The sequence below is a fragment of the Lepisosteus platostomus genome, chromosome 6, assembly GCF_059453375.1.
Source record: "Lepisosteus platostomus isolate fLepPlt1 chromosome 6, fLepPlt1.hap1, whole genome shotgun sequence".
Taxonomy (NCBI): domain Eukaryota; kingdom Metazoa; phylum Chordata; class Actinopteri; order Semionotiformes; family Lepisosteidae; genus Lepisosteus; species Lepisosteus platostomus.
Window position 1 is genome coordinate 4,919,752 of NC_142616.1, and position 206,704 is coordinate 5,126,455.

The window sequence follows — 206,704 nt, forward strand, 5'->3', positions numbered from 1 at the left end:
GTATCAGCTCGTGCCATGCTCCCACCACCCTTTGTGTAAACAAGTGCCTCCTGTCCTGATTGCAGGATCTCATCCATCGAAAGGAATCTTGTTCATCAACTAGAACTTGTTCATCTCAGGATCTCATCCAGCTGCGTCCGGGGCAGGGGTTCTTTACACAAAGGGTGATGAGAGGATGGCTCGGGCTGCCCAGACATGTTGTTAAAGCTGATTCAGGAAATGGCTGGATAAGATCCTGGAATATGATGGTAATATCGAAAGTTGAACACTGTCCTCCTATCTGTGACCTGTCTTATTAGAGTTGTGACCTAGTAATCTCAGGACCTCATCCACCTGTGCCTGGGGGGGGGGGGGAGGGATTACACAGAGGGTGGTGGGAGTGTAAAACAAGCTGCCAAGCCATTTTGTTGAAGCCCATACCTTTCTTTCAGGAACTTGATTCATGAGATCTTGGAGATGAGCATGACAGTAATTCTACATGGGTTACAATATACAAATTATATACAACATAATTCTATACGGGCTGATGTGAGACCACTCTGTTCAGACAGCTGCTGCAGATCAACACTGGATAACAAGGTGCTGTGAACTCAGCCTACTTTCCTTGTGGTCTTGCAGTTGTGTTCTGTTCTGAGTCACTTCTTATCATTCTGTACCATTCTCGCATTGATGACGTGTCTCTTTCGCGATCAGATCTGATATGCCGCGCTGATGAAGAGCAGACTGATGATCTGATTATCTGAGCAGCACTGCAGTGTGGTCTGAGCACACAGCTCTGTGGCACTCAAAGTGTTCCTGAAAGATCCAACATCTGCAGCTCATCTGTCTGCAATCACTCAGACGGTCCAGGTCAGGGCTGTCCAGTCCTGGTCCTGGAGGGTTCAGTGTGTCTGCAGCAGGGCTGTCCAGTCCTGGTCCTGGAGGGGTCAGTGTCTCTGCAGCAGGGCTGTCCAGTCCTGGTCCTGGAGGGGTCAGTCAGTGTGTCTGCAGCAGGGCTGTCCAGTCCTGGTCCTGGAGGGGTCAGTCAGTGTGTCTGCAGCAAGGCTGTCCAGTCCTGGTCCTGGAGGGGTCAGTGTCTCTGCAGCAGGGCTGTCCAGTCCTGGTCCTGGAAGGGTCAGTCAGTGTGTCTGCAGCAGGGCTGTCCAGTCCTGGTCCTGGAGGGGTCGGTCACTGTGTCTGCAGCAGGGCTGTCCGGTCCTGGTCCTGGAGGGGTCAGTGTGTCTGCAGCAGGGCTGTCCAGTCCTGGTCCTGGAGGGGTCAGTGTGTCTGCAGCAGGGCTGTCCAGTCCTGGTCCTGGAGGGGTCGGTCAGTGTGTCTGCAGCAGGGCTGTCCAGTCCTGGTCCTGGAGGGGTCAGAGTGTCTGCAGCAGGGCTGTTCAGTCTTGGTCCTCGAGAGGGTCAGTTAGTGTGTCTGCAGCAGGACTGTCCAGTCCTGGTCCTCAAGAGGGTCAGTCAGTGTGTCTGCAGCAGGGCTGTCCAGTCCTGGTCCTCAAGAGGGTCAGTCAGTGTGTCTGCAGCAGGGCTGTCCAGTCCTGGTCCTGGAGGGGTCAGTGTGTCTGCAGCAGGGCTGTCCAGTCCTGGTCCTGGAGTGGTCAGTAAGTGTGTCTGCAGCAGGGCTGTCCAGTCCTGGTCCTCGAGAGGGTCAGTAAGTGTGTCTGCAGCAGGGCTGTCCAGTCCTGGTCCTCGAGAGGGTCAGTTAGTGTGTCTACAGCAGTGCTGTCCAGATGCCGGTCATTGTGTCTGAAGTGGGGCTGGTCCTGGAGGGGTCGGTCTGTGTGTCTGCAGGTCAATTCAAAGCTGAAAGACACAAAAAGCTGTCAGAGGCAGGAAAATGTTTGAATTGGTCCTGATAAGCCTAAAAAATCAAAATGAACTTTCATGAGTCCAGATTCATAGTGACCTTTAACCCCTGAGTGAAGACACTAGAGCACTGAAGGACTGGAGACCAGGGCTGGAGAATAGTTTTTGCAGCTCCTGTGTCCTCTGGGTGTCTTCTCAGCTGAGCTCTCTGAGGTGCAGACTCAGACTCTGTGGTCTGTGGGCCCACTTGTTTTTGTGTACTTTTGTTTCCTGTGGGAGTGGTTGGTAGCAAGGTATGTATATATATAAAATGCCACAAGGGTGTTTGATACAACAGGAGGGAGAGTCGTCTTCTGTCTCCTGCAGTAGTTTGGGGTGGGTCAGTCTTCTGTGTCCAGCACTAGTTAGGGAGGGACTGTCCTCTGTGTCCAGCACTAGTTAGGAAGGACCGTCCTGTTTGCAGTGAGACGTTGGAAGAGTGAAGATGCTTTTCCTGCAGCTGCTGTTTGGGATCCTGATCCAGAACTCTGAAGGTAAGAGCAGAGTTATTCTACTACTGACTCTGTTACTGCTCGTGTTCCTGCTTCTGTTAAAACTCATCCCACTAATAATAAGCAAAACCACCTGGATGTTCCCAGTCTGGAATCATTCTGTCTGTAATCAGCACCACAGACCACTGTCTCCAGTGTCCAGCTCTCCTCTGTCCAAGGGCTCTATACTGGTCAGTCAGGGTGTGAAGGAGGGACAGTGGTCCTGGATGACTGATCTCAAGCCTGTTCTGTATTAACCCCTCTGTCTCTCTCCAGTGAGCTCTATAGTGGGAGGTCAGGAGGCACCGAAGGGAAAGTGGCCCTGGATTGCCTATATTGAAATTATGAGGTATAATAATAGAATTGAAAACTGCGATGGCACCCTCATCAGTGATCACTGGGTTCTCTCTGCGGCCACCTGCTTTAACAAGTGAGTGTCCGTGTCTCACTGTTAGTGTTACCTGTCTCTCTGTCCTGACTGTCGCTGTTACCTCTCTCTCTCCTAACGGTCGCTGTTACCTCTCTCTCTCCTAACTGGCCCTGTTACCTGTCTCTCTCCTGACTGCCAGCGTTACCTGTCTCTCTCTCTCCTGACTGTCACTGCTACCTGTCTCTCTCTCCTGACTGTCGCTGTTACCTCTCTCTCTCCTGACTGACACTGTTACCTGTCTCTCTCAGGACTGTTGCTTCATTGTTTGCTTTTGCAGACATGACAGACTGAGAGACTCCAAGGTGACTCTGGGCCGTTACCAGCTGTCGAAGCCCAGCAACAATGAGCAGGTCTTCTCAATAAGGAATGTCATCGTTCACGGGAACTTCGATGATAGCACGAAAGAGAACGACATCGCCGTGGTGGAGCTGGAGGGGAGAGCGTCCCTCAATGGCTACGTCTAGCCTCTCGCCCCACAAAACCTGCACACAGACTTCACCAGAAACTCCAACTGCTGGCTGGTGGGCTGGGGCAACATCGACTGCAACGGTAGGTGATCCCAGGGGCTGTTGGGTAGGTGCCTCTCTGGCCAGGGGAACATCGACAGCAATGGTAGGAGATCCCAGGGGGTGCTTGGTAGGTGCCTCTCTGGCCAGGGGAACATCAACAGCAATGGTAGGTGATCCCAGGGGCTGTTGGGTAGGTGTCTCTCTGGCCAGGGCAACATCGACAGCAACGGTAGGTGATCCCAGGGGCTGTTGGGTAGGTGCCTCTCTGGCCAGGGCAACATCGACAGCAATAGTAGGAGATCCAACGGGGTGCTGGGTAAGTGTCTCTCTGGCCGGGGCAGCATCGGAAGGAAGGGCAGGTGATCCCAGAGGCTGCTTGGTAGGTGTACTTCTGGCCAGGGCAACTTCGACAGCAATGGTAGGTAATCCCAGGGGCTGCTGGGTATCATTTTTTTTGACACACAGTGTTTATTTAGTTACAGTAGGGCAGACAGAGTATCCAGATTACTTTACATATCACCTAACAATCAAAAGAACATTTCAAATTTTCAATTCTAATTGTTCAAATCCATAAACTCAGAACGATAACATTTGAAGGTGCAGACTGGCTATAGTCTCAAAAATGTCTCCTGTGTCTGCAGTTCCCCTTCCAGAGCCCAGGACTCTGCGCAACGTGAACCTCCCTGTTCTGTCGAAGGAAGAGTGTGAGGATTACTGGCCAGTTAAAGATGGAATGGTCTGCGCTGGAATTGGAGCAGTGGGAGGCTGCTCTGTGAGTCATGGGGGGCTGATGAACAGGACAGAGGGCTCTAGAGCTGCACAACAGAGGGATGAAGGACTGGGAAAGAGAGCTGTAGGGCTGTAGGACTGTAGGACAGATGGCAGTAGAGCTGAAGAGCTGTAGGGCAGAGGGCAGTAGAACATTAAAGATGTAGGATGGAGAGCTGTAGAGATGTAAGACTGCAGAGCTGCTGAGCTGGGGCACAGAGGGCAGTAGACCTGTAGAGATGCAAGACTGTAGGACAGAGAGTTTTACACCTGTAGAGCTGTAAAATAGAGAGCTGTAGCATGAAGGATAGAGCTTTAGCACAGTAGGGCAAGGAGCTGTGAAGCTGGAGAGCTGTAGAAGGCTCTTCTACAGAAAGTAGGACAAATGGCTCCAGAGCTGTAAAGCTACAGGATGCAGAGCTCTGGAATAGAGGAGCTACAGATGCAGCCATTCAAAATGCGCGGACGATACCGCATTATTTTGCGGTACGCTGTACGCAGTCTACCGCAAGGTACCGTAAATTCTCCTATAATACGACAAGCAAAATAATAGTATCCGGAATTTCGGCAAGGTGGAGCTAATAAAGCTCAACCTCTCATGTTTGAGCTATGGCCATCAGTCTTTAATGAAGATATTACTAATAGTATTAATAATAAATGACCTTGGACAAGCTGTAAGTGTAAACTCAAAGTATTGCCCTGGTCAACATTCTTTTTTTCATTGACCATCTTTGTAAAAGTAACACCACAGCATTTCGCAATCACGCATTTGTTTCCAATCATGCAAAGTACAGTAATTTATGAGAATCGATTCACCATGCCTTTCACATGCTCATTAAAGAGATTGATTTAGGAACATAAACATATTACCGTATGAAAACTGTACTGTATACAGTATGTATATGTATATTTAATGTCTTAACTGTGCCCGTTTAAGTATTGAATATTCATATCTAATTTTACCACTGAAGGGAAATCTTAGTAGCTGAGCATAAAAAGAATAGGAGCATACTGCAACGCGTGTGAATAAACGATATTAATTTTGGAACATAAACATAAAGTATATGGCTGGTCTCGGTACTTTAAAGAAAAAAATACACACCAGTATTCCGTTTCTCCCTAAACATTTTAAGCATCGAAGTCTTTAACTAACGTGATACCGGAGTCAACAAGCATACTTTTAGAATTTGATTAAAAGGGAATATAATATGGAATCGCTTATCTCAAGAAATTAATAACGATATAATTATATTCATGTTGCAAAAAAACTGTAACGGACATAAAAACTCCCTTGCTTTTAACAGAGCGTTCCATAATTTCTAACTAAGAAAATGATTTAAACTGCGACACTTATCATTCACCAAGAGCTCGAAATATCACAAGGATCCTCTAGAGCACAGCAAAGACTGTATTAAAAGAATCGCGTATCTCAAGAAATTAATAAGATATAATTATATTCGTGTACTGCGACAGGGCTGTGTAGGGCTGTTTCACCTCTCTCTTCATGTGACTCGATTCAAAAGCCATTTAGCAAAGAGGGGATGAGAAGAGTGACAAACTAGTATACAGTACAGTACTTTAGATCTTTTTTTCTGAACCGGGGAAAATCTGATCATGTTTATTTAGAACTCACTAACACTGATTTTTAGTTTAGAAGGATTCAAGTAGGGTTTTAGATGAAAGGCAGCGACCTTAATCTCTGACCAAGGGAAACATTTCATTTTTTCAAAGAAATGTTTGTTAAAAAATAAAGTCATAGTTCCATGGGATTCAATCACAGACCATGTGACATGGGAGTCAGGAAACTAACACACAGCGCCACCGGATTTAATAACGCTATACAAACGCTAAAAAATAACGAAACATGGTTTCATTAGGACCAGAATCGGTCTTGAGATATTTTTAACTTGATTTACAGTATTTGAGAGGTATGTCTTAACACCGATACTACAGTGCGTAAATACTGCTCACGTATATGTTTCTAGGTTTATATTATGCATTTCATACAGTCAAATTACTTTTGAGCAACTAATAAGAAGCGCGAAACGGTATGCATTTTAATTTCGTTTTGTGCTGGGACTCTGCTTTTAACAATGTCGCCGTGGATTGATTAGAGATATCAAGTACATACAAGTCATTTTTTAAATGTTGTAGTTCGTCTTGTAAAAATGTTCCGAGTACATCATCTATCAACAATTACACAGGTTCTGTTTCCATATTGCGGATTTTGGTTACGTAATATTATTTTCTAGATTTCACGTTGTGAATATATGATTTGGGCAAACAGAGCCGCAAAGAAGTACATTATGGGTTGTTGTTGTTTTTTTTTTGCAGTTTTATCTAGAACGAGCGATGCTTAAACCTTTGTCTGATTCTTGTGAAACTATCCACACGACAGTTACAGTACCTAGGAGTTGACTTCAGTGATGTCACTGATGGGATGTTTCTAAAGATCTATCCTCTGTAAAACGTCTTCTCTAGTTGTCCCGCATATGTATTCGCTAATGAAGCTGTGTGTTCTGAGCCTGGATCTCTACATTTCTGTATGAACCAGCTTAGAGGGCTAAAGACAGCTTGTGTTTAAATTGAGTGTAAGGCAATTTATGCTTCTAAAGTCATGGTCAGCATTTATTATTGTACTGTGCTGTAAACTTGTTCTGTGCCTAGTCACATTATTTTATAGCGTTTTTATAGCGTTATTAAATCCGGTGGCGCTGTGTGTTAGTTTCCTGACTCCCATGTCACATGGTCTGTGATTGAATCCCATGGAACTATGACTTTATTTTTTAACAAACATTTCTTTGAAAAAATGAAATGTTTCCCTTGGTCAGAGATTAAGGTCGCTGCCTTTCATCTAAAACCCTACTTGAATCCTTCTAAACTAAAAATCAGTGTTAGTGAGTTCTAAATAAACATGATCAGATTTTCCCCGGTTCAGAAAAAAAGATCTAAAGTACTGTACTGTATACTAGTTTGTCACTCTTCTCATCCCCTCTTTGCTAAATGGCTTTTGAATCGAGTCACATGAAGAGAGAGGTGAAACAGCCCTACACAGCCCTGTCGCAGTACACGAATATAATTATATCTTATTAATTTCTTGAGATACGCGATTCTTTTAATACAGTCTTTGCTGTGCTCTAGAGGATCCTTGTGATATTTCGAGCTCTTGGTGAATGATAAGTGTCGCAGTTTAAATCATTTTCTTAGTTAGAAATTATGGAACGCTCTGTTAAAAGCAAGGGAGTTTTTATGTCCGTTACAGTTTTTTTGCAACATGAATATAATTATATCGTTATTAATTTCTTGAGATAAGCGATTCCATATTATATTCCCTTTTAATCAAATTCTAAAAGTATGCTTGTTGACTCCGGTATCACGTTAGTTAAAGACTTCGATGCTTAAAATGTTTAGGGAGAAACGGAATACTGGTGTGTATTTTTTTCTTTAAAGTACCGAGACCAGCCATATACTGTATGTTTATGTTCCAAAATTAATATTGTTTATGGACTTCACACGCGTTGCAGTATGCTCCTATTCTTTTTGTGCTCAGGCACTAAGATTTCCCTTCAGAGGTAAAATTCCATATAAGTATTAAATACTACAATGGACACAGTAAAGACGTTTACTGTAAATCTTTCTACGACAGACCAACGGACCACGAGTGCCCCTGTTGGTCAACCAATCACATACCGCGGTACCCCGCGTCATCTTGCGCCACGATGCGCGACGCTGTAGCCAATTACCTCCAGTACGTGTCTGTACCGCGCACTTTAAATGGCTGCATCTGTATGGGGCTGAACTGTAGGGCTTGGGCAGGGAAGAGCTGGATGGCTGTAGCACATGAGACCTGTAGCCCAGAGTGCGCTTTGCAGAAAGGAAGACACAGTCCTCTTTGCCCCTGACAGCCTCTGTCCTTCTCTCCTCCTGTCTCCCTCTCCATCACTCTCTCTGCAGGGAGACTCTGGGGGTCCCCTGGTCTGTATGAACGCTGGTCACTGGGTCCAGGTGGGAGTGGTCAGCTACGGCCAGGGAGACTGCTCTCCTCCCTTGAAGCCCACTGTCTTCACCCAGGTCTCCAGCTACAGGAACTGGATAAAGAATAAAACTGGTGTCTGAGGCTTCTGCTCTAACCTGCAGACAGCGCCCCCACCTGGCTGGGTGTGTCGCCTCATCCTCTGCTTTAACAATCTGATACTCTGCCTGCTGTGAGAGATCAGTTATCCTGCGATTCTGTCAACAGCTCAATAAAACTGCAAGCATTCAAAATCCTGGCCTGGATACTGAAGTTATTCACAGAGTAATCAGTGAGGATTGGGGTACACATAGAGAATGGGGTTCACTGTTAGACTGACAGGAATCAGTGAGGATAGGGGTACACCTGGAGAATGGGGTTCACTGTTGGACTGACAGGAATCAGTGAGGATTGGAGTGCACATGGAGAAGAAGGGTTCACTGTTGGACTGACAGGAATCAGTGAGGATTGGGGTGCACATGGAAAATCGGGGTTCACTGTTGGACTGACAGGAATCAGTGAGGATTGGGGTGCTGAATTATTAAGACTGTAGATAGATACTTTATTGATCCCGTGAGGGAAATTGCAATGCAACAGCAGCTTAACACAGACACAGTGTAACGAATGATACAATAATACAACAATACAATCCATACAATACAATCAGTCCAGTGAGTGAGAATTGCACTAAGAAGAGTTACTCACGGTCCAGAACATACAAAGAACAAACCAGAAACCTGAATTCTTTATTCTCTGGCACAGCTTTGGTGAGAGGAGTAATTATCCAGGCACACTTAGTTAAACAGATATTTATTACAATGACAGGACACCAACGACGCTACACATAGCATACAACACACACGTTACATTATGTACAGTATCTCAAAACAAGGCATTTCAGAGGCCAAAACCCAGGTCACCCAGAAAACCCCAGACTGCTACTAAGCACTAAACTCATAATATGCCTACAGAGGCCACACAAGAGATCAGCTGCCTCCTAACTAAATACAATCCAACCTGCAGTTAAATCTCTCTGCACCCTGGGTGCCACAAGGTTAATGGGAGCCTATATCCCTCTCCATATAAATACACCCTATGTAGCAATGCGTTGGTCAGGACCCTGTGCAGATGGTATAATGGGAAGTGGAAACGGACATGGGGAGGAGACAACGAGGAACTGGGCAGGTAGACAAACAGAGGGGGGCTAACTGTGCTCAGGTGCTTGGGTGCTTGGGTGCTCGGGTGCTCGGGTGCTCAGGGAGGGGTGTGGCCATGGCGAACTAGTCCAACTGGAAAATCCAGGGTGAAGACCAAGAGTCCAGAGCCGGGAGATTCATCCAAGACCAAAACAAGACAAGGCTTAAAAAATCAGAAGGGGATCTGGTGCAGGGACAGGGAGTCAAACCGGGGTAACGAGGCAAGGCACGCCGAGCCCCGGACTCAGATGGGCTATCCACTGGTAAGGATAGCGGGAGCACCAGTCTTAAATAAAGAGACAGAACAGGGTTCAGGTGGGTGTACTCAACTAAAATACGAAAGAGCTGGGAGACCCTTAAGAGGAGGGATTGCGATTGTGACACCCTCAGCAGGAAAGACGTTGTTTTATTCCCTGTCCCTGCACCTGATCCCCTTCCGGTCTCATAACTCTGCTCTCCTCACTGTCCCCCAAGCCTGTCTACACTCTGTGGGTGACAGGGCCTTCTCCTGTTATACCCCCAAGCTCTGGAACTCTCTGCCCAAGGATATCTTCTCTAAACTCCTTCAAATCCAGACTTCAGAAAAGCCTTTACTGAACTGGTTCCATTCTTCAACCCTCTGCTTTTCTTAGTACCACCATCCACGCTCTCCTCTTTATGTTGTATTTGTGTTTTATCTTGTGTATTATTTTTATTATTATTATTATTATTATTATTTTTATTATTATTATATTGTCTGTTTTTGTCCTGCTTCTTCGCAATCAATAACCCACAATGCCTCTAGTTATGCTCAGGTAAACTTTACAGTTGTTTCTGCTCAAGGGACCCCCCCCCGACCTCAACAAACATCCTCTCTGCTTTGAAGTTAGAAGTTTTTACCCTTCCAAGTGTCACAAACGTTATCTGAAATCTAAGAGACACTTCTCAGTCACCTAAAGCTGTAACAGTGTTATGCACAGTTTTGGTGAATGGAAAACTTATTCTGTTCTGGGAGCAGAGCAAAGAGTTTCGTTCTTGGACTAGAGGAACTGAATCTCTTTTGTCTTGAATAGACTACGTTAAAAGGGAACTTGAACTATTCAAATTCCCCGAAGCCTTTGAGAAAGGCAAACCAGTGGACTTCTTCAGAATGACCAGCGCTATGCAGGCCAGAGGACAAGAGTCATTAAAGCCACCATCGAGAGGAACTTCTGCACACAAAGGATTGTGGGAGAGCAGAACAAGCCTCCCAGGGGCAAGTTTCCTTCAAAACTTCTTGATGTGTAATTTTTCAGTTCATAGTAAGTATTAATTATTAATTTGTGTAAATACCTCAAGAAGCTGTTTCTTGAAAAAAGCCTGGGTACCTGAATGTCAGGTAAAGTCATCAGCTCATTCTTTCCTAGTGTCTCCAACAATCAGGCATCTTGTCCGATGCCTCGATCTTTTAATGACTTCTGATTCTCTTCCTATCCTTATTCTTACATATCCATGACATCTTACGTTCTTGTCTTGAGACAGTGTTTGGAGTTTCTGACGCTGTTCTGAAGTGGTTAAGCTTGTACCTTTCTGATCACCAACAGGTTGTCTCTTTGGGGGTTTGAGTTGTGAAGCTGGTTTTGTGAAGTCTGGGGGTTCCTCAGGGCTTGATACTGGGTCCCCTACTCTTCAGCAGTTAAACTCCAGTATGTCCAGAATTCGGCAGCCAGAATCCTGTGCAGCTCATGTGCAAGTGATCACATTACTCCTGTCCTGGAGTCCCTGCACTGGCTTCCTGTCATGTTTCATGTTGACTTCAAAATCCTCATGCTCACCGATAAGGCTCTGCATGGCTTGGCACCTCAGTACCTGTCTGAGCTACTATCGTCCTACTCCCCACTTCACAACCTTCACTCTTCTTATTCTGGTCTCCTGTCTGTCCCCCAAGATATTCTACACTCTGGGGGTGCCAGGGCCTACTCCTGTTGGGCTCCAAAGCACTTTCAAACTTAGACTTAAAACCTTCTTGTTCAGAGGAGATGTTCTGAATTATTATTATTATGACTTTCCCCCCATCTCCAGCTCACTGTCTTGTACAGAAGATGCGTGATTGATTAGAACTGGAACACAAGAGAAGTCACAAAAGAGGCCCGTTTGATAGTTCTTAGCTGATTGATCTCAGGATCTCGTCCAGCTGTGTCTTGAAAGAAGCTGAGGATGGGCTTCAACCGGCATAGCTAGGCTGCTTGTTCCCCACCCCCACCACCCTTGGTGTGAAGACGTGCCTCCTGTTCTCAGGATTTTAATGTCCTTCCCTGTAGTTTCTATTTCTCTTCCCTGGCTTGTGGTTCAGTACATTTAACGGTGTCAATTTGTGAGATCCGTATGTACATGCCATCTCCCTGACCTTCTGTTTCTAGGAATCAGCTCGGCTGCTTGATCCCAGGATCGTTTAATGAAAAAAAAAGGCTACAGTGCAGGGACTCCAGGACAGGAGTAATGTGATCACTTGCACATGAGCTGCACAGGATTCTGGCTGCCGAATTTAACAACATGGCCGGCCAGTGCTTTTCCCTCTCCTAGCAGTGCAGCTGCTGACCTCCCAGCCCCGAGCATGACACCGGTCTCTGATGACGCTGTGGTCTCGGCGTTGTGCTGACGTTGTGCAGGAGGGAGAGCTCTGTGGGTCGGGTCTCTGCAGCAGAGATGGTACGCAGATATCCGGGTCGCGTGGTTTCTGAGTGGGCTGGCCGAGACACACAGAGACATCCAGAGACAAACAGAGACACATGCAATCCTTCTGCAGCTGAAGCGAAACACTGGGCCTTCGGGTTTGCAGGAAAACAAGACGATTGCAAACGAGAGGAGGCCTTTAGGCCCTCTGAGCCCACACAGTAGTTAGCAGCTACGTGATCTGAGAGTCTCACCCGGCTGTGTCTCCACGGAATCCAGGGTATCAGCTCGTGCCATTCTCCCACCACCCTTTGTGTAAACAAGTGCCTCCTGTCCTGATTGCAGGATCTCATCCATCGAAAGGAATCTTGTTCATCAACTAGAACTTGTTCATCTCAGGATCTCATCCAGCTGCGTCCGGGGCAGGGGTTCTTTACACAAAGGGTGATGAGAGGATGGCTCGGGCTGCCCAGACATGTTGTTAAAGCTGATTCAGGAAATGGCTGGATAAGATCCTGGAATATGATGGTAATATCGAAAGTTGAACACTGTCCTCCTATCTGTGACCTGTCTTATTAGAGTTGTGACCTAGTAATCTCAGGACCTCATCCACCTGTGCCTGGGGGGGGGGGAGGGATTACACAGAGGGTGGTGAGAGTGTAAAACAAGCTGCCAAGCCATTTTGTTGAAGCCCATACCTTTCTTTCAGGAACTTGATTCATGAGATCTTGGAGATGAGCATGACAGTAATTCTACATGGGTTACAATATACAAATTATATACAACATAATTCTATACGGGCTGATGCGAGACCACTCTGCTCAGACAGCTGCTGCAGATCAACACTGGATAACAAGGTGCTGTGAACTCAGCCTACTTTCCTTGTGGTCTTGCAGTTGTGTTCTGTTCTGAGTCACTTCTTATCATTCTGTACCATTCTCGCATTGATGACGTGTCTCTTTCGCGATCAGATCTGATATGCCGCGCTGATGAAGAGCAGACTGATGATCTGATTATCTGAGCAGCACTGCAGTGTGGTCTGAGCACACAGCTCTGTGGCACTCAAAGTGTTCCTGAAAGATCCAACATCTGCAGCTCATCTGTCTGCAATCACTCAGACGGTCCAGGTCAGGGCTGTCCAGTCCTGGTCCTGGAGGGGTCAGTGTGTCTGCAGCAGGGCTGTCCAGTCCTGGTCCTGGAGGGGTCAGTCAGTGTGTCTGGAGCAGGGCTGTCCAGTTCTGGTCCTGGAGGGGTCAGTGTGTCTGCAGCAGGGCTGTCCAGTCCTGGTCCTGGAGGGGTCGGTCAGTGTGTCTGCAGCAGGGCTGTCCGGTCCTGGTCCTGGAGGGGTCAGTGTCTATGCAGCAGGGCTGTCCAGTCCTGGTCCTGGAGGGGTCAGTCAGTGTGTCTGCAGCAGGGCTGTCCAGTCCTGGTCCTGGAGGGGTCAGTGTGTCTGCAGCAGGGCTGTCCAGTCCTGGTCCTGGAGGGGTCAGTCAGTATGTCTGAGTGAGGAGGGAGGAGTGAGGAACAGGAGTGAGAGTCGTCTTCTGTCTCCTGCAGTAGTTGGGGTGGGTCAGTCCTCTGTGTCCAGCACTAGTTAGGGAGGGACTGTCCTCTGTGTCCAGCACTAGTTAGGAGGGACCGTCCTGTTTGCAGTGAGACGTTAGAAGAGTGAAGATGCTTTTCCTGCAGCTGCTGTTTGGGATCCTGATCCAGAACTCTGAAGGTAAGAGCAGAGCTATTCTACTACTGACTCTGTTACTGCTCTTGTTCCTGCTTCTGTTAAAACTCATCACACTAATAATAAGCAAAACCACCTGGATGTTCCCAGTCTGGAATCATTCTGTCTGTAATCAGCACCACAGACCACTGTCTCCAGTGTCCAGCTCTCCTCTGTCCAAGGGCTCTATACTGGTTAGTCAGGGTGTGAAGGAGGGACAGTGGTCCTGGATGACCGATCTCAAGACTGTTCTGTATTATCCCCTCTGTGTCTCTCCAGTGTCCAGCTCTCCTCTGTCCAGGAGCTCTATAGTGGGAGGTCAGGAGGCACCGAAGGGAAAGTGGCCCTAGATTGCCTATATTGAAATTATGAGGTTTTCATAATAGAATTGAAAACTGTGATGGCACCCTCATCAGTGATCACTGGGTTCTCTCTGCGGCCCACTGCTTTAACAAGTGAGTGTCTGTGTCTCACGGATTTCACACCTGAGTCTGTTTCTCATGGATTTTACACCTGAGTCTCTATCTCACTGATTTCAATCCTGAGTGTCTGTGCCTCACTGATTTCACACCTGAGTCTGTGTCTCACTGATTTCATGCCTGAGTGTCTGTGTCTCACTGTTTTTATGCATGAGTCTCTTTGTCTCACGGATTTTATGCCTGAGTGTCTGTGTCTTACTGATTTCACGCCTGAGTCTCTGTGTCGCACTGATTTCACGCCTGAGTCTCTGTTTCACTGATTTTAAGCATGAGTCTCTGTGTCTCATGGATTTTACACCTGAGTCTCTGTGTCTCACTGATTTCAATCCTGAGTGTCTGTGCCTCACTGATTTCACACCTGAGCCTGTGTCTCACTGATTTTAAGCATGAGACTCTGTGTCTCGTGGGTTTTACACCTGAGTCTCTGTGTCTCACTGATTTCAATCCTGAGTGTCTGTGTCTCACTTATTTCATGCCTGAGTGTCTGTTGTTTGCTTTTCACCTGCTCTTGTTTCTCTCTCTACTGGAGGTCTGTCAATCTCCCTGTCATATCCTTGGTCCTTTAGCCTGTGCTGTCCTATTTGTGTGTGCATGTCTTTGTGTTTGTCCCTCTGTCTGTCCCTTTCTGTCTGTGCACTTGTCTCTCTTGTGACTTTCACAGTAACCTGTCTCTCTCTCTCAGCACTGTCACTGTTACTTTTCCATATCTTATGTATGTCAATGATACTTGTTTCACTCTCTCATGACCCATACTGCTACTCCTCTCTCTCAGGGTTGTCACTGCTACTTGTCTCTCTCTCTCCTGACTGTCACTGTTACCTTTCTCTCTCTCCTGACTGACGCTGTTACCTGTCTCTCTCTCTCCTGACTGTCACTGCAACCTGTCTCTCTCTTTGACTGTCGCTGTTACCTGTCTAGCTGTCTCTCTCTCCTGACTGTCAGTGTTACCTGTCTCTCTCTCAGGACTGTTGCTTCATTGTTTGCTTTTGCAGACATGACAGACTGAGAGACTCCAAGGTGACTCTGGGCCGTTACCAGCTGTCGAAGCCCAGCAACAATGAGCAGGTCTTCTCAATGAGGAATGTCATCGTTCACGGGAACTTCGATGATATCATGACAGGGAACGACATCGCCGTGGTGGAGCTGGAGGGGAGAGCGTCCCTCAATGGCTACGTCAAGCCTCTCGCCCCACAAAACCTGCACACAGACTTCACCAGAAACTCCAACTGCTGGCTGGTGGGCTGGGGCAACATCGACTGCAACGGTAGGTGATCCCAGGGGCTGCTGGGTAGGTGCCTCTCTGGCCAGGGCAACATCAAGAGGAAGGGTAGGTGATCCCAGGGGCTGCTGGGTAGTTGTTTCCCTAGTTTCCCTTGTTTCCCTCTGCTTTTCCTAGTACCACCATCCACGGTCTCCTCTGTGTGTTGTAACTGTGTTTTGTCTTGTGTATTCTTTTTATTTATTGTTGTTGTCATTCTGTAAAGCGCTTCGAGAAGCCACCTTTAAAGGCGCTATATAAAATAAAGTTTATTATTATTATTATTATTATTATTATTATTATTATTATTATTATTTAAAGATGCAGGCCATCTATTGTCCCAAAATCGTGTCCTGTGTCTGCAGTTCCCCTTCCAGAGCCCAGGACTCTGCGCAACGTGAACCTCCCTGTTCTGTCGAAGGAAGAGTGTGAGGATTACTGGCCAGTTAAAGATGGAATGGTCTGCGCTGGAAGAGGAGCAGTGGGAGGCTGTTATGTGAGTCACAGGGGCAACTGAAGACACAGTAGGACTTTAGGACAGAGAACTACAGCATCAGAGCAGCAGAGCTGTAGGACAGAGAGCAGTGGAGCTGTAGAGCTGTAGGACAGAGGGCAGTAGAGCTGTAGAGATGTACATCAGAGGGCAGTGGAGCTGTACGCTTGTAGGACTGAAAGTTGTTGAGCTGTAGGACTCAGGAGTGTAGGACATCAGGTCACAAAGCTGTTGGACCATAGAACACAGAACTGTAAAGGTGTAAGATGGTGAAATGTAGAACTGAGGGAGAGAGAGGCTTTTAGACTACAGGGCTGAGGGACTGTTGAGCAAGAGAAGGGAAGAGTTGGTTGGCTCTCTTTGCCCCTGACAGCTTCTCTCCTTCTCTCCTCCTGTCTCCCTCTCCATCACTCTCTCTGCAGGGGGACTCTGGGGGTCCCCTGGTCTGTGAGAAGGCCAGTCACTGGGTCCAGGTGGGATTGGTCAGCTATGGCCAGGCAAACTGCTCTCCTCCCTTGAAGCCCACTGTCTTCACCCAGGTCTCCAGCTACAGGAACTGGATAAAGAAAAAAACTGGTGTCTGAGGCTTCTGCTCTGACCTGCAGACAGCGCCCCCACCTGGTTGGGTGTGTCGCCTCATCCTCTGCTTTAACAATCTGATACTCTGCCTGCTGTGAGAGATCAGTTATCCTGCGACTCTGTCAACAGCTCAATAAAACTGCAAGCATTCAGACTCCTTGATTCATTTTTTTAGTGAAAAAGGTGGGACACTGAGGGACCAGGACAGACATCACACTGAGGGACCAGGACAGACATCACACTGAGTGACCAGGACTTGCTCAACATTACTGTGATTTTCCTCTGCCTTCTGTGAGATTTGAAGTCCAGGAAACTCTGCTGCTCTGAGCTGAGCTGTGGTCTGCTCTTGAGAGAACGGCGTCTCTCGGGGCAGGACGAGCAGACCAGTGATAGATAGCACAGATACCGTAACTGTGTCAGGGGGCTGCGGTCTGGCAGTCGGTCCTCTCTGTCTGCATTCTGCACTGATGCAGGAGGAGCTGTGAGAGTACAAGACTGTCACAAACTAGGTCACAGACTAGAGCAGGCCTTTCTGTCCATCTAGGCCCGCTGGGGGTTAGGAGCTAATTAATCTAGATGTCTCACCCAGCTGGTTCTTGAACAAAGCCCGGTTATCGGCTTCAACAACATGGCTGGGGAGCTTGTCGTACACCTCCACCACTCTTTGAGCAAGGAAGTTCTTGCTGTCCTGATTGAAGGATCTCTTGTGACTTTCACAGTAACCTGTCTCTCTCTCTCAGCACTGTCACTGTTACTTTTCCATATCTTATGTATGTCAATGATACTTGTTTCACTCTCTCATGACCCATACTGCTACTCCTCTCTCTCAGGGTTGTCACTGCTACTTGTCTCTCTCTCTCCTGACTGTCACTGTTACCTTTCTCTCTCTCCTGACTGACGCTGTTACCTGTCTCTCTCTCTCCTGACTGTCACTGCAACCTGTCTCTCTCTTTGACTGTCGCTGTTACCTGTCTAGCTGTCTCTCTCTCCTGACTGTCAGTGTTACCTGTCTCTCTCTCAGGACTGTTGCTTCATTGTTTGCTTTTGCAGACATGACAGACTGAGAGACTCCAAGGTGACTCTGGGCCGTTACCAGCTGTCGAAGCCCAGCAACAATGAGCAGGTCTTCTCAATGAGGAATGTCATCGTTCACGGGAACTTCGATGATATCATGACAGGGAACGACATCGCCGTGGTGGAGCTGGAGGGGAGAGCGTCCCTCAATGGCTACGTCAAGCCTCTCGCCCCACAAAACCTGCACACAGACTTCACCAGAAACTCCAACTGCTGGCTGGTGGGCTGGGGCAACATCGACTGCAACGGTAGGTGATCCCAGGGGCTGCTGGGTAGGTGCCTCTCTGGCCAGGGCAACATCAAGAGGAAGGGTAGGTGATCCCAGGGGCTGCTGGGTAGTTGTTTCCCTAGTTTCCCTTGTTACGGACACAGTTATCACAGTTTCCCTTGTTACTGACACAGTTACGGTATCTGTGCTATCTATCACTGGTCTGCTCGTCCTGCCCCGAGAGACGCCGTTCTCTCGGGGCAGGACGAGCAGGACGATCTCTTCCAGCTGCAACTCGAGAAAAGCCAGGGTTTTAACTTCAATGACACAGCGGGATTGCTTGTTCCACACTCCCACTGCCCCCTGTGTAAAGAAACAAACAGTGCTTTGCTGTCCTGCATGAGTATCGAGCTCACAACTCTCAGATTATGATACTGATGACTATTTGCTGCGCTGGAGAGCCTGGACTCTGCTCTTAAATGAGGCTAGATGGTAGCGTCTAAGGTGTTGAGCAAGTTACAAGTTGAGCAAGGTTTGTCCTGGCTCGACACCACTGTCCGGAGGTCACGGGTTCCTGTCCAGCTGTGCCGTTGGCCAGCTGTGAGCGTAAAGTTGAGTTGTAAGCTGTAAAATGTACCTCCGCCAGCGTGGGAGTTAGGCGAGTGGGTATGGGATAATGAGACAGTTAGTAGCCAGGTGTCCCTGAATGTGGGTCGGGTCTCTGACCTCCTGACCCCTGACCTCTGACCCTGCAGATTCACACTAATCTGTGCTTTTCCTCTCCTCCTCCTCTCGAGCTGAGGTCCTCTAAGCGTCTTGGCTCTTCTAATGTTGGGGTGGGTGGGGTGCCAAGGAAGGGGTCATGAGTAGATCCGGCAATAATCTATAATGAGGTGCCCAGGAAGAAAGATCAAAGGTCGATCTGATTCTCATCAGGAGCCTCCCCCTTTGGTCTGTATCTGGGTCACAGGACACAGACATTGGGGATCCCCCTCCACCCCCAGCAAGCACACTGGAGCAGCTGTGGTTTTGGGGTTTCAGGGGTTTTGTGCTTCCTGTAAAGACTGCCTGCCTCTGAGTCTCTCTGAATCACCAACTGCCTCAGGAAGGAAAGCAGCTATTTACATGTGTGTGAGATAGTACCCTGTGTGTGAGAGATTGTGTAATTGTGCCCTGTGTGAGTTTATAATAGTACTCTATGTGTGAGATACAACCCTGTGTGTGAGATTCTGCCCTGTATGTGTGAGATTGTGTGATTGTGTCCTGTGTGCGTGTATATTAGTACTCTGTGTGTGTGAGACACAACCCTGTGAGTGTGTGATTCTACCCTGTGTGTGTGAGATTGTGCCCTGTGTGTGAGATTGTGTGATTGTGTCTTGTGAGTGTGCATGTGTAATAGTACCCTGTGTGTGTAAGAGATTGTGCCCTGTGAGTGTGTGTAAGATTGTGTTCTGTGAGTGAGGGATTTAGCCCTGTATGTGTGTGCATGTGTAATAGTATTCTGTGTGTGTGACAGTACCCTGTGCGTGCTTGTGTTACTGTGCCCTGTGTGTGTGCGATTGTATTCTAACCTGTGTGTGTGCATATATGTGCGAGTGTGTGTGCATGCCCGCATGTGTGCGAGTGTAAAGTGTGAAGAGGGGAGATGGAACAAAAAAAAACCTAATGAAAAAACACACACACTGGAACAGGAAACACAGTGTCACAGTATCCAGACTCATTTTACTGTAGTTTGATTAAAAACAAAATCAGAAGCAGAAGCTGCAGGGAAAGAGAGTGCCAGCAGAGGGCGCTGACCCCAGGACTCAGTAGAACTATCAGACTCCACTGTTCTCCTGCACCCAGGTCCTGTAGCTGGAGACCCGGGTGTAGACCCCAGGGAAGTTGGGCCGAGCACAGCCTCTTCCAAAGCTCACAATCCCAGCCAAGGCCCACTCGTCCTCCTTCTTACAGGCCAGAGGACCTCCAGAGTCTCCCTACAGAGGGAGAATCAGTTAATACATTACTCCTTCTCTTTAAACTCCGTGACTCTGGACTCATGAAGACAGTAACTGGCTCAGTTCAGTCCTGAGAGCCCCAGTCCTTCAGTGCTCTAGTGTCTTCAGTCAGGGGTTAAAGGTTAGTGTGAGTCTGGACTCATGAAGACAGTAACTGGCTCAGTTCAGCCCTGAGAGCCCCAGTCCTTCAGTGCTCTAGTGTCTTCAGTCAGGGGTTAAAGGTCAATGTGAGTCTGGACTCATGAAGACAGTAACTGGCTCAGTTCAGTCCCTGAGAGTGTGACTCACCTGGCAGCTGTCCTTCCCTCCTTTCCTGAAGCCGGCGCACATCATGCTGCTCCTGAGGTTGTTGTAATACCGCCGACAGCTCCTGTTGTCTATGATGGGGAGCCTGACCTCCTGTAGAGTCTGAGGGGGCTCCAGAGGCACTGGGGTAGAGTGAGAGTGAGATAAGAATTATTGATTCCCTGCGGAGAGGGATTTACATCTGAAAAATAACGCTACTGACAGGAGGTCCTCTTGATATGAGCTTGTATTATCAACAGGACTTGAAAAGGCCACTAGAGGGTGCCTGTGGTGTTATTTCAAGGCTCTGGACTCCAGCCAGGTCCTGCCAGAGTGGTTCTGACAGGCACTACTGTGAAACTCCAGGGGACATTTTCCATAATGTGTACAGAGGGGCACAGCAGATAGGGAAGAGGCAGCGGGTAGAACGCCAGCCCCTCCCAGGGTTGTAGAAAAGGGACACAAATTAAGCTATCTGGGCTGTAATATAACACAAATATCAGAGGGCATCAGAACTCGGGTCCTGATCTCTGTATCTGAGCTCTATTAACACAAACCACAGCAGGTGTCCCACCTGGAGTCCTGATCTCTGTATCTGAGCTCTATTAACACAAACCACAGCAGGTGTCCCACCTGGAGTCCTGATCTCTGTATCTGAGCTCTATTAACACAAACCACAGCAGGTGTCCCACCTGGAGTCCTGGTCTCTGTATCTGAGCTCTATTAACACAAACCACAGCAGGTGTCCCACCTGGAGTCCTGATCTCTGTATCTGAGCTCTATTAACACAAACCACAGCAGGTGTCCCACCTGGAGTCCTGATCTCTGTATCTGAGCTCTATTAACACAAACCACAGCAGGTGTCCCACCTGGAGTCCTGGTCTCTGTATCTGAGCTCTATTAACACAAACCACAGCAGGTGTCCCACCTGGAGTCCTGATCTCTGAGCTCCACTAACACACAACACCTACCATTCTCCTCCTTCATCCCCCAGCCTGTGGCCCAGCACTCCGAGCGTCGGGTGAAGATGTCAGTGCTCAGAGCCAGAGTGATGGGCTGGATGTATTTGGTGAGAGACACGGGCGTTTCCAGCTGCACAAGGGCGATGTCGAAGTCCTGCGCCTCGTCAGAGTACAGCTCATGCACGATGACTCTCCTCATGGGGCGGATTACCTGATTCTGGCTCGGGAAGGCTAGCTGGTACCCTCCCAGGACAACGATAGCCCTCCTCTGTGTGGACCGTCTGAAAGACAGGGCAGTGGTTGTGTCAACACACTATCAAAATAATTGTCTGAGTTATTCTGAGTGTCGATTTTTGTTATCGCTCCTACTGTAGTTATTAACATTACTACCACTGCTACAGTTTGGAAGCCTAATGACAGCTCAGTGGCAAACAAAAGGAAAAAGTGTTTAAGAAACATTTTCTGTATTTTTAAAACAAATGTCAATTTGTATAATAATAATAATAATAATAATAATAAAAGAGCTCAGATACAGAGATCAGGACTCCTGGTGGGACACCTGCTGTGGTTTGTGTTAATAGAGCTCAGATACAGAGATCAGGAGTTGGTGGGATGTGTGTTGTGGTTTGTGCTGATAGAGTTCAGATGTCTTGGTGAGATACTGTAGATGCTGTGCAAATGACATACATGATAAACTCACCTATTCAAACAGTGAGCTGCAGAGACAACCCATTCCTCACTGATCAGAGAGCCACCGCAGAAACAAAATTCTCTGGACAAATTTGGGAATGTAATGCAAGCCATCCAGGGCCACTGTCCCTCCTCTGCATCCTCACCGCCCACTATAGAGCTCCTGGACAGAGGAGAGCTGGACACTGGAGAGAGACAGAGGGGTTCATACAGACACACTGACTGGACACTCCAGTACATTAACACTGCACTGAGAGAGAGGAGTTAATACAGACACACTGACTGGACACTCCAGTACATTAACACTGCACTGAGAAAGAGGGGTTAATACAGACACACTGACTGGACACTCCAGTACATTAACACTGCACTGAGAGAGAGGGGGGTTAATACAGACACACTGACTGGACACTCCAGTACATTAACACTGCACTGAGAGAGAGGAGTTAATACAGACACACTGACTGGACACTCCAGTACATTAACACTGCACTGAGAGAGAGGGGTTAATACAGACACACTGACTGGACACTCCAGTACATTAACACTGCACTGAGAGAGAGGGGTTAATACAGACACACTGACTGGACACTCCAGTACATTAACACTGCACTGAGAGAGAGGGGGGTTAATACAGACACACTGACTGGACACTCCAGTACATTAACACTGCACTGAGAGAGAGGGGGGTTAATACAGACACACTGACTGGACACTCAGTCAGTGTACATTAACACAGAGAGTGCTCCATTTCATCACTTACCTTTAGTGTCCAGGATCAGAATACACAACAGCAGCTGTAGGAAATGCATCTTCATTCTCTGATTGTCTTAGAGGACACAGGACTGTCCCTCCTCCACACTGCTGGATACTGGAACAGATGACTGACCTTCCCCAGCTATTGCTGGACAGAGAGGACTGACCCTGTTAACCACTGCTGGATACAAAACACTGACCCTCCTCAACTACTGCTGAACACAGAGCATTGACCCTCGTAACTACTGCTGGACACAGAGGACTGACGCTCCTAACTACTGCTGGACACACAGCACTGACCCTCCTCAACTAAAGCTGGACACAGAGGACTGATCTTCTCCAGCTACTATTGGACCCAGAGGACTGGACCTCCTTCACTTTATATAGGCCTGGCTGCCACACAGTTTTGCAGATAGACACACCCCACACACAGATGTGCACATACTCACAGTGTTATTGCAGGGTGCTTGCTGGAGCTCCCACCCACAGTCACGGTAGGGCTGTCGTGAGTGACTCAGCTCCCCTCGAGCCCCAGCGGGTCTGTAGAGACAGCCGAGGACGGCCCCGTGCTCCGGTTGCACTCCGAACCCCTCCTGCCTGGAAGATCGAGGCAGGCTTTGCAGCTGAAGCCCTGAGTGCGAGGTCAGGCGAAGACTCTGCCCCCTTTTCCGTTTCAATGCACTCGACGTCTCAGATCATACCAAGGGCCGATGGGGACCAGATATTTTAAATGGCTCCTTCTCGGTTGCGAGCTTTCTTATTGTCTTAATGAATATTCTGATCTGAAGTCTGTACGTGCATACGCTTGATTGAGGGGTCAGATCTAAGGCCAGTCTGGGTGTCTCCTTCCCTGGTCAGTTACTAAATTGTGAAGTGTTTTCTGTGGAGTTGACCTTACACTGGCTGTAGCAGAGTGGGAGTACAGGAGCATGGGACTATATTGCATTGCAATATGGGAGAGTAGGAGTATGGGAGCACAGGAGTCTGGGATTTTGGGAGTCTAGGAGTGTCGGACAGTGATGCTATGGGGTGAAGTAGAGTATGGAATTATAGGAGTATAGAAGTAAGGGAGTATAATAATATGGGAGTATAGGCATATGGGAGTGTGGAAGTACAGAATTATAGGAGTTTGGGAATATAGGAGTACTGGAGAATGGGAGTATGAGAGTATGGGATTAAAGCTGTATGGGAGTCTGGAAGTATGGAATTCAGGAGTATGGGAAAATGAGAGTATAGGCACACGGGAGTACAGGATGATAGGAATATGGGACTATTGGAGTCTGGGGGTATAAGAGTATGGCATTTCCAGAGTATAGGAGTATACTTAGCAGCTTTCCTCTCTGCCTGCTCATGATCACAGTCTGGGTCACTTCACACTGTGAAGGTATCTAATTTTAATTTTTTAATTTCTCTTTAATTAGTAAAATCCCAACAGACTGGAAGCCAAAGCACAGTCATATATGTTTGGAGCAGCAATAAGACATGGTCGTCATGCGCTGGATAAGCACAGACCTTTAATTGTGCAGTTTCTCCTGCCTATCACTATCATTAACGTTAAAAGTTAAAAGTTATTGCACTCATGATTAAATCGTGACTAACTCAACGCCTTTTTTAAGGTGTAGTGGGGGGGGGGTTGTGAATTCGACTCAACTCAGGGGTGATCAATAAGAATTTCTCGAGAGGCTGTTCCCCTCTTCCCCTCTTCTGGCGTTGCCTCACTGCCCGTTGGGGGAATGAGTTCGTTAATGACTGGGCGCATTTCCGTCCTTAAACCACACATCTGGTCATCTTGCACAAGCTACTCTGCCCCTTGTCAGGCTGCAGCCATTACTTAATCATAATAAACCATAGATAGAAAAACGTGTTCGGCGTCAGTGGTGCAGTGGTGAGAATGTCCTCACAGAGCTGGGGCTGTGGGCTCAGGTTCTGGGGTGCTGTGTGTGTGGAGGTCTTCTTGTGTTTGCTTGAGTTAATTCCTGGAGTTCCACTTTCCTCCAGCAGCCCAGAGATATCCCGGGAGACTAAGTGACTTTGAGCTAACTGGCCCCCTGTGCTCATGTCTGTGTCTGTGTGCTGCCCCATGATGGACTGGACTCTCTGCCTGATGGGATAGGCTCTGCCCCCCCACAACCCAGAAGCAGATGTAGAGCTGAGAAAATAGATGGATAATTCCAAATTTTGGGGGGAATCCTCAGACTAAAGACATACTCCCCAAATTTGCCGATGCATTTTTAGAAGAGGGAGATGGATTTCCATTATCTTTTGGGCACCCAATTTATATAAGAAGGGAGATCATTAGCATTTTCAGTATTAAAAGCATTATCAGTGTTAGTATCAGTACTAGTATCAGTTGTAGTATTAGTTTCTATAGTTTATCAGCAGCTATATCACTCTGCAGCTCAGCACTGGCAGCCCACTGGAGCTCAGCATTGTGAGCCTGGTCAGTACCTGGAGGGCAGACTCCTGGGAAAGCTGAGGCTGCTGCTGGAAGAGGTGTTAGTGGGGCCAGCAGGGGGCGCTCACCCTGTGGTCTGTGTGGGTCCTAATGCCCCAGTATAGTGATGGGGACACTAGACTGTAAAAAGGTGCTGTCCTTCGCATGAGACGTAAAACAGAAGTTCTAACCCTCTGTGATTACTAAAAATCCCAGGGTGTTTCTCGAAAAGAGTAGGGGTGTAATCCAAGCGTCCTGCCCAAATTTCCCATTGGCCCTTACCAATCATGGCCTCCTAATAATCCCCATCTCTGAACTGGCTTCATCACTCTGCTCTCCTCCCCACTGAGAGCTGGTGTGTCGTTAGCATTCTGGCGCACTATGGCTGCCGTCGCATCATCCTGGTGGGGCTACACACTGGTGGTGGAGGGGAGTCCCCATTACCTGTAAAACGCGTTGAGTGGAGAGTCCAGAAAAGCACTATATAAGTGTAAGCAATTATAATTATTAATTCGTTTCTGTGTTAGTGTTAGTATCAATTTTGGTATCAGTATTAGTCCCTGCATTAGTACCACAATCAGTATTAATATCAGTATCATTATTAATATCGGTTTTTGCATGAAGATTAATATAAGTATTGTCATCCATCTATATTTCTATAGTTTTACCAGCTGTAGATTCTAGTATTCTAGGTTTAAATATGAAGAAAGATGTGAAGACGGGGGTTTGAATTTAATCCTTTCTGTAGGGGGTTTAGATTTCTAAGTCACAAGCTGGGGTTTATGGCAGGAAAGGGGGTTCACTGATAAGGATTGCAGATGCAAGCTAGGAACCCCCCTGGGTGTAATCTTAAACTGACCATTTGTCCAGAACATCGTAAACTGGCCAAATACCATGAACCCCCCTCTTTACCATCAGACCGAGTGACGTCAGAAACGGAGAAGAAGACACTATATAACCCAAAAGTTGGTACCAGTACGGTGAACAATACTTCGGTTTTGTTGTTTCTTGCGGGAAACAAGACTTCGGCTTTATTGTTCCTTGCATGCAATAAACTCATCTGTTTTACTTCATCTCGGGATCAAGAACCTTATTCGTTCTGTTACAACAAATATTTTCAGTGTGATTGTTAGTATCAACAGCAGCAGAAATATTTAAAAGAATCCTGGCTCACGATTTCACAAAGTTGTAATTTAAGCTTTTTTTTCTTTTGAAGCTGCAAGAGGTTTGCACAAGCTGTGCTGAAGAAACCAATCCGTTATTGACCACAAATCTGGCAACGTTTCACAAAGGAGAAATTGGCTCCCTCGGTCCCCTGCCAACGGCCCGCGGTTGAGAAACCAGACCGCAGCCCTGATTCAGCAGGATTCAGGATTCCCCTCTCTGCCTCTCGCTGCTCTTGCTGTTTCCTGGAGCCGTTGATTCACAGAAACCATGACTTCCTGGATGGGCAACCAGAGCTGAAGACTACAAACCAGAACTACAAATACCAGGAAGCTGTGTGGCACCAGAGGGCCAACTGACAGTTTCACGGGGGTGATGGCTCACAGAGGTTTTCCACTGGCCCTTCCACTAGCTTGTGTATACAAGGCCTTGGCAAAAACAGTCCTAGTGCCTTTGTTTACAGATTGGAATCTATTTGGGATACATTGAAGGAAGTAAGTTGAAAGGGAAGGGACTTTTGGGGGGCTTAAAAAGAATTCTGTAGGAGAGGTTTTGTAGTTCAAAGGTCAGAGGAAAAGATGTTCTTTAGGAAAGTAATCAGGTTCAGTTTAATTGTTAAAGCCTTGAATAGAATTGCAGTTACAAATAGTAGGTAAGAACTCACCCGCAGTGCTAAGAGGTCACTAAAACCATAACCTCTCTTGAACTTCTGAATTGCTTGGATGCTCTTGGATACAGCTGGGAGTTTTAGCACTGTCCACTACACTTACTACTCCAGCAGCCCTACTCTTACTGACAGTGTCCTGGGGTCTGTACTGCCCAGCAGTCAGGACACCCCTACTCTTACTGACAGTGTCCTGGGATCTGTACTGACCAGCAGTCAGGACACCCCTACTCTTACTGACAGTGTCCTGGGGTCTGTACTGCCCAGCAGTCAGGACACCCCTACTCTTACTGACAGTGTCCTGGGATCTGTACTGACCAGCAGTCAGGACACCCCTACTCTTACTGACAGTGTCCTGGGATCTACTGACCAGCAGTCAGGACACCCCTACTCTTACTGACAGTGTCCTGGGATCTGTACTGACCAGCAGTCAGGACACCCCTACTCTTACTGACAGTGTCCTGGGATCTGTACTGACCAGCAGTCAGGACACCCCTACTCTTACTGACAGTGTCCTGGGATCTACTGACCAGCAGTCAGGACAGCCCTGCTCTTACTGACAGTGTCCTTGAATCTGTACCGACCAGCAGATTAGACAGCTCTACTCTTACTGACGGTGTCAGGTGTCAGGATACCAGTTTTACACCTGGAGTCTCATTTACAATATTGGGTCCTGCACCTTTTTTAGGAGAAAATGATTTTTTAAGGGGGAAACTGCTTTAGGGGTATTGTGACATTTGTACTGTGACTCCCGAGATGAACATCTGTATTGAAAGACATTGTAATATTCTCAATTTTAAAGGATACTTTAAATCTACGGAATGCAATTCCCAACAAATTACTCAGTCCCCAGACGAAGAGCTTGAATGCTTGCAATTTTATTGAGATCTCAATACTGAGACAACTACATATGATGTTTCATAGCAGGCTGAACAAAGCTAAGAGAAGAATCTTATGAAAGAGAGAGGAGATCACGGAGAATGCATCAGTAATAAACACACACAACAGGACAGGAGACACAGTGAGAGAGAGAGGAGATCACAGGACAGGAGACACACTGTGAGAGGAGGTAATCCCCCAGTGAAAATTCACTCACAGCAGGAGAGTGAAAGAGAGGAGGTAACAGTGGGAGCAGAGGCAACTGAGCTGATTAAATAAAATATTGGATTCAGTTAAGCCTGCAGTTTGCCAGCGAGCCAGCCAGGGGGCGCTGTCCTCAGACCCCGGTGTGATCCTTTATCCAGGCCCTGTAGCTGGAGACCCGGGTGTAGATTCCGGGGGACAGCGGGACGGCACAGCGGAGCCCGAAGCTGACGATCCCGGCCTGGATCCAGGGGCTATTCTTGCCCTTCTGACAGACCAGGGGGCCCCCAGAGTCGCCCTGCGGGGAGAGCGGGGAGAGTCGGGGGTGAGAGGTCAGGGAGGTCAGAGTGCAAGGACTTGCTCTGGCACAGGTATAAAGTGATCATTCTCACGAGATGTCGGCAGGATTCCAGCTGCCGAATTCTGAAGTAAGATAAAATCACCTTTTTAGCGATATATAATTTCTAGCATTAGGAATTTGTCTTTTCACAGACCCCAGCTTGCTCTCCCTGAGAGACGCAGACAGAGAGAGAAGCTGGGGGTCAGAGTGCAGGGTCAGCCATTTATACAGCACCCCTGGAACAGCTAGGGCTAAGGGCCTTGCTCAGCTCAGGGGCCCAATGGAGTAGGATTCCTCTGCTGGCCACAGGAACAGATCCTTAGCCACAGTGCCACTGCTCCGCTCTCTACTTCTCCGAAGTTTGATCGGAGTAGATTGAGAAACCCCAGGGAATTGGGGATTGCAGAGATCCTAGAAACTCCCAGGAATTCTAGAAAAAATGAAAGTGTTGACCAGCTTTTCAGCTACAGTCAGGGACAACATAGGACGTGGTCTAGCAATATTTCCAAGATGGAAGAAAGATGTTTTTACAGTTTACACTATTTGCACATGTGGGTCAAACGTTAAGTCTGCACCAAATATCATCCCCAGGTCATTCAGTTTAGATTGAAATTCAAGTGCAATGCCATCCACAGTTAGGGTTACTGCACTGGCTTTACATCGTTGATGTGACTTAGTCTCGTCGCAGTTTAGATGAAGGAGATTTTGAGTGCTCCCAGGTTTTTATGCCAGATGCAGATACAATTAGAGAGAGCAGAGACAGCCACATCAGTCAGGTTTAAAATGGATGTAGATTTACATATCATCAGCATAGAAGTGATACTTCAGACCACGTGATCTTAATAGCTGACCAAGTGGGATCATGTAAATGGTGAAGAGTAGGGACCCAGTATCGAGCCCTGAGGAACTCCAGACTTCACAAAACCGGCTTCAGAACTCAAACCCCCAAGAGAGACAAAGTGTTGGTGATCATTAAGGTAGAAGGTGAACCATTTAAGAGCAGCATCAGAAATGTCAAACAGTCTTAAGACAAAAAAAAGTTCTGACCGGAGCAGAGTCTAAAACAGGTCTAGGAGATTAAGAATAGAAAGAGAACCAGAAACAGAATCCATAAGAAGATTAAAAGTAACTTTAACCAGGAAAGTTTCCATGATTTATAACTGCCGTCATATGGGGACAGACTCGTCTACACCTACTCTCTTAGTTCAGTTTATTTGTCATATGCATCAGTGCAATCAAATGCTTATGAATCAGTGATACTCGATCGAATGTCCACAAGCACCTGTCGGTCTTAAATAATTGCTGAAAAGGTACAAAAAGATCACGACAAAGACATACAGATGAGGAACAAAGAGCAACCCATCACCCCTCTGCGGTGCCATGTTAGATTACATCAGCACACAGGACACACTCTCTACACTCGCAATGTGAACCTGCAGTATCAGGACGATCCAAGGACAGTCCTGCCTACAAGAACACTATCATAGTGACCCAGCACTGGTGCAGGACACAAGCAAGCAGGCCTGCCCAGCCATTACGCTGAACCTACCTGACAGGTGTCCTTGCCTCCTGCCTTGTATCCGGCACACAGCATCTCTGGCAGGATGACGTAGTGATTCCTGAACATCCTCTGACAGTCCAGGCTGTCTATGATGGGGAGCCGGACTTCCTGGAGGGTCATGGGATCAGACAGAGAAGCTGCAAAGCAAGAACGATACATTGCAAGGGAGAAAGAGGAGTGTCTGACATCCCAGGACGCACCTCCACGTCTGATCTGATCACACGGAACGATCACACAGCACGTCCAGCATGGAATCGAAAACTGAAACTGAACACGGCACACAGGTCCTACCCTCGTTCCCCACGTTGCCCCAGCCTGTGGCCCAGCAGTCCCAGCTCTGGGTGATGTTGTCGGTGGTCTCGGCCAGGTTGACAGGCTTGACGTACTGGTTGATGGTGGCGGGCTCGTTCAGCTCAATCAGGGCGATGTCAGCACCTTCTTCGGCATCGTGGTAGCTCTCGTGTACGATGATCCGCTTCACTGAGTGAATTTGCTGGAACTCATTGGAATTCAGCACCTGAAAGTCTCCCAAAATTACGTTCGATTCCCACCATTTCAAGGGGCTGCAAATTAGAGTACAGAAAAAAATTGTTGCTGTGAGACCTGGACCACTAGTTGCTTCAGTTAACAACTCAGGAAACGGTCAGTAAGAGTAGGGGTGTCCTGACTGCTGGTCAGTACAGATCCCAGGACACTGTCAGTAAGAGTAGGGGTGTCCTGACTGCTGGTCAGTACAGATCCCAGGACACTGTCAGTAAGAGTAGGGGTGTCCTGACTGCTGGTCAGTACAGATCCCAGGACACTGTCAGTAAGAGTAGGGGTGTCCTGACTGCTGGTCAGTACAGATCCCAGGACACTGTCAGTAAGAGTAGGGGTGTCCTGACTGCTGGTCAGTATGGATCCCAGGACACTGTCAGTAAGAGTAGAGGTGTCCTGACTGCTGGTCAGTACAGGTCCCAGGACACCATTAGTAAGTTAAGGGCTCTCCTGGCTGCTGGTTACTACAGATCCCAAGGACACTCTCAGTAAGAGAGGAGTATTGACTCCAGTACCCTGACTACTGGTCAGGAGAGATCCCAGGATAGTATGAGTAAGAGTAGGGGTGAAAGTAAGTACATAGCTGCAGGTAACTATTGTTGGGTTTCACCTCCCAAGGACCCTGCTGAAAAGTCAGTCAGTTTTGTATAAGAAAATGCCTGAACCAGGGGAAGACTGACACTACCTGCTTCCTATCATCAGACCAGTATAGTCTAATTGAGCTCAGACACAGAGATCAGCACTGTATGTGGGACACCTGCTGTGCTTTGTGTTATCAGAGCTCAGATACACAGATCAGGACTCCAGTTGGGACACCTGCTGTGCTTTGTGTTATCAGAGCTCAGATACACAGATCAGGACTCAAGTTGGGACACCTGCTGTGGTTTAGAGTTATAGATACTCACTGTTCCAGGCAGTGCGCTGCAGTGAGAACCCAGCGATCGTTGATCAGTGAGCCACCACATAGACTATGATGTCCGTCGAGTGTTGCTGCCAAAAGCAAAGCCATCCAGGGCCACTGTCCTTCCTTCGCATCCTCACCACCCACTATAGAGCTCCTGGACAGAGGAGAGCTGGACACTGGAGAGAGACAGAGGGGTTCATACAGACACACTGACCGGACACTCCAATATATTAACACTGCACTGAGAGAGAGAGGGGTTAATACAGACACACTGACTGGACACTCCAGTACATTAACACTGCACTGAGAGAGGGGGGTTCATACAGACACTGACTGGACACTCCAGTACATTAACACTGCACTGAAAGAGAGGGGTTCATACAGACACTGACTGGACACTCCAGTACATTAACACTGCACTGAGAGAGAGGGGTTCATACAGACACTGACTGGACACTACAGTACGTTGAAAGTCAAATATTTTCTGTGGCTCAAGAAACAAAAAAGTATTGGTTTCTTTCCGCCCAGACTCACAACTTGTCAAAGGCCAAGGAAGTCCGAAGATGGAAGGAGACACCACAGATGTGGAAAGCATCTTTTTACTCTGAAAACTTGTTTGGCGCACACGGAGCACTGACCTTCCTAACTACTGCTGGACACAGAACACTGACCCTCCTATCTATTGCTGGACACAGAACACTGATCTTCCTCAACTACTGCTGAACACAGAGAATTTACCCTCTCCAACTACTGCTGGACATTCATCTCTTACCTTCAATCATGTTCAGGATCAGAATCCCAAGCAACAGCTGCAGGAAAAGCATCTTCGTCTTCTCAGTGGACTCAGGGAACTGAACTCTCTGACAGCTGCTTAACGCAGGACTCAGAGCACTCTGCTCCTTGTGTGCTGTGAGTGTCTGGAGACCCTGGATTTTATATAGCACATATATGCTGACAAATGAGTCCTTCCTGAGACCAAGACTCTCGCGTTAGGTGGCAGGAACTGAGAGCCATATCTCAGCTGGACCTGACTTATCTGTGCTCAATGTCTGTACTCCAAAAGAGCTGACAGGGCTTAATGATATCTAACGGTATCTGATGACATGGTAAAAATGGTAAAAATGCTGACAGACCAAGATGGTATCCACCCTTGAAAGAGCTGCAGAATCAGGGTGGGGAACCTTTCCTCCACTCACACTCACAGAAGATATAGACCCTCTGTGCAATAACACTGCTTCTCTGTTGCTTTGATGAACAGAGACTGAGCTCAGCTTCAGAGCCAGAAGAACATAGACTGACCAGGAGTGAAAACGTTTCATGGCTCCAGTTCAGAAACGTTTGTGTGTCCAAAGCATTGTGGACTGCTCATTCTGAACCTGGTGAGTCACCATAAATAAAGGCATGGAAGACAGGGAGGTGATGATGATAGTAGTTATTGAGATGATGTTGATGTTAGTGATGGTGATGGTGATGCTGGTTATGGTGATGATGATAGTGATGGTGCTGATAGTGATCACTGTCGTGGTGGTGATGGCTCAGTTTCTCGTCAAGGCTCACAGTAACTGTTTGGTTCCAGACTGAAGAGCTACGCTCCATTATAGAGAAGAATATGATGACGATGGTAGATGGTAGATTGAAGACATGGAGATGATAAAAATGATAGAGAGACTCAGTCATCCCTGAATCAGGTCTCTCTCAGTAATGAAGAATGCTGCTGTTCTTTTTTAATTCAGATGCACATTCTTTTGTTTTGTACCCTTGAGTTATGTTCTGAGATGGGAAGAGGGGTGGAAAGACAACTCTTCTATTATCACTTTAGTTAATTGTATTAATGAAGTAAAGACTTGGATGTGTGAAACCTTTTGGTTACTTAACTCTGATAAAACTGAGGTTCTGTTGTTTGGAGGCAACAATACTGATAGAACTACTATAACTTCAGCACTTAACTCAGAGGATTTACAAATCAGCCTAAAAGACTCAGCACGTAACCTGGCATTGTATTTTACACAAGGCTCTCATTTAACTCTGATGTTAATACAGTGTCGAAAACATGCTGTCACGGACGTCCAAAGGGACTAACCGTGGGGAGCAGGAGAGCGGAAAAAGACCCATATGCGTAGCGGCGAGACGGGAAAAAGGCCCGGGCTCATTAGTGCAAAGAGTTCAGGATTGCCGTATAGAAACCTATGCCCTCAGGGAGCGGACGTGGGGCGCCCTGGTGCTAGGCGGGTCTCAGGACATCCGAACGTCAATGCTGAGCAAGGACAGAGTGCAAGACCCGGAAATATATAGCCCAAGGGAAAGAGAGGGACCGGAAGGACAGCAGACCGGAAACTAGGGACAGGACAGAGAAGGAGAGCCCTCTGACTGCAGAGGGTGTGACACATGCTTCCTACAGTTAAGAAATATTGCAAAACTAAGGCAGTTTCTCTCCACTCAAGACACAGAGAAGTTAATACATGCTCTTGTATACAGCAGGTTAGACTACTGCAATGCCGTTCTAGCAGTGAGCACCCACCACTCTTTCAACACCTTACAGTGAATTCAGAATGCAGCAGCTAGAATTGTTACTAGGAGCAGAAAGTACGACCATATAACCCCCATACTTAGCTCTCTTCGTTGGCTTCCTGTTAGGTACAGGGCGGACTTCAAAATCCTTCTACTTAGTCTCTCAGAGGTCAGCCACCTGTTTATCTCATGGAACTTATTAATTTTTACCATCCAAGTCGCCTGCTTAGATCACAGAATGCAGATCTTCTTCATATTCCATGCATTAATAAAAAAAACAGTTGGTGGTAAAGCCTTTAGTTACAGGGCCCCTAGCTTATGGAACAGTCTCCCACTGCATGTTTGGGATACCGAGTCAATCTCAGTATTCAGACCTATTACTTCAGCCTAGCCTACTCACACCTTCCATTATAGCCTGCTGCCACCATGGCTGCTGGTGCTGCTTTACATGCCATTGTGTGTCTCTGTGTTGGCCCACCAGGTAGATACATCTGTTCTGACCAGACTATCCTATTCTCCTCCCCACCTGTCCGGATGGCGCCCAGGCTGGGCACCATCTGAGTTGGATGCTGCATCACTGCCATGGATCCAAGAAGTACATTGTGGACATCGCTATCGTTTAGGAGGATTTTGCTGGTCGACAGAGATCTGCATGGAGTACTGACACACAGAAGACATGATGGCTGGATTGATACCCTCATTCATTTATTTCCTTCTTTTTAAATTCTATAATCTTAGCATGCCCAAAGGGGTTGGGCAGCCAGTTGACCTTGGACCCCTAGAGGATTTTTTCTCCTTATGAAGGAGTTTTTGGTTCCTCTCCTCTGTTGTCTTCTGGTCTTTTTTGTTCTGTATTCACAACATGTAGGGTCACTTGCATTGTTAAGCGCCTTGGAGCAACCTTGTTGTGAAAGGTGCTATATACAAATAAATTGAATTGAATTGAATTGAATTAAATTGACAGGAGACACAGGGAGAGAGAGAGGAGATTGCAGAGACTCCCTCAGTAATAAACACACACAACAGGACAGGAAAACACAGTGAGAGGGATGATAAAGGTGGAGAAGAAGAGGTGGAGGGAGGAAGCAGGAGGAATATGGAGACAGAGGGAATGACCAAGGGGTAACCAGCAGGGCTCCCCAGTCCCTATCCTCATGTAAACTGGTGATTTAAACCCATCCAGTAGAAGCTGAGGCTGCTCTGAGTCAGACAGCCAGCAGGGGGTGCTGGATCCTAACATACTAGACTCCAGATTTGTCTTTATCCAGGCTCTGTAACTGGAGACTCCAGGGTGCTAACTGCGAGCACAGACCTGTCCGTACCTGAAGCTCACAATCCCAGCCTGCACCCAGCTGCTGTCCTGTTTACAGACCAGCAGTCCTCCGGACTCACCCTGGGGAGACAGACACTGACAGACTCATGACACTGACAGTAACTGGCCCAGTTCAGCCCTGAGAGCCCCAGTCCTTCAGTGCTCTAGTGTCTTCAGTCAGGGGTTAAAGGTCAATGTGAATCTGGACTCATGAAGACAGTAACTGGCCCAGTTCAACCCTGAGAGCCCCAGTCCTTCGGTGCTCTGGTGTCTTCAGTCAGGGGTTAAAGGTCAATGTGAATCTGGACTCATGAAGACAGTAACTGGCCCAGTTCAGCCCTGAGAGCCCCAGTCCTTCGGTGCTCTGGTGTCTTCAGTCAGGGGTTAAAGGTCACTGTGAATCTGGACACATGACAGTAACTGGCTCAGTTCAGCCCCCGAGAACCCCAGTCCTTCAGTGGAGAATCAAGAAAAGCACTATATAAGTGTGAGGAATTATTATTTATTAATAACTCAGATACAGTTTGAAACACAGAAGACAGTCACTCACTCGTCACAGCAGTGTGCTGCTGTGAGAACCCAGCGATTGCTGATCAGGGAGCCTCCACAATCAGTCACGTCTAAAAGCTTCCCCTTCAGAGGACTGATCTTGAGATAAGCCCTCCAGGGCCCTTCTCCTTCCTTCGCATCCTGTCTTCCTGCAATCCAGGACAGGCTAGAGCTGGACACTGTAGAGAGATATTAATAAAGTCACAGTAATCTGCCATTAAGGTAATGGGATAGTTTGTAATTATTATAGGTGCTTTGTGATCCAGGCTTTAATTACAGTCATTTTCCAGCTCTCCTCTCTTGAGGAAAACAGGAGGTTCCCCTGTCTGTGCTGCCAAGGTGGACCATGCTGTGATGTAAAATAATGTATGAATCATTTTAAGACTGTAGTGTGCTCTCACGAAGCACCAGTTCTGTAGGGTTTGGGCATTTACTGGGACAATTATTAATTGTAGCAGTAAATCACAAAATTGATTCTTTTAATGGCCTTAAAATCCAACCATGCGGTATAACTCAAACAACGCACACACACAGGTACTAATAAACGAGGATACATTTATTAATACATAGAATATGCCTGTAAACCTAACAGATCTTATCAAGAGGGTTATCAGAATACAAAAGGTATATATTCAATCAGTTACGAAGAGTTACACATATCAAGAGAACATACGTTCAGTATATCATTCATTTAGACCGTTTCGTAAATGAACTTGGTTATAACTTCTACATTGGATGCTCAAAACAAGTACATAACTCTTAGGAATTAAATTGATATCAACTGGTTGGGATAACAATTTAATTCTCGAGCTGTAATGCATTGAAGTTGAATACTCATCCAGTCTCTGGGGATTCAGATCTCCTGCGGGCTCAAAGAAACAGTTGCAGGCTGTTGCTGTCCAATCCGCGCTCTCTGGCTCGGTGCCAGGCTGTGCTGTGCTGTGCTGCTTGAGACGGTGCGCTGCTGATGCTCACTGACCGGCTAGTTAGTGTTGGCTTTAACTAGCAAAGTTTGTGCACAGGAGAAAAGATGACTGTGGGTCCCAGCAAGTCAGGAAGAGAACAGGTTCGTTCCTGATGAAGAGCTAGTTCTGAATAGTGATTCAGCTGTCCACAGTTCCGACCTGTTCACGAGGCCTGCTGCTGGTGCTAACCTCGGGTGGATCCTCTGGTTACTCTCTGGCAACCTCCGCTCTAGACTCTTAGAACAGAGGAAAGTTCTGGCACTCGGACACACTGGCCGTTCCGTGGTTGTCTGGGCTGAGTCTCAGGATGGTCAGGAGGCACACTGCGAGAATGTCCTGCCCTTGGGAGCCTGGGCCATCCTGCCCTGGAATTGTCTCGCACCCATGGAATTCTCATAGAATTTCTTAGAATAGTCTTGGAGCTCTGTGTTGCCTGTTTTTACCTGAAGGAACTTCAGCTCGTTCATTGGCTGAAAGTGTCATGGGCATCAGAGACCCATGTGGGTTACTCGGCCCTACCAGTCCCTGATTGGTTGATCAAGGTGAGATATGAGTCACTTACTCCTGACACCTAGGAATGCAGTCCAGATGTCCATCTGGCACTCCCTAGACAGATAGGCACCAATGGATGACCATTGATCATGATAGCCAGGCTTAGCTAAGTGCATCCCCATTTCGGAGAAAACATCTTTAAATCAGCCTGCATGAATAGCTTCTCTGTGGCTGCACCACAGAGATGAAGAGAGAGATGGGGCCTCATTTGGGAAAGCACAGCAACACTTAATTCTGTCTTATTAACAAGCATTGCCGCTACAAGACAATAAAATCTTATTTTTTTCATTAAGTCTTGGACGCAGTGGAAAGTGACAGCTGTCCTTAATAAAATTAGATGAAGGCAGAACGACCACTTAGTGGTCAATGTACCACATTGTACAGCATAACAACATGGGAGTAACTGTAATTTGTCAGAAACAGAGGGTAAGCAAAGCACAAAAGGTAGCTTTAGTGCTGAGTGTGGCCTGTCTTGAGGTTTAAAACATAGTTAAGATGCCAATTACTCTATTTTCTGAAATTACCCTTCTCGTTACCTCATACCTTCAAAATTATTCTAGATCAACAGCTAAAACAACAACAACAACACCTTCACCCTTCTGATCTCAAGAGTGCCTGTTTCCATTTTCAAGGAGCAGATCTCTGGGATGGTCAGTCTAGAGCTCTTCAGACGTTGGTGTTGCTCAGTCCAGAGTCTCAGTGTGTGATGGAGCAGGTCTCTGTGATGGCCAGTCCAGAGCTCTTCAGAAGTTGGTGTTGGTCAGTCCAGAGTCTCAGTGTGTGATGGAGCAGGTCTCTGTGATGGCCAGTCCAGAGCTCTTCAGAAGTTGGTGTGGGTCAGTCCAGAGTCTCAGTGTGTGATGGAGCAGGTCTCTGGAATGGTCAGTCCAGAGCTCTTCAAATGTTGGTGTTGGTCAGTCCAGAGTCTCAGTGTGTGATGGAGCAGGTCTCTGTGATGGCCAGTCCAGAGCTCTTCAGAAGTTGGTGTTGGTCAACCCAGAGTCTCAGTGTGTGATGGAGCAGGTCTCTGTGATGGTCAGTCCGGGGCTCTTCAGAAGTTGGTGTGGGTCAGTCCAGAGTCTCAGTGTGTGATGGAGCAGGTCTCTGTGATGGTCAGTCCGGAGCTCTTCAGAAGTTGGTGTTGGTCAGTCCAGAGTCTCAGTGTGTGATGGAGCAGGTCTCTGTGATGGTCAGTCCGGAGCTCTTCAGAAGTTGGTGTGGGTCAGTCCAGAGTCTCAGTGTGTGATGGAGCAGGTCTCTGTGATGGTCAGTCCGGAGCTCTTCAGAAGTTGGTGTGGGTCAGTCCAGAGTCTCAGTGTGTGATGGAGCAGGTCTCTGGGATGGTCAGAAGTTGGTGCTGGTCTGTACAGAGCTAGAATCAGAGTGATTGTGCAGATCTCTGGCTGCCTGCACAATCACAGACATTCTGATGTCCCATGGTGTGATGAGGATGATGATGATGTAGCAGAGCTAGTTCAGACACGGTGACGTCATCGCCCTCCCTGCGCGTAGCAGGGACCTCAATCGCCTGGGCTGCGGGAGGTCTCCTTTAGCTCACTCAGCTGGTTCCCTGTTGCGTCATGCCAAAGACCTGGGTTCGCGCCCCAGGTGTTGTGGGACGAAACGGGTGGGGTGGAGCGGCGGAGGGCATGACGGTCACAATGAGAAAAATCTAGGGGTCTCAGTGAAGTCTTGCGATAAACCGTTTCACAAGATTCCCTGTGCACATGTGGAAACAGGCTGTCTTTGAAGTAAGAATATACAATGTTTTAAAAAGCGAGTGGCTGTTGGCTTGCTTTAAAGACTTTCGAAAGTCGCAGAAGCGAGGTCTGGGTGAGAAAGCCACAGGAGACGTCTGCAGAGGGTAGGATGCCAGCTGCCTCAGCTTTGGCAAGCTCAGAAGACTCACAGGGAAGGCAGACTGGAGGAACAAGGACAGTACTGAGCAGATCAGGCCAGGACCTGATTCCCACATCTGAAAAATGTCAGATCTTGCTAAACTACCCAAAAGTGTGATACAGCTCATCCCAAGAAATGCAACACTTTGCACTTGAATCCCTGCAGACCTAACGCCTCCAGCAGAAGTGTGAGTTTCACATACAGTACACGCTTGGCAGTGTGAGGTGGGGGGGAAGGGGTCCTTCTTGAACTGTCACCACCACACACAAGGGGGGGGCGACTTCCTGTTGTCAGGGGGAGGTGAAGAGAGGCTGTTTGTGCTCATCTGCTCTGGGCTGGACTGGGCTGGACTGGACTTGACAGACAGCTGGATTGACCGCCTCCTCCCTGCAGCAGAGAGTGACCGGCAGGCACAGGAGGAGGAGGGGGTAGCCCCCGAGGTCAGCCGGTCAGCAGGAGAGTCAGGAGGTGAAGAGAGAATGCCCGTGTTCCTCTGGACTGACCAGCTCATCCTTGTCAGCTGGAGATATGTATGTGTGTTAATTAGATTCGATTCTGCTTAAATTGTAGATTAAATTCGCAGACCTCTGTGATGCTCTGTGGGATGCAATTATTAGATTCATTAGGAAATTCTACTACCTGTGCTGCTGGCAGATACAACTAATTATTGCTGCTGCTAGTACTCATGCTCCTGTTCTCCACCTGTACTACCTCAGTATTCATATACTACTGTACTCCTGTATGACTGCCTTAATCTCACTATATATCCCTGAATGCTGTACTACTGTACTCCTGTACTCATATACTCCTGTTCTACTAATGAATTCTTGCTACTGTACTCTTGTTCTCCTATACCACTGCTGTACTCCTGTAATACTGTACTACTGTAGTGTTGTACTGTTGTACTCCTATATTCCTGTATTACTGTTGTACTGGTATACCACTGTAGTCCTGTACTACTGTACTCCTGTACTACTAATGTTTACCTGTTACTGTACTTCTGTTCTCCTATACTACTGCTGTACTCCTTTAATACTGTACTACTGTAGTGCTGTACTGTGTTACGTCCCGGTGTGTGTTATTTGTGTGTTTTTTTCTGTTATGTCCACACTGCTGACCCTTGATTGTTCTCCCTTCCCCATTGGCCCACCATTACACCACAATTTCAGTTGATGTAATCATCAATTAGCTCTCAGCCAATCAGAACACATCTTATTCAGCATATAACATGGTTTTCAGCAAGGAGAGCCTTTTGTTTGACTTTGGTCCTGTTTGGTTTTGGTTATTGCTTTGCTTCTGGTTATTTGCTTCAGCTTTGTTGGTTTGTTATTTTGCTTTGTGTGTGTATTTTTGTATTGCTTTGGCTTTGTTGTTTTGTTGGTTTTCTGTTAGTTTCTTTGTACTTTCGTTTGTTTGTGTGTTTATCCTTGTTTTGCCATTACCTTGCCCAAGTGTTACATATTCAACGTTTGTGTTCTTTTGTACCCTGCTCCTGTTGATAACTCTTGTTTTCCCTTATTTGTATTCCTGGTTCACTTGTGTTTTCGTGTGAACTTTTGTATATAAGGTTAGTTTAGGTTGTTGGGTACACTTTACACACTTAGTTGATTTTGTATTAGTCACACTAGTTAGTACGGGTGAGTGCTGTTTGTCTTGTATGGTTTTGGGTAGTCAGTGGAGGTTAGTTAGGGTGTTGAAGACGCCGAAGAGCGTGCGTTTCGGGTTTTCTTCTGTAGTCAGGTTAGCTTTCCCTCACTGTCCTAGCCAGCTCCATTTTGTTTATTTTCTTTTCTTTGGCACCACTCTAGTTCCTTACCCCTGTGTATTATCGTGTCTTTCCAGTCACTTATTCAACTTAAAATCATCACTTTTGCACTCACCTTTATCACGCTTCCTAGTCCCTCACCAGAACCCACCTGTTTCCAAAAGAATTATCCTAAATGTTACACCCCTTTACTCCTAGACACTTGGGGTCATAACATACTGCTATATTCCTGTATTGCTGTTGTACTCCTATACCACTGTAGTCTTGTACTCCAAGCCTTTGGGCAGTCACTGGTGGAGAGGGAGGAAAGATTTCATCTTCACAGGTGTAGGTGTAGATACAAGGAGTCACAGCACAGTTTCATTCATTTGAAGAAGACACACACAGGACTTATGGTCAAGTGGCTGTTCCCACACCTTTTTACTACAACGGCACCTAAGAGAGATAAGATCCCTTTATCAGCCATATACAATCTCTTGCATTAGGAGTTTCTTTTCACAGACCCCAGCTCGCTCTCCACAAGACACACAGACAGGGAGGGAAGCTGGGGGTCAGAGCGTGGGGTCAGCCATTTATATGGCACCCCTGGAGCAGTTGGGGTTAAGGGCCTTGCTCAGGGGCCCAACGGAGTAGGATTCCTCTGCTGGCCGCGGGATGTGAACCGACAACCTTCCAGTCACAGGGCCACAGCACCACCCCATACACCTACAACAGCAGATATCTGCTTAAAATTTCTTCAAGCCCGGTTAGGAGTCATGAGCCCAGGCCAGAGTTAGATTTCTGCACAGGGTTACTGCTCTGTGGATGGATAGGTCAGTGAATGAATTCAGATCAAAGACAAAAGGTTTGATTGCTTGCACTTTACTTGTTCTGCTGACAGAGTTACAGTACCTCATCACTCACAGCAGGCAGAGCAAACTGAAAGAGGAGATGATAAAGTAACAGAGTAATAAACACACACAACAGGACAGGAGACACAGTGAGAGAGAGGAGATCACAGAGAACTCCTCAGTAATAAACACACACAACAGGATAGGAGACAGTGAGAGAGAGGAGATCACAGAGAATCCCTTAGTAATAAACACACACAACAGGACAGGAGACACAGTGATATAATGGGGATTAACTGTGGAAATGTTGCTGCAGGTGATATTGACTGATTGATGAATCAGCCCAGGGAGAAGCAGAACCAGGAGGGGGCGCTGTCCGCAGGCCTGAGTAGAAGTCTCAGACATCAATGTGTGTCTTTATCCAGGTCCTGAAGCTGGACACGCGGGTGTAGACCCCAGGGGAGTTGGGAAGAGCACAATTATCCCCAAAGCTCACGAGCCCAGCCTGGACCCAAAGGCCCCCTTTCCTGCAGACCAGAGGCCCCCCAGAGTCTCCCTGGAGAGAGATAGAGAGTGAGTCTGCCAATGCCGCTTCCTCCAGCTCAGGGTCCTGCTGGGGAGAGGAGCCTATTCCAGCAAGCAAGTGGCACAAGACTGGATACAGGCCAGTGTCGTGGGCCTTTTTCCCAGACATCCATGACTCTGCATATCAAGTCGGCCTTATGCAACCACGCAGGACTTCCTAGGTGTATCCTTCCTACACTGACTAGTGCTCTAGTGTCTTCAGTCAGGGGTTAAAGGTCAGCGTGAGTCTGGACTCATGAAGACAGTAACTGGCTCAGTTCAGCCCCTGAGAGCCCCAGTCCTTCAGTGCTTTAGTGTCTTCAGTCAGGGGTTAAAGGTCAGTGTGAATCTGGATTAATGAAGACAGTAACTGGCTCAGTTTAGTCCCTGAGAGCCCCAGTATGACTCACCTGGCAGGTGTCCTTCCCCCCATTCTGATATCCAGCGCATATCATTTCTGGCTGGATAGTGTATCTGCCCTCGTACATCTCCTGGCAGACCTGGTTGTCTATAATGGGCAGTCTGACTTCCTGTAGAGTTTGAGGCCATTGGAGAGATTCTGGGAAAGGACAGAGAAAAGGCTCACACAATCTCAATGCCATGAGGGACTTGGAAAGTCACATGTAGAATGACTGAAGCCAGACTGGCAAAATGATTAGCTTGAGTCAGCTTCTGGGTTTGAGATAATGACTGATGAGGGGAGAAGCAATCAAAATGAGATGCAGACACCTGTCTCCTACCTCCGTTCCCAATGTTCCCCCAGCCTGAAGCCCAGCAATCTGAGCTCTCGTTGAAGTTGTCAGTGCTGTCGGCCAGGGCGACAGGCTTGATGAACTTGTTGGTTGACACTGGACTGTCCAGTTCCACCAGGGCAATGTCCCATCTGTCTTCTGTATTCGTGTACCCCTCGTGTAGAATCACCCTCCTGATGGAGCGGGTTTGTTGGTAGTCATTACAAATATCCAGCTTGTGTCCTCCCAGGACCACCAGGGATTTGCACATCTGAACAAAGGGTCTGAAAGACAATGTGCTTAATGTTAATGACTGCAATCCAGAGAACAGGAAAGTGTTTGGATGTTGATCCTGGGTGGACAGAGATTGACATAAAAGACCTTTGTTAAAGCAGGGCGCCTGCTGTGGTCTGTGTTAATAGAGCTCAGGTACAGAGATCAGGACTCCAGGTGGGACACCTGCTGTGGTTTGTGTCAGTAGAGCTTAGATACAGAGATCAGGACTCCAGGTGGGACACCTGCTGTGGTTTGTGTTAATAGAGTTCAGATACAGAGATCAGGACTCCAGGAGGGACACCTGCTGTGGTTTGTGTTAAAAGAGCTCAGATGCAGACATCAGGACTCCAGGTGGGACACCTGCTGCATACCTATACATACAGAGAATACTCACATTTTCAAGCAATGTGCTGCAGTGAGAACCCAGCGATCGTTAAGCAAGGAACCACCACAATCAAATTCGTCTTCAAATGTCTTCACCTGAATATAAGCCATCCAAGGCCATTTTCCAATATCTGCATTCTGTCCACCCACTATAGAGTTCCTGGACTCAGGAGTGAAATCACTGATCACTGGAGAGAAACAAACTGTGGTTAATACAGACACACTGACTGAACACTCCAATACATTAACACTGCACTGAGAGAGAGAGGGGTTAAAACAGCATTTAAGTAAAGAGAACTGAGCTACACTTTTATAATTATTCTACAAACGACTGTGACAGGTCAGGTCAACATAAGAATTTTTAATACAGTTTTGCAAGTGTGCACAGCTCACAACCTGAGGTGTATTTAAATAAAATACAGGAACTATACATATTGCAAAGAGATCATGTACACATAGACTACACTACACACAGCGTACACACACAAAAACATTCTGAGACCACAAATTGCACACATCTAAACATGCACAGACCACACAATACACAGAATGACACTCACACAAACCCACACCAAGACTACACTACTCACAGAGGACACACTTGAAAGCACACACAGATTGCACTACACACAAATAACAGACACTAAAGCACTCACAGACTACACACAGATTATACTTGCACAAGAACACATATTACACACAACCATAGACATACACAGCCCACACAGTACGCTGTCGTACGTTCCATTGAAATGTAAGTGTTCCTGCTGACGGATCTCCACACTGGATTTTCGGTCTGCTCTTTATACAGTATTTCTAAATTTCTAAACCTCGACCCTGCTGACTACCTGTCTGGGAGTCTTGCCTAGATGCATCAGAATAACAGCAACTGGGGTTCCTTGTTGAAATTGCAGATACAGTACATGTATTGGTGTCTTTAATGTCTTTAAACTGGTTGATATTGTTACTACGGCATTGATGAATGCATTTTCAGAAAGCAGTGCTCCTAGATGCCTCCAGCACATGTTGATGGCAACAACAGTTTCTGCTCCAGGGGTATGTTAGTTGCAGAGAGGATTTTGGGATCTGATGTCTGTGCAGTGTCTCATGTGTCCACAGAAGGCCCGGAGTCTCTGGAGTTATAGACATCGTCTCACCTGGCACTCATCAAATCATGTGGAATTCATTGATTAATTGATAAATTTATCTCTTACCTGCAGTAATGTTCAGGAATAGGATCAAAAACAGCAGCTGCAGGAAAAGCATCTTCATCATCCCAACGTCTCACTGGACATAGAGGTCAGACGCTTCTCAAGTACTGCTGGACACAGAGCACAGACCCTCCTCAACTACTGCTGGACATGGAGGACTGACACTCCTCTGGGACTGTAGATTTCCTGAGACTTTACATTTTATAGAGTCTTCGTCGTATCTGACTTATTGTGACCCTGTTCCACAGAAAGATTAAAAGATATTCACAGACCATTTTGCAATCAGTTGAAAAAAAAGTATTTTTGATGGTATCTGTCCACCCAAATACCCGAAAAACACACCCTTTCTGATCTTATCACTTCCCAATAAAAACTGAAAAACACCAACCACATCTGATGACCAAAGGGCACACAGAGTCACAGAGATGAGGATGATAGTGATGATGATGTTCATAGTAATGATGGTGATGCTGCTGCAAATCATGATGGTGAAGTTAATGGTGATGATGATGATGATGATGGTATAGATGTTAATAGTGATGATGGTAGTGTTAATTATAATTGTGGTGATGGTAGTGATGGTGAAGTTAATGGTGAAGACAGTGATGATGGTAATGATGGTGATGTTGATTGTGATGATGTTAATAGTGATGGTGATGCTGCTGAGAAGTGGCATAGGTGGTCCACCGCATCTGTGACCTGGTGGTCCGCGGACCATAGAACTTTGAGAGCCACTGCCCTGCAGTGGGGAGATACAGTCCTACAGGATCTTTATTTACAAAGATATTCTTCAGATCCCTACAAGGAACTGCTGGATCTGAAGCTACCCTAACTCAGTCTTTAGTGCGACAGCATAGGAAGCCTTCTTTATGACAGTGGTTTCCAATCTACTCAAACACAGGGTCACGAATCCATGCTTGATTGCAGTTTTATTGAGTAACAGTACAACGGATCTCTCAGGCAGAGTCAAAGAAAGTCAGAGAAAGCCGATAAAACAAAAACAGACAACAGAGGGCAGGAGACACAGTGGGGGAAAGGACTCTTAATGGCGTAGCAGTTGGTAAAAATGTATTCATTTAAGGAGCTGTAAAAATCTAAGACTAAGAAAGCCTGTGCTTTGTCAGAAAGTCAGGAGGAGGGTGCTATCTGCAGGCCATGGCAGAAGCCTCAGAGTCAAATGTGATACTGTATCCAGTCCCTGTAGCTGGACATCTGGGTGTAGATACCAGGGGAGCCTGGGTCAGCACAGATCCCGCCGAAGCTCACAATCTCAACCTGGACCCAGCGGTTTCCCTTCTTCCCCATCCTGCAGACCAGAGGGCCTCCAGAGTCCCCCTTAAGAAAAAACCAACAGCAACATTGTGACACAAAGGACCATTTCTCTCTGGAATAAAAGACAGTAACTGGCTCAGTTCAGCCCAGAGAGCCCCAGTCCTTCAGTGCTCTAGTGTCTTCAGTCAGGAGTTAAAGGTCACTGTAAATCTGGACTCATGAAGACAGTAACTGGCTCAGTTCAGCCCTGAGAGCCCCAGTCCTTCAGTGCTCTAGTGTCTTCAGTCAGGGGTTAAAGGTCACTGTGAATCTGGTCTCATGAAGACAGTAACTGGCTCAGGTCGTGCCGCAGTCTGACTCATCTGGCAGGTGTCCTTCCCTCCCTGACTGAACCCGGCACACATCATGTCTGGTTTGATGGTCTATCTGCCCTTATCCATCTTCTGGCAGTTCTTGTTGTCTGTGATAGGGAGCCTGACCTCCTGCAGAGTGTGAGGCCATTGCCGGTGCTCTGGAAATGAATGCACAGAGAACATTCAAGCACTCAGAGACAAGAGTCCTTTTGGTCAGTTGTCATTTGAGATTTGAGTGTTTTCCTGAGCTACTTCTTCAACACAGGTTTCACAATGACTGGGAAGTGTGTTCCGTACTCCCACAACCCTTTGTCGAAACAAGTGTCTCCTGTTCTAAGTTTTAATTTGATCAGATGTTTTCACTGTCAGGCAAGACTTTGATTATCCATGACCCTTAAATCTCACTGCTCCCTATATGTACTCTGAACACTCTATATATACTCATGAAGTCTCTATATATGTAGATCTAGATATATCCCTATAAAATTCTAAACAGTATATATTCAATTTGATTAAAGGTGCTTTATTAGCATGACCGATGGGTACAATCAGTGTTGCCAAAGCAAATAAAAATTCACCTGGAACAAAACAAAAAATAAAAGTAAAATAAAATCTACTGACATATTACAGACATTTACAACAAAGACATATAATAGAATATTGACATATACTGTAGGCAGATGGAGCATTATTGGGAGACAGACTCACTGTTCCTCAGGCTGTGACAGGAGATCAACTGAGTTCCCTCCTCCCTCTCCCAGTAGGATTGGGACCCGTTGTGATTCTGGCAGGTGTGGGAACTCTGGGATTAGATTTCTGATTTTAGGGAAGAATGTTTCTCTAATCCCAGAGTATCTGTCACAGTGCAGTAGGAAGTGCACCTATATTTGTCACTCTATATATGTCTATTGTCCACTCTATATATACTTTTTCTCCAACCTCACAACAACTCATAATCACTACATAACAATAAGGCGTCCATCGCAGGAAACCAAACAGCAAAGCAGCAGGTTCCTGTGCAGCTGAAAGCATAGTCCAACTACACAGGAAGTGGACATTTTTAGAGTCACCTACTGAAGTGAACGACGTTCCCCCAGCCCGTCGCCCAGCACTCGGAGTTCGGGGTGAAGTGGTCGGAACCCCTGGCCAGATGGACGGGCTGGACGAACTTGGTGTAGGTCACTGGATTGTCCAGCTCCACCAGGGCGATGTCAGACCCGTTCTCGTATTCCGTGTATCCTTCGGTGAGGACCCTCTTCATGCCACGAGTCTGTTGGGGGTCATTACAAATGCCCAGCTTGTGCTCTCCCAGGACCACCAGGGACTTGCACAACACGACGGGCCTGAGAAACGAGGTGTTTAAATACATCCATCAATGGGATGGACCCTGGAGGGACACACACACACACCCTGGACAGAACACCTGTCCATTGCAGGACACACACACCCTGGACAGGACACCAATCCACCACAAGAAACACACCCACCCTGGGCAAGACACCAGTCCATCACAGGACACACACACCCTGGATAACACACCTGTCCATCGTAGGTCACACACACCTGGACAGGACACCGGTCCATCACAGGACACACACACCCTGGACAGGTAACCAGTCCATCACAGGACAGACACACCTGTCCATCGCAGGACACACACACCTGGACAGGACACTGGTCCATCACAGGACACTGGTCCATCACAGGACACACACACCCTGGACAGGACACCAGTCCATCACAGGACACACACTTAAAAAAGGATGTGAAGCACACCCAGAAGATGACCCAGGAGAGAATACCAGTCAGTACCCAAGAGCTGAGGTGAAGCACCAAGTGACTGTGCCATCCTATCGGTGCGATCATGAATAATAAACAGGGAAACTTACTAGCCTTTAAAAGTGCACAACAGGTTAATTAATTATAATTAGGCTGCAGTATTGTAGATAGAAATTTTTGTCTCACTACTAAATATTTATTGTTCCTGTTGTCTCCATTGAGTGGTGTTGTCTGCTGTACTGTGTGCGTCCCAATCAGTGCCATTAAGAATTACAAATGTACGTCTACATATGGCAATAACCTCCTCCGCTCTTTAAGACTTTGAGACTGAATCAGGCCACCCTCTGCATTGGTGTGTCGTTAACCAGGCTTTATCCTCACGCCCCCGATGAATTCGTTTATAGTCAGGGGTAACCTTACAGCTATTTTTACACCATGAAACGTTCAGTGGAGCTTCACTCTCAGTGTCATTTTATTTTCCAAACAAACACCATTTGAATATGGTTCCACATGTAATTTGAAGTCTTTGAAAATGATACATGTGTTAGAATGAATAATTGTGGTATGCTACATACAGCATATAAAGATGTGCACTCTGATGCTGACTTGAGCACATTTTTGTTTAGCACTGATCTCTATACTACAATTCAGCACAAACACGTAATGCAAATTCCTTTGAAGACAGTTTGAAATGACACATAATGACACTTTTGGGCTTAAACAATTTTCTCTAACTGGGGTCATCCTTGAGCTTTGTGCTTGTTTCCTGATGGCATGGAGGACACGACTCTGCCATTTCTACCCTGGATACAAGAGTGGTGGACAATATGTAACTGCAGCGATCAATTGAAGAGACATGATTCCCGACTTTAACATTTAACATGTTATCTGGGATGGTCAGTCCAGAGCTCTTCAGAAGTTGGTGTTGGTCAGTCCAGAGTCTCAGTCTGTGATGGAACAGGTCTCTGGGATGGTCAGTCCAGAGCTCTTCAGAAGTTGGTGTGGGTCAGTCCAGAGTCTCAGTGTGTGATGGAGCAGGTCTCTGGGATGGTCAGTCCAGAGCTCTTCAAAAGTCGATGTTGGTCCATACAGAGTCTCAGTGTGTGATGGAGCAGGTCTCTGGGATGGTCAGTCCAGAGCTCTTCAGAAGTTGGTGTTGCTCAGTACAGAGTCTCAGTGTGTGATGGAGCAGGTCTCTGGGATGGTCAGTCCAGAGCTCTTCAGAAGTCGATGTTGGTCCATACAGAGTCTCAGTGTGTGATGGAGCAGGTGTCTGTGATGGTTAGTCCAGAGCTCTTCAGAAGTTGGTGTTGGTCAGTCCAGAGTCTCAGTGTGTGATGGAGCCAGTCTCTGGGATGGTCAGTCCAGAGCTCTTCAGAAGTTGGTGTTGGTCAGTCCAGAGTCTCAGTGTGTGATGGAGCCGGTCTCTGGGATGGTCAGTCCAGAGCTCTTCAGAAGTTGGTGTTGGTCAGTCCAGAGTCTCAGTGTGTGATGGAGCAGGTCTCTGGGATGGTCAGTCCAGAGCTCTTCAGAAATTGGTGTTGTTGTCCCAAAGGCTGAAGAAACAGGTCTCTGGGAGGGTCCGTCATACATTATTGGTCATAAGTACCGTCTCTCTCACAGGCGGACCCGTGATCACTGAGGTATCATAGTTTTGAGAGGGGGCCTTAGTGAAGTCTTGCACAGCCTCAGTGCCTGAGCTCTGGGGCTCAGTCTGTATTAGGCAGCTGACACTGCGTTTTCTTTTCTCTATATCAGCAGTTTCTCAAGAGATAAAAATTGTCTCTTAGGATGTGGCTGAGAGCTGGGGGAGCAGCAACCAAGTGGGTAAGAGATACAGAACTGTAATAAACAGGAAACTGTGATCTGTATGTAGAATCAGCTGCATCCTTGGGGCAGCACAGTGGTTTTGCAGAGCTGGGACTCTGGGCTCAAGGCTGCCAGCAGCAGTTAGTTCATACGTTTTCCCTGTATTTGCATGGGTTTCCTCCCAGACAGGGTCTGTGATCCCCCCCAACACTGAAGTAAGAACACCCCCTCTGAAAGAGTACTGGAAGAGTGGAAAATCTGGAAAACACTTTATTTTTATCCTTTATTGAAAAATATGTGCAAGCATAGAAGAGAGCAAGTGATCCTGCAATTCATGATCTTATATTGATATTGATGAAGTCACTCTGAATTGCACACACACACAACAGGGCAGGAGACACAGTGAGAGAGTGATCACAGAGAATCCTTTAGTAATAAGGAAACACAACAAAATAGGAGACACAGTGAGAAAGAGGAGATCACAGAGAATCCCTCAGTAATAAACACACACAACAGGACAGGAGACACAGGGAGAGAGAGGAGATCACAGAGACTCCCTCAATAATAAACACACACAACAGGACAGGAGACACAGGGAGAAAGAGGAGATCACACAGAATCCCTCAGTAATAAACACACACAACAGGACAGGAGACACAGTAAGAGAGAGAGGAGATGACAAAGTCACAGAGTAGCAAAGACACACAACAGGACAGGAGACACAGCAAAAGACAGAGCGAGGAGCTGAGATGGGCGATAGGTTCTTGTCAGGGTGCAGCAGAGCCGGCAGTCAGCGTAGGAGGTTCTAGTCCCAGAAGCCCCCGTCTTTGACGTGAGTCTTGATCCAGGTCCTGAAGCTGGAGACCCGGGTGTAGATCCCAGGGGAGTTCGGCTTTCCACAGCCATCCCCAATACTCACAATCCCAGCCTGCACCCACACCGTCTTCTTCTTACAGACCAGCGGCCCCCCAGAGTCTCCCTGGAGACAGACAGAGAGAGACAGGGGTCCCCAGTCTGGATTTCTCCCAAACATCACTGAAGCTCTGAGCACGAGAGCACAATCTTCCCCATCACTCTAATGGCATTCCTTTAAACCAACAGGAGAACACTTCTACCTGTCTGTGCACGAACACGGCCTCATTCTACAGAGAAAGGTTTTTGTAAGTCACCAAGAGGGTGTTTATCTTAGAGGGGGGCCCTTTGGGGACTGACTGGGGCACATCTCACAGAAGGGTAATTTTACAGGGATAACTTCAAGTGGTGTTAGTGGACCCGTAGGGGACACTATCCCCTCTGGACCAGAAATTCTAGTCCAATGCCCCAGTAAGAAGACCAAGCTGTAGGAGCTGTCATTCGTCAGACCAGTCCATCAACTTTGATCCTGGCTATTTGCTCACTGCAGATCATCTCTTCAGATGGAAAGAGTGTCCTGACTTGACCCCCTGTAATCCCACTGGTCCAGTTTCAAGCTCCTGCCCCTGACTTGTGCGTAGCAGGGCTGCTGCTGTGTGTCACCTAGGTGGGGCTGAGTTTCAGGGGAGGAGCACTGGAGGAAGCTATGAGTTAAGGGGGTTCCCCTCTGTATTGGAAGCATAGTAATAATTCCTCACACTTACATAGCACTTTTCTGGACACTCCACTCAGAGCTCTTTACAGGTCGTGGTTATCCCCTCCACCCCCACCAGTGTGTCCCCCCACCTGGGTGAAGCTCCAGTCTGCTCACACACAGCAGCTCTCAGTGGGGAGGAGAGCAGAGTGATGAAGCCAGTTCAGAGAGGGGGGTTATTAGGAGGTCATGATGGGTAAAGACCAGGGGGAAATTTGGCCAGGACACCAGGGTAACACCCCTACTCTTCTCAAGAAGTGCCCTAGGACTTTTAATGATTACAGAGAGACAGAGCCTTGGTTTTACGTCTCATCCGAAGGACGGCACCTATTTACAGTATAGTGTCCCCATCGCTATACTGCAGGATTAGGACCCACACGGACCGCAGGGTGAGCGCCCCCTACTGGTCCCACAAACACTGCATTGTTACTACATTGCACTGACTGCTTTCTATCTTTACTTGCTGGACATGTGGTTGTTGGAAAATTTCTCCTCCTTTACCTCTTAAGTCATCACTCCATCTTGTTCTTTTATACTTATTGGGGTTATTGTCTATCAGCCAATCAGCAAGCCAGGTAAAGGGATCTGCTGGCTTTCTCTTATAGAGTTCTGCCAGTCCTGAAAGCAGTGTGGGTTTTACAAACCTCTTCCAGCAGCAGCCTCAGCTTTCCCAGGAGTCTCCCGTCCCGGTACTGGCCAGGCTCACACTGCTGAGCTCCAGTGGGGCTGCTAGTGCCGAGCTGCAGGGGGACACAGCCGCTGGCCATATGAATGAAGGTCTGACTGACCTTCATGGTTGAGGATATGATTGTTGTAGCTCTTGCGTCAGGCAGAATAGAGCTACTTCAACGACAGCTGCCGGTCCACACTGCATCGCTACTTCCCAGGCGCCTCATCGACATCACTTCCCACTTCCTGCCTGGCTGCAGGACAAGTGGGAGGTGCTTGCTAAGCCGAGACGCTTCCAAATAAGAAATACGACTGGTGGGACACGCTGGGAGGTCATGAGGCTGTGCTTGAAGGAAGCCCATGGCACCGAACCTGCAACCCCCTCCTCCTCCCCGTACCGTGCATGTGTCCTTCCCGCCGTGCTGGAACCCGGCGCACAGCATGTCGGCCATGATGACCCAGCGGCCCTTGAAGAGCTTCTTGCAGAGCTGCCTCTTCATGATGGACAGCCGAACCTGCTGCAGAGTGTAGGGCTTGGGCAGTGGCTCTAGAGAGGGAAGAGAAGGACAGGCCTGGTCACGGGCTGCAGTAACACCAGCACGACCACTAGAGGGCACCAAGAGAAGCCAACAATGACAGCCGTTCTTTATTATCCCCTAGGGGGCAATATGGGGTGGTACGCATCCATGTTTACATCCAAATCAAGTGTTAAGTAAGGATATGGCTACAGGTATGAATGAGACCTTGAATCTATTGCTGTAGGAGCTGGGGAGTCAGTATCTGCGTTCTGATGGGAGGAATTGGAATTCATTAAACAAGGAGCGCAAAGGATCGTCACAGATGGATTTTGTTTTAAGCAAAACACGTGAATGCTAGATCCTGACCAACAGACGGCAGGAAGATCGGCACCAATGACCTCCTGCCATATTTTCACAGGGCTGCCCAGTTTGCTCCTGCTTCTCAGATTCCGGTCGCCAAACCAGCAGATCAGGATCAAAGTTGGAACAGATTCAAGGAAGGAGCGATAGAACAAGATCAGCAAAAGATCTTCAATGTTAGAACTGCTCACATTTCTTGACTGAAAACAGACCCTGTTGTCCTTTCTTGAGGATCATGTCAACATCGGCTTCGAAAGTTAACTTGGAGCCCAGAACATGCAAGTGAAGGCAGGAATCCCGGAGGTAGCTGAGGTTTCCACTGGGTTCAGCTAGACAGTGGGAGTTCAAGATACCTATGGGGTGATCAAAACGGAGACAAGCCCAGAACAGTCCCCAAGTACTTGTACTGTTCAACTTGCGTGTAGTTCGCCTGTGTCTGCTGACTGGTCTGACTACTAGCTCTGGAGAGCACATGGGTTTGTGAGACACACAGAGGCTTAGGTTCGAGCGGAGAAATATTATGGGAGACCAGCAGCAGATGGAGCCTCTCTGATCCTGAATTAGTGTTCTGTCCACCCATAATTAGAATACAGGACACCTCAGGGTGAGCGCCCCCTGCTGGCCCCACTAGCACTTCTTCTTTCCCAGGAGCCTCCCATCCAAGTACTGGCCAGGCTCACACCTGCTGAGCTCTGGGGGGGCTGCCAGTGCTGAAAACTCCCCCCCCGCCCAAAAGGGAAAAGCAGCAGTGTTCTGCAGCTCCACCTAGTGGATGTCAGAGGCAGAGCAGGTTGGAGACACAAAACGAAGAAGGGACGACCCCAATGGAAGCGAAGCAGACCCCCCACCCTTCACCCACTGTCTTCCCCGGTCTGGCCCCAGCCCGTCGCCCAGCACTCGGAGTTCGGGGTGAAGTGGTCAGAGCCCCTGGCCAGATGGACGGGCTGGACGAACTTGGTGTAGGTCACCGGACTGTCCAGCTCCACCAGGGCGATGTCGGACCCGCTGCGCTGGCGCGTGGACGCCCGGTACCGCTCGTGGAGGACGGTCCTCTTCAGCTTGCGCACCTGCCGGTGTCGGGGGGCTGCGGCCAGCTGGTACCCCCCCAGGAGCGCCCTCGACTGGCTCAGCTCTGGAGGCCTGCGGGCGGGACAGAGGCGTTGCCGGCCGTTAACGAGAGCCTCGTTAGAGGCGGCTCAGAATCGGCCTGAGGCACAGCGCCCGGACTGGCTACCAGACCGAGCTTTCGTCCTCTTCATCAGTGTCATGGGCCATTTCCGCATTGAAAGCAATCGCATACCGTCTGATTAACTCTGTGAGAAAGACAGCACCCAATCCATACTCGTCTGGGTTTTATATTAAACATTTGTTTAGTTGTAATGGACACCAATCCCACTGCAGATGTCGCCATGCTGCACACATCATTGCAAAGTAAAAGGTAAAGGTAAATGTTAAATAAATTTTAAACTATTAATTATTAATAATTATTAATAATATGTATACTAATAACAATTAATAATAACAGCAATACATTATTAATTATTAATATTATCAATAGCTGTTAATTGTTGATGATTATTAAATTAATCGTTATTGATTATTAATTTAATCATTCATTGTTGTTAAATTATTGTTATTTTAAATTAAAGGTAAATTTTCCGTGCCAAAAAGAAGAGTTCATTTCGGCTGTGGAGCCTTCTTCGGGTGTGACTCACAGTGTTGGTGGGTTTTAATATCGGACCATTTCATCATGTCGTACAAATATCATCCATCCATTTTCTCTCCTTAGCTTTATCCCATACGGGATTGTGGGGGAGCTGGAGACCATCCTGGAAAGCAATAGGCACAGGGCAGGATACACCCTGGATGGTAGCAGGGAAGACACACAAGCACACACTCAGATCGGGGACAATTCTCCCAGAAGCCAATTCATCTACCAGCAATTCTTTGGACTTTGGGAGGAAACCTATTTGAACACATGGGGAACATGCAACCTCTACACAGAAGGCACCCTGGGTCTAGATTCGAACCCAGGGCATCAGCACTGTGGGACAGCAATGGTAAGCACTGTTCTGTCCCTCAGATATGATATTATTATGTAATATGTTGCATTATGATATTCTATATTACTTTGAGCAGCCACGTCAGCTCTCAACTGGCTACCCACTGAAGCTAGGCAGGGTTGAGCCTGGTCAGTGCCTGGATGGGAGACCTCCTGGGAAAAACTAAGTTTGCTGCTGGCAGAAGTGTTAGTGGGACCTGAGGGGTGCACCCACCCTGCGGTCTTGTGGGTCCTAATGCCCCGGTATAGGGGGCACCGTCTTTTGGATGAGACGTTAAACCCAGTCCTGACTCTCACCGGTCATTAAAGATCCCCGGGCATTTCTCGAGAAGAGTAGGGAGTTATCCCCGTGCCTGGGCCAAATTTCCCCCCTTAGCCTCCACATTATCCCCGTGTGTGATTGGCTTGCTCTTGCCCTGCGATGGACTGGTGTCCCATCCATGGTGTACCCTGCCTTGCGCTCGTTGCTTGCCGGGTAGGCTCTGGCTTCCCGCGACACCGTATGGTATAAAGCAGTTTGGCAAATGAGATGACACGACATATCATTTTGTAATTTATTTGATAACATTGTAGCCACGGTCAGGAAAAATTCCAGCGACGAATTCTAGGTTGTATATTAACAACCTGAAATAGCCACAAAGCAGATACGGTTTTAGTGAAAGTTCTTACCTAGCAATTTCAACTACACTCATACCCCGGAATAAGAATGTTCGATAGACGAATTTTTTGCTAACCTGAATTTGTACCTTGTCATTCCTTCTAAGAACGAAATTTCGCTGAGCCAAACGAAGTTCAAAAGATTTGGCTGAGAACCTTCTGCGAACATCTGGATTCAGTGCCACCTAACAGCTGCTTGTTTGGCATTGTGATGAAGGACGCCGTGAGGCAGCAGTGCTTTGTTTATGATCACAGCTAAAGCTTGGGCTCTCGTTTTCAAAGTGTTCTTCTTGTGTTTGTTTTGTAGTGTCTGTTCATTATGGCGTCTTAAGGGAGAGAAAAAGATTCTTTAGCGTGATAGTCGACAACAGTATGCACACCATTCCATTAGGAAAGAACGAAAAATGTAAATATGATATAATTGATTGATTTTACAGCTATAGTTGGCTTATTTGAATAGATCTGCGCTGTTCACTAAGCTTGCTATAATGGTCTCTATGGTATTATACTGTATGTTCAGAGTGGTTTTTGAACTTGTCTCCGGCTCAGAACAGGGTAGAATTTTCCCAATAAGAAATAATGGAAATGTTATTTTCGATTTACAATCTCCCGCCTTTCTAACAGATTTTTAGGAACGAGTTTGGATTTGGATACCGGGGTATGAGTGGAATTGCATACATTCAGAGAGGCTGGAGTACAAACCTGTTAATTTGCCACATTTTAAAACCAATTGTGTTATTCTTAGAAAATGTTATTGTGGCTGTACTGGAACAAAGGTTCAGAGAGAACACCCCTGACTGATCGAGCAGAATCGGCCCCAATCTCGAACAGCCTCAGAGTTAGAAGCTTCCGATGAAGTCAAAGCTACAGGTAGGACGCCTGCCGTGGTTTGTGTTAATAGAGCCCAGACATAGAGATCAGGACTGCAGGCTGGATGCCTGCTGTGGTTTGTGTTAATAGTATTGGGCTACAGTTTTATACACAGCACTCACTCGTCAAAGCAGTGTGCTGCCGTGAGAACCCAGTGCTCACTGATTAAGGAGCCTCCACACTCATTGTGTCCTTCTTGCTTTGTATGTTTTGGAACAATCTTGAGATACACCATCCAGGGCCACTGTCCCTCCTTTGCATCCTGACCGCCCACTATAGAACTCCTGGATAGAGGAGAGCTGGACACTGGAGAGAGACAGAGGGGTTCATACAGAACAGTCTTGAGATCGGTCATCTAGGACCACTGTCCCTCCTTCACACCCTGACTGACCACTACAGAGCTCCTGGACAGAGGAGAGCTGGACACTGGAGAGAGACAGAGGGGTTAATACAGAACAGGCTTGAGATCAGTCATCCAGGACCACTGTCCCTCCTTCACACCCTGACTGACCACTACAGAGCTCCTGGACAGAGGAGAGCTGGACACTGGAGAGAGACAGAGGGGTTAATACAGAACAGGCTTGAGATCAGTCATCTAGGACCACTGTCCCTCCTTCACACCCTGACTGACCACTATGGAAAGAGCTGGACACCGGGAAGAACAATGTTGACACAGCATCAACTAAAATAACAAGACTGGTGACACAGTGAGAGAGGTAACAACAAATTATCCCTCAGTAATAAAGACAAAAATGCACAGAGAATCTCGCAATAATAAGCACAAAGCAACAGGACAGGAGACACACTGTGAGAGGGAGAGAGGAGATCATAGAAAATCCCTTAGTACTAAACACACACAACAGGACAGGAGACACAATGAGAGAGAGGAGAGATAACAGAGAATCCCTCAGTGATAAAGGAAAGGAAACACAGTTAAAAAGATAGAGACAAAAACAGAGAATCCCTAAGTAGTCAAAACACAGAGCAGGACAGGAGACACAGCAGGTGTTCACAGAGAATACTTCTGTAATGAAAATACTCAACAGGACTGGAAACACCATGAGAGAAAGGAGATCACAGAACATACCACAGTAATAAACACACACAACAGGACAGGATACAGTTCGAGAGATCAGATAATGAGTAATAGACAGCTAATACGACAGGAGATCACTTTGTGTGATATTTCACAAATACATATTATATTTATGTGATACATTTTTTTCTAGGTCTCCTCTTACCTTCAAAAACATTCAAAATCAAGACCCAAAGCAAAAACATTTTTTCCTTCTTGGTCTGGGATGATGAGTCTTCAGAGCTCTACAGAAGTTGGTGTTGGTCAGTCCAGAGTCTCAGTGTGTGATGGAGCAGGTCTCTGGGATGGTCAGGCCAGAGCTCTTCAGAAGTTGGTGTTGGACAGTCCAGAGTCTCAGTGTGTGATGGAGCAGGTCTCTGGGATGGTCAGTCTAGAGCTCTTCAGAAGTTGGTGTTGGTCAGTCCAGAGTCTCAGTGTGTGATGGAGCAGGTCTCTGGGATGGTCAGTCCAGAGCTCTTCAGAAGTTGATATTGGTGAGTACAGAGTCTGTCTCACTATATAATGAAGGTGGTCTACAGGAGACAAAGGACTTAGAAGGGGCTGAGTTAAGCCCTTTATGTCACCTGTTTGATATCTGAAGACGTGAAGTGAATTCACATTTAGTTCTCACCACACATCCCAGACAGACTGTTTCTCAGCACAGCCCTTTGATCTTGACAGCTCAAGAACAACGGTTTGCACGAGAAGCTGCAGAGGTGTTTTGTAAACAGGAAATGTCTTTTCATTTCAGGTTTTAGGTTTGAATTTTCCTTTCAAGTCAGCTACCCCTAGTCTCTTCGCTAGCAAACCCCCTGATGTCAATCTGATCTTGCTCGTCACCCTGGTATTTCCAGTAGTGGGATCCGGAACATGAAAGTGACGGAAAATTCCTTCTGGACCCATGTAGATCAGTTATCATGTGGTCCTTTACACCTCGAACAAAGTTTGGTCTGTCTTCAACTGTCTTTACCAGAGTCTGCAGGTGCTCTGTTGAGAGTGTGGCATCACCTGTGGGATCACAGTGTGGTCTGGCCGCAGCTCGTTGTCTGACCGGAAGGCATTACAGGGGGTGATCAGGTCAGCCCAGTCCATCACTGGAGTATAGCTCCCCTCTATTTCTGACATTTTTATAACTTACTGTCTCAGGAAGGCTGGGAGTATCACTAAGGATACCAGTCATCCTGGTTTCTCGTTTTCTCCCCCCTGCCCTCTGGTAAGTGTTACAGGAGAGCAAAGGCACGACTGTCCAGAGACAGCTTCTTCCCACAAGCTCTACAAGCTCTCAGATTACTCAACGCTATCCCTACCGACAGCTCGCGCTGAGGTTGTTTCTCTAAAATCTCTGTTATTTAACTTGTTGTTGTTGGTGCCCCTGTTCTGTGTTAATGTTTCTGATGTTTCCTTAATGTCTTTGAAAAATAAGATAATGGCAGATAATGGGAACAAGAAGCAAGAACAGAGGCTGGTGGAGAGAGAACAGATGGCTGATGCAACAAGGTCGATTTTTATTAAGTGCTGTTCAGTTACTTTCCTCCTACAGAGCACAGAGGACAGTGAAAGTGAGAGACGTCCAGAGCAGGACAGGAGGAGCCTTCATCATCGTGGCATGATACAGGAACCCCATGAGAGAGAAACAGACCAGACCAGGGACAAAAAAGGCCGGGGGGAGACAGGACATGTGGTATAGGTGTAGCTCGGTTTACAGAGGGCTAAAACGGTTATGAATTAGTACATCACGAGTCATTTAGTTATTTAGTTCCAGGCAAGAAAGCATTAGATCTATGCTGCATGTAGAGCTGCAAGAAAAAACACGCATTAAATGATAGGAGCAAGAGGCCAGCAGGTTAACAACATTAGACCATGTTCATATTTCATTGTTTAGCCATTCGGAGTGAAATCAATGTAACAGGGTATTGCTCTTTGCTCACTAATCCGTTTGCATGGAAAAAAAAAAGATTCCAGCTTCCGGCACTGACGCGCGGACTCACACTCACTGAAACAGCGACGGAGACGGAGAAGCCGGCGTGGCGCCGCCCAGCGAACGAGGAGCGACGCTTCGCTGTTCTTTTTTTAAAAAAAATGATTAAATGTATAAAGAATTTAGAAATATAAATAGAAACGACGCTTCACTGTTTCCCCGGACGTCGACATGAATTTGATGTGTATTACAAGCGATAAAGCTTAGGTGCCAAAACCCAGGGCGAAGGTGAAAACGCGCTCGTGTCGCCCTGATGTGAACTGACGGGTAGGGAAGAGAATTCCGGAGAGAGAGAGAGAGAGAGAGAGAGAGAGAGAGAGAGAGAGAGAGAGAGAGAGAGAGAGAGAGAGAGAGAGAGAGAGTTTTCCCTGCAAACGGATTAGTGAGCAAAGAGGCAATACCCTGTTACATTGATTTCACTCCGAATGGCTCCGATACTAACCAGCCTCAGGACAGCACTGCTAGAGCACCACAACCCAGACTCAACCACATCACAGCACAGATCAAACAGCAATATCTCACACACTGGGACACACACACACAAACACAACATAAACTGGAATGCTACAGAACCTTAAACAGACAATACACACTAGCTGAATATTTGACCAAAATAAAAAATAACAAAGAGAAACAGACCTTGACGAAGTACAGGCTCAGTGACCACAGCCTGGCCATAGAAACTGGGCGACACAGGCAGACCTGGCTGCCCAGAGAGGACAGGCTGTGCTCCCACTGCCAGCGGGGAGAAATAGAGACAGAGGTGCACTTCCTACTGCACTGTGACAGATACTCTGGGATTAGAGAAACATTCTTCCCGAAATTCAGAAATCTAATCCCAGAGTTCCCACACCTGCCAAAACCACAACAGGTCCCAATCCTACTGGGAGAGGGAGGAGGGAACTCAGTTGATCTGGCAGCCCAGTATGTGATCTCCTGTCACAGCCTGAGGAACAGTGAGTCCGTCTCCCAATAATGCTCCAGCCGCCTACAGAATATGTCGATATTATATAATATGTCTTTGTTGTAAATGTCTGTAACATGTCTGTAGATTTTATTTTACTTCTATTTTTTGTTTTGTTCTATGTTAATTTTATTATTTTTATTTGCTTTGGCAACACTGATTGTACCCATCGGTCATGCTAATAAAGCACCTTGAATTGAATTGAATTGAATTGAGAGAGAGAGAGAGAGAGAGAGAGAGACTTCTGTGGGAGCTCATTGTGGGAGCGGTGTGCGGGCGAAGGGATTGTGGGAAAAAAAAATAACAGAAGTTAACAGTAGTGGTCGATGAAAGTGGGAGGTGGAAAAAAAACAGTTTTCTGTTCTGTGTAATTTGTTATGCTGAGATATATAGAGATTTTATTAAACCTTTCTGGCAAGAAAATGAGTAATCACATTCAGAGACGCTTGTCACAATTTGCCTAAATTGTGCTGCAGAGACCCAGCAGGGTTCAAAGCTGAAAAAGGAGCAGAAAACGTTCAGCATCATTTGTGGTCAGCAGCAGGGAGAGAGAAGTTCTTGTTTCAGGCGCTAGAGGTGTCCAGTGAGTGGACAGGGCTCAGGCTGTGGAGGTCCAGGCGGTCAGCAGGAGGGACAGGACAGCCAGCAGCAGGACAGTGTGTCCCAGGGAGGGGGCGCTACTGGGGGCGCGGGTGGTGGTGACCACGATGTTGCTGTTGATGAGGGGCAGGGTGGGGCCCACGTTGCTCTGCAGGAAACTCTGGTATCTGGACACCTTGGGGAACACCCCCTGATGGGAACGAGCCACAGGTCCTCCAGTGTTGTTCACTGCAACAATGCTGGCCTGAATCCAGACAGATCCCTGTTTACACACCAGGGGATCCCCTGACTCTCCCTGGACAGAGAGAAACAGAGAGAGAGAGGTTAATACAGACACACTGACTGGACACTCCAGTACATTAAGACTGCACTGAGAGAGAGGGGTTAATACAGACACACTGACTGGACACTCCAGTACATTAACACTGCACTGAGAGAGAGGGGGGTTCATACAGACACACTGACTGGACACTCCAGTACATTAACACTGCACTGAGAGAGAGGGGTTCATACACACACTGACTGGACACTCCAGTACATTAACACTGCACTGAGAGAGAGAGGGGTTAATACAGACACACTGACTGGACACACCAGTACATTAACACTGCACTGAGAGAGAGAGGGGTTAATACAGACACACTGACTGGACACTACAGTACATTAAAACTGCGCTGAGAGAGAGAGGGGTTAATACACACTGACTGGACACTCCAGTACATTAACACTGCACTGAGAGAGAGAGGGGTTAATACAGACACACTGACTGGACACTCCAGTACGTTAACACTGCACTGAGAGAGAGAGGGGTTCATACAGACACACTGACTGGACACTCCAGTACATTAACACTGCACTGAGAGAGAGGGGTTAATACAGACACACTGACTGGACACTCCAGTACATTAACACTGCACTGAGAGAGAGAGAGAGGTTAATACAGACACACTGACTGGAAACTCCAGTACATTAACACTGCACTGAGAGAGAGAGAGAGGTTAATACAGACACACTGACTGGGCACTGCAGTACAAGTAGAGCACGAGAAGGACTGAGGCTCTCAGTGACTAAACTGAAACAGTTACTGTCTTCATGAGTCCAGATAAAGTATTATCTGTATTCCAGATGAAGATACCAAAAATTAATTTCATAGAAGAATCAGAAGAATTCAGTGCCGGAATAAGTGGATACCTGCTGAAGGTCCAGCGGTCCAGTACAGAGGTTGTCACCTGAAGAGACGTTCATACACTTAGTGATTGCTGTGGACACTTCCTGGAAGGTGTTCTCACCTGACAGTAAAGGGACACACAAGGAACTTTAGAGATTGTGGGGGAAGATAAGACAACCTTGAGTGAAGTGTCGTGATCAGGGATGATAGCACTCTACACATAGACCTCAAGGAATCTGTGTGAAGCACCTTGACAACAGCACTGTCCACACTGGAGAGTCTGTGTCCCACACTGTGATCCTGGACCTTGAACTAACATCCCAGTCTCACCTATTCTAGTTGTGTTTCTCCAGCCAGTGATCCAACACTGAGTTCCTATGGGAAATGAGACTCTCTCCCCAGCCAGGCAGATGGGCAGGATATATTTTGTGAAGGAGACCTTGGTGACCAGTTTCAGGAGGGCGATGTTGGTGCCACCAAGCTGGCTGGTTTGAACACTCTGGATCCCCAGGGATCTCTCGTAGGGGCTTAAGACATTCTTCTTCAGTTTTCCCAGAACCACTTTCCATTCCCCGACAATCACCGGACTGGAGGGATATAGAGGAGGAAATACAGCTACACTTGACAGCACCACACGTCACCACTGAAGAGGAACTCACAGGGAAAGATAGATGACAGTAATCTCATTGACAATGTAAACCCTGTTGCATTGTCTGGATTTGTTATTGTGTTTAAATTAACATCATTGCTGTCACTTTCAGTTAAATTCATGAGCCTGAATTATACCCATTACTGTGTTGATGTGTAATTCAGTATTAGTATTAGCTCAGAGGATTGTCTAAATGTCTGACATTATTCCTGTGTCTCTGACTCGGGTCAAGGTTCTGATATGGACTCAAGGTGTAAGAACCTCCAGTCGCCTTTGTCCCAATATCTGAGCACAAGACTGATCCTGAGACTCTCTACCTGGGTTTTATTGTTACTGTGACTAATAGTGATTTCATTTATTACCAGTCCATGGAGTAGTACTGTTTCAACACCAGGGGTGAGTTGGAATCTACCTGAATAAAAAGGGCAGGTAAGGTTTCATCTGTACCTGGGTAGGATGGACAGGTGAGGTTTGGTCTCTACCTGGGTAAGAGGGACAGGTGGGGTTGGTCTGTATTTGGGTGAGAGGGACAGGTGGGGTTGGTCTGTACCTGGGTGAGAGGGACAGGTGAGGTTGGTCTGTACCTGGGGAAGAGGGACAGGTGAGGTTGGTCTGTACCTGGGTGAGAGGGACAGGTGAGGTTGGTCTGTACCTGGGTGAAAGGGACAGGTGAGGTTGGTCTGTACCTGGGTGAAAGGGACAGGTGAGGTTGCTCTGTACTTGGATGAGAGGGACAGGTGGGGTTGGTCTGTACCTGGGTGAGAGGGACAGGTGAGGTTGGTCTGTACCTGGGTGAAAGGGAAGGGTTTGGTTGGTCTGTACCTGGGTGAAAAGGACAGGTGAGGTTGCTCTGTACTTGGATGAGAGGGACAGGTTGGGTTGGTCTGTACCTGGGTAAGCACTGTGCAGCTGTCATCACCCAGTCCCCGGTAATGAGCGTCCCTCCACACACATGCCTCCCTTTCCAGTACAGATTGGCCATCCAGGGCCAGGACCCTTCTGCAACTGACTGACCCTTGAGTAGGCGTGGTTTGATTTTGGGCCTCCCACAGACTTGTACTGAAAAACACAGTGAGACAGCAGAGTCACCTCCAGTGGACTGGAGAGATTGCCCACATCCTGCATAGTGATGTCACATTATGGCTACATACTCAGACATTAGATCCTCATGGAGAATCAAATCTCTAATTCAGCACTTATAGGAAGATCATAATCCAAATAGCAATAAAAACATTTAGTGCTGGCTTACAAAATGCAATTACCAAGACACCTGGACCCATCTACCATTTACCAGCAGAGAGGAGGAGAGGATTACAGGAAAGCAGAGTACGTGAGACAGCAGGTAACTCCTTAATTGGCTATAATAATTAAAAGATAAGTGCTTTATGAGGATAACAATTCTGAATATTACACAGATGGTGTCTAATTCATAGAAACATGCACAGATTAACTCACTAGGGAGTTCACCAGAAATGGATACTGAAGTTGAAGCAGTAGAGGCAGCAGTGGTCACTGGTGGTGTAGTAGTAGAGGGGGCAGTGGTCTCTGGTAATGCAGTTGGCACATTACATGTGGAATTACTGCTGAAGACCTCAAACTCTGTCATGTCCGACCCAATTTGTTCTTTAATCCAGGACTTGTAATTGGACACTCCTGTATGAACCACTAAGTATCTGGGGCAATAGTTTCTAAAATTTACAACTCCAGCTTGAATCCATGTAGACTCATGTTTACACACCAGAGGACTCCCTAAGACGGGGATAGGGTAATATAGATCCTACAATGAGAAAGAGAAAAGGTTTAATATAGACATAATGATTGCCTGAAAACTTAAGTACATTAACAAGTGTTCTGAGAGACAGGGGTTAATACAGACACACAGACTGGACACTCCAGTACATTAACACTGCACTGAGAGAGAGGGGTTAATACAGACACACTGACTGGACACTCCAGTACATTAACACTGCACTGAGAGAGAGGGATTAAAACAGACAAACTGACTGGATACTCCAGTACATTAACACTGCACTGAGAGATAGAGAGGAGTTAATATAGACACACTGACTGGACACTACAGTACATTTACACTGCACTGAGAGAGAGGGGGGTTAATACAGACACACTGACAAGATGCTCTATTCCTGTTTCCCACATTATATAACAAAATACAGGCTTTGTTTTCTTCTATAATCCTTCTGTGTAGTTTGTGCCATGTGTGTATAATAAACCTAGCTATGTGTATAGTAAACTTCATTTACCGAACAGGATGATATGTTGGCCTGAATCACACCAGCACAGATCATCGATTCTGTTACATATGGAAAACTGTAGCGGTTATAGATCTGATCAACACACTCTTTGTTCTCAATGAGGGGCAGCTGGACCTGTTGTAGGGTCTGGTTCCCTGACAAGAATGTTGCTGAAAGACAAAACAAAAAGGTGGTTAGTGTCCTTCACTCAGTCAGTGACAGACTCTACCATTAGCTCTACAATGTGAGGATCCTGAGGTTTTACTCATCCTGGTTCAGAGCAACATCTCCACCTCCAATCAAGGATTCAGACACTCAGCAGTAAGGAATCGGCTGTGAAGGAGCAGTGTATTCATTCCTGTGTTACAGCTGTGGAGTCTGTGGAGTGAATGTGTGCAGCAGCAGTGTGCTGGTGTAGGGGCTGATGGAAAGTGACTGGGTGACTGATGACACGTATGACTTATGTCACCTCTGACCCCCTGTCCACTGGCAGAGATCAGTGCCCACAGGAAGCAGAGTCAGAGACAGGGGCTGCTGTAGGGAAAGTTTGTGAGAGGAGTAAATGAAGAAGAGTGTTATACAAAGGCTTTAACATGTGGAAAGACACAGGAGTGTTAGATTAACCTACTTCTGTCTGTCATGTTGCCCCAGCCGGTGAGCCAACAGCTGGTCCCATTGTGGAAGGAGCTGCAAGTGTCGGCCAGACAGATGGGCTGGATGTAGTCAGTGAAGTTCACAGGGCTGCTCAGCTTCATCAGGGCGATGTTATCATAAAAAAAATAGGAAGTGTAGGGGTGAAGAATGATCGTCTGGACCCCTCTGGACACTTGATGAGGATTCGAGCCCAGCTGTGTCTGTCTGCCCAGGTACACTGTCCACTGACTAGCAATTTTGCTGGTGCTGGAGAGAGAAGTCATCATTGTCAAAGGTCAGGTGTACTACAATGTGTAAACTCATTGCTGTTCCCTCTCTTTTTTCACCTGATAATACTTAATATCACACTTCCTTTAATTGGTGCTTTAACAAAAGTCAGCAGTTTCGCCCTAACCTAATCAAGTTTCAGAGCTGTCACTGTTGTCCTCACTAGTTATCGGTGTTATAGAGTATAAAGACTGACGATAGCTAAGGCCTAAAAATGCAATTCGTTAAATGTATCTCTGAAAATATATAGCGAAGATCCCTTTTACTTCCTTACCTATAAAAGCAAAATGCAGCTGTCAGCACCCACTCTCTGTTGATCAGTGAGCCTCCACACCAGTATTGACCATTTCTGTGCAGGCTGGCCTGCCAGGGCCAGGACCCCTCCTGGGCATAGTCTCCCTGCAGGACACTGGGATTCAGGGGCGCCTGGCCGCAGGCTGGAGAGACAAGAGACAGAGAAGAGAGACTGAGGGTGATCTGTCCATCTCCCATCCCAACTTCCCAAACACAGTGACTCTAAAACAGATAAATCTGTACAAAAAAAGATTCAGCTGCACATTCAACACTAGAGCTAAAAATAGAAAATTTAACTGTTGAGAATTATATCTGTTGTTTATTTTACACCTTCACTTAATGGAAAACACTGGAACATGACATCTGACATCTGCTAAGCTGATAAAAATAGAAAAATAAAAACAGCTATGAAGTAATGCAACAACGAATATGGAATTTTGATAGAGGTGACTCTTTAGATTTTCTGTACTTTATTGAATTTGCTTATTCAAATGTACAGACACTTTGAATGTACATTTTACCAGCCAAAGAAGATAGATGTCACGATCGTACACTCTTAAGGGCGCTCCGACTCTTTCACTTTGTTGTTGATTTTGTGCACCTGCCTCCTATCCAGCCCCCCTTATATAAGCCAGACTCTTACTATTCCTGGCTCAGCATTGGAAGTTCTGGAGTGGCCCAACAGCACAGGCTTCATCACGGCGTCCTGACCATCTTGGTCCGGGGCTCGAGCGCCTAGCCTCAGTAGCCCACTTTTATTCCCAGTCCCTGCACCGGATCCCATTCTGGTTTTGAAACCTTGTCCTGTCTTTGTCCTGTTTGAATTAACCGGCTCTGGAATTTTGGACTTCACCCTGGATTTCCCTTTGGACCCCCTTGGACTAGTTCGCCAGGACCACAGCCAATACATTTAACAAATAGTCCCTTGGGCATAATAAAGATTCTTTCTGTAGTAATAAAATACAATAAATAATATGTATACAGCATTGAGATTTGTAATAATATTACATATCACAGTATTTTAAATATTAAAATAATATTAATAACACAAATGAACCTCCAGACCACCAATCTTTAAAGGAATTTAAAGATGTCCTAAAACAGAAATCACAATTGAGGTTTTTACGTCTATATTTGCTTTTAAATACTAATTTTTAAAGCCACTATGTATATGTTTTTGCTACCCTTTTTTTCTTCTTAGTAGTTGATAAAATTATAGTTTTTATAATCATTTGGTTTCACCGAAGTTGTTGAAGAGCCTTGTCGCATAGTCCCAATTTTATTTTTTCATTTCATTTTCTGATGTAACACTGAATGGAATGTCTAATGTCTTGGTGATTGCATAATCTCCTCACAGTGGGCGGTATTCTTTTATAATCCTTGATGCGTGAAGAAGCACAAACCAAAAAACTTTGTGAAGCTGGAAATTTAGACTTCTGTTAACATATTTACTAAAGTCATCCGACTAAGTAAGCTCATTTTGTGAAACAGAAGTGAAAATGATTTAAAGCCAAAAGTGTATGTTAATACATTAATACAATTTCAATGTTAATACAATAATACAATTTCAAGAATTAAAGTCTAAAATAAAATGATCTGTTTGCTAGTTACTAGTTATACACAATTACTAAAAATTCTTTATCCTGTATGGAATTAAAAACAATACATTTTCTTTGCGTTACTGTACAGTATGATTAGTGCAGAAAAGCACAATTAACTAACATTTACTTTAATATTATTAAAATGTGATTTTTATGACACATGTCCACATGCAGCTGGATTAACTGCGCCACCTGGCAGTTTTACAGAGTTTTGCTGTCCAGCATCAGATTACTAAAGAAAAAAAGAAAACAGCGGTACCTTTTGGTTGTTGCTGTATACCACATGCCACCTTGTGCATTCTAAATGCCTACTTCTGTAGCAATATTCCCTCATTTTCATTCAGTCTTGCTATTAGATGTCATCCACTATCCACTTCTTAGAAGGAATTTTAATTTCAAAGCACACAAGTTTAATAACCTGATGTTATTTTCATTTTGTTTGAGAATACAGTAGTGGAAAGTTATTTAATACTTTCAAAAACTTAATGTCAAATCTCTCACTTCAAATTAATAGTATTTTTTACTGTATTATGTCACTTCTAGGGAGATAGCAAAGCAGTTAAACGTTTTCATAAAATAGACCCAAACTCAGGTATATAAACACCAGAAAACCAGCAAGCATCTGCATGAGCAAACAGCAAGCTGTTTGCAGCAAGCAAGTGTGGTACAATCAAACTTGGCCCACAGCATAATAGAGACCAGGCGAGGTTCAAAGCCAGGTAAACACAAAAGGACAGAGCCAAGAGAAATCCGAAATCCGAACTCAGAGCTGAGAGAAACAAGAAGACATCATACTAACACCAAGCACAAGGGGGAAATCCGATGTATGTAGGGTCCAGAATCCTGGAAGCAAACACGGAGAGAATGCAGAAACTTCATTGTGAAACTTGAAACTTAGTGAACTCTATGACAGATTTTCAGAGCACTGCCAGATCACAGCTTATGTAGGCTTGAACCACCTGAGGCGGCCATGGTGGAGAATTGCCTCCAGGTGGTACAAGACTCCTGTCAGATTAATTACCATGGCGACTGGCACTAAAAGACGGGTGGCTTGCTACTGTCTAAATACTAGTTCCGGACCATTTTTACCATGTGCCCTTCCATACATCTGTAGCGATGAACATGACTGTGAAATCATTAATGACAGACACTTGTCCAGAAGCTGTGTGAAGAACTGTTCTTCACAGTAAAAAGTGAAAGAAAAGATCTTAGGCTTAATGTTATGAGAGAAAAGTCCGATTTTTAATTTTGAAATAAAATCGCAAAAGAATTGAAGTTTAAAGCAGTTTCATCTGGGCTCTCTGATGTGAATCTCAAGAAGATCATTTAATGTTTTTAAAAAAACAGACCATTTTTACCAGACACACTTTAGATTCATCTCCTGTGTTATTCTTTTTTTAAAGGACTTCAGTTATTATCCACTTCTGTGGATAAACTGTGCTGATAAATTAGGATAGTAGTGCTCATCAGAGCACTGAGAGACACAGGACAGCCACTGGCCAGACAGACACAACCTACCTCTCACTGTCAGGATCAGAGCCGCCAACACGCAGAGACTGATGCCCACCGCCATGACTGCTAGTGTGTCAGTGTCCTGTCTCCAGCTTCTCCTTTCTCTCCTCTCTACCTCCGTCTGTCTCCTGCTCTGATATACACACCTGGAAAGACACACCTCGTGTCCCTCCCTCTCTCCCTCCCTCTGTTCTCATCCTCTGTTCTCTCTCTCTGTCTCTCTCTACATCTCTCCCTTCCTCTCTGTCCTCCTCTCCCTCAGGGTTTCACTGGGGATGTCCTGTTGACTTCAGTAATACTGCAGCTCAACTAATTTATAACAAAGAAAAAATCAGTAATAAACCCACACAACAGGACAGGAGACACAGTGAGAGAGAGAGTAGATCACAGAGAATCCCTCTGTAATAAACACACACAACAGGACAGGAGACACAGTGAGATAGAGGAGTGCACTTTAACTCTGACCCCACTGTGATTTACAACACTTGTACCTTGATATCACTTTTCTGGATTCCCAAACGATTGAATGTTGAAATACCCACAAGAACTGTCAGAGCTCTTCTTGCTCGTGGTCGATTTCTGTGACCCCTGTTAGCCATGGAAGAACCTGACTGCTTGATTCTGCAGAGGGGAGATTGACCAACAGTGTGAAAATGACTTTGGCAAAAGCCTCTCAGTGTCTCAGTTAATATCAGGTTCTGCTTACGTAAAAGCTTCATTTATACATTATGACAAGTGCAGGACTAAGCTGTTAATCCAGGGTTTCTCTGTCTTTTCCATCCCACAGCACTTACACTACACTAACCTAAAGCTTTTCTTGCTTTTTATGTCCATGGATCATGAAACTCTACATGTGATTCCCGATTTAACAGTCTTGCAGTGTGGTCTTTGTCTATCTGGAATATACAACATGACACTTTGGTTACTTCACAATTTAATATATTGTAACGCTTACGGCCGACAGGCACTGTGTAAGAGCCGGCGTACCAGAGCAGGTGATGTCACCGCCCTTCCCTGTGATAGCAGGACTACAGCTACTGGGCTGTAGAGAGATCTCTCTTTAGCTCACGGGGCTGGGTCGCTGCAGAGAGACGCGGGAGTCCCGGGTTCGAGCCTCAGTCGGGATGGGGCCGACCTAATGCGGCAAGGGCGCCCGCCTGAGCTCGCGTTGCGTTACAATATAGTTCCCAATATCTGAATTATTAATTTCTCTCTCACATGTAAGTTCTGCAGGAGGTGTAGTGGGAAATTTTACAACAGAACTTCCATGAATGCTGTAGTCCAAAACAGGACAGAAGACACAGAGAGAGAGAGGAGATCACAAAGAAGCCCTCAATAATACACACAAACACAACAGGACAGGAGACACAGTGAGAGAGAGGAGATCACAGAGAATCCCTCAGTAATAAACACACAAACAGGACAGGGGACACAGTGAGAGAGAGAGGAGATCACAGAGAATCCCTCAGTAATAAACACACACAACAGGACAGGAGACACAGTGAGAGAGAGGAGATCACAGAGAATCCCTCAGTAATAAACACACAAACAGGACAGGGGACACAGTGAGAGAGAGAGGAGATCACAGAGAATCCCTCAGTAATAAACACACACAACAGGACAGGAGACACAGTGAGAGAGGGAAGTGTGCTTTAACTATGATCTCATGGTGATTTACTACACATTAACCTTGATATCACAGTTCTGGATTTAATATCAACACAATAATTACAGTGTGTGAGCTATCTGTGATTGATCAAAAGGTTTTATGTGCAGAAATGTGGTTTCATGGTACAGAAATTCAGGGAAGTCTTATTTGCAGTGGTGCATCACAGGAACTTGTTTTTGCTGTTTTGTGGCTCTGCAGGTAGTTTCCATCAGAAGCTCTTAACCTCACAGGTTGTTTTCTATTACTTGAAATAAGAAGTCTTCCCCTTTACGAACTGACAGGATTAGTTCTGCAATAGATGAGAAAATATTGAAATACCCACAAGAATGGACAGAACTCTTCTTGCTCACAGTCAATTTCTCATAGCCCTGTTAGCCATGGAAGAATCTTATGTAGAAGTCTGACCCTGACACAAGATCATTTCTGACCTGGGTTGAGTGCATTTTAAACACTCCCCTGTTGTGTGTGACATTTCAGAAGTAACTGCAAGGAAGGGATGACATCTCCTGGAATAGCCACTGTCCTACGAACTGAATTATTTTCTACAGTCATAACGGTGTACATAGGCAATGGTCACTTCTAAACACTCATTCATGGTAATAACACAGGGTCACCAGAGCTGTACTCAGACTATAAAACCTTCCCGCAAAACTGCTTGTGCTCGGAGCTCTATGGGGGAGACACCTGGTGTGTCTCCTTTGGGATTCTCCAGAAATGGCCTATTCCAGCACAAATTAAAACTCATTTTAAACCCTCACTGAAGAGCGCTGTGGCTTCTTACATGTCTACAATCCGCTGGAAGATCTTCATGTTTCTGTGGTGTAAGTGTGCTGTGGGATGGAAAAGGCTGAGAAACACTGGATGAACAGAGACTCTGTAGCAGCTTAGTCCTGCACTTGTCGCAATGTATAAATGAAACATTTGCATGAGTAGAAAATGGTATTAACAGTGAAAAACTGTCTTTGTCAAACTCATTTTCATACTGTGGCTCAATATATCCTCTGCAGAATCAGGAAGGCTCTCAGAAATTGACTGTGAGCAAGAAGAGTTCTGACTGTTCTTGTGGGTATTTCAATATTTTCTCATCTATTGCAGAACTAATCCACAGAAATTGACTGTGAGCAGGAAGAAAGGAAGAAAAAACATTCTCAGGAATAGTCACCAATGTCTCCTAATCCTTCACTTGTGCATATCAAGTTCTCCTGTTGTTAATGTTTCATTTCTAGATTGTAAAAATCGCAGGACTGTTCATCCATTTTTTCTCAGCCTTTTCCATCTCACGACACACTTACTCCGCTCTTCAGTGAGGGTTTAAAATGAGTTTCAAATCAGCTCCACCTGATTCTGAGCCACAGCTACAACACAGCCACACTGCAGCCCCGGGCAACACCTCCACAACACCTGACAACACCGGATCACACAGCGGTTTGTAAAACCCACTTCAAATGCACAAAATGAGATCATTATCAATCAGAAATGGAAACTGGACACGGGCAGACCTGGCTGCCCAGAGAGGACAACAGGCTCAGTGACCACAGCCTGGCCAAAGAAACTGGACACAGGCAGACCTGGCTGTCAATAGAGGACAGGCTCAGTGACCACAGCCTGGACATAGAAACTGGACACAGGCAGACCTGGCTTCCCAGATAGGACAGGCTCAGTGACCACAGCCTGGCCATAGAAACTGGACACAGGCAGACCTGGCTGCACAGAGAGGACAGGCTCAGAGACACAGCCTGGCCATAGAAACTGGACACAGGGAGACCTGGCTGCCCAGAGAGGACAGGCTGTGCTCCCACTGCCAGCGGGGAGAAAGAGAGACAGAGGTGCACTTCCTACTGCACTGTGACAAATATTCTGGGATTAGACAAACATTTTTCCCCAAATTTACAAATCTTATATCAGAACCCCCACACCTGCCAGAACAGCTCCCAATCCTACTGGGAGAGTTCAGGTGAACTGGCAGCCCAGTATGTGATCTCCTGTCACAGACTGAGAAACAGTGAGCCTGTCTCTCAATAATTCTCCATATGTCTGTATGTAAATGTATTATGATGTCTCTGTTTAGTAAATGTCTGCAGATCTTATGTTAACTGTATATGCTTTGGCAACACTGATTTATTCTTTGGCCATGTCAGTAAAACTTCTTGAATTGAATTGAGAGAGAAGATCACAGAGAATCAGTAATAAACACATACAACAGGACAGGAGACACAGTCAGAGAGGGAAGTGTGCTTTAACTATGATCTCATGGTGATTTACTACAAATTAACCTTGATATCACAGTTCTGGATTTTATATCAACACAATAATTATAGTGTGTGAGCTATCTGTGATTGATCAAAAGGTTTTATGTGCAGAAATGTGGTTTCATGGTACAGAAATTCAAGGAAGTCTTATTTGGAGTGGTGCATCACAGGAACTTGTTTTTGCTGTTTTGTGGCTCTGCAGGTAGTTTCCATCAGAAGCTCTTAACCTCACAGGTTGTTTTCTATTATTTGAAATAAGAAGTCTTCCCCTTTACGAACTGACAGGATTAGTTCTGCAATAGATGAGAGAATATTCAGAACTCTTCTTGTTCACAGTCAATTTCTGAGAGCCTTCTCGATTCTACAGAGGATATATTGATCCACAGTTTGAAACTGAGTTTGACAAAGCCAGTTTTTCACAGTTAATACCAATTTCTACTCATGTAAATGTTTCATTTATACATTGCGACAAGTGCAGGACTAAGCTGCTACAGAGTCTCTGTTCATCCTTTTCCATCCCACAGCACACTTACACCACAGAAACATGAAGATCTTCCAGCAGATTGTAGACATGTAAGAAGCCACAGCGCTCTTCAGTGAGGGTTTAAAATGAGTTTTAATTTGTGCTGGATTAGGCCATTTCTGGAGAATCCCAAAGGAGACACACCAGGTGTCTCCCCCATAGAGCTCCGAGCACAAGCAGTTTTGCGGGAAGGTTTTATAGTCTGAGCACAGCTCTGGTGACCCTGTGTTATTACCATGAATGAGTGTTTAGAAGTGACCATTGCCTATGTACACTGTTATGACTGTAGAAAATGATTCAGTTCTTAGGACAGTGGCTATTCCAGGAGATGTCATCCCTTCCTTGCAGTTACTTCTGAAATGTCACACACAACAGGGGGATGTTTAAAATGCACTCAAACCCATTCAGAAATGACTCAGGCCAGGGTCGGACTTCTACAACGTTATGTCTTGGGATCCTGAAACAGTGAAGTGTCTCTACATGTGACTCCCGAGTGAACAGTCTCGCAGTGTGGCCTGTGTTACTCCACAGCGCAAACCTACAGCGACTGTATCTGATGTCTTGATTGCTTTCTCACAGGCCTCCCTGCCGGGTCTGTCTCTGGGCTCAAGACTGGTGGGTTAAGGGTTAAAGACACTGCTGTTGGTCCTTGAGTGAGGTACTTCAGTCCAGTGGCTCCAGTTCACCCAGCTGTGATGACAGGAACCATTGGACTTTTTTAGAAAAGTGGATTTACTGTACAAATGCACGTTCATACCTCTCTTTAATCCACAGTTGTGACCAAGATACACTGCTCAGGGGGACTGACCTACAGTAAATGCCTAGGACTTTTGGCAAGTGTTAAGATGTGCAAGTTAACATTCATGCTTTGGTGCAGTAGGTATCACCTTCCAGCCCTTAAGAACATAGAGAACATTTAATGACGGAGCTTAACCCTCCTTTTCCTGTAAAACGTCTTCCTTGTGAGCTTTCATCATTCATAGGTAGATCTTATTATTTTCATGATTGTTTTGAGGCGGAGGGGGAGCTCTGTGATGAGCTGGTGTCTTGATCCCTGTTCACCTCACACTGAAGAAGACCAGGATCAACCCTGCTCTGCTTGGGTGCAATCTTCCTCCCAGTTGATATAATTAATTACTGTACTTTTCTTTACATCAAGCTTATTCTCTTTCAGGAAATGATTTTCCTGTATATTCATCACTATGGCTGCAGTTCTTTTACACATCAGATGCACTGTGTTTGGCAGCAAGCCTCAAAATAATAATAATAATAATAATAAACTTTATTTTATATAGCGCCTTTAAAGGTGGCTTCTCAAAGCGCTGTACAGAAAGACAACAGCAACAACCGCAATTAAAAATAAATAATTAAAAGATATACAAGATAAACATGGTGACAATACACAGAGGTGACAGTAGATAGTGGTACTAAGTACAACAGGAGACGAGAGGTAAAGAACAGAATCAGTTCAATAAAGGCTCTTCTAAAGAAGGGGGTTTTGAGTCTGGATTTGAAGGAGTTTAGAGAAGGTGACTCTCTGATATCCTTGGGGAGAGAGTTCCAGAGCTTGGGGGCATAACAGGAGAAGGCCCTGTCACATATACAATGTAGACGGGCCTGGGGGACAGATAGGAGAGCAGAATTTGAAGTGCGGAGGTTGCGAGGTGGGGAGTAGGGCGATAATAGTTCAGACAGGTGCTGAGGTGCCAAGCCATGCAGAGCCTTATAGGTGAGCATGAGGATTTTAAAGTCTACACGGAATTTGACCGGAAGCCAGTGCAAGGACTTCAGGACAGGAGTAATGTGATCATTTGCACTAGACCTGGTCAGGATTCTGGCTGCTGAGTTTTGGACATACTGCAGTTTGTTCAGAGTAGATTTAAATACCCCAGCGAGTAGAGCATTACAGTAGTCAATTCGAGAGAACACAAATGTGTTGATCAGCTTTTCAGCCACAGTTAGTGATAGCATAGGGTGTAGTCTAGCAATATTTCTAAGGTGACACAAATGATGTTTGTGAGAAGGGCCTGTCACCCATACAATGTAGACGGGCTTGGAGGACAGATAGGAGACCAGACTTAGAAGAGCAAAGGGGAGTAGAGCAATAATAGCTCAGACAGGTACTGAGGTGCCATGCAGAACCTTATAGGTGAGCTTGAGGAAAAACCTCATTGATCGCCCTGCAGCTCAGCACTGGCAGCCCCTTTGGAGCTCAGGAGTGTGAGTCTGGCCACTACCTGGAAGGGAGACTCCTGGGAAAGCTAAGGCTGCTGCTGGAAGAGGTGTTAGTGGGGCCAGTAGGGGGCAGTCACCGTGCGGTCTCTCTGGTCCGAATGCCCCAGTATAGTGACGGGGACACTCTACTGTAAAAAGGCGCCGTCCTTCAGATGAGACATAAAACCGAGGTCCTGACTCTCTGTGGTCATTAAAAATCCCCACTGAGAGCTGGTTGAGCAGACTAGAGCATCATCCAGGTGGGGGGACACATTGGTGGTGGAGGGGAGTCCCCTTTACCTGTAAAGTGCTTTGAGTGGAGTGTCCAGAAAGGTGCTATATAAGTGTAAGCAATTCTTCTTCTTCTTGAACGTTGAAAAACAGTGATCTTTTACATATATGGATTCATTGCTCGGTGTACTTAGACTGTCAGATGTTTAGATTGGTTTTTGTGCACATCAGCAGTCTGCAGCCAACACTCTCCATCAGCTTGCCTTGGGCATTGCCTCACCCCCGATCACATGGCTGCTGAGCAATGCATGTCCTGGGATGGTTGACTTTTCCCAGGGGCTAATAATCCCACATCAGTGGCTCTGTCACATCATCAATGCAGGGAGTCTGCCCATGTTGTGACGTTACAGAGGACTCTCTGAGGACATCTCCTCAGGGTCAGTCTCCGCCTTCTGTTCTGTGTGTTTCTGTGCTTTTAAATGTTGGGCTGTTGAGTGTGGTCCCAGGGTAAATTTAGGCAAAATGGGTTCCTTTTGTCAGTGTCCTGTACACCAGGTAGATTTAATGTAGTTATACTCATTCACCCTTTGGAATTTCTTGTATTAACTCTTTCTTGTAGTTTGGACACCTGATTTCTACTTTTCTTTATCTCTTTCATCTGTACCAATAAACTCATCATGTTATTACAAATAAGTTGTTAGAGAATAGGGTGGGGAACTGAAATAGTTAAAAAAGCGCCAAATGTCATCAGTTATACCTTTGAAGCAAGAGATTTCTTTATTCTCTGTCACAGTTCTGGCAAAGGAGTAATCCGAGGCACACCAGGCCAAATAAATTTTTATTAACAAGCCAGTGACACCAAATTAAATGATTCACATGATACCCAATCTCACATGTATATAACATTAAACAAAACAGTCTGTGTCAGAGGCCTACATTCTCAAGACCCAGAAAACTCAGACTGCTAATCCAGTAATCTGAAATCGTATACAATGTCTAATCAGTCCAACAGGAGAAACAATCTAACATCCTAAACGATCAGACTACAACTTAATGATCAATCTCTCTTCCTGTAAACTAAGATGCCCCAGAGTGAAGGGGGTTCTGCCTTTTCTAAAAATATATCACCAAATAAGAGAGAATGTCTTTAGCCTGGGGATTCCACAGATTAGGAAATCCAATTTATTTTTTAAATAAAAGGAGACCAAAGGAAGGAAGGCGAGCCTTCTTAATCGAGTCTCCAGTGATTTAGGTAGACTCTGGTCTCCGTGACTGATCTGCACAAGGTCCTCTTGTCTGTCATGTTTCTTCTGCCTTTTTCCTCTCTCTTCCTCTTTCTCTGTTCCCTCTCTTGCCTCCTCTCTCCTGTGTCTTCTTATGATGTCCTATTGTGCGTGGAATATTTCTTCTATCCAGATTAACTCACCAGAACATGTGTGATTACCGGTTCTGCTCGCTTGCCTGTAGCCGGGACAGCAATTCCATTGTTTTTATATTTCATGACACTGCCCTCCACCTCCTCCCTTTCCTCAGCCGTGACGATATTCCGTTTTAAATGCAATTTCCCACACGGGATCAATAGAGTATCTATCTCTACCATCTAAATGCTAGAATTGTCTACCTTTTTAAAGAGGAGTAAGTGACAATAATGGTAAATTTCTAGACAATTAAAGAGAAAAGGCTGATGTATTTACTCTCAGATATTTGCTAATGAACATGCTTTTTATTTGCTAATGAACATTTTCTTTTATTAAAACTTCATCAGCATGGAATAAGAAGAAGTGTTTGAGGTACTAGAAGCTCTTGGGGTTAGTCAATTAATAAATCCCCAGGACCTGATAGTATCTTTCCAACTGTACTCAAGGAAATGGGAGATGTTATTCAGAACCCACTGGCTTCTCTCTCCCAACAATTGCTCAAGATCGGAAATTTGCTAGTGCATCGCATATAGTTAGTGGGGCCAGCAGGGGGTGCTCACCCTGTGGTCCATGTGGGTCCTAATGCCCCAGTATAGTGACGGGGACACTCTACTGTAAACAGGCGCCGTCCTTCGGATGAGATGTAAAACCGAGGTCCTGACTCTCTGTGGTCATTAAAAATCCCAGGGCGTCTCTTGAAAAGAGTAGGGGTATCACCCCGGTGTTCTGGCCAAATTTCCCCCTGGTCTTTACCCATCATGGCCTCCTAATAACCCCCCTCTCTGAACTGGCTTCATTACTCTGCTCTCCTCCCCACTGATAGCTGGTGTGTGGTGAGCGTTCTGGTGTACTATGGCTGCCTTCGCATCATCCAGGTGGGGTTGCACACTGGAGTGTCCAGAAAAGCGCTATATAAGTGTAAGCAATTATTATTATTATAATATACATGACGACAAATCTGACCCAAATAGCTAAAGACCACTAGGATCTAATACTACTACATGCAAGGTTATGGAAATGATTAAAAGAACTAAACCAGAGGATCACCTGTTTAGAAATACCATCCATAGGTAGGTCTTGCCTAACCAACTAATTAGAGTACTTTGAACTGACAACAACAGACATGGACAGACCGTGAGGCGTCGTGTTGAGATTTTCTGAAAGTTCCCTGTAAAAGATCAATTCTCAAATTGTGTTTCATCGGTACAGAGAAAAGCAGCGAGATGCTTTCGAAGACTGAAGAGGAAGGTCCTATGCTGACAGGCTGAAAGAACTGAACGTTTTTTTTAGTCCTCAACAAATGGGACCATGAAGGCACCTGATCCAAAGTATTTGAAATCATCAAAGACACCAGCAAGGTCACCCCAGCAGACTGAGACATCAACACCAACCAGAGGACACAAGTGGAACCCCCATGGAAGTGTATTTAAAGCTCTGTATTTAGAACTGGGGGCACTTCTTTACCCAAAGGGTTGTGGGAGGGTGGAACACGCTACCCAGCCATGTTGGCGCCACTTATATGTTGGCTTCATTCAACAAACAGCAGCTGGGCGAGATTCCTGGATCAATCATCTCCTCGGTACGACAGGAGACAGGCTGAAGAACTGCCTCTCAATTCTAATCTTTGTTCTGTTGTTTTCTTTAAGTGTGTCAATAAACCCATTTAAGTTAGTTTCTAATTATATAACAAATCACAGTTCTTATGCTGATTATACAATGATTGCTGGGAGGAATATACTGAATAATATATTTAATATGTGTTTTGATAGTAAATATATACAGTATATCCTATGGCTAGCAGTGTGTGTGATGCTGAACAGTGGTAGAGTTTTTTCCTATAGTTTAATTTTTCCTATAGTTTTCCTAGTCTTATAGTTTTTTGGCACCCCCTGGTGGTCATGCTGTTGTTACTACAGTCTGTAACTAGAATTGACCTGCAATGCATTGTAACAACTGTAACATGCCGTCGTGGAGAGGTCCTGTCCTCACATAACAACACAGAAAGAGGGATTTAAACCCTCCTAGAAAGTTCAAATGCCAGAAATTTCCTCCTGGAGCTATGTGGGTCAGATCTTGTATAGCTGGTTCCCAACCCCCATCTATGGGGAATCCTGTGTCTGCTGATTTTCGGTCTAATTGGAACCTTCATTAATCACGCTAATTAGTGCTCTCTAAATGAGCTGCCTACTTCTTCAGAGTTTTTGTGCATTCAGTACATAGAGTCTATTACAGCCGCATTGTCCCAAAAATTTCGCACACATACATTTATTTATGAGTCTCTTCTCAACAGAACAAGAATTTGTCCCCTTATTTCTGTCAAAACAGCACAGCTCACAGTAGGTGAGGGGCTCCTGATGTACAAACTCAGGTGGGAATGACACTGTGTCACCCACTCCCACACTGAGACACACTCTGTACAGTCCTAGTACAGGAGAACAGTCCTGTTAAAATAGGAGCTACAGTCCCAGTTCAGTAGAACAGCCCTGTTACAATAGGGGCTACAGTACCAGTACAGTACAACAGTCCTGTTACAAGAGGAGCTACAGTCCCAGTACAGTACAACAGTCTGTTACAATAGGAGCTACAGTCCCAGTACAGTAGACCAGTCCTTTTACAAAGGAACAAGTAATAGTTTTATTCCATGCTGAAAAGAGAAGAGAGAAAACACAATGTTTTGCTCAGTGACAATTCCAGTTGCCTTGTGGGAGGTTTGAATGAGCAGTATTTTGCCGTTACTTAAACCGACTGTGTAACGGAGGCTGGATGAATGACCTTGAGACGCCGGCGGTGTAGAGAGCAGAGTGTAGCTTTGGGAACAGACCACAAGAGGGCAGTGTAGAGAGACTCCAGAGACAAATACCATTTCCCAAACTAGCATCAAAATAAAAAAAACTGCAAAAAACAAAAGCAAAAGAAATGTGGTTTGATACGGAGTGCAAAAACATCAGAAAAGCACTATGAAAACTCTCAAATCGTAAACAGACAACCACACAACACAGATCTGCGCCTCAGCTACCGCGAAATGGTAAAACTTTACAAACACACACTGAAAAAGAAAAGAAACACATACATAAACAAACAACTCGCAGAAACTGAGGAGTCACTAAATCAGGACAGCTTCTGGGAGAAGTCCAAAACGGAACAATCTAGCAAACATACTTAGAAAATCTGCACCAAATGCTCCCAAATACAAATAAATCAGACCAAAACATCATTTATGAAAAACTCAAAAATGTTAGAATTTGCTATTAAAGACAACCAAAACCCCTTAGGTTCCCCAATCACTGAGCAGGAGGTACTGGACAAACTGGGCCCTCAGACCACACAAAGTCTGTGGCCAAGACGGAGTCAACTGCTGAGACACAGCAGCTCGAAGTTGCAACAAGCCCTGCTCAAACTCCTCAATCTCATCATGACAGCCGGATGTTTCCCCGAGGCCTGGAACCAAGGACTGATTACACCCATCTACAAGAGTGGAGACAGACTCGATCCCAACAACTACCGGGGCATCTGTGTGAACAGTAACCTGGGGAAGGTATTCTGCAGTACCCTAAATACACGAATACTGGCCTTCCTTACCAAACACAATGTCCTGAGCAAGAGTCAGATTGGCTTCTTACCAGATCACAGCACATCTGATCATATTTACACCCTACACACACTGATAGACAAATACGTCCACCAAAAAGAAAAAGGAAAAAATGTTGTCTGCTTTATCGATAACAAGAAAGCATTTGAATCGATTTGCCATGAAGGACTGTTTTATAAACTACTCCAAGGGGGTATAGGGGGTAAAGTGTACAACATAATTAAATCAATGTACTCAGAGAACAAATGTGCAGTGAAAATTGGAAACAAAAGGACAGAATTCTTCACCCAAGGCCGTGGGGAGAGACAGGGCTGCAGCCTGAGCCCAACACTGTTCAATATCTATATCAACGAATTAGCAGGAATGTTGGAGCAGTCTGAAGCTCCTGGTCTCACACTACATGACACAGAAATCAAGTTCCTGCTCTACGCAGACGACCTGGTCCTGCTGTCGCCCACAGAACAGGGACTGCAGCAGAGCCTGGCACTGCTGGAGCAGTACTGTCAGACCTGGGTGCTGACAGTCAATCTGAACAAGAAGAAAGCCAGACCTCAGGAAAACAGGTACAAATTCACACTCAACAGCAACACATTGGAGTAAACATCCAGCTACACATATCTTGGTCTCACCATCAGCTCTTCTGGGAGTTTTGACCTGGCAGTGAAGGCACTGAAGGAGAAGGCACTCAGGGCTTTCTAAGCAATAAGAAGGAGGCTCTTCAACATCAACCCACCAACAAGAATCTGGCTCCAAATATTTCAAAGTGTAATCCAACCCATTGTTCCAAATGGCAGTGAAGTGTGGGGTCCCCTCACAGACCAGGATTACACCCAATGGGACAAACACCCCACAGAAACTCTGCACATGGAGATCTGTAGAAACATCCTCCGTGTGCAGAGAAAAACACCTAACAACGGCAACACTGATTGTACTCATCGGTCACGCCAATAAAGCACCTTGAATTGAATTGTAGAGCACAGCTTTGGGAATAGACCAGGGAATAGAGGGCAGTGTAGGGACCAAAAAAAGAGGAAGACACTCCTTGTATGATTAGTGTAACATAACAAAGGGACATGGAGTATAGCTACAAGAAAAGACCACTAGAGGGCAGCATAGGATGACTCCAGAGACCAGGAGAGAGGAATAAATCAGGGCTCACCTTCCTGTCGGGAGTATTAGAGGGATCAGGCTCCAGCTGTTAGCGAGCTGATTTCTCACTGCACAAGAGGGGAGCTGAGAAAGAAGGGGCTCTGATCTGAATGCTGGGCTGAAGTGATTAGGTCTCATGGTCAGAAAGTGAGTGGTGTAAACTAACTGCAGGTACTGAGACAAACCCCATGGGGTTTTTGGTGAAGCTTAAAGTACAGTACGAATTTACTCTGCTCTCCTCCCCACTGATAGCTGATGTGTGGTCGCATCATTCAGGTAAGGCTGAACATTGGTGTCGGTGGAGGGGATTCCCCATGACCTGTAAAGCGCTTTGAGGGGACTGTCCAGTGTAAGGAATTATTATTGATATCAGCATACTGGCTGCTGCTGTGTCAGGGGCAGAAGACTTGCAGGTTTGATATGTGTGCCTGGACAAACAGGATCAGCCAGTTAGACCAGGGTTGTATTATAATGGAAAGTGGAAAGGGTGAAGGATTGAGGACCGAAACAGGGAAGGAAGTCTCGAAACAGCTGGTCAGGCCTCGGACAGCTAACCCCTTTCCCTGATAGGTTTTACGTACGTAGGCTCCTCCAGACCAAGCTGCCTTGTTAGGAGGATCTGCTACAGGTACAGAAGTAAAAGATGGACAGTCAGGAGCGAGTTTTCTCCTTCCCCATTTCCCAGGATCCTCTGATTCCTGTTCCTCTAGGCAGGGAGGGACATTGTCTTCCTCCAGAAAAGGGCGGATGAGGGACATGTCTTTGTCTCACACCGCTCTCCTTTTCAACCATCTGCTCCAGAGCCAGTCCACACCGCAGGGAAGGTACTTTATAAGACAGTGTGAGGACTACAAGGAAATGTTTGGGAACTATTCCAGTACAGTACTGAACTGTCTCATCTTCGCTGTGTCTTCTGAAGTTCATTCAGCTGTTCCAGATGTACCCCAGTGTTCATTGAGGGTTCTGGAGATCATTCAGGTCTGTTTACAGAGACTCTTAAAACACATGCAGCATCTGCAGGTCTCCCAATAACTGAAGTACACATTCCTGCCTTTTGAGTTTGTCTTACTTGTTTCTAGCCAGAATGAAACAATGTGGCTCCAAGTCCAGTAAGACAGATCAGTTGGAAAAATGCAGTCCAGCAACTTTGATATATTTACAAAACTTTCAGCTCCCCACTTTAACTCACTGCTGCCCACGTCTCCCCACATGTCCTCACTGCTCCCCCACTCCTCCTCAGTGCTCCCCACATCTCCCCACGTCTCCCCACGTGTCCTCACTGCTCCCCATTATTCCTCACTCCTCCTCACTGCTCCCCACTGTTCCTCACTCCTCCTCACTGCTCCCCACTACTCCCCCACTCCTCCTCACTGCTCTCCCACTCCTCCTCACTGCTCCCCACTGCTCCTCACCGCTCCCCCACTCCTCCTCACTGCTCCCCACTGTTCCTCACTGCTCCCCACGTGTCCTCACGTCTCCCCACTCCTCCTCACTGCTCCTCACTGCTCCCCCACTCCTCCTCAGTGCTCCTCACTGCTCCCCGCTGATCCTCACTGCTCCCCACTGTTCCTCACTCCTCCTCACTGCTCCCCAATCCTCCACACTGCTCCCCACGTGTCCTCACTGCTCCCCACTGCTCCCCCACTCCTCCTCACTGCTCCCCACTGTTCCTCACTGTTCCTCACTGCTCCCCACGTGTCCTCACGTCTCCCCCACTCCTCCTCAGTGCTCCCCCACTCCTCCTCACTCCTCCTCACTGCTCCCCCACTCCTCCTTACTGCTCCCCACGTGTCCTCACTGCTCCCCACTGCTCCTCACTCCTCCCAATGTTTCCTCACTGCTCCTCAATGCTATCCACTGCTCCCCACTTTACCTCACATCTCCCCACTCCTCCTCAGTGCTCCCCACGCGTCCTCACGCTCCCCACTGTTCCTCACTGCTTCTCACTGCTCCCCTCTGCTCCCCACGTTTCCCAACTCCTCCTCACTGCTCCCCACTGTGAGGGGACAGTATAAGTGTGTGTGGGGGGACAGTGTATGTGGGGCAGAGTGTGGGTGTGTGTGGGGGGACAGTGTGTGAGTATGTGTAGGGCAGTGCGTGAGTGTGTGTTGGGGGACAGTGTGTGAGTTTGTGTGAGTATGTGTAGGGCAGTGCGTGAGTGTGTGTGGGGGGACAGTGTGTGAGTTTGTGTGAGTATGTGGAGGGCAGTGTGTGAGTGTGTGTGAGGGGACAGTGTGTGAGTTTGTGTGAGTATGTGTAGGGCAGTGTGTGAGTGTGTGTCGGGGGACAGTGTGTGAGTTTGTGTGAGTATGTGTAGGGCAGTGCGTGAGTGTGTGTTGGGGGACAGTGTGTGAGTTTGTGTGAGTATGTGTAGGGCAGTGCATGAGTGTGTGTGAGGGGACAGTGTGTGAGTTTGTGTGAGAATGTGTAGGGCAGTGTGTGAGTGTGTGTGAGGGGACAGTGTGTGAGTTTGTGTGAGTATGTGGAGGGCAGTGCGTGAGTGTGTGTGGGGGGACAGTGTGTGAGTTTGTGTGAGTATGTGGAGGGCAGTGCGTGAGTGTGTGTGGGGGGACAGTGTGTGAGTTTGTGTGAGTTTGTGTAGGGCAGAGTGTGAGTGTGTGTGAGTATGTGTAGGGCAGTGCGTGAGTTTGTGTGGGGGACAATGTGTGAGTTTGTGTGAGTATGTGTAGGGCAGTGCGTGAGTGTGTGTGGGGGGACAGTGTGTGAGTTTGTGTGAGTATGTGTAGGGGAGTGCGTGAGTGTGTGTGGGGGGACAGTGTGTGAGTTTGTGTGAGTATGTGTAGGGCAGTGTGTGAGTGTGTGTCGGGGGACAGTGTGTGAGTTTGTGTGAGTATGTGTAGGGCAGTGTGTGAGTGTGTGTCGGGGGACAGTGTGTGAGTTTGTGTGAGTATGTGTAGGGCAGTGTGTGAGTGTGTGTCGGGGGACAGTGTGTGAGTTTGTGTGAGTATGTGTAGGGCAGTGCGTGAGTGTGTGTTGGGGGACAGTGTGTGAGTTTGTGTGAGTATGTGTAGGGCAGTGTGTGAGTGTGTGTTGGGGGACAGTGTGTGAGTTTGTGTGAGTATGTGTAGGGCAGTGCGTGAGTGTGTGTGGGGGGACAGTGTGTGAGTTTGTGTGAGTATGTGGAGGGCAGTGCGTGAGTGTGTGTGGGGGGACAGTGTGTGAGTTTGTGTGAGTATGTGTAGGGCAGTGCGTGAGTGTGTGTGAGGGGACAGTGTGTGAGTTTGTGTGAGTATGTGGAGGGCAGTCCGTGAGTGTGTGTGGGGGGACAGTGTGTGAGTTTGTGTGAGTATGTGTAGGGCAGTGCGTGAGTGTGTGTTGGGGGACAGTGTGTGAGTTTGTGTGAGTATGTGTAGGGCAGTGTGTGAGTGTGTGTTGGGGGACAGTGTGTGAGTTTGTGTGAGTATGTGTAGGGCAGTGCGTGAGTGTGTGTGGGGGGACAGTGTGTGAGTTTGTGTGAGTATGTGTAGGGCAGTGCGTGAGTGTGTGTGAGGGGACAGTGTGTGAGTTTGTGTGAGAATGTGTAGGGCAGTGTGTGAGTGTGTGTGGGGGGACAGTGTGTGAGTTTGTGTGAGTATGTGGAGGGCAGTGCGTGAGTGTGTGTGGGGGGACAGTGTGTGAGTTTGTGTGAGTTTGTGTAGGGCAGAGTGTGAGTTTGTGTGAGTATGTGTAGGGCAGTGTGTGAGTGTGTGTGGGGGGACAGTGTGTGAGTTTGTGTGAGAATGTGTAGGGCAGTGTGTGAGTGTGTGTCGGGGGACAGTGTGTGAGTTTGTGTGAGAATGTGTAGGGCAGTGTGTGAGTGTGTGTGGGGGGACAGTGTGTGAGTTTGTGTGAGTATGTGTAGGGCAGTGCGTGAGTGTGTGTGGGGGGACAGTGTGTGAGTTTGTGTGAGTATGTGTAGGGCAGTGCGTGAGTGTGTGTGGGGGGACAGTGTGTGAGTTTGTGTGAGTATGTGTAGGGCAGTGCGTGAGTGTGTGTGGGGCAGAGTGTGAGTGTGTGTGGAGGGACAGTGTGTGAGTATGTGTAGGGCAGTGCATGAGTGTGTGTGGGGCAGAGTGTGATTTTGTGTGCGTATGTGTAGGGCAGTGCGTGAGTGTGTGTGAGGCAGTGTGTGCCCCTCTTGGGTGCAGTTGTGCTGTGTCTGCATTAAGAACAGGCGTGGCCTCAGGACTGTGAACAAAACACCAACAAGAGAGACTGACAGAACAGGTCTGTGTACCTGCTGACCCTTCCCTCCTCTGAAACACAGCACTGTCAGGACCACAAGCTGACACCCACAGACTCACACAGCAGAGAGACGGGACTAGTTCAGGAGGACTAGTACAGACACACTGACTGGACACTCCAGTACATGAACACTGCACTGAGAGAGAGAGGGGTTCATACAGACACACTGACTGGACACTCCAGTACATTAACACTGCACTGAGAAAGAGGGGTTAATACAGATACACTGACTGGACTGAGACTCAACATAGTAAAACAGCAAGGACGTTTAAGAGGTCAATACAGGACTCTGGGAAATACCGACACAGGTAGAGAGTAAAGCGAAATAAAATCAGGCTGGTGTGACAGAATTCTGGAGAGATACCACAGCTCCTGGGTGGAGACAGAATCTGAGATCTCCACAGACGCTCACAGCAGGACACACCCGACATGAGGACAGTGCTCTGTCTCTTCGGCGCAGCTCTGCTCTTCATGGTTGGTAAGTGATGAAAACTGTGTTAATGAACTCATTGACTCTGTTGAAGCTCTGGAGCGTCTTTCCTCTGGGGGACGCGCTCCTGCTGTCCTCCAGTCTCTCGACACCCTGCAGAACCACAGGCAGAGGAAGTGAAGGCTGAGAAGTTTATGTGCAAGAGAGGAAGCAGTTTTTCGGGGAGACCCCAACTCTCCCAACGTAGTCTTGAACAGAAAAGACCGTGAAGGGACATGATTCAAGTGTTCAAAGGCCTCGAGGGCAGTGACAAAATCAAGTCAGAGGATCAACAGTGACACATGAACCAGAAGGCACAGGGGGAAACCAAGTGCAGTTAAAACTGATAACAGGAGACGCATCTTTGCGCAAAGGGTGGTGGGGGTGTGGAACAAGCTGCCCAGCCCTGTTGTTGAAGATGATACCCTGACTTCTCGCAGGACACAGCTGGGTGAGAAACTCCACTCAGGACAGGACGCTATTCTTTACACAGATGGTGGTGGGGGTGTGGAACAAGCTACCCAGCCATGTTGTTGAAAACGATACCCTGGTTCTCTCAAGATACAGCTGGATGGGATCCTGGGATCAATTAACTCCTAACTACCAAACAAGGCACTGGGTTGTTCTCAATTAAAATATACATAGATTTACATTAGATATACATCATTATTTTTTCTATATAGCAGAATTGATGGGCTTCTTTCATTTGCTGATTGCAGCCAAAACGATTATTCAAATAATTAGATCAACTAAGTAATGACAGGATACGGGGACCAGAACTGGAGCTGTCCATCCTGGAGAGGGACAGGCAGGCTCAGAGTTGGAAATCAGAGATAAACACCAGCTCTGGGACAGGTGACCGGAGTCCTCGTCACAGGTCGTCAGTCGAGAGCTTCAGCTCCTTCCCCGGCTGCCTCACCCACTGCTCTCCTACACAGACAGCGAGTCGGAGATTTAAGAAACACAGATCGACATCAGGGTGACATGTGACACCGCAGAGCTTTGTATCCATCGGCACCATTGACGTCATTCATTATGTCTAATAGCAATACTGCTGCTCCTCCCACAGCTATTGACTACTACCACTGCTCCTCGTACAGATATTACTACTACTACTTCTACAGCTATTACTACTACTGCTAGTACTCCTAAAGCTATTACTACCACCACTACTCCTCCTACAGCTGTTACTGTGACTACTGCTCCTACTCCTCCTACAGCTATTACTACTGCTGCTACTACAGCTGTTACTGTGACTACTGCTCCTACTCCTCCTACAGCTGTTACTACTGCTGCTACTACAGCTGTTACTGTGACTACTGCTCCTACTCCTCCTACAGCTATTACTACTGCTGCTACTACAGCTGTTACTGTGACTACTGCTCCTACTCCTCCTACAGCTATTACTACTGCTGCTACTACAGCTGTTACTGTGACTACAGCTACTACTCCTCCTACAGCTATTACTACTGCTGCTACTACAGCTGTTACTGTGACTACTGCTCCTACTCCTCCTACAGCTGTTACTGTGACTACTGCTACTACAGCTGTTACTGTGACTACTGCTCCTACTCCTCCTACAGATATTACTACTGCTGCTACTACAGCTGTTACTGTGACTACTGCTCCTACTCCTCCTACAGCTATTACTACTGCTGCTACTACAGCTGTTACTGTGACTACTGCTCCTACTCCTCCTACAGCTATTACTACTGCTGCTACTACAGCTGTTACTGTGACTACTGCTCCTACTCCTCCTACAGCTATTACTACTGCTGCTACTACAGCTGTTACTGTGACTACTGCTCCTACTCCTCCTACCGCTGTTACTACTGCTGCTACTACAGCTGTTACTGTGACTACTGCTCCTACTCCTCCTACAGCTATTACTACTGCTGCTACTACAGCTGTTACTGTGACTACTGCTCCTACTCCTCCTACAGCTATTACTTCTGCTGCTACTACAGCTGTTACTGTGACTACTGCTCCTACTCCTTCTACAGCTATTACTACTGCTGCTACTACAGCTGTTACTGTGACTACTGCTCCTACTCCTTCTACAGCTATTACTACTGCTGCTACTACAGCTGTTACTGTGACTACTGCTCCTACTCCTTCTACAGCTATTACTACTGCTGCTACTACAGCTGTTACTGTCACTATTACTACTCCCCCTAAAGCTATTACTTCTACTGCTATTACTCTTCCTACAACTATTACTACTACCACTACAGCTATTAATGAACCTTCTGCTACTCCTCCTATAGTTATAGCTACTGCTTTTACCGCTGTTAATAGTTATTACTACTACAACAGGTATTAATTCTGCTACAAATATTCCTTTTACTATTCCTATTACTACTATTGACATTACTATAACTACTGCTACAATTATTACTGCTGCTTAAATTACTATAGTTGCAATTATTACCACTGGTAATACTACATGTGCTACTGATAGTATTATTACTTCTGCTGATATTATTACTACTGCTGTAATTATTACTGCTGCTTACTTTATATTTATATTGTTGCAATTATCACTAATGCTTATATTACAACTGCTACTGATATTAATTCTGCTGATATTATTATTACTACTGCTACAGCAATTATTACTGCTGCTTACATTACTATTGTAATTATTACTACTGTGAATACTATAACTGCTACTGATAGTACTATTACATCCGCTGATATTGTTACTACTGACAATTATCACAACTGCTCATACTACAACTGCTGCTGATATTATTATTACTCCTGCTGATATTTCTATTACTACTGCTATTAATTATTACTGCTGATTACATTACTAGATATTACTTTAAGTAGCGTTATCAAGCCATTATGAACATAGCCATTAGGGTTGAGGGATCAAGTAAGAAGGATCCGAGCATGAGCTCACAAGTTCGGCCAATGTTCCTCCATAGCCTGGTTCAGACTCCTTCCACACAGAGGGAGGGAAACAATGTGAGGCTGGCTCATTCCCAGCATGCTCCACTGCTCCCAGCATGCAAGATGTGATGATGTCATTAACAGCCGGCCCTGCAGGCAGCTATTATCCACAGTTCAAACGGACTACTGTGCCTCTGGATCGTGTTCTTTTGGCAAACGTGGAGGTAATACTGCTGTCTGTGGCTCCAGTGTTTCACCAGCGGTTTGTCTTTCATTGTGTTTTTCAGGGACTGACGCTCAGAGCAGTGGTGAGTCCTGACTCCGATGTGCTCAAAGAGAGAGGCCGATGACCGACGGGCAGCGCACTTCAGTCTCTGTACTTAGAGACACTAAATGGAGTGAATATCGTTTATTGCCCTTAATTTCACAACAGAGCCTTCTCGTACGTGGTACACTATGTGAGAGTTGGGGTACAGCAGCTGGAGAACAGGAGATTAGGGGTACAGCACACAACGCAACGGGAGGTGCAGGAGATTTGGGGGACTGCACACATTACAGCTGGGGTATGGGATAGTTGGGGTACAGCACACACTGCAGCTGGGGTACAGGAGAGTCAAGGTACAGCACAATCACAGCAGAGGTACAAGATGTGGATGACAGCAAACTCTAAAAAAGGGGTACAGGAGTGTTGAGGTACAGTGCACACCACAGCAGGGGTACACAATAGCTGGGGTACAGGAATCGCTGCATGGGGACAGGAGAGTCAGGCTACAGTGATCCCCTTCTGTAGATGTCATGCTCACATCATGAATTGTGAAATCATTTTGAAAAAACCAAGAGAAATGTCCAACTTCCTTCCAGTGTGTGGACGGGCACCCCTCAACACCCGCATCGTAGGGGGCCAGTCTGCCCTGGAGGGCTACTGGCCCTGGCAGGCCAGCCTGCAGCTGAGGGGGAGTCACAGTTGTGGAGGGTCTCTGATCAACAATCAGTGGGTGCTGTCTGCTGCGCACTGCTTCTCAGGGTAAGGAGACACAAGAACATCTGACCTACCCATGAAATAAATGTAAGAGCTATTCTAACTACAGGATGACACCTGTCACTGACACCAACACTTTCCCTGTAGTATCATTGTCAACCCTGAGGAACCGGACCGCTGGTGACAGGAGACAGACTAACACTGTACTGGGACACTAGACTGTAAAAAGGCTCCGTCCTTCAGATGAGACGTAAAACCGAGGTCCTGACACTCTGTGGTCATTAAAAATCCCAGGGCGTCTCTTGAAAGGAGTAGGGGTGTTACCCCGGTGTCCTGGTGAAAATTCACCCTGGTCTTTACCCATCGTGGCCTCCTAATAACCCCCCTCTCTGAACTGGCTCCATCACTCTGCTCTCCTCCTCACTGAGAGCTGCTGTGTGTGAGCAGACTGGAGCTTCATCCAGGTGGGGGGACACACTGGTGGCGGTAGTGGGATTCCCCATTACCTGTAAAGAGCTCTGAGTGGAGTGTCCAGAAAAGCGCTATGTAAGTGTGAAGAATTATTATGAATCATTATTATTAACACTCACAACTGCTCTCTCTGTGCAGAAGCAGCGTTCCCAGTAGCTGGATGGTGTATCTGGGCTGGCTGAAGTTGTCTCTGGCCAGCACTAACGGAGTAGCCAAAAGTGTCCAGCAGATCATTGTTCACCCAAGCTACAACCCCACTACCTTCAACAACGACGTCGCCCTGCTGAAGCTGAGCAGCTCCGTCTCCTTCACCAGCTACATCCAGCCCATCTGTCTGGCCGACAGCGGCAGCTCCTTCTACACTGGGACCAGCTGCTGGGTCACTGGCTATGGCACGACTGCAGAGGGAGGTGAGTCCCCACTGCTGCCAGGGCTGAGCAGACCGACCGGACCCGAAGAACGGAAGAGCAGAAACAGACCTGCGCGCTGAAGACAGAACCAGAGCAGCACAGCAGCCGCATCTTGCAGAGTCTGTGTCGCTTTAGGCCACCACAGGGGGGCCTTAGGACACTCCATCCATCCATCTATCCCTCCATTTTCTAAGGGCTTCATCCAACTCAGGGTCGCTGGGGAGCCAGAGCCCCTCCCAGCAAGCAACAGGAAAAAGGCTGGGTACACCCTGGACAGGACACCAGTCCTTCACAGGGCACACACACTCACAACAGGGCCAATTTTAGCCAGCAGCCATGTCGCCCTGCAGCTCAGCACAGGCAGCGCCACTGGAGCTCAGCAGGAGTGAGTCTGGTCAGTACCTGGCTGGGAGACTCCTGGGAAAGCTGAGGCTGCTGCTGGGAGAGGTGTTAGAGGGGCCAGTAGGGGATCTAGGGTTGTTCCAGATATCTGCGCTAGAGACTGACTGAACCACCTGGCTGTGGGGTATTGAGACCCACATAGACTAAGGTTGCTGCTGGAAGAGGTGGTATTGGAACCAATAGGCTGCACTCACCCTGCAGTCTATGTGGGTCCTGATGCCACAGTATAGTGACGGGGACACTAGACTGTAAAAAGGCGCCGTCCTTCAGATGAGACATAAAACTGAGGTCCTGACTGTCTGTGGTCATTAAAAATCCCAGGGCGTCTCTCGAAAAGAGTAGGGGTGTCATCCCGACATCCTGGCCAAATTTCCCCCTGGTCTTTACCCATCATGGCCTCCTAATAACCCCCCTCTCTGAACTGGCTTCATCGCTCTGCTCTCCTCCCCACTGAGAGCTGCTGTGTGTGAGCAGACTGGAGCTTCATCCAGGTGGGGGGGACACACTGGTGGAGGAAGTGGGATTCCCCATTTCCTGTAAAGAGCTTTGAGTGGAGTGTCCAGAAAAGTGCTATTAAGTGTGAGGATTTATTTATTTAATTTTCCCAGAAGCCAATTAACCCACCGGCCTGTCTTTGGACTGTGGGAGAAAACTCAAGCGAATATGTAGAGATCATACAAATCCCACACAGACAGCACCCCGAGGTCTGGGACTGAGCCCGGGGCCCTGGCGCAGTGAGGCTGCATTGCTAACCACTGTCCTCCTTGGGGACACTCCAGACAGAATATAACAGAACACATTCGACTCATAGACTCACAGAGCAATGAGATGCAGATGGTTTTCTACAAGCTGGCCGAGCACACAACAGGGAGGGACTCCCCTGCAGATACCCTCAGCACTCGCTGGGGAAAGAGGTGACCGGGAGCCTCTCGTCTCTTGCAGGCTCTTTGCCACAACAAGGTGCCCTGCAGGAGGTGCAGCTGCCAGTGATTGGAAACCAGGAGTGCAGATGCCTGAACTCTGAATACAACATCACCAGTAACATGATCTGCGTTGGACTGAGACAGGGGGGCAAAGACTCCTGCCAGGTAGCACAGGCACAGCCTGCCTGCCTCTGAGATTCTGTCCTCTCTTCTGCTTCTTACTCTTTCAGAATTTGTGTGATATTTAAATTGTAAAATGTGTATACGAGTCTGTATTAGTTTTAATACAATCTATACAGTATTACTGTCTGTATTAATCTCTCTGTCTGAGGAGTGTCTCTGCAGTCTGTATTAATATATACTGGGGCATGAGGACCCACACAGAACTGCAGGGTGAGCTGTGGGGTGTGGGGTGACATAAATGCTGGCTATATGACTCCTACTGAATATGTACTAGGGTCTGTATTCATCTCTCTGTGTGAGGAGTGTCTCTAGGGTCTGTATTAGGGTCTGTATTAATATCTCTGTGTGAGGAGTGTCTCTGGGGTCTGTATTAATCTTTCTGTCTGAGGAGTGTCTCTGGGGTCTGTATGAGGGTCTGTATTAATCTCTCTGTGTGAGGAGTGTCTCTGGGGTCTGTATTAGGGTCTGTATTAATCTCTCTGTGTGTGGAGTGTCTCTGGGTCTGTATTAATTTCCCTGTGTGAGGAGTGTCTCTGGGGTTTGTATTAGGGTCTGTACTAATCTCTCTGTGTGAGGAGTGTCTCTGGGGTCTGTATTAATCTCTCCGTGTGAGGAGTGTCTCTGGGGTCTGTATTAGGGTCTGTATTAATCTCTCTGTGTGTGGAGTGTCTCTGGGTCTGTATTAATTTCCCTCTGTGAGGAGTGTCTCTGGGGTCTGTATGAGGATCTGTATGTAAGGTGTGTGTCTGAATTAGGTTTATATGTGACTCTCTGAATTCTGTTTGTCCCTGGAGTCTTTTTAGTCTCTGTTTTTAGATTCAGGGAGTTTAGTTAATCAAAGATTAGTCAATCAATCATGACTGGAAGTTCATAATACATCATAATACCGTACCAGCAAAACTAGTGCTCACTTTAACATGCTGCACTTAACCCTGAAACTAGCGGTGAGAAGGTGACACATACATAATGAATGTTTAACATAAAGATCGTGTAAATAACCCAGAAGCAGACTACTGTACATGCACCGTTGAGCTCAGCAGCTGAATCCTACCCAGGCAAGATAACCTGAAATGAAAGACAAAGATCTGGAAAACCACCCAACAACCTCTCCTCCCACTCCCTCTCTCTGCAGGGAGACTCCGGAGGCCCCCTGGTGTCCAAGCAGAGCTCCGTCTGGGTCCAGGCTGGTATTGTGAGCTTTGGACAGGGCTGTGCCCGGCCCAATCTCCCTGGGGTGTACACCCGCGTGTCCCAGTACAAGGCCTGGATCCAGGCCCAGATCGGCTCTTCCCCGGCGCCGGGGTTCGTGACCTACACGTCCTCCGGCATCAACACCGACAGCTCCTACAAGTGCACCGCGTGCTCACCCGCCATCGCGCCCCTGGCGCTGCTGCTGGCGGCCGGACTGCCCGCGCTGCTGTAACTCACGCCGAACACCGACGACGGAAGTGTACCGCAGTGTGCTGCAGTGAGCGCTAGTGCTGCTGGAACTGTGTTATGATGGGTTCTTTCATCAGTAAACTTCAAATCATGATCAACTGACTAGTTTTGTTTTTTTATCTGCTGAGCTCCCGGACTCTAAAAAGGATCCAGGGACAAACAGAACACAGTGAGCCACATATAACTGTAATTCAGATTCACACCTCACACGGAGAGATTAATATAGATCCTAATACAGACCCCAGAGACACTCCTCACACAGAGAGATTAATAAAGACCCTCATACAGACCCGAGACACTCCTCACACAGAGAGATTAATAAAGACCCTCATACAGATCCCAGAGACACTCCTCACATAGATTAATACAGACCCTAATACAGACCCCCGTGACACTCCTCACACAGAGTGATTAATACAGACCCCAGAGACACTCCTCACACAGAGAGATTAATACAGACCCCAGAGACACTCCTCACACAGAGAGATTAATACAGACCCCAGAGACACTCCTCACAGAGATTAATACAGACCCTCATACAGACCCCAGAGACACTCCTCACACAGAGAGATTAATACAGACCCCAGAGACACTCCTCACACTGAGATTAATACAGACCCCAGAGACACTCCTCACACAGAGTGATTAATACAGACCCCAGAGACACTCCTCACACAGAGATTAATACAGACCCTCATACAGACCCCAGAGACACTCCTCACACAGAGAGATTAATACAGACCCCAGAGACACTCCTCACACAGAGATTAATACAGACCCTCATACAGACCCCCGTGACACTCCTCACACAGAGTGATTAATACGGACCCCAGAGACACTCCTCACACAGAGAGATTAATACAGACCCCAGAGACACTCTTCACACAGAGAGATTAATACAGACCCCAGAGACACTCCTCACACAGAGAGATTAATACAGACCCTAATACATATAGGAGTCATATAGCCAGCAGCTATGTCACCCCACACCTCACAACTGACAGCCCCACTGGAGCTCAGCAGGTGTGAGCCTGGCCAGTACCTGGATGGGAGAATCCTGGGAAAGCTAAGGTTGCAGCAGGAAGAGATGTTATTAGGGCCAGTAGGGGTGCTCACCGTGCAGTTCTGTGTGGGTCCTCATGCCCCAGTATAGCGACAGGGATACTAAACTATGAGAAGGCTCAATCCTTCGGATGAGATGTAAAACCGAGGTCCTGACTCTGTGTGGTCATTAAAAATCCCAGGGCGTCTCTCAAAAAGAGTAGGGGTGTCACCCCGGTGTCCTGGCCAAATTTCCCCCTGGTCTTTACCCATCATGGCCTCCTAATAACCCCCCTCTCTGAACTGGCTCCATCACTCTGCTCTCCTCCCCACTGAGAGCTGCTGTGTGTGAGCAGACTGAAGCATCATTCAGGTGGGGGGGGACACTGGAGGGGATCCCCATGACCTGTGAAAAACTTTGAGTGTACAGAAAAGTGCCATAGTGCAAGTAAGGAATTATTACAGACCCCAGAGACACTCCTTACATACATAAATTCAGTCTCCAATATATTGTTCAGTCTCCAATGTTATGCAAGAAATGTGGTACTAAGGGCTTTTAATTAATGCTTCCCCTTCTACACAGATTCCAGAATTTAAATATCACACCAGTTATGAAAGAATAAGAAACAGGAGGAAAGCCACAGTAACACAGGGCAGGCGGACAGACGCTCTCTCGTGCGCCACACTGGCCCCTGCGTCCACCTCCACTCTGCTCTGAATCGATTCTTTAGAGTAGGGAGACGAACAGGCAGATCAGGTAAGATCAGATCACTTTATTGGCAATGTACCATTTCTTGCATTAGGAATTTGTCTTTTCGCAGACCCCAGCTCGCTCTCCATGAGACACGCAGACAGGGAGAGAAGCTGGGGGTCAGAGCGCAGGGTCAGCCATTTATACAGCACCCCTGGAGCAGCTGGGGGTGAAGGGCCTTGGTCAGGGGCCCACGGGAGTTGGGATTCCTCGGCTGGCTGCAGGATTTGAACTGGCAACCTCCCAGCCACAGGCGCAGAGCCTTAACCACAGTGCCACCGCTCCTTGACGGGCGAGGGGGTCGGGAGGACGTGAAAGAGCACTCCGGGAAAGGAGGCGTGTGCGCGTTGAATTCCCACAGGTCGCTTTCCGGACGTGAAATCCGATACCGCTCTCTGGAGTCACTTGACAGCGTTGCTACAGCGATGGACCGTCACCACAGGAACGGGGGCGGGAACAAGCTCCGTTCCCACGAGAATTAAGAACGGACACGAGCCAGCGGAAGTCGTGCGGCCGTGTGGCCCCTTCGTAGGACAAACCCCGTTCTTGGCTCATTCCAGAGCCCTGCCCACCACAGTACCCACTGAATGTGCTCTCGAAAGCCTTCCCCCACTTCTCAGGAGTGGGTCTGGCCCATCCTTATAAGATAAGAGAGAATGTGGACCCTCACAGTAAAGATGCAGAATTACAGTGTCTGAAACAAGGGACCCGAGGGGTTATCGGGTTCATTCTCTCTGTTTCTTGTGCTTGATTTTAAAGGGCGTGATGTCAGTCACGCTGCTGTGGCCCTGAGAGCTGCTAACACAGTTCTCACTAGGGTGGTTCACATCTGAATGACTGTCCAGCAGTGGGGTGGGGGGGAGGTTCCACAGCACCCCGTCGTGAGCCTGTAACGGGTGTCACCCTGTGAGGTTTCCTTCGGTGGTGAGGTAAGGCTTGCGAACCGCTTCCGTCGTGTGGAACAGAGCGGTTAACTTCATCGCCCAGCGCGAGTCGGGTGGAGGCTTAGAGCTTGCTTTTCTGGAGCTGTGCGCTGGGTCAGCCCTGTCCATTTCTGTGTTTGGTCATTTCCATTGGTGAGTGAGTCTCTTCTCACTTGTCTGCCTGTTGGCACCTGCAGGCATTTCATCTCAGGGTAGATCCAGATCTCTCGCGCCTGTGACACAGACCAGACTCTGGCAGGTTGCCGAGTAATTTTCTCTTACTTGTGGGGGGCTGCAGTGCTGTAGCAGTTCAGCTACAGAACAGCGGCCCTCTTACAATAGGGGCTGCTGGGATAGGCAGCTATAAACCAAGTGATCAGGACAGGACATGACAGACTCATAGACAAGTCAGTGGGACAGAAGAACAAACAGCTGGGTGTTCAGCCTAACTGGCAAACTGCTCCTGCCTCCTCTCCCCTGCTGGCTTTTGTTTGCCCCTGCTTTTTGAGCTGTCAACTTCCCTCTCACACCCGGAGACGATTCCACAGCAAAAACGTTTCTTTTCAGCATGGAAAAAAAACCCTTTACTTGTCCCTCTGCAGACTACACACACCGATGCAGCTACCTATGTGAACTCTTAGTTACTGCTGTCGCACTCTTCACAGCCTTTGTGCAATTCTGATCTCCCGTCACTCCCAGGCTCCGGAATTCGATCCCCAAGGATGTCCGGGAAACATCTGCCCCAAGCTCTTCCAAATCAAGACCCTCCCTTCAGAAGGGCTTTTATTTAAACTGGTCCCCTGTGGCCCCCAGCTTTCCTATTGTATTTCAAGCCCCCATCTCCCACCTCCTGTTTTTTTTTTTATTTCTGTAAAGCGCTTTGAGAACCACCTATATAAAATAAAATTTATGATCCTATTGAACCACAAAGGGAAGAAAAGTGGGTGGGTTGCTCCACAGCCGAAACGTTTTTCTCCTTTTCAGTGTGGAATAAACCTTTATTTGTTCCTTTGCATGCCGACACAGCTCCCTACTTGGAACTCCTCCATTAAGAGGCAGGCCAGCTGACTACATACTACGGAGATACAAAGGCCGTCTCACAGAGCCTGGTCTCCACCCCAGGGGTGTGTAGCCAGGTGGGATTAACAGACCTGCTCGACGGGCTGCCCAGCCCTGACCTCCTCACTGCGGCGCGTCACAAACCAGAAACGGATCCTCTTAGGCCAAGGGAATGGACCGCGGTGAAACCCACCGCTCTCGGGACTGAACCCCCCCAAGCCAGGACAAGGTCAACAGACCAGCGTGATCAACCCCAGCCAGCCGGAGCACAAACGCCAGCACACGAGTCCTAAACGTCAGTTTTTTTTTTTTTAACTGAAAACGCCAGCACACGAGTTTTAAACGTCAGTTTATTTTTTTCAACTGATTCGCGCAGCTGTTCCAAAACAGCGGGAAAATTAAAAACCAGCAAGTTTACAAAACACTGAACATCGGCAAAGCGGACGTCTGGACGAAAAGTTCTGGAGCCACAACTTAAAAACACGCGGTATAAAAAAAAAAGAGGGGGGTAACTACAGAGGAGGGCGGTGGGGGGGGGAGGGGATACTGGTCCCGGGATCTCGGAGAGGCGGTCAGTACGGCCGGTCCCGGCGGTCCTGTCTGTGCTCGCCCCTGCGGAGATGGAGAAAGGCCAAGGAGGAGTGAGCCTCACGCTCCACACGCAACGGGAAAGCTCACGGCGGCGCCACTTCTTCCCACTTACCTGCCGTCCATCTTGCCCGGCCCGAATCCGCCTCTCTCGCCACCGCGGCCCCCCCGGAAGCCCCCCCGGTCTCCTCCTCGCCCACGGAACCCTCCTCGGTCGAAGCCCCCGCGGCCCCCTCGGTCACCCCCAAATCCACCTGCCGGGAGAGAGAGAGGGGGGTAGAAACAGGGTTTAGTGTCCTGCGCTAGAAGGGGGGGGGGACGACGGCTCTCCGCTGGACTGAGTTACAGGGAGCAGGAGAGTCCGTTTCGGCACCTCGAAGGCACTTTGCATGAAGGAGACAACAGAAACGGCAGAGACCAGAGAGCAAAACCAGATACCGCTGAGAAACACAACCAATCTAGAACTAAACACCGTCATCCCACAGTCTGAAGGCGAGACCGGTCGTTTAATGAGTGTGTTCCCTGTCAGGAAGAGGTGGGAAAGGCCTCCAACACGCTGCTCAAGCCCCAGGAGGGGGAGGGGACAGAAAGAACGGCAGGAAGCGATTACCCCCACAGCCAGGCGCCCGGCGGTGCCACTCACCTCCCATCGGGGGCAGCCCCCCCACGCCCTCCGGCTTGGGCGCCTTGCACTGGTTACACTCGTTCCTCCAGGAGAAGTTCAGGTTCCCGCAGACCCTGGAAGACACGAGCAGGCCGGAGCGCTGAGCCAGCGGGCGGGGCGACGGCCGGAGCCACAGGAGGGCGCCCGCCTCCTCTCAGCCCCAGCTCCCGCTTGCAAACCACTCAGGCGAGCCTCCTTCCCTCTTAATACGCACGACGAAACTCTCATCACGCGCATCTTGAAAAGTCATTACAATTCTAAAGCGCTTTGGACGAGACTGGGAGTGAGTCCCGAGACTCCAGCAGAGCAACTGTGCTGCTTCGAAGCTTGTGAGCAGCTTTCTCTTCGGAGAAGAGCGGGAGAGCTTTCACTCTCCACTGACTTTTCTCCACTTTGATCTGAAAGCCCCCAAAAGGACTTCACGGCACGTTAACTCGGACGGCCCAGGCCCAGCCCGCCCGCCCGCCAGGATTGCGAGAGACTCACGGGTTCGAGCACTTCCAGTCTCCCGCCCTCTGCTGGCCGCCGCCTCCTCCTCCGCCTCCGTTGTTGCTGGGGTACCCGCCGCCCCGGCCCCCTCCGAAGCCGCCACCGCCGCGGCCCATGGGCCCTGCAGGAGAGAAGGGAGGGGAAGGTGTGAGCGAGCTCGGCGGCGGCGCTCCCAGGACGAGCGGCGCAGGGCGCGGGCAGGCCGGGCGCTCACCTCCTCGGCCGCGGCCTCCCCTCATGTTGCCGCCTCCCCTCCCGAAGTCAGCCCTGCGCGTGGCGAACGACACCTTGATCGGGTTCCCGTTGAACTCCTTTCCTGGGGGCACAGAGAGACAGAGAGAGAGAGCGCTAAACGGGACAGTTCTCCGACTCAGGAAGGGAATGTCGTCTTCATCGGGAAGAGACGTCAGAAGATCCCCCCCCCCACTGCAAAAGTACAGGGGACGATGAGCCGCCCAGCCCCCGGACAAACCCACTCACCATCAAACCAGTCGATAGCCGCCTTGGCCGAGGGGGGGTCATCAAAAGAGACAGTGGCCTCGCCCTTCAGTTTCCCCGTCTCCCTGTCGGTGTACAGGTTTATCATGGGCAGACCAGTCTTCTTATTGATCTGAGAGGGAGAGAGAGAGGGGTTAATACAGACACACTGACTGGACACTCCAGTACATTAACACTGCACTGAGAGAGAGGGGTTAATACAGCCACACTGACTGGACACTCCAGTACATTAACACTGCACTGAGAGAGAGAGGGGTTCATACAGACACACTGACTGGACACTCCAGTACATTGACACTGCACTGAGAGAGAGAGGGGTTAATACAGACACACTGACTGGACACTCCAGTACATTAACACTGCACTGAGAGAGAGAGGGGTTAATACAGACACACTGGACACTCCAGTACATGAACACTGCACTGAGAGAGAGGGGGGTTAATACAGACACACTGACTGGACACTCCAGTACATTAACACTGCACTGAGAGGGTGAACTGACAAGTGGGGACAAGGCTACCTTGATGATGCCAATCTGTTTGAAGAAATCAGCCACCGAGTCCACAGTGCAGCTGTCTCCCAGCCCCTGGACGAAGATGGTGTTGTTGTCCGAGTTATCCTGCTCCTGCACTGTAGGGGGAGACGGAGGCTCAGTCATTCAAATTCCAAGTGCTGGAGGGTCACACGACCGATGAGCTACGGTAACGATTCCAGACAAGTCACAGTACTTCCTGCATGCAGGTTTGTTTTGGGAGGGGGCAGGAGGGTCAGGGAGTGGTTTTGAAGAGCAAGAAGAGCTTCGACATAGCGAGATGATCAAGCTGCGCCGGGAGAGGATGTCAACGTCTACCCGCCGAAACCCCCCCGTCCCGAGGCGCCCCGACTTACTTGGGTTGGGGCCCCCAGGTCCCTGGTCTCTGGGTCCTTCAGGAAGAGACAGAAAAACAGAAGGTGAGCAGAGAAGCAGGGGGGCGGCAGGGCAGCAGAGTCCTCCACAGCTCCCCCCCACCCACCCACCCACTGTCACACACTCACCCAGCCCACACCCTCGCCCCCACTCTCCACCCGCCTCCCCCCCTTCCACTCGCTCCATCCACACCGCCAGCCTGCACGGCACGCAGCACACCCGTTTCCAAAACAACCGCCCAGTAGGGGGGAAAGAAAAAAAAAGATATATTTCCACGCCTTTTAAGAAGGCATCTGTGTTTTTCCACTCTCCTAAGGTATGGACACGAAACGCATTCCTGACTGCTGGCCAGCTCTTGCTCTGCGTACTTGGTCAACACCATGCCTCGGATCCACTCATGAAGAATAGGTGCTCTCTGGCTAAACTATTGGGGAACCCACACCCCCAGTCAAAACGAAGAGAGATGCAGGAACCAGCACTGCGAGGCTGGGCTTGTGGAGAGGGAGACAGGCCGTCGCCCCCCCCGGCCGGACCAGGACTGGACCAGACCAGAACGGGTAAAGGTTTATCCCACACTGAAAGGAAAACCTTCCGGCGTGGTAAAAACCTTCACACCCGGTCCTTTGCAGCCTACGCATGCGGACGCAGCTCCCTGCTTGAACTCCTTGGGGGACAGGTCAGGTCCGATACGATGTCATCGGGAAGGTCCGGAATACTTTTATATTCCACATGAGCCCCGTGTTTCAACGTCCCCAGATTGACACCAGCAGCGCGGAGCCCAGGGCAACCGTCCGCACCCCGAAGCCCTGCGGAGGATCATGCACTGAACTCATCCAACAGGAACACCGCGTCGTTCGGGGCCGCCGCATGTCGAAAAGCAGCCAGTCACCAAGCAGGTTGTAACCGAGCCCACACACCGAACAAAGCAGGTTTTTCCCCCCCAAACCCAGAGAGAAACGCCCCTCGCACGGGAACATAGCCTTTAACGCTATTTCTACAGACACCGTACAGAGAGTTGAATTGGATCCAGTCATGAAACCAAACCAGGTGTGTTTTCTTTTCCATTTACGTTTGTATTTGGTAAATCTTGCACCAATGCTTTCTCACACATTAAACTCCACACAGACCCTCAAGAGTTACAGAATTATAAGAGACAAACGGGCTATTTCTAGGTGTGGGTTTGATAAAGAACACCTCCAGTTTCTCTGTTTTTACCTAACCCCATGTTTGACTTTGCCCCTGTTTTACAAGAAACATTCACCGACCCTTTATGAACAACCACCATAAACCTTTTTTTAGCTCCAGTTTGTCACAACCATTCACCCGTTTGAAAGCAAAACCTGCCTGAGTCAGATCTAAACCATCACATTGCCACACCTCGTTTCTTTTATTCCAAGGTTTCCTGTCCGACTTGAACTCCAAACCCTTCGTGAATTGGCCCCACTCTGGGGACAGGACCCACCAACACACCAAACCAATCATTTCTTACCCCCAAACCAGGAAGATTGAAGAGTTTAAAGAGCCGTTAACACACTTTAAAGGACTCCAAACTAGAAGACATTTGGGCTGTACACACAGAACTCATGCAGACCTTGAAGATCCATGAGGCGAATCATGCAGGCTGTGCACCGGGACCTGATCAATGAGACCCACAACATTCCCTCACATATGGCCCTGCCTATCCAGTGAGATGTGCTCATTTCCACTGCACCCCATGGGGAAGAAACCATCCTGCAGAGCTTCAGGGTAGTGAGCAGAGAGGTACCCCCCTAGATTTCACCAAACTCACTCCAAACCTTTGTGGGGAACTTCCAGTGTTGCACAGGAGCTACACCCAAACCAGTACCGAAGGAGAAATCGGACCTCAACCCCCGCCGGCGCTTCTCCCAGCCCCCCACGCGTCGAGGGGACGCCCGCGCTGGACCTCCCCGAGGACGGTCCCGTCTCGGGGCCAGAGAAGCGCCGCGGCGGGACCGGACGCATCAGCGCCCGCGTGGAGACGGCGATCCAGCGGTTCGGCCTCTCCGCCCTCACAACCGTTGCCATCTGTCTGACGGAAGAGCAGCCCCCTCCCTGATCCCCCCCCCCCCCCCGACAGAGAGGAGTCTTCGCCGGTGAGAGCCTCGAGTGGACAGTCCTCCCTGGGACACCGGCCGGCTCAGGCAGCGCCCTCACAGACCCAAATGGTGGGCGTTCACAGACCAGGCAAAGCGCCACATCCTCTTTTAAAGGTCCTTCATGCGACCGGCTCGTGCCATTACGCCACCTGCCTACCACCGCCAGCCCGCTGGGGCTTAAGACCTCCACACACCATTCAGAGATGCCACGTTGACCGTACCACCTGAAGGAGTACCGACCCCCTCCCCCACACACACGCAAAGAAAGTGGCATGCACCGGGATCCGGATCCTCAAACGGTAGAGGCTTTCGCACTTGTGCGCTGAAGGCGTCCAGTCTTGGGGCACCTCGAATGGAGAAGTCCTGAACACACAGATCGCACTGAACTGACCCAGAGTGCATGCAAGGATGTGTGGAAGCCCCACCCCACCCTGTGACTTTCAGCGGGCGGCGTGACCCTGACCGCGGAGGGGCAGTCCGGGGGCCCAGTGCCACCCCCCACCTTGACTTCATTAGTAGTAGCCCCCACCACCCCTCACCCCTCACTCCCCCCCCCCCCAACACTCATACACCCCTCCCCTCCAAACACAGTGAAATGTCGAGGTGTTGTTTCTTTGACTTACCACCATACTTATTGAATCCTCCGCGATCACCCATGCTGATGGAGACACAAAAAGTGAGACGTTTTGAAGGCTGGGGCCGGTATTGGTACCATCTCATCTTTTCTTTTTCCTCACAACACCTCCTTGCGCTCGCCTCTCACACTCTCTCTCTCCCTGGCCCTCAACTCTCTCCTTCCTCCCTCCTCCTCCTCCTCCTCCTCTCCCCTAAACCGGCCTTCTCCTCAACCAGCGTGTCCCGGAGAAAGGGCGCAGGTGCTGTGCCGCACCGGGGACCAGGCACACGGGCCTGCGCCCCCACCCACCTCTGGCTCAGGTAAACGCTAACGGGAGGGGGTGGGCGGGGGGACCTCAACCCTCGACCCAAACCAGGATGCTGCTCGCAAACCTTCACAAGGGACGACCCCCTTTTAGAAATCGGTTCGTACTTTTGAGCCTTATTCAAGTAACCCGGCTTAATGCCTCCACTTCGACTGAGATGTGCGCTTAAGTGAGCATTTAAGGTATGGTGAGTATGTTTGTAACCAAAAAAAAAATACCATAACCCGTTTGTACTCATTTCAGGCTCCTACAGGGGTGTTCTGGATATTCACTGATACCATTAATAACCGTTTTTACACATTTGGTACAGCACTTCTTTTCTTTAAACCTCAGTGGAACATTGCACCCTGAAACACTTTGAGACTGCCTTGACCCTCTGATTGAACCCCTTTCCCTTCTCAATCTCACTCCTCAAACCCCAGGAATCTTAGCCCAAGAGACAAGGAAAGGCTTTTGTACAACCTGTAGGGGAAAAAAAATGGAAAAAATCCCTGCGACAAGAGATGTAGAGATTCATTAACAGAGCAAAATAAACAATACTGCATTGGTACTGAAACAAAGGGAGCTCTATATAGATCAGAAGATTACAGACGCTTCTAGGTTTTATTCCAATCCACTTGCGGTCTTAATCTGAACTCATGAACACAGATCTGTACCCCTGACTGGAGACACTACAGCGCTGAAGGACTGGGGCTCTCAGGGCTGAACTGAGCCAGTTACTGTCTTCACGAGAATTAAGAACGGACACGAGCCAGCGGAAGTCGTCCGGCCGTGTGGCCCCTTCGTAGGACAAACCCCGTTCTTGGCTCATTCCAGAGCCCTGCCCACCACAGTACCCACTGAATGTGCTCTCGAAAGCCTTCCCCCACTTCTCAGGAGCGGGTCTGGCCCATCCTTATAAGATAAGAGAGAATGTGGACCCTCACAGTAAAGATGCAGAATTACAGTGTCTGAAACAAGGGACCCGAGGGGTTATCGGGTTCATTCTCTCTGTTTCTTGTGCTTGATTTTAAAGGGCGTGATGTCAGTCACGCTGCTGTGGCCCTGAGAGCTGCTAACACAGTTCTCACTAGGGTGGTTCACATCTGAATGACTGTCCAGCAGTGGGGTGGGGGGGAGGTCCCACAGCACCCCGTCGTGAGCCTGTAACGGGTGTCACCCTGTGAGGTTTTCTTCGGTGGTGCGGTAAGGCTTGCGAACCGCTTCCGTCGTGTGGAACAGAGCGGTTAACTTCATCGCCCAGCGCGAGTCGGGTGGAGGCTTAGAGCTTGCTTTTCTGGAGCTGTGCGCTGGGTCAGCCTTGTCTATTTCTGTGTTTGGTCATTTCTATTGGCGAGTGAGTCTCTTCTCACTCCTGTCTGCCTGTTGGCACCTGCGGGCATTTCATCTCAGGGTAGATCCAGATCTCTCGCGCCTGTGACACAGACCAGACTCTGGCAGGTTGCCGAGTAATTTTCTCTTACTTGTGGGGGGCTGTAGTGCTGTAGCAGTTCAGCAGCAGAACAGCGGCCCTCTTACAATAGGGGCTGCTGGGATAGGCAGCTCTAAACCAAGTGATCAGGACAGGACATGACAGACTCGTAGACCAGTCAGTGGGACAGAAGAACAAACAGCTGGGTGTTCAGCCTAACTGGCAAACTGCTCCTGCCTCCTCTCCCCTGCTGGCTTTTGTTTGCCCCTGCTTTTTTAGCTGTCGACTTCCCTCTCACACCCGGAGACGATTCCACAGCCAAAACGTTTCTTTTCAGCATGGAAAAAAAACCCTTTACTTTTCCCTCTGCAGACTACACACACTGATGCAGCTACCTATGTGAACTCTTAGTTACTGCTGTCGCGCTCCTCACAGCCTTTGTGCAATTCTGGTCTCCCGTCACTCCCAGGCTCTGGAATTCGATCCCCAAGGATGTCTGGGAAACATCTGCCCCAAGCTCTTCCAAATCAAGACCCTCCCTTCAGAAGGGCTTTTATTTAACTGGTCCCCTGTGGCCCCCAGCTTTCCTATTGTATTTCAAGCCCCCATCTCCCACCTCCTCTCAGTGTTTATTTTTTTAGTTCTGTAAAGCGCTTTGAGAACCACCTATATAAAATAAAATTTATGATCCTATTGAACCACAGAGGAGCACAAATATGAACACTTTGGGCAGAAGGAGGTACCCCACCTAGTGACGGGAACAAGTCAAGGTTTATTCCGTGATGCAAAGGGAAGAAAAGTGGGTGGGTTGCTCCACAGCCGAAACGTTTTTCTCCTTTTCAGTGTGGAATAAACCTTTATTTGTTCCTTTGCATGCCGACACAGCTCCCTACTTGGAACTCCTCCATTAAGAGGCAGGCCAGCTGACTACATACTACGGAGATACAAAGGCCGTCTCACAGAGCCTGGTCTCCACCCCAGGGGTGTGTAGCCAGGTGGGATTAACAGACCTGCTCGACGGGCTGCCCAGCCCTGACCTCCTCACTGCGGCGCGTCAAAAACCAGAAACGGATCCTCTTAGGCCAAGGGAGTGGACCGCGGTGAAACCCACCGCTCTCGGGACTGAACCCCCCCAAGCCAAGACAAGGTCAACAGACCAGCGTGATCAACCCCAGCCAGCCGGAGCACAAACGCCAGCACACGAGTCTTAAACGTCAGTATTTTTTTTAACTGAAAACGCCAGCACACGAGTTTTAAACGTCAGTTTATTTTTTTCAACTGATTCGCGCAGCTGTTCCAAAACAGCGGGAAAATTAAAAACCAGCAAGTTTACAAAACACTGAACATCGGCAAAGCGGACGTCTGGACGAAAAGTTCTGGAGCCACAACTTAAAAACACGCGGTATAAAAAAAAAAGAGGGGGGTAACTACAGAGGAGGGCGGTGGGGGGGGATACTGGTCCCGGGATCTCGGAGAAGCGGTCAGTACGGCCGGTCCCGGCGGTCCTGTCTGTGCTCGCCCCTGCGGAGATGGAGACAGGCCAAGGAGGAGTGAGCCTCACGTTCCACACGCAACGGGAAAGCTCACGGCGGCGCCACTTCTTCCCACTTACCTGCCGTCCATCTTGCCCGGCCCGAATCCGCCTCTCTCGCCACCGCGGCCCCCCCGGAAGCCCCCCCGGTCTCCTCCTCGCCCACGGAACCCTCCTCGGTCGAAGCCCCCGCGGCCCCCTCGGTCACCCCCAAATCCACCTGCCGGGAGAGAGAGGGGGGTAGAAACAGGGTTTAGTGTCCTGCGCCGAGACGGATACTACAGTATACCGCAGTACAGACACGGGGAGGAGGAGGAGGAGGGGGGGGGACGGCTCTCTGCTGGACTGGGTTATAGGGAGCAGAAGAGTCCGTTTCAGCACCTCTAAGCCACTTTTCACGAAGGAGACAACAGAAACGGCGCGGTGAGCAGAGAGCAAAACCAGATACCGCTGAGAATCAACACCAATCCAGAACTAAACACCCGTCATCCCACAGTCTGAAGGCGAGACCGGTCGTTTAATGAGTGTGTTCCCTGTCAGGAAGAGGTGGGAAAGGCCTCCAACACGCTGCTCAAGCCCCAGGAGGGGGAGGGGACAGAAAGAACGGCAGGAAGCGATTACCCCCACAGCCAGGCGCCCGGCGGTGCCACTCACCTCCCATCGGGGGCAGCCCCCCCACGCCCTCCGGCTTGGGCGCCTTGCACTGGTTACACTCGTTCCTCCAGGAGAAGTTCAGGTTCCCGCAGACCCTGGAAGACACGAGCAGGCCGGAGCGCTGAGCCAGCGGGCGGGGCGACGGCCGGAGCCACAGGAGGGCGCCCGCCTCCTCTCAGCCCCAGCTCCCGCACGTTAACTCGGACGGGTTAACCTGACCCGCAGCAGCCCAGGCCCAGGCCCAGCCCGCCCGCCCGCCAGGATCGCGAGAGACTCACGGGTTCGAGCACTTCCAGTCTCCCGCCCTCTGCTGGCCGCCGCCTCCTCCTCCGCCTCCGTTGTTGCTGGGGTACCCGCCGCCCCGGCCCCCTCCGAAGCCGCCGCCGCCGCGGCCCATGGGCCCTGCGGGAGAGAATGGAGGGGAAGGCGTGAGCGAGCTCGGCGGCGGCGCTCCCAGGACGAGCGGCGCAGGGCGCGGGCAGGCCGGGCGCTCACCTCCTCGGCCACGGCCTCCCCTCATGTTGCCGCCTCCCCTCCCGAAGTCAGCCCTGCGCGTGGCGAACGACACCTTGATCGGGTTCCCGTTGAACTCCTTTCCTGGGGGCACAGAGAGACGGAGAGAGAGCGCTAAACGGGACAGTTCTCCGACTCAGGAAGGGAATGTCGTCTTCATCGGGAAGAGACGCCAGAAGACCCCCCCCCCACTGCAAAAGTACAGGGGACGATGAGCCGCCCAGCCCCCGGACAAACCCACTCACCATCAAACCAGTCGATAGCCGCCTTGGCCGAGGGGGGGTCATCAAAAGAGACAGTGGCCTCGCCCTTCAGTTTCCCTGTCTCCCTGTCGGTGTACAAGTTTATCATGGGCAGACCAGTCTTCTTATTGATCTGAGAGGGAGAGAGAGGGGTTAATACAGACACACTGACTGGACACTCCAGTACATGAACACTGCACTGAGAGAGAGAGGTGTTCATACAGACACTGACTGGACACTCCAGTACATTAACACTGCACTGAGAGAGAAGGGTTCATACAGACACACTGACTGGACACTCCAGTACATTAACACTGCACTGAGAGAGAGGGGTTAATACACACACACACTGACTGGACACTCCAGTACATTAACGCTGCACTGAGAGAGAGAGGGGTTAATACACACACACTGACTGGACACTCCAGTACATTAACACTGCACTGAGAGAGAGAGGGGGGTTAATACAGACACACTGACTGGACACTCCAGTACATTAACACTGCACTGAGAGAGAGGGGTTAATACAGACACACTGGACACTCCAGTACATTAACACTGCACTGAGAGAGAGAGGTTAATACAGACACAGTGACTGGACACTCCAGTATATTAACACTGCACTGAGAGGGTGAACTGACAAGTGGGGACAAGGCTACCTTGATGATGCCAATCTGTTTGAAGAAATCAGCCACCGAGTCCACAGTGCAGCTGTCTCCCAGCCCCTGGACGAAGATGGTGTTGTTGTCCGAGTTATCCTGCTCCTGCACTGTAGGGGGAGACGGAGGCTCAGTCATTCAAATTCCAAGTGCTGGAGGGTCACACGGCCGATGAGCTACGGTAACGATTCCAGACACGAGTCACAGCAAGGGGTTTCCTCAGCACGGGGGGGGGGGAGCGGTTTAAAGGGAGTACTTCCTGCATGCAGGTTTGTTTTGGGAGGGGGCAGGAGGGTCAGGGAGTGGTTTTGAAGAGCAAGAAGAGCTTCGACATAGCGAGATGATCAAGCTGCGCCGGGAGAGGACGTCAACGTCTACCCGCCGAAACCCCCCCCCGTCCCGAGGCGCCCCGACTTACTTGGGTTGGGGCCCCCAGGTCCCTGGTCTCTGGGTCCTTCAGGAAGAGACAGAAAAACGGAAGGTGAGCAGAGAAGCAGGGGGGCGGCGGGGCAGCAGAGTCCTCCACAGCTCCCCCCCACCCACCCACTGTCACACACTCACCCAGCCCACACCCTCGCCCCCACTCGCCACCCGCCTCCCGCCTCCCCCCTTCCACTCGCTCCATCCACACCGCCAGCCTGCACGGCACGCAGCACACCCGTTTCCAAAACAACCGCCCAGCAGGGGGGAAAGAAAAAAATATATATATTTCCACGCCTTTTAAGAAGGCATCCGTGTTTTTCCACTCTCCTAAGGTATGGACACGAAACGCATTCCTGACTGCTGGCCAGCTCTTGCTCTGCGTACTTGGTCAACACCATGCCTCGGATCCACTCGTGAAGAATAGGTGCTCTCTGGCTAAACTATTGGGGAACCCACACCCCCAGTCAAAACGAAGAGAGATGCAGGAACCAGCACTGCGAGGCTGGGCTTGTGGAGAGGGAGACAGGCCGTCGCCCCCCCCGGCCGGACCAGAACGGGTAAAGGTTTATCCCACACTGAAAGGAAAACCTTCCGGCGTGGTAAAAACCTTCACACCCGGTCCTTTGCAGCCTACGCATGCGGACGCAGCTCCCTGCTTGAACTCCTTGGGGGACAGGTCAGGTCCGATACGATGTCATCGGGAAGGTCCGGAATACTTTTATATTCCACATGAGCCCCGCGTTTCAACGTCCCCAGATTGACACCAGCAGCGCGGAGCCCAGGGCAACCGTCCGCACCCCGAAGCCCTGCGGAGGATCATGCACTGAGCTCTTCCAACAGGAACACCGCGTCGTTCGGGGTCGCCGCATGTCGAAAAAGCGGCCAGTCACCAAGCAGGTTGTAACCGAGCCCACACACCGAACAAAGCAGGTTTTTCCCCCCCAAACCCAGAGAGAAACGCCCCTCGCACGGGAACATAGCCTTTAACGCTATTTCTACAGACACTGTACAGAGAGTTGAATTGGATCCAGTCATGAAACCAAACCAGGTGTGTTTTCTTTTCCATTTACGTTTGTATTTTGTAAATCTTGCACCAATGCTTTCTCACACATTAAACTCCACACAGACCCTCAAGAGTTACAGAATTATAAGAGACAAACGGGCTATTTCTAGGTGTGGGTTTGTTAAAGAACACCTCCAGTTTCTCTGTTTTTACCTAACCCCATGTTTGACTTTGCCCCTGTTTTACAAGAAACATTCACCGACCCTTTATGAACAACCACCATAAACCTTTTTTTAGCTCCAGTTTGTCACAACCATTCACCCGTTTGAAAGCAAAACCTGCCTGAGTCAGATCTAAACCATCACATTGCCACACCTCGTTTCTTTTATTCCAAGGTTTCCTGTCCGACTTGAACTCCAAACCCTTCGTGAATTGGCCCCACTCTGGGGACAGGACCCACCAACACACCAAACCAATCATTTCTTACCCCCAAACCAGGAAGATTGAAGAGTTTAAAGAGCCGTTAACACACTTTAAAGGACTCCAAACTAGAAGACATTTGGGCTGTACACACAGAACTCATGCAGACCTTGAAGATCCATGAGGCGAATCATGCAGGCTGTGCACCGGGACCTGATCAATGAGACCCACAACATTCCCTCACATATGGCCCTGCCTATCCAGTGAGATGTGCTCATTTCCACTGCACCCCATGGGGAAGAAACCATCCTGCAGAGCTTCAGGGTAGTGAGCAGAGAGGTACCCCCCTAGATTTCACCAAACTCACTCCAAACCTTTGTGGGGAACTTCCAGTGTTGCACAGGAGCTACACCCAAACCAGTACCGAAGGAGAAATCGGACCTCAACCCCCGCCGGCGCTTCTCCCAGCCCCCCACGCGTCGAGGGGACGCCCGCGCTGGACCTCCCCGAGGACGGTCCCGTCTCGGGGCCAGAGAAGCGCCGCGGCGGGACCGGACGCATCAGCGCCCGCGTGGAGACGGCGATCCAGCGGTTCGGCCTCTCCGCCCTCACAACCGTTGCCATCTGTCTGACGGAAGAGCAGCCCCCTCCCTGATCTCCCCCCCCCCCCCCGACAGAGAGGAGTCTTCGCCGGTGAGAGCCTCGAGTGGACAGTCCTCCCTGGGACACCGGCCGGCTCAGGCAGCGCCCTCACAGACCCAAATGGTGGGCGTTCACAGACCAGGCAAAGCGCCACATCCTCTTTTAAAGGTCCTTCATGCGACCGGCTCGTGCCATTACGCCACCTGCCTACCACCGCCAGCCCGCTGGGGCTTAAGACCTCCACACACCATTCAGAGATGCCACGTTGACCGTACCACCTGAAGGAGTACCGACCCCCTCCCCCACACACACGCAAAGAAAGTGGCATGCACCGGGATCCGGATCCTCAAACGGTAGAGGCTTTCGCACTTGTGCGCTGAAGGCGTCCAGTCTTGGGGCACCTCGAATGGAGAAGTCCTGAACACACAGATCGCACTGAACTGACCCAGAGTGCATGCAAGGATGTGTGGAAGCCCCACCCCACCCTGTGACTTTCAGCGGGCGGCGTGACCCTGACCGCGGAGGGGCAGTCCGGGGGCCCAGTGCCACCCCCCACCTTGACTTCATTAGTAGTAGCCCCCACCACCCCTCACCCCTCACTCCCCCCCCCCCCCCAACACTCATACACCCCTCCCCTCCAAACACAGTGAAATGTCGAGGTGTTGTTTCTTTGACTTACCACCATACTTATTGAATCCTCCGCGATCACCCATGCTGATGGAGACACAAAAAGTGAGACGTTTTGAAGGCTGGGGCCGGTATTGGTACCATCTCATCTTTTCTTTTTCCTCACAACACCTCCTTGCGCTCGCCTCTCACACTCTCTCTCTCCCTGGCCCTCAACTCTCTCCTTCCTCCCTCCTCCTCCTCCTCCTCCTCCTCTCCCCTAAACCGGCCTTCTCCTCAACCAGCGTGTCCCGGAGAAAGGGCGCAGGTGCTGTGCCGCACCGGGGACCAGGCACACGGGCCTGCGCCCCCACCCACCTCTGGCTCAGGTAAACGCTAACGGGAGGGGGTGGGCGGGGGGACCTCAACCCTCGACCCAAACCAGGATGCTGCTCGCAAACCTTCACAAGGGACGACCCCCTTTTAGAAATCGGTTCGTACTTTTGAGCCTTATTCAAGTAACCCGGCTTAATGCCTCCACTTCGACTGAGATGTGCGCTTAAGTGAGCATTTAAGGTATGGTGAGTATGTTTGTAACCAAAAAAAAAATACCATAACCCGTTTGTACTCATTTCAGGCTCCTACAGGGGTGTTCTGGATATTCACTGATACCATTAATAACCGTTTTTACACATTTGGTACAGCACTTCTTTTCTTTAAACCTCAGTGGAACATTGCACCCTGAAACACTTTGAGACTGCCTTGACCCTCTGATTGAACCCCTTTCCCTTCTCAATCTCACTCCTCAAACCCCAGGAATCTTAGCCCAAGAGACAAGGAAAGGCTTTTGTACAACCTGTAGGGGAAAAAAAATGGAAAAAATCCCTGCGACAAGAGATGTAGAGATTCATTAACAGAGCAAAATAAACAATACTGCATTGGTACTGAAACAAAGGGAGCTCTATATAGATCAGAAGATTACAGACGCTTCTAGGTTTTATTCCAATCCACCTGAGCCACTTGCGGTCTTAATCTGAACTCATGAACACAGATCTGTACCCCTGACTGGAGACACTACAGCGCTGAAGGACTGGGGCTCTCAGGGCTGAACTGAGCCAGTTACTGTCTTCATGAGTCCAGATTATTCAAAAAGGAATGAACTATATAGGGGCCACATTGAAAGAAAAACCCCAAAGACATCAGGCCCTGTGCTGCCACTGCCTGGGCCCTGATCCCCTTCAAACTCTTAGTCTTCACTTACAGCAGGGGCAGTCAGCTCAGGCGCTCAGTGGCCATATTTGTGCAGCTTTTCCACGGGCAGGCGATTCAGCAAACTGAGCCCCAGAGGTGGAATAAAACCCAGAAGGCTCTGTGAAGCTCCAGCACTGGAGTCACTCACTCACCCCTCATCCAGGTAGGAGGGAGACACTCAGCCTCAAGAAGTGGGCAGGCAGTGTCAGTCGGTGTGTGTGCGTGCGTGCGTGCGTGCGTGCGTGCGTGTGCGAGCAGGGTTCTTAACATCTCAGTTCTTACTGATCGACCACATCGGAGATTTCTCTCCCCCTTTCGTTAACACGCTATACAGAAACTGGACCAAGATGATTTTTAACAAGCCATCCCATGACCGTTTCATCGGGCACCGCCCTGTTCAGAACCGCAAGCTGATTCTTTCACAGCACCTTCGAACCCAGAGCAGACTTTACTGTACCATCGCTGGGAGCTGGTCGTCAGAATTTCAGTATGATGGGTGGTTATTTGGTGTGGTCCCCCGAAAAAAAAACCAAAAGGGTTTCAGTACAGCTGTGCACGAGCAGTGCTGAACCAGTGTCTCTGCTGTGTAATTTAGGCCTCGTTCGCGATGAGGCACTTGCCCTTTCTTGTCAGCTACTGAGTTAACACCCAACTCCTCGACCCAGCGCACTCTCAACACACTGGACTTTTCAACATCGGGTTTTTGGCAAATGGGGAAAAAACCTTAATGACCTGCTGGTCAAAACTTTTAAAAGTGGGCAGACCAGTGAGAATTTAAGCAGCCTGAAAAGCACAAGTACCCAACAGTGCATCACAGTGGGAGGGGGAAAAAAAACCACTGACAGCCTATGAAGAAAAAGGTAAAAGATCAAAGAACAACAAATCAATCCACAGATGGTGTTTTAGGTTTCAGAAGACGTGGGTTGAATTCCCCCCCACAACAACGTTCCCTTTCAGAAAGTCTGAACCGCCGAGTTTCGATTCCCTTATTCTCCTATCGACTCAAACTCGTCCTGCAGACGGGCGCAGGGATCAACCAGCTCTACTGAATCGGTTTCTCGTGAAGGAGGCCAGTGTCTGAGACCACCGAAGCAGACGTGAGTGTTAGGACTCTTCTCCGGCGGGACCTCGGGTACCCCTCGCCCTCAAGAGCGCAGCACTCCCAGAAGCCGGCGCAGTTTTTTGTGTTGTGGTTGGGAGGAGCAACTGGGGAGGGGGGGGACCGGCAGTTTCCGGGCTCTTCAGCCGTCACACTTCCCGTCACCGACACGGGGAACCCCCCCACCAACACGCTCCGAACTGAGGCGTGTAACTTGTCATTCTCGTCACCCCTCTCACAGCCCGCGGTGCAAGGAGGAGAACTCCCAGGAAAAGACCAGGCAGCTGCAGCTGGACCCACCCGCTCACCAAGAGTATCTGAACCCCAGATCTGTGCGAGGTTACTGGCTGTGAACCCCAGTTTCTGCACGGCACAGTGGAGTCTAAACCCTTGTCTTCATCTCCATGCCCTGTGAGGCCTTTCCCATCCCCCCCCGGTGTGGAGCGGACGCCAAGAGGACCTACCTCATCCCCCCGCGGCCCCTGGGCCCGCCCCGGCCGCCTCGGTCGAACCCCCCTCCGCGGCCGCCGAAGCCGCCAGCACCACCGGCGCCCCCGCGCCCACGGCCGCGGCCGTCCTGCCCGCCGTAGCCGCCTTCCTGCCCGCCGTAGCCGCCGCCGCCGCCGCCCATCGGGGGGGCGTCCTGGCCGTACCCTGCGCAGGGAGGAGGAGAGTCAGTACAGGCACTGGCAGAGCAGCAAGGAAACGCAGGACAGAGCTCACTGGAGCTGGCAAGGTCAACGGGCCCCGACCGGACACAGCTGGACTTCCAGGGGACGCCACTTTTCTCTATCGCCACATACAGCGTCCTTGGATTCCCAAAGGAGCTTCGCCCATTAAATCAGAATACTAGTGAACTCAAGAGTCCTCCCAGGAGGGGTGACTCACTGGACACTACCGGACCCCCTGAAGAGGGACGGGAGAGTGACTCACTGGACACTACCGGACCCCCCTGAAGAGGGAGTGGACACTACCGGACCCCCTGAAGAGGGGAGTGGACACTACCGGACCCCCTGAAGAGGGACGGGGGGGGGGGGGGGGTGACTCACGGGACACTACCGGACCCCCTGAAGAGGGGAGTGGACACTACCAGACCCCCTGAAGAGGGGAGTGGACACTACCAGACCCCCTGAAGAGGGGAGAAGGACCGTGAGAGCTCACCTCCGCCCTGGCCGTACTGGCCCTGCTGGCTGTAGCTCTGCGGCGGGGGGGAGTTGTAGCTGGGCTGCTGGCTGTAGGGGGCGCCGCCGCCCCCGCCGTGCTGGCTCTGCTGCTGCTGGCCGCCCCCGCCGTAGCCGCCCTGCTGGCTGCCGTAGCTGCCCCCGCTCTGGGGCTGGCCGTAGGTGGCGCTCTGGGAGCTGCTGCCGTAGCTGCGGAGGGAAGGGAGGAGTCAGGACTCACACAGCCACAGGACAGGACAGGACAGGACCACACTGGACACTACTGCCCACAGAGAACACCGCACACCCCAACACCACTGCCCACAGAGAGCACCGCACACCCCAACACCACTGCCCACAGAGAGCACCGCACACCCCAACACCACTGCCCACAGAGAGCACCGCACACCCCAACACCACTGCCCACAGAGAGCACCGCACACCCCAACACCACTGCCCACAGAGAGCACCGCACACCCCAACACCACTGCCCACAGAGAGCACCGCACACCCCAACACCACTGCCCACAGAGAGCACCGCACACCCCAACACCACTGCCCACAGAGAGCACCGCACACCCCAACACCACTGCCCACAGAGAGCACCGCACACCCCAACACCACTGCCCACAGAGAGCACCGCACACCCCAACACCACTGCCCACAGAGAGCACCGCACACCCCAACACTGCCCACAGCGAGCACTGCACACCCCAACACTGCCCACAGAGAGCACCGCACACCCCAACACTGCCCACAGCCCACAGAGAGCACCTCACACCCCAACACTGCAAACACCTCACACCCCAACACTGCAAACACCTCACACCCCAACACCGCCCACAGAGAGCACCTCACACCCCAACACTGCAAAAAAACACCTCACACCCCAACACTGCCCACTGGACACGACCGCCCACATGCAGGACAGTACATTACCTAGTTGTAGAGGTGGCAGTGGACGGCTGCTGGCCATAACCAGGGTAGGAAGACTGCTGGCTGTAGCTGCTCTGGGGGGGCTGGCTGCTGCTGTAGCCCCCTGAGCTGTAGGACTGGCTGGACTGGTTATACCCCTGAGAGGGGGGCTGGGCTCCGTAGCCACCTGGACAGGGGGAAAGGGTCAGCGTCGGCGGCAGGCACAAGCTGGACACTCCTCGCCGCGTCACAAGCGGAAGCGAGAGAAGCAGCACCAGACTTACCGGTCTGCGACTGGCCGTAAGTGGAGCCGTAGCCGCCCTGGCTGTAGGGGGCAGTGTTGCTCTCGGTGCCCTGGCTGTAGCCCCCGTAGCCCTGCTGGCTGTAGGCCTGGGTGGCCGGCTGGCTGTAGCCCTGGCTGGCCTGCCCGCCGTACGCGCCGTACCTGGTCGGGAAAAACACACGGACAGGTCACCCCTGGCCTCGGACACGGCACAGAAGCTGCACCCCAGGGCAGAAGGCTCTACGGGGTCCGATTTCTTATCTCCCAACCTTCATCCGGCTGCCCCTGATCTCCTGCCCATCCCCACCCCCCCACACACGGGCAACAGGGCTTCTTCAGAGCTTCTTCTGGCTCTGTGGCTGGAAGGCTGCTGGTTCAAATCCCACAGCCGGCAGAGGAATCCTACTCCGTTGGGCCCCTGAGCAAGGCCCTTCACCCCAGCTGCTCCAGGGGTGCTGTATAAACGGCTGACCCTGCGCTCTGACCCCCAGCTTCTCTCCCTGTCTGTGAGCCCGTGTCTCACGGAGAACAAGCTGGGGTCTGCAAAAAAAACAAATTGCCGACCCCTGATCCACTACATTCTTAACCCTGGCTGTTCTTCCTTTTAGCTCCATTCCTCTTATTGTAAAACTTGGATAAATCATTTTTTAAGTCACTGTCTAAAACACGTTAATCAGCTGCAGGCTGGCACAGTTACAGTAGAAACACAGAGTCACTCACCCCTGGGGCGCAGTCTGGGAGTAATCTGGAAAAACAAAGAGAAACGGGGGGTCAGTCACTTGGCGACACTTGCACTGTGCCAGGTGCGAAACGCGTTTTACAGGCAGATGAAGGACAAAATTCACAACATGAAGCAGTCACCCAGACGTGCGAGTATGATGAGAAAAAAAAAGACAGACCTGGACCTCTTTTCGCGAACGTAATTCGTTCCCAGAAACCTTTTTGCAAAGTGACAACTCATACAAAGAAAAACCCATTCCAACATCTCTTACAAAGAAAAACAAGCTGTTCCAGACCCCCAAGAAAGTCCCCCTTCAACCATTTTCACCAAAAATGACAAGAAACACCAAGGACTAACTTTTTTTGCGGTTTACTCGTTATCTGATGAAATCCACTGCTTATCTCGTTAGACCTCAGAATGACCACTTCGCTTGCTTTGTGAGTAGCGACACACGATGGCCCTTTCCTCGCCCCTCCAGGGCCCGGGGAAGGCAGGAGCACACAGAAGCGAGCAGGCGAAGCCGCAGTGTCCTCACTCCCACCCACGCCAGACCCGGCAGTGGAGCCCGACGGTGCCAGCACCCGATACCAAACCAGTCGCCTGCCTCCTCCCTCCCCCCACCTGCCCGAGGTTTCGAAATGTTTCTTTGCATCACGTCTTCGTGGCTTTGAAAGTGGCCTTTGCTACTCAAAACGCGCGTGACAATTCGCATGATTCATAGCGGCAAACTGTACGTTTGTGAAGGGGGGGGACAGTCATGAAAAATAAAATACAATCCATCGAGCACACGAAGCAGGTCAATGGCTGCAGGAATATAAGAGAACTTAGTTGTACTGCGCTTGAACCCAGGTGGTCTGAATGGAGTTCAGTGACTATACCCCCGGTTGCTCGGCAGTGTAGGGGTGCTGCACGATCAATTTTGAAAAGGCATGATGGGAGAGGGGAACAAGCTGCCCAGCCCTGTTGTTGAGACCGATACTCTGACTCCCCTCTTGACACAACTGGGTGATCAACTCCAGCCTGGATAGGAGGCTCATCTGTACAGAGAGGGTGGTGGGAGAGGGGAACAAGCTGCCCAGCCCTGTTGTTGAGACCAATACGCTGACTCCCCTCTTGACACAGCTGGGTGATGCACAATTCACTCAGATGAGCACACACGACCAAACAGACTAGATGTGCTGATTAAACTATTCTCACTTGCAGCTGCTTTTCAGCATACGTATTAAAGCAGAACTGCAACTTTTTTTTTATTTTGGGGTTAGAAAGAATTCGCAATGAGTACATTTCAAACCACGTTAAAAGTAAAAGGCACAACGTGTAAAACCTGCAATTATATCACAAAATAGACCATTTCCAAGTCTGCGATTTAGAACGAGTGAGGGGGGGGCACCCAACGACGTGAAGCAGCCTTATTACATTGTAAACACGCGTGCTGGTAAACGCCCATTTTAAGCCAACAGAAACATCGTTGACTGGATATTACTGCAATAGCGCTCTCGACTTTGAGATGGTTTTGGCGACAAATACTACGTGTTAACGCTGCACAAGGATCACTTTGGAACATCCCTGTAGTGAATCGTCTGCTGCGCAAGCCTGTACTGATTTGCTCTTCCATCACCCTCGTCATCGAGGTGACTAGTGAGCAGGAAGGGCCGCCGCCTCTCCAGCGCAATTCACACGAACTCTCGATTTAATTGATTTAATTAAATCTAATTCATTTAAATTCGTGATTTAATTCGGAACTCCTCCATTTTTCTTCCTTACACAACGCCAATGAATTCGTGTCGTCACCGGGGGGGTAACGAGCGGTCTGAGAAGCCGGGGCAGCAGCGCGGCGATCAGCTCCCGCCCCTCTCACCATCTCCACACCGGCCGGAAGCGGAAGTCGGCGGCTCCATCTTGAGCGGGATGACCCGGATGGAGGCGCCGCTCCGCGCGGCATGGCCGGTTCCGCCCCGCCCCCACTCCCCTACACACACACACACCTTCTCCCCCGCGGCAAATCCGGGGGGCTCCCTCAACCCCGGCCCCCCCAAAATCACACCTCGGCGGCTCGGACACTTCGTTCCCGGGGCGCGAGGCGCACCAGAGGGCGCGACACCCCGCGCCAGCTCGCGCACAAAAGGGGGAGGCAAGATGGCGGCGGCCGCGGAGAGGCGACAGCCCCGCTTTTGTCTCGCCTCTCCCCCTTCTCTCGGGAGGGAAAACAGCCGCCGCCAGCCCAGCCAGCCGGCCGGAAACGGACCCGATTTCAGCAACAACAAAAAAAAAAGCGCACAACCAGAACAACCACAACAGCACAAAGAGCCGGGAGGCCGGGGCGAGCGGAGCCCCTGACGCGAGGAGAAACGCACACGTTCAAACCCCGAACTGTGTGATTTTTATGCGTTTCTTCCCCGGAGCCACGACCCCGGCAGCGTCTTCAAATTCAGACGTCGAGACTTTTCACTTACACACAGCAGAGAACCGGAGAAGCCGCTTGTTTCACTCCGGCGCGGACAGCGGAGGTTTGAAATGAATTAGACCCACCGGCTAACCGCCTCTTTCCCGCAGGAGGGTTGACGGCCACGAGTTCGCACAGCAGGCGGCGAAGGCCACTTTTTAAAAAACAAATAAAACGATGGTATTTTCTAAAGAAAAAAAAGTAAGACATTTGTGTTTTTTTTTTTCTTACCGTTGGACGCCATGGTGGTCGGGTTGTCTTTGTGCTCCGCGACTCTTTCGCCCGCGCTTTTCTTCCCTCAAACGCACAAACTGCTTCCGAAGAAAATAAATACGGGAAATAAAGAAAGCCGATGGGGTGGGGGGGTGCGGGGGAGGGAAGAAGAGAAAGAAATAAAAAGAAACTTCGAAGGCGCCGAAGACGACACAGCTCCGCAGCTCGACACTGAGGACAAACTGCGTCACCGGGCCGCCGCGCGGAGACTTTTAAAACCTGCGGCTGGACGAGACCACTTGCCTTGGATGCCTGGGGGGAGGAGGCGGTGCAGTTGAGAAACTACCCGAATCGAACAGTTCCCCCCCCCCTCTCGTCACCAGAAAAAAAGATGTCCCTGCTGTTCGTATTCCCGTCTGAGAACAACAATTCACTTTTTTTAAAGTTTGTCTCTTTTTATACATTTACTGAAACGAAGCAGAGGGTGCCAGAAACCCCCTCACGTTTTTGTACAATAGCCCCGGTCTCCCTTAATCCGCCTCTCATTAAGAGATTAACAGGGGGTTTTGCGATGCTTCGTATCGGCTCTGGGTTGGAGGTGTGTTGTAACAGGGCACCGCGGCTGTAAACTCTTCGTCTCTCTGCACTGCAACAGAACAGGATTACACTGCATCCTCATTCTATTAAATATCTCACCCCAGTTATCCTCATCTGACCCGGTTTCTGATACATACATCACCTAAGAAAAGAAAGCGGTGAAAATGTAATGTGTGAATATTGTAATATGCGATGTGTAAATATTTAAGGGCTGGAACCGCGTCTTTGTCTGAATGAGGGTCGTTTTTCATCTCCAACTGGTACAGCATTGACACCCAATCCCAAATCCTTTCAGGAGCTGATGGGAAACCTAATAATATTCCCCAAATAGGGAACTGAATTCAATTAGTGGTCCTCTAGGATCGGGACTGGAAACCATTGAATGAAAGTCAGGCGGCACAGGGGCGCAGTGCTGGGGGTGCCGGGTTCAATCCCTGGGGCGCTGTCAGGGTGGAGTCTGCATGTTCTCACTGCCTCCGTGTGGGTCACCTCTCTGTGCTCTTTCCTGGTGGTGGTTCACCTACTCACACGCGCGAGTAACAGACACACACACTCACAGCTGGGCCAATCGGGGTTGAAATTGTGTGTCCGCCCTGGAGCTGCGTCAGGCCCTCACAGTCGTGGGTAAACAAGGAGAGCAGCAGGGGACCAAGCACACAGCCCTGAGGGACACCTATATCAGCGGTCAGCGGGGAAGATAGCTTTCCATCGCCCCTCACAGTCTGTGGTCTGCCAGTCAGGAATCCAGACTCCAGCTGCAGAGAGACACCCGGATCAGACAACAGAGCTGATACTCAGATCATTAAGCTTGGTGACCAGTCTGGATGGAACGATAGTGTTAAAGGCGGAGCTGTAATCAATGAGTAGCAGTCTGACGTGTGCCTTTGTTTTCCAAATGAGCCAGGGCAGTGTGAGGAGCCAGGGAAATAGCATCATCAGTGGACCTGTTACACAGGCATGCAAACTGCAGGGGGTCTAAGCACTCCGGTATCATGGTGTCAATGTGGCTCATCACCAGCCTTTCAAAGCATTTCATTTTGGTAGATGTGAGCGCTACCGGTCTGTAATCATTCAAAGTTGCAATATATTTATTCAACACACGTACAATGGTGGTTTTTTTTTTCTTAAAACACACTGGAACAGGGGACTTTAAAAGTAAAAGATTAAAAATATCCATAAAAACTGTGGCCAACTCGTCTGCACATAACTTAAGGAATGCTGGAGTGAAGACCAGGAGACACAGTGTTCCTCCTGGATCAGGACTGAGATCCTCTGAGATAAAGTCATTAAGAGCCCAGGCTGGAGTGAATAATAATAATAATAATAATTGCTTACACTTATATAGCGCTTTTCTGGACACTCCACTCAAAGCGCTTTACAGGTAACGGGGACTCCCCTCCACCACCACCAATGTGCAGCATCCACCTGGATGATGCGACGGCAGCCATAGTGCGCCAGAACGCTCACCACACATCAGCTATCAGTGGGGAGGAGAGCAGAGTAATGTAGCCAATTCATAGAGGGGGATTATTAGGAGGCCATGATGGGGTAAAGGCCAGGGGGGAAATTTGGCCAGGACACCGGGGTTACACCCCTACTCTTTTCGAGAAGCGCCCTGGGATTTTTAATGACCACAGAGAGTCAGGACCTCGGTTTTACGTCTCATCCGAAGGACGGCGCCTGTTTTACAGCATAGTGTTCCCGTCACTATACTGGGGCATTAGGACCCACATGGACCGCAGGGTGAGCGCCCCCTGCTGGCCCCACTAACACCTCTTCCAGCAGCAACCTTAGTTTTTCCCAGGAGGTCTCCCATCCAGGTACTGACCAGGCTCACACCTGCTTAGCTTCAGTGGGTTGCCAGTTGTGAGTTGCAGGGTGATATGGCTGCTGATCAGGACTGAGATCCTCTGAGATAAAGTCAGTAAGAGCCCAGGCTGGAGCGAAGACCAGGAGACACAGTGTTCCTCCTGGATCAGGACTGAGATCCTCTGAGATAAAGTCATTAAGAGCCCAGGCTGGAGCGAAGACCAGGAGACACAGTGTTCCTCCTGGATCAGGACTGAGATCCTCTGAGATAAAGTCAGTAAGAGCCCAGGCTGGAGTGAAGACCAGGAGACACAGTGTTCCTCCTGGATCAGGACTGAGATCCTCTGAGATAAAGTCATTAAGAGCCCAGGCTGGAGCGAAGACCAGGAGACACAGTGTTCCTCCTGGATCAGGACTGAGATCCTCTGAGATAAAGTCATTAAGAGCCCAGGCTGGAGCGAAGACCAGGAGACACAGTGTTCCTCCTGGATCAGGACTGAGATCCTCTGAGATAAAGTCATTAAGAGCCCAGGCTGGAGTGAAGACCAGGAGACAGTGTTTCTCCCGGATCAGGACTGAGAACTACAGAGTTAGAGAACTGAGACGCTCTGCGCCCGAGCTCTTCCAATTTCCTTGATCACCCCCTCTTTTGTCAGGAGAAGCTGTAAAACCCCACCAGTGTTTTCGCCCTGCAGTCCATCGCTCAGAACGCAGTCCGTGTGCCTCTGAGCAGACAGCACGCAGACCAGAGAATAGTGGAGACCCCCACTTTCACAGAACCCCCAACGGGAGACGGGAGTGTGTGTGTGTGTGATTTAGATTTCCCTCCTCTGTCTCACTGCGCAGAGTAAAATCATTCTTTCAGAACGAAAATCAGCAGAGAGGCACATCAAAGGTACTTGAAGAAGATTTATTTGGGGTTTTGCCAGAATAAAAAAAAAAAGTAACACTGATGGTATCCTGTAACACTCCACAGTCACAGTTATCGATCAGCCACCTGTTGAACAGGTCTCCGATCTGTGGGAGCTCGTGGCTGAATGTAACAGGTTTTGAGAATAAGCAGTGGCACATAAAACAGAGCACACGAAAGGAAACTATAGGAAGCAGCATTTAGAATTGAGAGCAGGAGGCACTTCTTTACACAGAGAGGGGTGGGGGTGTGGAACAGGCTGCCCAGCTGGGTTGTTGCAGCTGATACCCCGGGTTCTCTCAAGGTACAGCTGGAAGAGATGCTCCAGTCAGGACAGGAGGCACTTCGGTACACAGAGGGTGGTGGGGGAGTGGAACAAGCTGCCCAGCTGGGTTGTTGCAGCTGATACCCAGACACAACTCGGAAAGATTCTGGGATTAATTAGCTCTTAACTAACAAACAGGCTGGATGACTCCTGCGTTTGTGACTCCTCCTGTGTTCCCATGTTCTTTCGTGAGTGTCAGTCTGTGAGTGTGTCAGTGTGTGTGTGTGTCCATCAGTGTGTGTGTGAGTGTGTCAGTATGGGTGTCAGTCAGTGTGTGTGTCTCAGTGTTTGAGTGTGTCAGTATGGTGTGTGTCAGTGTGAGTGAATGTGTCAGTCAGTGTGTGTGAGTGTGTATGTGTGTAAATCAGTGTGTGTGTGAGTGTGTCAGTATGGGTGTCAGTCAGTGTGTGTGTCTCAGTGTGTGAATGTGTCAGTGTGAGTGTGTCAGTATGGGTGTCTCAGTCAGTGTGTGAGTGTGTAAATGTGTCAGTATGGTGTGTGTGTCAGTGTTAGTGTTCATGTACAGCTCCTCTCTCTCAGCTCCGTTTGGCCTTGTCAGCTCTCAGTGCTCTCTGTCTGCGCAGGTTGACGTACATCAGGGTGAAGTTGAGCAGGTAGGTGCTGACACACACCATGCAGAAATCCCACAGCACGAACACCAGGATACAGGCCAGGTAGAGGGAGCCAGCCACAGACAGCCAGGAGGTCAGCACCAGCAACAGCGCCGCCCTGCTGGACAGCGACTGACCTGCAGACACAGAGGAAGACTACTATTGCAGCACACTGATACACTCAATTACAGAGAGAGAGAGAGAGAGTTGTAAATGTCTGTAACATGTCCGTAGGTTTTATTTTACTTCTATTTTTTGTTTTGTTCCATGTTAATTTTATTATTTTTATTTGCTTTGGCAACACTGATTGTACCCATCAGTCATGCTAATAAAGCACCTGGAATTGAATTGAATTGAGAGAGAGAGAGAGTGAGATGGAGGACGTGGGGTTCACACACCGTCACAGAGCAGAGAGAGAGAGAGCTCACACGAGCAGACTGAGACACACACAGACAGGGACGGGGGGAGTCTCGTACCCAGGACCAGCTGCAGTACGTAGAAGATGACCCCGAAGACACTGTTGGGCTGATTCGCCAGGCTGTCGACCCCCACCACCAGCTCAACCAGGCCGAAGCCACGCCCCCACCTGGAAGACATCGGGAAGTGCACCTCACTGCCCCCCGCCCGTCGTCAGACCGGCACGGGCACGCGTCTGCCGCGGCACGCGTCTGGGGAGCGGTCTGTCCGAGAGTCCAGATCTATATCTGGAACTAGAGTTAGGCGCAGTTTTTCAGGTGGGCACGGTTACATAGTGGTTAATATTTCTGCCTCACAGCCAGGGCCGGCTCGGGGTGGGGGGGGGGGTATGTGGCCGCCCAGGGCCCTGTGCTTTGAGGGGGACCCCCCCGCCCAATCCCCAGTCCCGCTTGACACACGCATACAAATCGAAATGCATACATGATTCTGTTGTAACAGAAAGAATAAGGTTCTGGATCCCGAGATGAAGTAAAACAGATGAGTTTATTGCATGCAAGGAACAATAAAGCCGAAGTCTTGTTTCCCGCAAGAAACAACAACACCGAAGTATTGTTCGATGTGCCGGTACAAACTTTTAGGTTATATAGTCCTTCCTTGCTGCTTCGGACGTCATTCGGTGTTATGGTAAAGAGGGGGGTCATGGTATTTGGCCAGTTAAGAGACCCTGGCCTGGTCAGTTTAAGATTATGCCCCCAGGGGGTTCCTTGCTCGCATCTGGAATCCTTATCAGTTAACCCCCTTTCCTGCCATAAACCCCTGTTGCTTAGAAGTCTAATTTTCAGGCAGAAGTTAACCCTTTTCACATCTTGTCTCTTACTTCAATTCAAAATGTTAATAAAGCGACACAGGAAACTCTGATTTGAACTCCAGGGGCTCCAGTCAGAACCATTGGGCCCTGAGCTACAGGCGACCGCTGGGACAACACCGAGCACGAGCAGGGAGAGGGCCACATGTGAAAACACTACAGCGGGAGCGAGGAAGGAACAAGGAGGCAGAAGCCGGGAGGATGCACATGTGGCCCTTAAGGGGGTCTGTGGAAAAGGTTCGTCGTAAAACCCAGGAGCGAAGAGGAAAGGGAGGGGGTGGCGATCTGGATGACGACAGGGACGCTGGGCGCGAGACACCCCGGGCCCCGGCCACCCCTGGAGACGGCCCTGGTCACAGCACTGGGGCCCAGGATTCAACTCCTGGGGGGCTGTCCGCGTGGAGTCTGGATGTTCTCCCTGGGCTCGTGTGGGTTTCCTCAGGGCGCTCCAGCTCTCTCCCAGTGCCTTCTGCCTTTTGTGGTTGGAGCGTCCTGCAATGGACTGAGGTCCAGTCTAGGTGGACTGACTTTACTGGGAGCTGGATTAGTTATTAACTGAGATTATAATCAGACTCCACTGACACTGACAGAGCAGTCTGAGACTCTCCAGGCTGGACTGTGAGCTGGATTAGTTATGAACCAGGATTATAATCAGACTCCCACTGACAGAGCAGACTGGACGGACTTCAGGATTAGCTATTACCTGGGAGTACAATCAGACTGACACCCACCGGGCCCGACCGGACTTGTCTCTTTGCAGCCTCTATACACGTGGCAGACTCAGGAGCAGACAGAGGCTCTGATCCGTCTCTCAGCCAATCACGGGCCGGACAGCCTGCGGTCCTGGAATTCCGACGGACCAATCGCGGCGGAGGGGCGGAAGGGAGGGGGCGGGGTTTCGAGGGGAAGCGACGCTGGACGCGCCTCCATTCACAAATATTTTTACTATTATTTCTAATAACGGCGGTCTGAAAACGGTGTCCTCCCGAAAAGCATCCTTTGCCATTGTAAACACCGATAAGTCACATGCATACGCTCCCTTTGCGCACTTTTATTAGCGCAGACCACACTTTTACCGACACTAATAAAAGATTTACAGCGCTACCGCTGCCTTTATGGCGACACTAGGTACAGACGAGCGCTGTCGGCGTCCCTCCTCCTGCCGCGACCGGCCCCCTGCTGCTCGGGGAGAGAGAGCGACGTGTCTCACCTGGACGTGAAGACCTTGGAGCAGCTCACGGAGGAGCTGAAGTCACACATGGCGCGGTAGCCGGGGTCCCTCTCCCGGGAGGTCTCGACGTGGTAGGCGTACACGGACAGCGCCAGGCCGAGCGCGCACAGCCCGATGCGGGCGCTCCATTCCCAGGCCGGCACCGCCGCCGAGACCCGCCGAGCCGACATCGCTGGAGGGGTCAGAGTGCGCCCCTCTTTCTCTTTCTGCAAGCGGGGCTCCCTCTCTCTCTCTCCTGGGGCTCCGTGCGGGACAGAGCGGGTGTCCCTTTCTCTCTGTGCGGGACAGAGCGGGTGTCTCTCTCTCCTGGGGCTCTGTGTGGGACAGAGCGGGTGTCTCTCTCTCTCTGTGCGGGACAGAGCGGGCGTCTCTCTCTCCTGGGGCTCTGTGTGGGACAGAGCGGGTGTCCCTTTCTCTCTGTGCGGGACAGAGCGGGTGTCTCTCTCTCCTGGGGCTCTGTGTGGGACAGAGCGGGTGTCTCTTTCTCTCTGTGCGGGACAGAGCGGGTCTGTCTCTCTCTCTCCTGGGGCTCTGTGCGGGACAGAGCGGGTGTCTCTCTCTCCTGGGGCTCTGTACTTCCCTACTCCACTATTACGGAATTTTATCTCACCTTAAAATCACCTGTAATGCTAGTCTCAGATCCCCGTTTCTTTTTCGGTCCGTGCTTCTCCTGTTATCTTCAGCCCCCCAGCGTGTCGCTTTTTTTAAAACTTTATTTTTGCCCAGAGCTCAGTCCTCGCTCTGCTCCCGCCGTGTCGCAAAGTTGTTCAAGTGGACACAAGAAAACAAGCGCTGGCGACGTGTTCAAGACCCCTCTCCCCCGCCCTTCCGCTTTCTGATTGGCCGGGCTCTCCTGCCCGTTACGCGGGGAGAGGGGAGGGACTTCTGTGCGCGGAGGATGGTGGGACTTGTAGTTCGCCGGTCAAGACAATTCCATAACGACAAAGGGATGAAGGATTGAGTACTGTGCGGTACTGGTTCCGGACTGTGTTATACCGGACTGGGCTGGGCGTTCTCACCCTGAGAAGCTGTACTGTGTGGTACCGGTTCTGGTGAGGGCCGGTCATTCTCACTCTCCTCCCTCTGATAGGGCACCCCCTTCTGTTTAAAAGTGCCGAACTGAATTGCACTGTGTTAAATCCACTCATGTTCCGAGTAACTCACTTTTATTTATTTTTTAAAGTAAAGGTGAAAAAAATAACCTTTTGAAAGTCGACAGCGGATGATATCTGATCCCCGAGTTTCTTTCTTCAACTGATATGAAAACCACGGAAACATCACCGTATGAAATAGGTATAACCGTAGTTTTATCAACGCTAACGCAGTGGATAGGTGGATTTCGACCAGACAGGAGATAATCGTTGCTGGCTGGTCGTTTTTGTCGTGAAAAACTCTTCTGAAGTTATTTGTATGTGTCGAGTCAAGCGTAGGGGATTAGGCGTGGGCACTATAGTCCCCTAAAACACTTCCTGGGAGCAGAAAGCTCACCCTCTCCCGGCCTCCCACACTGCGGTATCAAACGCACACTTGCGCCCCTACATAAACACGGCTCACACCTGACCCCGCCCCGGCCCCGGTGACCCTGGCAACCGCTCCCCCGCCCCGCCTCTCCCCCGCCTCCTCTGCACGCCCATTGGCCGGAGGACGCGGAGACCCCGCTGCCATTGGCTGGAGCGGGTGCCCGTCAACGGCAACGAGGAAATACACCAGGAAGTGAATGGCGGGCAAGGTGCGTGTGCGAGTTTTTTTTCCTTTTGGTAGGCGGCGGCATGTCGTTTCGCGCAGCCCGTGAGTACGGTTCTTCTTGTTCTCTTCGAGCAGACAATCGGGGCGCTAAGTAACACGTTAGGAGCGCGCCTTCATCCTATAGGTCTATTGGTGAATGATTTGGATTGCTTTGTAAATTAACGGGTGCCCGGCGGTACCTCTCCAAAGCGGTCGATTTCGGGCGTGTGACAAAGAGTGGGGGGGCGGTTCTAGTGAGGCATGCGTCTAACTTCACGCAACTGGGCTAAAACTCAATTCGGTTAGTTGTCCGCCGAGCGAATACGGGCGGCTTTTCAACGCGGATGAGCTGCTTAACGTCAAGCGCTGACGCCGGGTCAGGAGTAAGCTCTTTCCGAAACTCGCTCGGGTGCCGCTGCTGGGCTCGATCTCGTCGCGGAAAGTGCGAGGAAACACCCGCGCTGGAACTCGCAGTTACCGTCTAAAAGTTAGCTCTAAAAGTATTGGGTTTTAATTGCGGCTTCATCCAAGTTACTATATTAACTCTCTCTCAGTGCAGTGTTAATGTACTGGAGTGTCCAGTCAGTGTGTCTGTATTAACCCCTCTCTCTCAGTGCAGTGTCAATGTACTGTGGTGTCCAGTCAGTGTGTCTGTATTAACCCCTCTCTCTCAGTGCAGTGTTAATGTACTGGAGTGTCCAGTCAGTGTGTCTGTATTAACCCCTCTCTCTCTCAGTGCAGTGTCAATGTACTGTAGTGTCCAGTCAGTGTGTCTGTATTAACCCCTCTCTCTCAGTGCAGTGTTAATGTACTGGAGTGTCCAGTCAGTGTGTCTGTATTAACCCCCCTCTCTCTCAGTGCAGTGTTAATGTACTGGAGTGTCCAGTCAGTGTGTCTGTATTAACCCCTCTCTCTCAGTGCAGTGTTAATGTACTGGAGTGTCCAGTCAGTGTGTCTGTATTAACCCCTCTCTCTCAGTGCAGTGTTAATGTACTGGAGTGTCCAGTCAGTGTTTCTGTATTAACCCCTCTCTCTCTCAGTAAAGTGTTAATGTACTGTAGTGTCCAGTGTGTCTGTATTAACCCCTCTCTCTCAGTGCAGTGTTAATGTACTGGAGTGTCCAGTGTGTCTGTATTAACCCCTCTCTCTCAGTGCAGTGTTAATGTACTGGAGTGTCCAGTCAGTGTGTCTGTATTAACCCCCCTCTCTCTCAGTGCAGTGTTAATGTACTGGAGTGTCCAGTGTGTCTGTATTAACCTCTTGCTCACTCACTGTCTCAGGCTATGATGTCTGAAGGAAAGGAGAAGCCAGAGGTTTCCCAGGGAGGTGGGGCGGAGCCTGAGCAGGGTGTTGCTGCGGCGACGACGGTTGCCAGGAACCTGGCGCTGCTGAAGGCCCATATGCTGGATGTAAAATTCGAGGTGGGAGACGAGTATGACATCATAGAGACCATCGGCACGGGAGCCTATGGCGTCGTCTCCTCGGCCAGGAGGCGGGACACAGGTGGGTCTGTTCCACCCTCTCATTGGCTGTGTTGGAATTGTCATTGGTGCCACTAATTGTTCTTCTGCTGGGTTATAGTTAAAAAGCAGTTCACTTTTTTGACCAGCTGATCTCCAGCATTAACGGCCCTCTCCGTCAGTCAGTCTGTCCGTTTGTGAGCAGTTTCGCATGTCGGCAGGTGAGAGGGTTAGCAGCAGAGAGAAGAGTTACCTGCCGAATTGTGTTCCTCCTCCAGGCCAGCGGGTGGCGATAAAGAAAATCCCCAATGCTTTCGACGTCCTGACCAACGCCAAGCGGACGCTGCGGGAGCTGAAGATCCTGAAGCACTTCAAGCACGACAACATCATCGCGATCAAGGACATCCTGCAGCCCTCCCAGCCCAACTGTGCCTTCAAGTCTGTGTAAGTGTGTGCGTGCGCGTGGCTCGTGTGTGTGCGTGCGCGTGCCTCGTGTGTGTTTCTGTATGCGCGTTCCTCGCGCCTCGCGCGCGTGTGTGTGCGCGCGCTAGCGCCTCGCGTGCGCGTGTGTGTGTGTGCGCGCGCCCCTGGTGTGTTTCTGTGCGTGCCTCGTGTGTTTCTGTGCCACACGTACCTTGTGTGCATGCACGTGCGTACCTCGTGTGTTTCTTGTGTTCGTTTGCGTGTGTGTTAGTTAGTTGGTTAGTTCGTGGGTGGGTGAGTGAGAGTGTGTGTGTGTTAGTTGGGTAGTTCGTGGGTGGGTGGGTGAGTGAGAGTGTGTGTGTGTTAGTTGGTTAGTTCGTGGGTGGGTGAGTGAGAGTGTGTGTGTTAGTTAGTTCGTGGGTGAGTGGGTGTGTGGCCTCATATTGACACTGACACCCGGTTTCTTTCAAGACTCAGTTGGACGAGATCCTCAGACCGTCGGACTGAGTGAACCCCTTCTTCTGTTTCCTTGCACTAACACCTGTGCCTGTGTTTCTGCCTCCTCTCTCCCTCTCCCTTCCCCTCCCTCTCCGTGCCCATTCTCTCCTCCCCTCCTTTCTCATTCTCCCCTCTCCTCTCTCCTCCCTCTGTCCTCCTCTCTCTCTCCCCCGTCTCTCCCCTGTCTATTCTCCGTCTCTCCTCTCTCCCCCTATCTCTCTCCTCCCCTCCCTTCCCCTCTCCTCTCTCTGTCCTCCTCTCTCTCTCTCCCCTGTCTGTCCTCTGTCTATTCTCTCTCTCCCCTCTCTCTCTCCCCTGTCTATCCTCTCCCCTCCCCTCTCTCAGCTACGTGGTGCTGGACCTGATGGAGAGCGACCTGCACCAGATCATCCACTCCCAGCAGCCCCTGACGGCCGAGCACACGCGCTACTTCCTGTACCAGCTGCTGCGCGGGCTCAAGTACGTGCACTCGGCCAACGTCATCCACCGCGACCTCAAGCCCTCCAACCTGCTGGTAAACGAGACCTGCGAGCTGAAGATCGGCGACTTCGGCATGGCGCGGGGCCTGAGCGCGCGGGCCGACGAGTCCCGCTCCTTCATGACGGAGTACGTGGCCACGCGCTGGTACCGCGCGCCCGAGCTCATGCTGTCCCTGCACCACTACAGCCTGGCCATCGACATGTGGTCGGTGGGCTGCATCTTCGCCGAGATGCTGGGCCGCCGCCAGCTCTTCCCGGGCAAGAACTACGTGCACCAGCTGCAGCTGATCCTGTCGGTGCTGGGCACCCCGCCCGAGGGCGTGATCGGGGCCATCGGCGCGGAGCGGGTGCGCTCCTACGTGCAGAGCCTGCCCTCGCGCGCGCCGCTGCCCCTGGCCTCGCTGTACCCGGACGCCGAGCCCGCCGCCGTGGGCCTGCTGGGCGCCATGCTGCGCTTCGACCCCCGGGAGCGCGTCTCGGTGACCGACGCCCTGCGGCACCCCTACCTGGCCAAGTACCACGACCCCGAGGACGAGCCCGTGTGCGTGCCGGCCTTCGACTTCGAGTTCGACAAGCTGCCCATGTCCCGCGAGCAGATCAAGGACGCCATCCTGGAGGAGATCCGCGACTTCCACTCCCGGCGCGAGGGCATCCGCCGCAAGATCTCCTTCCGGCCGCTCCTGCGCCCCGTCCCGCCCGGCGCGGCGGCGGCCCCGGCCCCGGCCCTCCCCGCGCCGGCCCCGCCCCCGCCCCCGGCCCCGGCGACGGCCCCCCCCGCCCCCGGCGACGGCTGCCACGACGTTGACATGCCCAGCGCCAGCTCCGACCCCGGCCAGCCGGAGACCATCGACCTGACCACGCCCCTCGGGGACCAGGCCCCGCCCCCTGTCCCGCCCCCCGTCGCCGGGCAGTCGGCCGGGAAGGGGGAGGGGCCTCCCTGCCCGGCGGGCCCGCCCCCCGCCGCCCCGCCCCCGCCCCCGGCCCCTCTCCCCCAGCCTCCCTCCCTCTCCCTGTCCCCGTCCCAGGCCCAGTCCCTCTCCCAGGCGCTCTCCCGCTCCCTCTCCCAGGCCAGCGCCGCCGCCGCCGCCGCGCGGGGGAAGGCCGTCCGGGGGTGCGAGCCGGACGCCGGGGCGCCCAGGAAGGAGGGGGCGATCTCCGACGACACCAAGGCAGCCCTGAAGGCCGCGCTGCTGAAATCGGCCCTGAGGCACCGGGGCATAGGTCAGCGCCCGAGTCCGGAGGGGGGTCCGTCTCCCCAGATCAGACCGGCCGGTCAGCGTGTCTCTGTATGAACCCCCCTCTCTCACACTCTCTCTCTCTCTCACTCTCTCTCTCTCTCTCAAAGATGGCAGCTCTGCCGTTCTGGGGGCCGGGGGCGCCGAGGGGGGCCTGGGCTCCCTGCCCCTCTCCTCGGGGGGCCCGGAGGCCCGGCGGCCCGTGACCGCGCAGGACCGGCAGAGGGAGAGGGAGGAGAAGCGGCGGCGGCGGCAGGAGCGCGCGAGGGAGCGGGAGCGCAGGCTGCGGGAGAAGGAGAGGCGGGAGGGGAAGAAGGGGGAGTCCCTGCGGGGGGTGCTGCTGAGCGACAACGACAAGAGCCTGCTGGAGCGCTGGCGGCGGATGATGGACGGCCGGCGCCAGCCAGTCAGGGAGGGCGCCGCCCCCGCCGGGGGCGGGCCTAAGGAGCGGGAGCAGGCCCCGCCCCCCCCGGCCCCGGCCAATCAGGAGCTCCCGGACCTCGTCAACGGCCTCCCGTCCGGCAGGACCGAGCCGCCCCCCGGGAAGCCCAACGCGGCCCGGAACCTGGCCCGGTTCTACCAGCCCGGAGCCCCGGCCGCGGGGCCCTTCGCGAACCCGCCGCTGCCCGCGCCGGCGCCCCCCTGTGGTCTGGGGGACAACAGCGCCCCGAAAGTGAAGCTCAAGTCCGGGACGCCCATCTTCCCCGCACAGACGCCGTGGCGCGGCCCAGAGGCGGGGAGCTCTGTCGCCGTCGTCGGAGGAGGAGGAGGAGGAGCTGCGGGAGTCTGCACGCAGCACCCTTCCCAAGACCTCCTCCCCCCTTGCGCCCACCCCCACCCCGTCCCCCCCAGCATGCCCCCGGCCCAGCTCCTGCCCGCGGGCGATTTCCTCGGCAAGGGCCCAGGCTTCGGGCCCGGACAAGGCCTCTCCTCTCGGGCTGTCCTGCTGAGCGACAGCACCGACACCCGGACCGCCCCCGGCACCGGTACCACCGCCGCCGGCGCCGCTCCAGCCCCGCAGCCTCCCTGCCGGCCCCCAGCGCCTGAGCCCGGGCCCCTGGTGCCCCCTCTGACCATCCAGGACCTCGGCTCTTCAGAGCAGCCCAGCACCAGTGTCCCCGACATCCACACTGTCACCCTGCAGCTCTCCAAATCACAGGTGTGTCTGTATGAACCCCCCTCTCTCTCTCAGGGCAGTGTTAATGTACTGGAGTGTCCAGTCAGTGTGTCTACATTAACCCCTCTCTCTCTCAGTGCTGTGTTAATGTACTGGAGTGTCCAGTCAGTGTGTCTGTATTAACCCCTCTCTCTCAGTGCAGTGTTAATGTACTGGAGTGTCCAGTCAGTGTGTCTGTATTAACCCCTCTCTCTCTCTCAGGTGGATGATGTGCTGCCCCCAGTGTTCTCCGTTACTCCGAAGGGCAGTGGCGCAGGGTACGGTGTTGGGTTCGACCTGGAAGAGTTCCTCAACCAGTCCTTTGAGTTGCCTGCCGAGTGCAGGGACAGGTACTGGGGCCGATTTTGACTCTTCTCATCTGCCTCGCTCTCGCGCTGTCTGGTCTGGTCTCCCACAGTCCGCTCACCGGCAAACACCTCTGTCTCCCTCTCTCCTGCCAGCCACAGCGACTCCGCCCCCCTGTCGGCGTCTCTGCTCTCCGATTGGCTGGAGGTGCACAAGATGAGCCCGGCGGACCTGGAATCCCTTCAGCAGGAGCTGCAGCTGGGCTCTCCCATGATCCTCTCTGACACGCCCACCCTGCCCGACCCCTGACCCCCGACCCCTGTCCCCGGAAGGGGCCGCTGTGAAACCCTGCCCTGTGCTCGGCCGCCCGGATAGGCTAGGTCCAAGCTTTAGCTTGCCTCTGATGGCCTGGGGGCTTGGGTTCGAGGGGGCAGGAGTCCTGCGAACAGGACAACGCCGACCGGTGCCCGGCGAGAAAGAGGCACCAAGCGACGATTGTGATCTTTCTTTCTCTGGCGCCCGTTTGTCACAGATTCCCTTTCACCCTGAAACGGATGTGGCCCATTTGGCCCTGTCTTCTGGGACACTAACACTCCGATATCAGCCAGGATGTCCTATATTTCAACATGGAAATTGTTTGTCCCCTTTCGGGGGCGCCCCATCGTCACGAATCAGCCAACTTACTTTCTTTTTCGATTTGCATGCCGGAAATCTTGCATGCGACTATTTGCGCAGTAACCACTAGGTGGCGCTCAGGTGTGTAACCCAGCATTACCGGCCGACAACAGTTGGCGGTTTGGAAAATTAAAATGCGCTGCACGCAGCTCGCCTGACCTCTTTCAGAGCCGCTCGACTTGAATGTTAGCAAATTCCCACTTTCAAGCTAACTCAGGAGCCTGAAATCCAGGTCTTGCAGTGGCTCCTTGTGCCCGGTTTAAGACTGTGGGACTTAAACATAACAATTGCTCTCCCCTACCCCCATCACCACGTCGTATATGACATCGATCGCAAGCAGGAGTCTTTCCAGGCTTCAGCGTCCGTAAGGCAGCATGTGCCCAATCGTTGTATCGCAACGCAGAGACGTAGTCCAAGCTGTAACCAGAGGGCTGTCGAAAGAGGTTGAAATACTACCCCCCCCCATCCCCCAAATGTGGTACAGTATTTCATAATAATAATAATGGAGGGCAACAGAGGGTCGAGGGGAGGGGTTCGGTGTTGGAGAGACGCGGAGGGTCAGACAGAGGGGACCGGCGTCGGGGAGAGACGCGGAGGGTCGAGGGGAGGGGCCGGTGTTGGTCAGACGGAGGGGGCCGGTGTTGGAGAGACGCGGAGGGTCAGACGGAGGGGACCGGTGTTGGAGAGACGCGGAGGGTCAGACGGAGGGGACCGGTGTTGGAGAGACGCGGAGGGTCGAGGGGAGGGGCCGGTGTTGGAGAGACGCGGAGGGTCAGACGGAGGGGACCGGTGTTGGAGAGACGGGGAGGGTCAGACGGAGGGGACCGGTGTTGGAGAGACGCGGAGGGTCAGACGGAGGGGACCGGTGTTGGAGAGACGCGGAGGGTCAGACGGAGGGGACCGGCGTCGGGGAGAGACGCGGAGGGTCGAGGGGAGGGACCGGTGTTGGAGAGACGGGGAGGGTCGAGGGGAGGGACCGGTGTTGGAGAGACGCGGAGGGTCGAGGGGAGGGACCGGTGTTGGAGAGACGGGGAGGGTCAGACGGAGGGGACCGGTGTTGGAGAGACGCGGAGGGTCAGACGGAGGGGACCGGTGTTGGAGAGACGCGGAGGGTCAGACGGAGGGGACCGGTGTTGGAGAGACGGGAAGGGTCAGACGGAGGGGACCGGTGTTGGAGAGACGGGGAGGGTCAGACGGAGGGGACCGGTGTTGGAGAGACGCGGAGGGTCAGACGGAGGGGACCGGTGTTGGAGAGACGGGGAGGGTCGAGGGGAGGGGCCGGTGTTGGAGAGACGGGGAGGGTCAGACGGAGGGGACCGGTGTTGGAGAGACGGGGAGGGTCAGACGGAGGGGACCGGTGTTGGAGAGACGCGGAGGGTCAGACGGAGGGGACCGGTGTTGGAGAGACGGGGAGGGTCAGACGGAGGGGACCGGTGTTGGAGAGACGGGGAGGGTCAGACGGAGGGGACCGGTGTTGGAGAGACGCGGAGGGGAGCAATGTTGGTATGACACAGAGAGGTCCGAGCTGAGGGGACCGATGTCGGTCAGATGCTGAAGGTCGATCGGAGGGGACAGATAAGTGACCGTCTTTGACAGCGGGTTCAGTTGGCTTTTAAAATCTGCAAGAGGAGTGCAGACACTGTCCCCACCTGTCTGCCTTCCACTCTCGGTCCACATCTGCTCACTGGTACTTCCTGTTATTCCACTGGATCATGACTGCAATAATAACAGTCAAGTGTTTTTTTATGCTCCTGTTTTGCCCCTTCAGTTTTTTTTTAAAGATGTTTTAATAAAAACACCTTGAGAAAGCAGAGTGAGTGGTGTGTCTGCCTGCTAAAGCAGCTGGTTGAGACCGAGGACATGAGCGAAGGATGGAGGGTGTGGAGGAGAGGATGCTGGGAGTAGGGCAGAGTGGGAGTATTCTGGGCAACAGTAGTGGCTGATGGGAGAGACAGGAAGAGATCAGCTGTAGAGAAGAGGATGCTGGGAGCGGGAGAGGAAAGGAGACAGTGCTGTCTGATGGGTGAGACAGGAAGAGATCAGCTGTAGAGAAGAGGATGCTGGGAGTGGGAGAGGGAGACAGTGCTGTATGGTGGGTGAGACAGGAAGAGATCAGCTGTAGAGGAGAGGATGCTGGGAGAGGAAGGGAGACAGGAAGAGATCAGCTGTAGAGGAGAGGATGCTGGGAGACAGTGCTGTCTGATGGGAGAGATGGGAAAACCCCATTCCAGCACGGATGAGACTTTGTAAACCCCGTCTTCCTTCCAGGACCCCCGAGACACCCCAAATGACCACTCCAAGACTTCCACAGTGCGAGGCCACAGTGCGAACCCCCCACTCTAGCGAGAGGCACGGCGAACTCTGTGAAGACAAAACGATGCCCACGTCTCCCACGACCCAAAAAAACAGAAGAGACTTTTCACTCATGTTCGACATTTATTCACACTCCTTCATAAAATCACCTCTGCTGTCCATACAATGGATTCTTTAAAAAGAGAAATAGTTCCAGCACTCATCGTTTATTCTAAAATGATTCCAGTTCATGAGCTGGTTTTAAAAATACCAACGAGAGAACCCCCTCTTCCCCACCCCACCCCCAAAACCTGCCCATCGGCCGATTCATCAACCGGGCTCCTCCTTTGCTGAAGGGCACCCGGACTGCGACCCCAGATGACCTCGGGTCAGGTGATCTCGCTGGGAAGAGGAGATCAAACGGCGACCTTTGGAACCTCTTGGACTGGGGGGCACCCCAAGACGTCCGACGGAGACCCCAACCCCTTACCCTGCTGTCCCGAGGCGGGGTGGGGGTGATATTAGGTCGTTCCCGATTGCAGGCGATCCTGGCACCGGAGGTCGGCGGCTCGCGGGAAGATCGAAACTGGCCCTAACGCACCTGCGGTCAAGCAGGACCCCTGCCAATTGGTCTTCCCACCAGCCCCCACTCTCTCCACCCCCTCCCCCTCTATCTCAGCATGGTGGCGAACAGCACGGACATCAGCCCATGCGCCAGCACCGCCAGGGCGGGGCCCGGCCTGTGGGGGGCGCCGCTGTACAGAATGATGCCCGGCACAGTGGACTGCACCCAGCTGGAGTACGAGGTCACCTTGGTGTAGACGCCGGGGCGGTTGGGACTGGCACAGCCATCCCCGAAACTCACGATGCCCGCTTGGACCCAGGTGTGATTAACCATGGCACAAACAAGGGGTCCCCCAGAGTCTCCCTGGGAGAGAGAGAGAGAGAGAGAGAGAGAGAGAGAGAGAGAGAGAGAGAGAGAGAGAGAGAGAGAGATTAATACAGACACACTGACTGGACACTCCAGTACATTAACACTGCACTGAGAGAGAGGGGTTAATACAGACACACTGACTGGACACTCCAGTACATTAACACTGCACTGAGAGAGAGGGGTTAATACAGACACACTGACTGGACACTCCAGTACATTAACACTGCACTGAGAGAGAGGGGGTTTAATACAGACACACTGACTGGACACTCCAGTACATTAACACTGCACTGAGAGAGAGGGGGTTTAATACAGACACCCTGACTGGACACTCCAGTACATTAACACTGCACTGAGAGAGAGGGTTAATACAGACACACTGACTGGACACTCCAGCACATTAACACTGCACTGAGAGAGAGAGAGGGGTTAATACCGACACACTGACTGGACACTCCAGTACATGAACACTGAGTTCCTAAACTTTGTTGAGCTCTTATCTCCAGATGAGACAGTAAGGCTGCTGATGGGGAATGTACACAGTAAAAATCATCATCACAAATACCTGACAGGAGTCCTTTCCTCCCTGCTGGAAACCAGCACAGATCATGTCCGAAAGGATCTGGGTGGTGGTTGGAAAGGCAGCCGTGGGAGTCTGGTACATGTCATTACAGGTGGAACTGCTGATGAGGGGCACCACGACCTCCTGCAGTGTCCCAGGATTGGGAAGACTGACTGAGAGAGAGAGAGGGGTTAATACAGACACACTGACTGGACACTCCAGTACATTAACACTGCACTGAGAGAGAGGGGTTAATACAGACACACTGACTGGACACTCCAGTACATTAACACTGCACTGAGAGAGAGGGGTTAATACAGACACACTGACTGGACACTCCAGTACATTAACACTGCACTGAGAAAAGGAAGTGGACAAGCAGACATTGACTGCAGGACTCTGCAGACAGAAGATTAGACTCACGATCTTGTCCAATGTTGCCCCAGCCAGTGACGTAGCAGTTCATGCCCTCTGGGAAGACCACCGCAGGGTCAGGTAGACAGATGGGCAGGATGTAGTCAGTGTAGGTCACAGCACTGGCCATCTGCACCAGGGCGATGTCATAGCCCAATATGGCCTCCGTGTACCTCGGGTCCACTATGACCTGTGTGATGAGCCTGCTCTGCTCATACTGGTTAAGACCACCCAGCTTGTACCGACCCAGATAAAGGGTATAACTGCCGACTGAGGAGGGCCTGAGAGAGAGAGAGAGAGAGAGAGAGAGAGGGGTTAATACAGACACACTGACTGGACACTCCAGTACATTAACACTGCACTGAGAGAGAGGGGTTAATACAGACACACTGACTGGACACTCCAGTACATTAACACTGCACTGAGAGAGAGGGGTTAATACAGACACACTGACTGGACACTCCAGTACATTAACACTGCACTGAGAGAGAGGGGTTAATACAGACACACTGACTGGACACTCCAGTACATTAACACTGCACTGAGAGAGAGGGGTTAATACAGACACACTGACTGGACACTCCAGTACATGAACACTGCACTGAGAGAGAGGGGTTAATACAGACACACTGACTGGACACTCCAGTACATGAACACTGCACTGAGAGAGACGTACTTGGGGAAGCAGTGAGCCGCAGACAGGACCCACGTGTCGCTGATGAGTGACCCCCCACAGATGTGTTTCGCGTTGTCCTGGATGTCCACCTGCCACGGCCACGCCCCCTCCTGGGCGTTCTGTCCTCCCACGATCCGATTGCCCAGGGGCGGGTTTCCGCACACTGAGGGTGCGGCGCAGAGGGGGAGAGAGACCGAAAACACGCGATTAGCCCCTCTCGCCTCCAGACGGCACCAGAGAGCCGCGTAAAACTCAGGTTTTGGCAGGTGTGTTAATCCTTTGATCACGGGTTAGAGACTAGAGTTCACATTCCTTCGTGTGAAGGATCAGTGACGCGTTCAAGTGACAAAGGGATTCGCACGATACGACAGTTGTGCGCCAGGCAGTCTGGGCACGAGTCCTAGGAATTTTATAAGTGAAATTAATTCTTCAACACCACATCCACCATCTTTATAACCCTTTGTGTTATGACCTTGTGTTACTCAGAGTTAAAGTACAGCCAGGAGAGGCCCTGGGAGCGGAAAGAGATGTTTAACGCCACTTAGAGGCAGAGCTGTGTCACACTGTTTACAAGTGAGGAATGATGCATAAAATACGTCACTACCTTGAGCGTCACATGTCCAAAGACCTGCAGGAAAAGCAAAAAGAAAAAAACATCATATAAGCTCCTGATCTAAACAATGCGTTGAACACACACCACAGAGGTCACTGTACAGCCCCTGAACACAGTATACAAAGTGCACTGAACACACACTGCGGGGAACTCAGTATACTCACTGAACACAGTGCACACTGTACAGAGAGCCACACACTGACCCCTGACACACACACCCTGCACAGAAAGACACACACACTGACCCCTGACACACACACCCTGCACAGAGAGACACACACCCTGACCCCTGACACACACACCCTGCACAGAGAGACACACACACCCTGCACAGAGAGACACACACACCCTGCACAGAGAGCCAGACAGACTCGCAGACAGCAGGAAGGTCGAAGGTCCTGCGCTCACTCACCCACAGTGAGCAGCAGTGCTGTTGCTGCTGGCCAGCACACGGTCCTCATTGGGCCTGCCGGTCTCTGTCCAGAACCCGAGGCTTGAACCCTCCTGCCCAACCCGGCCTGACCCGCAGGCTGTCGGATCTCAGTGAACCTGCAGAGACACACGCGGGCTGTGAGGACAGACCTCCCCCAACCACAGACACACAGGCACAGATCTGCTGTCAGCACCAGGCGACGAGGCGGAGAGATCAGCAGTCTGGCCAGGGGAGTAGAGAGTGGTCGTGTAGACCCGCAGAAAAACCAGCCACAACGGAGGTCGGGGGAAAAGTCACGTATTTAACCCCCCAATATATCCACCCCGACCTCTGTTCACCAACATGATTCGTTCCCACAGACCCTTAGGTGTAGCACATATCCGTACACAGAAACGCCCATTTCTCTCACAGAGAAAAAGCACAACCTGTTCCGGACCCCCCCCCAAAAAACGACCCCCCTACTTTGACCATTTTCACCAAAAACGACAAAAGCAGCGCCAAGCACCAACATTTGTTCTGTGGTTTATTTTCTTGATCTAAAAAAATCCACTGCTTATATAGGAACAAGTAACAGGTTTATTCCAGCTGAAAAAAAAAAAAAGAAGAAAGAAAACGCAACGTTTCGGCCGTGGAGCCTTCTCCACAGGTCCCGTCACACCCGAAGGAGGCTCCACGGCCGAAACGTTGTTTTCTTTCTCTTTTCAGCTGGAATAAACCTGTTACTCGTTCCTCTGCAGCCTACGCCTGCTGGCGCAGCTCCCCACGGCTTATCTAGACCTCAGAATGACCACTTCACTTGCTTTGTGAGTAGCGACACACGATGGCCCTTTCCTCGACCCTCCAGGGCCCGGGGAAGGCAGGAGCACACAGAAGCGAGCAGGCGAAGCCGCAGTGAGCCGCGGCGCTCCGTGGGCTCTGTCCTCGCTCCCACCCACGGAAGACCCGGCAGTGGAGCCCGACGGTGCCAGCACCCGATACCAAACCAGTCGCCTGCCTCCTCCCCCCCTCTCTTTCCTTTTAGAGTAGGGGTCCCCCAGTCCAGTACAGTCCAGGGGATCCCCTCCCCTCCCCGCTGGGCTAAAGGGTGCTAAAGGGGTCCCTCACCGGACCACGAGCGCGGCCAGGCTGGAGGGGCGCGTTCAGGAGCTGCCGGGGGATAGTAAACCCGAGAGCTTCCCGTGGAACCTCCCACGGGGTCGGTGGAGAGGCCAGCTCCTTCACCGGGCGCCCAGGCAGGCAGCGCAAAGGCCAGAGTGGCGAAGGGGGGGCGGGAGGGCGAGTCCCCCAGTCCCCCAGTCCCTCTAGCCAGGACGGCGAGCCCCCTCCTCGACTCGCCCCCGTCCCCCCGCCAGGACGACCTGTGTGTCCCCCTCTGCCCGAGGTTGGTCGCCCGAGGAGCCGATGTCCCGACAGCGAGACGAAGCTCCTCGAACGCGAGGGAGAGGATTAAAAAGAAAAAAAGTTTCTCTCGATTCGGCGTGAAAGGACAAAGTAACAGCGGCGCGCGGCTTTCGTCCACCCAGGGTGGGTGGGTGGGGGAGTGAGTGGGGGAAGACGGAGGCGCTCCTCTCCGCTCACCTGCGCTGAATCCCGTCGGGATTCGGGTTCGGCTTCGGCTTCGGCCGCTGGGACCACGCGGGATTCAAGGCGTCTCTCCTCGTCCGGGTCGGAACACGAACCGCCGCCGCCGAAACGAAACGAAACAGAACAGAACAGACTCCGAGCGCCGTGCAGGTGACCGGGGAGTGTGGTGAAACCGCGCTTCGGGTTTCTGTCTTGTTGTCCTCGCCCTCTCTCGGTTTCAGCCGCTCACAGCCACTGGCGCGCAGGGAAGAGAGAGCGGAAGGCAGAGGAATCGGGGGGGGGCGCCTCACCTTTACCGCAGGTAAACTCGCGAGCTGCAGCCAATCGCCGGCGCCTCCGAGCTCCAGACACGGCGCGGGGGTTGGGGGGAAGCCCCTCCTCCTCCTCCCTCCTCTCTCTCCCCGTCCCCCGGGGAAACCCACTCCCGTGGGGCTCCGCTCCGGCTTCGTGACTCCGGGTCCTAACGCCGCCTGCCGCCCCTGAAACGGGGGTCTCCAGGAACGACAGCCGAAGAAGACCCCCGCCCCCCCCCCCCAGTTTCATCTCCTCACCCGTCAGCAGGGCGGTGAACCTTCACCCGGTCCCAAGTCCTGCTCTGATCGCTGTATTGTCGTTCCGCGCCGATCCCGATGTACAAGAGAGAACTTCGAAACGCAGTGTCTCCCGGCCCGACGTGCGCGGCAGACCCGCAACAGGCAGCATGGTGCCGCAGCACAACACACAAAAAACACACACACACCCGGCCGAGAATCGCGAGCAGCTGCTGAGGCAGGTCTTGGAATACGAGTAAAAATGTAAAGATTCAGGTGGGCAGCTGCGTCAGCATGCGTAGGCTGCAAAGGAACAAGTAATAGGTTTATTCCATGCTGAAAACAAGAAGAAAGAAAACACAACGTTTTAGCCGTGGAGCCTTCTTCAGGTGTGAGTCCAGAGTCCACTATACATTCACAAATTACATGAAATAATATCCACAGCTACCCATATTGTACTACTGAGCCTCTCACTCCTCCTCCCTCCCAGCCTTTGTTCTCCTGCTACTTTACCTTTGCCTACTGCCCTGTCTCTCTCACACCTGAAGAAGGCTCCACGGCCGAAACGTTGTGTTCTCTTTCTTCTTTTTTGCAGCATGGACTAAACCTGTTACTTGTTCCAAAATGTAAAGATGTAATGTAAACAATGTAAAGAGGAGATGAATGGATGGGGATTTTACAGGAGCGTAAGCAGGAACGTGCAAGTCCTGAAGACCTTCGCGGCTGTAGATCAGGCTGGTCAGCACTCGTCCCCGTGGAGTGAGAGAGAAGCAAATAACAGACACAATGTTTCTGCTGAGGTGTGACACCCGAGGAAGGCTCCACAGCCGAAACGTTGTGTTTTCTTCTCTTTCCAGCATGGAATTAAACGATGTATTGTCCCAATATATAATAATAATTAATAATTGCTTACACTTATATAGCGCTTTTCTGGACACTCCACTCAAAGCGCTTTACAGGTAATGGGGATCCCCTCCACCACCACCAATGTGCAGCCCCACCTGGATGTACAAAAATATGTTTGTTCCGAGAATATATCTCCCACTCCCGCGGTGCACTGCCGTCAGATGAGACTCCAAACCCCCCCGTGTTATCTCGTCGTCACACCCCAGCCAGTCTGAACAGCCCGTGTGCAATGGCGGCACCTGCAAGCCGTCGGTGTGTTTGCGGGCGCTGCGGGCGCAGCCGTCGCTAAGAGGGGGGCGGGGCCCCCCGAAAAAAACAATGTTCTAATAAAGTGGGGGGGAAAAGGTTTTCGTTTATTTTTTTATAACGATTGAAAAATATTGTCACTCATCTAACATTGCAATCAAATTAAATACATTTTTATTTAAAAAAAGGCGTCGCTAGGCTCCGCGCCCCATCGGGGGTCCCGGGACGGGATGTATGATGCGACACGCCAGGCGGTCCGGTAGCCAGACACGGTTTAATCTCATCCCGTGCATCAGAAAGCCGGGCTAGCGACAGTCTCTCAGACAACGGCTCACAGGGCCGTCACACGCTGTGTGTGTGTGTGTGTGTGGCAGAGCGGTGGCACTGTGGCTGGGAGGTTGCCGGTTCAAATCCTGCAACCGGTAGAGGAATCCTACTCCATTGGGTCCCTGATCAAGGCCCTTCACCCCAACTGCTCCAGGAGCGCCGTACAATGGCTGACCCTGCGCTCTGATCCCCAGCTTCTCTCCCTGTCTGTGTGTCTCAGGGAGACCGAGCTGGGGAATGCGAAAGGACACATTCCTGTTGCGAGAGATTGTATAGGGCCAATAAAGAGATCTTATCTTAAAAACGACATAGACCTTGCCTCCGATATTGTAGCGTCGATGAGGTAACCAGCCTCTGGAGAGTCTCGTGTCTCAGACGGGCGCTCAAACCCGCCCCCGGGGCAAAATAAAACACAAGACTTCACCTCCCGTGAACACCGTGAAGACGCTCAGTCGTGCCCTGGAGCCGAGCCCGCCGCCTCAAGCCGAGGGCCGGGTCAACGGCCGCGCGGGGTCCGTGGGATAGCCGTGCTATCGCGTGCTGGTCACACACATGCGCCGTCCCGTCATGCCGAGGTCACTGGATACCTGCTTCTGACGGGACACCAAGGAATGTCTTTTTTTTCTCTCTCTCTCTCCCTTTATCGGCCTCAGCGCGCTTCCGTCCCGCCCCGGTGCGTGACTCTCAGATTCACCAGCCCTGCATGCTGCGCCGCTCGGAGCGTGAAGCGAGCGGGACACGCAGGTGGGGCGGGACACGCAGGACCAGACCAGGTCCATCACTCTGCTCTCCTCCCCACCGAGGGCTGCTGTGTGTGAGCAGACTGGAGCTTCATCCAGGTGGGGGAACACACTGGTGGGGGTGGAGGGGATCCCCATTACCTGTAAAGCCTTTGAGTGGAGTGTCCAGAAAAAAGCGCTATATAAGTGTAAGCAATTATTATAATTATTATTATAAAGCCCAGTGAGATCAGGGTAAAAACACAGTCCAGTGCAGTAAAGCCCAGTGAGATTGGGGTAAAAACACAGTCCAGTGCAGTAAAGCCCAGTGAGATCAGGGTAAAAACACAGTCCAGTGCAGTTAAGCCCAGTGAGATCAGGGTAAAAACACAGTGCAGCCCATTTCGATGTCTCAGCCCATATATCTGTGTCACTCCACAGGTCATCAACCACAGGACAATTCTAGGGTGTCACCCCAGTGTCCTGGCCAAATTTCCCCCTGGTCTTTACCCATCATGGCCTCCTAATAACCCCCCTCTCTGAACTGGCTTCATCACTCTGCTCTCCTCCCCACTGAGAGCTGCTGTGTGTGAGCAGACTGGAGCTTCATCCAGGTGGGGGGACACACTGGTGGGGGTGGAGGGGATCCCCCTGACCTGTGAAGAGCACTATACGCTATATCAGTGTGAGGATATTATAGTATAAGATATCAGAATATCTATAGGAATATTTAGTCTTGAACAGATAAGATTGGTAGGTCAACCTTTTATTTGTAACGTCTTATATTCTATAAAAGGGGGGTCCCAGACCTGGTTTTTGGGGTACCCTATGTCAGGCGGAGCTTTTCTTGCCTCCCAGACTCACATTCTTCCTGTTTGTGGAAAACTGAGCTTCACAGTGAAAGCAGACAGTGAGACCTGAAACACTGCCATTGAATCGCATCCAGAAAGTTAAGGGTTAAGATCCAAGGAGGTGTCTGGGGGTTCCCGGGACCAGAGCTGGGAACCCCGCCTCCCTCTGGAAGGAGCAGTTCTCTTCCCCCAGCTGACATCACCAGAGGCGGAATGGCTCCTGTTTTCTACACAAGTTGCTCTTCCACATTTCCCAGATGACAGTCATTGCAGCTGGGCAGCCTTCCAGCCCAGAATCCGACACTCAGCATGAAGCGAAACCCAGCTGCTTTTACCCAAACCTGCTGGACGGGTCCAGTGAGGGGCACCCCTCCCCGATACTGACGCTGCAGGCCTCTCTCACTCCCTCCCCCTTCGTCCCTCTCTCCCTCCCCCACCCCCTCCCTGTGGATCACTCCCTCTCTCTCTCTCCCCCTCCCTTTGGATCACTCTGTCCCTCTCTCTCCTCCTCCCTGTGGATCACTCCCTCTCCCTCTCTCTCTCTCCTCCTCCCTGTGGATCACTCTGTCTCTCTCTCTCCCCCTCCCTGTGGATCACTCCCTCTCTCTCTCTCCCTCCCTGTGGATCACTCCCTCTCTCTCTCTCCCCCTCCCTGTGGATCACTCTGTCTCTCTCTCTCCTCCTCCCTGTGGATCACTTTCTCTCTCTCTCCTCCTCCCTGTGGATCACTCCCTCTCCCTCTCTCTCTCTCCTCCTCCCTGTGGATCACTCTGTCTCTCTCTCCTCCTCCCTGTGGATCACTCTGTCTCTCTCTCTCCCCCTCCCTGTGGATCACTCCCTCTCTCTCTCCCCCTCCCTGTGGATCACTCCCTCTCTCTCTCTCCTCCTCCCTGTGGATCACTCTGTCTCTCTCTCTCCCCCTCCCTGTGGATCACTCCCTCTCTCTCTCTCCTCCTCCCTGTGGATCACTTTCTCTCTCTCTCCTCCTCCCTGTGGATCACTCCCTCTCTCTCTCCCCCTTCCTGTGGATCACTACCTCTCTCTCTCTCCTACTCCCTGTGGATCACTCCCTGTCTCTCCTACTCCCTGTGGATCACTCCCTGTCTCTCCTACTCCCTGTGGATCACTCCCTCTCTCTCCTCCTCCCTGTGGATCACTCTGTCTCTCTCTCTCCCCCTCCCTGTGGATCACCCCCTCTCTCTCTCCCCCACCCTGTGGATCACTCTTTTATTGTGTCCCGTACTGTGCTGTCTGCAGCGTGTGGCCCTAACTGCTGTGCTGCGTGTCCCGAGAGAGCGCAGCACGAGGAAGAGTCCCAGTGTACGTACACACACACAAAGCAGATGAGCTCCTCTCTCCCACTCTCACTGGGCCCCTCAGGCGCTTGGATGAGCGCCCTGCCGCAGCTGGGCGTGGAGCTAAGAGCCACAAGCAAGCAGGGACTGTGGGACTGCAGGAACACTGCCCCCTTGTGGTCATTACAGCAGCCAGCAGCTGTGTCCCCCCGCAGCCCTACTGGAGCTCCGCAGTGTGAGCCTGGCCAGTACCTGGAGGGGAGACTCCTGGGAAAGCTGAGGCTGCTGCTGGGAGAGGTGTGAGTGGGACCAGCAGGGGGGGCTCACCCTGCAGTCTGTGTCTGTGTAACATACTTCTGAAGAAAGATACGATAAGATGTGAAGAAGGGGTTAACTGATTCCTTTCTGTACAAGGACTGGACGTCCTGTGACAGGCTAGAGTTATGGCAGGAAAGGGGGATAACTGATAAGGATTCCTGATGCCAGCTAGGAAGCCCCCAGGGAAGGAAACCCAACACTGACCATTAAGAGTGACCAAAGTCTGTGAACTGGCCAGACACCGTGACCTCCCCTCATTACCATGGTAACGAGCTACGTCAGAAGCGGCAGAAAAGGGCTATACTGTATAAACTGGAAGTTTTGTACCGGTACTTTGAACAAAACTTCGGTTTTGTTGTTCCTTGCATGCAATAAAACTCATCTGTTTAACTTCATCTCGGGATCCAGAACTTATTTGTCTGTTACAGAACTTCAGATGAGGGGATCCCCATGACCTGAGAAGTGCTTTGAGTGGGGTGTCCAGAAAAACCCTATACAAGTGCAGAGGAGTAATAACCAATAATAACCCATTCAATTAGCTGCCCTTTCGCCAGTTAACACTGCCCCCTAGTGGCCCATACCAGCCATTACCCCACTGACATTGACCACCACTATCTCAGACTTCAGCACAGGAAGGAGCACAGATAACTAACAATTACACACAGAAAGAATCAGGAAATGAGATCTCAACTTTTTTTTTTAATAAAAATACACAATGCAAAAAATAGTGAACGTATGTACAGAACAATATTTTACAGGAAATGCAGCCAGCTGCCTGGGAGAGGGATGGGGGCGAGTGTGATCGGGACAGGGCGGCTAGGCTGGACTCTTGGGTACAATAATCTTGGCCTCGGGCACTGCGACCTCTCTGTCGCCCCCTCCCTCCCCACGCTACTTCTTGGAGAACTTGGCCTGCTTGTGTTTCGGGGGAGCCCACTTCAGACACAGGCTGTCCACTGGAAAGGAAGAGAAAAAAAATCGCACCCAGTTAAATCAAAGCCTTGCCGCTCCGCCCTCACAGGGAGGGAGTCTGGGATCTGGAAGAGGCAGAGGAGAAGAGGGGGCACACAGGGGAAGAAAGGGAGAGGCGGGGAGAGGGATCGGGAGAAAGAGAACAAGGGGCAGTGAGTCTGGGGCACCTGTGATGGGGGGCTTCTTGTACTGGGCAGATTTGAGGTGCTCCTCCACCAGCTTGGGGGTGACGCAGATCACATGCTGCCCCTTCCAGTACTTGACCATGTTGAGGGACTGCAGCGTGCTGATGATGTCATTCTGAGTGATGCTGGTCATCTGGCTGAAGGAGAAGGGGGGCGGGAGTGAAATACCGACACTGATCACCTTCATCCATCTGTGGCATCTGTCTCTCTGCTCTCTACATGAGGGTCTGTATTAATCTGTGTGAGGAGTGTCTCTGGGGTCTGTACTAATCTCTCTGTGTGAGGAGTGTCTCTGGGGTCTGTATGAGGGTCTGTACTAATCTCTCTGTGTGAGGAGTGTCTCTGGGGTCTGTATGAGGGTCTGTACTAATCTCTCTGTGTGAGGAGTCTCTGGAGTCTAGATCAGTATAGAAATATGCACATACCTGAGATCTTTAATAGACAGTGTGCCTCTGAAGTCTCTCAGGATCTCCAGTAGCACCCAGGACCAGTAGCTCCTGTAGCTCAGCTTGCCCAGGTCAGACAGGGGTTTCTCTGGGGAGCCCACTGTGCTCTCCAGCTTCGACAGCTCATAGCCTAACAAACAGAAAAACAGAACAGTCAGTAGAGACACCCTGACTGGACACTCCAGTACATTAACACTGCACTGAGAGAGAGAGGGGTTAATACAGACACACTGACTGGACACTCCAGTACATTAACACTGCACTGAGAGAGAGGGGTTAATACAGACACCCTGACTGGACACTCCAGTACATTAACACTGCACTGAGAGAGAGGGGTTAATACAGACACACTGACTGGACACTCCAGTACATTAACACTGCACTGAGAGAGAGGGGTTAATACAGACACCCTGACTGGACACTCCAGCACATTAAATGCAACTGAAAAAAATGCAGGGTTAAAACACAAATCAGAATGTGCAAGTGAAAGCATGCACAGGGGTGTTCACACCACTCACTGAAAGCTATGAGGAATTTCCCATATCCTCTCCTCTGGTAGGGGGGCAAAGTCAGGATGCAGGCCACGTTGTTCCCGTCCGGAGACTCCTTCTCCTGAAGGGAAAGGACGGGTGACGATAAACGCACTCACGAATCGGAGCCGAACCGGCCGGACACGCCCCTCCCTTCGCCAGGACGATATTTTCTCCCCCCTGCCCGTTGCCCCAGTGGCCCAATCAGCCACAGTGCGCAGCTCAGAGGCCCAGCGGAGACGCACAGCTCCACCGGCTCCTCCCCGCGAAACTGCCCCGAAACCCCTCTCCCGCAGCAGCTACTGGGCGGCGCCCTGCTGCTGTCCCACAATGCCGAGGGAGGGTGTGGCAGGGGAGTCCTGTTCTCTTTAAATCGGCGAACTTTGTACTGTACTGCTGTCATCCCAGCCCGTTTATCACGAGGATGGGGGGGGGTGGATTAGAGGAGTTGAATCTATCACTGAAAGTCCCCTGAAGAACAGTCTGGGAACGAAACACGCCCCCCTGTGGCTGGTCCTGCGACCAGCTCGCTGTGCCGAGAGCCTCACCTACTGCAGAACTACAGGTGGGTAGCTGCGTCAGCATGCGTAGGCTGCAGAGGAACAAGTAATAGGTTTATTCCCTGCTGAAAAAAAGAAGAAAGAGAACACAATGTTTCGGCCGTGGAGCCTTCTTCAGGTGTGAGAGAGACAGAGACAGACACTTCTTTCTTCTTTTTTACAGCATGGAATAAACCTATTACTTGTTCCTTTACTACAGAATTACTATTGTTATTAATAATAATAACACTGACATTTATATAGCGCTTTTACAGACTCTCCACTCAGAGCTCTTTACAGGTACAGGTGGATGATGGGTTATTAGGAGGCCATGATGGGTAAAGACCAGGGGGAAATTTGGCCAGGACACAAGGGTAACACCCCTACTCTTCTCAAGAGATGCCCTGGGATTATTAATGACCACAGAGAGTCAGGACCTCGGTTTTACGTCTCATCTGAAGAATGGAGCCTTTTTTATAGTCTAGTGTCCCCGTTACTATACTGGGGCATCAGGACCCCCACAGTCCACAGGGTGTGCGCCCCCTGTTAGCTTCTTCCAGCAGCAGCCTTAGCTTTCCCAGGAAGTGTCCCATCCCCATTACCTGTAAAGCGCTTTGAGTGGACTGTCCAGAAAAGCGCTATATAAGTGCAAGGAATTATTTTTTGAACAACAACAATAATAATATCCAGGTCCTGGCCAGGCTCACACTGCTGAGCTCCAGTGGGTTGCCAGTGCTGAGCTGCAGGGGGGGATGCAGCTGGTGGCTCTTACTATCACATCACCACAACACTTTCAATAACGGCTCTATCCAGTACAGGGTGGTGGGGGAGCCAGAGCCTATCCCAGCATCCAACGGGCTCAAGGAAGGGTTCCCCCTCGCACAGGGCAGACACACAATAACACACACTCACACCAGGGCCAGTTTTCCCAGAAGCCAATGAACTCACCTGCATATCTTTGGACAGTGGGAGGAGACCCATGGGTTTCGCTAGGGAGTGATGCTAACCACCCAGCCGCAAAACTGGGGTCTTCTGATTATAACATCAGAAATATGTTTAAAACCCAAGAGCGGGAAACACTTCTTTACACAAAGGGTGGTGGGAGTGTGGTATAAGCTGCCCAGACATGTAATTACGACAGGACTGGTTAGTGTTAGTACTGGTGTTACTGGTGCGGTTCCCCACAATGAGCCGCCCCCTGCCTGCCAGTGCTGTTAGTACTGGTGTTACTGGTGCACTACCCCATGAGGAGCGCCCCCTGCCTGCCAGTGATGTTAGTACTGGTGTTACTGGTGCACTACCCCATGAGGAGCGCCCCCTGCCTGCCAGTGCTGTTAGTACTGGTGTTACTGGTGCACTACCCCATGAGGAGCGCCGCCTGCCGGCCAGTGCTGTTAGTACTGGTGTTACTGGTGCACTACCCCATGAGGAGCGCCCCCTGCCTGCCAGTGCTGTTAGTACTGGTGTTACTGGTGCACTACCCCATGAGGAGCGCCCCCTGCCGGCCAGCCCTGTTAACACTGGTGTTACTGGTGCACTACCCCACGAGGAGCGCCCCCTGCCTGCCAGTGCTGTTAGTACTGGTGTTACTGGTGCACTACCCCATGAGGAGCGCCCCCTGCCTGCCAGTGCTGTTAGTACTGGTGTTCCTGGTGCACTACCCCATGAGGAGCGCCCCCTGCCTGCCAGTGCTGTTAGTACTGGTGTTACTGGTGCACTACCCCATGAGGAGCGGCCCCTGCTGGCCAGCGCTGTTAGTACTGGTGTTACTGGTGCAGTACCTTGGAGAAGTACCCCACTATGTGCGCCCCCTGCCTGTCCACCTCTGTCAGGATGTAGAAGACGAAGGGCTCCACGTCGAAGTACAGCGTCTTGTGGTCCAGGAACAGCTTGGCCAGCAGACACAGGTTCTGACAGTAAATCTGCCACAAACACACGCTAATCAATCACAGACCAGCGGCACACAACGACCACGCACAGAACACCCGTTAATCAATCACAGACCGGCACAACGCAATGATCACGCACAGAACACGCTAATCGATCACAGACCGGCACAACGCAATGATCACGCTAATCAATCACAGACGGGCACAATATATAAGCAATGATCACACACATAACACACTAATCAATCACAGAGTGGCGCAACGCAATGATAACACACAGAACACGCTAATCAATCACAGAGCGGCACAATGCAATGATCACACACAGAACACGCTAAACAATCACAGAGTGGCACAATGCAATGATCACGCACAAAACACGCTGATCAATCACAGAGTGGCGCAACACAATGATCACACACAGAACACATGCTAATCAATCATAGACCGGCGCCACGCAATGATCATGCAGAGAAGACGCTAATCAATCACAGAGTGGCACAACACAAAGACCACACACAAATCACAGACTGGCAGAGAAAGAAATTCAGGCTGCACTGCTTTTCCAACACAATGACTGAACACAACACATGACTCCTGTGCCCCCACTGCGGAGGAGTGCCGGGGCGACAGGGCCCCCCAGCGGAGGAGTGATGGGTTATCCTCTCCTCTAACTGCTACGACACCAGTTATCACAGTGCACCTTGTCTCATTAGGACGCTGTGGATGCGCTGCCCAGCTGTTTGCAGAGTTTGGTCAAGCCGGTATCACTGTTTTACACTGTCAGTACTCCAGCACAGCGCAATGTCACTGCAGGTACCTTGTGGTCTCGGCCGTCCACCTCGTACACAGAGATGTTGCTCTTTCTGTAGATCTCCTTCCCTGGGGGCTGTCTCCACTGGCACTGCGTCTGAAAGAGAGAGAGGCGAGCTGGTCAGCCCCATGACCGGGTGACGTGAACTACTGCCTGGCCCCTGTCCATCTGTACTCAGACCCTCAGTTCTCCTTTTGCCTGCTCTCCCATCCTCCACCCTTTAGTCCCTCACCAGGTGGTGTATGTCTCCCTCTCCCCCCCTCTCTCTGTCACCAGGTAGTCTCTGCCTCCTGCCCCCCCCCCCCTTTCCTCATCAGGTGGTCTCTGCCTCCTGCTCCCCCCTATCCCCTCCCTCATCAGGTGGTCTCTGCCTCCTGCTCCCCCCTATCCCCTCCCTCATCAGGTGGTCTCTGCCTCCTGCTCCCCCCTATCCCCTCCCTCATCAGGTGGTCTCTGCCTCCTGCTCCCCCCTATCCCCTCCCTCATCAGGTGGTCTCTGCCTCCTGCTCCCCCCCCCCCCTTTCCTCATCAGGTGGTCTCTGCCTCCTGCTCCCCCCTCCCTCATCAGGTGGTCTCTGCCTCCTTCTCCCCCCTCCCCCCTCCCTCATCAGGTGGTCTCTGCCTCCTTCTCCCCCCTCCCCCCTCCCTCATCAGGTGGTCTCCCCCCCCTCACCAGGTGGTATCGGAAGGTCTTCTCGTACTTCATGTACTTCAGACAGTACTCGCAGATCCACAGCTTGGGCTGCTTGCCGTAGTCCTCCGGGAACGGGGAGAAGTACCAGGCGTCGATCTCGAAATTCCCAATCTGGATTTTATCCACATACTTCACCTTCGTGATCTGGGAGAGGGGGGCAGAGGGAGAGGGGGATCACTCACACGGACTGGTGAGACCAGAGGGGCACATCCACGGGTCCCCTCCACACCGACGCACACAGCCGCTCTCTCTTACCGCCTCGTGCTCCTTCTCCAGGGCTGCTGTGGTCGGGTCCATTTCCGCATAGGTCTGAAACACAGGAGAGGTCCAGTCAGTCACAGCACCGTGCAGCCCGGACAGCCCCGGTCACAGTGCAGTACAGCCCAGACAGGCCCGGTTACTGTGCAGTACAGCCCAGACAGGCCCGGTTACTGTGCGGTACAGTGTGGTACAGCACAGACAGAACCAGTCACAGTGTGGTACAGTGTGGTACAGCCCAGACAGGCCCGGTCACAGTGAGGTACAGTGTGGTACAGCCCAGACAGGCCCGGTCACAGTGTGGTACAGTGTGGTACAGCCCAGTCAGGCCCGGTCACAGTGAGGTACAGCCCAGACAGAACCAGTCACAGTGTTTCACAGTGTGGTACAGCCCAGACAGAACCAGTTACAGTGTGGGACAGTGTGGTACAGCCCAGACAGAACCAGTCACAGTGTAGTACAGCCCAGACAGGCCCGGTCACAGTGTGGTACAGTGTGGTACAGCCCAGTCAGGCCCGGTCACAGTGTGGTACAGCCCAGACGGGCCCGGTCACAGTGAGGTACAGTGTGGTACAGCCCAGACAGGCCCGGTCACAGTGTGGTACAGTGTGGTACAGCACAGACAGAACCGGTCACAGTGTGGTACAGCCCAGACAGGCCCGGTCACAGTGTGGTACAGTGTGGTACAGTGTGGTACAGCCCAGACAGAACCAGTCACAGTGTTTCACAGTGTGGTACAGCCCAGACAGAACCAGTTACAGTGTGGGACAGTGTGGTACAGCCCAGACAGGCCCGGTCACAGTGTGGGACAGCCCAGAAAGGCCCGGTCACAGTGTGGGACAGTGTGGTACAGCCCAGTCAGGCCCGGTCACAGTGAGGTGCAGTGTGGTACAGCACAGACAGGCCCGGTCACAGTGTGGTACAGTGTGGGACAGCCCAGACAGGCCCAGTCACAGTGAGGTACAGCCCAGACAGGCCCGGTCACAGTGAGGTACAGCCCAGACAGAACCAGTCACAGTGTTTCACAGTGTGGTACAGCCCAGACAGAACCAGTCACAGTGTTTCACAGTGTGGTACAGCCCAGACAGAACCAGTCACAGTGTTTCACTGTGTGGTACAGCCCAGACAGAACCAGTTACAGTGTGGGACAGTGTGGTACAGTACAGACAGAACCAGTCACAGTGTAGTACAGCCCAGACAGGCCCGGTCACAGTGTGGTACAGTGTGGTACAGCCCAGACGGGCCCGGTCACAGTGAGGTACAGTGTGGTACAGCACAGACAGGCCCGGTCACAGTGTGGTACAGTGTGGTACAGCCCAGACAGGCCCGGTCACAGTGAGGTACAGTGTGGTACAGCCCAGACAGGCCCGGTCACAGTGTGGTACAGTGTGGTACAGCCCAGACAGGCCCGGTCACAGTGAGGTACAGTGTGGTACAGCCCAGACAGGCCCGGTCACAGTGTGGTACAGTGTGGTACAGCCCAGACAGGCCCGGTCACAGTGTGGTACAGTGTGGGACAGCCCAGACAGGCCCAGTCACAGTGAGGTACAGCCCAGACAGGCCCGGTCACAGTGAGGTGCAGTGTGGTACAGCCCAGACAGAACCGGTCACAGTGAGGTACAGTGTGGTACAGCCCAGTCAGGCCCGGTCACAGTGAGGTACAGCCCAGACAGAACCAGTCACTGTGTTTCACAGTGTGGTACAGCCCAGACAGGACCAGTCACAGTGTTTCTCAGCGTGGTACAGCCCAGACAGAACCAGTCACAGTGAGGTACAGTGTGGTACAGCCCAGACAGAACCAGTCACAGTGTGGTACAGTGTGGTACAGCACAGACAGGCCCGGTCACAGTGAGGTACAGTGTGGTACAGCCCAGACAGGCCCGGTCACAGTGTGGTACAGTGTGGTACAGCCCAGTCAGGCCCGGTCACATTGAGGTACAGTGTGGTACAGCCCAGACAGGCCCGGTCACAGTGTGGTACAGTGTGGTACAGCCCAGACAGAACCAGTCACAGTGTGGTACAGTGTGGTACAGCCCAGACAGGCCCGGTCACAGTGTGGTACAGTGTGGTACAGCCCAGACAGGCCCGGTCACAGTGAGGTACAGTGTGGTACAGTGTGGTACAGCCCAGACAGGCCCGGTCACAGTGAGGTACAGCGTGGTACAGCCCAGACAGAACCGGTCACAGTGTGGTACAGCCCAGACGGGCCCGGTCACAGTGTGGTACAGTGTGGTACAGCCCAGACAGGCCCGGTCACAGTGTGGTACAGTGTGGTACAGCCCAGACAGGCCCGGTCACAGTGAGGTACAGTGTGGTACAGTGTGGTACAGCCCAGACGGGCCCGGTCACAGTGTGGTACAGTGTGGTACAGCCCAGACAGGCCCGGTCACAGTGTGGTACAGTGTGGTACAGCCCAGTCAGGCCCGGTCACAGTGAGGTACAGTGTGGTACAGCCCAGTCAGGCCCGGTCACAGTGTGGTACAGTGTGGTACAGCCCAGTCAGGCCCGGTCACATTGAGGTACAGTGTGGTACAGCCCAGACAGGCCCGGTCACAGTGTGGTACAGTGTGGTACAGCCCAGACAGAACCAGTCACAGTGTGGTACAGTGTGGTACAGCCCAGACAGGCCCGGTCACAGTGAGGTGCAGTGTGGTACAGCACAGACAGAACCAGTCACAGTGTGGTACAGTGTGGTACAGCCCAGACAGGCCTGATCACAGTGAGGTACAGTGTGGTACAGCCCAGACAGGCCTGATCACAGTGAGGTACAGTGTGGTACAGCCCAGACAGAACCAGTCACAGTGAGGTACAGTGTGGTACAGCCCAGACAGGCCCGGTCACAGTGTGGTACAGTGTGGTGCAGCCCAGACAGAACCAGTCACAGTGTGGTACAGTGTGGTACAGCCCAGACAGGCCTGGTCACAGTGAGGTACAGTGTGGTACAGTGTGGTACAGCCCAGACAGGCCTGGTCACAGTGAGGTACAGTGTGGTACAGTGTGGGACAGCCCAGACAGGCCTGGTCACAGTGAGGTACAGTGTGGTACAGTGTGGTACAGCCCAGACAGGCCCGGTCACAGTGAGGTGCAGTGTGGTGCAGCCCAGACAGAACCAGTCACAGTGTGGTACAGTGTGGTACAGCCCAGACAGGCCCGGTCACAGTGAGGTGCAGTGTGGTACAGTGTGGTACAGCCCAGACAGAACCAGTCACAGTGTGGTACAGTGTGGTACAGCCCAGACAGGCCCGGTCACAGTGAGGTGCAGTGTGGTACAGTGTGGTACAGCCCAGACAGGCCTGGTCACAGTGAGGTACAGTGTGGTACAGTGTGGTACAGCCCAGACAGGCCCGGTCACAGTGAGGTGCAGTGTGGTACAGCCCAGACAGGCCCGGTCACAGTGTGGTACAGTGTGGTACAGCCCAGACAGGCCCGGTCACAGTGAGGTACAGTGTGGTACAGCCCAGACAGAACCGGTCACAGTGTGGTACAGTGTGGTACAGCCCAGACAGGCCCGGTCACAGTGAGGTACAGCCCAGACAGGCCCAGTCACAGTGAGGTGCAGTGTGGTACAGCCCAGACAGGCCCGGTCACAGTGAGGTGCAGTGTGGTACAGCCCAGACAGGCCCGGTCACAGTGTGGTACAGTGTGGTACAGCCCAGACAGGCCCGGTCACAGTGTGGTACAGTGTGGTACAGTGTGGTACAGCCCAGACAGGCCCGGTCACAGTGAGGTACAGTGTGGTACAGCCCAGACAGAACCGGTCACAGTGTGGTACAGCCCAGACAGGCCCGGTCACAGTGTGGTACAGTGTGGTACAGTACAGACAGAACCAGTCACAGTGTGGTACAGTGTGGTACAGCCCAGACAGGCCCGGTCACAGTGAGGTACAGTGTGGTACAGCCCAGACAGGCCCGGTCACAGTGAGGTACAGTGTGGTACAGCCCAGTCAGGCCCGGTCACAGTGAGGTACAGTGTGGTACAGCCCAGACAGGCCCGGTCACAGTGTGGTACAGTGTGGTACAGCCCAGACAGGCCCGGTCACAGTGTGGTACAGTGTGGTACAGCCCAGACAGGCCCGGTCACAGTGTGGTACAGTGTGGTACAGCCCAGACAGGCCCGGTCACAGTGAGGTACAGTGTGGTACAGCCCAGACAGGCCCGGTCACAGTGTGGTACAGTGTGGTACAGCCCAGACAGGCCTGATCACAGTGAGGTACAGTGTGGTACAGCCCAGTCAGGCCCGGTCACAGTGAGGTACAGCACAGACAGAACCGGTCACAGTGTGGTACAGCCCAGACAGGCCCGGTCACAGTGTGGTACAGTGTGGTACAGCCCAGACAGGCCCGGTCACAGTGAGGTACAGTGTGGTACAGCCCAGACAGGCCCGGTCACAGTGTGGTACAGTGTGGTACAGTGTGGTACAGCCCAGACAGGCCCGGTCACAGTGAGGTACAGTGTGGTACAGCCCAGACAGAACCGGTCACAGTGAGGTACAGTGTGGTACAGCCCAGACAGAACCAGTCACAGTGTGGTACAGTGTGGTACAGCACAGACAGAACCAGTCACAGTGAGGTACAGCCCAGACAGGCCCGGTCACAGTGTGGTACAGTGTGGTACAGCCCAGTCAGGCCCGGTCACAGTGTGGTACAGTGTGGTACAGCCCAGACAGGCCCGGTCACAGTGAGGTACAGTGTGGTACAGCACAGTCAGGCCCGGTCACAGTGTGGTACAGTGTGGTACAGCCCAGACAGGCCCGGTCACAGTGTGGTACAGTGTGGTACAGTGTGGTACAGCCCAGACAGGCCCGGTCACAGTGTGGTACAGTGAGGTACAGTGTGGTGCAGCCCAGACAGGCCCGGTCACAGTGTGGTACAGTGTGGTACAGCCCAGACAGGCCCGGTCACAGTGTGGTACAGTGTGGTACAGCCCAGACAGGCCCGGTCACAGTGAGGTACAGTGTGGTACAGCCCAGACAGGCCCGGTCACAGTGTGGTACAGTGTGGTACAGCCCAGACAGAACCAGTCACAGTGTGGTACAGTGTGGTACAGCCCAGACAGGCCCGGTCACAGTGAGGTACAGTGTGGTACAGTGTGGTACAGCCCAGACAGAACCGGTCACAGTGAGGTACAGTGTGGTACAGTGTGGTACAGCCCAGACAGGCCCGGTCACAGTGTGGTACAGTGTGGTACAGCCCAGACAGGCCCGGTCACAGTGAGGTACAGTGTGGTACAGCCCAGACAGAACCAGTCACAGTGAGGTACAGTGTGGTACAGCCCAGACAGGCCCGGTCACAGTGTGGTACAGTGTGGTACAGCCCAGACAGAACCAGTCACAGTGTGGTACAGTGTGGTACAGCCCAGACAGGCCCGGTCACAGTGTGGTACAGTGTGGTACAGCCCAGACAGGCCCGGTCACAGTGAGGTACAGTGTGGTACAGTGTGGTACAGCCCAGACAGGCCCGGTCACAGTGAGGTACAGCGTGGTACAGCCCAGACAGAACCGGTCACAGTGTGGTACAGCCCAGACGGGCCCGGTCACAGTGTGGTACAGTGTGGTACAGCCCAGACAGGCCCGGTCACAGTGTGGTACAGTGTGGTACAGCCCAGACAGGCCCGGTCACAGTGTGGTACAGTGTGGTACAGCCCAGACAGGCCCGGTCACAGTGTGGTACAGTGTGGTACAGTGTGGTACAGCCCAGACAGGCCCGGTCACAGTGAGGTACAGTGTGGTACAGCCCAGACAGAACCGGTCACAGTGTGGTACAGCCCAGACAGGCCCGGTCACAGTGTGGTACAGTGTGGTACAGTACAGACAGAACCAGTCACAGTGTGGTACAGTGTGGTACAGCCCAGACAGGCCCGGTCACAGTGAGGTACAGTGTGGTACAGCCCAGACAGGCCCGGTCACAGTGAGGTACAGTGTGGTACAGCCCAGTCAGGCCCGGTCACAGTGTGGTACAGTGTGGTACAGCCCAGACAGGCCCGGTCACAGTGTGGTACAGTGTGGTACAGCCCAGACAGGCCCGGTCACAGTGTGGTACAGTGTGGTACAGCCCAGACAGGCCCGGTCACAGTGTGGTACAGTGTGGTACAGCCCAGACAGGCCCGGTCACAGTGAGGTACAGTGTGGTACAGCCCAGACAGGCCCGGTCACAGTGTGGTACAGTGTGGTACAGCCCAGACAGGCCTGATCACAGTGAGGTACAGTGTGGTACAGCCCAGTCAGGCCCGGTCACAGTGAGGTACAGCACAGACAGAACCGGTCACAGTGTGGTACAGCCCAGACAGGCCCGGTCACAGTGTGGTACAGTGTGGTACAGCCCAGACAGGCCCGGTCACAGTGAGGTACAGTGTGGTACAGCCCAGACAGGCCCGGTCACAGTGTGGTACAGTGTGGTACAGCCCAGACAGGCCTGGTCACAGTGAGGTACAGTGTGGTACAGTGTGGTACAGCCCAGACAGGCCTGGTCACAGTGAGGTACAGTGTGGTACAGTGTGGGACAGCCCAGACAGGCCTGGTCACAGTGAGGTACAGTGTGGTACAGTGTGGTACAGCCCAGACAGGCCCGGTCACAGTGAGGTGCAGTGTGGTGCAGCCCAGACAGAACCAGTCACAGTGTGGTACAGTGTGGTACAGCCCAGACAGGCCCGGTCACAGTGAGGTGCAGTGTGGTACAGTGTGGTACAGCCCAGACAGAACCAGTCACAGTGTGGTACAGTGTGGTACAGCCCAGACAGGCCCGGTCACAGTGAGGTGCAGTGTGGTACAGTGTGGTACAGCCCAGACAGAACCAGTCACAGTGTGGTACAGTGTGGTACAGCCCAGACAGGCCCGGTCACAGTGAGGTACAGTGTGGTACAGCCCAGACAGGCCCGGTCACAGTGTGGTACAGTGTGGTACAGCCCAGACAGGCCCGGTCACAGTGAGGTACAGTGTGGTACAGCCCAGACAGAACCAGTCACAGTGTGGTACAGTGTGGTACAGCACAGACAGGCCCGGTCACAGTGAGGTACAGTGTGGTACAGCCCAGACAGGCCCGGTCACAGTGTGGTACAGTGTGGTACAGCCCAGTCAGGCCCGGTCACATTGAGGTACAGTGTGGTACAGCCCAGACAGGCCCGGTCACAGTGTGGTACAGTGTGGTACAGCCCAGACAGAACCAGTCACAGTGTGGTACAGTGTGGTACAGCCCAGACAGGCCCGGTCACAGTGTGGTACAGTGTGGTACAGCCCAGACAGGCCCGGTCACAGTGAGGTACAGTGTGGTACAGTGTGGTACAGCCCAGACAGGCCCGGTCACAGTGAGGTACAGCGTGGTACAGCCCAGACAGAACCGGTCACAGTGTGGTACAGCCCAGACGGGCCCGGTCACAGTGTGGTACAGTGTGGTACAGCCCAGACAGGCCCGGTCACAGTGTGGTACAGTGTGGTACAGCCCAGACAGGCCCGGTCACAGTGTGGTACAGCACAGACAGAACCAGTCACAGTGTGGTACAGTGTGGTACAGCCCAGACAGGCCTGATCACAGTGAGGTACAGTGTGGTACAGCCCAGACAGGCCTGATCACAGTGAGGTACAGTGTGGTACAGCCCAGACAGAACCAGTCACAGTGTGGTACAGTGTGGTACAGCCCAGACAGGCCTGGTCACAGTGAGGTACAGTGTGGTACAGTGTGGTACAGCCCAGACAGGCCTGGTCACAGTGAGGTACAGTGTGGTACAGTGTGGGACAGCCCAGACAGGCCTGGTCACAGTGAGGTACAGTGTGGTACAGTGTGGTACAGCCCAGACAGGCCTGGTCACAGTGAGGTACAGTGTGGTACAGTGTGGTACAGCCCAGACAGGCCCGGTCACAGTGAGGTGCAGTGTGGTGCAGCCCAGACAGAACCAGTCACAGTGTGGTACAGTGTGGTACAGCCCAGACAGGCCCGGTCACAGTGAGGTGCAGTGTGGTACAGTGTGGTACAGCCCAGACAGAACCAGTCACAGTGTGGTACAGTGTGGTACAGCCCAGACAGGCCCGGTCACAGTGAGGTGCAGTGTGGTACAGTGTGGTACAGCCCAGACAGGCCTGGTCACAGTGAGGTACAGTGTGGTACAGTGTGGTACAGCCCAGACAGGCCCGGTCACAGTGAGGTGCAGTGTGGTACAGCCCAGACAGGCCCGGTCACAGTGTGGTACAGTGTGGTACAGCCCAGACAGGCCCGGTCACAGTGAGGTACAGTGTGGTACAGCCCAGACAGAACCGGTCACAGTGTGGTACAGTGTGGTACAGCCCAGACAGGCCCGGTCACAGTGAGGTACAGCCCAGACAGGCCCAGTCACAGTGAGGTGCAGTGTGGTACAGCCCAGACAGGCCCGGTCACAGTGTGGTACAGTGTGGTACAGCCCAGACAGGCCCGGTCACAGTGTGGTACAGTGTGGTACAGTGTGGTACAGCCCAGACAGGCCCGGTCACAGTGAGGTACAGTGTGGTACAGCCCAGACAGAACCGGTCACAGTGTGGTACAGCCCAGACAGGCCCGGTCACAGTGTGGTACAGTGTGGTACAGTACAGACAGAACCAGTCACAGTGTGGTACAGTGTGGTACAGCCCAGACAGGCCCGGTCACAGTGAGGTACAGTGTGGTACAGCCCAGACAGGCCCGGTCACAGTGAGGTACAGTGTGGTACAGCCCAGTCAGGCCCGGTCACAGTGAGGTACAGTGTGGTACAGCCCAGACAGGCCCGGTCACAGTGTGGTACAGTGTGGTACAGCCCAGACAGGCCCGGTCACAGTGTGGTACAGTGTGGTACAGCCCAGACAGGCCCGGTCACAGTGTGGTACAGTGTGGTACAGTACAGACAGAACCAGTCACAGTGTGGTACAGTGTGGTACAGCCCAGACAGGCCCGGTCACAGTGTGGTACAGTGTGGTACAGCCCAGACAGGCCTGATCACAGTGAGGTACAGTGTGGTACAGCCCAGTCAGGCCCGGTCACAGTGAGGTACAGCACAGACAGAACCGGTCACAGTGTGGTACAGCCCAGACAGGCCCGGTCACAGTGTGGTACAGTGTGGTACAGCCCAGACAGGCCCGGTCACAGTGAGGTACAGTGTGGTACAGCCCAGACAGGCCCGGTCACAGTGTGGTACAGTGTGGTACAGTGTGGTACAGCCCAGACAGGCCCGGTCACAGTGAGGTACAGTGTGGTACAGCCCAGACAGAACCGGTCACAGTGAGGTACAGTGTGGTACAGCCCAGACAGAACCGGTCACAGTGTGGTACAGTGTGGTACAGCACAGACAGAACCAGTCACAGTGAGGTACAGCCCAGACAGGCCCGGTCACAGTGTGGTACAGTGTGGTACAGCCCAGACAGGCCCGGTCACAGTGTGGTACAGTGTGGTACAGCCCAGACAGGCCCGGTCACAGTGAGGTACAGTGTGGTACAGCCCAGTCAGGCCCGGTCACAGTGTGGTACAGTGTGGTACAGCCCAGACAGGCCCGGTCACAGTGAGGTACAGTGTGGTACAGCACAGTCAGGCCCGGTCACAGTGTGGTACAGTGTGGTACAGCCCAGACAGGCCCGGTCACAGTGTGGTACAGTGTGGTACAGTGTGGTACAGCCCAGACAGGCCCGGTCACAGTGAGGTACAGTGTGGTACAGCCCAGACAGGCCCGGTCACAGTGTGGTACAGTGTGGTACAGCCCAGACAGGCCCGGTCACAGTGAGGTACAGTGTGGTACAGCCCAGACAGAACCGGTCACAGTGAGGTACAGTGTGGTACAGTGTGGTACAGCCCAGACAGAACCGGTCACAGTGTGGTACAGTGTGGTACAGCCCAGTCAGGCCCGGTCACAGTGTGGTACAGTGTGGTACAGCCCAGACAGGCCCGGTCACAGTGAGGTACAGTGTGGTACAGCACAGTCAGGCCCGGTCACAGTGTGGTACAGTGTGGTACAGCCCAGACAGGCCCGGTCACAGTGTGGTACAGTGTGGTACAGTGTGGTACAGCCCAGACAGGCCCGGTCACAGTGAGGTACAGTGTGGTACAGCCCAGACAGGCCCGGTCACAGTGTGGTACAGTGTGGTACAGCCCAGACAGGCCCGGTCACAGTGAGGTACAGTGTGGTACAGCCCAGACAGAACCGGTCACAGTGAGGTACAGTGTGGTACAGTGTGGTACAGCCCAGACAGGCCCGGTCACAGTGAGGTACAGTGTGGTACAGCCCAGACAGAACCGGTCACAGTGAGGTACAGTGTGGTACAGTGTGGTACAGCACAGACAGAACCAGTCACAGTGTGGTACAGTGTGGTACAGCCCAGACAGGCCCGGTCACAGTGTGGTACAGTGTGGTACAGCCCAGACAGGCCCGGTCACAGTGAGGTACAGTGTGGTACAGCCCAGTCAGGCCCGGTCACAGTGTGGTACAGTGTGGTACAGCCCAGACAGGCCCGGTCACAGTGTGGTACAGTGTGGTACAGCCCAGACAGGCCCGGTCACAGTGTGGTACAGTGTGGTACAGCCCAGACAGGCCCGGTCACAGTGTGGTACAGCCCAGACAGAACCAGTCACAGTGTAGTACAGTGTGGTACAGCCCAGACAGAACCAGTCACAGTGTGGTACAGTGTGGTACAGCCCAGACAGGCCCGGTCACAGTGTGGTACAGTGTGGTACAGCCCAGACAGGCCCGGTCACAGTGAGGTACAGCCCAGACAGAACCGGTCACAGTGTGGTACAGCACAGACAGAACCAGTCACAGTGTGGTACAGTGTGGTACAGCCCAGACAGGCCCGGTCACAGTGTGGTACAGTGTGGTACAGCCCAGACAGGCCCGGTCACAGTGTGGTACAGTGTGGTACAGCCCAGACAGGCCTGATCACAGTGAGGTACAGTGTGGTACAGCCCAGTCAGGCCCGGTCACAGTGAGGTACAGCACAGACAGAACCGGTCACAGTGTGGTACAGCCCAGACAGGCCCGGTCACAGTGTGGTACAGTGTGGTACAGCCCAGACAGGCCCGGTCACAGTGAGGTACAGTGTGGTACAGCCCAGACAGGCCCGGTCACAGTGTGGTACAGTGTGGTACAGCCCAGACAGGCCTGATCACAGTGAGGTACAGTGTGGTACAGCCCAGTCAGGCCCGGTCACAGTGAGGTACAGCACAGACAGAACCGGTCACAGTGTGGTACAGCCCAGACAGGCCCGGTCACAGTGTGGTACAGTGTGGTACAGCCCAGACAGGCCCGGTCACAGTGAGGTACAGTGTGGTACAGCCCAGACAGGCCCGGTCACAGTGTGGTACAGTGTGGTACAGTGTGGTACAGCCCAGACAGGCCCGGTCACAGTGAGGTACAGTGTGGTACAGCCCAGACAGAACCGGTCACAGTGAGGTACAGTGTGGTACAGCCCAGACAGAACCGGTCACAGTGTGGTACAGTGTGGTACAGCACAGACAGAACCAGTCACAGTGAGGTACAGCCCAGACAGGCCCGGTCACAGTGTGGTACAGTGTGGTACAGCCCAGACAGGCCCGGTCACAGTGTGGTACAGTGTGGTACAGCCCAGACAGGCCCGGTCACAGTGAGGTACAGTGTGGTACAGCCCAGTCAGGCCCGGTCACAGTGTGGTACAGTGTGGTACAGCCCAGACAGGCCCGGTCACAGTGAGGTACAGTGTGGTACAGCACAGTCAGGCCCGGTCACAGTGTGGTACAGTGTGGTACAGCCCAGACAGGCCCGGTCACAGTGTGGTACAGTGTGGTACAGTGTGGTACAGCCCAGACAGGCCCGGTCACAGTGAGGTACAGTGTGGTACAGCACAGTCAGGCCCGGTCACAGTGTGGTACAGTGTGGTACAGCCCAGACAGGCCCGGTCACAGTGTGGTACAGTGTGGTACAGTGTGGTACAGCCCAGACAGGCCCGGTCACAGTGTGGTACAGTGTGGTACAGCCCAGACAGGCCCGGTCACAGTGAGGTACAGTGTGGTACAGCCCAGACAGAACCGGTCACAGTGAGGTACAGTGTGGTACAGTGTGGTACAGCCCAGACAGAACCGGTCACAGTGTGGTACAGTGTGGTACAGCCCAGACAGGCCCGGTCACAGTGTGGTACAGTGTGGTACAGCCCAGACAGGCCCGGTCACAGTGAGGTACAGTGTGGTACAGCCCAGTCAGGCCCGGTCACAGTGTGGTACAGTGTGGTACAGCCCAGACAGGCCCGGTCACAGTGTGGTACAGTGTGGTACAGCCCAGACAGGCCCGGTCACAGTGTGGTACAGTGTGGTACAGCCCAGACAGGCCCGGTCACAGTGTGGTACAGCCCAGACAGAACCAGTCACAGTGTAGTACAGTGTGGTACAGCCCAGACAGAACCAGTCACAGTGTGGTACAGTGTGGTACAGCCCAGACAGGCCCGGTCACAGTGTGGTACAGTGTGGTACAGCCCAGACAGGCCCGGTCACAGTGAGGTACAGCCCAGACAGAACCGGTCACAGTGTGGTACAGCACAGACAGAACCAGTCACAGTGTGGTACAGTGTGGTACAGCCCAGACAGGCCCGGTCACAGTGTGGTACAGTGTGGTACAGCCCAGACAGGCCCGGTCACAGTGTGGTACAGTGTGGTACAGCCCAGACAGGCCCGGTCACAGTGTGGTACAGTGTGGTACAGCCCAGACAGGCCTGATCACAGTGAGGTACAGTGTGGTACAGCCCAGACAGGCCCGGTCACAGTGTGGTACAGTGTGGTACAGCCCAGACAGAACCAGTCACAGTGAGGTACAGTGTGGTACAGCCCAGACAGAACCAGTCACAGTGTGGTACAGTGTGGTACAGCCCAGACAGAACCAGTCACAGTGTGGTACAGTGTGGTACAGCCCAGACAGGCCCGGTCACAGTGTGGTACAGTGTGGTACAGCCCAGACAGGCCTGATCACAGTGAGGTACAGTGTGGTGCAGCCCAGACAGAACCAGTCACAGTGAGGTACAGTGTGGTACAGCCCAGTCAGGCCCGGTCACAGTGTGGTACAGTGTGGTACAGCCCAGTCAGGCCCGGTCACAGTGAGGTACAGCCCAGACAGAACCAGTCACAGTGTTTCACAGTGTGGTGCAGCCCAGACAGAACCAGTCACAGTGAGGTACAGTGTGGTACAGCCCAGACAGGCCTGATCACAGTGAGGTACAGTGTGGTACAGCCCAGACAGAACCGGTCACAGTGTGGTACAGTGTGGTACAGCCCAGACAGGCCCGGTCACAGTGAGGTACAGTGTGGTACAGCCCAGACAGAACCGGTCACAGTGTGGTACAGTGTGGTACAGCACAGACAGAACCAGTCACAGTGAGGTACAGTGTGGTACAGCCCAGACAGGCCTGATCACAGTGAGGTACAGCACAGACAGAACCAGTCACTGTGTTTCACAGTGTGGTACAGCCCAGACAGGACCAGTCACAGTGTTTCTCAGCGTGGTACAGCCCAGACAGAACCAGTCACAGTGTGGTACAGTGTGGTACAGCCCAGACAGAACCAGTCACAGTGTGGTACAGTGTGGTACGGCCCAGACAGAACCAGTCACAGTGTGGTACAGTGTGGTACAGCACAGACAGGCCCGGTCACAGTGTGGTACAGTGTGGTACAGCCCAGACAGAACCAGTCACAGTGTGGTACAGTGTGGTACAGCCCAGACAGAACCAGTCACAGTGTGGTACAGTGTGGTACAGCACAGACAGGCCCGGTCACAGTGAGGTACAGTGTGGTACAGTGTGGTACAGCCCAGACAGAACCAGTCACAGTGAGGTACAGTGTGGTACAGCCCAGACAGAACCAGTCACAGTGTGGTACAGCCCAGACAGGCCCGGTCACAGTGAGGTGCAGTGTGGTACAGCCCAGACAGAACCAGTCACAGTGTGGTACAGTGTGGTACAGCCCAGACAGGCCCGGTCACAGTGTGGTACAGTGTGGTACAGCCCAGACAGGCCCGGTCACAGTGTGGTGCAGTGTGGTACAGCCCAGACAGGCCTGATCACAGTGAGGTACAGTGTGGTACAGCCCAGACAGGCCTGATCACAGTGAGGTACAGTGTGGTACAGCCCAGACAGGACCAGTCACAGTGCAGTACAGCCCAGACAGGCCCGGTCACAGTGAGGTACAGTGTGGTACAGCCCAGACAGGCCTGGTCACAGTGAGGTACAGTGTGGTACAGTGTGGTACAGCCCAGACAGGCCCGGTCACAGTGAGGTACAGCGTGGTACAGCCCAGACAGAACCGGTCACAGTGTGGTACAGCCCAGACGGGCCCGGTCACAGTGTGGTACAGTGTGGTACAGCCCAGACAGGCCCAGTCACAGTGAGGCACAGCCCAGACAGGCCCGGTCACAGTGTGGTACAGTGTGGTACAGCCCAGACAGGCCCAGTCACAGTGAGGCACAGCCCAGACAGGCCCGGTCACAGTGAGGTACAGTGTGGTACAGCCCAGACAGAACCAGTCACAGTGTGGTACAGTGTGGTACAGCACAGACAGAACCAGTCACAGTGAGGTACAGCCCAGACAGGCCCGGTCACAGTGTGGTACAGTGTGGTACAGCCCAGACAGGCCCGGTCACAGTGAGGTACAGCCCAGACAGAACCAGTCACAGTGTGGTACAGTGTGGTACAGCACAGACAGAACCAGTCACAGTGAGGTACAGCCCAGACAGGCCTGATCACAGTGTGGTACAGTGTGGTACAGCCCAGACAGGCCCGGTCACAGTGTGGTACAGCCCAGACAGAACCAGTCACAGTGTGGTACAGTGTGGTACAGCCCAGACAGGCCCGGTCACAGTGAGGTGCAGTGTGGTACAGTGTGGTACAGCCCAGACAGAACCAGTCACAGTGTGGTACAGTGTGGTACAGCCCAGACAGGCCTGGTCACAGTGAGGTACAGTGTGGTACAGTGTGGTACAGCCCAGTCAGGCCCGGTCACAGTGAGGTGCAGTGTGGTACAGCCCAGACAGGCCCGGTCACAGTGTGGTACAGTGTGGTACAGCCCAGACAGGCCCGGTCACAGTGAGGTACAGTGTGGTACAGCCCAGACAGAACCGGTCACAGTGTGGTACAGTGTGGTACAGCCCAGACAGGCCCGGTCACAGTGAGGTACAGCCCAGACAGGCCCAGTCACAGTGAGGTGCAGTGTGGTACAGCCCAGACAGGCCCGGTCACAGTGAGGTACAGTGTGGTACAGCCCAGACAGGCCCGGTCACAGTGTGGTACAGTGTGGTACAGCCCAGACAGGCCCGGTCACAGTGTGGTACAGTGTGGTACAGTGTGGTACAGCCCAGACAGGCCCGGTCACAGTGAGGTACAGTGTGGTACAGCCCAGACAGAACCGGTCACAGTGTGGTACAGTGTGGTACAGCCCAGACAGGCCCGGTCACAGTGTGGTACAGTGTGGTACAGCCCAGACAGAACCGGTCACAGTGTGGTACAGTGTGGTACAGCCCAGACAGAACCGGTCACAGTGTGGTACAGTGTGGTACAGCCCAGACAGGCCCGGTCACAGTGAGGTACAGTGTGGTACAGCACAGACAGGCCCGGTCACAGTGTGGTACAGTGTGGTACAGCCCAGACAGGCCCGGTCACAGTGTGGTACAGTGTGGTACAGCCCAGACAGGCCCGGTCACAGTGTGGTACAGTGTGGTACAGTACAGACAGAACCAGTCACAGTGTGGTACAGTGTGGTACAGCCCAGACAGGCCCGGTCACAGTGAGGTACAGTGTGGTACAGCCCAGACAGGCCCGGTCACAGTGAGGTACAGTGTGGTACAGCCCAGTCAGGCCCGGTCACAGTGAGGTACAGTGTGGTACAGTACAGACAGAACCAGTCACAGTGTGGTACAGTGTGGTACAGCCCAGACAGGCCCGGTCACAGTGTGGTACAGTGTGGTACAGCCCAGACAGGCCCGGTCACAGTGTGGTACAGCCCAGACAGGCCCGGTCACAGTGAGGTACAGTGTGGTACAGCCCAGACAGGCCCGGTCACAGTGTGGTACAGTGTGGTACAGCCCAGACAGGCCCGGTCACAGTGTGGTACAGTGTGGTACAGCCCAGACAGAACCGGTCACAGTGTGGTACAGTGTGGTACAGCCCAGACAGGCCTGATCACAGTGAGGTACAGTGTGGTACAGTGTGGTACAGCCCAGTCAGGCCCGGTCACAGTGAGGTACAGCACAGACAGGCCCGGTCACAGTGTGGTACAGCCCAGACAGAACCAGTTACAGTGTAGTACAGCCCAGACAGGCCCGGTCACAGTGTGGTACAGTGTGGTACAGCCCAGACAGGCCCGGTCACAGTGAGGTACAGTGTGGTACAGCCCAGACAGGCCCGGTCACAGTGTGGTACAGTGTGGTACAGTGTGGTACAGCCCAGACAGGCCCGGTCACAGTGAGGTACAGTGTGGTACAGCCCAGACAGAACCGGTCACAGTGAGGTACAGTGTGGTACAGCCCAGACAGAACCGGTCACAGTGTGGTACAGTGTGGTACGGCCCAGACAGGCCCGGTCACAGTGTGGTACAGTGTGGTACAGCCCAGACAGGCCCGGTCACAGTGTGGTACAGTGTGGTACAGCCCAGACAGGCCCGGTCACAGTGTGGTACAGTGTGGTACAGCCCAGACAGGCCCGGTCACAGTGAGGTACAGTGTGGTACAGCCCAGACAGGCCCGGTCACAGTGTGGTACAGTGTGGTACAGTGTGGTACAGCCCAGACAGGCCCGGTCACAGTGAGGTACAGTGTGGTACAGCCCAGACAGAACCGGTCACAGTGAGGTACAGTGTGGTACAGTGTGGTACAGCCCAGACAGAACCGGTCACAGTGTGGTACAGTGTGGTACAGCACAGACAGAACCAGTCACAGTGAGGTACAGTGTGGTACAGCCCAGACAGGCCCGGTCACAGTGTGGTACAGTGTGGTACAGCCCAGACAGGCCCGGTCACAGTGAGGTACAGTGTGGTACAGCCCAGTCAGGCCCGGTCACAGTGTGGTACAGTGTGGTACAGCCCAGACAGGCCCGGTCACAGTGTGGTACAGTGTGGTACAGCACAGTCAGGCCCGGTCACAGTGTGGTGCAGTGTGGTACAGTGTGGTACAGCCCAGACAGGCCCGGTCACAGTGTGGTACAGTGTGGTACAGCCCAGACAGGCCCGGTCACAGTGAGGTACAGTGTGGTACAGCCCAGACAGAACCAGTCACAGTGTAGTACAGTGTGGTACAGCCCAGACAGAACCAGTCACAGTGTGGTACAGTGTGGTACAGCCCAGACAGGCCCGGTCACAGTGTGGTACAGTGTGGTACAGCCCAGACAGGCCCGGTCACAGTGAGGTACAGCCCAGACAGAACCGGTCACAGTGTGGTACAGCACAGACAGAACCAGTCACAGTGTGGTACAGTGTGGTACAGCCCAGTCAGGCCCGGTCACAGTGTGGTACAGTGTGGTACAGCCCAGACAGGCCCGGTCACAGTGTGGTACAGTGTGGTACAGCCCAGACAGGCCCGGTCACAGTGTGGTACAGTGTGGTACAGCCCAGACAGGCCCGGTCACAGTGTGGTACAGTGTGGTACAGCCCAGACAGGCCTGATCACAGTGAGGTACAGTGTGGTACAGCCCAGACAGGCCCGGTCACAGTGAGGTGCAGTGTGGTACAGCCCAGACAGAACCAGTCACAGTGTGGTACAGTGTGGTACAGCCCAGACAGGCCTGATCACAGTGAGGTACAGTGTGGTACAGCCCAGACAGGCCTGATCACAGTGAGGTACAGTGTGGTACAGCCCAGACAGAACCAGTCACAGTGTGGTACAGTGTGGTACAGCCCAGACAGAACCAGTCACAGTGTGGTACAGTGTGGTACAGCCCAGACAGAACCAGTCACAGTGAGGTGCAGTGTGGTACAGTGTGGTACAGTGTGGTACAGCCCAGACAGGCCCGGTCACAGTGTGGTACAGTGTGGTACAGCCCAGACAGGCCTGATCACAGTGAGGTACAGTGTGGTACAGCCCAGACAGGCCCGGTCACAGTGTGGTACAGTGTGGTACAGCCCAGACAGAACCAGTCACAGTGTGGTACAGTGTGGTACAGCCCAGACAGGCCCGGTCACAGTGAGGTACAGTGTGGTACAGTGTGGTACAGCCCAGACAGGCCCGGTCACAGTGAGGTACAGTGTGGTACAGCCCAGACAGAACCAGTCACAGTGTGGTACAGTGTGGTACAGCCCAGACAGGCCCGGTCACAGTGAGGTACAGTGTGGTACAGTGTGGGACAGCCCAGACAGGCCCGGTCACAGTGTGGTACAGTGTGGTACAGTGTGGTACAGCCCAGACAGGCCCGGTCACAGTGAGGTGCAGTGTGGTGCAGCCCAGACAGAACCGGTCACAGTGAGGTACAGTGTGGTACAGTGTGGTACAGCACAGACAGAACCAGTCACAGTGAGGTACAGTGTGGTACAGCCCAGACAGGCCCGGTCACAGTGTGGTACAGTGTGGTACAGCCCAGTCAGGCCCGGTCACAGTGTGGTACAGTGTGGTACAGCCCAGACAGGCCCGGTCACAGTGAGGTACAGCCCAGACAGAACCAGTCACAGTGTTTCACAGTGTGGTGCAGCCCAGACAGAACCAGTCACAGTGAGGTACAGTGTGGTACAGCCCAGACAGGCCTGATCACAGTGAGGTACAGTGTGGTGCAGCCCAGACAGAACCGGTCACAGTGAGGTACAGTGTGGTACAGCACAGACAGAACCAGTCACAGTGAGGTACAGTGTGGTGCAGCCCAGACAGAACCAGTCACAGTGTGGTACAGTGTGGTACAGCCCAGACAGGCCTGATCACAGTGAGGTACAGTGTGGTACAGCCCAGACAGGCCCGGTCACAGTGTGGTACAGTGTGGTACAGCCCAGACAGGCCCGGTCACAGTGAGGTGCAGTGTGGTACAGTGTGGTACAGTGTGGTACAGCCCAGACAGAACCAGTCACAGTGTGGTACAGTGTGGTACAGCCCAGACAGGCCCGGTCACAGTGAGGTACAGTGTGGTACAGTGTGGTACAGTGTGGTACAGCCCAGACAGAACCAGTCACAGTGTGGTACAGTGTGGTACAGCCCAGACAGGCCCGGTCACAGTGTGGTACAGTGTGGGACAGCCCAGACAGGCCCGGTCACAGTGTTTCACAGTGTGGTACAGCCCAGACAGGCCTGATCACAGTGAGGTACAGTGTGGTACAGCCCAGACAGGCCTGATCACAGTGAGGTACAGTGTGGTACAGCCCAGACAGAACCAGTCACAGTGTGGTACAGTGTGGTACAGCCCAGACAGGCCCGGTCACAGTGTGGTACAGTGTGGTACAGCACAGACAGAACCAGTCACAGTGAGGTACAGTGTGGTGCAGCCCAGACAGAACCAGTCACAGTGTGGTACAGTGTGGTACAGCCCAGACAGGCCCGGTCACAGTGTGGTACAGCCCAGACAGGCCTGGTCACAGTGTGGTACAGTGTGGTACAGCCCAGACAGAACCAGTCACAGTGTTTCACTGTGTGGTACAGCCCAGACAGGCCCGGTTACCTTCTGCACATGGTTGATCTCGTCGTGCTTGCGCTTCTGGTTGCGCGTGATCTTCCTCTCGGGCTGCTCGCCCAGCTCGCCCCCGCACTCCACACTCTTCCTCACCGCGTCCTTCACCGTCTTCGTCAGGGCCAGCCGGTTCTTCCCCACCCACTCGTCCAGGCGCCGGTTAACTGGGGGGCAGAGGGAGCACCGCGCTACAGCGACACACGAGACCACAGCGGAGGCACTACTGTACACAGAGGGTGGTGGGGGTGGGGAACAAGCAGCCCAGCCATATTGCTGAAGCCAAAACCCTGAGCTCTTTCTTGACACAGCTGGAAGAGACACTCCAGACAGGACAGGAGGCTCTACTGTACACAGAGGGGGGTGGGAGAGTGGAACAAGCTGCCCAGCCCTGTTATTGAAGCCGATACCCGCTGTGTCTTGAGAGAAGCCAGGGATGAGACACTCCAGTCAGGGCAGGTACTGGGGTACAAAGCTTTAGGGAACAAGGCCTCTAAATTTGTTGAATGTTCTCACCTTGCTGGGATGTTTTCTTGAGCTCTAAGTGCTTCTCTGTGCTGACTGTGCTGCAGGTATACAGTGGGGTGTAGGTGTATTGGGGTGTTACTGCAGGTGTAGGTGTACTGGGGTGTATAGGGGTAGTGCAGGTGTAGGTGTATTGGGGTGTACAGTGGGGTGTTACTGTAGGTGTAGGTGTACTGGGGTGTATAGGGGTAGTGCAGGTGTAGGTGTATTGGGGTGTACAGTGGGGTGTTACTGTAGGTGCAGGTGTACTGGGTTGTTACTGCAGGTGTAGGTGTTCTGGGATATACAGTGGGGTGTACTGGGGTGTTACTGCAGGTGTAAGTGTACTGTAGGTTTACAGTGGGGTGTACTGCGGTGTACATTGGGGTGACTGGGGTGTTACTGCAGGTGTAGGTGTAATGGGATGTACATTGGGGTGTTACTGTAGGTGTAGGTGTACTGGGATATACAGTGGGGTGTACTGGGGTTTTACTGTAGGTGTAGGTGTACTGGGATACAGTGGGGGTACTGTAGGTGTACCTTGGGGTGACTGGGGTGTTACTGCAGGTGTACAGTGATAATAAAGTCACACTCACAGCCCACATAGTGAACGTAGAACTCCTCTCTGCCCTCCTGTTCGTTCAGGCGTGACTGGATGACCTCCGCAGAGTCTGAGAGGGACATGAGAGAGAGGAGAGAGGGACAAGAGGATAGAGAAAAATGATGTTAAAGCTCTAGAAGCACACTTCTATCAATTCACAACGCTGCAGACGCAGTCTGATTCACTCTGGGGTGAACAGTATTGTTACTCAGATTCGCACTGCACAACAGAATGATCCACTCCAGGATTTTACAGGAATGCCAGATAAAATCCCACTACATTGCAGAGTAATCCACTCCAGGAGTTACCGTGACATCAGTAAGAATCCCACTGCACAGCAGTCTGATCCACTCCAGGGTTTACAGCGACGTCAGTAAGAATCCCACTGCACAGCAGTCTGATCTGCTCCAGGGTTTACAGCGATGTCAGTAAGAATCCCACTGCACAGCAGTCTGATCCGCTCCAGGGTTAACAGCGATGTCAGTAAGAATCCCACTGTACAGCAGTCTGATCCGCTCCAGGGTTTACAGCGACGTCAGTAAGAATCCCACTGCACAGCAGTCTGATCTGCTCCAGGGTTTACAGCGATGTCAGTAAGAATCCCACTGCACAGCAGTCTGATCCGCTCCAGGGTTTACAGCGATGTCAGTAAGAATCCCACTGCACAACAGAATGATCCACTCCAGGATTTTATAGGAATGCCAGATAAAATCCCACTGCATAGCAGAGTAATCCATTCCAGGGTTTACAGCGACATCAGTAAGAATCCCACTGCACAGCAGTCTGATCCGCTCCAGGAGTTACAGTGATGTCAGTAAGAATCCCACTGCACAGCAGTCTGATCCGCTCCAGGGTTTACAGTGATGTCAGTAAGAATCCCACTGCACAGCAGTCTGATCCGCTCCAGGAGTTACAGTGATGTATGTAAGAATCCCAATGCACAGCAGTCTGATCCGCTCCAGGGTTTACAGTGATGTCAGTAAGAATCCCACTGCACAGCAGTCTGATCCGCTCCAGGAGTTACAGTGATGTATGTAAGAATCCCACTGCACAGCAGTCTGATCCGCTCCAGGGTTTACAATGATGTCAGTAAGAATCCCAATGCACAGCAGTCTGATCCGCTCCAGGGTTTACAGTGATGTCAGTAAGAATCCCAATGCACAGCAGTCTGATCCACTCCAGGTTTGTTATGTTCTCAGTAACATTCCCATTGCGCAGCAGTCTGATCCAGAATAATCCTCTCCAGGTTTCACAGTGATTTCAAGCAGATTTCCAGGGCACTGAGTAACCCAAAGATCGCAATCATTGCATTGACAGATTGCTTGGCTTCACAGTGCTGTTACTAAGACTCCCAATGCACAGCAGCCTCACCCTATCCAGGTTTTAATAATAATAATAACAACAACAATAATAATTTACTAATGTATATAAAGCGCTCTTCTGGACTCTCCACTCAGAGCTCTTCACAGGTCAGGGGGATCCCCTCCAGTGTCCCCCCCACCTGGATGAAGCTCCAGTCTGCTCACACACAGCAGCTCTCAGTGGGGAGGAGAGCAGAGTGATGAAGCCAGTTCAGAGAGGGGGGTTATTAGGAGGCCATGATGGGTAAAGACCAGGGGGAAATGTGGCCAGGACACCGGGGTGACACCCCTACTCTTTTCTCGAGACGCCCTGGGATTTTTAATGACCACAGAGAGTCAGGACCTCGGTTTTACGTCTCATCCGAAGGACGGCACCTGTTTACAGTCTATTGTCCCCGTCACTATACTGGGGCATCAGGACCCAGGGTGAGCGCCTCCTACTGGCCTCTTCCAGGAATAATAATAATAATAATAATAATAATAATAAAATAATAATAATAATAATTGCTTACACTTATATAGCGCTTTTCTGGACACTCCACTCAAAGCACTTTACAGGTAATGGGGATCCCCTCCACCACCACCAGTGTGCAGCCCCACCTGGCAAACTTAGCAGCCTTAGCTTTCCCAGGAAGTGTCCCATTCCCATTACCTGAAAAGCGCTTTGAGTGGACTGTCCAGAAAAGCGCTATTTATGTAAGGAATTCTTTTAACAACAACAACAATAATAATAATATCCAGGTACTGGCCAGGCTCACACTGCTAAGCTCCAGTGGGGGGCTTTCTTACAGTAGAGTGTCCCCATCGCTGTACTGGGGCATCGGGACCCCCACATCAGCGCCCCCCTAGTGGCCCCACTAACACCTCTCCCAGGAGTCTCTCACTGCTGAGCTCCAGTGGGACACAGCTGCTGACTGGTTTTACAAGCGCTTTCCGACCCCAGCCGCGCAGCAGCCTGATCCCCTCCGGTACCGGCGCTGCAGACCTGCGGGCTCCAAGAGCACACCTGCACGCCTGTTAAAAACAACACCGGCGGCGGGAAAGGAAAGGCCGGGGCTGGCTCAGGCTGCCGACAAGGTGGAGAGGGGGTCTCTATTATATTTCTATAATAGCTCCAGTGGCAGAAATAAACCCACCCACGCGTGGAGGCGCCCCAGTGACCCGCCTCCACAACAACAACAACAACAACAACAACAACAACAGCAGCGACCGAACACGATCGGACTCGGACCCGCGATCCCGGTACCAGCACCGGCGCCACAAAACCGATCAACGGCCAACTCACGCCAGGTCTTGTCGGCCCGCTGGCACAGGTAGGTCTCCCCGATCTCCACCGACACCTCCTGCTCCCTGCCGCCGGCCGCCCCGCCTCCCTCTCCGGGCCGCGACGGCCCCTCCGCCCGCTCCCGGGGCTCCGCTTCGTCCTCCTCCCCGCCGCTGCCGTTGGACGAGGAGGCCGCCCGGAGCCCGGCCTCGCCCTCCGACCTGTCACCGGGGCCTCGCTGGTCCGGGTCGGTGTCCATCCGCTCCTCCGAGGCGCCGGCGCTGTCGTAGCCTTGCCTGCCGGGCGACACCGCCACCGCCGCCGCCATCTTGTCTGCTCGCTGACTGCGGGCGCCCACCGCGAGACTGTTCGAGAACGAGCGCGAGGGGGAGCGCTGCCCCGTAAGGTCTGGTGTACGGGCGCCCTCCATTCCGCGCAGCCGCTACCGTAAGAACGCGTATATAAGCACCGCTCTGCATTGAAACGGTCTTGCGGTTTGTCTTGTCGGCTTGCACTTAAAATGTTATTATCCCCTGGGGGGGATTCTTTGCGGTTTTTGGGCAGTACGTCAGTTGAACAAAAACAAGCGCCAGCGCCAAAGAGTGAAGTACGGAAGGCGTTGCTGTTACCGAGAAAAGACAAATCATGAATCATGGTAAATGACTATAATGTGACTGCATAATCCTATAATTATAATAATAATTATATTAATAGTCATATTTTTATGAATGGTATAAATTTAATAGTATTGTAACGAATTCGGGTTCGGCGAGGACGGGCACAGCGACTCAGACTTCGTGGCGTGAAAAAAACACGGCGCTTTATTTATTTCGGCACAACCAGCCAGCACAGCACCCACGCGCGCGCCAGCAGGGAGAGAGAGAGAGAGGAGCATCACACTGGGGTCTATTCGGGTCGCTACACAGGGATGGGGTGTCAACTGGGTACTAGTAAACGGGGGCGCGAAACCAGGGAACTATTGACACGAATCCGGGCGATCTCGCCACACTGTACGCCCGCTTTGCAATGGGTCAGGTGCGCTGGTCAGCGGCTGTCCTCGTCCCCGCCCTGACCACTACTCCCAGCCGCCTGACCGCAACCCAGCCGGGCGAACGCGCTGCAGCATAATAATGTAACGCTTACGGCCGACAGGCACTGTGTAAGAGCCGGCGTACCAGAGCAGGTGACGTCACCGCCCTTCCCTGTGATAGCAGGACCACAGCTACTGGGCTGTGGAGAGGTCTCTCTTTGGCTCACCGGGCTGGGTCCCTGCAGAGAGACGCGGGAGTCCCGGGTTCGAGCTCCCGACGGTGGGGGGCCGACCTAATGCGGCAAGGGCGCCCGCCTGAGCCCCTGTTGCGTTACAATAATATGAGACAGTACTGAGGGACAGTGGTAATAGTGAGGTGCCATAGGGCTTCATCACTCTGCTCTGCTCCCTGTAAAGAGCTCTGAGTGGAGAGTCCAGAGAAGCACTGTGCAAGTGTGAGGAATTATTAGTATTATTTTTATTGTTATTATTATTATTATTATTAGCATCCACACTGCCACGCATGCGTTTTTCCTTAGTTCACAGAAACAGATATGAGGAAATGTTTCTATTTTATTTTTGGTCACCTGACGTCTGACACACTGGCTGATGAAGCTGGTCTCGGAGAGGCTCCTGGGCAGGAGAGCAGGGGGCCAGCAGCAGAGAGCACCTCTGGGCGATAGCGTCTGCCTTCACACTTCTCAACTGCTGCTGAAAAGCTGAAACTGTGGCTGAAAAGCTGATCAACACTTCTGTCTTCTCCCGAATCGACATCTGTAACGCCCTGCTCGCTGGGGTTTCTAAACCCGCACTGAACAAACTCCAGTGCGTCCAGAATTCGTCAGCCAGAATCCTGACCAGGTCTAGTGCAAGTGGTCACATTACTCCTGTCCTTGTTAATGACCACAGAGAGTCAGGACCTCAGTTTTACGTCTCATCCGAAGGACGGCGCCTGTTTACAGTATAGTGTAAACAGGGTGAGTGCCCCCTGCTGGCCCCACTAACACCTCTTCCAAAAACCGAGGTCCTGTATCTCTATGGTCATTAAAAATCCCAGGGTGTCTCTCGAAAAGAGTCAGGGTGTCCTGGACAAATTTCCCCTGGTCTTTACCCATCATGGCCTCCTAATAACCCCCCTCTCTGAACTGGCTTCATCACTCTGCTCTCCTCCCCACTGAGAGCTGCTGTGTGTGAGCAGACTGGAGCTTCATCCAGGTGGGGGGACACACTGGTGGGGGTGGAGGGGATCCCCATGACCTGTAAAGAGCTCCGAGTGGAGAGTCCAGAAAAGCACTGTGTAAGTGTGAGGAATTATTCTTATTAAGAAGAGAAAGTTCAAGAACAGAGAGGAGAGACACGAGTCCGGGGGAGTTGGGACTTGACACTTGCGCCAGGCGAGAGCCCCGACTTCGTGATCATCCAAACCAAACCTGACTGCAACTAAGAGTGTGAGCCTTGCGAGAGAGAGCGTGCTGTTCTGTGTTTTAGGGAGCTTGGGTCTCCTGGGTGAAAGGCACCTCAGTCAGAGCAGTCTTTCCTGTTAGAGTGCATTTCTAGAACAGGGAGTTAGGCTGTTCCGGGTTTGCAGAGAGAGGGATTGAGCTGCATTGATTTAGAAAGACAGTGTTTCTCCTATTTGGCCTCTGAGTTTGAGTAAGTCTGGGGTTTTTCTGGGTGAGTAAGAGATGTCAGGCCTCTGAAAACCCTTGTTTGTACGCACTGTACGTAGAGTAACCGGTAGTGTTTGCCTTGTGCTTGCTCATACACATTTGTTCTGAACCAGGCGGGCCTGGAGCATGACTCCTCACGCCAACGCTGTGCCAGAGAACGCAGACTACACGTGGCTCTGGTCCTGCTGGCCGCTGGGCACATCTGGAGACCTCGCTTGCACGTGGGGGGTTCTGAGTAACGATTTGACTTTTTTGACTGAATCGCTTGGTCAGTTTCTGAAATGCACCATTTTCGTGATTCCCTCCCCGTGACATCATCAACGTCGTCATCATCATTACTTTTGTTGTTGTTATTATTATTTCGTGAATTCAGGACAGGAGGTGTGGAAATGAGGGACAATCGGAGAACAACAGAGGAGAGGAGAGGAGAGGAGAGGAGAGGAGGCGACACACACCCGATCCTCGCGGTTCTCGCACAGCAGCAGCCCTGTGGCCCCGCTGGGAGTGTCTGCCAGGCAGAAGATTAAACCCGACGTATCGGAATGTCATCCAGCGTGAGTTTTTGCCTGAATGCACCCCCCCCACTGCCCAAAACTGCAAAGCAATTCGTTCTTCGCCGTCAGCACGGGCGGGTTATTTTCCGAGAGCGTTTCTTCTTCGTCAGCTGAACCGAAAGAAAAACAACAGGTCGCCGACGAACATTGCTACACCTAAAAAACAGTGACCAGAACTCCTACCACCACAAAGCCCAAAACAGAGCCCCCTGAGCCAGCTGGTCCTGAGGCTCACTGACCTGAGCCATACCGACACCAGCCAGCCTCAGGACAGCACTGCAACAACACAAGACACACAACACTGCCTCACACACAGACACACAAGAGCTGAGCCCAAAACAGAGCCCCCTGAGCCAGCTGGTCCTGAGGCTCACCGACCTGAGCCACACCGACACTAACCAGCCTCAGGACAGCACTGCTAGAGCACCACAACTCAGACTCAACCACATCACAGCACAACACACACAACACACAACCAGCCTCAGGACAGCACTGCTAGAGCACCACAACTCAGACTCAACCACATCACAGCACAACACACACAACACACAACCAGCCTCAGGACAGCACTGCTAGAGCACCACAACCCAGACTCAACCACATCACAGCACAACACACACAACACACAACCAGCCTCAGGACAGCACTGCTAGAGCACCACAACCCAGACTCAACCACATCACAGCACAGATCAAACAGCAATATCTCACACACTGGGACACACACACACAAACACAACATAAACTGGAATGCTACAGAACCCTAAACAGACAATACACAGTAGCCAAAATATCTAATCAAGATAACAGCAAACAGAAACAGACCCTGATGAAGTACAGGCTCAGTGACCACAGCCTGGCCATAGAAACTGGACACAGACAGACCTAGCTGTCCAGAGAGGACAGGCTCAGTGAACACAGCCTGTCCATAGAAACTGGACACGGACAGACCTGGCTGTCCAGAGAGGACAGGCTCAGTGACCACAGCCTGGCCATAGAAACTGGACATGGGCAGACCTGGCTGTCCAGAGAGGACAGGCTCAGTGACCACAGAGAGGACAGGCTGTGCTCCCACTGCCAGCGGGGAGAAATAGAGACAGAGGCGCACTTCCTACTGCACTGCGACAGATACTCTGGGATTAGAGAAACATTCTTCCCGAAATTTACAAATCTAATCCCAGAGTTCCCACACCTGCCAGAGTCACAACGGGTCCCAATCCTACTGGGAGACTGGGGAGGGAACTCAGCTGAACTGGCAGCCCAGTATGTGATCTCCTGTCCCAGCCTGAGGAACAGTGAGCCTGTCTCCCAGTAATGCTCCAGCCGCCTACAGGACATGTCAATATTTTATGATATTGTTCCGGAATAGTAGTGAGGACCCTGTGCAGAAAACCAGGGCGATCTCCGGAGGCGTAGCCGAGAGAGCGATCCGAGGTCCGAAAGCCGGAGGTACAAAACCTTCTCAAGGACCCCAGTCATCTCAAGGACCATTCTCAAGGACCCCAGTCATCCCAGTCACAAACTGTTTTCTCTCCTACCGTCTGGTAAATGGTACCGAAGCATTCGGTCCAAGTCCAACAGACTACGGAACAGCTTCTACCTCCAGACAATAAGACTGCTAAATAGCCAACCTGCAGCTCCTTTAGCAAATCACCTGTAATGGCTACATGGACACACAGTTTTCACTGTGTTCAGCATAACTGCACTACTTGTATATATCGCACACACCATGGGCACTCAGCGGCTCTGCTCATATTGAGTTTTATTCCATTTCTATTACATCTATTATTATGTAACCTTATTTTTTGTAACCTTAATTTTGTGATTGTAACCTTAATTTTGTGATTCTTGTGATTTTTGTGTTTTTGTGATTCTTGTGAGCACGCAGCACAGACATTTCATTGCCAGCAACTACTGCTGCACGCTGTATTGTTGTGCATTTGATCAATAAACGTTGATGTGGTTTGATTTCATTTGGTAAAGAGCCAAAACCGAAAGCAGGAGACGTAGTCCAGGGTCAGGGAGCCAAGAACCAGGTGGTAAATAACAAAGAGACTGGGAGCAGCTCCAGCCAGGAAAACCCTGATACTGAGCACAGAGGAGTATGTGAAGCAGCTTTAAACAGGCTGGGGGAAATGGGCTAACTGGGAGCCGTGCTGGAATGCGAGGTGGAATGCCGAGTCCTCCAGTGGCTTGGCGGAACAGATGTGTCTTTGTTGTAAATGTCTGTAGATGGTTTTGCTTTTGTTTCATGTTCATTTTATTTGGGTTTGCTTTGGCAACGCTGTTGGTACCCGTCGGTCATGCCAATACAGCACCTTGCATGGAACTGAACTGAGAGAGGGAGGGAGGGGGGAGGAGAGAGAGGAGGGAGGAGAGAGGGGAGAGGAGGTATGCCAACAGGTGGGAGTGCCGATCTTCGATCTTCGTGAGGGGGTGGGGATGGCAGGAGGAGAAGAGGATAAAAGCAGGGGACGGTGGAGGCAGGTCCCATTGTAAGCCATGGCACTGCTCTCCCTGCTGACTCTGCTGCTGTCAGTGACAGGTAGGCTGCGGTTTCTCTCTCACCTGTGTGTCAGTGAGTGTGTGTGTGTGTGTGCGCACCTGTCTGCCTGCGCACCTGTGTGTTTCTCTGTGGGTCTGTTGCCCAGTCAGTGTCGGCGTGTCTCTGAGTCCGCCAGCCTTCTCTTCAGTCCTGACCTGGGCCGATCACTTCAGATCTGCAGCAGATCCACCTGTGAGCCAGTCACAGGCTCTGCCAGCTGTGTCTGTGTCTCACTGAAGTGATTGGGACTCAAGAGCTCATCACAGTGTCACAGAAAACACAGCCTGGTTGAATGTCTGAAGTGCAGCTGTCTCTTGTTCCCTGGGGTGCTCTGTTCCTGTCTGTAACTTCATGTACTAAGTACTGGTATAGAGTTTTATTAACAGGTTAGTCACCGATTGCTATTGGAGCTTCCTACTAATACTACTGGGATAAAGCACTGTGACAACAGGTTGAAGTGTAATAAGGTCTTGTGAAATCAAGGTAAAAGCACAGTACAGTGCAGTAAAGCCCAGTGAGATCAGGATAAAACACAGTCCAGTGCAGTAAAGCCCAGTGAGATCAGGGTTAAAAACACAGTACAGTGCAGTAAAGCCTGGTGAGATCAGGGTAAAAGCACAGTCCAGCACAGTAAAGCCCAGTGAGATCAGGGTAAAAACAGAGTATAGTGCAGTAAAAATACAGAAATTTGTGGTAGGCTATAAGGAATAAGAAAGAGGAAACATTAACTATAGAAGAGGTACTAGGAACACAAAACACAGTAAATGGAATAAAGTTTAGGAAAGACAGAATCAAGTATCTGGAAATGGACATGAGGAATAAGAGTGAACAAAAGGAAAAAAATAAACAGAAGAGGGGATCAGAAGAAAGACCGGAATAAAGCAGGGAACTGAAATTAAAACAGGATGAGGAATAGGCACTAGGATAGAGGGATGTAGGAATCGAGACAGGGGTTCGAACGAGCCAAGCCCTGTCCACAGAGCTGAACAAGGAAAACAGACTTGGTCGTTTGTCAGTCTCTGTGTTGTCGTCGTACAAGAAATTCCTGCTCACACCTCGCCAAGAAGGCATCTATCTGCTGCCCCTGAGAGCAGGGCTCTGTTAGGAATTCACGTCAGCCCGGCAGAAGCCTTCAGGTTAGTTACCTGCCCGCTGGGAAATTCCTAGATTCCAGCAACCAGTTCTTCAGTTTCGGCTGCCAAAAAAAGCGGAGAGGCCATTGAACGCCTGCCGCCATCGTATTGCGGCGCAACGCGGCTTCTCGCGCGGGTTTCTGCCTTAATTCGCCCCTCTGCCGGGGGGGGCTCGAACCCGGGTCAGGCAAGCGGGACCCTGCCGGCCGAGCTAAGGGAGGCCTCCCGCAGCCCGGGCGGCGACGTCCCCGGCTCGCTCCACCTGTGCGGCGGCCGTATCCGGTACAGTGTGCTCACCGACGCCGGCGGCTGGGAAGAATGACAGTGCGCCGTCTGGGTGGAGTCTGCGTGTTCTCTGGGTGTTCACGCGTTTCTCCTGGGGTTACAGGCAGAAACCAGCAGCGCGTGTCAGGACCTTCGGGGCTCAGCTTCACAACTTTCCAGACAAGAGCCCTTACTCACACTTACTGACCTTCTGTAGTACTACAATAAACTTAAATGGGGATTTTGTTTTATTCTGGATCATAAAAATGAGTGGCTGTATTATTTTCTGCTTCAGAACTTGGATTTGATGCAGTATAACCTTTAACCCGAAAGATTCACATAGATATACATGGAGATATACACACGGAACAAGTAATAGGTTTAGTCCATGCTGAAAAAAAGAAGAGAGAAAACACAACGTTTCAGCCGTGGAGCCTTCTTCAGGTGTGAGAGAGACAGGGCAGTAGGCAAAGGTAATGTAGCAGGAGAACAAAGGCTGGGAGGGAGGAGGAGTGAGAGGCGGGAGCAGGGGACGGTAGAGAGACCAATCGAGAGGTGTGAAGTCAGAACAGGTGTCGAGAGGTGTAAAATGAAACGTCCAATGAATGGATAAAATTTAGTAGAATAGTAGTCTGTCGTTAAGAGAAGGGGAAGGTGTGATCCTAGCTGCAGGATAAGTTTGGATTCAGTAGTCTTTCTGATGTATGAGTTCGGAAAACCGTCTTTGAGAACACAGACGGAGAGATTAGAGTGGTCGTGGCCGTCAGAGGTGAAATGAGAAACAATGGGCTTGGAGAGATCTTTAATCTTCACAGCCCTGACGTGTTTTCTGAAGCGGTCTCTGAGTCTCCTTCCTGTTTCTCCAATGTAGAGAGAAACTGGGCATTTACTGCAACAGATACAGTAAATAAGGTTGCTGGAGGTACAAGATGCTGTCTGGGTGATCTGGAATTGTCCTGAGGGGCCTTGAATGAGTGTGGTGTTATGTGGCAAGACAAAAAAAAAATACGGTAGTGGCAATTTCCCTAAGGAAAGAAATACTCCACATTAGTGTGATGCCACATTCTTCATTGGTCCCATTACATCACAGAAATATAAAAACAAAACTACTCACTCTTTAATCTCGTCTAATCCAAGATGCACAGAATATCACAGTCTTCTTTTAACACGCTCTGAACAAGTTAAACAGAATAAGGTCCTTCTCAAAGAACAAAACACATCATTTCCTCCACAATGGTTAAAGAAATGCAAACATCTAACAAAAATGTATGACCATTTACCGTTACGGACATGATTCCCGCGAACCCACTCACACAGCACTGGAACCTCATGGGAGTCGGGATCACTTCATCCCTAAACATCCACCAATTTTGTCTAACTAATAAGTCACCCTCCCCTCATATATCAGCAATATACATCTCTTTCAAGGATTTCCAAACTTCATTTTTGATAGCTACACAATCAACTAAATTCTGAACATTTACCTCTGCATTCACATCACACGTAGCCACACACCACGCTCAACTTTATGATGTCCACTCTCACAAATTACTGGCGCACTGACGTCACTCATACGTGTGTATCTTAAAGCGACAGCTACCGATTTCAGTGTCAGATTTCAAATATCCACTCCGTAACCACCCGGTTACACTCTCCCCTGCTTATGCGTCAACGTCCTCGGTGACGCCATACATCATTTTAAGCTCCTTCAAACCTGTTTCTGTTTCTGTGTTGATGATTCTGCCATCAGTTCTCTCAAGAACTCTTCTTTTATTTCAGATTCGGAATCACAAGCCCAGCCTGGTAAGAATACTGTTCTTCATAGAGGAGCAACATGACTTAAACATCATACAGCTCAACGCTAAGAATCTCCTGGTAATAAATAGTCACAGCAGGACAGGAGACACAGTGAGAGAGGAGATCACAGAGAACCCCTCAGTGATAAACACACACAACAGGACAGGAGACACAGTGAGAGAGAGGAGATCACAGAGAATCCCTCAGTAATATACTCACACAACAGGACAGGAGACACAGTGAGAGAGAGGAGATCACAGAGAACCCCTCAGTGATAAACACACACAACAGGACAGGAGACACAGTGAGAGAGAGGAGATCACAGAGAATCCCTCAGTAATATACTCACACAACAGGACAGGAGACACAGTGAGAGAGAGGAGATCACAGAGAACCCCTCAGTGATAAACACACACAACAGATAATTGAGCAAATTTCCACAAATTAAATATCAAAGCAACCAGTGATTAGGCTTGCCAGCTATGACAAAAGATTGTAAAAATACCTACAGTAACAGAATTTACTCTTTCTTTTTCTGTTTCATCCTGTAAGCCTGTGGGAAGGCACCCCTCAGTCCCAGGATCGCGGGGGGAGAGTCTGCCCAGCTGGGGTACTGGCCATGGCAGGCCAGCCTGTTTCAGAGGTCCTACTCATGTGGTGGAGCTCTGATCAACAGCCAGTGGGTGCTGACTGCAGCGTTCTGCGTTAAAGGGTAGGGGAGACAGAGGTCCCCCTTTCTCAGTATCTACTGTACTGACAGCAACTGCAGATGGAGATGACTCTGGACTCTGTGACACAGATGACTGGGGAAAAACAATGATCAGCTAGCTCATCTACTGTAACAGTAACGATTTCGACTGTATCAGTGTTCTCAGTGATCACTGCAGATTGAAGCTGCTCACAGTGTAACAGTGATGATTTAGACTGTATCAGTGTTCACAGTGGTCACTGCAGATTGAAGCTGCTCACAGTGTAACAATGATGATTTAGACTGTACCAGTGTCCACAGTGATCACTGCAGATTGAAACTGCTCACAGGGTAACAGAGGTGATTTATACTATATCAGTGTTCACAGTGGTCACTGCACTTTGAAACTGCTGACAGAGTAACAGGGGTGATTTCTGGCTGATTCACAGGTGACGTACTATTAACAGTAATGATCCATGAAGCTTTAGGATTAGGGCAGGTGACCCATCCCCATGTCTCCTTTATATACTTCCTGTTTCTTCTCCTACCTCCCTCCTTCCAGCCTTGATGCGAGTCAGTTCACAGTGTACCTGGGCCGGCTGACACAGTCAAGCTCTAACCCTGACGAAGTGTCCAGGGGGGTCCAGCAGATCATCGCACACCCAGAGTATAACTCTTTATACCGTAACAACAACATCGCCCTGTTGAAGCTGGACAGCCCCGTCTCCTTCACCAAGTACATCCAGCCCGTCTGTCTGGCCGACAGCAACAGCTCCTTCATCAATGGGACCAGCTGCTGGGTCGCTGGCTGGGGAGAAACACTTAATGGGGGTGAGTGTGTCTCATTGTCAGCTAGCAAAAGCTGCATCTTCCTGCTTTGAGGCTGGGCTATACCAGCCTGCTAAGATCAAGACTAACCTCAAATGGCCCTACAGAAGGGGCTGAGTGTCTCAAAGTTGGGGGCAACCTGGGATGACTGGTTCTACTGGGATTGCGGCTGCACAGCTTGTCACATGCCTGTGTGCACACAACAGGCTCCCAGTGAAAGCCACACCACCACTCTCAATGCCGAGAAGGGATATTTGTACATCAGGCCCTGCACTCTGCCTCCACAGTGAGAATCATACGTTCTGGGACTGCGAAGTGACTTTTGTCATTCTTGCCGTGCGCTATTGAAATCTGTATATCAGATCAATAAGGTAAACTCGAGGCAATAGTACAGGACAGTCAGCTTTTATTTCTGGATATTTCTGGGCATACTTTAAACCATTGCCAGCCCCATAAATGTTTTTGTGTGCTCAGTCTTCCCAAATTCAATACTGGGACTAACCTAAAGTTAAACCAGTGTAAAGCTGGAATGTGGTCGTAAACCACTTAAATGCTATGACTGCTTCAGGCCTGTAAACCATTCACATTAACAGACTGCGGAGATATTCCCTCTGAGCGGCTTGGTTAAGCCCGACTTGCAGCCTCTTTCACCTGTTGCCTGTTTGTTGTTTTTTTCCTGACATTAGCTTCCTCTTCAAATGGAAAGGTTTCTCCTTATATAGTATAGTAATAGGTTTATTCCATGCTGAAAAAAAGAAGAAAGAGAACACAACGTTTCGGCCGTGGAGCCTTCTTCAGGTGATTTTATCTCTGTACGGAAAGCGTGTTGCATTTGCAAAATTGAAGTGTTTCAAATGTTTAATAAAGAAGTAAAAAGAACTTACAGCTTACACAAAGACTCAGTACAAACTACAGTGTGGACAAACGAGTGTTAAGAAAAAACAGGACATCTGATTGCTGGTTGCCTTATATTTATTTAAACAAAATGAAATGAAAAATAAGATACAATGAGGTGTTCCTGCCTAAATCAAACACTGTGTGACTTTAAAAGCTGTAAAAAATGGTTTCGATAGCAGAACGTCACCTTGCTCTTTCAATTGGCCTAAGCTATTACACCACACACGTAATCACATGGCAATGAGTTAAACTGATGCAGGCATTTACAAAGAACGTGTACTACTGTGATAATCTGAACTATATGGATATAATTATATCATTATTAATTTCTACACGATTCCATATTATATTCCCTATTAATTAAATTCTAAAAAGTATGCGTTTTTTCCCTGTGGAAACAAGCGCAAGTATTCACAGAAAAGGTTAAAACATTGTAACTTTTTACGAAGACTATAAACTTAATATAGTCAGAAGCAGCACCTAAAAACTTTTCCAACATAACCACAGTATGTAACTGAATGCAAGACTTTGATGCTTAAAATGTTTAGGAAGAAAGTGGAATACAGGTGTGTATTTTTATTTCAAAATAAATACTAATACCAGCCATATACAGTTTACATAATATGTTTATGTTCCTAAATTAATATTGTTTATGACCTTCAGACGCGTTATGCTCCTCTTCTTTTTATGCTCAGCCACTAAAATTTCCTTTTAGTTGTAAAATTCCATATAAATATTCAATATTAAGCGGATTAAAACATGCACAGTAAAGAGACTTCACCAACAACCAATGCACCATGAGCTCCCGTCGGTCATTTTGGCCAGCCAAGCACGTACTGCGGTACAACAGGGTGAACTGTGGGTAATTTTGCACGGTATGGGGTTGTACGGTGCATTTTGAATGGCTGCATCTGTTCCATAATTTCAATATATTCAATTTGGAGCTCATGCTCATGAAAATATAAAGTGTGCGTCCTATACTCTGAAAGTAACCATGACAACTTGCACGACCACTCATGACCCAAATGCAACCTGTCAAACCAACGTCACCAACTGTTCTGCGAGATATGATAGCTAGCATTACGTATTTTAGTTAATAAACCAGCGAAATGAAGACATTTCTTCATCCAGTCGCCTGCACCTTGACACCGATATCTGCCAGTGAAACCAAAGTCGAACCCGAGATGCCGAAGTGTAAACGAGCAAGGAAATATGACAAATCGTTTATTCAGTATGGATTTACAAATATCCGGGAAAACAACGAGGAAAAGCCTAAATGCCTGCTGTGCAGAAATGTACTCTCCACAGAGAGTATGAAACCAAACTCAAAAGAAACTTTGAGACCACTCGCAAGGAATGCTTGGCCAAGACAAAATCATTTTTTGAAAGAAAATGCGATGAGCTGAATAGGCAGCATGTGCAGTTTAGAAAAGCCATGATAGTTAACGAGAGGGCTTTGAGAGTGTCTTTTGTAGTTAGCTACCACATTGCTACAGCTATTGATATGGTATCTGCATATTGACAGCGCATGTTTGATAGATCTTGCTATCCTCCTAAATTGCTAAATTACCTGATTAACATATACCTTCATGATGCTATAGTAAAAATGTTTTATTTTCTCTCTATTTATGGATGTGGTTTGAAAGCACTGTGTTTGGTTGGTTTGGGAAATATATGTCATGCTTTCTGAGCTCTGCCTTACCTGTGTTTTGTGTGTGGGATGGCTACTTATGTGGAATTGTTATTCATGACACAATTAAAATAAAAAGAAAGGGATAAACATCCTTTTATACATGTAATAACAAGTCTGTAATAATATAATATTGAACTATTATCTATAGTAGCCTTTTGTTGACAAAGTTGCGAAACCTACAGATTTTCCCATTAGGCCTACTTGTTAGTTAAATTGAGTAGCCCTGCTCTAATTAATGGGGTCGCAAGGATTTTGGGACCTAAAAACGGGGTCACTGGCCAAAAAAGGTTGAGAACCCCTGTTTTAAGGTTTTTCTGCACAGCTCTCAGGATGTTGCAGTCCTGAACTGCTTGCGTCTCCCTTGGACAGCCTGGTCTAGGCCCAATTATTACTCTTCCAGTGGTTTTTGGTTCAAAATGTTCCACTTTCTGTGATGCCCAATGTCTCTGCAATGTTTTCCCTTTCATCTTTACAGTTGCTTGCTTTTCTGTCACAGACACCTCTCTTGTTGTCATCTACCTCACGCATCACTTTACTACAAAAGGAAACCCAAAAACTGAACTCCAACAGGCTAAAACCAGGGCTACACTTTGTTGCAGAGCTGATTTGGCTCACCTTTGTACTTCTATGCAAATCCTAATCTGGCATTTCTGTAATCTGGCAATTCACAGCTCTTTTATGGTTTCACAATTAATTCAACATGTCAAATCTGAGGAATTAGAATCACTTGTACTCACATATACTCACATAAAGAGGGGAGGAATTAACATAACAATTGACATTGATTTAACCGGGCTAAACACGTATGCAAAACACCCAGAAATTTGATGCCTCTGCCCCATTTTAATCTTTTGATCTGAAATCTTAATTTCATTAGTACACAGCAAAAATAACGCATTTCACTCCGCTGTCCCAAAACGCGTGCTTTTCACTGTACGTTTCACCCACTCCTGGCAGGGCTATAGGATGCAGAGCTTTTTCTTCAGATTGAAATAGACAGTCACTCTAAAGAACTCACGAAGGTGTGAAGCATAAAGAGTTGCAAACTTTTAGGGTGTCGGGTCGATTGGGGTGAACAGAGCTCCTTGACAACTGATGAACCCTATATTTCTGCATGAGACAGGCAAGCCTCAGAGATGGCACATTAGTGTTTTAGAAGATATGGGACAGCATATTCCCAGTTGGGACCAGTTGCTGTCCGCCCCCCTAACAGAAACATGGTTGTCAACATGTGGGTACATGCCTTAGGTAATAATAAACTCTCTTGTTTCACAGTGCCTCTATCAGAGAACCGGACCCTACAGGAGGTCCAGGTCCCCATCATTGGAAACAAGCAGTGTGTGGATATTTTTGGGCAAAACTCCATCAATGACAACATGATCTGTGCTGGAGGGTTGCAGCAGACCAAAGGCCCCTGTCAGGTAGGTGGATAAGCCTGATCTCAAAGCATCTCATTGGTTGACACAAGTGCAACGCTGAACTACTCAGCATAGCGTTCTTCCTTGGTCAGTGGTTTAGTTGCCTGTGGTCCGGTGTCAGACAATTCCTAACAGTATTCTCTCTGTGTGTCTCCAGTTTGACTCAGGGAGTCCCCTGGTCTGCAAGCAGGGTCCTGTCTGGATTCAGGCTGGTATTGTTAGCTCTGGAATTGCCTGTCAGAAACCCAATCTCCCAGGGGTGTACACCAGGGTGTCCCAGTACCAGGACTGGATTAATGGACATGTGGGCTCTGGAATCACAGGCTTTTTGACCTTCACCTCCAGTGGCACAGATGCTGGAAGCAGTTCAGCACAAGTCACCACTGCTTCCTCTACTACTACAGCACCAATGTCCACTGCTCCCTCTACTACTACAGCACCAATGTCCACTGCTACCTCTACTACTACAGCACCAATGTCCACTGCTACCTCTACTACTACAGCACCAATGTCCACTGCTACCTCTACTACTACAGCACCAATGTCCACTGCTACCTCTACTACTACAGCACCAATGTCCACTGCCTCCTCTACTACTACAGCACCAATGTCCACTGCTCCCTCTACTACTACAGCACCAATGTCCACTGCTACCTCTACTACTACAGCACCAATGTCCACTGCTACCTCTACTACTACAGCACCAATGTCCACTGCTACCTCTACTACTACAGCACCAGTGTCCACTGCTCCCTCTACTACTACAGCACCAATGTCCACTGCTACCTCTACTACTACAGCACCAATGTCCACTGCTACCTCTACTACTACAGCACCAATGTCCACTGCTACCTCTACTACTACAGCACCAGTGTCCACTGCTCCCTCTACTACTACAGCACCAATGTCCACTGCTACCTCTACTACTACAGCACCAATGTCCACTGCTACCTCTACTACTACAGCACCAATGTCCACTGCTACCTCTACTACTACAGCACCAATGTCCACTGCTACCTCTACTACTACAGCACCAATGTCCACTACCCCCTCTACTACTACAGCACCAGAGACCACTGCTTCCTCTACTACTACAGCACCAATGTCCACTGCTGCCTCTACTACTACAGCACCAGTGTCCACTGCGTCCTCTACTTCTCCAGCACTAATGTCCACTGCTACCTCTACTACTACAGCAACAGTGGCCACTCCTTCCTCTTCTATTACAGCACCAGTGACCACTTCTCCCTCTACTACTACAGCACCAGTGACCACTCCTTCCTCTACTACTGCAGTCCCCAGTAAGTGCAACGCTAGTTATTTCTGACAGGAATGTAAGAGGTTCACAATTAGTGAAAAACTTTTAACATAGCTACTGTATACTCCTCCACGTGACCCAATTTTCCTTTCCATCAAAGCTGGGGCACCAAATTGCCTAAACTTTAGTACTTTATTTGGAATATGATTGTCTTCTACACTGAGTGAATGTAATTTAAAGTGAATGTAAAAAGACATGATGTGATATTGCAGGGCTGGATGTGGGAAATCCATCCAGTCCTCTAGGTGACTCTGCTGTCTCACTGTGTCTTTCAGCCCAAGTCTGCGGGAGGCCCAGACTCAACACGCGCCTCCTTGGGGGTCAGTCAGCTGCAGATGGGTTCTGGCCCTGGATGGCCAGCGTGCAGAGGAACGGCAGTCACGTGTGTGGAGGGACCCTCATCGCCAGCGACTGGGTGATGACAGCTGCACAGTGCTTACCCAGGTACAGAGCAACCCCACCTGTCCCTCTCACCCAGGTACAGAGCAACCCCACCTGTCTATCTCACCCAGGTACAGACCAACCCCACCTGTCCCTCTCACCCACGTACAGACCAACCCCACCTGTCCCTCTCACCCACGTACAGATCAGCGCCACCTGTCCCTCTGACCCAGGTACAGACCAACCCCACCTGTCCCTCTGACCCAGGTACAGACCAACCCCACCTGTCTATCTCACCCAGGTACAGAGCAACCCCACCTGTCCCTCTCACCCAGGTACAGAGCAACCCCACCTGTCCCTCTCACCCAGGTACAGAGCAACCCCACCTGTCTATCTCACCCAGGTACAGACCAAATCCCACCTGCCCCTCTTACCCAGGTGCAGACCAACCCCACCTGTCCCTCTCACCCAGGTACAGACCAACCCCTCCTGTCCCTCTCACCCAGGTACAGAGCAACACCACCTTTCCCTCTCACCCAGGTACAGAGCAACCCCACCTGTCTATCTCACCCAGGTACAGACCAAATCCCACCTGCCCCTCTTACCCAGGTGCAGACCAACCCCACCTGTCCCTCTCACCCAGGTACAGACCAACCCCTCCTGTCCCTCTCACCCAGGTACAGACCAACCCCTCCTGTCCCTCTCACCCAGGTATAGAGCAACCCCACCTGTCCCTCTTACCCAGACACTGACCAACCCCACCTGTCCCTCTTACACAGGTACAGACCAACCCCACCTGTCCCTCTCACCCAGGTACAGACCAACCCAACCTGTCCCTCTCACCCAGGTACAGACCAACCCCACCTGTCCCTCTCACCCAGACACTGACCAACCCCACCTGTCCCTCTCACCCAGGTACAGACCAACCCCTCCTGTCCCTCTCACCCAGGTACAGACCAACCCCACCTGTCCCTCTCACCCAGGTACAGACCAACACCACCTGTCCCTCTCACCCAGGTACAGACCAGCCCCGCCTGTCCCTCTCACCCAGGTACAGACCAACCCCTCCTGTCCCTCTCACCCAGGTACAGACTAACCCCACCTGTCCCTCTTACCCAGATACAGCCAAAGAAGACTCCACAGCTGAAGCTTTGTTTCTTTTCTTCTCTTATCAGCATGAAATAAATCTTTACTTGTTCCTTTGCAATTGATGCAGCTGCCTACTTGACCTAATTCTGAAATGTCATTTTTGAATAATAATGGCTCTTGAATTGCAGTGATAATTCAAGAGTTGTAAAAGTTTGTAACCTTATGTGTTGTGATAGTGGTGAATTTTGACGGGGTTAGTGTGGGCAGTGCTCATTGTCATGTCATCAAGGCCTGTATTAAATATTCAATTCAAAATACATTATTCATCCCCAAGGAAGGCAATTTAAGCAGCACCCTGCAACGTGCAACATACAGTATATAAAAAAACAGAAATAGCAGATGGACCATAAAACGATTTTGAAAGTAACAGTGTACATAGCAAGGACTCTGTCCTACACTACAAAATAAATACAAATCAGATCATAAGGTATTTAAGAAAGTTATTAAAGTACATATGCATTTGTAGAGATTGCTTTATCCAATAGAGATCATACTGATAAAACATCTTTACACTCGTTGTTTCTGAGCCCCCAGTGGCCTCTGAAAAGTTACAGTACATTTGTTTTGCGAAAACATCTTTCTGAAGGCAAAAGTACAGAAGACTGATGAGATGTGTCTTCAGTGATGGCTTCGGGCCTCCCTCAGGATCTGATGGACATACAGCTGTGCCAGAGGTCTCAAAGGCTCAGCAAGGATTTTAGAGCTGAGTTTGAAGGAGGTTTTTTTCTTTTTTGACTGACTGATGTGTAACAACAGATAAAGGAAAAAGTTAAAATACTTCTGATAAAAGAGGTATGGGTGTTGATAGACTTCCTTTTTGGACTTGGAAGGAACTCAGGTTTCCTCAGAACATGTGAGCGCTGCTCAGATGTCTTCACAATGACATCTGTGAACTTAATTTTATCATCAAGCACAGCGCTCAGATATGTGTAACTGTGAACTATACCAACAGACACACAACAGGATTGCTCTTGCTTTGTTTTTTTTAAAATCAATCAATCATTTATCTTGTTTTAAAAACAATAATCTCGAGGTTAAGATGTATCCCACCGGTTGACCAATCCGTCCAAAATGGGTCCAACAGCTCTCTCTTGGTCATACTGATCTCTCTGACTCGTTTCCTTCTAATTCTCTCTATTCATTTGCAGGTTTTGACTTCACACCTCTCTTCATCTCTCTTGACTTCACACCACCCGAGTGTCGATACTCCTTCTCTCCTGCTCCCGCCTCTTTTCCACTCCTGGTTTTGCTTTCCTATGCTTTATTAACTACCAGTTTTCCTCTGTCCCTCACAATAGAAGAAGGCTCCACTGTTGAACCTGTCACGATCGCTACTGCGTCTGGCTCCGTTATTATTTTAACCTTCTGTTCCTGATCCCCCCAGCCGGTTCCGACCCGGTTCCCGTTCTTTATTCCCCGGGATGGATCGCCTGGCCATGGAATTTAGGTTCCGTCTTGGATTACCCGTTCGGACTTCTACATGGATTGTTCACCCCGGAATCACTCCCCCTGGACACCTGCACCCCTTGGACATGCCCCCTGTCTCCAGACCCTCTCCTGCATGAATTTTTCACCAGTGTTTCATCACTTATCCGGATCGTGTCATCTGCATAGGGCCCAGAACGGACTGTACGTGACAGAAACATTTTGTCTCTTTTTAGCACGGAGCAAACCTTTGCTTGTTCCTATTACAGTGCAATGTTCTCAGAGTCTGTATTAAACTCTCTCTCTGTCTCCTTCTCTCTCCAGCTCTGTGAACACCAGTGAATGGAGAGTGTTCCTGGGCAGGCAGAACCAGACGAGCTCCAACACCTTAGAGAAATCCACTGGAGTCCTGAACGCTTTCACCAGCAGCCTTAGTGGCACCAACATCGCCCTCCTGAGACTGGACACCAATGTCTCCTTCACAGACTACATCCTGAGCGTCTGCCTGGCAGGGGCAGGAATCACATTCACCCCTGGCACTCAGTGCTGGGTCACTGGCTGGGGCAACACAACTGCTGGTGAGTCAGGCTGGAAACTTCCCCTTGAAGGTCTATGAGGAGTCCGTTTCTTGATTGCAGACATGATGAAAATGTTTCACACAGCCTGAACCAGCTGCACTAAAGTGGGGTATCATGTGTTCCAGAAGATGCTAAAATTGCTGTGCTTCTCTGTTCCTTTAGCGCTCCTCCAGGAAAAAAGTACAACAATCGTCCAGTGTGACAACGGGTCTTCAGCTGACACCATCTGTACTTCTCCTGTGGACCTGGAGCAGGTGAGCACACCTCCATCACAACTCTTCTTTCAGTTTCAGACTTTATAGATATGATTAGAAATGGGCAGTTTTATTTTTGTAACCCCACTACCCCACGACTCTTGACTGGGATGTGGACAACACACACTGTCGAAGCACAGCATTGGGAGCTCCACAGGGCCCTGGTTGGGCTCTAGGAATGATGCAGCTGTTTTCAACAAGACTGAAGTTAATGGGGGGATAGGGGGGGTCCTTTTGCACAACCACCTGAGGAAATTCTTGCCAATGAAACCCCACACAACTCCAGTGGCACCCGTCCAGCTCTGAACTGCTTCTCGAGGGAATCCAGGTGACAGCTGGCGAGCAGTCTCGCAGAGCTCCTGCTTCCAGGCAAAAGGGTTGGCACACGCCTGGACTGTGAGAGTGTGGCACCCTTGTCAAGCAGTGATGGGGCACCAGGCAGGCAAGAAGTGGAGTGTTGGTGTTTGGGTATGCCCAGGGGCCGTCCCATGTTTCCCCTCCCGGGTTTGTAACCTGAGGTTCCCACCCTGACCTGCCGGGCCTCTGTCAGTCGGGATGCCTACCTTCAGTCTGTGTTATCGGTGGCTTTCTTCCTGCTGGTTGGTGGGAGCAGTCCTTTTAAGGAGAGCAAAACTACACTGTTCTGTGAAATAAGAGCACTTCTATTCCCAATCTTCTGTGTGTTTGTGGCCTGTGCTACAATATTATCTGTTGGCAATATCGGCCGTAACAGCCGTCCATGAGGTCTCCCAGTGTCGTCCATGAGAGTTGCGGTGCTCCTCTTATCCATACAAACTAAATGCAACACTGTGTGGAGCTCAGAGTGTCATGTGGCAAGCTGCCAGGACATGGGATCTGTGGAAATTCCTAAAAAGGGAAGGTGAACGCTGAAAAATAAGGAGGAATTCCAAATCTTGAAACAAAAACAAGTTATTCTCCGCCTGACTCAGTTAAATCTTAATGGCCCATGTTAATGAGATGAGCGGACTTCCTGTCCTTCCTAACGTTAACCCCAATCTCTCTTTTCTCTGTCCAGGGAAACTCAGGGGGTCCCCTGGTCTGCAAGTGGGCCTCCATGTGGACTCAGGTCGGCGTCCTTGTCGTCGAAGACCCCACTGCTGTGACCAAAAGTGGCAACCGTGCGGTCCAGTTGAGTGCGTTCGTGAAGATACTGCGGTTTGTAAATTTCCTGCAGAAGAACGTGGGTTCCAGGCTGCCTCTTGTCTCCTCTAACACCAGCACGGCGACGACGAGCGACAGCGCCACTTACACCCCCCTCCCCCACAGCGCCCTCCTCCTGGCTGTGCTCCACCCTCTGCTGACTGCCTGGACCTCTGCACTGTGACCCCCTGTGCACTTATAGGAGAACTGCAGTTCCATTGTCCCAGACTGGTTATTAAATCGTGGTAACAAAATACATTTGTTGACGGCATATAAAAAAACGTACAGATTTCGAATTATATAAAATAAGATATCGCTAACTATCACTAACTTTGTGAAAGTTGTGCGCTTCGCCATGTTCCCCTTTGAGTTCCCACGAATTGTGACATGAAGCGGCCCTTCCTGCTCACTAGTCACTGTGATGACTGATGTAATGCGATGTACAAGCAAATGAGTCCAGGTTGTGTAGCAGACATTTCACTGCAGAAATGTTACCACGTGATCTGCACGCCGAGTTAAGAAGTAGTATTTGTCGGTAAAGCTGTCTTGAAGTCAAGAGCAATATTTCTATTGGATTAAAAGAGATGGATTCACAAGCCTGCTTGTTTACGGTGTCATAGGGCCGCAACATCACTTCGTTCTGAATCGCAGAACATGGCGCTGCTCACACCTGAAAATGAATTCTATTTTGTGATGTAAATGGGCGGTTTCACAAGTTACCGTGTGCATTTTGACTTTCGTTGCTGTTTGAAATGCGCTCAGTGATGCTATTTCTTCCTAAACCCAACATATGTGTCCAGATCCAAGATCTAGAACTGCTGTCTTACCTTCAAGAGCTGCAAGTCCCTGCAAGTGAGTACCAAACCCACTCTGCCTGATACCACGGGCATTCGAAGTCTTATCGGCCCAGGGATGAGAAGTCGGGGAAACTGGCCTATCTCAGGCTATGAGCCCTCCCCCACTCCTCCTCTGCTGATCCAGCCTCTTCAGGGACTGACGAGCTCCAGAGCACCCTGATCCACACTGGGCTCCCCCCCCAGATTTCCACAACCAGGTGGTGCTTCCGAATGTACAAGTCACACAGATCAAGAACAGAGCCAGGATCACTCAGGTCCCCACTGGGGATATACTGTACTTTGCTGTCTCCAGTGGGCAGGTTCACGGGAGCGTGTACTGTAGTAGACCAGCTCAAGAAGGGGAGGTAATTACAGCGACCTGCCACTAGAGGTTGCTTCAGCCTTCTACTCTTGATAGTCTCACAAACTTTTGATTATTCTGTTTAGATGGGATCCGGGGTGCATATTGTTCTTGCACATGAATTACATGGGTGTAATAAAGTTTGGGTTTGGTATATAAAGGGTGTGCACGGTGCTAGTGGTGATTGGGACTTTTTAAAGCTTTTCTCTGCTTGCTATCTGGAAAAGGGCCTCTTGGACTTCAAGCCTCTTGCACTTCACCTTCCTTGGCCATCATGTGCTTTTGTGTGCAGACCCTTGGGGCAGTGTAGGGGCAGCCACAGAGAGCTTTCACAGAGGCTTAAGAAGCCTTTCCAAACTGGTCTTCCTCAGCAAGGTCTGTAAAAGTGTTTTTGTGTTTTGAATGACGGATATACAATTTCTGTGTACCTCCCGGACAGGAAGGAATCTTATCGAGCTTTTATCTTGCAATTTAATTATTGTAATTGAAATTGCAAGGGACTTGAAAGTACACAAATATATTTTCAATTGCTGTCATATGTTATATATGGTTAGCATATTTTCCTGCATTGTATATTGTTTCAAATAAAGTTAACAGGTGGGGCAGCACAGTGGCCCTGTTGGTGAGTGTTCTTGCCTTATAGCTCTTGGGTTAGCAAAGCACAGCAGTAAGGCCAGAGTGAGCACAGGGGTGAGATCAAGTGTGATACAGCACACCATAGCAGTAAGACTAGAGTGAGCACAGGGGTGAGATCCAGTGTGATACAGCACACCACAGCAGTAAGACTAGAGTGAGCACAGGGGTGAGATCAAGTGTGATACAGCACTCCACAGCATTAAGACTACAGTGAGCAAAGGGGTGAGATCCAGTATGATACAGCACTCCACAGCATCAAGACTACAGTGAGCACAGGGGTGAGATCCAGTGTGATACAGCACTCCACAGCAGTAAGACCAGAGTGAGCACAGGGGTGAGATCCAGTGTGATTTCAGAGGAATTCGATTTTTTTCTTTACAAGATTTCCAACTACATAACCTACTGAATTAGTTTAATTGAAATGCCTTTACTCAAAGCAATAATCTAGTCTCATAACAGAAACTACTATTTTTTCTCTGGGAGTTAAATGTTACCTAAAAAATCAACACAGCTCTTGCTGAATAAGAAAATACATTTATTTAAACTTGTTTTTACTTTTAAAGTACAACGGCTACAAATTACACGAGATTTCCTTTGAAATTTGCACAATCCACTGAGTTCAATGGCGACGATGTTAGACAGCTATTCCTACGTGATGCATTTAGCTCTTTTTCTTGTTGCACCATTTTCAAATAAGAAATAAAAGCCGAAGAGTTCAGAAAATACAGAACTGCCATGTTGATACTGATCTATGATTTTCATTAAGTTGAGGAAGACGAAAAGACTAGTAAAAGAAAGAAGTAAAAGATAACCATAGCTTCAAGCCTGCGTTGATTTGTACGGCTTCATTTGGTGAATTCATAATTATGCTTTTAACTGCTGTGAAGAGACAAATAAAATGCCATTACTTCTGTTCTAAAAACAACGACAACAATCATAATAATACAATTATTAATATTGTTGGCGCTTACATTACTGTCCGTTCTTGATGTAGCACTGGAATCACCCTCCTCTCACTAAAAAGTGCGACCAACGGACCTAGCAGTTTCGAAGTGGTCACCACGAACAGTGTTTTAAAAAAAAAAAGTTTTTTTCCCCGCGTTTCCTATAAAGGAGTTGTGAGACACGTCCCACACCCAACCAGGCCTGGGAGTTGCCATGACTCCGCGCCGCGAAGTGTCGTCATGGCAACGGGCGACTTCCGGGCCAATAACAGACGTGCTGCACGGCTAAAACGTTCCCGGAGTTGAAGGAACGGAAATGGCGCAGCCGTTTAGATCGCTTTCGGCGCCGGCCGCTGGCTCAGGAGAAGTAGGCGACCGCCTAGTGTCCCACGGCCAGCAGGGGACCCCCTCACCAGGCGGCACAAGGTCTATTGCTTAATAGGCACGTTCAAAGGCGAGTCACAAATCCCCTCCAGTGGCTCTTTCTGTCGCCGTTGTGCTGATCTAGGCTGTTAAAGTTTGTACTCCATAAATCGTGATATTGTAGCGTTTTTAAGTTCCCACAGGACAAAGGACAAGTGGGGACAAAATAGCAAACCAAGCCACTGCTTCTATTCTCACATTAAAAATACACACCAAATCTAAACAGAGGCGAGGGACACACGCACACATAAGGAGACCGACGGAACGCATACACTTGGTTAGGGTGGTCACTCGTTAACTACAGGCTATACACTTATAAAGCTATACAGGACACTAAACCTACTATAACACTATTCACATACACAGGGTCAGCGGCTGGTCATCCTGCTGACCCTCAGACTCCACCCGGCTACAATTCCCAGCCTGCGTCGCGGTACCCTGAGCGCCAAGGTGCGCTTCCTCCTCACCACCCGGCGAGGGCGCTACAATATTATTAGTCGCGAATGAAGTGGTTGATTTCACTGTTAATATAGCTAATGACTCTCATCTTCGCCGAAAATTGACAAAATCAGTGCGGTTTCAGCTGCTGCTACACCGAATGCTGTTCGTTTCATTTGGAAAAGTCATAGTGCTGTGATGATGATCGATTTTATTAATCTTTCATTACGTCTAACATGTAATGAAACACTACAAGTGGCCTTTTTTTTGCTGGTGTTGCAATATAGGTTGTAATAGTTTAAAATTCAAATAATGTAGTCGCAACCGGTTAACGTACATCATCCTGCAAAAGGACACATATTGGCATATAACTACACAGGTATATAAAAATACATTAAACTAAACTGAACAATGAAATAAATGTGTTTACTTAATTGTTCTCAATCGTGAAATGAGTCTGGGGAGGGGGCTGATGAGAGTAGTGGTTGTGCAAATGGTGAGGTGGACGGGCCCCTGTCCAAGATCTTGCCTAAAAAGTTGACGCCGGTCCTGCCCGTGTAGCGTGCTATAGGAACGGTCAGTTCCCCCTCTGCATTGTCTCTATCAGCGTGTCGGTGAAGAAAGAGACACAGATCAACTGTCTTACCACGGCTCTTTATAGCTGGAGAATATGAGGGCCCACACATTAAACGGGCCACCCCAGTGTGGAAGACCGGGTGAGATGAACTCTTGATGAAGGCTAAGGAGAAGAGGTTTTCTGGCTGTTACGGATGAAAAAAGGGCGTGGCAAATTCATTATTTTCAGAGTCTGTTCAGCGGTACAGATTATGGATCTTACTGGATGAGTGGGTGGTAATAGTGTCATAAATGGAAATAGAAGGAGGAATGGCGGATGACTGAGATGCGCAGGTGAAGCAGGCTGGAGGTGGCAGACGGGTCTGATGTGAAGTCAGGAAGGGCTGATGGGTGAGTAACGATGGGAGTCTCTTGAAACTGGAGGACTATGAACTGGGGAAAAAAAACACGATTAGTTCGTGGAAGACCTGGGACGGACAGACATAGTAGTGACTCCACGTCGGAGCCCTGAGGTTGTGTGAGGTGCCGTCACCAAGCAGATCAGCCCGGCCTGTTACTCGTTAGGGAAGGCCTTGACGACCTCCTTCCTCATCAAGGGCATCACACTGTCACTCTGCAACTAACGCCTGCGATTTTCACACCTGTGTGTTTTACCAGAGAGGATGAAAACACATTTCAGGATGCCCAATGGAATAATCCTGTCCAGCTTTGTTGTTGTTTGAAAAACTTCTGTGAGTGTCCCATGTCTTGCGTTTTCCTTTGATATATTAAAGTCTGTATAAAATGAGAAGTGTAACTATGGTCAGGCGAGCATATTGACCGAGTGTTAGAAGAAACGCTGACTCTGGGCTATGCTCCCCTTCAGCTGATTAAATAAGAGATCTCTGCTTGACAATCTCTTAACCCGAGGGAAGACTGAGTTTTCTTTGACACCAGGGACTCCTAGTAAACTAAACACGTAGAAAATTTTACTAGCTACCACTAATCACTGCCCTCAGCCTGGTCGTGTTCTGTTTTTTTTAATTTTGTTTTTACTTAGAAATTAGTTTAAAAAAATATTTTATTAGAAACAGAGATCGGGACAGTCATTACATGGGCAACTCCTACAACCTCTCTGCCACACCCTAATCCCCTAAAGGAGGAAAAAGAAAAAAATATACACATATATTTACCTCTCGGAAAGAATATATATATACACACACACAAATCTGAACTCCAAGTAAGTTAAACACGTAGTGGATATATCACAAGGTTCAACCAATCTCAACCAAGCCTTCAGCCTGGTCATGAATATTTCAGAAAATATTCAAACCGAAAGACACAGAGATCACCTCTCTAAGAAGAGGACACTCACTGGGCGGGCTACTCCGGCAACCCCAACCTGAAGCGTACCGAGTCACATAAAAGCCGAGGCCAGACATCCGCAAATCCCCCCGTCTCGCAATTCCAGCGCCCACATCCCACCCCCCAGTTCAAACAACCCAAAGAGATTAAAACTGGAAGACACAATAAAGGGAACAGCCTGCCTCCTCAGCACGCGCGCGCTCCAGGCAGGAGGAAGGACGATCTGGGCCGGTGTGACTTCATGAACGGTCTCTGCCCAGCTGCCACAAGTTTGGCGAGAGTAGAAACTGTGGGAATCATTTGCAAAGTTATCGCCATTTCAATTTATCTACCGGGATGTAAAATATTCCAATACAAAAATCTCACCCCAAACTTAACCACATTGCATTGATATTAGCATTGCAATTTGCACCCACTCCCCCCTCCCTCCCCGCTGGGAACAGTGTTAATGCCATCGCTCTGCAAAGAGCCCACTGCTTCACAGAAAACTATTTACAGATCCCTTGTAATACAGTGGACCAGATTCACTCTGTACCAACCAGCAGTCAGGACGCCCCTACTCTTACTGACAGTGTCCTGGGATCTGTACTGACCAGTAGCCAGGACACCTCTACTCTTACTGACAGTGTCCTGGGATCTGTACTGACCAGCAGTCAGGACACCTCTACTCTTACTGACAGTGTCCTGGGATCTGTACTGGCCAGCAGTCAGGACACCCCTACTCTTACTGACAGTGTCCTGGGATCTGTACTGACCAGCAGTCAGGACACCCCTACTCTTACTGACAGTATCCTGGGATCTGTACTGACCAGCAGTCAGGACACCCCTACTCTTACTGACAAGTGTCCTGGGATCTGTACTGACCAGCAGTCAGGACACCTCTACTCTTACTGACAGTGTCCTGGATCTGTACCAACCAGCAGTCAGGACACCCCTACTCTTACTGACAGTGTCCTGGGATCTGTACTGATCAGCAGTCAGGACACCCCTACTCTTACTGACAGTATCCTGGGATCTGTACTGACCAGCAGTCAGGACACCCCTACTCTTACTGACAGTGTCCTGGGATCTGTACTGACCAGCAGTCAGGACACCTCTACTCTTACTGACAGTGTCCTGGGATCTGTACTGACCAGCAGTCAGGACACCCCTGCTCTTACTGACAGTGTCCTGGGATCTGTACTGACGTCTTCTCCGTCTACTGAAGAACAGTGCTTTACACACTGCACAACAACGTCTTCTCAGTCTACTGAAGAACAGTGCTTCACACATTGCACACCAACATTTCTCTGTCTACTGAAGAACAGTGCTCCACACACTGCACAACAACGTCTTCTCCGTCTACTGAAGAACAGTGTTCCACACAATGGATGACAGATCCTTCTCACTCTGCTACAGATCAGGCTCCCACATTGGGGATAAGTCTTTCTCACTCCGCTGACACATGTTTCGCTGTGTTCTCACACTCCCATTGTTGAGGAGTCTGATCCCCTCCACATTTCACAGTGCTTGTGTGTGCCCTCAGTGTGTTTTTTCACTTCCAAGGAGACAAACAGTGACATAATCTTAACAAATACTTTAATTGCAAGTGTAGAGAAATGCCTGCATGCCTTCTGTTTTAGAAGTTGAGAAACTGGTTTTTCAATGTCATGCTCTGCTAAATTGCAAAAGAGCTGCGAGGCTGGGGAAGGGAGAGTGTGTCTGTGATGGTGGGGGCAAGGATCGGCTGAGACCCCTTTGAAATTGTAATTGTATATTTGATTGTAAAAATGTAATTCAGTTTATCTGCCTCTGCTGGTGCACAGTGTGAACACAACAACAATTTAATATTTACATTTGAAACGGTGACCAGATGGGTTTGTTGATTGTTTGAGTAGTGCTGTTGCTTGGATTTGCAAAATACTGAGCTGAAGTCATGTGATTGCTCAGAAATCGCAGCGGTTATCTGAAATCTGAGTAGAAATGAGTAATTTCTCTCACTGATTGGTTTCGTTCTATCATTTGGCTCACCTGGCCGAAGACAAGGCCTGGAAAGGCAAGGACTGTCGCACTTAATCAAGACAACTGGCGAGGTGGTAGTTGTGTGGCGATGTCTCCTTTAACACAAGAAGAAGACCTC

At 50.6% G+C, this 206,704-nt stretch overlaps 15 protein-coding genes and 2 long non-coding RNA genes across 22 annotated transcripts; 7 read left to right on the forward strand and 10 right to left on the reverse strand.

Annotated features, from left to right (window-relative positions):
• Nucleotides 1-416: 416 nt before the first annotated feature.
• Nucleotides 417-8,302, forward strand: LOC148659692 (acrosin-like). Of its 2 annotated transcripts, XM_088637558.1 has the most exons (6): nucleotides 417-2,332; nucleotides 2,486-2,524; nucleotides 2,624-2,759; nucleotides 3,037-3,308; nucleotides 3,910-4,040; nucleotides 7,991-8,302. In XM_088637558.1, the coding sequence occupies exons 1-4, from the start codon at nucleotides 2,284-2,286 to the stop codon at nucleotides 3,221-3,223; spliced, it is 411 nt and encodes a 136-aa protein (XP_088493684.1). In that variant the 5' UTR covers nucleotides 417-2,283; the 3' UTR covers nucleotides 3,224-3,308; nucleotides 3,910-4,040; nucleotides 7,991-8,302. The 2 variants fall into 2 exon arrangements, with proteins under 2 accessions (XP_088493684.1, XP_088493685.1); XM_088637559.1 differs by lacking the exon at nucleotides 2,486-2,524 and having other exon boundaries at nucleotides 1,432-2,332; nucleotides 2,606-2,759.
• Nucleotides 8,303-13,381: 5,079 nt separating this feature from the next.
• On the forward strand, nucleotides 13,382-16,555 carry LOC148659693 (tryptase-like). Of its 2 annotated transcripts, none has more exons than XM_088637556.1 (5): nucleotides 13,382-13,598; nucleotides 13,872-14,047; nucleotides 15,064-15,335; nucleotides 15,695-15,825; nucleotides 16,245-16,555. In XM_088637556.1, the coding sequence occupies exons 3-5, from the start codon at nucleotides 15,146-15,148 to the stop codon at nucleotides 16,404-16,406; spliced, it is 483 nt and encodes a 160-aa protein (XP_088493682.1). In that variant the 5' UTR covers nucleotides 13,382-13,598; nucleotides 13,872-14,047; nucleotides 15,064-15,145; the 3' UTR covers nucleotides 16,407-16,555. The 2 variants fall into 2 exon arrangements, with proteins under 2 accessions (XP_088493682.1, XP_088493683.1); XM_088637557.1 differs by having other exon boundaries at nucleotides 13,879-14,047.
• A 2,830-nt stretch (nucleotides 16,556-19,385) lies between these two features.
• LOC148659694 (serine protease 33-like) lies at nucleotides 19,386-22,743 on the reverse strand. Its single transcript, XM_088637533.1, has 5 exons — nucleotides 22,381-22,743; nucleotides 21,628-21,802; nucleotides 20,937-21,208; nucleotides 19,969-20,108; nucleotides 19,386-19,659 (listed from the first exon to the last, which is right to left on the reverse strand). The coding sequence occupies exons 1-5, from the start codon at nucleotides 22,433-22,435 to the stop codon at nucleotides 19,501-19,503; spliced, it is 801 nt and encodes a 266-aa protein (XP_088493659.1). The 5' UTR covers nucleotides 22,436-22,743; the 3' UTR covers nucleotides 19,386-19,500.
• Nucleotides 22,744-27,497: 4,754 nt separating this feature from the next.
• On the reverse strand, nucleotides 27,498-31,989 carry LOC148659695 (tryptase-2-like). Its single transcript, XM_088637524.1, has 5 exons — nucleotides 31,833-31,989; nucleotides 31,062-31,236; nucleotides 29,911-30,182; nucleotides 29,608-29,756; nucleotides 27,498-28,016 (listed from the first exon to the last, which is right to left on the reverse strand). Exons 1-5 carry the CDS (start codon nucleotides 31,882-31,884, stop codon nucleotides 27,852-27,854), a joined length of 813 nt encoding a protein of 270 aa, XP_088493650.1. The 5' UTR covers nucleotides 31,885-31,989; the 3' UTR covers nucleotides 27,498-27,851.
• Nucleotides 31,990-41,455: 9,466 nt separating this feature from the next.
• On the reverse strand, nucleotides 41,456-44,795 carry LOC148659696 (tryptase-2-like). The gene is made up of 5 exons (XM_088637523.1): nucleotides 44,610-44,795; nucleotides 43,406-43,583; nucleotides 42,745-43,019; nucleotides 42,415-42,563; nucleotides 41,456-41,996 (listed from the first exon to the last, which is right to left on the reverse strand). The coding sequence occupies exons 1-5, from the start codon at nucleotides 44,668-44,670 to the stop codon at nucleotides 41,838-41,840; spliced, it is 822 nt and encodes a 273-aa protein (XP_088493649.1). The 5' UTR covers nucleotides 44,671-44,795; the 3' UTR covers nucleotides 41,456-41,837.
• Nucleotides 42,894-95,131, forward strand: LOC148659697 (uncharacterized). The gene is made up of 2 exons (XR_015939756.1): nucleotides 42,894-43,031; nucleotides 95,057-95,131. It is a non-coding gene; the product is annotated as an uncharacterized LOC148659697 (long non-coding RNA).
• On the reverse strand, nucleotides 50,089-58,316 carry LOC148659698 (tryptase-2-like). Of its 2 annotated transcripts, XM_088637508.1 has the most exons (6): nucleotides 57,803-58,316; nucleotides 56,684-56,867; nucleotides 53,832-54,112; nucleotides 52,493-52,641; nucleotides 52,070-52,165; nucleotides 50,089-50,798 (listed from the first exon to the last, which is right to left on the reverse strand). In XM_088637508.1, the coding sequence occupies exons 1-6, from the start codon at nucleotides 57,840-57,842 to the stop codon at nucleotides 50,625-50,627; spliced, it is 924 nt and encodes a 307-aa protein (XP_088493634.1). In that variant the 5' UTR covers nucleotides 57,843-58,316; the 3' UTR covers nucleotides 50,089-50,624. The 2 variants fall into 2 exon arrangements, with proteins under 2 accessions (XP_088493634.1, XP_088493635.1); XM_088637509.1 differs by lacking the exon at nucleotides 52,070-52,165 and having other exon boundaries at nucleotides 57,803-58,310.
• On the reverse strand, nucleotides 59,120-69,711 carry LOC148659699 (transmembrane protease serine 9-like). Its single transcript, XM_088637418.1, has 9 exons — nucleotides 69,582-69,711; nucleotides 66,443-66,605; nucleotides 65,876-66,147; nucleotides 65,257-65,417; nucleotides 64,451-64,772; nucleotides 63,886-64,054; nucleotides 62,677-62,933; nucleotides 62,370-62,467; nucleotides 59,120-61,473 (listed from the first exon to the last, which is right to left on the reverse strand). The coding sequence occupies exons 1-9, from the start codon at nucleotides 69,634-69,636 to the stop codon at nucleotides 61,177-61,179; spliced, it is 1,794 nt and encodes a 597-aa protein (XP_088493544.1). The 5' UTR covers nucleotides 69,637-69,711; the 3' UTR covers nucleotides 59,120-61,176.
• Nucleotides 86,860-95,131, forward strand: LOC148659700 (serine protease 33-like). Its single transcript, XM_088637503.1, has 6 exons — nucleotides 86,860-87,340; nucleotides 90,517-90,537; nucleotides 91,091-91,253; nucleotides 91,818-92,089; nucleotides 93,434-93,579; nucleotides 94,730-95,131. Exons 1-6 carry the CDS (start codon nucleotides 87,292-87,294, stop codon nucleotides 95,018-95,020), a joined length of 942 nt encoding a protein of 313 aa, XP_088493629.1. The 5' UTR covers nucleotides 86,860-87,291; the 3' UTR covers nucleotides 95,021-95,131.
• Nucleotides 95,132-99,143: 4,012 nt separating this feature from the next.
• LOC148659701 (RNA-binding protein FUS-like) lies at nucleotides 99,144-105,613 on the reverse strand. The gene is made up of 9 exons (XM_088637514.1): nucleotides 104,698-105,613; nucleotides 101,939-101,974; nucleotides 101,571-101,680; nucleotides 101,033-101,162; nucleotides 100,767-100,868; nucleotides 100,550-100,673; nucleotides 100,043-100,137; nucleotides 99,515-99,653; nucleotides 99,144-99,423 (listed from the first exon to the last, which is right to left on the reverse strand). The coding sequence occupies exons 1-9, from the start codon at nucleotides 104,792-104,794 to the stop codon at nucleotides 99,384-99,386; spliced, it is 873 nt and encodes a 290-aa protein (XP_088493640.1). The 5' UTR covers nucleotides 104,795-105,613; the 3' UTR covers nucleotides 99,144-99,383.
• A 2,060-nt stretch (nucleotides 105,614-107,673) lies between these two features.
• LOC148659702 (uncharacterized) lies at nucleotides 107,674-121,388 on the reverse strand. The gene is made up of 15 exons (XM_088637444.1): nucleotides 121,223-121,388; nucleotides 118,548-118,572; nucleotides 117,829-117,989; nucleotides 117,569-117,731; nucleotides 116,631-116,839; nucleotides 115,934-116,123; nucleotides 113,193-113,227; nucleotides 110,444-110,479; nucleotides 110,026-110,135; nucleotides 109,370-109,499; nucleotides 109,107-109,208; nucleotides 108,890-109,013; nucleotides 108,612-108,706; nucleotides 108,039-108,177; nucleotides 107,674-107,947 (listed from the first exon to the last, which is right to left on the reverse strand). Exons 1-15 carry the CDS (start codon nucleotides 121,233-121,235, stop codon nucleotides 107,908-107,910), a joined length of 1,572 nt encoding a protein of 523 aa, XP_088493570.1. The 5' UTR covers nucleotides 121,236-121,388; the 3' UTR covers nucleotides 107,674-107,907.
• Nucleotides 121,389-124,506: 3,118 nt separating this feature from the next.
• Nucleotides 124,507-128,797, reverse strand: vkorc1 (vitamin K epoxide reductase complex, subunit 1). The gene is made up of 3 exons (XM_088637555.1): nucleotides 127,949-128,797; nucleotides 125,933-126,042; nucleotides 124,507-125,593 (listed from the first exon to the last, which is right to left on the reverse strand). The coding sequence occupies exons 1-3, from the start codon at nucleotides 128,137-128,139 to the stop codon at nucleotides 125,382-125,384; spliced, it is 513 nt and encodes a 170-aa protein (XP_088493681.1). The 5' UTR covers nucleotides 128,140-128,797; the 3' UTR covers nucleotides 124,507-125,381.
• An 804-nt stretch (nucleotides 128,798-129,601) lies between these two features.
• Nucleotides 129,602-137,737, forward strand: mapk7 (mitogen-activated protein kinase 7). Of its 2 annotated transcripts, none has more exons than XM_088637407.1 (7): nucleotides 129,602-129,698; nucleotides 130,975-131,197; nucleotides 131,433-131,598; nucleotides 132,421-133,775; nucleotides 133,900-134,948; nucleotides 135,168-135,295; nucleotides 135,407-137,737. In XM_088637407.1, the coding sequence occupies exons 1-7, from the start codon at nucleotides 129,687-129,689 to the stop codon at nucleotides 135,558-135,560; spliced, it is 3,087 nt and encodes a 1,028-aa protein (XP_088493533.1). In that variant the 5' UTR covers nucleotides 129,602-129,686; the 3' UTR covers nucleotides 135,561-137,737. The 2 variants fall into 2 exon arrangements, with proteins under 2 accessions (XP_088493533.1, XP_088493534.1); XM_088637408.1 differs by having other exon boundaries at nucleotides 129,652-129,757.
• Nucleotides 137,738-138,342: 605 nt separating this feature from the next.
• Nucleotides 138,343-144,286, reverse strand: LOC148659705 (serine protease 27-like). The gene is made up of 7 exons (XM_088637505.1): nucleotides 143,429-144,286; nucleotides 141,830-141,966; nucleotides 141,409-141,432; nucleotides 140,805-140,967; nucleotides 140,138-140,409; nucleotides 139,718-139,887; nucleotides 138,343-139,146 (listed from the first exon to the last, which is right to left on the reverse strand). The coding sequence occupies exons 2-7, from the start codon at nucleotides 141,876-141,878 to the stop codon at nucleotides 138,889-138,891; spliced, it is 936 nt and encodes a 311-aa protein (XP_088493631.1). The 5' UTR covers nucleotides 141,879-141,966; nucleotides 143,429-144,286; the 3' UTR covers nucleotides 138,343-138,888.
• A 5,019-nt stretch (nucleotides 144,287-149,305) lies between these two features.
• On the reverse strand, nucleotides 149,306-178,690 carry kat8 (K(lysine) acetyltransferase 8). The gene is made up of 11 exons (XM_088637445.1): nucleotides 178,267-178,690; nucleotides 175,616-175,690; nucleotides 174,510-174,682; nucleotides 154,951-155,004; nucleotides 154,675-154,839; nucleotides 154,008-154,097; nucleotides 153,080-153,220; nucleotides 150,748-150,841; nucleotides 150,209-150,359; nucleotides 149,766-149,920; nucleotides 149,306-149,582 (listed from the first exon to the last, which is right to left on the reverse strand). Exons 1-11 carry the CDS (start codon nucleotides 178,673-178,675, stop codon nucleotides 149,518-149,520), a joined length of 1,572 nt encoding a protein of 523 aa, XP_088493571.1. The 5' UTR covers nucleotides 178,676-178,690; the 3' UTR covers nucleotides 149,306-149,517.
• A 29-nt stretch (nucleotides 178,691-178,719) lies between these two features.
• On the forward strand, nucleotides 178,720-183,466 carry LOC148659707 (uncharacterized). Its single transcript, XR_015939760.1, has 2 exons — nucleotides 178,720-178,900; nucleotides 181,319-183,466. It is a non-coding gene; the product is annotated as an uncharacterized LOC148659707 (long non-coding RNA).
• A 462-nt stretch (nucleotides 183,467-183,928) lies between these two features.
• On the forward strand, nucleotides 183,929-200,832 carry LOC148659708 (uncharacterized). 2 transcript variants are annotated; one of them, XM_088637412.1, is made up of 11 exons: nucleotides 183,929-184,043; nucleotides 187,220-187,243; nucleotides 187,790-187,949; nucleotides 188,488-188,756; nucleotides 192,619-192,764; nucleotides 192,919-193,966; nucleotides 194,033-194,062; nucleotides 194,355-194,523; nucleotides 197,359-197,612; nucleotides 197,775-197,866; nucleotides 198,903-200,832. In XM_088637412.1, the coding sequence occupies exons 1-11, from the start codon at nucleotides 184,001-184,003 to the stop codon at nucleotides 199,209-199,211; spliced, it is 2,544 nt and encodes an 847-aa protein (XP_088493538.1). In that variant the 5' UTR covers nucleotides 183,929-184,000; the 3' UTR covers nucleotides 199,212-200,832. The 2 variants fall into 2 exon arrangements, with proteins under 2 accessions (XP_088493538.1, XP_088493537.1); XM_088637411.1 differs by having other exon boundaries at nucleotides 192,919-194,062.
• Nucleotides 200,833-206,704: the final 5,872 nt, after the last annotated feature.

Excerpts from the sequence above, each read along its gene's own strand:
- LOC148659701 (XM_088637514.1), bottom strand. The coding sequence starts at position 104,794 with ATGAGATGGTACCAATACCGGCCCCAGCCTTCAAAACGTCTCACTTTT. Across the intron at positions 101,975-104,697 it reads AGGATTCAATAAGTATGGTG|GACCCAGAGACCAGGGACCT; the intron begins GTAAGTCAAAGA and ends CTCTTCCTGAAG. Across the intron at positions 101,681-101,938 it reads ACCTGGGGGCCCCAACCCAA|TGCAGGAGCAGGATAACTCG; the intron begins GTAAGTCGGGGC and ends CTCCCCCTACAG.
- LOC148659698 (XM_088637508.1), bottom strand. The coding sequence starts at position 57,842 with ATGTTTTTGCTTTGGGTCTTGATTTTGAATGTTTTTGAAG. Across the intron at positions 52,642-53,831 it reads GGGCCAGACCGGGGAAGACA|AGCCACTGCCCAAGCCCTAC; the intron begins GTGGGTGAAGGG and ends TTCCCTCTCTAG. Across the intron at positions 50,799-52,069 it reads TGAGGCTGCTGCTGGAAGAG|GGAGACTCTGGGGGGCCGCT; the intron begins GTTTGTAAAACC and ends GTCTGTCTCCAG.
- mapk7 (XM_088637407.1), top strand. Across the intron at positions 131,599-132,420 it reads AACTGTGCCTTCAAGTCTGT|CTACGTGGTGCTGGACCTGA; the intron begins GTAAGTGTGTGC and ends CCCCTCTCTCAG. Across the intron at positions 133,776-133,899 it reads CCTGAGGCACCGGGGCATAG|ATGGCAGCTCTGCCGTTCTG; the intron begins GTCAGCGCCCGA and ends TCTCTCTCAAAG.
- LOC148659693 (XM_088637556.1), top strand. The coding sequence starts at position 15,146 with ATGAGGAATGTCATCGTTCACGGGAACTTCGATGATATCATGACAGGG. Across the intron at positions 15,336-15,694 it reads GGGCAACATCGACTGCAACG|TTCCCCTTCCAGAGCCCAGG; the intron begins GTAGGTGATCCC and ends CTGTGTCTGCAG. Across the intron at positions 15,826-16,244 it reads GAGCAGTGGGAGGCTGTTAT|GGGGACTCTGGGGGTCCCCT; the intron begins GTGAGTCACAGG and ends CTCTCTCTGCAG.
- LOC148659694 (XM_088637533.1), bottom strand. The coding sequence starts at position 22,435 with ATGAAGATGCATTTCCTACAGCTGCTGTTGTGTATTCTGATCCTGGAC. Across the intron at positions 21,209-21,627 it reads GCAGCTCACTGTTTGAATAG|ACGGTCCACACAGAGGAGGG; the intron begins GTGAGTTTATCA and ends CCTGTCTTTCAG. Across the intron at positions 20,109-20,936 it reads GGGGATGAAGGAGGAGAATG|TGCCTCTGGAGCCCCCTCAG; the intron begins GTAGGTGTTGTG and ends ACTCTACCCCAG.
- LOC148659692 (XM_088637558.1), top strand. The coding sequence starts at position 2,284 with ATGCTTTTCCTGCAGCTGCTGTTTGGGATCCTGATCCAGAACTCTGAA. Across the intron at positions 2,525-2,623 it reads CAAGGGCTCTATACTGGTCA|GTCAGGAGGCACCGAAGGGA; the intron begins GTCAGGGTGTGA and ends CTATAGTGGGAG. Across the intron at positions 2,760-3,036 it reads GCGGCCACCTGCTTTAACAA|ACATGACAGACTGAGAGACT; the intron begins GTGAGTGTCCGT and ends TTGCTTTTGCAG.
- kat8 (XM_088637445.1), bottom strand. The coding sequence starts at position 178,675 with ATGGAGGGCGCCCGTACACCAGACCTTACGGGGCAGCGCTCCCCCTCG. Across the intron at positions 155,005-174,509 it reads AGATCAACCATGTGCAGAAG|ACCTATGCGGAAATGGACCC; the intron begins GTAACCGGGCCT and ends CCTGTGTTTCAG. Across the intron at positions 150,360-150,747 it reads GAAATTCCTCATAGCTTTCA|GCTATGAGCTGTCGAAGCTG; the intron begins GTGAGTGGTGTG and ends TCTGTTTGTTAG.
- LOC148659695 (XM_088637524.1), bottom strand. The coding sequence starts at position 31,884 with ATGCTTTTCCTGCAGCTGTTGCTTGGGATTCTGATCCTGAACATGATT. Across the intron at positions 31,237-31,832 it reads GATCCTGAACATGATTGAAG|TGTCCAGCTCTCCTCTGTCC; the intron begins GTAAGAGATGAA and ends GTCTCTCTCCAG. Across the intron at positions 29,757-29,910 it reads GGGCAACGTGGGGAACGAGG|CTTCTCTGTCTGATCCCATG; the intron begins GTAGGACCTGTG and ends CTTGCTTTGCAG.
- LOC148659699 (XM_088637418.1), bottom strand. The coding sequence starts at position 69,636 with ATGGCGGTGGGCATCAGTCTCTGCGTGTTGGCGGCTCTGATCCTGACA. Across the intron at positions 64,055-64,450 it reads CATTTCTGGTGAACTCCCTA|TACAAGTCTGTGGGAGGCCC; the intron begins GTGAGTTAATCT and ends TGTGTTTTTCAG. Across the intron at positions 62,934-63,885 it reads GCTGCACAGTGCTTACCCAG|TCCGGTGATTGTCGGGGAAT; the intron begins GTACAGACCAAC and ends ATATCCCTCCAG.
- LOC148659696 (XM_088637523.1), bottom strand. The coding sequence starts at position 44,670 with ATGATGAAGATGCTTTTCCTGCAGCTGCTGTTTTTGATCCTATTCCTG. Across the intron at positions 43,020-43,405 it reads GCAGCACATTGCTTGAAAAT|ACCCTTTGTTCAGATGTGCA; the intron begins GTGAGTATTCTC and ends ATTGTCTTTCAG. Across the intron at positions 42,564-42,744 it reads GGGGAACATTGGGAACGGAG|AATCTCTCCAATGGCCTCAA; the intron begins GTAGGAGACAGG and ends GTCCTTTCCCAG.
- vkorc1 (XM_088637555.1), bottom strand. The coding sequence starts at position 128,139 with ATGTCGGCTCGGCGGGTCTCGGCGGCGGTGCCGGCCTGGGAATGGAGC. Across the intron at positions 126,043-127,948 it reads TCCAAGGTCTTCACGTCCAG|GTGGGGGCGTGGCTTCGGCC; the intron begins GTGAGACACGTC and ends GATGTCTTCCAG. Across the intron at positions 125,594-125,932 it reads CGTACTGCAGCTGGTCCTGG|GTCAGTCGCTGTCCAGCAGG; the intron begins GTACGAGACTCC and ends CTGTGTCTGCAG.
- LOC148659702 (XM_088637444.1), bottom strand. Across the intron at positions 109,014-109,106 it reads GGGAGGCCGTGGCCGAGGAG|GGCCCATGGGCCGCGGCGGC; the intron begins GTGAGCGCCCGG and ends TCTCTCCCGCAG. Across the intron at positions 108,178-108,611 it reads GGGGCTGCCCCCGATGGGAG|GTGGATTTGGGGGTGACCGA; the intron begins GTGAGTGGCACC and ends CTCTCCCGGCAG.
- LOC148659708 (XM_088637411.1), top strand. The coding sequence starts at position 184,001 with ATGGCACTGCTCTCCCTGCTGACTCTGCTGCTGTCAGTGACAG. Across the intron at positions 184,044-187,219 it reads TCTGCTGCTGTCAGTGACAG|ATTCGGAATCACAAGCCCAG; the intron begins GTAGGCTGCGGT and ends CTTTTATTTCAG. Across the intron at positions 197,613-197,774 it reads CTGGGGCAACACAACTGCTG|CGCTCCTCCAGGAAAAAAGT; the intron begins GTGAGTCAGGCT and ends CTGTTCCTTTAG.
- LOC148659700 (XM_088637503.1), top strand. The coding sequence starts at position 87,292 with ATGAGGACAGTGCTCTGTCTCTTCGGCGCAGCTCTGCTCTTCATGGTT. Across the intron at positions 90,538-91,090 it reads GACTGACGCTCAGAGCAGTG|TGTGTGGACGGGCACCCCTC; the intron begins GTGAGTCCTGAC and ends ACTTCCTTCCAG. Across the intron at positions 93,580-94,729 it reads GGGGCAAAGACTCCTGCCAG|GGAGACTCCGGAGGCCCCCT; the intron begins GTAGCACAGGCA and ends CTCTCTCTGCAG.
- LOC148659705 (XM_088637505.1), bottom strand. The coding sequence starts at position 141,878 with ATGAGGACCGTGTGCTGGCCAGCAGCAACAGCACTGCTGCTCACTGTG. Across the intron at positions 141,433-141,829 it reads AGCACTGCTGCTCACTGTGG|GTCTTTGGACATGTGACGCT; the intron begins GTGAGTGAGCGC and ends CTTTTCCTGCAG. Across the intron at positions 139,888-140,137 it reads GGGCAACATTGGACAAGATC|TCAGTCTTCCCAATCCTGGG; the intron begins GTGAGTCTAATC and ends TCTCTCTCTCAG.